Source organism: Cololabis saira, chromosome 22 (assembly GCF_033807715.1).
Source record: "Cololabis saira isolate AMF1-May2022 chromosome 22, fColSai1.1, whole genome shotgun sequence".
Classification (NCBI taxonomy): domain Eukaryota; kingdom Metazoa; phylum Chordata; class Actinopteri; order Beloniformes; family Belonidae; genus Cololabis; species Cololabis saira.
Window position 1 is genome coordinate 24,754,770 of NC_084608.1, and position 288,358 is coordinate 25,043,127.

At 41.0% G+C, this 288,358-nt stretch overlaps 7 protein-coding genes and 1 long non-coding RNA gene across 15 annotated transcripts; 3 read left to right on the forward strand and 5 right to left on the reverse strand.

Moving 5' to 3' along the window:
* Positions 1-1,514: 1,514 nt before the first annotated feature.
* cdv3 (carnitine deficiency-associated gene expressed in ventricle 3) lies at positions 1,515-10,346 on the forward strand. 2 transcript variants are annotated; one of them, XM_061713137.1, is made up of 5 exons: positions 1,515-1,944; positions 3,723-3,799; positions 8,565-8,698; positions 8,844-9,009; positions 9,102-10,346. In XM_061713137.1, exons 1-5 carry the CDS (start codon positions 1,753-1,755, stop codon positions 9,226-9,228), a joined length of 696 nt encoding a protein of 231 aa, XP_061569121.1. In that variant the 5' UTR covers positions 1,515-1,752; the 3' UTR covers positions 9,229-10,346. The 2 variants fall into 2 exon arrangements, with proteins under 2 accessions (XP_061569121.1, XP_061569122.1); XM_061713138.1 differs by having other exon boundaries at positions 3,726-3,799.
* A 13,404-nt stretch (positions 10,347-23,750) lies between these two features.
* scrib (scribble planar cell polarity protein) lies at positions 23,751-102,939 on the reverse strand. The gene is made up of 47 exons (XM_061713617.1): positions 102,787-102,939; positions 101,949-102,539; positions 69,619-69,736; positions 67,985-68,063; positions 67,608-67,697; positions 67,069-67,125; positions 66,080-66,143; positions 65,296-65,370; positions 65,016-65,160; positions 64,387-64,505; positions 64,025-64,224; positions 63,654-63,820; positions 63,208-63,335; positions 62,915-63,040; positions 60,995-61,180; positions 60,500-60,898; positions 59,289-59,351; positions 57,512-57,601; positions 57,354-57,431; positions 56,164-56,481; positions 55,145-55,225; positions 53,473-53,715; positions 53,000-53,110; positions 52,062-52,355; positions 50,096-50,284; positions 49,892-50,011; positions 49,237-49,293; positions 48,587-48,643; positions 47,610-47,690; positions 43,961-44,344; positions 42,861-42,932; positions 42,654-42,707; positions 42,055-42,108; positions 40,661-40,783; positions 39,964-40,074; positions 39,564-39,614; positions 38,356-38,493; positions 37,906-38,065; positions 37,591-37,813; positions 37,418-37,507; positions 36,243-36,425; positions 35,481-35,633; positions 33,747-33,886; positions 32,568-32,605; positions 31,984-32,058; positions 28,602-28,653; positions 23,751-25,855 (listed from the first exon to the last, which is right to left on the reverse strand). The coding sequence occupies exons 2-47, from the start codon at positions 102,105-102,107 to the stop codon at positions 25,719-25,721; spliced, it is 6,132 nt and encodes a 2,043-aa protein (XP_061569601.1). The 5' UTR covers positions 102,108-102,539; positions 102,787-102,939; the 3' UTR covers positions 23,751-25,718.
* Positions 102,940-108,062: 5,123 nt separating this feature from the next.
* On the reverse strand, positions 108,063-110,383 carry LOC133423454 (uncharacterized). Its single transcript, XM_061713629.1, has 2 exons — positions 110,306-110,383; positions 108,063-109,296 (listed from the first exon to the last, which is right to left on the reverse strand). Exon 2 carries the CDS (start codon positions 109,272-109,274, stop codon positions 108,228-108,230), a length of 1,047 nt encoding a protein of 348 aa, XP_061569613.1. The 5' UTR covers positions 109,275-109,296; positions 110,306-110,383; the 3' UTR covers positions 108,063-108,227.
* An 869-nt stretch (positions 110,384-111,252) lies between these two features.
* LOC133423299 (poly(U)-binding-splicing factor PUF60-like) lies at positions 111,253-122,247 on the reverse strand. Of its 6 annotated transcripts, none has more exons than XM_061713479.1 (12): positions 122,115-122,247; positions 121,507-121,590; positions 120,080-120,175; positions 117,450-117,539; positions 116,892-116,942; positions 115,629-115,790; positions 115,441-115,533; positions 113,628-113,841; positions 113,314-113,546; positions 112,811-112,925; positions 112,064-112,311; positions 111,253-111,961 (listed from the first exon to the last, which is right to left on the reverse strand). In XM_061713479.1, exons 3-12 carry the CDS (start codon positions 120,155-120,157, stop codon positions 111,662-111,664), a joined length of 1,584 nt encoding a protein of 527 aa, XP_061569463.1. In that variant the 5' UTR covers positions 120,158-120,175; positions 121,507-121,590; positions 122,115-122,247; the 3' UTR covers positions 111,253-111,661. The 6 variants fall into 6 exon arrangements, with proteins under 6 accessions (XP_061569463.1, XP_061569464.1, XP_061569465.1 ...); XM_061713480.1 differs by having other exon boundaries at positions 121,507-121,587; positions 122,115-122,162; XM_061713481.1 differs by lacking the exon at positions 121,507-121,590 and having other exon boundaries at positions 113,356-113,546; positions 122,115-122,172.
* Positions 122,248-123,983: 1,736 nt separating this feature from the next.
* Positions 123,984-181,990, reverse strand: LOC133423300 (nuclear receptor-binding protein 2-like). 2 transcript variants are annotated; one of them, XM_061713484.1, is made up of 18 exons: positions 181,334-181,990; positions 133,960-134,082; positions 132,347-132,448; positions 132,163-132,252; positions 131,758-131,798; positions 131,555-131,649; positions 131,379-131,402; positions 131,206-131,292; positions 130,044-130,099; positions 129,867-129,962; positions 129,450-129,582; positions 129,048-129,150; positions 128,894-128,944; positions 128,666-128,801; positions 127,845-127,898; positions 127,638-127,701; positions 126,444-126,499; positions 123,984-126,351 (listed from the first exon to the last, which is right to left on the reverse strand). In XM_061713484.1, exons 1-18 carry the CDS (start codon positions 181,451-181,453, stop codon positions 126,265-126,267), a joined length of 1,518 nt encoding a protein of 505 aa, XP_061569468.1. In that variant the 5' UTR covers positions 181,454-181,990; the 3' UTR covers positions 123,984-126,264. The 2 variants fall into 2 exon arrangements, with proteins under 2 accessions (XP_061569468.1, XP_061569469.1); XM_061713485.1 differs by having other exon boundaries at positions 130,044-130,094; positions 131,204-131,292.
* Positions 181,991-203,383: 21,393 nt separating this feature from the next.
* LOC133423384 (ribonuclease inhibitor-like) lies at positions 203,384-223,230 on the forward strand. The gene is made up of 7 exons (XM_061713566.1): positions 203,384-203,474; positions 212,403-212,589; positions 215,668-215,841; positions 216,683-216,856; positions 218,180-218,356; positions 221,612-221,788; positions 223,023-223,230. Exons 2-7 carry the CDS (start codon positions 212,441-212,443, stop codon positions 223,228-223,230), a joined length of 1,059 nt encoding a protein of 352 aa, XP_061569550.1. The 5' UTR covers positions 203,384-203,474; positions 212,403-212,440.
* A 1,375-nt stretch (positions 223,231-224,605) lies between these two features.
* LOC133423385 (uncharacterized) lies at positions 224,606-226,604 on the forward strand. Its single transcript, XM_061713567.1, has 2 exons — positions 224,606-224,851; positions 225,881-226,604. The coding sequence occupies exons 1-2, from the start codon at positions 224,613-224,615 to the stop codon at positions 226,602-226,604; spliced, it is 963 nt and encodes a 320-aa protein (XP_061569551.1). The 5' UTR covers positions 224,606-224,612.
* A 53,517-nt stretch (positions 226,605-280,121) lies between these two features.
* Positions 280,122-281,644, reverse strand: LOC133423456 (uncharacterized). The gene is made up of 4 exons (XR_009770814.1): positions 281,383-281,644; positions 280,936-281,223; positions 280,725-280,828; positions 280,122-280,318 (listed from the first exon to the last, which is right to left on the reverse strand). It is a non-coding gene; the product is annotated as an uncharacterized LOC133423456 (long non-coding RNA).
* Between the last annotated feature and the right edge of the window lie 6,714 nt (positions 281,645-288,358).

The following is a 288,358-nucleotide window of genomic DNA, read 5'->3' on the forward strand; positions in this document are numbered from 1 at the left end:
CGGCCAGTATTCCATCAGATATCGTGGTGTACAGATATGGAACTCCAAATCTCACATTATCAAAAGCTCTGTTTCTATAGAGATTTTTAAAAGAAATGTATCATCTCATTTAATTCACATTTAAAAAGTTTTCTTTGTTGATTTTTTTTTTGTTGTTGATTATTTTTTGTGTGTTGATGATCTGTAACTACTGTATGTAGTCTAACCTTCTTTGTTTTTTGTTTATAGTTTTTGTCTTGTTGTGTTTTTTTGTTTTTGTTTTTTGTAATATACTGTTTTACTTCCTAAATTGAGGGGAGGTTTCGCTGCATAAGCCTGTTGGCTTTTTGACCTCTCCTGTCACATTTTTTTTATACGGAGCCCCTCTGGTGACATTTGAAAAAAAAAAAAAAATGCGTGGCCACGCATTAATAACTTGTGGCCACGACATAATCAATGCGTGGCCACGAGAAATTAATGCGTGCCCACGCATTATGTATCTCGTGGATGGCATTATAACCTACTGTCTGGACTTCGCGGATGCAACTTCCTTGGTGGGATGGGTATTCATAACGGTAATTATAGTCTATTTATATTAAAGAGCAAGAGTATTGTCATGGCGATTGTAGTGACATTTGAAAAAAATTAAATAATGCGTGGCCACGAATTAATAACTCGTGGCCACGCATTAATAACTCGTGGCCACGCATTGATTATCTCGTGGCCACGCATTAATAACTCGTGGCCACGCATTAATTATCTCGTGGCCACGCATTAATAACTCGTGGCCACGCATTGATTATCTCGTGGCCACGCATTAATAACTCGTGGCCATGCATTAATTATCTCGTGGCCACGCATTAATAACTCGTGGCCACGCATTGATTATCTCGTGGCCACGCATTAATAACTCGTGGCCACGCATTAATAACTCGTGGCCACGCATTGATTATCTCGTGGCCACGCATTGATTATCTTGTGGCCACGCATTAATAACTCGTGGCCACGCATTAATTATCTCGTGGCCATGCATTGATTATCTCGTGGCCACGCATTGATTATCTCGTGGCCACGCATTGATTATCTCGTGGCCACGCATTGATTATCTCGTGGCCACGCATTGATTATCTCGTGGCCACGCATTGATTATCTCGTGGCACGAGATATTAACTCGTGGCCACGAGATATTAAAGTAAATACAGGCATATAATTTATGTTTAGTTGTGGAAAGGGGGTGGGATTAAATAAGTGTATACTTCCTCCAACTCCTTTTCGAACATGTAACTGATTTTTTAACTGACTGTGTTTTGATGTGTTTTTTTTTCTTTATGAGGTGGAATGCCCACCTGTATTTGTTTCTCTTATCTTTTTTTCTTGTTTTTTTTATACAAATAAAATAAAAACGAACGAACAGCGAACTTTTATTGTGTGCAAACCATGGATCTATTAATAACGTGCAAACTAATAAAATAAAATAAAATAAATTCCGTGTGCGTCACTTCCGGTGTAGAGGAAGTGCTTCCGGGAGACGCGGCTGGTTTGTCAAATATCCGTGCATGGCATGGTTGACAGTAGCTAGCGACTCAGGCAGGGAACCCGGGCACGCGTTTTTATCCGCCTGTAAAATAAGCTAAACCCTCATCCTCCAGGGCAACTCCACCCCCGGCCGTCTTAGCAGCCGTCTCGACCCCTTTGTCACCAGTCTTTTCCCGCCTGTTCCCCGTCTTTCCTCCCTCTCACCGGCGGCTCGTGGACGAACTGCTGCTCCTGAAAATGGCGGATCTCCCCCCAGAGAAGAGCCTGGACGACTTCTTCGCCAAGCGGGATAAAAAGAAGAAGAAAGAGAAGGGCAAGGGGAAGGAGTCGTCCTCCACCGCCACCACCATGACGGCACTGGTGAAAAAGACCAAGAGAGAGAAGGAGAAATCTGCCAAAAACGAGAACCAGGACGCTCAGATCGATAAGGTAACTTTTCCTTTTTTTTTCCTTTGGCCCTCGTGTGGTCTAGACCAGGTCCAGGTTTGAATCTGTGCCTCTAAAAGTGAAGTCCACATGTTAAATTCTAGTTTATTGATTGCATCTGGTTTTTAAACACTAGTCAGGGTTGTATAATGTGACACGATGACACAAAATGACGGCCATGAGCAGCATATGGTTCCTCTCTGACTCTCATGGACACGCAGCTGGGTTTCTCTGCAGCTTTGTGAGGGATGTGACGGATCTGTTTAAGCAGCTCACTGCTGGGCCCTTTTTAAACCTCATCATTTGGGAGTAGATCATGATAATTGTGAAGGGAAACTGTATCTTGGCGTGGCTGTGCAACAAGGCCCGAAGCTGCTACTTGGATATTTCCAGGTCCAAGACTCAGAGTAATCAATCACTGTGTAAAATAATCACTGTGCAATAATAATATTAACCAATAATCACTGTGCAATAATAATTATAACCAAAAATCACTGTGCAATAATAATAATGACCATAACCTCAATCATATGCTGTAACAAAGCACCTTTTCAATAATCATGTCTACCTCATACTGCTTCACCTTTCACCTTTTAAAAGAAAACAAAAATTGTATATATGTTAATAAGAGCTGTCATTTGTCTTGTATTACCTGACTTGGCCAATAAACCTGATTCTGATGAAAGCGAGATGAGTTGGCAAAATTCTGTGCAATATTCCTACATATAAATATACTGTCATCTGTAAAAAAAAACGATTCAAATGCACCATAACCTTTTTTTATATTATTCATATTTCTTATATTTTCTTATTGCTTTATATTTCTTATTGTTTGCACTACTGCTATTTGTCTTGCACTGGAGAGGTGATGCTGCTTCAAATCTCACTGTACCCAGGTATACTGACAATAAAGTATTCTGATTCTGATCCTGATTCATTTGTTGCACCTCATAATCGTCAAAATCAGGGTTATTGACCAAGACAGGGAATTTGACTCCGGTTATTTTCCCTCACTGTACAGTAGGGATGGGCGGTATGGACTAAAACATGTATCATGATAATTTCTGGCATTTATCCCGATAACGATAAAAATGACGATTAAAAAAAATACCACATCAACAGGAATTTTTCTTTCTTTCTTTCTTTCTTTCTTTCTTTCTTTCTTGCTCATTTCCTTCCTTCCTTCTTTCCTCCTGCTCTCTCCTTCCTTCATCCCTTCCTCTTTTCTCCCTTTCTTCCTTCTTTCCTTGTTTTCTCCCTTCCTTTTCCCCTTCCTTCCTTCTTTCCTTGTTTTCTCCCTTCCTTTTCCCCTTCCTTCCTTCCTTTACATACGTTCTGTGTCGATTTAACGTAGAACCATAAATCCGACTTTACACAAAAACATCATCAACGGGAATTTATCGTTTTTACCGCGAGATGACACATTCTTATCGTGGGGAATTTTTTTGACGGTATATCGTGAACGGTAAAATATCGCCCATCCCTACTGTACAGTAAATAGACAAATGGCTCTTGTTAACATATATAAAATTTAAAAAAAAAAAGGTGAAAGGTGCAGCAGTATGGGGTAGACATGGTTATTGAAAGGTGCATTGTTACAGCATATGATTGTGGTTATTATTGTTATTGCACAGTTATTGATTGATTACTCTGAGACTCTATGAGTGTTATTAATTTGTGTAACTATTTCCCTGCAGAATTATACATGCTATATGCATTTTATACTCTGCAGGTAAGATTGCTTGCCATAAAATAGGTGAATAATGTGTCAATTTGCCTAGGAGGACGAGGAATGGAAAGAGTTTGAGCAAAAAGAAGTGGACTACAGCGGACTGAGGCTCCAGTCTATGCAGATAAGGTGAGAAGAATATTGGCTTTGGTGACATTTGCACCTAAACTTGGGTGGATTCAGGTTGGTGCCAATGAAACTTATCCCCTGTAGCTGATCTGCCTTCATTAGTATTTACAATACAGACCTCTCTTAGAGTTTGGTTGTATTTTCTTTAATCACAGGGACTTTTCAATTATTTTTTTTTAAATTATGAACAGTTTTTGTTATTACCAATAAAAGTTCCTTCTCTTTAGTGGTTTTACTACAGGAAATGTAGCCCATTGCAATTCATAAAAATGTTTTATTGGGTATTTTGTTGTCATATTTCAGAGTAAGAACCTCACCAACATGAAAAGAGTAATTTGTGACACAGATTACTTTTAAGTTTCTATAATATAGTTATGTATTAAGTCAAGCTACAGATCAGATTGTAACAATATGGAATTTGAAACATGATCAATTTGACTATTTACTGTTAAATTAATTATAATAAGAAGGGCTGTAACAGATCATGTACCTTACATTTTGGAACATACCACAAAATACCAATAAAGATACATCATGCCTCCATTGCTCATTATTATCATTTACATTTTAGTAAATGTATAAGATACTTCTCCTGTTAATGGGGTGGGGAGTGGGATGATGTTTTTTCTTATGTGTAGATACTGTATGTTCAACATATTGCCATGGTAATATGGCATGCTTGTGTGGCAATACAATTATACTGTGATGATTTTGTCCACCAACATTGAATTAAACCTAAATATCATGAGGTAATGTATGTTGTTGCTGCAGCTGGGGGCCCTCCTGTAGCCTCATGCATACCATTGTTGTCATTTTTACAGGGAAACCCAAGTGCTCCTATACTGCTGATTCAAAATGTGCCAGATGCTTTTCAAATTCCTCCACCCAACACACTCACAATCCACATCATACTTCTTTTCAAAAAGAAAACAAAATAATCATGCAACATGCTGCAGATAATGGGCAGTGAACTGTTATAGCCCGAATAAGTAACTGAAATACCTATATATCCAATTTGACTGTTAATATAAACTGAAAGAAATCTATTTTTGGCAAAAATGTAAAAGAAAAATGATTCTGTGTCACTTGCCTTTGTGTTTGTGTTACAATCTTTTGTCCAAAATGCAACATTTGCAGATCGAAATATAAATTAAACAAGTGTTTGAAATGAGATGTTCATTTAGAGTTGAAGTTGGATACAAACTCCAAAAGCCATTTTTGTCTATAAACCTCTCGTACTAATGCAAATAACATGAATGTTGCAGTTTCACTTCCTTGAATACTACATGCTGTGAATTTGGTACGATTCAAGGATTTCTGAACTGATTTTCAAAATAATTAAATTTGTTTTCAGGAGATTGACATGAAATATAAAAAAAAAATGGTTTGAGTTGCGTGTAATTTTTTTCCATCAGTGTTTATTGCTACTATTGAGGTTTTTTTTTTAGAAAATTAGTTCAACTCTAAATAGATTCAAATTTAAGTGGCAAAAAAATCACATGCGCCATCATCAGTATGACAGGAAAATAAAATTATCATAAGTGTATTAAGTAAGTAAGTAAAATTGTCTAATTTCCTTTCCAGTAGTTTCTAAATTACTGGATCAACAACCCTAGCATGAATGCACGTTAAACTAATTAATGCAATAATTACGTAAATTAATACACGTGAGATTGATGTGAAACGTGTTTTTAACTTTGTGGAAAAATGGTTCATTAGTTATGTCTACATTATTGTACAGCTGTTAAAAATCTGAGATTGATCCAAATTTATTGTATATTAACTGTTTCAGTCTAGTATGAATTTAAAAAATCTAAACGCACATGAACAAAGGTATTTCTGCCAGTTGGCTTTATGGTGCACTTTAGGTCATACAGAATCTACACATGTGACCAACTCTGGGCGATAATACACAGACGTGCATGCAAACAACATTAAACAGTGGAAACGGAGCAACAAGCACTGCTGACTTTCTTTAGTATCAGAAAATGCAGCCAAAGTCTGCATTAAGGAAAGGTCCCATATTATCCCTAGAAATCTAGATGTACCACTAGCAAATTTAAATAGTCTTTGCAGGTACATCCATCTGCTGGAGCTCATTAAAAATGCCCCAAAGTAATTGGGAGCCAGTCAAAGCCATCTATCCTCGTAGAGAGTCTGTGGGTAGATGTATTTTGTCTGACGGGCTAATGCAAACGTTTAATTTACTCTTTTACTCGACACACTCCCATTGACTTGTTTTGGTCACTTTGAATACATCGCCTTGTCTGTTCCTCTGATTGGCCGTAGTGCTAACTGACTGTGTGTAAAGGCAGTTTGATAAGCAACCAATGGTGCCGCCCTATTGATCCTTTTCAGACCCTACATCTTTCTAGGTGGGGGTCTGATCTATCAGGCTAAAATTATACAATTTTTACCCCTATTTATTGATCAAGTACCAAAATAGAGCTCTTTTACTTTAATGCAACATAAAAACTGTCTGGGTCTGTAAGGTGGTAAAACCTAAATCTTCTGGTTTCTGCAGTGAGCACCCTCTTTATCCTCCCCTGCTGTGGCTATTCTGTCATGTTATTATTTAGACATGTTATTGCTATTGATGTGACAGTGTTTCTTTCTGAACTGAATCATGTTTAATAAGAATGAGCCCGACCCCATCATGTGGTGGAGTTTCGAGGGCTGATCTGCAGTTAATGCTTGTGTAACAGTGTGAACAGAAAGCTGTTTTGAGGGGAAAGAAAAACAAAAACCTTAGAAATAAGCAGCTGCTTCAAGACTTTTCTTCGTTGGTTGATTAGTTGTGCAGCCTTTTTTCATTTTTTTTCTTCTTTAAACTCAAAACAACTGACCGTCTGAAAACCAGTTATATGACGGTTTAAAACAACTTTTGAAAATCAAGATATGGTCCTTTTGATAAACTGCGACTGCTTACGGATGAAATTGACCTGTAAAAATGTATTAGTAGGGCTGGTATCGATTCAAATGTCAAGAATCGATTCGATTCCGATTCTTAATATTCAGAATCGATTATCATGATTCTATTCGATCCGATTCGATATTGATTTGGCTTAGTGTTATTTAAAATGTTTTTTGAGCTGTTGCCTGGATTATATGACTGTAAAATAACTAGTGAAATAATAATTTCACAATAATTATTGTGAAATAAGAAATAAATAACTCAAACAAGCCTTTCAATATCCATTTAAAGTGCAAAAAAGAAAGAAATTGCAACCGTTCATGCAGTAAACAAATCATTTTAGCTTATCTAATTTATTCTGTCACCACACACACATATTGCAATGAAGCACCTGGCATTTTTCAGAAGTGTCACGACAAACTGTGTCCGACTACTGGGATTAAAGTTCACCTGGCGAAAATGGGGGGGGGAAAATTGATCTTTAGACTTAAGAATCGATTTTTAGGAATTAATGAGAATCGATTTAGAATCGGAAAATCATTTTTTTTCAACACAGGCCTAATTATCAGCAAAGTGTTTGGTCCAGTTTCCCTCATAAACATGAACCCAGTGAACCTAGATGACCGTGTGATATCCTTTTACACCTGTGTAATGTGGATGAGAATCTTTTTTGGAACGGAGCTAACGCAGACCACCAGTGCGCCGTTAACTTTTTACAGCAGGGTTTTATGCAGTGAATACGGACGATTGTATAAGCAATCCGAGTTTGTAAATCAGTGTCATAAGCTATTATAAAAATCCACAAAACATACTTTCCCTTATACACTTGGCTCACCCCGATAACGTGTAAATGATTTCTTCATGACGCTGCAGCTGTTCCTCTTTGGGGGTTGGCACAACTGTGGCATCAGTGTGTATTTCTACACAGAAAGCCAGTGTTGTGGCATACATGGGCTTTACAATAGTGACCTTGAATTGCCTTGTTGCTGAAATGTGCTTTATAAATAAAATTGCCTTGCCTTGAATTTAGACTTTATCAGAGGAGGTCAACGGAGTATTTTAATAGGAGCCTAAATATTTCAGGCATTCAATGCCTCTAACCTATTTAGGTTGCTATTAGCTCACCTTCATGTGCACGCACATCGTCATACCGATCCATTTATGGGGAAGCAGTGGCCTTGAACTTGCTGCGTCATTTTTAAGGTTTTTCCCTGTAGCATAGCCAACATACGGTCAAATTAGGGTCGATTTAGGTACAGAACATGTCTTTTTTAAATATGCATTTTAGCTTGGTGCCTCATATGATGTAATGAGTATTTAACAAATCATTTATTCTATAAGTTCCATTGCAGGATAAATGAAGCACCTTTCTATCTCAATATGTAACTGAAAGATAACCTTAAAGCCTTTATGACAAAACAGTTACCTTTATATTAACATAGACATGAAGACAGAACAATGGTCATTGATCATTAGTCTTGACGGAGCGTCATGTTCCCATGACAACGAGCCTAAAACAAAGAGCTGAGAGAATTTGCGAGACAAAACAAATCATTTTGACCGTGGCACTTTCCTTTTTGTTTTTGTATTATTTGTATCCGTCTAGGCAAAGTATACGATATGTAAATAAAGTGCAACTGAGTCTCAATGTGGCTGCTAGCGTTATTTTCTTATGTCATGATTAAGTGCTCCATTCTTGGAGAGTGAGTGAGCCATACTGTAATATCTAATAACTACTATAAAGTATAATAATTTGTCACCAAATACTTTCAAATTAAAATATAAACAGGGTGTTGTTTTTATGTTATTAATTATCTATTTTATCTCTGCTGACTATGTGGTCATTTCCAGTGACGAAAAAGAGGAAGAAGAGTATGAAAAGGAGGAAGTAGGAGAGGATGGGGAGATTATTCTTGTTAGTGGAGACAAAGTGTCCGGTCCCTGGAACAAATCGGGCGCTGCTCCTCCTCCCGCTCCAGCCGTGGGTGAGTAGACTGATTTCAATACCCAACTTTATTTACTTAACAGTCTAAAAATCATACTTGAAAACTTGATAATTGTGGAGTTTATAGACATTTTTGTTTAATTTGATATATTGTGGTAGAAGATAAACCTCTTTCTTTCTTTCAGTGGAGCCTGAGGAGGAGCCTGAGTCGAAGCCTTCCGGCGTGTACCGGCCTCCGGGGGCTCGACTCACCACCACCAAACGATCCGCCAACCAGGGCCCTCCCGAGATCTACAGTGACGCACAGTTCCCCTCTCTGCTGGCCTCCGCCAAGCACGTCGAGACACGCAAGTAAGCCCCGTTCCAGCAATACTTTTCTCAATACGTCGAGACATTCACATTTAGTGGTTTTCTGACTGTTGTGGTGCACGTTTGTGTTGCAGAGACAAAGAAATGGAGAAGACCTTTGAGGTTGTGAAACACAAGAGCCGCGGTAGAGAGGAGAACAGCGGCTCTTCTATGCAGCAGTTGCAGCTCGACAACCAGTATGCCATTCTGGGGGACAAGTAAAACCTCTGCCCTCCGTCCCCGGGCCCCTCCAGCACGGTCCCGCTCAGCCCCCCTGAAGGAAGCTGAACTCTCCAGCTGTGAGGACGAGTCCTGACAGAGCTCCTGCTGCCACCCTCACCACACACAACACACACAGTTACACACAAAACCACCGCAGACACACTCCCTTTAACACACCCAAATCATGTGGTCGGCACAAATGAAGGATTGCATCTGAGGGGCTGATGAAAAAGGGGCAATAACTGAAACGGAATTAGCAAAATACACCCAAATGTACGACACTGCAGCAGCAACAAGCGGCAACATTCGTTGCGTCGTGTGGATTGTTCTCAGCAGCAGTTTTTTGGCGCAACTTCTCTCTGGACTGCATCTTGCTTTGACAAAGCCACAGAGGATTGAAAATGACTTTAGGCAAAATGATTTTACAAACTTCTGTGAAAATATCTATTTTTTTGCAAGATTGTTATAATCCAATCGCACGTGGTTATTTGAGGTGTGTTTTTGAGTTGCGGTTGGGGCTCCAAGAGTGGGGATTCTACCTCAGCGGTGTAGCTGGTGGTGACCATGTGGACTGAGCTTTTTTCTTTTCTTTTTTTTTTTTTTTTCTTGGTCCTTTTCTTTTCCCGCTGTAGTGGTGAAAGAGCGCAAACATGCAAATTGGCTATCAGGCTCTTTAATTTAGAAACTCGAAGCTTTATCATTCATATATTGACGACACTCTGGAGAAATCTGGGGACAAGAAACTATGGGTTGTGGTCTTCATCTTCTAGGATTTCTATATAAAGTGACCTTACTGATAGTCCTTTTGAAGTGTTGTCTCGTAGGCTGTTTGCTGCCTCTGGATCTCACCACCGTTTGAAGAACAAGGAATCATACAAACGAGAAAAACCCTCTGTTGGGGAATGTAGTGCTGTTGTAGTTTGCCTGATGATTACAGTTACTAACCTTCATATCTGGTGTTTGATTTTGGTGCCCTTACTTTTTCTCTTGCTACAATAGAAGAAGAGTAACGGTTGTTTCTGATCTGACACTATGATTTTGAAAACAGATGCTTCACTTTGGTTTAACACCTGGTTACCACAAATATCTCAATTAAAAACATGGTTGTTGTCCTTGTGGATATTTGGTTCTGATCTTTTTTTAAGGTGCTCATTTCAACACCCAGTTCTAGGTCTTCTTTTTTATGAGTGCTTTTCTTCGGGGGCAGTCGAAGCGTCTGTGCCCGGTTCTCCAGAGTTCCAGCTGTTACACTGCTATGTCCATTTTGTAAACGAACGGAGATCTATTCAATCACAGAACGGTGGTACTTCCATTTAAAATATAACTAGTTTTTACTACGAGCAGAGTGTTTTAGGAAAATGTCAAAATGATGTCTGTTCCTGCTATGAAATGGTTAGTTGTAGAGCATTGCCCCTCGCTGGAACACTGGATGGAAGTAAAAGAATTGATGAAAGAGAAGAGGCTAATCCCCCAAATAATGTGAATTTATTTGAGTTGTAAACTTGGTCTCCTACGGTCTTCTTTTCCAGAGAACTTAATGTTCATTCGTAAACTCACAGCTTGTGTCAACCTACTATCCCTTCTGGAGTCGCACATTTAATTCCTCTGTTGACTCATTTTATCCATGTAGGTGTCTCTCGACAGTACTTGGTGGAAGCGTTATGATATTCAAGCTCCTTTTGAAGGAGAAAAAGTGACCTAATACCAAGCATATTAACAAATAAAGAGCCTTTCTCACACAAGAGACTTTTGTTTATTTAAGGACAACTGAAATGTCGATGTGCCGCCGTACGTCACATCCCCCTGCTCCATCTTCATTTCTTCTTTTCCTAAAAAAAAATTAGATGAAAATTCAAAATAAGACACTTTGCTTTCTCTCGTGGTTTTTATTTTAAGGTTTAAGTAGGAATAAGGGGTTGCTGTTTCTAAAAACATTAAAACTTAAGATTTATGCAACTTCAACTGAAGATGGCATGAATTACCAAATGAAACAATAAACAATGAATAAAATTCCTTTTTTCTTTTTGTATAACAAGATAACCAAATAATGTAGTTATATACAATCTAATGACCTTTTAGATATGTTTAAAAAAAGATAAAATTCAAAGAAGCTTTAGTAAAATCAAATCAAGCAGAGTGACCCTACCTGTTTTAGTTGTTTGTTTCTGGAGCTGAAATTGAAGCAGATGTTTTGATCAGGAAAAAGGTGTAACCTCAAACTAAAGCTGTAATAACGGGTGTTGCTTTTACCCCTCCGTACATGAAATTTCCTAAAGACGTGGGAAATTATATTACGTTTTTTATCTTGTTGCAGATGTGTTCATTGTTGGACATCATGTATTTCTGTCACTAATTAAGATTCATTAATTTCCTATACCCGCTTGATCCTATACAGGGTCACGGGGCTCTGCTGGATCCTGCCCCAGCTCGTTACAGGTGAAAGGTCGTCAGCCGGCCACATTTACAGACAATTAACCACTAATAAACCATTGTTGGACTGGGAAGAGGCCGGCTTACTTATCCCACACAGGAACTGCCAGGCCCGGGAGTTGAACCAGGAACCTTCTTGCTGTGAGGTAACAGTGCTAAACACTAACCCACCAAGCTAAGTTCAAACTGTTGTCTTTTTGTCAGGTGTATTTATTAAATCGACAGAATCAAACCTCATATTCATGACAGGTTTAACAAAAGGAACTACGTAACAATACCAGTCCTGACCACACGGTGGCAGTATATCACTTGAAAGTTCACGTGACACCCCAGTACTGTATTGTCAGTGGATACAGCATCATTATATATATATATATATATATATATATATATATATATATATATATATATATATATATATATATATATATATATATATATATATATATATATATATATATATATATATTTATGTATATGAAGAGATATTGCGTGTTTAGCAAACTAAGTTATATTTTAAAAATATATATTTTTTTAGTTTTAATGTCTAAATATTCACATGTCTTGTTTGTGATGGTGCCATAGAAATAGTAAGCCTTTATTATCATTATACTTCTACAATGACATTATTGATTGTGGAAGAATAAATCCCTGCAAAAACGGTAGTATAACCAAAATATCCATTATATGAGTTAGCCTTCTGCCATCAAACCTTTTCTTTTTTTTTTTTTTTTTTAAAGGAGTGTACCTTTTATAGTCTAATTTCTAATTAAAATATCTCAGTAACTTCTGAAAATATGTCCATAGAAAATATCAGTTTACCATATTGTTTTGTTTATTTTAAATTGAGTAAAGTTGAAGGTATTTTATTGCAATTAAACTGCGTTTTTATTATTATTATTATTATTATTACAGAAAGAGTGAAGGACACGCAATCTGCCGTTTTGCAGTGTAATAATACAGAACTGAACAACTTTTGAAAGATGATTATACAACAGTCTTTTTACATTAAAAATATGTTGTTTTGATTTTAAACTGGAGATCAAGTTTAGTTTCATAAACCCAAGTAGACACAACAAACAAGTAGATTGTGAATAGAAGAGCGATCTTACCCAAAGAGCTGTTTGTCGCGGTAGAGTTGATGGTCATGTTAAATCCCTTGAAATAAAAAAAAAGAAAGATATATCTTAGTCCAGGGATTTGAAGACATATGTAGTTGGTCGGGGTTATACATGTATTTGACTGGTAAAGAGAATAGCATGAATGTCTCAGGAAACAATACAAAATAACTATTAAATTAGGCATAAGTGATTTCTCTTAACCTCCTGATTTATTAAGCAAATTACAAATGATTTTATTTTAAGGCATGAAAGTGTAGGAATGAACACTGGGGTCTTTGTAGAAGCAGGAATATGAAAAAAAGATTTAAATGTTTATTTGTCTAATTATCTCTGAAATAATTTATGATCTCTGTGTGTGTGTGTGTGTATATATATATATATATATATATATATATATATATATATAAATAATAATTTCAATCTATACATTAAAAAAAAAAAAGCATCTCAGCAATGAAATCAGAATTGAATTGAAGTCTTGTCCAGATACCAGCCGTGGTTCTGAGGTTGGAGTTTCTTACCTGGGTCAGGTTTCCAAACCCGCCGGTACCTTCAAGACCGTTCCATTCACCCGTGTCCTTAGTTTGAAGTACAGTAGATTATATTAGTTACAGATGTTCAGTCTTTAAATAACATGTATAAAACATATTGGCACACTATACATTAATGTATATTTAAAAGAAAAGTAGAAATGTTAATTAGGTACCTCACCTGAATTATTTATATATATATGTGTGTGTGATTTTTATTTTTTTTTTTTAAGATATCCACATCTTTAACTCTGGTAAAAATCATTAATTATCCTCTTATGACATTTAAGTGAAAAGGCTAGAATGAACTGACTTTAACCTTGACTAAGGAGAAACAAAGGAGATAAATATTAAATTATTTAAGGACCGGCTTAACAGAATAGATCCAGCTTTAGTTCTTGAGTTTCCTTTTTTTTGTTACTTACAAATGTACTGTCAGCTTTCGCTGCACGCTCTTCACGGATCTGAAATGACAATGGATAAACCTTTTTATTTGCAAAAAAAAAAAAGTTTGTCCTTTAATCCATGAATTATAAAAGCCACCCTATGTAGCAATACCACTTCTGACCACACGGGGGATACAACACCGCTGTGTATAAGAGCTGTGACAATACCGTGTTATTGACTGGGTCCAACACATCTTCTCTTTACGACCTTTTTACTGACACGACCCGAGCAGCACTTGGTCATTACCTGCCCCAGGGGCGAGCACATGGACTGCCTGCTACTATGCTGCCCTCTTTTGGTTAGAGGTGGTATTGCTACATAGTGTCTTTAAATGATTACATGCAACCAATACAAATTGGAAAGTAACTTTGAGAAGGATAGCTATACGCATCAAGGTCGCCACATTAATGAATTGTTGAATTACTGTGGCATACTATATATATCAGTACTCGAGTTGTAAAAAAAAATCGGGGGGGATGGTGGATTTTATCACATGGGGACAGATAATTTGTGCTGATTACAAATAAAATAATATATTACAAATAATAGCAGTGACCAAAACACCTGCAGAAATACTGCAGGAATGACATAGCAGCAGTTAAATGCAGCCTTCTGTAAGCTTTAAATATCCACTGGGCTTACATCTAATACATCAAAACACTTAAAAAACAGTTTTCTGAACTTATCAATATGATTTTGTCCTTCACAGGATAAGTAAAATGGATCACTGTAAACTCAAAATAAGAATATTTGTCCTATTTCTAGTTAAAATGTCTCATTTTAGTAAAAAAAATCTTATTACACTTAAAACAAGACTCATCACTGGAAAAAACAACAATTTTCACCTGTTTCAAGTAGATTTTCACTTGAAATAAGTACCTTGAAAAATCTCCCTGTGGAACAAGATTTTTTTGCCTTGTAATGAGAAGATAAATCCTGTCCCACTGGCAGATTTTTATACTTATTTCAAGTGAAAATGTACTTGAAACAGGTGAAAATTGTCAAATAAGTTATTTTTGTGGTGATGACTCTAAATGTTGAAATAGCAGTAAAACCACATTCAATGATGAAATGACATAAGGGATGGAAAGGAGGGATGATTTTGACCGTTTTTATTTCAGGGGGGGATGCCATCCCCCCTCATCCCCCCTCAACTCCAGTACTGTGTGTATATATATATATATATATATATATATATATATATATATATATATATATATATATATATATATGTGTATAGACACACATACACATTATAATGCCAAAAGTATTTGCTCACCCGTCCAAATAATCAGAATCAGGTGGTTCCAATCATTTCCATGGCCACAGGTGAATAAAATCAAGCACCTCGGCATGCAGACTATTTTAACAACTCTTTGTGAAAGGATGGGTCGCTCTCCGGAGCTCAGTGAATTCCAGCGAGGAACTGTGATGGGATGCCACCTGGACAACAAATCCAGTCGTGACATTTCCTCACTCCTAAATAATCCACAGTCAACTGTCAACTGTATTATTAGAACATGCAAGTGTTTGGGAACGACAGTAACTCAGCCAACTTCCTGCAGAGTCAATCGCTACAGACCTCCAAACTTCACATAGCCTTCAACACGCCGCCACTGGACTCTAGAGCAGTGGAGACGTTCTCTGGAGTGACGTATTCTCCAACAATCTGATGGATGAGTCTGGGTTCGGCGGTCGCCAGGAGAACGGTACTTCCCTGACTGCACTGTGCATAGTTTCCTGCTCTTATTTGACAGGAGTGGCACCCGGTGTGGTCTTCTGCTGCTGCAGCCCACCTGCCTCAAGGTTTGACATGTTGTGCGTTCAGAGATGCTCTTCTGCAGACCTTGGTTGTAACAAGTGATTATTTGAGTTACTGTTGCCCTTCTATCAGCTCAAACCAGTCTGGCCATTCTCCTCTGATCTCTGGCATCAACAAGGCATTTGCTCCCACAGAACTGGTGCTCACTGGATATTTTCCTCATTTTTTGACTGTTCTCTGTGAACCCTAGAGATGGTTGTGGGTGAAAATCCCAGAAATACTCAGACCATGCCACTTTCAAAGTCACTTAAATCACATTTCTTCCCCAGTCTCATGCTCAGTTTGAGCTGCAGCAGATCGTCTTGACCACGTCTACATGCCTCAATGCACTGAGTTGCTGCCATGTGATTGGCTGGTTAGGACGAGCAGTTGGACAGGTGTACCTAATTAAGTGGCAGGTGAGTGTAATATATGTACATTTGTAATTACCTCCTTTAAAGTAGACATTTACTAGATTGTTTTGGACAACACTGATGAGATTAAAGGAGGATTCTCTCATTTGGAGTCTTCTTTACCTTTCCTTTTCCGTCAGCAGGGCGCGGAGGGAAGCCGAGGGTGTTCTCAATTCCAATCCAGGTACCGTTCCACTGACAGAGAAGTAAAATCAGCATGATTAACATTTATGAAAAGCTCTTTTTTTTTTTTTAATATCTTTTTATTTCACAATAATTTTCACAATTCACATTTTCACATGCATGATTTCTATTATACCCACATTCCTACCCTCCCCATAATTACCCTAGGGGGAAAAAAAAAATACATTAAGGGAGGACAAAATTAAATAAATATAAAAAAAAATAAATAAATAAAAAAATATATAATGGCAGCAACAGCGATATCAAACTATATATATATATCCATACATACATATAAGGCAAAAGTTCGAAAATAAAGATACTCATTGGTCCCCTTTGGAAAAATTATCCAGTTTTGAGAGTAATGGGAACCAAAATTCTGGAAAAATATGAGCACGGTTGTATTTTTCTAAAGTTAATTTTTCCAATGGTAAAAAAACTGAAATTTGATCAAAAAAAAACTTGAAAGTTGGAGGGGAATCATCTTTCCAAAGTAAAAGTATGCATTTCTTAGCGAAGTATGTGATCATAATTAATATCCTGCTTTTTTTCCGGTCTAACTGAAGATCCAGTGTGTCATTTAATAAATACAAATTGGAGCTTAACTCAAAATGTATTTCTAATACTGATTGTGTGAAGGAATGAATTGATTTCCAGAAACTTATTAAAAGGTCACATTCCCAAAACATATGTACAAATGTTCCATCGATTCTTTTACATCTTGGACATTTTGAAGAGATATCCTTTGAAATTTTGTGCATTTTAATTGGAGTTAAATAAAGTTTGTGAATAAATTTAAAATTAGCCTCTTTATATGAAAAGCTCTTTAAACATCAACCTCTTGTACGTTGACGCAGTTTCTCCCAGCTCTGTAAATCGTTAGATAAAAATACAAGTGTACTTACTTTCACGTCATCTTTAGGATCCTTTTCAGGATTTTCCAGGAACTCCTAAAATATGACGACATGTGTTTTATTGCAAAAAAAGAAAAGAAAATCCACATTCACTGTCAGACAATTTCTGTTACTGTGTATTTGTTCATCCCTGCAAGAACATCAACTTTGAACTTCAAACAGAGCCCCAAAATAATCAAACGGCTGGTGATGAAGTCCACTTGGAAACAAATACAAACAAATAAAAAGTAAATTGAATTCGCTGCCACATTTTAGTCATTTAATCTGAAACTCCTACTGTAGAAAAATAAGTTTACAGTCAGTGGTTTTGTGAGGAATAAATTGAATACAATATTTTACAACATTTAGATTTGAACAGCATTTGTATAACTTTAGATCTGCATCACCCAAAAGTGCAGCTGCAGCAGATAAAAGCTGCCAGATGGATTTAAGCCCAATGTTTTCTTCTGAAAGCAGAACGTTTTGGGAAAGGTGACCAGATGTCCTCGATGGCACATTATAAATGTATCAGAAGTCTTTTTACGACTAAATGTTTTTACCATTATTGTTTAAATTGGAGACCCTGTTTCTTGTAACCAGGAATGAAGTTACCTTCTCACACGTGCCGTTTGCTGTCCTGTTGCATCCTTCCATCGGTATATCAATGCCAACTTTATCCTCAAAATGTCAAGAAACATTTATTTTAGTACAAAGATAGAAAAACATTTAAAGTTTGTCTGAGGTATGCTGCATCGTTGACCAACATGAAGATTTCAGAAACAAGCCTTCAGAAACAATCATTTAAATGTGGGAATAAACGCAGGAGTCCAGTAGAAGCAGGAATATTTAGTCATAAATTAAAATTTGATGTTGACATTATATTAAATAAATTAATTTGTCAAACTAGAAAATGAATAAAACTCAGTAATTAGATCTCAGTTTCATAAAGAAATCTGGGCAATTTAATGATAATAACCATAAATTAGGAATGTCAAGAGCATTACATCGTTCAAGTCAATTGATGGCGCTGCTTGAATTGCCAGAAGATATCCAGCCAAACCGAAAAATATTAGTCCTCTCATCTTGAACGTAGACTGTCCTCCTGTGCGACCATTCATCTGCTTTGTACTGTAAGGCAGTGGAGGTTTGTTTTTGTGCTTAGTTTGCAACATCATGCCAAAGTCCAACCCTCGCTCTCACTGGTCTTATTCTTTCTATTGATTTTGTTGATATTCTTCTACAACGTTTAAACAGCTAACAGTAGGTGGTTTAACTTCATGCACCAACACCAGGATCATAATAGATGTTTTATTTTTTTATTTTTTAGATTCAAAGTTAATTTGTCACTATTCCACTTGAGAGAATCAGTATTGAAGTGATAGCCCCTCAGTGCTAGTGACAAGTAGGCTCAAGCTGTTTCTTCTGTTCAAGTTCAAAACAGCTACATTAAATCAGCTGATTGTAGTAGGCTACTATAATAAGCATTGAAGTATTTGTCATAATTGTAGTTGGAAAGGAAGAATTGTTTTAAAGTTTTGAAAAAGTTAAGATCCTCCCTTCCTGTACTTCACATCTTTCATCAGAAACTACTTCTGGAATTAAATCAGCCCTGAAATCTCTTGATAAATTAACCTGTTTTTGTCTGTATGTGCCTTAAACATCCATCACTTAAGTGGAAGGATGTTTTTCAGTCACGTCAGAAACTTGAAATAGTATTTATTTATTAAGTAAATTGTCCTGAGTTATAGCATCATTAATTGTTGTCTTTGCGCGTGCGTGCGTGCGTGTGTGTATACAGTTCCAACCTGGCAAATGTTTGAAGTCTGACTTCTGTCAATAATTCAAGGAGGCTCTGGGAAACTAGTAATTTTGTGGTATTTCATTTTCAAATAAGGAACACAATATTCTAAATAAACTATTTACAGTTAAATGTACAATGCAAAAACCTCAGTAACTTAAAACTACTCCCTCTAATTCATTAGGTTCAGATAATAGATTTTCTTCAAATTGACCTTTTCATGACATTTACTCGGGTCATGTTTCAGTCAGTTGAGACGCATCTGAAGTGAAACTGAGTTTACAACAGTTTTCTACAATATCCATGTAATATTTAGCACGACTTGCTGATACGCAGAAGATATTTTCCGGCATGAAATGTCTTTGTGCCTTTTTCCTTTTGTTCCCCTCGGACAGTGAACTTCCATCAAAGAAAGACTCCAGAAGCCCGCCGGACAGGAACGTTTGAAGTTCCTGGGGCCTCATTTATAAAAGATTCATACTAAAAGTGCACGTGCGCTCAAAAGCAAAAATGGCGTGCGCACAAAAAAAAATCCTGATTTATAAAACCGTGTGCACGCACATCTGCACGCAATGTTCTCTTTATAAATCAGTCCAGCTGGAAGGTTGCGCACGTGAATTCGCCTCATATCCCGCCCTCTACACGCCCACTTTCTACCTTGAATGGTCAATGCAAGTCACTTAATGACTGTATTTGCATATAAATGAGCCTGCTGAGCATGCGCAGCGGCTTCCTGCAGTCTGTTTCTGCTGTGTGTCCAGATGAATGAGACGTGTCGAGCCAGGCAACCGTGCCACTAAATTTCACGGAGACCGAGATTGAGATGTTGTGGATGAGGTGGAGGACAGGAAAACCACATTATTTGGTGGTCACAGTTTTTTTTAAATCCCAACCTTTGCGTAGAAGGTGGCGTGCGCATCTTTCAAGCCCTGTTTTGTGCACACGCAAGCTTTATAAATGAGGCCCCTGGTCCTTCGGCTGGATGGGGCCTTGCATCATGTGTCCCAGGAGGATGTGTATAAGTGAGCAAACGGCTGGTACTCGGAGCACTGGATGGTCGTAATGTTAAATTAGTCACTCCAAATTATTATTTTAAACATAGTGACTAGTGAAGGGTCCGATGTTAAAAGTCTTTTGTTTACCTGTGTGTTTGTCTGTATATCTGCCAGACAGGTGAAGGAAAAGCTCAGAGAGGGATGTCCATCAGAAGTCCGTTTCTTCAGCCTGTTCACAGCGAGGAGGAAACTCTGCATCTACTGTTTCGAGGTAAGCCGTAAAAAATGCGTTTAACTTGAAGGAACCGATTTAAATCAAAAAACTAAATTAAGTCAAGCTTTTAAGACCACAAAGACAGAAGCTTTTTGAATACTTTAGCTGATGTCGGCCTATATTGGAGATTTGATCAAATAAACAAACAAGTTTGAATCTTCCGTTAAAGTTTTTCTTATCTTCTCTCGGGGTGGAATGAATCGCATAATCGGCAGTGATGCTTCAAACAGGAACTCCTACAGGTCGCACTGTGTCTCAACTTTGCATATTGAGATATTACATTTATTTATTTATTTATTTATTTAAAAGGGACAATGCACATTGATTGACATGAGCACTTGAGTCCATCATGTAAATGTGCCAGATTTAGCCATACAGGCGAATTTACATCTGGAGTTCCTGGCAGGTTGATGGCATATGTAAAAACATTGAAAAGCACACACTAAAACCCTAAAACAAAGAGTACAAACAATTAGTAAAACCACGACACTCCGAATAATGACAAACAACATAAAAGAATTATAGCACACAAACAGGTATAAAACAATAACCTGACCCCTATACCAGATTATGACAGCATGTTTGATTATCCAGTAACCACTGTTTTATGTTTTTAGAGAATGAATGAACTGATGTGATGTTCCTTAGTTGTATGGGTATAGTGTTCCAGGTATGAGCTGCTCGATAGGAAAAGGCTGACTGCCCAAAGGCACTTTTTCTATGTGCAGTTTTACAATCTCCTCTGGTGGCAGCTCTGGTAGATGATTTTTGATTTTGCTTAATAAACTCATTGAGTGGAGGGGGGGCCAGACCATGAAGGATTTCATGGAGGAAATCAGGTTTATCTGCTCTTTGCCCAGCAGTCCACTGATGTCCTGCTGTCCAGTATGAAAAGATGTTTTTGTCACTCACAGACTTTGTCTGAAGCCAAATAAATCCCCTCAAAGATGCATCTGGTGAACCGGGTGGTTCCGGCTGGTTCTGAGAAGCTGACATAAACTGTAACAATTATTTGTCACTGAAAACCTGACCGTATTGCTAAATCTTCTTGGTCACCCTATTTTTCTCCAGACTGGGGGGTCACAGGTTGAGGGAAGCCGTGTACATGGACAACTCCTTGTGGCTCCTGGAGCCATCTTGGCTCTAGCAGGCCATCGTAGAGACAGTCCCTTCTGCTAGACTAAATGAACACGTCCTCAAAGACTCACAGACGGTGAAGAGCTGAATGAGCCAAACAATGTAATTCACAATGTCCTTTTAGCAATTGATTATTATGTTTTGAGCTAACGAACATGTTGATCCTGCAGTGAGTCGGCCAGATATCACACACGCCAGTAACATAACCACATCTGTGTTAAAGAAACTTTTTAAATCCAAGTAAAGAGGCTGAAAACTGAATTATCCATCTACTGGTAAGAAATATGTAATTATACTTTTTTGTTCTGGTTCTCTGACCTTTATGGCGGCACTTCACAAAACCTTTGAGTGGTTTCATGAATTGAACATCATGCAAGCTTTAAGCCCTCTCCTGCATGACAAGTATTTTTCTTTTGAAAGTATTTCAGTGGGTCCCGTTGACTTGGAATGCCAACTATTCACCTTTCCCTGCTAAAAGTGACCGCGTGTCACTTCCTGGGGCCCTGCAAGCTCAGATCCACAGCCAGATTCAGAGGAAGCCTGAAGGAAATCAGCATGAGAACTCTTTAACTTTCCCTGACGCTCCACAACGTTACCTGGTTGGTACTTTTTGAAGTCTTTTTAAATCAACTTTTCATTTCAGCTCCTTGCGGATCAAGTATAGAGGAGGTTCAAGCAGCAGGTCAGACACGTTTCAGAGCAGTGTTTTTTTTGTTGATGTTAAGCAAATAACTGCCTGCATTTATTTGAGTAGGAAGCAGTAGGAGATGACGTAAACTCACCTTTGCCAAACATACAACTTGAGGCAGAAAGACCAAAGTGCCAATGCAACTACGGTCAAGTTCAACTGTTCATATCCCTGAACTCAACAGAAATGAGCAGTTTTATACGCTGCTTAACTGTTGTATGAAATAAGTCTAAGTGAATAATTAATTCTCACTGAGCCTTTACGTCCCTAAGACATTAGATATCAGAGGAAACCCTGAAGATGTGGAGGTTGACAGCTTTGCAGTTTCACAATAATCATCCCAATATTCAACTTCACGGCCAGAAAGCTGTGGTAAAACTGCTAAATCTGTGTCAAATGTGTCCATACAACATGGTAAATGTATTTACTATTCATTATCTTTGAATAGTTAACTACTATATCAAATAGCTTTCCTAATTCTGTCAGTGGGATGTGTAAGTGATGTTTGGGTATTATTGCTACTCAACATTTACTGTCTTTACCACGGTGTCCTCCCTCCAAAACAGAAGCGTTTGAGGATTTCAAGGTGGGAAAAGGCAGCAAGATCAACCTCACCTTTAAGAGAACAAAGCTCCTCTGCTGCAATCTTCTTCCAAAGCTCGGAGGAGGTCCATACCTTCGAGAGAGAGATCGACTGCACCGCAGCCACCTCAGAACAAGTGGACGAGAGGAGGCCGAGGTATCCGACGCGTAGCAAATACTCGGGGGAGAAAAGAAAGTAATGGCAAATACTATCCTTCAAATGTAGGACACTGTCAGTCTTTTTACAGGAGAATTTTAAATATAGATGGATTTTATTGATCACACATTGGGAGATTCTGATTTCACAGCATCAAGGTTAAGGCACAACATGTAAAAAGTATATGAGAGGCAAAGAAGTGAATACAAGTTTATTTTTTGACATGAAACATACATTTTTGAAAGATTTTAGGTTCCTTTTTTATCTTCCTACATTAAAGTGTGATGGGGTAATTGATGCCGGTACAGATTGGCAGCAAGAACGATGCCGATGCAACAACTTGACCTAAGTGAGAAGTTAATGATGAATTTCTTTGCTTGGGGATCAAATATTTTGCTACCAGACTGTATGAATTGCAAATGGCAAACCTTTATTAATAGATCTTCCAAACTGTGACACTGACAAGATCCACACATGTTTATTTTTCTTTCTAGATGATGAGTATTTGGTGAAGGATGCTGGTTCAATCATGGTGACATGAAGGCAGAACTCAACCGTCAACATCTTGTGGAGCAGTGTAAGGTCCGTCTGCCGTCTTTCCTCTCAGTAAACCTTTTTATTAAATATATAAAAGCAAATACTGGAATAACTAAAGTTCAGCTGCATGCCTTAGTTTATGTTAAGACTTCAACCTTCAAAGGTTTTATTCCATGACATCTTGTTAAGATGGTACAAGATGAGGTTATTCCTGGCGACCCTGCTCCAGGACACTCATATGGGTTTAGTATCCTATCGTTACACTGACCACGTTTATCTTATAAAAACAACTTACAAATTAAAACCAGTGAGTTGAGTAATGCAATGGTTGTTTGCAGAGCGTTGGTATTCCAGCGCAGGCAGCAGGCTCCGACACCAGCGTCCCGATGTCCAAACAGTTGTTCAGTACTAAATGTCATGTAATTTATCTTTCAACGCTTTAATCAAACATCTCCATCCGACTTCACGTCATGCTTTTTTTTATATATTAGTATTTTCCATTGTAAGTTTAAGTAAAAAGGTTTGCATATCAATTAGACAAAAAATAAAATACGCAGTGAATCAGTTTCTTAAATGAAAAGTAAAATTTATTATTCCTGAACCACAAAATAGACTTCTTTGGTTGTACAAATTCACTAGTTACAGTCTTATATGAGCTATAACCCTTGACCCTAGGACTTCAGACCCCTTCCCTCCAGCCTATTCGCAAATAAAAGCCCCCAAAGAAGAGCTCAAGACGAAAGAATAAACACAGAAACTTGAAACACGGCATCAAAGTAGTAAAACTCATCTGGGGGGGGGGCACCTACCAAAAGTTCTTAAAAAAAAATAAAACAATGCAAATGTTAAACTGAATTTCAGTCAGTGAAAGCAATATGGAAATCTACAATTAGAACACCCTACATTAAATTAAAATGCTACGATGCTGTGATTCTGCATTAATACCCATCAGATACATAAACTGACAGTATGTCGAGCTGTAAGCTGAATGTGATCTACGTCTTGAGAGGGATTCCTAACCGGCTCGGCCTCTCGCGGCTCTCCCATCCACACACCCATATACATGCGCGGAGCATCCCAACACCAAGCACGTCCAAGCCCAGACGCTTCAGCAGTCCAGACACTTGCTTTGTCTAGGTCAAGACTGGCTCAGTTTCAATCCCAGAATTTCTTTTCTTTTCAGTATTTGTACATTATTCACACAAAAATAAGTGATTTTCAGTGGCATCAGATTTAAATTAACCATAGACAGAAAAATAGAAACCTGCTACCTTCACATCACTGTGGCATAGCTCCTGATACTGCGACGACAAACATGAATGATTCACATTGATCAATGAAAAAGAAAACAACCCTCAACAGAGCAGGATAAGTACCATTAATAAATGATGCTAAAAAGCTCCCAAAAAAAAGAATCAGCTGTTGAGATATGTACGTGCTCAGTGCTGCCGCCTATAGCCATGCTCTCTGCAGGGGAATGTAACGCAGGTCAGAAATCTGGACAGAGGCTCTTTTAAAGTCTGCCAAGACGAGAAAAACCAGCATTTTGATACAACGCATTAATGGCAGAAGAAACCACCGTGCAACAGCGGGGCTTCGACTGAACAGCCACAATTCTTGCCTGTCGAGTAACTTCTACAGAAAGATTAAAGTAGATACTGATATGCATATGACCTGTTAAAACCTTTGACTCATAATTGTAAAACTGACATTGAGTTGTAGTAGCGGATGGGCTAAAACTGTCAAATAAAAGGCCTTTTAATTTGAGTAAAATAGTAAAAACAATAAATTAAGATATAGGTTGTCAAAAAGCTGATCATTGGCAGTGCAAAAATGATATGTACTTTGTTTAAAAAAAACAACAAAAGCTGTCCACAACTTGTGACTATGAAGGTAGCAAGCTGTTCCCTCCTCAACTAATATTTACAATCCTCTCTTCCCAAGTCTCAAGAAATCAGATACTTTATAGTCTAATTAGTGAAAGCCTCATGATATAATTCAAGCAGTTAGTATAGCTGTGACCCATTTCTTTTCTTGTCCAGTACATTTATATATATATATAGTTTTTTTTCTTTTCTTTTTTTTTTTGAACAGCGAGATCACGGATGGTCCAAAAATAAAAACAAGCTAAAAAATGTAATCACCCTCAAGTTAAAATCAGACTATCTGGCAAACTGAAGGTCGAGGCGTGGGGGCAAAATGAACGGTGTGTACTTAGCAGTCAAAGCTAACAGCTAACTACAGTAGCTCTTTGTTGCCCTTTAGGGACTGATGAGCAGCTTGCCAACACACCCAGACTGTAAAGGCAAGACTGGCACGCAGGATATGAGTGTATCAGCTTCTTAGTCTTAGCAGTGGTTTTATTCATATATATGTATATTATATATGAATAAAAGCTTCACTCTGACACTGCAACATGTAGTGAATGTGCACCTCTTGTGGGCTCCACATTGTAAATGTGTGTGTTCGCATTATGGTTTTGGTTTCTTCCAGCCAGTGAGGTGTTATGTGGGCACAGCGGTCTCCAGGCTGCGCCGGCCCTGCCTCAGTTTGCGCTTGTTACTGTACAAGGCCATCTCCTCCAGGGCAGAGGTGGCAGGTAGCGGGATGGAGATCTCCACTTCAGGGCTTTCGGTGTGCCCTAAAAAAGACAACATGAAAGCAGACAGACAGCAAGTGACTAATGGCATCTGAGCTGCTACGGTTTATTTTCTCAACAGTTTTTTAGCAGCGAAGAGCAAAGAGGCCAAGGACAGAAAAATGCTGTGCAGGGTTTGATGCAAATGGACGGCTTCCTTAAACCTGCAAGAGATGCCCCACACTCAGAACATTAGCGGGAAACCAACGGGAGCAAAAGCGGTGAGCAAAAAACTGAAGCGCCAAGTGAAAGCTCTCCTGCAACCTTGTTGTTAGTAAGTAGTAGTAAAGTTTAAATTCTAAGATCCAGGTAGAAATCTCTTTTTTCTTTTTCACTCAATGCATTTCCATGCACTTTAATAATGAGAGCTATGCTTCCTGAATATAAGACATTTTTGATTGGATGTCTGTGTATGAGGACTTGGAGGGAAAAGGTGCAGTGTACGTTAAACACGTAGCTCTTTGTAATTCAAATTGAAGTAACATCTTTGTATCTAATAATATATTTACTGACAGCAACATGGTCAGGCAGTTGTTCAGAACCAGGAACCAAACCCTTGCCTGTAGGGCTGGGCGATATATCGAGATTTTAATATATATCGATATATTTTCAAACGCGATATGGTACGAGACAATATCGTTTATCGATAAAAAAAAAAAAATTATGATTTTGATATAGCTTATTTTGTGACAAATTGACTTGAATTTTTTATTTGAGATTTGCACAAATGTTTTGTTATTTGCACAACTGTCAACCTCAGTGGAAAAGTCTGCCTGTTACTGTCTAGATTGTATTAATTGCATTGTATTTTAATTTAATTGTTATGCAGGAAAGGGATATTTGTTTTATTTTATTCAAGAAGCATTTTTATTCTGTATATGCAGGCAGTTTATTTTTATACATTTTGATATTGTGCAGACCTCTGTTAATAAAGGTACTTGTTTGACATTTGGCACGACATTGTATTAAAACTGATTGTTTTTTTAAAGGTTTGCCTCAGAAAAAATGAAGCTAACAGAGATGCTATGCTATAATGCTTTGGGGGAAACCCCAATTATGGCACAGAAAAAATATCGATATATATCGAATATCGCCATTCAGCTAGAAAATATCGAGATATGACTTTTGGTCCATATCGCCTAGGAATACTGTATTTTGCAGACCATTAGGTGCACAGCATTATAAGGCACAATATCAATGAACGGGTCTATTTTCATACATAAGGTGCACCGGGTTATAAGACTCAGGGCGAAACAAAACAGTTGGGTAAGTCGACCTTAATCAACTCATTCACAATAACACAGAATATAGTTCAGTTGTAACTAATACAGAACAATACTCTCGCATTTTAAATCATTCGTCTTCCACAAATAAAAAGTGGAGGTAAGCGTCGCACTGCCTTATTATCTCTGATTGGTTTACCGTTGCCAGTGATAGCAGACACCTGAAGTTAGTGTGAGGTTGGAACAACATTGTAGTCCAACATTCGATTATAACTGGATTATACTATAGTTTGAAAATTGGGTTTACTAAAAACCTAACGTTTGCGTGACGTGTAATTATATAGTAAGGTAACGTTGACCTGATGTTGGATGATGACTGCTTGCATGAGCTACATAATTACTGTATTTTCCGCACTATAAGGCGCACCCAAAAGCCTTTAATTTTCTCAAAAACCGGCAGTGCCCCTTATATATGATCATTACGGTAATTTCTGTTACTGTAGTCAGGGGGATTGTGGGTAATGTAGTTGGTGTTGCCAAAGTAATGGCGCTAAAAACGTCAGGAATCGTCAGACGTTCAAGACAACAGCAGCGACGCTGACTGGCATAATGGTGACTTTGACGAGACAGAGCAATCTGGTTTTTATTTTGTTAATAAAGTTTGGCATACGGTACTTTTCTTCTTGGTTTTTTTGCATTTGCTGTAGGATTTTGTAGCATTTCCTGTAGCGCAGCTCCATCAGGTAGATGCGTAACTCAACCCCAGCCACTATAGTACGGTATTTTACCATATATTTAGTGCGCCTTATATATGGAAAAAGTTTTTAAATATGTCATTCATTGAAGGTGCGCCTTATAATGTGGAAAATACGGTAGTTATCTGACGGTGCAACCCGTGATCAACCAAGGATCAACTTTAATACATCTTCCCGGTGTCAGCTGATGGTCCGACAATTAATCGAGCAGAGAGGGTTTGTCGTTTGTTAAAGTCGCACTAAAACATTTAGACAGATATTTGAGCGTGGTGTTCAGATAAAACTGGTTCAAGGTCATTAAGCAGGACAAGAATTCATACATAAGATGCCCTGGATAATAGGGGCGCTCTGATAATCTTTGTGAAAAATTAAGGAACTTAAGTGCGCCTTATAGTGCGGAAAATATGGAAGCCTGTATCCTTGAGTTTGGCAACACCATCCTTGGTTGCTCGGTAACTAGTGGGCAGCAAACAGAGAAGCACACCCATTTTAACCAGAATCCACAGTGATGCCACACAACTAGCAGATTAGAGTGTCAAAGTACAGAAGGACAAACTTTCTGCGACGCGCCCGGTCCCCCCCCACACACACACACACACACAAAAACAAACACATGCACACAGGATCCTACCAATAGGAGCTGCTTATTCCTGGAAGTCACCTGAATTAAAAGTAATAAAAGAGGTTGTCCACACACTTTTCTCAACCATCCCTTTAGAAGCATATTATGGCACATTTTAAAATCGGACTGAAAAAATCAGCAGCACATACCTGGGTTGCTCGAGCCATCGATGTACTGTAAATCTTCAGTTGTATCAGGGGACTGGAGAGGGGGGAAAGAAGGAAAGAGGTGGTGAAAAACGGCATCAGGGACATTCTAGTTGCCTTTATCCCGTGGGAAGCCTCCATCGGGTGAGAAGGCCGGCAGGCGTGTGAGAGCTGCAGGTTGAATAATCATTCCCCTGGGAGATTTGGTCACGTTAAAGGAAAGGTTTGGTTTGGTTGTTAAGGATGATTACGTTCCCCAAAATGCCCCCAGAGCAACAACAGCAGACCCAGAACCACGTTCAGGTTTCGTTCATCATAAGTGCACTGCAGATATGATTTATCTGTGCAAGTGTTTACATTTTCTCCAAACGCGAGTTGCATTGTAGTTAAACTCAAAAAGACATTTTGTGCTGAATTTAGTAGCCGTGGCTGATGCTGCTTCAGCATTAGCTGAATTTTGGACTCACTTTAACAGTATCGACTCCAGATTGTGTCCCCTACACACATTTGATACGCCTTTTCCACCAAACCGGTTCCAGAGCTGGTTCTGGGCCAGTGCTGGTGCTGGTTCACAACTCGTTCAACTAGGGAACCAGCTGAGAACTGGTTTGCTTTTTCATAGCTCGGGTGCTAAAGGGAGTCACTTCATTACTTAAAATTTTTTTTTTTTTTGAGCCACTTCATTACGTCGCTGTGTTTTGCATTAGCGCGAAAATTGAAGCAACAACGTATTTGCTCTAATACGGACTTGGTCTGCGTAGCAGCCTCCGTGGACCGTATTGCTAAAAGACAGGTTGTCTCCTCCACATACCACTGCTGCTTTGATGGATCCATATTCATTCATCGCTTATTTGAAAATACTGCCGTCTCCCAGTCTTGCTTTTGTCGTTCGTCTTAATAACTCCGCCCCCTCTGCTTACGTAAGCGGTTCTTTCCTCTAGACCAGCAAATGGCACTTTTCCACTAGTACCTACTCAGCTCGAATCGCCTCGGTTTGGTTCTTTCCCACTAGGGGACTAACGTGCCGAGTAGATACTTTTCTGTAACTATTCTGCCGAGGTTCTAAGCGGCTGGGTCAGGCTCTGAGGTCATCACACTACAGGCCACCGATTGGTCGGGGGGTTGGAGTCAGACGTCTGAGTCAGGATGTGACATCAGAGAAAGAGCAACTCTGACGGCTTCTTGTTCATTTTATTCGACAGGCAACGGCAGCGCAGAAGTCTGTTTGGTGATCCAACTCTGAGGTGCAGATGTTCATAAACCTGGGGGCTGAGGAGAGAATTAAAAAGGGATCTAGACGAGCGATAAGGAACGACCAGATCTACCAGGAGCTCTGTCTCTTCATAGCTGCTCGCGGCTACCAACGGACTTTTCAGCAGCGCCAAGACAAACAAACAAAAAAAAAGCATTAAAGCCTTGCCACTTTAAGCTTCTTTCACTCTCATTTTTTAACTTTGTATTGAACACAAGTCACAGACCCAGCAGCACATCTATCATCTCCTCCAGGTTCTACGTCTTTAGTGTTGTTGTCTTCTTGTTTAGATCACACAATCAAATACATCACAGCAGCTTCACTCCAACCTCCTACTTCTGATCTGGGTATTGAAAAGAAACGAGGGCAGTCGAGTCGAGTCGAGTCGAGTCGGGCTGAGTAGGTACTAGTGAAAAAGCACCAAAAGAGTTGGTGCTGCCTTGGAACTGTTTTTTCTGGCCTAGAGCCAGTTCTTTGTCAGTGGAAACGGAAAGCCCAGTTCCAAACTCAGCACTGGCCCAGAACCAGAACCGGTTTGGTGGAAAAGGGGTGAGAGGCACTTGAAAGGAACCACTTCATAGTCACCATTAACCTGTTAATATACTGTAATATACAGATACATATACTTGTTACAGATAAGTTTGAAAGAAGGAAACCCTGGTAACACTAGTTTTTTGCAGGAACATTAACACACGAACATAAAAGCGACAATCGAGTTACAACCACCAAGGCGAGGCCACAAACCACCATGCAACAAGATATCCCACACTGAGCTGACACTGTAACCCGCGGCAGAAAGACGACCCGAAGCACAGGGGAACAAGCGCCGCTCACTGCAGCTCCATCCCGGCTCTGGGATCTCAAAAGCCGGGGCTTTAAAGGCAGTTTGATGGAAGATGAGTTATTCCTCGGCCTGATGTGCAACCCATGCGTGGAACAAGGCAGCGGATGTAAGTGAACGTGAGAAGGAATGAAATGCTGAGTTTGTGGCCATTTCCCCCCCCAGAACCAATTCTGGTTAGTAGAATCAAAAACTGGCCTGCATTTCTGCAGCAGCTAAGTGTTATCATCTCCGACTGATTAGTTAGCCAACAGGAAAAAATAGGGTGTGAGTGGTTACTTATAGAGATGCCCCTTGTATATTTGTGAGTGGTGGTGGGAAGGTCCGTGTACTTCGCGGCCATCCGTTTTTTTTTTTTAAATGACAAAATAAAAATAGAGAAATATTCCAAAATAATCTGTTTCCCATCTTTTGTTTTGATAATAAAAAACGGATCGTTATCCATTATCCGATTTCATGGATGTGTTTGAAAATCGAAATTGGGAATTAAAACAGCGAGTGGAAAACTATTTTCTCTATTTCCTATTCGTTTCCAACGGGGGGGCAGTATGTTAGAGTTCAGTACATGTTATTGATTGGACGCTGCAGCTGAACTGACTGTCACAACATCACTGCAGTTTCATTACGGAGTGAAGACAGATTACAGATTAAACTCATGTTTCACTCCCAGGTTTCATATTTGATTTATTTTCTGTTTCAACATTAAAAAAATCTAAAACTGTTAATTTTCAATCTTATCAACAAAAGAACCAGAAACAACTTTCTTCATTTATTACTGCGCATGTGCAATCCCCCCATTTGTCCAATCCTTGTTTTCAGTATCCTTGGAAACGAATAGGAAATAGAGAAAAGAGTTTTCCACTCGCTGTTTTAATTCCCAATTTCGATTTTCAAACACATCAATGAAATCGGATAACGAATAATGATCCGTTTTCCGTTTTTTATTATCAAAACAAAAGATGGGAAACGGATTATTTTGGATTATTTCTCTTTTTATTTTAGTCATTTCAAAACAAAAAACGGATGGAGCGAAGTACACGGACCTGGGAGGCAGCGAGATGGAGGTTGTGGTTATTTAGAGTAAAAATGTCCCTTCATTGCACAAGCGTGAGTTAGTGAGCCACACCACTAACGGGGAGGAGCAGGACCGCTGGATCACCGATCCACAGCCCAGAGTGCAGTCACACCGATGCCTCGTGATTAACAGAGACTAGAGGGGGAGGCAGCGGGGGAAGCAACGGGGGAGGGAGGGAGGGAGCTGGCGGCCCCCGAGCTCAGCATGCAGCCAATACCTGGATGTCGTATACGGGTTTGGAAGAAGGAATGGCAGCAAACTGTCGGTAGTCAAACTTCTTTGATGACAGGGACTAGAAGGATAGCAAACAGGAATGAGCAGAGGCCCGAGTAGAGGGGGAGGTCAAACGGAGAATAGAGTGTGAAGGGGATAAGTATGGAGTGGAGGAGGAGGTGGTGGAAGAGGAGTATATCCAGAGGAAGAAGGGATGAGAATATGGAAAAGGTAAATTTGTGAGCAGAGAGGCAAATGGGTGATTTCTTTAACAGCTAGCTGTGGCACATGGTGGAGAGCAACGTGTCGTCAGCTTTAGTTGGTTATAGAGGCGAGTAGCAAGGTGGTGGATTCATCTCAGTGGCTTCTAAAAGAGGATATACTTTTACCAATTTCTACACAACCCTAGTTTGGTTTCTCCCGAATTAAAACTGCTAAATCAGTTTCCTTATTTTTCTTCTCCAAACATTTAATGATTCAAGCTCTCCAAGTGTAAAAGGAGTGTAACTAACAGACGGTGACCCTGAAAGGCTGGTTTAAAAAAAAAAGAGAAAAAAAAAAAAAGCTGGATAAAGGTTCAATACTTACCAGCCGACCCGGGGAGGTCAATCCTCGAGGACTGAGCTCTGACGGGGGGGAAAAAATAGTTCAGCAAAGCAAAAGGATATTTAGGCATTTCTTATTTATACCAACTAAAAGAATAAGATCCAGCATATTAATTATTGATATTTTTCAAGGGTGTTTTTTTTCCCTCTAGACCAGGGGTGTCAAACTCATTTTGCTTGGCGGGCCAGATTTGACCAATTTTTTTTCTCGCGGGCCGCACGCTCAAAATAACAAAAACGGTGCGAACATTTTTTTTTCTAATTCTTTTTTTTTTTACTATTGTTATCTAATCCAATATCAGTTTAGATCATTTTAAAGGAAATATGCACTCTGTTTACACTGTAAATATGTAAAATATATTTCTTCAGGATCTTTTCTTGAAATTTCTTTTTTTTTTTCAAATTATGTAAGATACTTTTAATATCATTTTACAAAGATAAACAGAAACAAGTATGTTTTTTTTTATTTCGCTTTTTTATAGTAAATTTAATTAAAAGCTAAATCTTTCTTATTACATCCGAGAGTGTTTCTTTGTGGTTTAGAGATTTTTCCAGTACAATTAAGTGTATTTATTTTTAAAAATTGGCGCGGATATTTACGCCAGTGTGCCGAAAAAGTCAGCACTTCTCGTTTAACTGTTTTACTTTGTCACTATCCTCGTATTCAAAACTGAAATTCTCCGAATAAATATCTTCTATCATCTTTTTTAGCAGTGATATTTTTCCTGCAAAAATATATAATAGTAGTCAGTTAATAAAAATAAACAACAGTCTACAAAGAAATAAAATCAGCAAATGCATTCTAGAAAACTAAAAAAATGTTGAAAACTGCTCTATTTGTGGAATAACAATGGATTTGTAGAAGAAATATATTATCGGATATGCTGCGATTCATGGCAATTATTTATGTCTTCCTTTTTAGTAAATTAACATTTAGTTTTTTTGCGTTGGAAACTCTCGGGCCGCATGCGGCCCGCGGGCCGCACATTTGACACCCCTGCTCTAGACAGAATAATTGAAGATGACTGTTAAAGACAAACCTAGTTGAGGTCTGAGTCCCGTATTTAATTGATAATTTCTCTCATCTCACCCCAGAAATCATGCTACACACTTCCTAAAAACTTGTTTTAACCAGACAGCAACATAAACGCCAGCGTCTCACCTTCCATAGGGGTGGGAGAAGGTGTGGGAGCTGGCGAGGGCGACTCCGTCAGCTGATCCAGCGTCCCGCGCTTCTTCCCGTCTCGAGACTTGGCAATGACCATCTGAGCCTTCAGTGCATCTTGTTCCAGGGACTTCATCCTACGCAGGAACCAGAAAAGACGTCGTCAGGAACTTCAGAACGTTTGAAAGTGATGGAATAACAAAAGCAGAGGCACACACCGCCATGAGTGGGTGTCGGCCAGTCACTACTATTATTGGGTGTTCCTTGTCCTGGTTTGCTGAGACAAACGCTTTCATTTGATTGCGAGATTAAAAAGTAAAGGGGTGGGGGGGCGCATTCCAGGAAAAGGACGACCTACAGCCAGTAGGTTTACCCTAAATTCACAGATAGCTAGCAAATGTACTGCGGCCACGTGTTAGTAAAAGTAAGAGGATGAAAGACCAACAAAGCACAAATTAAAGTGTAAGGACAAGACGGAACAATTAGGAGGAGTTTACAGAGCAACTAAAGGTAGAAAAAGCAAAGACGTGCAGAAGCGGGACAGCACTAGAAAGGTGGTGGAAGCACTGTCAGGGTTGCTGCGAGTGCTTGCTTGGACCTTTCCGGACTCGGCTTCTAGTAGGGGTGTAACGATACACTAATCTCACGATACACGATATTGAGGTCACGATAACGATACGATACTATAGCAGTATTTTTTTAACAACCTCGAATGAGGAACGAAGACACAAAATACAAAACAATACTGTGCATTTGCCCTATTGTTACAGTTTGTAATGCTTTATAACTGTTTAAGTTTTAAAGAGAAAGCCAGGCCAACCATTTTCCACAAACTGAACTAAAAGTAAATGTCAGGTTTGCATTATGATCTTCAGTTTCATACAAGTACAAATATTTTGCCACAAACGGAATAGTTTCTCTCATGTATGATTTGACTTTTCTTTTCCAGAAATGTAACAACTAAAATTAAATAAATAAATAAATAAAAGTAAATAAATACATACAGTTTTACATCATCAAAAAGATTGATTCATGCTCACCTTATAAGTGTAAGAGGAGATTTATTTTTAAGAAGGTTATTTTGGTAATTCAGGGTTCATTATTTTATAAATATATTCTTTATATTCTGATGTAAATCAGGGACTATAATGACACTAGTCAGTTTATCTGTAGTGATTAGTATGTTTTAGAATGGGGGGAGTGATACGCCACAGTACGGCACTAGCTGCTGTGTTGATGTTCTAAAATCCTACGCTGTTGAGGGACATTAAAGTACACTCGAACTCAGCAGAAGTTGCTCGCGTGTTTATCCTACTCACGACCCCAAAAAGGTTTAATTTAATAAGGTAAGGCTTAACTCTACACCAGACTTACATAAGTAAAAGTTCGGAGCCCAAACCTTTGCAAGAGTCCCGTGATCGGGACCGCAAAACGGTACTAGTTTCTTCTGAGCGGAGTAAGATTTTGGTCCGCAGGTCGAGGCGCGGTCGTCACGCGTGGTGGGATGCGCGTTACTAGTCAACACAATAGATTAATATTAATAACCCAATATCGCGATACAGTTTGTCACCTCCATGACACGTATTGTGACGTTTTTGTATCGCGAAATTTCGTGGCACGATATATTGTTACACCCCTAGCCTCTAGCAAAATACCCTAACAGCAAAGCAGCGCAGCACACGCCCACAATGCCGTGCGTCTGGCCCTGGTGGCTGGGGCCAATGAGCAGACCTGAGCTGGGAGGCTGCGGAGGAGGAGGTACAGGAGGAAGTGGGGGGCTGGGGGGAAGCGGCCGCGCCCTGAGAGGCCCTCACTCGGGCCTGGTACAGCCTCTTTGCCAGGTCCTGCTCATACTGTCTAACATCCTCCTCTAGGCCACACGGCCTGCAACCCCACGGAGCCACGGGGAGAGGATGGGAGAGGAAGAAGCGTGAAAAGTACACCAGGACCAAGGAGGGATTCAGAGAAGAGTAAGACATACACAGGAAAATAGAGGAAAACCAAAGGTGGGAAGATAATTTGGAGAACCATAAATAATAAAGAGAAGTTTTAGACATGACAAGTGAGAAAGACCGAACACACAAACCTGTACTCGGGTTGTCTGCAAAAACAGAAGCTGACCAACGTTGATGTTTAGGTTATAATAATACTAATACAAACCAAAATAATTGGTCGAGGAGAATCTTCTGTATCTTTTCATTTCCAGCTTTTTTTAAAGTTTCTATTTAAATTTACTGCTGGGAGATGTTTAGTTTGTTAATACACACACTGTATTGATTTTTCTATTAAGTTACTCCAGCTTTAGATTCTTCCAGCACTGGCAACGTGACATTTAAGTTAAATACTGCTCATATTCCCACTTGCTCAACAAGAAGACATTAAATTACAGCTTTTTTTGCTCATCTGTTCAGGAAACGATGTGGGAAAGAATTCCAAAAAGGCCCAGTTCTGTGTTTCATCTTGCGTACAAGCATGTGGTATTACTGTATTTACCGTGCTGCCCTCCACATGGCCCTCTTCTCTGCTTCCAGAGCCCGTTTCTCCGCAGGAGACAGGTCCTTGTCGGGGGACAGAGCAAGCTCAGGGCTCTGCATGCGAAGCCTTTCTTGATGCCTGCGCTCTGCTTTGGCTGTGCGGATGGGAGCTGCCGTCTCTCCGGGGTACGCTGGGATCAGACTGACAAAACCCACCGGGCGGAGTGAGAAATAACGCTCTTAACAGCATGCACGTTAGGGCTGGGCGATATGGACCAAAAGTCATATCTCGATATTTTCTAGCTAAATGGCGATACTCGATATTTTTTCTGTGACATAATTGGGGTTTCCCCCAAAGCATTATAGCATAGCATCTCTGTTAGCTTCATTTTTTCTGAGGCAAACCCTTAAAAAAACAGTCAGTTTTAATACAAAGCCTCGTGCCAAATGTCACACAGGTTCCTTTATTAACAGAGGTCTGCACAATATCAAAATGTATAAAACAAATGAAATAAAAATAAACTGCCTGCATATATAGAATAAAAATGCTTCTTGAATAAAATAAAACAAATATCCCTTTCCTGCATAACAATTAAATTAAAATACACTGTGCAATTAATACAATGTTCTTTTATGCTTTTCTTTTAGAAGTTCTGTGAAATGAAGAAATGGTAAAAACAGAACATTAGAAGGGGTAGGACTAGAAAAGTTTTTTGAAACTTCATCCTACACCCTTTCAAACAGGAAATATTTATTTAAATATAGATTTGTCTCTTTAATTTGCTTTGTTTTTCTTGTTTTTTTTTTGTTTTTTTTTTCGGTATATACATTTTATGTATTCTGATTTTTTTTTTTTTGTTTTTGTTTTAACGTGTTTGAATAAATAATTAAACAAAAACGAAACGAAACTAAACAATCGAGACAGTAACAGGCAGACTTTTCCACTGAGGTTGACAGTTGTGCAAATAACAACACATTTGTGCAAATCTCAAATAAAACATTCAAGTCAATTTGTCACAAAATAAGCTAACAAAATCATTAAAAAAAAGCTATATCGATATAAACGATATTGTCTCGTACCATATCGCGTTTGAAAATATATCGATATATATTAAAATCTCGATATATCGCCCAGCCCTAATGCACGTTAGACATTTTTATAGATTTCATCCTATAAATTGTAATTATAATCACCCAGTCATTGAGTTGGGCCTCTGCTCCAGCCTGAAACTGTCTTCCAGTGAATTTCTTTGTGAATCTCCCTTACCATCGACGGATGACGGCCTACACACAGCCACAAGTTGTCAATGTGAATAAGGAATTGAGAAAAAAAAAAGTTTAAAATAATAATAATCCCGGTTTCTCACCCTGAGCTGCCGCAGTAGCTGGGTGGTGTGACGTTGTAGCTCGGGGGGGTGGGACAGTGCTGGGATGGAGAGGAAACCGGCTCGACCTTGTACTCCACTCCATCCAACAAGACCTTGCCTGTAGCCTTCATGTGTGCAACCTGCTTTGCCAGGTCCTCCTCCTCCTCATCCTCGTCCTCTTCATCCAACAAGTACTCCCGCGCCCGCTGCTCAAACTTCCTCTCTGAGGAGACACACATTTCTCCGTCAGCTTCGTCGGGTTGTGTTTAGTTGCTGGACAAGAACAGTTGCTGGATAAGAAGCAGGAAAACAAACCTTCCTCTTCCCTCATCTTCTTGAGGTCATCCTCTCCAACCAGGGACACCCGAGGTTTGGGTTTCTCCGGTGTCTGCTGCTTCATGTCGATCTCAAAGTACTTCTGCCTGTCCCTAAAGGAGCGCTGCTCTGGGCTGTCCCGGCCCACAGGAGATGGACTCTGGAACGACAGTCAAGGACAGACGATCAAACGATAGGAAGAATCATAAAAGTAGCATTCTCGCAGAGCCATGTGAAGCCGGAGACAGCAGACGACAGAAGAGTAAGACCAAGAAGACCCAAATTAGCCTTTTGATTAGAACCCGGCACCACTTTGCTGATTTCAAACGAACCGACTGGCGATGCCAGTACTGACTGAAGCAGCATTTACGTGTCCTCATTTCTGGGAGCAGAGACACCATCACCAGTCAAGCAGAGCTGCTTTAGCTCCGGCGGAGGAGGGAGGGATACCTGCAGGTCCTGGGAACGCCTGGGGAGGCGAGGCACCGCCGCCAGGCTCATATACTCCTGGCGGTCAGAAGAGAGGGAGACCCCAGCTCCCTCCTGACCATCTATGTCATCGTCAAACACCTCGTTGTCCGACTCAGGCTGAAAAGGCCACATAAGTCATCACCAGACTATAAGCACAGCACACAGCCGGAACCTGTATCGATTTCCTGGTTCCTGATGCTCTTAGTACATTAATGAAACTATTAATGATCAGGACATCCCTCTGCCCTTTTCAATGATGTAATCAAATAAAATTAAATAAATTCCTTTGACTGTACTGTGGCCTGGTTGGACAATGATTTACCGTATTTTCTGGACTATAAGCCGCACCTGCATATAAGCTGAACCCGCTCTATTTTTTAAAAAACAATTAAAAAAAGATACAAGCCGCACCTGCGCTATTTAAAAAAAAAAAAAAGATATGCAAGCCACAGATATTTATGTTGTTAGATTAGATATTTACTACATGTTTAGAAGGATTTTGAACTGTAAATGATGTACATGTATGTAACTAAATAGATCATTTCCTAACAGTGTCTTTTAACACGGCAGCAACTTTGCTGATTAAAACAGACAATTTATTTTCTTGTTTTTCTTTACTTGTGATATTAACTAAGTAATTGTGCAGACCATCTGTTATTATTGTTCAATTTTGTTTTGAGGGAGGGGCAGGTACAATATTTTCTTCTTCCTGCTCCTTTCTGGTTATGGAATATGCTTTTGATTGTGTTGTCATTTTACTTGTTTCTTTTCTTTGCATATTTCCATGATCGGAATAAATAAAAATGAAATGAAAACGGGACAGAACCAAGAGAAAATAACTGGTATTTATTTATCCATTTATCTGTTTGAAATCTGCTTCTACCTACTTCTATCTGCTAAAGAAGAAGTAGCGTATTCTTCTTTGCATTTATTTTGTCTTAGTTTTGATTCTAATTCCGGTTAGAGCGCCCCGAGCGGTGGAAGAAAAATCCACAGAATAGCCGCAACTTTGTATAAGCCGCATGGTTCAAAACCTGAATCATGAAAAAAATAGCGGCTTATAGTCCAGAAAATATGGTAATTCCTTTCATCCTGTACAGGCGTCATCTGGGAATTTAATTCATGGCCACAAAAACAGACATCACTGCAAACCAGTATATTCTACACGTGCCGATATGTTTGATTACCTCCTGAGAATGTGGTGTTGTGTGGTAATTGTTCCTCACACCATACAGATCCTGTTGGCAGAGCAGGACACGGTGGTTAGTGACGTGAGGGAGTTTCCACAGAGACGGAGGTACAAGGCAAGCAGACCGATTAGCAGCTGGGATGTAATAAATACAACTATGGGACTGAACATTAGTGCACGAGCCACACGAATGGATCAAGAGGCAACATCAGAATGTGGATGATGGCTGTGGAGCACAAAAAAAACAACAATGAACGCATTCCACATGTCACGGCACATCACAGCCCCCCCCTGGACAAGATGCAGGTTTCATCGGGGACAGCCTGCCTCAGTCAGACAGGGACAGGGTGAGACCAACCAGTCAGCACAGCATGCTCATGTCCGGGACCACGGCCTACCTGCGGCGGCTCCAGCACTGCAAGTGAGCGAGGCACGGCGGCAAACGCCTTGTATGCCTGCTTGACATTCATTGGGAACTCGTCGGGCGAGGTGGGGGAGGGGGCACGAGGCTGCAGGGGTGAGGATAGGAGTCATGGAGGGCAGGGGAGTGGTCCACGTGTGGTAGGAAGAAGAGGTGGAGAGGACAGACACAGACATGGAGGAGCGGGTAGACAATGGAAAAAAAAAAAAAAACCCGGCAAAGTTGAAGACGATTGTGGAGGAACAGGTGAGCTGTATGGCGGCTGGTTTCGTGTTAAAAAAAAAAAAAAGGACACTGACCAGAGAAAGACAGACGGAGTGCTCGGACAGGTGTGGCAGATTTCTCTGTCTGTGCATCTTTGTAAAACATTCAGGCCAAGCGTGAAATGAAATCATAGCTCCTTCGTTGCAATCTAACTGTGCTGCCAGCTTCAAGAACAAATGCACGAGCATTTCACAAAGCTGAAATCTGCAGCAGGAACCCGGAGTTCAATTAAACTTTGCAAGTGTAGTTTCAAACACCTTTTTTTTTTCTCCTCAATGACAAAAATGTTTTGTATGCCATAAATATCTGTGACTGCTGCACAGCCACTTCCTTATCTTGGGGCTGTGCAGCGTCAGCGGGCAGCGCTACACTGTTAGAAACCAGCCCTACGTGGTGGTGAGGGTTCTTACAGAGGTCGGGGTATTGAAGGGGGAGGGACCATGCTGGAAGGGGTTGGGACTGTGGCCCTCCGGCGTCGCAGGAGACGTGCCGGGCCGCGCACGGCCCACCGGCTGGATGGCACCAGGTCGCGTCTAGAAAGAAAAACAAGACCATATATTTCTTTAATCAAACCCCAGAGATGCCAAATGTTATGGTGAATGACAACTCAAAATGAAGAGTTAATGGCTGAAATGCACCTAAGAATAACTATTATCAAAACTTTATATTGAATGAAATATAAAGTAATTCAACTTTCCAGAGGATAGTCTTATACAGGACTGTCTCAGAAAATTAGAATATTGTGATAAAGTTCTTTATTTTCTGTAATGCAATTAAAAAAAAAAAAAATGTCATACATTCTGGATTCATTACAAATCAACTGAAATATTGCAAGCCTTTTATTATTTTAATATTGCTGATTATGGCTTACAGTTTAAGATCAGGTCAAGGTCAATATTCTAATGTTTTGAGATAGGATATTTGAGTTTTCTTAAGCTGTAAACCATGATCAGCAATATTAAAATAATAAAAGGCTTGCAATATTTCAGTTGATTTGTAATGAATCCAGAATGTATGACATTTTTGCATTACAGAAAATAAAGGACTTTATCACAATATTCTAATTTTCTGAGACAGTCCTGTATGATACAGACGTGATAAAGCTTCCCTACACTGGATGCTTAAAGTGGCCATATCATGCTAATGTCCAGCCATTTTATTATGATCTTTGGTACCTCTAGAGGAGGTCTGCCCCCCGAATAACCTAGTTATTATTAGTAAGAGTTATTTCAGGCATTTACAAGGTGAGTGAGTGCAAGAAAAGGAGAGGATTCTGCCAGAGGCAGACCTCAGTTCACATTAGCTCAGTTAAGTATCTTCAGTGTCCTCCGGTCAAATTCCTGTAGGAACATGCACCAGGATGGAGGCCGTGAACTTGTAATGAAATTCTGCTCCATCTAACGCAAGAGCAGACAGCCAGTGACCTTTCAACCCCGGCACAGCCTGACAGTTCTGTAGGTAGGCCCTGCTATAGCAAATGTTACATGTTTTGAGTTTTGCGTTATGATTATTCCTCATTATCACATTTTAGACGAGTCAGGAAACACTGAAAAATAATATATGTCCCATTTAAAAAACATTGTAGCTGTTAAAAGCTATTTGTAGTTACATTAGCGCATCTGTCTGGTGATGCAGTTAACACAAAACTGTACAGACTTGCATTGATTGAAAATGGAAGAAAAAAATGCTATATCAGGTCTAGAGGAGATCATAATAAAATAAACGGTTTGCCATCCAGTTTACAAAACACGTCTCATCTAGAGTAAAATTCTGTTCTTCATCTATTTCTGAGCTGCAGACTCACTGATGATGAGTTGATGTCCTTGGCAGTGGGGGTGGAGGTGTAATGAACGTTTGCCTGCGAAGAAAATTAAAATCTATGAACATGAGATCAAAATGTATGAGTCGGCAGAATCTCCTTCAATTTCAACCAATGGCGCATTCAGTCGTTAAATCTGAACTCTTTAGGAGGATGCCGGGCCACGTGAAAACGCTGAGCAGACAATGCAACATCACCAGTTTCAAGAGCTAATCTGATTTCAAAATCAGCTTTTGTCGCATACTAAATATGTAGAGTGGATTTTTAAAATTGAGATCTTGACAACTGATGATGTTGCTTAAGCAAAAGAGAGATATTCCCTTTGTGAATAATAAAAAAGTAAAGCTATATTTGGTCAGTAGAGACATTAAGAATTAACCTTTTTCTCTAAGAAATGCGCATCTAGCGAAGCATCAGTGATTAGATTCATACAAGCAGTCACATGCTTTTCTATGTGGCAGGAATAATGCAGCTAACTTGTTTTATTACAAGATAAAGGGCTCATAGCAGCCCACATAACTGCTGAATTTAAAAAACAACCTTCAATCAAGGCCAGAGCAAAGAAGGCCACGAGCCCCACTTACGAAGCGCGTCTCCCTGCCTGCACACAGGGAGCTGTTGGAAGAGTGCTGGCTGGGCTAAGGGTGGGAGGGAAGGTCAAGAGGGGTCAGCTGTCAAATACCGCCTCTAAACAGCTACAAGTGACTCATGGAAAAGGATCAAATAAAGGAAAAGATGGCATGAGGGCAGGTGGTGAATGCTGGAGCAGAGCAGGGCGTCGGGTCGCTCACCGGCTGAATGGTCGGAGAATAAGGTGCTTCCCTGACGGGGCTCTCCGTCCTGGCGTAGTCAGAGGAAGGAGCCTTCAAAGAAAAACATCAAGACACCAAAGACAGATTTAACAGCTGTGTCATGTTTCACTCAGAGCACTAAAACAATAGAAATATCCAAAGAAGCCAACTGTCATTAGTTAAGTGTGCCGTGAATTCATTTCTAAGTGAATTCAACAAGTGACAAGCTCTTGCTCATGCACTTTTCAATGTCCTGGGGATCACATTCCCCGGTGATTTATGAGCCTCCTCACAGCTGCCGGGCCCGTCATTCCAGTCGGTCCGATGAGGCGACGCGGCACCTTCAGAGCTCCCAGAAGCTCTACGCTCAAAAACATGCACCAGTTCAGCTGGTTGTTAAACCGGCACTAAGGCACACAATATTGTACAGACAGAAAACTATACAGGACTGTCTCAGAAAATTAGAATATTGTGATAAAGTTCTTTATTTTCTGTAATGCAATTAAAAAAAAAAAATAAATATCATACATTCTGGATTCATTACAAATCAACTGAAATATTGCAAGCCTTTTATTATTTTAATATTGCTGATTATGACTTACAGTTTAATTCCCAGAATATTCAAATTTTTTGAGATAGGATATTTGAGTTTTCTTAAACTGTAAGCCATGATCAGCAATATTAAAATAATAAAAGGCTTGACATATTTCAGTTGATTTGTAATGAATCCAGAATGTATGACATTATTGTTTTTTTATGTAATTGCATTACAGAAAATCACAATATTCTAATTTTCTGAGACAGTCCTGGATGTACCGGTACATGTTTTGTCTTAAACTTCTTTAATCCCTGGAAGGATTTATTTTCCACTATTCATCAATCCTCAATCTGCTGACTTAGGTTCTAACTTTTTTTTTTTTTTGCTTGAAACATTTGTATCTTAAACATTTTTGTGCAATTGACAGATTCTTTATTGGATCACATGAACACAACTTTTGGACATTGAAAAATGTCTCCTACGAGGAACACAGTGAGCAAAGCAACCAAGTGCACCGTAACACACCATGCCTTCTCCAAACCACACTCAGGCAGGGTCTTGCCTTGCTGAACAGCCAGGGCTGCAGCTGGCCCTTCTTGCCGTAGCCCACAGGAGGCCCCGACAGGATCTGCTCTCCCCGGGGAAGAGCCTTCCCTTTGCGGTTGGCCACCAAGAACGGGTTCTCTTTGAAGCAGATGGACTGCGAGTCCACCAGACATTCCTCTTCCTCGTCCTCTTCAGGAATATATGTTGATCCCGAGTCAATAGTGGTTGTGGAGCCGGCATCGTCGTTGGGGGAGAAGTGGGGTACGTGAAGATGGCCGAGGTCCGTGTTTGGATTGGGGCTGTGGGGGTTGGCGGGTTGACTCAACCCGAAGGTCAAGGGCTCAAAAGTGGCGAGCAGGGGAGCCTCCATGGGAGCGGTCAGAGAAACAGAGGTAGCAAACTGAACGAGAGCAGAGGGAAGAGGAGGACACGTGCTGTAAACTAACAGAGACTGGCAGGAAAAGCTCTCAGTCACACAGACGGGAAAAATAGTGGATGAACTAAGACAGGAGGTGATCTAGGGTTAGTGTGATATTTGCAATCACTATTTATTTTGAACATAGAAAAAGAAGAACACTGCAAAAACTCAAAATCTTACCAGGAATATTTGTCTTATTTCTAGTTAAAATGTCTAAGTTTTAGTCAAAAAATCTCATTACACTTAAAACAAGTCAGAACCAGAAAAATAACTTGTTATTTGACGATTTTCACCTGTTTCAAGTAAATTTTCATTTGAAATAAGTAAAAAAATCTGCCAGTGGGACAAGATTAGTGGTGGGGAAAAAAAACAATATTGCAATATATTGTTGCGCTCTGTCACGATGAATAATTGATAAACTGATGGCAAATATCGATATTTTATTACAACACACATAATGGGTTTACGAGGTTGTCGCCGCACTATTGTTCATGCACTTTAATTAGTCCTGCTGTACAGTGTTTACATTTACAAGCCTAGCAGGCAGTGAGGCACTTTACAAATGCACTTTCTTTGTACATTGTATAAAGTTTTGGCATTGAATAAATGCATAACTACAGACATTTTCCTTTTTATGGGTATTTTTTCTTTTTCAGTCACATATATCGTGATATATGGTTGATGAAATTTCTTACAATATATAGAATATCGTAGATATCGTGCATCGTGGTATTATCGTTATCGTGGGCCACATATCACCACAGTATTGAATCATGAGTTACCCGTATCGTCCCACCCCTAGACAAGATTTATCTTCTCATTACAAGCAAAAAAATCTTGTTCCACTTGCAGATTTTTCTACTTATTTTAAGTGAAAATCTACTTGAAACAGGTGAAAATTGTTGTTTTTTCCAGTGATGAGTCTTGTTTTAAGTGTATTGAGATTTTTTTGACTAAAAATTAGGCATTTTAACTAGAAATAAGACAAATATTCTTGTTAAGATTTAGATTTTTTGCAGTGAAAAGCTACACACTTTATCGGGTGCACCCACTTCGAGTCCTTTAGAAGGATGTAGGATCGAAAGTTAAAACAGAAAGTTGGTCTCCAACTTGTGATGCAGTGATCAAGTTTACAGGAAGCAGTAAAATCTTGCAGCATCAAGTAGGAATAACTACAGCAGCTTTGAAATAGATAAAATAATCATTCCAGGCAACTGGAGTAACGTACACGACGAGGAGAACCTGCAGTAGCAGGTCCAGCTACAGCAACATCCAGCTCTGTGGCTCACTGGGATCTTTCAGCCTGGGTTTCTGCTACTTTAACTTCTCTAGAAGTGGAAACTGTTATCCTTCGAGGATTGTGTAAATATAAACAAGACGGAAACTTCTCACTGCTCTTCTGAGGCCTGTGGAAGTTCCTGAGCGCCCATCATTCCAGACTTAAATGGTCCTGTGTGCTGCCAGACATCCCCGCAGACCCGGCCCCCGGCCCCCGCTTTAAATAAACTTTATCAGAGCGGAGAAGCACTCGACTTCTAGCTCGGCCTCAGTTCACACCGCGAGGATGGCTGCTGATGTCACGTCAGTCCAAAGATGATGATTTTGAACCTGCATTAGAACCTACGGTCTTAAAAAATTTGGTATTTATCTGAACTGGGTGATAATAGTAGACGGACTAAGAATACAACAAGCATTGTGAAGCGGTGATGCGGTTGGCCACGTGCTGACTAGAAGAGTGGTGGGTGCAGCGAGGGTCACTGGGCTGGAATGTGAGCGAATGTCCTTTTGGCTGGAGTGCAGCGTTTCAGGGACAGCTGGGCTTTTAAAAAAATCAGCCTGCTGGCTCGCCAACATGCCAACGCAGTGAGCCACGCGTCAACCAGGAACTGAACCATTTTTAACTTCTAGTTTGTAAAACTAATTTAATTAAAAAGCCCATACCGAATTGTTCTCCTCAGGGACTTAAAGTTGACCAGTTTTTCAAGTGAAATTATAGTTAAACTAGACACTTCAGCCGTCACAAGAGTAGAAGTGCTTTTGGCAATTCAGGAAACTTTTCTTTTTTTAACTGTTCTAAACTCAGAGGACGACATATTGATCATATCTGAAAAGAAAAAAGATATGACTGTCATTTTTGGTTTAAATTGTAGACAGCATTGTAACACCAAAAAAGCACCTATTTTAGTTGAGTATTCCCCAGAAACTCCTGATGATGTCATAACTACGATGACACACTGGACTCTGATTTATCAGCTCCGGTATCTCCGTTTTCCCAACAATCGTCCCTGACTTCCAGTAAAGACGGTTCCTAGCACTCTCAGTGACTAACACGCGTTGGACCACGTGGGCCGAACAGCTGCATTACTACGTTCAGAGGCCAGAGACCTCAAAGTGGGGCACAAAGGCAAAGTCCATTTACGTTTACTATTTGAAGACGGGTGTTAAGATCGAACAACGTCTGAACTTCTATCGGAGAACCCGTCAAATTTTCAGAAAACAAGATAGTCGGATCAAAATATTGAACCAGAGTTGAGACAAATGAAAGAGATAAGACAGAATAATAATAATAATGATAAAAAAGAGGGACCCGTCAACTCACTGAAGGATGGCAACCCGGCAGCGCCGTACATCCACTCCAACTAGTCTAGCAACGACTCGGGGAGATTCAAGTGAAACGCTCTCAGACCAGACCCTCCTCGTCCGGTGGGCACCCCACCCACCAGACTTCATCGACTCTAGCCAGATGCAGGTTTAAAATATCACAGAGGACAGGCCGGTTGATAGTTGGCAGCTGCTCCCTTCCCCCATGTCACCACTTCTCCCACGCGTTCTTCCTTCTCCTTCAGCCCCCCAGGACCAGGCCTGCTCTTCTTTGAACACACTTCTTCTCCTTACTTCCATTTTCTGTGTGCGGGCGTTTTCCTCCGTCTTTCATCCACCGATGTCCTCACACAAAGTTCTTTGTGTATTATAGAAGTCCTCCTGCCCTGGTTACCGGGGCGACGTGTCATGGCTGTAGCTCGGTTACGTGCTCCTGAAGGTGCAGCTGGTCGGCTTTTCTCAGTTTCCAGGAGCAAACATGTCAGATTCCACGAAGGTCTATTCTGAGCTTTGAAGGTCGTGAAGAAAATGCTAACAATTTGCAACCTGAAGCCCTCAGTCGTGTTCGAAGTATTTTTATTTATTCAATCAAGTCTTGTGCATATTGTAGCGCTGTGACAATATCGGGGCGTGCAGCGGGACTTACCCTGTTGACCTTCTGCAGACTGGTGGTGGGCAGTGCAGCCAGGGTTTTGTAGTCAAGTTTTAAAGGTCCAGTGCCAATATTCTATTAAAGAATAGAAATGCAGAGGTGAGACGAAGGCTCAATTTACAACAAAGCCACTTCCTACTCGTGGAACATAAACATCCATAGCCGCATGTGAGAAGTATTTGCATCAAACGGAGCGGGCTTTGTGTGAGTTTTAATCAGCTGGCTCACATGAGGCGAATATTTGAATGAATGTGGGAAATCAGTGAGTAAGATCTGACTGAAGAACTCACAGTAAGTGAGGTAGAGGGGCTTCACACTTTCTTCTAGGCTAGGGTCTTATATATTGCTTTCCACTCATTTATTTGACTCGTATGCCAAGCATTCCCAACTTTTACTACAACCACGTGTCCATAAATGCGTTTCCAGCTATAAGAACATGTGTCTCCTGATGTGACTTTCAGATCTTAATCTCTGGATATTACTGGCATTTCCTGTTGGAAGATGGTTCATCAGAGCCGAAGAAAAGATCGACACTCCCCTTTCATCTAAATTTAAAGCGGCCACTCTGATGCGGCAGCTTGCTGTGTCAATGAGGATATGTCAACTCAAACTTTATTTAAACCATCTGATCATGAATTAGACAAACTGTAATTTCCTCGTGCTCTGGCCTTAAAACTACAGGAATATCCAAGTTAAAACCTCAAACAAAAATGTTATTTATGATTTTATTTAAGTCCTGCACAGCTACACTTTCCCAGCACCCGCTTTTCCCTGCATTTCTGCTGGTCTTCTGCTTTTGTTTCCACTCGTTTATAATCTGGACATCCGCTCATCCGAATCAGGACCTTGTTCAGTAAGATCTAACCTGCTCCAGTAAGATCTGCTGACTGGTTTGTCTGTGGTGTTCACGGGTAGCCTGCAGCTCTGCCCAGACAGCGGGTTTGAGCAGCGGCCAGTTACGAGTGTCTCACCTCCGTCTCCTCTTCTAGCAGGCGAGTTGCCTCCTCTCGCTCCAAGCGCATACGCTCCTTCACCATGAGAGGAAGTGGAGGAGTACAGTACAGAGAGGAGACACCCAACCAGCACACAGCCGCACAGTGATGCAATCATGGGTGACACGAGAGGAACGGAGAGCGTTTACAGAGGAGGGGAAGACGTGTGGCAGGGGGTGGAGTGGAGAGATAAGAACAGTGGAGAGGGATGTGGGATGATTGGATGATTTGTGGATCACACCAAACGCACCAGAAGGAAAGAACAGAGAAAAACAGAAGGGAAAGAGAAGGATAGAACCCACACACATTAAAAAGTATTCCATTCATGTCGCTATGAGAGTAGAAAAAGCATGCAGGGCGGGACATTGCAGGAACAGTTTTTACAAACACCGAACCCATACAGGCCGTGGAGGAGAAGCTGCATTCACCCAAGACCTGACTACAGCTATGATGCTCACTACTTCACTTCACTGTCCAGGTGTGATCAAAGAAAAAAGGGTTTCTTGCCTTGCTTTCTCTTCATCGCTGTTCTGACCTGACAGATCCCCCCACCCTTTTTTTTTTTTTTTTTTTTTACAATTTGGCTCCCCTGAACAAAGATGTATTTTCAGTTTTCAAGTTTCACTTACCACTTTCTCCATCTCTTCTCGTTCCCACTGCGATGTCTCTCGAACCATCTCAGACTCCTGGAGGAGAGAGCCACATTTAACCTTACAACGCTGATAAACAGCTGCTTTTCATTATATGTATATAGACATATATGTATACATATATAAAAAAAAGCCTAAGCTAAATAATTTCTTTAGTTGTGTCCTGGAACAAGGTGGAGATTACAAACAAGCTTGCTGATCTAACTGGACGAGAAGCGCCAGGAGCAGAGTAGTCTATAAACAGAGCCCTACATTCCTTCGGTACGGGCAGTCACCCAAAACCTAATCTGGGCAAAATAAACAACAGTGCCGGTGCATTGTGGCGGCTCTGGCCGAACGTGTGTATACGTGGTGTACATGAGTGGAACGGGCAAAATTGTACTGTCACTCGAAATTCCACCTGATGATGCCAAAGTGCTGTGGAGGCAACACTGCTGGTGAGGCAGAATCGCTGAACAAAACATTTCAATCATGTATGGACTTGAATACCAGCGGGTTTGGTTCCAATGGTACCGACTTTCACTGCGGTTTATGATGGAGGAAAAAGAAAGAACCTCCATAAAGATAATTCAGAGAAGCCATACTTCACTTTTTTAGCTTTTCTTTATTGTGGTGTGTTTGATTAAGGTTGTACCTTCTGCATTATCTCCATCTCCTCAGGGCTCAGGTCTCGGTCTATGGAGGAGATGCTCTCCAGACTGTTCTTGCGCACGATGCCCGTTGCAAATGGGTTTGCAATGATGCCGGGGGACGCCTGGAAATAAACCAAAGTTTAGCTACATCCAGCGTCCCGAGAAAGAAGAAAACGACCCAAATCCGCTCGCTCGCAGCATCTCACCTCCACAGCAGCCACTTTGTTGGGGTCGAAGCCATCACACACCAGCATGACCAGCGAGTCCCCGACCGCGCGCAGCACCCGCACCGCTTCCGTGTGTGTCATTCCCAGCAGGCTGTGGTTGTTCACCTCCAGAATACGCATGCCCACCTGCAGTCTCGCATCTCTCGCAGCTGCTCCAGTGGAACTCACCTGAGGACAGTCACACCTGAGCGTTACTATGTCTCCCAAGTGACTAGTGGCTTTAAGTAAAGCTGAAGCCTCTAAATAATGCAATTATGCAATAATGCACCTTTCAATAACCACGTCTACCTCATACTGCTGGACCTTTCACTTTTTTTTAATTGTATATATGTTAATAAGAGCTGTCATTTGTCTATTTACTGTACAATGAGCGAAATTTCCTGTCTTGTTTGACCTGATTTGGCCAATAAACCTGATTCTGATTCTAATGCAGGCTTCAACAAGTCGAGTTCAAACCAGTGTTGTTTTTGTCAACAAAATTATTTCGTCGACGCACCTTTTTTTCATGACGATAACAAGATGTTGACGAGCTTAACGTGGCTCTTTGATGACTAAAACATGACGAGACGTGTTTGAGTTTTTGTTGACCAGACGAGACTAGACGAAAATGTTAGTGGGTCAGACGTACAAAAAGCATGACATTTCTGCCTGCCTTTGACATGTCTGTCAAAAATGTAAAAATACCAGCACTGCAACCTCTCCTTGTTTTGAAACGCCCACCTGGCATGACCTGCAGCACCTGAACGCAACACGGCTGCATCACAGTCTCACAGTCCGGTAGGATGATGGACCTGCGGCACGGGGCTTGGTGGTCGGAAACGACCAGATGATATATGGACATATTTTCAATATAATCAAGCATAAAGAAAAACAGAATGCATCGTAGAGGGAAACGGCGATAAATGTGGCCACAAACTGGGTGGAAAGAATCTCACAATCTCAAGCGGCACCTGAAGACTCACCACGAAGGTAAGTTACACCGAGTCCTGTTAACATATACATACAATGTTGCTCGACAATCGGCTTGTGATCAATTTCACATGATTAATTGCTGATCAATTGCTGACTTCAGTCTAAATTAGCTTGGGTGCGCTGCTATCCCAGGCTGAAGTTAGTTTAGTTGTGCTTATGTGTGTGTAACTGGTAGCCTGTGTGTAGTACATGACAGGATTTTGGTCGGGCTGAAAGTGTAATAAGTATCATATTGACCCATGTTTGAGTGACTGAAACGTAGACTAGAATATAATATAGCATTTGAGACGTGTTGCTGTTCCCCATGTGTCTAAATGAACAGCACACTTGGCTTCTTTTGTAACGTTAGCAGCATGTTTAATCATATTTACATTCAGTGATGGTCTGGTCCTCTCTGTGTTTATGTTCGTCAGCACGTTGTGATGTGTTAAACTGGTCAGTTATATGTGCAGCTTTATCATACGTAGAGTCTGCTAGCTTTAAAACAGAATATACCTTTATTATTGTAAATATTGGTGAAAATACTTTCTTTTTTATCTTTTCTTTCTATCTTTTTTTTTTTGCAAGCCGGAGCTTCGGGAGCTGCGTGCTAGCCTGCGCCCCTTTTACCTGCCGTTGTTTATGTAATCATTGCTCGAGGATCATGTTCTGGATCTCTGGAAAGATCCAAGAGACAACTTCTGTTGTAATAGACGCTATATAAATAAAATTGAATTTAAAATTGAATTTCTTTTTTAAATTTAAACAGACTAAAACTGGACTAAAACCTTTTTGAGTTTTCGTCGACTAAAACTATCACATACAGAAATGACTAAAATGTGACTCAAACTAATAAGCATTTTCGTCCAAAAGACTAAGACTAAATCTAAAATGGCTGCCAAAACAACACTGGTTCAAACTAAAGGGAAGTTACTTTGAAAGGGTTCAAAATGTAGATGAGCTGGGGAAGTTGTGCTGTAAATGGCTTAAGCACCTTGGAGATGAAGATCCCCTCGTCTGTGGGGTCGAAGGGGTTTCCAGCGTGACCTTTGGCCCCCCCGCGGATGCTGATGCCGAGCTTCTCTCCCGGTTGCTTCTGGATCAATATTTCCTGCATCCCCGGCGGGGAAGGATCCCGCCTCACCAACATGCGGATCTCCTGCTTGTTGGCCAGCAGGGCGCGTACAGCCTCCTGGTGCGTGGCGTGCCGCAGGTCGATGGCGTTCACCTCTAGTATCCGGTCCCCAACACGCAGCCCACTTTCACTTGCCAGACCGTGAGGAATCACCTGGAAGAAACAAAGAGAGTCGATGACGGAGGGATTTAAAAGAGGAATTGGGAAACACAAAAAGCGTATACCGTTTTTTCTGCACTATAAGCCGCTACTTTTTTCATAGGTTTTCAACCATGCGGCTTATACAAAGGTGCGGCTATTCTGTGGATTTTTCTTCCACCGCTCGGGGCGCTCTAACCGGAATTAGAATCAAAACTAAGACAAAATAAATGCAAAGAAGAATACGCTACTTCTTCTTTAGCAGATAGAAGTAGGTAGAAGCAGATTTCAAACAGATAAATAGATAAATAAATACCGGTTATTTTATCTTGGTTCTGTACCGTTTTAATCAGCAAAGTTGCTGCCGTGTTAAAAGACACTGTTAGGAAAGGATCTATTTAGGTACAAACATGTACATCATTTACAGTTCAAAATCCTTCTGTACATGTAGTAAATATCTAATCTAACAACGTGAATATTTGCGGCTTGCATATCTTTTTTTTTTTTTTTTTTTTTTTTTAAATAGAGCAGATGCGGCTTTTATGCAGGTGCGGCTTGTATATCTTTTTTTTTTTTATTATTATTGAAAAAATAGAGCGGATGCGGCTTATATGCAGAAAATGGTAATTTGCAAATAAGCAAATATTTTGAGGTCAAACCTTTGAGATGAACACCCCGGGTTCATTGACGCCAAAAGGATGACTGGCGTGGTCGCTGCCTCCCACAATGCTCAGACCTAGCGGCCCGCCTGACTTGACCAGGGCCACTTCCTGTGTGGATCAGAGATTTGATGCACAAAGAGCTTTTAAAAGCATTTCAAACCTTAAAGTAAAACCGAAAAAGAAAAAAAACTCACCGTCTACAACTATTTTAGTAAGATAAATAAAGAAATTGCAAACCCAGGTGTTTCTACTGCATGCAAATGGAGAATCTGTTCAGACTACAAGCTAAAGCACACCGCTACGTAATCATACCATGCACCATCTTCTCTGGAGCTGGGAAGCGTTAGGGATGAGGCGGGAGCCACAGGAGCAGAGATTAAACTGAAAGCCTTAGTGAGATTTCTACAGCGCTGCCCACTGAAACGTCTAGAAAAGAAGACATGCTGGATATCTGAACAAGTGAAACTTACCTCAATGGGATACTCGTCCTCCATCTGGCCCAAATGGTTCCCTTGAAGGCCGTCTTCCTCCTGGTCCGGGGAATCTGAGGGTTCTGGAGGTGGAGGGGAGTGGGGGCGGGCCCTGTTCTGACCGGGAGAGCCCCCTGGTGCACTCAGGTCTCGCTCCACCAGCAGAGCGATGGTGGGGGAGGTGCCAGTAAGGAGCGCTACTGCCTGGTCATGCCTGGCCTCTGTCATGTCTACACCATTGATCTGGATCAACAGTAAAAGCAACCACGGAGGGTGTCAGCCCACCAGGATGCTCCTCAACCATCATTTGTTACTGGCACAATAAATACTTGAGAACAAATGCAGGCTGGAACTGGTGCGCCGCCAACCGTTGACTCACCAGACGCTGCATGCCATCGCTCAAAAGTTCAAGTCCGTTTGTAAAAACATCTCGTACACTCTGGCTCTAAAATCAGAGGTTTTCTGAACGCGTTACAGGTGAGCGCTATTATTTGAATAAAAACACCCGTACAGAGCACTTTTAGAGGAAAAGAGAGAGGGTGGTATAACAGCAGACTGCTGCAAGAAAGTTAAGCTGGCTGGAGTTTACTGAGGGAGAGAAGCTGCAAGCAAGCAACACTACTCTTTAACAACGTTTCACTGAGCACCAAAGCTTATGATCATTTATTTTTAACGTAATCACTTCAGCACCCCCCACTACTCATTGCCTTTGTTTACTTAAAACACAGGTGGAAGTGAGTACCCAAAAGTTTGATCTTAAGTAAATAAAGGCAAACAAAGTAGCGCCTAGGCCCCTCATGAACACCATTCTGTCTTTAATTTGTGCACATTTGACTTCAGATTAAAAGGGTAGATTTCAAACATGCACAATCTTTTTAAACGATGCACTAAAGTCCACAGAGACAAGCAGAGGTCAGCACTGGCCCGACAGTACCAGCTTTTACTGAAGGCTGACGTGCTGCTGCAGCTGTGGCAGCACACGTGTGCCACATCTGCAGGACAACAGTCTCAGCCCACACCACCCAACACCATAGCCACCACCAAGCAGGCAGGGAGACACACTCCATTAGTGAGCATGCAGGAGGAGGAGAGAGTGTGACAACGGAAGAGAGACAAAAGGAAACGGAGAAGAAGCAAGAGAAAAGCCGCCAGAGGAGGGAGGAGAAAAAGTCAAGAAGCACAGCAAAGAAGATCCAACACAGAGGGACCTGAAGTAAACACTTTTAACTAGGGGGCAATGTCACATTTATTTTAATTTAAAACAGGTAAAAAATCCATGCATATGCTCAAGTGTGCATGGGTGTGTAAAACAGGAATAGTTGCCATTTATATGAAGTTAGATAGAAGCGAACAAAGCCACAATTGAAGTGAAATTAGAGGAAAGAAAAGCACATTAGAAGTCATGCAGGAGCATCTGAGAGAGATGGAGCTGCTCTAAACGAGACTCTGGGCTGCTAGAGCTCGTATACTGTACATGTACACGTTATGAGTGAGTCTGATGATCTTATTATCTGAAAGTGACTTAGATATGTCACATGAGGGGGAAAAGAGAAATGTATACAATTTTAAATGTATATTTCTTCACTACTTTTCAGGATATGTCAGAGTCTTCCTGTCTTTGAGACAACGTCGTGAGCATGACAGCAACATGGAGAGGAGTGAAAGTACTTACAGTGATCACCCTGTCACCTACACGCAGCGTGCTGTCTCTGTGTGCTGCTCCGCCCTCAGCTATTCGGGAGATGTAGATCCCCTAAAAGCAGAGAGAAGAGACCGGGTTCACACAGTCGAAGAAATTTCAGTAAATACGGGCAAATCAATCCTGATCCCACAATATTTGTCTCAATGTAGTGTTGGTAATAAAGCCGTCAACATGAAGTGCCAAAGCTCATTTTGTTGCTAAGCCCGTGGCTACATTAGTGTGCTACATTAGACTGTGTTGATGGTAAAAGGCATGTTGCAACCAGCAGAAACCCTGCGATGAATCAGAGTGCTAACTAGGATTCTGGCAGGTGTGAGGGTTACTTTCCTGTCGGTATGTGAGCCTGTTGCAAAGAAATCTGAAAAATCTCTTTATCGCTCTCCACAGTTTAACGAAAGTTGAGTTCAGACCGTGAAAAAAACACAAAAAAACAAGCAACTCTTGAAGTTCAACTCATAAACATCCCAATACGGCGTCATCATGAAACAAAAAAGCCAAAACATGCAGAACCAAAGTCTACCACGCTACCTCATCAGATTAACTAAGAGCTAGTGGAGTCACTGCTTCAATTAAAAAAAAAAAAAAAAGAAGAAACGTTTAAAAAAAAAAAAAAGGCAAGACTTACATCAGACCTGGCTAAAATCACATGTTTATGGGTCCTGTCGTCTATGTGCGCTCCCTGATGTGACGGTACGGCGCTGCCCTGCATATACACCCAAACCTGTCCATTTACAGCAGACCTATCAAGTTTCAGCTTGGCTATTCATATCTCCGTCACCAAGGGAGAGACTATAAACACTCTGGCCTGAATAGCCAGCGCTTAAAGACAGACATCTCTGAGAGTTACTGTGACTTCCCTTCCCAATTTCCAAGACGATTCCAGTTATTGACCGTGTAATGAGATCCTTTAATCACTGTAGGACTGGTTGTGTCTGCAGCTGTGAAGTAAACTGTTTAGTGAAATACTGTGTGCAACCGTCATATCTGACCGTGTCTCCGGTGCGGTAGGGTGTGGAGCCTTTTCCCCCGGCGATGCTGAACCCCAGCCCCTTGTCGTTGCGGATCAGGCAGGTGGAGAAGCGCTGCCACGGCCCGCTGGGAGTGGCCTCGGCGTTGAAGGCGAGACCGCTGCTCCGTCTCTCCCGGGGGAAGTAGTCGTCCTCTGGCCGCAGCGGCGTGGTGGTGATGGCGTTCTCCGGCTCCACCATGCGCTCCCGCAGCACCGTCATGGACACGGTCGCCCCGGAGCTGCGGAGAGCCTCCACCGCCGTGTGGTGCTCTGCCTCGTGCAGGTCCACGCCGTTCACCTGAGACACAGAGGGACAGTAGGCCTGTGTTGAAAAAAAATCGATTTCCCAATTCTAAAGCGATTCTCATATTAATTCCTAAAAATCGATTCATATGTCTAAAGAACGATTTTTTAAATTTTTTTTTTCCTTTTATTTATTTATGTATTTTTTTTCATCATTACTTTACAACTTTTGGTTATTTTTTTGTTTATCCCCAAAAAAAGAATGTTTTGTTGGACACGACAATAACTGGTGCCATGTTTTTGCCTTTAAATATGTTTAAAGGTATGAAAACATTAAAGTGTTCAGTTATAATTGCATAAATTGTCTATATTTCATTACTTTATATACTTTATATCTTGGGGTTACATTAGCAAAAAATGCTAAAAACCAAATGCTCAAAAATTAAAAACCAAAATAGACCGAAAATGGAACAAATAAAAACGGAATGTGGGAAAAAATAAAAACGATTTCATCCGTCTCCGTTTGCCCTGGATGTGTTTGGTAATTCTGGCCCACACGATGTTTCTGAAAGCAGTTCTATCAGCATTCTGGGAACTGATTACAGCATCATTAGCTGCCAATACTTGCTGTTTAATCTCAATATAATATAATATACTAGTAGTAATATTTTGTATAACTACAGTCATATAATTCATGCTACAGCTCAAAAAACAGTTTTAATAACACTAACACAAATCAATATCGGAATCGAATCGGATCGAATCAAATCTTGATAATTCATTCTGAATCTTAAGAATCTGAATCGAGTCGATTCTTGACATTTGAATCGATCCCCAGCCCTAAGGGACAGGGGTTGATTTCTGGTGTTCTTCAAGACTCCAGGTAGTTTTGTGGTCACACATGGTTGCTCAGAAAAGGATGAATACCTCCAGAAGCTTGTCTCCCACTTTAACCCCGGCCCTCGCAGCAGGACCTTCTTCAGATACTCTGGAGATGAAGATTCCCTGAAAACACAAAGAAAAGGAAAAATCTGAGTCTGTGTACCTCCGACTTTCTCAAACCTGAATGAATGCACCTTTCTTACCTCGTCATCGCCCTTGTAAGGCGTAGATCCTTTCCCTCCTGCTATACTGATACCCAAGCCGCCCGTTTGTCGCACAATGGTCAGAGTGTGCTGCAAGTTGAGTAGGGGGAGTCAATAACACTGGAAGTGAATCCCCGTAACACACCCCTGATCTCATGGCAGATTAACGAGACAAGTTCACAGTTCTATATTATTTTGCTCTATTTCAATATCTTAGGTTAAACATGTAGGCTGTCGGTGATGTCCCTGTGTCTGCCGAGAGGTGGCATCGCTCAGTGTTTCATCCTGTAATAAAGGAATGAAGTGAGACTGGCTTGTGGGAACCGTTTTGTCAAGATTAATGAAATGGGGAGGAGTTTGTGTTTGCTTTAAATCCTTAAGGCTTACTTAAAGAACGACCCAGAAGTTGGAGCCAAATACCCCTCTAGCAAGAAAATAAACCGTGTTTTTTGTGCCCTGAGTGATTTGAGGTAAAGACTAAGTTTTAAGTTGTGTATGGTGTAGCCCTGGAAGCCATGCAGAAACAGGGAGGAATGGAGACAAAGGAGGAAAAGATGGAGGAATAAAGCCAAGGTTCCAGAGCGCTGCAGTCCTCCTGTACCATCTAGTCATCAGGTGTGAGTTTTCTTCACTTAGACTAAATACACGACATGTTTAATCTACTTAAGATTAAATCATGCAACAACAACAAAAGTTTGCATGGACAATAGAAAGGAAGGATATAAAAACAGTTTAACAAATATCAAAGATGTTATTTCCTACGTTTTTAACAACACATCTATACAAGTATACACTATTAAAATGTGACTGAGGACTTCCTCCATGCAAAACCGTTCTACTGGTTAAATATGAACTAGACATATTCCCAAATAGCTGGCAAAGCTGATCTGCCCAGTCTCTAGAAAAACACAGCCAGGACAGAGAAGAGCAAAGCAGCAGATGAAGGGAAAGGACAAAACCAACAATCAAAAAGGGCCAGAACTTGATGCTGTAACTTGTACTGTTTCTAAAGTCAAACATATTGAGGCACAGACAACATTTAAAAAAGGGGGAGAAATAAAACGGGGGGTGGTGACAAATGGGCAAAGGTGTAAAAACATCTCAGATCAGCTTAAGGAGGATCTTTAGGATATGATGGTCAAAGTTTTGAGTTTTATAATATGCATCAGTCATATTTGGAGTACAGACAATTTCATTTGCAGCGCTGTCGCACAAAGTGCATTAATACTTTCCTAGTACTGTTTATTTAAACGGATGAATAAACAGAGATTAACTATAATCAATTTAAATAATGTTGGAGGACTTGTGAGTGTTAAAGAGACAGGTGGTAAGGCCCGGTATTTTCCTGTTTCAAAACAAAATGATCAAATGATCAAACAGGAAAATAAAAAGCTCTTCACCTCCAATGGCTGTCAATCATATAATATGATGAAATAATGACGACAACAACATTTTGTTGCAGTGATCATCTAACAAAGTGTTCAATTGGAATAAATGTGTATAAATATTACAAAATGATTAAGGACCAATTATATCTGCACTCCTGCTTCTGTCCAGTTTATATATATATGAATAAAAAGAAGGATAATGTAACACTTATCTCCCACACAAACCCTCTACGATCTAAGATGTAAATGACATGTAGTTGAGGGGGGTTCCTTTGTGATTGGCTTTGATTAACTGGATTTCGTTGCTTTTGTTAACTTTGAAAACGAGTGGTTGACCGAGTGGGTGAGCGAGAGACAGACAGAGCAGATGGGAAAGAGTAGGTACAGACCTCTTCCTCCTCAATTCGAGCAGGTTCAATCAGCAGATTATTGACTTGATCAAATGACACCCCCTGTTAGGACAGGAACCAGCGAGAGGCATGCGGATTAGTCAGGCCAAAATAAAAATATGCCCTCACACTCTCAAAAAAAGGAGAAAAAAAACAAAAAAAACTTTACACACTCACCACTCAACTATCTGCTTACAGGATTTGACCTTGAAGCAGAAGTAACTTCACACTCACTCCCCAGCCACCAGAAGCAAATACAGGCAGAGGTGGAAAGACAAGACCAAGGAGCTGAGCCACAGTGCAAAAAAAAACAAGTGTGTAGCGAGACTGCGGACAAAAGACGGCATAAGCTCCCAAGGCAGAACAAGCCCGAGATAAAAATGATAAATGGGACTTTTCCTCCAGATCTAGTGCCTTTATGTAATGATGAGATGCAGTTTCAGCCTAAAATATATATAGCGGTACACTGGGTGTATGTAATTAAAAGAAAACTCCTAATAAAGCTTTTTAACGCTATAACCCAAAGATAAAACTAAGTATGGAGTTGATCTTGGTGGATCTCACATTCCAACTCTGCCAATACATGTTCTGGCTGGTCTGGTTCAGCCACACAAACAGACCCACAAGCATTTAGAAATAAAATTAAATAAACAAAAAAACACACGCACACAGATTTGATGGTGAGATGATCTTTGCGTTAATAAAGATTTCTGTAATTAGCATAATGAATCAACAGATCGCCTCAGGTTTCCCCCAAGTAATAAAGATTTCACTCGTTTCATTCACACTTACACACACACACACACACACACACACACACACACACACACACACACACACAAACACACACATAAAGCTGATTCTGAACATGTCATTTTTCCATCATTTTTCAATGAAATCAGCAGGTAGATGGTAAAGATGTGAAGTTTAGAACTGAAACGGACCAGTGTGCAAGAGAAGCTAAGTGAGAAGAGTTCATCTCTGGGGTTTTAACAGGATATCTGATCTGTGTTACTGATGCGGATGTTTCAACATCTCTGTGTTGTTGATGCAATATGTATTTGCATCACATTTCTGCATGAGACAAAGCTCAGAAAAGGGCAGATAGCTGCTACTAAGTATGTGTGATGATGCATGATAATGTTTCTACTTGTGAGTTTCTATGTGACCTCCCATGCAACGTCCCACCTGAGCCTGAATCTCTGTTGTACCTTCACTTGACTGGAGTTGGCCTGTAGCCGGCTGTCGTCCAGGTCCTCTCTTCTGCGATGGAGCTGAGGCGTGCAGACGCCGAGCTCGTCCTCGTCCTCCTCCTCCTCCTCCTCGTCCTCCTCGTCGTCCCGCCCGTCCTGAGCAGCCTGTGTCGGGGAGCTGAGCCCGTCAGGACTGAACCCCTGCAGCAGCGCGGCCACCGCCTCAGGTTTGGGCAGCTTGGTGATTTTGAAGTGCTTCTTGTAGTGTGGCGTGTCCTTTCTGATCAGCCGCTGCTTCTCGGCGGGTAACGCTGGCCTCTCGTCTTCCTCGTCACTCCTCTCACCGTTCTCCCCGTCCTCCTCCTCATCCTCCTCCCCACCGCGGATGATGGGCTCTTCTGCAAAGTGCACCGTGGGCTGGACGAAGAAAGGAATGAGATTCTGGAGTTTCATGAGAGGAGAGCCAGCAGTCGTATTTTCATCTGCTCGTCTCATCAACACATCAGTATTCACCTCAATGTACTCAACCTCCATCTCATCGAGGTCTTCCTCCTCCTGGGGGGAATGGCCATCTGCGAGGCCCTCTCTCTGGAAGGCCAGGCTCACATTTTGTCTGTCCTCCTGGGAGGTGGCCGACAGTGTGCTTCGGGACACCTGGGAGTCGTGGCTCTGGTTGGAAAGGTCACTCAGTCGTTTCTCCTGGAAACGGTGACGACAGCACAAAACAAGACTAAACCAGAGCAACAGGATGGATGTTACCGTTAAAGATTCAGAAGAACAAGATTGGCTAAATATGTGGGAAATACATCAAACATCCACCAATTCGCGGATATGGAGGGAGTTTTCTTGGAAAAACTTGATCAGATTCTTCATAACACCCAAGGTTAAGGGTAAATATTTGAATGCAAATCTTCCCTGCTGGAGAGAATGTGGAGCAGTAAGCCCAGATCATGCTCATGTATTTTGGAAATGTGATAAGGTACAACTGTTTTGGAAGATGGTACATAAAACTCTGCAAGAGATGTTAAGGTATGAGATCCCTATGTGCAGTAAGGTACTCTATCTGTGTCATTTTACAGGCGAAAGTGTGCATGCAGGGTAGGGATGGGCGGTATGGACTAAAAAATGTATCACGATAATTTCTGGCATTTATCCCGATAACGATAAAAATGACGATAAAAAAAATACCAATTCAACTCCACCTTTTCAACTATAAATCTATCTCGCTCTCAGATCCGCCATGTTTGTTACACAAAAACGTCATCAACAGGAATTTATCCTTTTTTCTTTCTTTCTTTCTTTCTTTCTTTCTTTCTTTCTTTCTTTCTTTCTTTCTTTCTTTCTTTCTTTCTTTCTTTCTTTCTTTCTTTCTTGCTCCTTCCTTCCTTCCTTCTTTCCTCCCGCTCTCTCCTTCCTTCTTCCCTTCCTTTCTCCTTTCCTTGTTTTCTCCCTTCCTTCCTTCTTTCTTCCCTTCCTTCCTTCTTTCCTCCTGCTCTCTCCTTCCTTCCTTCCTTCCTCCTGCTCTCTCCTTCCTTCCTTCCTTCCTCCTGCTCTCTCCTTCCTTCCTTCCTTCCTTCCTTCCTTCCTTCCTTCCTTCCTTCCTTCCTTCCTTCCTTCCTTCCTTCCTTCCTTCCTTCCTTCCTTCCTTCCTTCCTTCCTTCCTTCCTTCCTTCCTTCCTTCCTTCCTTCCTTCCTTCCTTCCTTCCTTCCTTCCTTCCTTCCTTCCTTCCTTCCTTCCTTCCTTCCTTCCTTCCTTCCTTCCTTCCTTCCTTCCTTCCTTCCTTCCTTCCTTCCTTCCTTCCTTCCTTCACGTACGTTGTGCGTGGATTTAACGCAGAACCATAAATCAGCTTTACACAAAAACATCATCAACAGGAATTTATCCTTTTTACCGCGAGATGATACATTCTTATCGTGAGGAATTTTTTTGACGGTATATCGTGAACGGTAAAATATCGCCCATTCCTAATGCAGGGGATAGATACCTGGTAAAGATATTGTTAATAGCGGGTAAAAAAGCTATCACAAGGAAATGGGGTAGAGTGGACTCTCCGAATCTGGAACAATGGATGGAGATAATAGAGGAAATCTATGTAATGGAAAAACTGACACATCGTTTAAGACTGCAAGAAACGCAGCTGGAGGACAAATGGCTGAAGTGGACATCTTTCAAGACCTGGTACAGCGACAAAGACTGTTGAAGGATCATTAGATACAGAGGACGAAACAGGGAACTAACAAATGACCAAGTAGGAATGCAACTCCCAACAGGACTTTAATTTGTGCGTGTTTTTTTTTTGTTTTCTTGTGTGGCTGTTTGGTTTTTGTATTGTGAAGTGATGGTTGCAAAATGTGAAAAATCTATAAAAAACAAAGTAAAAGCCAGTACTGGCAGTGTAACTGTTTAATATTAAGAAAGTGGGATTAAAGCACCTCTGGGTCAAGGGAGTCGTCTTCTCCATCAGGTTTGGATGTGTAGGCCTCGTTCCTCCTCTCCTCTATCACTTTCTTCATCACCTTCAGCTCGCTGGGGTGCGGAGTGGCTCTACGTTGAAGGCCCTAAAGGAAAAGAAAGAAAATATTCAATTGTTTGGACGTGATGTTGCCGATTTCAGGCACTGCAGCTGTCAGTCACAACTCCAGCCAGGGATAAAAAGGTCACTCCAACAACGATGATGAAGGGCAGACCCTCTAAACACAATCCCACCAACGCCGCACTGACTCACCCTGCGCTCTGCAGCGGCTTCGTCGTCCTCCTCCTCAGCTTTGGTCTCCTCCTGGAACTGGATGACTGACACTCGGTTCAGATTGCTGTCTGTCCAGCTGTCGTCCACGCTGTTCTGAAGCAGATTCTCTGTAGAAAAGAAGGTCAAGATGGAAGAACAAAGGATGTCAGGGAGAAAAACAGGTGGCTTTGGAGTGGACGGACTGAACAAGTGTTCACATGGACACCCTAAGAAAAGAAAAGCTGTGGGCGTTTCTGAGCTCCTACCGGCGATGAGATATAAAAACAAATGACCTGAGAAAAGATTAACATGCCTACAGGTTTGTGAACTGTCTGAGACGAGACACTTCATGACTGAAATAAGACCATAAAAGAATAAATAGCTTTTAAAACAGGCCAAGGATGTGTTTTATACATTTACCGATAACAACTATGCATAAAACGTACCGAGGCTTGGCGAAGGCTGCTGAGGCAGTAAATAGCAGGTCAACACCTTCTCCCCCGTCCGCTCGTCGTCCTCTGTCTGGAACTTGAGCATGGGTTGTGACTGGTTCTCTGCGAGCCACATGGCCTTCAGGTTGAGGTTTGTCAGGGCAAAAGGCAAATTTTGTAATCTGGAGGAAAGTAGAATGAAAGCTTTTGTTATATTTGTAAGTATTTTAAAGTAGTTTACACATGATATTACGCCGTCTCACTCCATTAGAGTCAAAACAACATAATTATAGGTGCTTGTATGAAGCTGAACCATCGTAGAAAACACATTCTACTTAAGTCTTTAACCTTGGCAGGGAAAAGTATTTGATTAAAGGTGAGTGTACCGGTTTCCAGCTACATCCAGTACATGCAGCTCGGTGGCATCTGCAAGCTCAGCAGGCAGCTTGCCCAGGCGATTGTCTCTCAGCGAGAGAACGTTGAGGCTGGCACAGCCGCCCAGTTCTTTGGGCACGCTGCCCAGCCGGTTGCGGTCTACATTCAGATTGGTCAGCTTCTTCAGCTTGCCCAGCGAACGAGGGAGTGACTGTGAGGGAGAGCGGCAAGACGGAGGACATTCACAATAATCCGTTACATTAATAATGAAATGAAAGTGCTGTTAATGGCACTCGGATATTAATCGACATGAATAAAACCCCAGCCGGGTCAGTGGAAGGCGTGAGTCGGTTGTTTATGTGCATGTCTGTACCTGCAGAAGATTTTCTGTGAGAACAAGCTCTGTAAGGTTTTCACACTCCCCTATAGAGTCAGTAAAGTGGGTCAGTCTGTTCTGGTCCACCTTCAGGATGGACAGTTGTTTCAGACAGCCTACAGACAAACAGACAAAAAAACAAACAAAAATGTACAACAAATGAAACCTTTAGCATCAGGGAAAAGCTTTTTACTTTAATAAGACTGGTTCAGTGCAAGTAATGATCCTGCAGTTCTAATATTTGTCCACTAGAGGGGAGCGTTGTTTTTGTAAAAAAATAAACCAACCAAAACAACCTTTTCTGGAAAACAAGCAGCATGGCTCAATCTTTACTTAATCAACACTGCATAATGATTAGATGGCGCATTTCCACTGCTTTAATAAAGCAACGCAATTAAAAGTGCAGCTTCTCACTAACATGTTATATGAAACATTTGTGGAACATTCAAGCGTGAGAAACAGCCAATGCTGATGACATTTTCATGAGAGCATCAGTCCAGATGGCACTAAATCAAAAGATGAGAGCTAATGTTGACGTTTATTTTGTAACTCCATCAATTTGGTACACTGGCTTACAAAACGTCTGTAATTTAAGTCTTGGTTCTGACACAGCGGGGGTTCCTCACCGATACTGTCCGGGACGACGTCCAGCGCGTTTTGTGTGAGCAGCAGGTCGGTGAGAGCCAGGAGGCCGCTGAGCTCGGAGGGAAGCTCCTCCAGCCGGTTCTCTGACACATCCAGACACACCAGCCGGCGAAGGTTTCCCAGCTCCTGCGCAAGCACAAGAACATAAATTACCTCCTCCGGAGAGCGATCGAAGAGCAATCATTATCTTCACAGCTCAAGCACGAGGCACGTTTTAAGAACATTTGTATATTTGAAGGAGAGAAGAAAAACTGCACTTACAGGTGGTAATGAGGATAACTGATTACGGTCTAGCCACAGCTCCCGCAGGTTGGGAAGAGCACCAAGGGTGTCCGGCTAAACAGAATGGGATAATGCAGAATAGCAACAAAAAATGACGCTATTTGAGGTGCCAAATTAAAGAAATCAGCCTTCTGAACAGCACGTTTGATGGTTACAGGAATCTTGCACTACATATACGTTTTAACAGGTGTTGATGTCCCAGAAACCAGAAACTACATCCTCAAAAATACACAATCTGTAAATTAATTCTAAGGCCAAAGTTCATGTAATAAAAGCTTTCAGTGCCAAAATACAGTACAACAACCTGCTCATCAGGCGACTTCATGACCTAATACAGCAAAAACCATGTTCTATCCGACTAGATTAGCAAATGAATTCCCTTTATTCTGTAACAGCAGGCATGCAGACAAGGTTTCCTCATGATGTCACTGTTTGTTCAGCATCCGCCCTTGTCAGATCATGAGGCATTGTTTACTCTGTCCTATTGAGACAGATGGGCGTTCCCAGGCTAAAAGCAGCGCTCCATCTGGGCTCCGGCACAGGCCCAGCCTAAAGTTGTGACAAGCCGGCCTCTGCTTTGTTTGGTGAGGTAAACATGTGCTTCACCTCACAACTACTGCTGCAGTAGTAATGTAAGACGAATGCTTGTGATTACGTGTCACTCCCGCTGCACACATAGGTAATGTAAAGGTGTTGTTGAGGCACCCAATGGCACTATTAGCAGTCTACTGTGTATTGCGTGATTAAAGACATGTTGACGAACCAAAACTTCCAGTTCGTTGCTGCCCAGGTCCAGCTGTTCCAGTTTCACCAGGAAAGAGAGTGACCTGTGCATAAAAGAGCCCCATGTTTAAGTCATGCAAATTAGCAGCCTGAAAGAACAAAGAGCAAATCTCTGTACCTGGTAATAGGACACTATAAAGTATACACAGAATGTGTTTAAACTTCAAACTAATTCAAGATATGTGCAAGAGATGCAGAGGTGTCAAGTAACAAAGTACAAATACTTTGTTACCTTACTTGAGTAGAAATTTTGGTTATCTATATTTCACTGGAATAATTATTTTTCAGACGAATTTTTACTTTTACAGCCTCGTTACTCTATTTCATTTTGGCCTTTAAAAAAAAACTATCCAGTTAAATTGCTCCATCCGGATAGAGTGAATTTGGTTGTGGTTGTTTCAGATGTTCTTGTCCAGTTTTGTTCTTACATCCGTTCCCTCAGATTCCTGCAACTAAACTTGGATGTACATTCCAATAAAGGTTAGGAGTTTGACTTTTTGCACCATTACAATACTTATAGGCAACTAGTCATCATATCTCCTGCTCTCTGAAACACATGTTAATGCTCAATAGTACACATATATGGTTCTTTAATATATTTGCATTATACTAAGATGCATTCATTTTCAATGGCATCTGTCCTTAATGGCTTTTTTCCCCCTTAAATTACTTTTACTTTTATACTTTAAGTAGTTTTGAAACCAGTACTTTTATACTTTTACTTGAGTAAAAAACTTGAGTTGAAACTCTAGTATCTATACTTCTACCTGAGTAATGAATGTGAATACTTTTGACACCTCTGAAGAGATGCACTTCATAATGAAAATAAAAAATAAATCAAAGTAGGTTTTGACAGAAATTGTAGGAGCAGCAGAGAGAGTAAGGGCAATCAAAAATACACTAGCTGTTAAAAAATTATGAAGGTGGACAATGTTCTGCACATGTACACTGAGCAGTTATGACACTTACGTGGGCAGAGACTTTAACAGGTTCTCCCTGAGCTCCAACGTCACCAGGTTGGCCAGACTACAAAAGGAGTGGCAGAGAAAAGGAGGCAGAGGAGTAGGAGTTGGCAAGAGACGACGAGGGAGGGAGAGCAGAGAGAGGGGAGAGAGGGGAGAGGAGGGCTGGTTAGTCAGATGGCAGGTTTGTTCATCTGAGCTGGCTGGCGTGGTGAGGGGCTCCTCCATCTGTCTGAGCACGCCGGTGGCCCGGAGCCCACTGGGCAACAGATAACACTCCTTGAAACCAGCACAGCCTCTCACAATCTATCAAGGATCTGAGTCTTCGCTCTGGCAACCCACTGAAGTTAGCAGTCTTTACGTTCAGTGTTACACAATTTAACTGAACTGAGCTTTTAGTTGAAATTTCAGTGAGTAAATGCACTGTTTTATCTACAAAGCAGTGAGACACGTAGGTTTCACACACACATTATTAAAATCATAAAATGATAACACTTTAGCCAATCAGATGTTCTATACTACGGGCCGTTATGAATGTGTACATACTTTCCAATGTCGCCGGGTAAAGTCTGTAGCGACACATCGTTGAGTGCCAAGTGAGCCAGCGCTCGGAGCTGAGTGAAACCATCCGGCAATCTGAGGAGGAGAAACGAGGGGGCAGGAGGGAGGTTATTAAGCTTTTTCTTCTACAGCAAGTGGACACACACACATGCATGCACGCACACACATGCCGGATATCCATCTGTCAAAATACTCAACATTAAAACCTCTGCCAGTGTGTCCTTGGTTTTTCTGCAGCATAAAGTTATAACGGTGTAATACCAACTTGGATAAAACAACAGGAAACAATACAACGGTGCATTTATACAAGCCCGTCGAAGGAAGCCGTGAGGTTTAGTGACGGGCTGCAGACGTTCATTCACCTGGAAAGGGGGTTTCCACTGAAGTCTGCGATCTCCAGCGCCCGGCAAAACTTAATGCTCTCGGGGATTTCTGGAATGTCTGTAAAGAAAAGAGGATAGTTTTTTTTCCTCCTTTTATTCAGCAGGGGTAAGGCATAGAAGCACAGGCACGCTAGAGTGTGGAGGTTGTATTCTATCATTCTCCTCGTAATGGCAGCCAGATGGGAATGATTGGACAAAGGAAAATTATGAGCCAACAATCAAGTATTGTTGTTTAAGCCCAGATCAGGTAGTAGTCTGAATCTTACTAGCATATTACAATAAGATGAAGATTCTTCATTAATAATCACATTAATGTTTACCTGCTTAGTCGGTGTGTGCATTTAAAAAAAAAGACGCAGGATCTGAGCCACTGGCCTGATCGGGGAGGGGGGGACTTTCAGTACGGGAGGCTGCAGGTGCATGTTAAGAAATCCCTACAGAGCCAAAGCGGCCCATCACACTTATCCGGCTCAGGGTTGTGATGCAGCAGGAGCAGGGAAGCATCCAGGCAGACAGATGGGAAAGGCTCTTACAAGCCACTGCACACTGCTCCCACAGCACTTGATGCAGTGCTGCAGGAGAGCAGATGTCTCGAATCTGCCACAGGAAGCTGCCCTGCACCGCTCGCTGCAGCACACAAGGACGCGGAGAGGACACGGCGTTTGTGCGTGTCGCAGCAAAAAAGAATAATATGGCAGGCATCGCAGAAAAGAAATGAGTTTCATATTGCATTTCTGCAACATGTATGACTGAAAGCAGAATCAGCATTTACGTTTGGTTGCGTCAGGGTAATCAGTTTTCTTTTCTTTTTCTATTTCATTTTAAGGGGTATAGGCGTTAGTACAATAATATTTGTAGTACTTAAAGTCAGAAAGAACATTTAGAAATAGGGCTGGGGATCGATTCAAATGTCAAGAATCGAGTCGATTCCGATTCTTAAGATTCAGAATCGATTATCAAGATTTGATTCGATCCGATTCCGATATTGATTGGGGTTAGTGTTATTAAAACTGTTTTTTGAGCTGTTGCATGAATTATATGACTGTAGTTATGCAAAATATTACTACTAGTATTATATTGAGATTAAACAGCAAGTATTGGCAGCTAATGATGCTGTAAGGACCAATCAGCTCCCAGAATGCTGATAGAACTGCTTTCAGAAACATCATGTGGGTCAGAATTACCAAACAGATCCAGGGAGGAAACAGAGACGCATGAAATCGGTTTTATTTTTTCCCACATTCCGCTTTTATTTGTTCCATTTTCGGTCTATTTTGGTTTTTAATTTTTGAGCATTTGGTTTTTAGCATTTTTTGCAAATGTAACCCCAAGACAGTATATAAAGTAATGAAATATAGACAATTTATGCAATTATAACCTAACACTTTAATGTTTACATACCTATAAACATATTTAAAGGCAAAAACATGGCACCAGTTATTCTCGTGTCCAACAAAACATTCCTTTTTTGGGGATAAACAAAAAAATAACCAAAAGTTGTAATGTAATGATGAAAAAAAAAATACATAAATAAATAAAAAAATCGATCTCGACCTTGGAGTGATGGCGGGCCGACAGTGGCTGACGGGCCGTGTACAAATGTGTTTGTGTACCGTTTCTGGAGATGTCCAGTTCCACCAGCTGCATGAAGTTGGCCACCTCCGGAGGGAGTCTCTGGATCTCATTGTCACTGAGGCCGAGCTTGCGTAGGTTCAGTAGTCTGAAGAAGGGCTGTGAAAACATGATGCCGTGTTAATGAAAACAAGCTCTCTTTCCTGTCTCCTTCCGCCATCATCCGCTCCTGTCACGGTGCGCGAGACGACCACAACTGCAGACGACAGCTGGACCGTATGTTTTCAAACTATTTTATATATTCAGTTTTTATTTTCTTTTAACGGTTCAAACTATTCTTGGTATTTGGAGCCCTATCATGTACGACACCTGACACCTGGTCTGTGAGAAGCTTCGACTAAGTCCAGTTTGACTAATTTAATTTACTAAACCTAATTAGGGGAGGCACACACCTGTTTATATACAATGCTACAGTTATAGGCCCGACGCTCAGCTAAACTAAGCCATCAGGGAGAAGTTACCCATGTCAGACTTACATTTACCAAGCCAATCGTCAACAAGAAAGAGCTCCGGGGGTAATTTCTGGAGACAAAAGGATCTTAAAATCGGACGATCAGGTCTTTCTGGTCGAATGGTCTACAACCAAACATTCCTCTCCAAAAAGTCATGTGACCGCCTGTTGAAAGTTTACCAAAATGACTCATACCATGAAAACCAAACCACCCAGATCAGGGGAAATAAACGAGTAACTTGAAAAGTGCGCATGGAGGAAACCAGGGCCTGAGCATCTCATTAGAGGCTTCCTCACAGTTAAACATGGCAATTCTCAAAATTTAAGGCTGGGACAAATGTTTACAAAAAATCCCAAAAGGAAACTCAAGTGGCTTGAGGAAAACTCGGGTGGGAGCCAGAGTCTGGTCCTGAAGCCAGTAGAGCGTGACTGGAGAGAGCTGAAAATGGCTCGGCGCTGAAGTTCCTCTCCCCTCTTGTTAAACAGAACTAAATTCCAAAGAGAAGGTGCGTCTGGCTTGTGGTATCGTTTACGAGAAGATCTGAAACCGTCACTGCCGCCAAATGCGTTTCGTGTGCATTTAAGAGGTTTCTTTCAGTTGTGATAAATGTTTAAGTAAAAACTCTACATCCAGTCTTTCTGGTCACTTGTAGACACATGGGGAAATTTGCTCAAAAATGAACTTAATCCACCAGAAGATGAGTGAGTTCAGAAAACGTAAAGGTTTGAGACTTCTTTGACACAAAATAGAATAATATTAAACTTTCTAAAAAAGCAGGTGGAATTGCATTAACAATTTATCCGTTCCCATCATAATTGTTTCGCCGTCAGTCCACTGACCTTTGTTCGTGGTTTGTTAATGATAGGTTTAGATGCCAAAAGTGTCAAACTTCGTTTAACAACAGTGTAAACCACAATTTCCTCTGAGAAAACCCTTTTTATTTCCCTTTAAATTCACACCAAAACAAATAACGGATCCAAACATCATAAAACGTTTTCTTAATCTAAAGGAATGTTCTTAATGTCATTGCAAAAGTCTAAACGGTCCAAATGCTGACAAAAATTTAAGTAGAAAATCTGGTAAACTATTTGATTTGATTTGACATTTGATTTAAGTTTAGTATGACAAAAAAAAACAAAATGTTTCTCGTTTCAAAACCCCTTGATAGATTAGTGAAGTGATGCTTAAATAATAAGTCTCACAAAATACATCAGTTTTGTGTAACCTGTGGATACATAATGTTGTTATGCTCTATACAATGGTGTTGGCATGTCTGAAATGAATCAATAACTTAATAAATGAAATGAAATTTCCTGAACTGCTTCTCAAAACATTCCATCCTCATCTTCCCAAAAATTCCTCCTCTTCCTCGCCATGGCAACAGCAGTCAAACAGCCAAAAGAGAGCTGCTTGATGAAGAGAGCTGAGGAGAGGGCTGCAGCTGTGGCCCCGCCAAGTGCTTTCACAAGAACGTGCTTGTTGTACGGGACAACGCTCGGCAACATTCCTCCACCGGCGTTCCTCTGTGCCGTTCAGATGGACGGAGAAGACAGGGCGGCAAGAACGGCAGCAGTAACAGGCCAAAACTATGCAGCTATTAGCCCCTCCGTCAGCCGCTGCAGCCCACAGAGGGTCCACTGTCTGCTCCTGTCAAGAACCGACCTCTCAGACTCGGGAAGGGAGGAAGGCTCTTCAGAAAGCTTTTGGGGTGGGAATCTGAACAAAACTATTATTCACGGATGCTTTTCTGTCTGCGAGCCTGGAGCCTAAAGCTTAATTCAAATTAAGCCTCATGCCATCAGCAGAATATTCAGAAAACCGAACCTTATATTCCAGTTACCACAGATTAATTTACTTAACTGAACAATTGAGATAATGTCTAAGCCTGTCTCTTTCTCCCTCTCTCTCTCGCTCCAAGGATTTAAAAATAAAAAACAACCCTCAAACCTGTTACACTTGTGTTATTCAAACATAAACATGCAATAAATCAGATAAGAGAAAAAATAATTCCTTGAAGTGTACTATCAGGGTTTCTGCCTGACAAAAGCACAAAAACACAAAACGTACATAACTAGTGCCGCTGGGAGACAGCTCCACAATTACGCTGCCAAAGATAAGAATACTGCCCCGTTTCTTGATGACGGACATTTCCCAATCATAACTAGCCAGGAATCCTTTGTTTTGGAATGGGGGGAATTTAAGAGGATTATCTTTCCTAGGATATGTTCAGTTATACAGCTGGTAAGTACTTTCCCCAGCTTTAAAAAAAAAAATAAAAAACCTTGAACTTTCAACAATTATAAAGCTTGTATGTTGCCAAAAGGTGTCAAGTGAGTTTTTAGTTCCCACAGCAAGGCGCACCATCAAAGTACGAGACGCCAGCTCCGCTGCTGCTGAACAGTCAGCAGTTCTCTTATCCAAACCTTTCGCATCAGTGCATTCCTCTCTGCTCTTGATGTTGTCCAGAGCTTATAACGCAATGAGTGGCAAATTAGACAGTAATGCAATCATGCCTGAGAACAAGTAATTGTGACCACTCAAAGATCGCCATTCACCGCTTAGTGGCGTCTTTTACGCGGGGTTATCTGGAGGACGCAAGACCGTTGCCGTACCGGGTCCAGAGACCCAAGTTTACTCCAGCACCAAGATTGAAGTTGGGAAAATATTTACATTTTCAAATTCTGAGGAATTGTAAGGTGCCTTCCCAAATGATTGACTTGTATTGCATTTTCAAGTAACTTATGTGACGAATCTGGTCAAACTGCTTATGACAACGAGCTCCGTGTTTGAAAACTGGGTCCAAATTTTCTGTCATTTTCCACTGACTGCTGTGTTTTGATATCAAACAGTGGAGAGGATGACTGTTGTACGGGTCAGTGGGTCAGTTGAAATAACAATTTTGGCAGCAGTGAGGATTTAGTGTACTGCCACCATCTCTTTATTGTATTGGTGCGTCGCCTGCTTAGTCACTGGGGAAACCTTGCAGGACTGTGTTTGTACACGTGCACAAACTTGGCAACTATGTCACTTTAATAAGGTCCTTGTAGGAGTTGTTTGTGTATATATATATTTATAACAAGAAAAAAGGGCGTGCAGCTCTGAGGAATGAGTAACTTTAGAACAAAGGAGTGGGAGGGATGGTGGACGAGTGACAAGCGTCACCAGAGGGCAGTGTGGAGTGTCAGAGCAACCTGCAGTCAAAGCGGTCACTTCCAGTATTCACCAGTTTCCATGTGCCTCAAGGAGCTGGATTATGATGAGAAGAGACATAATCGGCAAACATTTATTGTTTAGAGACATGCTGGCTAGACAGGCTTTCTCAGCATGACCAACTTGCTCATTACTGTAACGTGATTCAAATAAAACAGACATTTTTGGCAGCTATAACATTCAAACTTATGCAATATCTACTTTATCCTGTTCAGAGTTGCCGGTCCGTCAAAGAAGTGAGATAGAAACAAATGCAGGCTCGTATCCACTCTTACGATCAATTTAGAATCACCTATCAACCTTGTGTGCATGTTTTTGGACTGAGGGAAGGAAGCCTGAGTACCAAGATAAGATACACAAGCAACAGAAGAAAACGTAAACCTTTCTGTGTGAAGCTTCCAACCACATGTCTTCTCGCTCTGAAGCAACCCCGCTAACCACACCTCCACCGTGCAGTTCCTGCATCCATACCTCATTTTAAACTGCTTTCAATTCCAGGGAGGAGAAGGGAGATTGATGTGGCTACAGATTCAGTAAAGGCTCCACCACCTTGGAGTCGACCCCAGCCCGTGTACGATACATGAAACCTGGACGACCTCTGAGAAGTCTGTGACAGGGAGCCGTGTATGTGACGACCACAGAGGCTAAGCAGAAGACTGCAGTGCATGTGCGTGGACATCGCTAAGATGCTTTGCGTTATCTGCTTCAATCCTGCTTAACTTGCACTGTGCTCGGACTCGGAGCATAAATGCGCCCCAGGATGTGTTTGTATCTGTGTCTGTGCATGCTTGTGCCTCGCTGTCATCCTTTAGTCACAAGCAGAAGAAATCCTCCGCTGTAGGTCTTTAAATCTGAAAGAACCACAGTTCACAGCATCTTAGTTTTACTTTGATTAAGGTCGCAAGACCTCTGGGTACAGTAGTAGGACTCAGCATGTGTATGCCTCGGTGGGGGGGGTGGTGCAGTATGTTAACTGCTGCATACATGCATATTTGTGTGTATTAGCGGCAGCGGGTGTTTGTGTAATGGAGGAGTTTTTAACTTCATCAGATGGAATGTTAATGTTTGTGGACTTCCCATCGCTTCTCAGCGGCCAATTAAAATAGGACTACATATGCAAGTGGCACGGTGAGTAAACTGTGTGTTCCCTGTATAAGTACCATTCCACTGTAGGTGCAGTGAAACGAGGCAGGATGCTCACAGAGCCTGCAGTGTTCCAGTCAAGTGATTCCATTTAGCTTTTAATTTCCTCTCCAATCACGCCATTTTACCACCCACACACACACACACACACACACACACACACGCACATGCACATGCACACACAGCTTTTTACAAAACATATTTATAGTGCAAAGGATCGTGGAGGAACTGCCATCCCTGTGAGTCATTACCAGGAAGGAAAGTGCATTATCTATAAAAATAAATAATGCAATAAAATACATTTAAAACACATGCATCATATTACCTAATACAGGGTTTATACAGCAATCCTTATGTTAAATTTAATACCAATTTAATACCTTTTTCACTACCTTCAGATTTAAAAAAAAAACTGTCACAACATTAAGTGTTAATCACGGACCTTTTTAACATTAATACAGATTTTGAACTATAGAACACTATACAGAACAGATTTATAGACTCATTGATGTTGACCAGATGTTTCACATTTATTTCACTTTGTGAATGACAATAAAATAGACTGATTAAAATGTAAAAGGTAAAAAATAATACCAATTTAAAAAAAAAATAATACCTCTGACAGTGAATTTAACACTTTTAATGGCCTTAAATTTGGCAATTTTCATTTATCACTTTTTTAATACTTTTTAAAACCCTGAGGAAACCCTGTAATAGTTTAAAATATTAACCATAATTCTGTCACAAAATGAGTAGGAAGGATCGTTTCTGCAGGAATGAAACCACAGTTCAACTTTGCATCAACTGAACCTCCCTGCTCAGGTTTCAGCTCGCCAACAGAAGCGTTTTATCAATGGAACCACTTACTAATCAATGAATAGTTTGCCAGAAAGAGGAAATTACATTTGAGATTTTTTTTTTAACAATAAAACACTAATTAAATCCACATTCACACATTCCTGAGCCTTTCAATCTCGTGTGCCAAATTCTGCCCCTTCGGCCTAATCCTCGGGTCGCCCTCATCCAAATAACCACTCCCTAACAATGCACACCCTCGTGCACACTACCGGGTCGGGGGCTCAAAGAGAGGGGAGGGGAGGGGAGGACACATGCTTTTGTGTCGGCTGGGACTCTTTCAGGGTCTGGAGAAATAAAAAGTGGAGAAGATCTGCTTGACTGAATAACATGGCCACTTGTTGAAAGAAAAAAAAAGAGAAAGCGCTTACGGCAGTCTCCTTTCTTTAAATAGTAGGGGTCATTGTTGTGATATAAACTCTGTTAGCACATGAATGCCCACTCACGAGAGTCTCTTCATGAACTAATATCTTCACTGTGAAGCCAGGGGAAGTCAGAAGAACAAGAAGCAGCAGCAGCGTAGTCTGCAGTCATGAGGGTTCGGTGCTACATATTGAGTTATGCTACTTGGCAAAGCCACCTCTCCCCCTGTGCAGCGCTGCAGCCCAGAGGTCCTAAAAGTTCTCCACATGAATGACACCCAAACTGGTCGTCCTCCCATCCTCCACTCCTCCTCTCCTCCCCTCAGAGTTCCCTCCATTTTCCTTGGCAGAAGGACAAAAGAACAAGCAGCCAGTCCCACAGAGAATCTGTCAGTCAGTCCAGATCCCACCCCCCCTTCCTGCAAAGCAGCCAGGGGATTTTGCCATTGTCCGAAAGGGCACCGCAGAGAAGAGAAAGAGGGCTTGAAATGGAAGGATGAAGATTTGAAAGAGGAAAGCAGCAAAGGATAACAAAAGGCAGTAATGAATAAAAAGGCTAGAGAAGGCATGTGGGGAGGATAGCACAGCCAGAGAAAAGGAAAATTGTGTGCAAAGGCGAGAGAAGAGAACTGCGAGAAAGTGAGTAACGGCTGCTTATTAATGAAGACTGGGGGAGGTAAACAATAGATTCCCACAATGCTGCAGACACAAATGGGGACAGAGACTTCAGACACTGACCAAGAAATCACCTCAACGGACTACAGGCTCGTAGCCTTCCTTACTAATATATGAATAATAGCGGTTATCACGCAGTTTAGTTTGGCTTACGCATGCAGTGCAAAGGCTGGACCCGTCAGAACACCCACACACCAACAACACAAGCAGCCACCTACACAACTTTAATAATGCATTTCACTTCCCCCGCTCTTTCTTTTTGTTTGCTTATCAATTGAAGAGGCCATAGACATGAAAACTACTTAAAAGATTGAGTTTAAATTTTCTACATTTATTGTTAATTACTGGGACTTTGCCATCGTGTCTGTGTATGTTGAAACAAAAAAGCACACGGCATACGTTACAATTAGGGTTGCCACCTTTCAGAAGTAGAAATAAGGGACACCCCGATTTCAGCAGCGCAGGAGCCAAAAAAAAGCCCCTAAACTTCTAAACTGAATAAAAATGTGTTTATTTTATATGAAAAAACAAAATGCTTTGATTTAAAGTTTAAAGTGCTTTAATGGCATTGAACTTGCATGACTGTACAGACAGACAACCATACTAGTAACTGAAATAGCATCCTATGCTACGTATGTCCACATCAGCCCAGATGTAATATAGCTAAAGGGGAAGAATATGGTGTAAAAGTTAATTTATTTCAATAATTCAACTAGAATATGGTGTAAAGGTTAATTTATTTCAATAATTCAACTAGAATATGGTGTAAAAGGTTAATTTATTTCAATAATTCAACCAGAATATGGTGTAAAAGTAAATTTATTTCAATAATTCAACTAGAATATGGTGTAAAGGTTCATTTATTTCAATAATTCAACTAGAATATGGTGTAAAAGGTTAATTTATTTCAATAATTCAACCAGAATATGGTGTAAAAGTAAATTTATTTCAATAATTCAACTAGAATATGGTGTAAAGGTTAATTTATTTCAATAATTCAACTAGAATATGGTGTAAAAGTTAATTTATTTCAATAATTCAACTAGAATATGGTGTAAAGGTTCATTTATTTCAATAATTCAACTAGAATATGGTGTAAAAGGTTAATTTATTTCAATAATTCAACCAGAATATGGTGTAAAAGTAAATTTATTTCAATAATTCAACTAGAATATGGTGTAAAAGTTACTTATTTCAATAATTCAACTAGAATTCGGTGTAAAGGTTAATTTATTTCAATAATTCAACTAGAATATGGTGTAAAAGTTAATGAAAATACGGTACAAATCGCGTCCCGTATTAGTTCAATACGGGACGCAACATTTTTTTCTCAAATAAAGGACAATTCCGTATTTTACGGGACGGGTGGCAACCCTAGTTACAATAGACAATAATAGCCTCACACTAAATCCCCAGATGACAAAAAGAAAAGGTTTAAAGTCATTTTAAAATGTGTGGTTTGGTGTTTATGTTCCAGACAAGTGGAACTTTGAGTCATAACGATCCTCAAAGCGGCTCCTGCTCCCTGAGGCCACACAGGGAGACGGGCGTGCCGCGGCCGGCGTGACTGACAGCCTAGATAACTCCCGCCTACATTGCTGCACCTGTCCCGGTTAGCTTTGATCTGTGAGAGGACAAATACAACCAAACGTTAAGCTGAAAAGCATCTGCACCTTCCAGCAGAAAACAGCAGTTCTGATCAACTGCAGCCAATTCAGACTGTTAAAACTAAATACGCACCACAAATAAAACAATATTGCTCCCGTTGTGATTGAGAATTTCTGAACTGATGGATCAACTTTACACCTTGATAAAATCTTGCCACTTTGAAACATTGTGACATCTTGTGACTTGTAATCATGTAAAAGAATTTACAGCATGTTCAGTCTCTTTTTACGACTTCACACGCAATTGAAGAAGAAGGCGAACGCAGGTGGCATCTTCAAGTACAAAATATTGCTTTGTGTAAAAATATCCCTTACCATTAAAAGGTGAGCAAACTATCAGATGTTTCCGGTTAACATCAATTTATGGAGAATGTTTAAATGGCACAGAAAAGTAGTGGATGCATAACAGCTCTCTTTTTGTTTTGAGTCCTCTATTAACATCTGATGCACAAAGTCATCTCCTCAGAAGTCGGTGGATTAGTTCAATTAAGTCCATTTGTGTGTAATTAAAAGCTGACAGGACCCTATTTCATATTATACGTAATATTTGTTCATAGACGAATTCTTGAGGAAAACATGATTCTGTTTTCAACAGAATTTAGACGATAAAACGGTGGTTTAACAGGAAACTTTTCATCACAGCCCAGAGCTCAATTAGGCCTTTTTTAGAGCCAGTTACAAACAGGTTCTACAAAGAACTGGCTTGTTTTCTAACTGGCCGGAGAGCACCGGTGAGCTGGGGTCCTACATAATTTAGTGAGTCACCAAATAACTAAATTAGTGTGAAATCCCAAAGAATAACAACAACGGAAATTGAATTTCAGTAGCAGAAGAGCAGAAAAAAACGGCGCCATCCATCCATCCATCCATCCATCCGATGGATGATTGATCATGCACAGAAGAAAGGTTTGATGGGTTACACTGCTGCCACAGCTATCTGCATTTTTGGAGCATTAAAGCCATTTTTCCCCATGACAGCTAGGGATGGGCGGTATGGACTAAAAAATGTATCACGATAATTTCTGGCATTTATCCTGATAACGATAAAAATGATGACCAAAAAAATACCTTTTTAACTATAAATCTATCTCGCTCTCAGATCCGCCATATTTGTTACACATAAACTTCATCAACGGGAATCCATCCATCCATCCATCCATCCTTCCTTCCTTCCTTCCTTCCTTCCTTCCTTCCTTCCTTCCTTCCTTCCTTCCTTCCTTCCTTCCTTCCTTCCTTCCTTCCTTCCTTCCTTCCTTCCTTCCTTCCTTCCTTCCTTCCCTCCCTCCCTCCCTCCCTCCCTCCCTCCCTCCCTCCCTCCCTCCCTCCTCCCTCCCTCCCTCCCTCCTCCCTCCCTCCCCTCCCTCCCTCCCTCCCTCCCTCCCTCCCTCCCTCCCTCCCTCCCTCCCTCCCTCCCTCCCTCCCTCCCTCCCTCCCTCCCTCCCTCCCTCCCTTCCTTCCTTCCTTCCTTCCTTCCTTCCTTCCTTCCTTCCTTCCTTCCTTCCTTCCTTCCTTCCTTCCTTCCTTCCTTCCTTCCTTCCTTCCTTCCTTCCTTCCTTCCTTCCTTCCTCCTTCCTTCCTTCCTTCCTTCCTTCCTTCCTTCCTTCCTTCCTTCCTTCCTTCCTTCCTTCCTTCCTTCCTTCCTTCCTTCCTTCCTTCCTTCCTTCCTTCCTTCCTTCCTTCCTTCCTTCCTTCCTTCCTTCCTTCCTTCCTTCCTTCCTTCCTTCCTTCCTTCCTTCCTTCCTTCCTTCCTTCCTTCCTTCCTTCCTTCCTTCGATTAACACAGAACCATGAATCAGTTTTACACAAAATCATCATCAACGGGAATTTATCGTTTTTACCGTGAGATGACAAATTCTTACAGTGGGGAATTTTTTTGACGGTATATCGTGAACGGTAAAATATCACCCATTCCTAATGACAGCAAATATAAACATGTCACGTGGCTTGTGATTAGCTGAATTTTGGGAATTACAGACATGTTTTAAATGTAGGGGCAGCCGATCTTACAAACTTGCAAGATGACTAAGCTTGCTGTAACAAGCTCATGATGAAACACTGATGTCCAAAGAGTTTTTCCAAAGTTAATATGGTTAATAAACAACAGAGGGAACAGGGGGCTTTTCCCCCCCGATGGCTTCTGAGAATGCTGTCGGAACAATGCTATTATGTTTCTGAGGATCTTCCTGTATTCAGCAAGCCAAGAAAGTCCCACCGTTGGAGTCCTACTGGACAGCTGTAACAACATCTCAATGCACACTAGAGCGAAGAAAGCTGATATGAACTCCTCCTTGCAAGACTGAGAAGGAACAGGTGGACATAGTGTGGCTAAGATGCTACGATGCGAAAATACAGATGGCTGAAGAGTAATCATGTGACATCCAATGATACAGCAATGGGATTTGATGGGATTCACCGTCTATAATCTTCTCTTTTTTTAATGCTACCTATGATATCGTTACATGTATATTATGGGAAACCAGGTGGTAATGTGGAACTTTTGGTCATTCTGTAACTCTAAATAGCTCAATCCTTATTACAGTCAAGCAATTTCCAGTCAGCAATCTAAAAATAGCCATGTAATCCCTCCCCATGTTGCAATCACGGTGGCCTAATCCATGTTTGAGTTGCTAAAAATGTCGCAGAAAAAGCTCGGGGCCATGTCTTTATTAGCGCATGCACAAAAATAAAAGAATTGAAAAATGGAAAAAGAAACACAGACAAAGGGAGTTAACACAGTGTTGCCAGCAGATTTGCAATCCAAACCAAATTCAAAGCAGCAGCCAGGCTGAACGCCTCAAACTTTCAGAGCTCATACTCCCGCCAGCAGTTTGCCTCTGATTCAGGTTGCATAAAGTTTGCTCTTCCAGACTAAATCAATCAGAGCCTTAATGTAAAATAATCAATGACATCATAGACAGCACTCTACTGTTAGATCAGAAAAGCAGGAAACAATAGAGCAGCTTGAGAAATAAAGTGCAAGAGGAAATTAGCAAAACAGGTCTTCTACTGATGAATCTTCTGTCCAGAGAGGGTGTGGCTGAAGCTGCACTCAGGCAGCCTGTAAATGTAAATTATGTACGCTCAGGTGTTTGTCATGACCACATGATAGCAGCAATTGCCCTCCGACATCTTCACAGTCAGTCTCTGCTCTTCAGCTGAAGTAATGGCCAGACACCTACAGCTTGGCTCTCACGCAACAACTGAAGACAGAAAGGAGATAAACTGCGGAGGAGGTGATCACCTCAACTCCTGCTCCTGATGTCATCACATGCTTTCCATCTCTGTCTGTGTTCCCATAAACATGACACAAAACCAGGAGCCCTATTGTTTACAGTGCGTGGAGCTCTTTCCTGGATGTGCCGGATCCGGTATGCGCTGCCTGCCAGCTCTTGCGTGTGTGTCGCCGTGGAGCCGTGTGGCAGGGGGGGCGACCGCCGCGACCACGGCAACCGTGCTCTCTGGACCCGTTTCCCTCAGGCATTGTTTCTACACAACTAATCTGCTGGCTACTTGTATGCGTCCATGACATAAGCACAACAATGGGCTCATAGAAAGACAAACCACCTGGATGTGTAGCTGCTGTATTGGTTACAAACAGAAAAACAAACAGTAGAACCAACACCCGGTCTAAAAAAGAAGAAAGAAAAAGATAAACACACACCGTAGGCACATTTTAAGGCCCCGTTTACACGGAGCAAAAACGGAGGCGTTTTCATGCGTTTTGGACGTTCGTTTACACGAAAACGGAGCTCAAAATCACCAAAAACAATCTTTTCTGAAAACTCCGGCCAAAGTGGAGATTTTCAAAAACTCAGTTTTCACGTTTGCGTCTAAACAGAGGAAAACGGAGATTTAGGCTTCAGAACGTCACATTATGCAACAGAAACGTCACCAGCGTCATGTGTGCGACCTGTGTTTACAATTTGTTTGGACACAGTCAATATTTTCTTGTATTTTACCTGTTTTACATTCTAAAGTCACACTTAAAAGTAACTCCACTTCTCTGTCACTCCAAACGAAAGACTCTCGTTCCGTCTTGGAAGTAACTTGCAGTCCAGGCTGATTTATGGTTCCGCGTTACACAACGCAGAGCCTACAGCGTAGGGTACGCGGCGACGCGCACCGTACGTAGGCTACGCCGTCGATTTAACGCGGAACCATAATATTCAGGCTTCGCACGTGTCATTTGTTGACGTTTTTTCCAGGACTCTGATTGGCTAGCATGACTTTACGCTTCTTGTTACACTGCCCCCTGCAGGTTTGGCTGCTCATAGCATCCCTTAACAGCATATTTATGCGGGTTCGTGTAAAACGAAGAGATTTGAAAACGATCTCGTGTAAACGATGGAATTTTTCAAAACATAGAGGGGGAAATCTCCGTTTTTGTAAATACCCGGCTATGTGTAAACGGGGCCTAAAGTTACAGATGGTCAAGACTCTCAGATATACTGACAATTAATGAGGCAATCTAACATGTTAGAGAAAACACGTAAAGTTGTCAAAGACTGAATCATTTACTATAGAGACAGTTTTGAGTAATACGCCTTTAAAAACTGGCTTTAGCTGCCAATAAGGGAAGTACAATCGCCTTACTGTGTGTGCCCGGGTTGCGGCCACCCTGGCAGTATCATGTAGCTGGGGGTCTATCGTTTCCCAGTAATTGTCTGGCCATCCTCCATCTCGGAGCAGCTCCCCCACGCAGGTCTTTCTCTCGCTCTATTCCCCTTCTCAGACTATTCTTGGACCACTTGAAAATGACATATCCACCCGTCTCGTCTCCTTTACGTCCTTAATTATCGACTTACCAGCTCGTGTAAATTGACAGTTGGCCAGGTACGGCTATGTCTACGGATTTAGGCAGCGTGGCCTCACATGACCAGACTAACACACCCAGACAACTGGGAGTAGAAATTACTCCTGCATGTACACATTCAACTGGACGCTCCGTGTCCCAGAAGATGCTGCTGCACGGACAAAAAAAAACAAAAAAAACACACGTAGGCAATAAAAACAGAGGTTAACCCCAAGGGGAAAGCCTGCATCTCCTTTGTATTTTGTCCACGGCATAATGCGGTACCAATCTGCTGCCAGTTAAATTGTCATTTGTTTTCATATGTGAAAAAGTGCATAAAACAAAAACATGTCACCTTTGGAAGCAGAGTCAAATGTAATCTCGGCTCAATAAATGGATTCCCTTCCTGTTTGTGTTCTGGGAGAAGGGCAGTTACACAAATACATGACAAAGTCAAATTATAATGATGTAACCATTCAAATTAACTGTGCATGTAAGATGAGAACGCAAGATGATAATATAATGCAATATAATGCAATTCAAAGTGATTTAGGACTCTGGAGACACGAACAGTAACTGGTCCACATAGACTAGATAATCTTTTGCTCCACAATCCAGTCCAGCAGGTCTGGTTATTTGCTGTAATACAATAGCGGCAGGATTAATAGCGGTTATGGAAATAGTAGTTTATGACAGTGAAAACAAATTGCGTGTTATAAAAAAGGGAATTGGCTACATAACTTGTGATTACCAGTACTGTAAAATGAAGTATGCTATTTAACTATCTAGCAGTAGCTGCTATAGTACTTTGAGGAGACGTTAATACAGTAATACAGTAAAAGGAGCAGGAGATAATTAAAGTTGCAGTAGTGGTTGCTGTATAAGAAAACAAAAAGGTTTTGTTTCTTTTTTACTTTCAACTATTTGTAATAACTCAATTATTATTATTATTATTATTATAAATAGAGTAACTGGCTGTTAAAACACATAAATGTGTATTTTCTAACAATACTTAACAGCAGATGAAAAACATTAAAAAGTAGTCAAATTCATCCCGCTGCATTAAAGCATGATTTAGTCAGTGAACATGAGGAAAACGTATCGGGTGGCATGAGGAGCCAGTTTAGAGATGCATAAACACAAGTTAGACAACATCTGCTAGTTTCACCTTTTTCCAACAAATCTATGTTACAAGGTCCTGCTGTTTTATCGTTTGTTCAGTCACAGAGTAAACACAGAGTCAGAATTACAGCCTGATATCCCACTTCAAGATGAAAAAAATACATGCAATATCGGGTCTTTATTATTTCAGATAAACGTTAACAGAACTCTGCAAAGATCCTCACAATAGCAAGGAAACTTGCAGAAAGTAGTTCACGACTGCAGCATCAAGTCACTTCTAAGTAGTTCAGCGGTCTAACATCTCATGGAAAAGTAACTGCTCTACTTAAAGTTGCTAAAAAGTATCTTGGACCCTGCTGCTGTAGCTTTTTTTCGAACCTCAAGGACAAAGTGTGGCTATGAGACGAGCGATGTTCCCTCCCTGCGCCTGTTGGACAGCTTTGGCCCGGGCTGAGGCTAAGGTGAGAGTAGAGTTGGAGCAGCAGCCTCGCTGCCTCGCTGCAGGAGCACTGCAGTGACAGGGAAGCCCCAACCCACCTGGTATCTCTCCCTGACAACACCGGCCCCTGGGAGTTTCATCACCTTGGAGACCGGTGTTAGTTCAGTGAGGAAGCCAGAGGAACGAGGAAACAGAAACCACCCTAGTGATGTCTGGCTGACATTGAAAATTAAAACAAAGCCTCACTTGATTTAGCCGCGGCCTGCCCAGACAATGAACAGCATGTGAAAATCTGCATTGCATCACCACTACTGTGTCATTTAGATTCACATTAAACAAGAAAAGGACTCAGCATTTTAGCAAAAACTCATCTTCTACACAGGACACAGACCAATGATATTGCGACATAGGATCATGCAAAGTTTATGTGTGACAGAGACAGTATAATTACAGAGTTGCCTGCACTTCAACACCAGGATCCACCAAAAAACACTAGGCCTCTGGGCTCAGGCAAGCACACGCCTGAAACACACACTTCTGCAAGGACCTGGCTTGCACAAACGGCCCTAAAAATACACGCCACGGGAGCCTGATAACCCAGATAGGACATGTTGTACCTTTGCCAGTGCGCCGGGTCTGTCCGATAAATTACAGGATGACAACCAAAAAGGGCATATGCATCAATATGTAGTCGTCCTTGGTTACAGCTGTCTCAGAGGATCTTATTAGATTATGATGAGTTTAGATTGACTGACTATTTTCTTTGCGATTTTTAGGTTTTGGACAAATCTAGGGGTAATGAAAATGTGACTGTAGACACTAATAAGAAAACGGCGGAGGAGCATCCCTTAAAGCAGTCTCTCCCAACCTGGGGTCTGGGCCCCCCCTTGGGGGGGGCGCAAAACTTTGTCTGCTTTGAAATTATGCAGTTGTAAAAATTATATTTGTGAATGAGTCATTCATAAGACATTATTAGGAATAATTTATGAATGTCTTGAATATTTTTTGTGTTTTTTATACACTGGTGACAAACACAGGGAATGATTTAATTCCTTATTATTATATCATTACTCAACATTTCATTTAATCCGACATGTTGTTAAAGAAAAATGTAAAAAAAAAAACAATTGGTCTCATATTAAAAGAGACATTTTTCAGAAATATTTTGATGTCCTTTTATGTCCTTTTGTGCGTATTTTATACATTGGTGACATTGGAGAAAAACAAAGTCATATGTATAGAGAGTAAACCAAAGAGAAATGTATAAAAAAAACATAATTAATGTTCATTTATTAAATTAAAGACTATTTTGGTGCTAGTACGTACGGGTCAGGGGGCCCGGCTGGTCTTAGACACAAGTAGGGGGGGCTCCAAGGAAAAAAGGTTGGTAACCACTGCCTTAAAGGACACTATTCCCGGGAGCTCCATCTGGATTTAAGTTGCACAGCAGCTGTGCATTTGACTTTTGACTACAAATGATGAGACAGATAATCTTGCAACGCATTAACTAGCAAAGTGTAGGTAGAGTGCAAGGTAAAGGAAAACCAAAGTCTCAAATCAAACCTTCTCTGAGGTCATGGATTCACAAGACTTCAGTTAGTTACTAAAGGGCAGTAGCAAAGTTTCTAAACTACTTAAAAAATTACTTGTAAATGTGAAATGTACTGTGACATTTCTGTGCAGGATTTCCTTGTTGATTCTCTGCTGACAAATAAACATACTTTAGATCAATGCGGCATATCTGCGAGAAGCTGATACCAGCCCATATATTAGCGAAGACAGATATTAGTTGGGCTCCAATCTGAAAGCACACTTAGTCTTAATCTCAAAATCAATATTGCATTGCTTGCGTCTGCAAAATGAGGCGAAATTGCAATTTACGGCTCATACTTTCAGCTGTGCTGCTTTTACAGTAATCCCATTTGCGTTCCATGCCCCTGAAGATGTGTGTTAACTTAATTAAAAGACTATTAAAATGAAAAGAGCTGCATAGTTAACAAATGGATGCTAGAATTAAGCTTTTGGTTAACTTGAGAATTCATCTGAGGCCAATTGTGCGTACCGGGCGGGATTCAGCGCTCGGTGTCTGTGTGCGAGGCTTTTCCACCAGGAATGTTGAAATAAGGTCGTGTGTGAGTGAAGGAGCGAGTTCAGCCTCCAGGAGGGAGGGCAAACTCCTGGGGATTCCAGACGTGCCTGCATTTCCTTAGGTCTCACGTGATGCAGTGCAAACACAGCGAAACTGAGCCAGGTACATAGATCACGCCAGGTCACTCTCTTTGCCACTTAACATTTTCAAGTGCAAGTAAATCAAATTCGGCTGGATGTGCATTAAAGACGAACTGTGCTGCACTGAACTTTGGAAACAGGGAAACGTTTTTGTTGATTTGAGTTTGAAGTCTGGTCTTCCTGACTCAGGGAGTGAGTATTTAGGGCATGTAAAAGCCAACCTCGCCCTGAACTTAGACGTTATAAACAAAACTACTCTTATAAATTGGCTTACTTATATTGCATGGGAATTATGAAAGAAACAAAGACAGATTTGTTAAATAAATAAGGTGAAACAAGGCTGTACAGATGTGTAGATTTGTCCTCGGTGGATTATATATTTCAACACGGGTCAGTACTGAATTACAAGCTTTTATGAGTAGTTAATAAACACATTGCAGAGGTTAAAGGGATGTACACATCCTAAAAGAACCGCAGGACCAGGAACAACCGGTGATGCGACAGTCAGGACTGAGTTTGTGCAGAGCCACCGTGATGAAGACGAGAATCAGCACAAGCACCCCTCTCGTTTTTCACTAGAGTGACATGGGATTAACAGATGCACAGCTGCACGGCCTCATCTCAGCCCTAACGACACTCCTGTTAGCGCCCTCAGTGCGCCGACAACTCGCTTGATTCATAGCAGGATAAGCCGGTCCTGACGGTGTAAGTTACTAAAACGAAAAGTAATGGTAATGTCGTCCACAGCTGGAAGTGTGACCTAAATATTACACTGATATCCAGACTGTGCCTTTGGGATTTTACAGTTAAGCAGTTTGTCTGATTACTGGGATTAGTTTATTCAAAGTAAAGTGATAGTTTAGGGAAATTTTCTCAAAATACCCATTACTATACTACGAGCTGTACTAGGGATGGGCGGTATGGACTAAAAAATTTATCACGATAATTTCTGGCATTTATCCCGATAACGATAAAAATGACGATAGAAAAAAATACCAATTCAACTCCACCTCTTTAACTATAAATCTATCACCACATTTAGTCTTTGGAGCCCCCAAAACACTGCTCTAAAAGAATACTAAATGCTACTAAACTACACCAATTAAATTGAATTAATAAAAACCAATTAAATGAGTTACACCTGTACTGCAAAACTGGAATGACTCAGATCCGCCATGTTTGTTACACAAACACGTCATCAACTGGAATCTTTCTTTCTTTCTTTCTTTCTTTCTTTCTTTCTTTCTTTCTTTCTTTCTTTCTTTCTTTCTTTCTTTCTTTCTTTCTTTCTTTCTTTCTTTCTTTCTTTCTTTCTTTCTTTCTTTCTTTCTTTCTTTCTTTCTTTCTTTCTTTCTTTCTTTCTTTCTTTCTTTCTTTCTTTCTTTCTTTCTTTCTTTCTTTCTTTCTTTCTTTCTTTCTTTCTTTCTTTCTTTCTTTCTTTCTTTCTTTCTTTCTTTCTTTCTTTCTGGCTCATATCTTTCTTTCTTTTTATAATTTTTACCGCGAGATGACAAATTCTTACCGTGGGGAATTTTTTGGACGGTATATCGTGAACGGTAAAATATCGCCCATTCCTAAGCTGTACTATACTGGCATACTACATAGAGGAATTCAAAGAATTGACATTTCTTTTAGCTCTGCGGGAGCCTTGAACAGGTTTTGTTAAGTTAAATAAACTGTTGCACAACAGTGACTGAGGAAATACTTGTTTGCGATGTGCTTAGCGAGGCCAGCCAACGACCCACTTGACTGCACACATGCAGCCGTAGAGACCACAAGCTGCTACTATCTCCCTCTTCTGCAGACGTGTTTGTGCTTTGTTTGTTACACTATGCCAGCATGGGCACGAGGCATGCATGCGTGCGCGCGTCTTTGTCGTCTCCAGAGAATCCTGCTGTGCGTGCTTTCAATTCACCTCCCCGTCTTAAACACAAACATCCAACCATCATCATCATCATCTCTTTATTAGAGGCCCGAACCTGCTCATGTGGCACCACCCACACACTCAACATATGTCATATTGTGTTTGCTCAAAAACTAACTGACCAGCTGTGACAGAGACCTATTGTTGGATCCAAAGTATGAAAAGATTATTCATAAACAGAACTTCAGGCCGTTTCCATGCTGGTGGCTCTAAACAGGAACAAAATCATTAAAAAAAAAAACAATACAGTTCCCGGCAGACTGTTGTAGTAATTAACAGACACCCCCACCCCAGCACCCCCCGCTATGGAACTTGTTGGACTTATTTTTGTTTTGAAAAAAAAAAGAAAGATAAAACCAATGAACTCCCAATAACCAAAGCAAAATTGTGACCAAAAATGTATAAACAGTATAAAACTGATACATCTTAGTGTTAAATATGGATTAAAGCCAGAAAACGATGGGCAATAATTTACCTTTTTGAGAAGGAGCATGTATTTAGCTGCATGGTGTGATAACCAGCTCAAAAACTCAGACATAACATAACCTCCCATCCAGGTCTCAAGTTTTATTCAGTTAACCGTTTATATTTTCAGCATAATGTTACACCATAATACCAGCTCATGGTAGGAATATGAAGCCTGAAGGGCTTTATTTCCACCACCAACTTTCCCATTCCATCATGCTGCATTTCCTTGTCAGTCAAGTCAAATCTGTTTATCTCTCACGTTTTGCTTTTGCTTTTGCTTTTAACAACAGATGCACTGTTGACATTTCTTTTTTTTTTTTTTTGGCTGCTTCAGATTTTCAAAACAGGCGTGACGAGCATTTCCCCAGAGAATCAGATTATGTTTGTGGGCGTTATTTTTAATCACATTGTAAAGAAATCAACAAAAAGCCTTAATTTTCACCCTTCTCATTCACATTGTTGCTTGTTAAGACTTACCCAACCAATTTGTCAAAATTTTCTGTTAAAATAGTTCTTGTTCTTTGAGGATTTTTTTTTCCCCCCACTCTAAATACTTGTTGGCAAACAAAATGTTTGCTTTCCCATTTGTGTTACTAATAAAAAACAATGGAAGTGATTTTTTTTTGTGTGTCTTTACTATTTTCTTTGTAAAGTACAGAGATGTTGATGACTTGGTCCTACTTTTCTGGGTTTTTTTTTATATATACCTTTTCATGGAATTACATCTGTAGAAGTTGGGGTTGATAAACAATAACTGAGTCCCTAGCGAGGAATGTCTATTTCTTGTAGGCACCATATTTAATTTGTTTTCCCCATTAGAAGACCAAGCTCTCATTTGTTATCAACTGCATCGTCAGTAAGACACAAACTAGTCTTTATGGTCTGCCTGTAAAAATGTAAAACACAGGAGTTTTCATGCCAATGTGTCAGAGGAATTATATGATTTTGGTGTAATAATACAAAGTGAAATTTGGATCAAAATTCACTTTTCCATGGTAGCATAATGAACAGAGACTGCAAACCCTGCAGAGTAGAGGGGGTGCAGCCGGGCGGAGAGGTTAACTCCACTCCATAAAACAGGCTGCTATGAACAGAAGGGCCCTGCATCTGTCTGATCTGTCCATCTGTCTATGTCAAAATTATGTATTTTAATCTTTTCAACACACGCGCCCAACTTCCCAAAGGCTTTTGTAACTTTTTACAAAATGGCATCAAGTTCGGTCTTTGCAGAGTTCCTCAGGCTGATGTTGTATGACTGTTAGGGAACATGAGCAAAAATATGACACAAACTTGAATTATAAAATCAGTGTACTGGACAATCAGAATATTGACTGTATATTACAGATCTTACATCGACGGCACCTTGAGCAGCAGAAAAATGATTTAGAAAGAACATAGCCGTTTCCCTTTCCTCATAATTTCACTTCAGTACCATCCACTGATATGAGAAGATAACAGTAGACCGTCAATTCAGCAATCAATAAGGAAAAGAAGACGACACATATGTTAGATAAGTAAAAGATAAATAAAAGACTGAGTCAACAACAGCTTTTTCTTTTGCTACAACACAAACCACTGTATTGCATATTGCAAAATGATTCAGATTTTTTTCTGATTCAGATTTTTCAATGCATGCAATCCCACATTTGGTCTGGAAATATGCACAAAAAAGTTACGAGGCGACACAGATTCATTTCACAGCCAAAAGCAAAACTTCCCTTTTTGTTCTGTGTACTTCACCCCCAGCACTTTTACTTTTACTTTCAGCTGTGATATTTACAGCATCTTTCCTCAAAGGAAATGCATTTGTGTGACTCTGAAAGGGGCCTCACGAGATTTGGAGACAACTACAGACTGAAAATATTGCTGGGGGAAATATTTGCCAGAATGGAACCAAATGTTTTCATTTAGACTCCAGTTTAGATAACAGATCTTTCAATAGGAACTGAAATAAAGATAGTTGGATATGGTACAATGTCTATAATAAAACACTGCAGCAGCCACAAATGTATCGTTCCTCTCCTTTACCTCTCTTTATCTTGTACTTAACATTCCTAGGAGGCTGGTGCCATCTCTTGTAGGATTACACAGAAACACATGCTTTACATCATTTATCAGAGCCTATCAGTTCTGACTGGGAGCTTCTGACTATGTCTGCGGGGAACGAATACCAAAACAGACGCCTTGACGTGATGGGAGGGGGGAAACAAGGAGCAAGGGAGCAAACAATAAAAACAAATGTTGATTTTTCTAAAATGTGCCATCATCAGGCGTGGTCTTAAAAGATTCTCAAATGTTGTACAATCAAGGTTCAGAGCGGAGCAAGTCTCAGAAAAACAAGGCATTCCACGGCTCACTTGATTATTCCCGCTTCCTGCTCCGCGAGTCGCTCCCAACAGAAAGGAATCAACAAGACAAACACAGGCGTCAACAAATCAGACTGTCATGACCTCAGGCACCGACTGAGTGCATAGGTTGCCCCACATGAAAAGCTAAACAAGGCCGTCCTCGGGCAGCTCTGCCACGAGAACAACCCCAGGAGAGTCTAGTGTCCCACGAAGCCTCTCTGAACCCAACAGCTGCTTCTAAACTCAATATACACGAACAACAGCTCTGCTGAGGTAGCTGCTGGTTCAGCCAGTAGTTAAACTTTAATGTGCCTTTCTTATGTAATTGTAAGCAGCTCGTGAAAGGAGGCAAAGCTCTGCTTTCTTCTTTTTTTCAGTTAACTGTAAAAAAAAAAAAAAAAAAAAAAAAAAATGGGTGTAAATAACAAGGAGAAACTGAAAGTGACAGAAACAAACACAAAAAAAAAGGAATAAAAGACTTTGGGGAGAGGATGTGAAGGTTATCAGGTCTCAGACTGATAAAAGCCTTCACTGATTGCATGTGGCCAGCAGATAAAGGGTAGCATTTGTTTGTGGTTGGTTTTTAAAGCCATCTTGGATGACCTATCGCTCCACAGGGACATCGGCACCCTGACAGATTAGCCTCAAAGGGCCATTTGTGTGCAGACCTGTGTGGATCCAGAGCTCACGTACGATCAAACAGCATCGTCACAACGAAATGTCATACTTGAATTTATACTTCTCATATTTAGCACAAGCAGAGATGTCTTTTCAGTCTGTAATTTTGATATATCCTGTTGAAAATGCGCCAAATAAACACATTTAAACTCAGAACTGTCCTCAGAGAACAATAACCATCCATTCACTGAGAAATTAGCTCTTGGTCCTATGCAAGTGTGTTAATCAGAAAGCAAATAAGACTGTATTTTCAGGGTTTTTCCATACTTTGTTTAAGATTAAGGAGGCAAACTAAAAGCTTTCAATTTTTAAAAGATGAATTAACAAATATAAAAGTGTGGCTCTTATATTCAGCTTTGTCTTAAAAGGTACAAGCATGGAAAAGCTTTTAAGCAAAATCAACACATAAATATTGTGGTACAAAGAAAAAAAAAAAAGGTATAATCTTGCACATCTCGTCATGTGTACTTAATGTCTGCAGCAGACAGATCTGCACCCCTATCATAATGCAACAGCGGCCACAAACTCTCCCCTCCTGCAAACAGCTGCCACTGCCACCATAACCATCAATTATTCACTACAGTTTTGCCTCTATGTTTACCTCTGAGGTTTGAGACTCCGGCCAGAGTGCACAGGGGACTGGTGAGACAACTGCACACATGCTAGTCCAAATCATCGGGGGGTAAAGGATCATTTGATGAACACAGAGCTGTGGATTGAAAGTTAACAGAAGCACCCACAGTGACATCACAAGCTATACATGGTCTTTGTTGTTTCCTTACCCTCCATTTCAAGCAGATTTGCAAACAATAATTTTATTTATCTATTTAAAGGTTTAGTTATCAGGGACAATGCACATTAATAATACATTTAAACAAATGTCAAATATGCCAGAATTAGCCAAAAAGGCTATTTTGCATCTGCTGTCCCTGGACTAGTGTAAACTAAAATAGTCAACCTAAAAGAAAAAAAATCATTACTGTTATGAATTAATATTGCAAATATTGCAGCTCTCCAGGAGTGTCCAAACGTCATTTGTGTTATTCATTATATTGACAGTCAGATTACAAACGTTTTTAATTGAGTATCTGAAATGAGCAAATGCTTGGCATTTTGCTGATTCTTGCTTGTATAGATGCATCAAGAAGGGGGTGAAATCAATGGTGTTTGGTTGTGGCTTACAGCAGCAATTTCTTGGTTTCTTTTTTCTTCTGCAAGCAAAAAGAAATCCCTACTTGTGAGAACGAGCCCACTGTTTTTCTAAAAGAAGACTGTATGATACGTGGAGAAATTCATGACCACCATGCAGAATTATTATGGGGAATGGCCATTAGGTCCATGACCACTTCTACGCCTGCCGTTTTCCCATCTGACACGGCGTACCAGCCCTGACTCTGATGTTTCAATCAGATTAAGATTCAGATTGAGGCGACTTTATTAATTCTTTTGGGAGGTTCCCTCGGGAAAATGGACATCTCCATCTCACTCACTCAGCGCTGTCATATACAAGAACCAAGAAAGGAGAAATAAAACACCCCAAAAACCAACACCCATATAAAAGATATAATAATAGTTCAGAATTATATGAATAGTAGGTCTGTGTTGAAAAAAAAAATCGATTTTCCGATTCTAAATCGATTCTCATATTAATTCCTAAAAATGTCTAAAGATCGATTTATTTATTTTTTCTTCTTCATCACTGTTGCAATTTCTTTCTTTTTTGCACTTTAAATGGATATTGAAAGGCCTGTTTGAGTTATTTATTTCTTAGTTATTTCACAATAATTATTGTGAAATTATTATTTCACTAGTTATTTTACAGTCATATAATTCAGGGTACAGCTCAAAAAACATTTTAAATAACACTAAGCCAAATCAATATCGAATCGGATCGAATCATGATAATCGATTCTGAATATTAAGAATCGGAATCGAATCGATTCTTGACATTTGAATCGATACCCAGCCCTAATGAATAGAAAAGAAATTAAAAAAATTAAATAAAAATATATGTGCATATACGCATATCATCCATTCATGGATGGATGATGGAAAAATCAGAGTGTCAGAGAGCAGAGGATCAGTGAAGGTTCAGCTCGATTCTCCGATCACGTCCTTCCATGGAGTTGGCACAGGCCCTTTTTCTCCCGTTAATCCATCTCTAGCAAAAGAACCCCCCCCTCCTCCCATATCCACGATATACTCTCTTGCACTAACGCATGCACCTCCCATTACCCCTCTGTCCCACTGGTTTGACGGGTGGAGGGGGGGGTAAGCAGGCAGGATGTGAGACCAGCTGGTCATCAGCTCAGACAAAGAAAACCTGCTGAATGTGCTCTTGCATTATAAAGGCCCCTCACACTTCAGTTTCTTCATAAATGGGGTGATTTAAAAAAAAATACCTTTCCTTCTTGGCCCCAGATAGCTCAGTTTGTTAAGTGGACGTCCCATATTCAGGATGCATCGCAGGTTCGAATCCCGGCCTGTTGCTCTTTCTTTACAGAGTATCTCCCTCTACCAAACTTGCCTATCCAGCCACCTTCAAAATAAAGGCCACTAGAGCAACAAACATAACTAAAAATGAATAAAAACAGACAAAAAGACAACTTTCCTTCTGTTTTCTCACAGTCACCGCAGTTCGAGTGGGCCAATAACAAACCGAGGAGATCTTAGGCTAACTTGACACTTGAAAACAAACTTTGAAATCAATATTCTTATTAAAGAGTCGTTCTTCATGAGTCAAAAAGGCCAAAAACACCAAAAGCTCAAAAGAACAGAGGAACCAGTGGAATAACGTGGTTTCAATGCAGAGGTCAGTGGCAGGTGCAATTTATCTTATTAGACTAGTTCAGTTTGTGCCTGAGAGAAACTATAAAACTTTACAGTTTGTAGACACAAGTCAGTACATTTACATGCACTAAGAGGAAGTCTAATTATTGCCTTAGTCCGACTGATAAAGTTTTAAAAACCAGGTATAAACCTTAGTCCGGCTGTAGTTGAACCAAACTGGAGCTCTTGAAATCAAGCTACTAGTGTTGGTTCAACTCGAGCTGTTCCAGCAAGTGTATGCAAACCAGGGATAGCCGAGCGACTAATTGCCGAGGACTCCCCTTCCCGGAAGCAGCGAGAGCACGGAAGCAGGAACAACAACAGTCACGGCATGATGACAACAACACAGTAGCAGAAGAAGAGGAGGACTTTGCATGCATCCTACGTGCAACATGACCAGGCTTAGTGTGTACCAAATGTACAGAGCTGCTGCATCGTTGGCGTCCATGTCTTCGTCTTCTACGTCTGCTTCCAATCTGCTGCGCTTGTTTACTAATTGTTCCAACTAACCGGAAGAATGCTAACGCGAAAGACCGTGTAGCACCGCCTCGCATCGTGGAGTCGATCGCACCTCACTCAACGATTCAATTCTCTTCCCGCGCATATATGCTCAGATTTCTCGGAAACTCCATTTAAATCCTTAGCTAGATTGTCAGCAATAGCTTGATTTAGATGTGCATGTAACCGCACTGAGTGATATGTGTTTGCTCCAAATTATAGCACCAAACATTGCTTATGCTGCACTAAACCTTTACCCATAAATCCAAGCCGAGATGGATAAATAAGCTTGACTTACTAGGGTAAACAACATGAGACCAACACGTGTTCAGATAAGTAAAGGAGCCTGTCTGGGTTTCACTGGACCCTGGGAGAAAAAGCCACACAAGTGACTGAAATGAGAGGAAAGTGCTCAGATCTTTATCAGTGTGTTTATAAGTTTGAAAAAAAAGAGGCACAAAAGCAGATCTGGGTGAGGAAGTGCACAAAATGGCCTTTACACGAGGGTCAGCACTCCGGTGTTGAGGAGTTTTCATGGCCGGGTGAAGTGCCTTAATCTGCTCTTAAGTCACAGAACTTTTGGCGCGCACACACACAACCACACACACATACACACTAGTGCAGAGGATTAAAGAAGCTGCACCGTCATCTCTCCTAATTGCCATGTGCATATCCTTCCCCGTTGTTTAAAATAAATTATGTGCATGTCATCCTCCCAAGTGAGACAAGACTATACATTACTCTTGAATTATGTGCAATACTATATCAGGAATGGATGCATTTGTGCTTATCAAGGTTTTGGCTCTTGCCAGTCACAAGGATGGAAATCTGAAATACTTTTGAACTTCAGTTGTACCTAGATGGTCCTATGGGGTAATAATACTGCTGGAACATACATAAAACCTGTTTCGCAAAGCAGCATGCTGACACACCCTAGTTCAACAAGGGAAAAGCTAGGACAAAAAAAAAAGGTGGATTTCCTGGGTGAAGTGTATCTTTCAGAGCTCTGGTTTTGATCTGCTGGGTACTGCACCTGCAGTCCACCTGGTTCTTAAAAATAAAGACCCTCTTTTGTTTTACAGCCGTTTCAACTGATCTAAAACAAATCTTTAGAAAAAGATCATTTGAGCCTGGCCAGGGCTGGAGCGGAGTACAGAGAAGCACGGGGAGCTATGACACTGGATATTGGGAATGGGGAGGGAGGGGACCAGACCGCTGAATGGACCTCTTTGTAACCTGTCATGCGACTTGAGAAAGGCTAAAAAGATAATTCCCTTTTCCACAACATTATCTGTGAGGCAGGGCTAGTTGGTTAAAGAAGCAAAAAGAAATTGAATGCACCATGTGGAAAGCCGATAAGACACACACACACTGGCGCATGCGGTGCATACCTTTGACGTGAATGCTTTTACAGAGTAAAGGAAAGCCATAGGAATCTGTGATATCTATAAGGTGTTGGAAAAATAATAAAAGAAGGAAAATAGATGGACAAGACAGTATTACGAGGCAGAAGATGGAGGTATATATAACCATCAGCTCAGTAAGACATGGCGTTTTCAATAAATGCCAGATGTTACTTAAAAAACGTGACTAGTTTTAGTCCAGCTGTTTTCGTTATGAGATATGATTTGATCATTTTGGTTATAAAGTTGCAAAAAATCTGTCAAAATAACAGACCTCAGGTTCAAAACCATGTGAATGTGCCCGAGTTAGTCCCATCCACACATGTTGAGTCTGCAGGAATGCGCGTGAGTGGACAATTATTTCCTGCAAGTACAGTCAAAGTTCATCCTTTAAAAAAAGAATTCTGGCGAAATATTGGCATAAGGAAACAAGATTGAGGACTGTATTAACTGTGCAGACAGGAAGAGATTGTGATGCACGTGATGTCGGAAAACACTGTCTGACAAATACACTTAAAATGCATTAAAATTAACTGAAATCCCCACATACCTAAGTCCCCAATAAGCTAACACAGGGATGAATATATATCCTTTTATACCTTGAGCTGAACCTTATCTAAGATGCACTCCAAATAGTTTTAAACATTTTGTATAAAAGTAGTATGTGTTTATACAGTACAGACCAACATAATTTCGCCCCTAGCTGAAATTATTAGTCTAAAAAGTAAAAATAAGGTCAACAACTTGGTATTTAATCATTTATTACTACTTTTTAGAAGCTATATAGAAAACATATCTTGACCAGCTAAAACAAACCTGGAAATACTTCTGGAAAAAAAGCAGAAAAAACTTGGCGACAGGTCTGTCACCTCCTACTGCGTCCTGTCAACAAATAAGTTGGACTTTGACATCTAAATATAACGGTATCAACTGTTAATGCTGTAAAAAGGGACTATCTTATGTCATCTGTGGCATTTTTTGAGAACATAACTTACAAGTGCTTAAAATCAATATCTACCGCATCCAGAGATAACGACTGCAAAATAGTTTGTACTACTGAGAACGTTTACCTCAACATGAAGAGGATGGGGCCCTTGCACGATACAACGTTCATCACATCAGAGACAGAACGCTGCTCTGCAGATGGAGCAGCTGCTGCTGCTGTGCTTGCACGCATTTTCACAGATGCTTGCATCTTTTCATTTGCGTGCATGCAGCAATATGTATTTTGTCGCCTTTGCATTTAGTGAAGTCGGCTCAGATGTTAGGAATGCGGCTCTGAAGAATGCAGAATGTAAACACCCATGTGTTTAGCATCATCACCCAACGCTGGTAGCTTCGTCATCGTTTGCACTGCATGAGAATTCCTTTACTTATCTAAATACTACTACAACTGTTTAACACCGGCTCTTAATACCCATCTCAGTGTGCAATCAACAGTAAGCAGTAACATTTTGCCTGATGAATAAAAGTGAATGACTAAATGATGTTAAACGATATATCAAACACTTTAACAGGAGCCTGTGATCAGTGATTAAAGCACACGTCTGTGAGCAAACAGCAGCAAAACAAGCGACCTGTTCTGAACTGTTTAAGATTAGTTTTTGTGCAATCACCAAAGAGAGCCGGGATGCAGCATTAGCAGCTAAGGATTTATGAGCATATGGGGAATTCCTGACCACCTGCTACTTAAAAGGTTCTTTAAACCCCCTCAATACACATAAGTCATGCTTTATGTTGTTACGACTCCATGTAGTGTAATCAGTGCCTGGATAAAATTTTGCCTGACATCAAATAATCTTTAAATTCTCCTGTTTTGCCGTCCTAAAAAGGTTCCTGATGTAGAAAATGGAAACCTTACTGCGCAGAGCATACTTTGCAATAGGGGGGTGGTTGTCACTGCGAACTTAAGAAACTATGAGGACATCTAAATCTCCATCTGTTCCCCATGTTAAATCCCTACCAGCATGATCCACACCAATCCACACACAGCAAGACAAGCCTCCACACTTAATGCCTGTTTCTTTCTCTGTTATTTTTGCACACACACAAAAAAACAACATTTATAACCTTTGAAGCAATTTAACAGTGATAGAAACAATATGATGGTGTATTATTTAAACGTGTTACAACACACCTCTGACTGAAACTATCCCTGCAGGACTGGTCAGTGTGGAAGAGAAAGTTTGAAGGTGTCACCTCTGAGCCGATTATTCTCCATCTATAGCATATGTTGTACATTGAGGTGCAGTCAACAAGCGTGCTAAACTGCTCCAAACTGATGGATTACAAGCTTGTTTACAGACACCTGAGATGAACCGAAGAGCAGGACAAACACCCGTCAATGTTAGACCGACAGGAACTGACGGATGATAGCTAAAGACTGACAAGTATGTTGGTGGACAGGTCCCTGAGTGGAACACATAGTGACAGCAAAGGGGCACCACAAATGTGTACAGGCATTCGGGCGATTAGTTGTGAGGTCATAATGGTAATGCCGTTCATTGTACAGTCAGCGCTCTTGCTCTGAACTCTGCATGGGCCTGACCTCTCACACTGCTTCCTCACTGAAGCCCTGCTGACTCTGAGGACCAGAGAGGTCCCATGCGCTTTGTGTCTGCACGCTACGCATTTACTGCAACCACACGAGACATTCTGTCACCATGCATTTATGTCTCCCGGTTGAAGCCAGCGCCACACAAAGAGACTGTTGTCGGTTAGCTGTCTGGCCTGGAGTATTCGGGCGCATCTGTCTGTATTTCAGGGAGCACGCACCAGGTACATTGTGGGAGTCCAACAAGTATGAATCTGTATGGTTTTCCACCTGCTGGTGTGTCTAATTAGCACGGAAAGATCCCATTAATGACAGTTAGGAACAACTAGGACAACTATTACGCAAATACACAATACTGATTCTAGTCTACGGTGTAGGTGTAAGGCTTTATATTAAGCAGGCGTTGCAAGCTCATGTGCTCGAGTAAGAGCATCCTTCATCAAAATGCAGAAAAATAGAAGTCATTACACTGATAAATCTGTACTCGCTGCCAAAGCCCCAGACAAACGTGCTCTTTTGTTATTTTTTCCCCAAAGGCAGCCATGTGCCAACACTTCAGCCTCTGCTGACCTTAAAGTGTTAACGGTCTTCTCTGGCAAACACGCCACCTTTCTCTGTCACCACTTAGCTCCAGCGACGAAATGTGAAAGACTGACAGTGTATAAAACCGGCCACTGCGTTCATTCAAGCGCCCAGCCAGATAAAAATCACAGCCACTGCATTGTCCTCGAAATGAACAATGCCTTGAACTAAATAAAACAAGAGTTCTGTTCCCCGGGTCTGGGGAGCATTGGTGGGGGAAACAGACAAACAACAATCCTCCTTCCCTTAAAATAAACTGCAAAGGGAACTTTTGTCATATTTCAAATTGTAGGGGTGTGGGTGGGGACAGCTTTGCACGTCATTCCACACATGCCTTCCTACACTGAATTCAGTCTCACTAACCGCTGTTGCCACTGCTACAAGCAACATGTTCTATACCAGCTGTTTAGGCCCGGGCTGGTGTATCTAAACAAGCATCTTACTCACCCTGGAGTCAGAGAAGCCCTACACCTAACTGACAATAACATGACGATTTCTTAACAATTCACTTATTTTCTCTCAAAGCTGTAATCAAAGATATAACCCGAGTCCAACCTGACTATTAGAAACAGCTGCATGCTTAAATATGTGGAAGATTAGACCCATTTACTGTGTAATACATGATGGTGATACAACACTGCAGGGGGTGAATGGTCAGACTTTCATCCCAGCAAGGAAGAACCTGATGAGGGAGTTTCTGGACATCTGATTGAAGCTGATGTCCTGCTTACGTCACCTGGAAACTGACCTTTGCTGTTTCAAACAGGTGAATGTAACTCAACTGTCAGGGAAGTGGTGCAAGGTGAGTGTGGCCCCCATTTCACTCACAGGTGACTCGGGGGAGAAACAAAATACTTGCATGCATGTGGCCCCCATTTCACTCACAGGTGACTTGGGGGGGGGCAATACCTGCAACATTTGCACCAGAAGGGAGTCTCCAACAGATTAAAAACCTAAAAACCAAAAATTTAACGAATCCATCTCACATTTCCCTCAGAGGTGACTTGGGGAAAAAACAATACTTGCAAAATTTGCACCAGAAGGGAATCTTCAACAGATTACAAACCAAAAGTCTGAATGAATCCTTCCCACATTTCACTCAGAGGTGACTTGGGGAGGGAAAAAACAATACTTGCATGCATGTGTCCCCCATTTCCCTCAGAGATGACTTGGGGAAGAAAACAAAATACTTGCATGCATGTGGCCCCCATTTTACTCAGAGGTCATTTGGGAGGGGGGGTACTTGCAAAATTTGCACCAGAAGGGAGTCTTCACAGACTATAAAGCAAAAATCTGACACAAAAATGTAATGAATCCATCCCACATTTCACTCAGAGGTGACTTGGGGAGGGAAGAAAACAATACTTGCATGCATGTGTGCACCATTTCCCTCAGAGGTGACTTGGGGAGGGGGGGGACAATACCTGCAAAATTTGCACCAGAAGGGAATCTTCAACAGATTACAAACCAAAAATCTGAATGAATCCTTCCAACATTTGCCTCAGACGTGACTTGGGGAAGGAAAAAAACAATACTTGCATGCATGTGGCCCCCATTTCCCTCAGAGGTGATTTGGGGAAAAAACAATACTTGCATGCATGTGGCCCCCATTTCCCTCAGAGGTGACTTGAGGGGGGGATACTTGCAAAATTTTCACCAGAAGGGAGTCTTCACAGATTATAAAGCAAAAATCTGACACAGAAATGTAATGAATCCATCCCACATTCCCTTGGGGAGGGAAAAAACAATACTTGCATGCATGTGGCCCCCATTTTACTCAGAGGTCAGTTGGGGAGGGGGGGATACTTGCAAAATTTGCACCAGAAGGGAGTCTTCACAGATTATAAAGCAAAAATCTGACACAAAAATGTAACGAACATTTCACTCAGAGGTGACTTGGGGAAGAAAACAAAATACTTGCATGCATGTGTCCCCCATTTTACTCAGAGGTGACTTGGGGAGGGAAAAAACAATACTTGCATCCATGTTTGGGGGTTAGGGAAAACAAAATACGTGCATGCATGTGTCCCCCATTTCCCTCAGAGCTGACTTGAGGAGGGGGGAAAACAACCCTTGCATACCTTTGGCAGCTCTTTGAGTTGGTTGGCATCCAGAAGAAGTTCCTCCAGACTCCGGCTGTAGCGGAATATCTCATCGGGGACCGCCTGCAGGTTACAGTGCCGCTTGTCCACCGACTCGACGTGGCGGTTGCAGCGCCAGAGGGGGATACACTTCAGCATGTCCGGCCGCCGTGCAGGGGGTGGGGGGGTCAGGTGGCCGCTGCCGCTGCTGAAAACATTGAGTGAGGAGGCTCACTCAATGTGCAAAAGTGTATTCCTTGCAGACAAGGGGAGGCCGAAATCCACTTAGAGGTGCAGAAATAATCCCCTCTGATCTGTTACTGATATTCCAAATCACAGGTGGGATGGGGGTTTTGTTTAAAATGATGGTCAGGTTCGTTGTGGTGTCATCCAGGCCGGGATTAAAGAAGCAGCATGAACTGATCCAGGTCCAGCTCGGCTGGAGTCTCCCCCCGTCGTCCTCTGCAGTGGAGCCGCGTTAGCTCGCCTCTGCTACCGCCTCCTCCTCCCCCAGAACCGGCCCCGACCTCCGCACACACTCCACAGTCATCAGCTGACGCCAAACAGCTCGTATCCCGGTGGTGATAACCCCTGAATGTGGAGAGAGAGAGGAGGGTGTGCTCATTAGCAGGCTAGTCTCAGTTAAGGCTAAATTATCGACGCGTACCCTACGCCGTAAGGTACGCGGCGACGCGCACCGCAGCTCTGCGTTGGTGTAACGCGGGACCATAAATCAGCCTTTAGCCGCACCGTAGTCGTGGGTGACTGACCCGTCTTTGTGCTCTAGTGCTGGTTTAGAGAAATATTCATCTAAAAAACACCAGGAAATGGTTTATACCTGCGGGATTCCAGAAGTTATGGAGGAAAAAGTAAAACAAAACAAGAGAGAGTTGGTCTTCCTTGGATCCGGCGGGGAGAGAGGAGCTCCGGAGACAGCCGCGCTTTACCGCCCCCGTTGAGCTGAGGCAGCCGGGCTGGTGTGAGGGGGGCTGGGCTGCACTCGAGCTGGAGCGCCGCCGCTCTGCGGCGCTGCCTGCGCGGAGGCCACGGCCGGCTCGCTGGCGCCACCTAGCGGCGGGTCCCGGGAACTACAACGGAGCCATAGATTTATTTTTTTCTTCTTCTTTATTGAACACAATAAAACAACATAGAACCAGAGGTGTCAAAAGTATTCACATTCATTACTCAGGTAGAAGTATAGATACTAGAGTTTAAAAATACTTGTGTGAAGTATCAACTCAAGTTTTTTACTCAAGTAAAAGTATAAAAGTACTGGTTTCAAAACTACTTAAAGTATAAAAGTAAAAGTAATGCAAGGGGGAAAAAAGCCATTAAGGACAAAAGCCATTGAAAATGAATGCATCTTAGTATAATGCAAATATATTAAAGAACCATATATGTGTACTATTGAGCATTAACGTGTGTTTCAGAGAGCAGGAGATTTGATGACTAGTTGCTTATAAGTACTGTAATGGTGCAAAAAGTCAAACTTCAGAGGCATGTTATAATTTATCCTAACCTTTATTGGAATTTACATCCAAGTTTAGTTGCAGGAATCTGAGGGCAACGGATGTAAGAACAAAACTGGACATGAACATCTGAGCCACAACCACAACCAAATTCACTCTATCCGGATGGAGCAATTTAACTGGATAGTTTTTTTTTAAAGGCCGAAATGAAATAGAGTAACGAGGCTGTTTTTAAAATGTAAGGAGTAAAAAGTACAGATAATTGCGTGAAAATGTAAGGAGTAAAAGTAAAAAGTCGTCTGAAAAATAATTACTCCAGTGAAGTATAGATAACCAAAACTTCTACTTAAGTAAGGTAACAAAGTATTTGTACTTCGTTACTTGACACCTCTGCATAGAACAGTAATTAAACATCTTCTCATATGGGTTATTGGATAAGAAATGTAACAACAAGTTTATAAGTGCTGTCTTTTAGTCAAGATCATTTAACGACTATCACAGAGGTTTATATTCTGACACTTCACAGTCTTTAAGTTTGTCTACATTAGAAAAAGCCCACTCAAATTATATCAAATGGCCCTTTCCCCCAAAGTCAAGGAGACTCATTTTAAATTGATTAATAAAATGTATCCAACCGCTGAATTCTTGAGATATAGATTTAAATTTGAAGTTGACCCCTGGGTTTTTTGCAATGAATCAAGAATCACTTGATCACTTGTTTTTATTGTGTCCTGTCTCAAAAAATCTTTGGCATGAAATTAGAAATAGGCTATCTTTAAAAATGACATTCCAAATTTAGAAATCGTTAACATTATTTTTTATATAGATACTATTGACAAATCAGTGTCCTTCTTGGTTAATGTCATTCTCTTACTGGCTAAATACCACATACATTGATGTAAGTGGAGAAAAAATGAAGCCCTCTTTCCATTTTTTTTATAAATTATTTCAAAAGTTTTTTTGTTTCTTTAAAATATATTAAGTCAAATAACTCTGCAAAAAAAATATTAACCGATATATCAAAGTATCTTTTATTTTAAGTCTCTTTCTTAAATGTCGATGCTATTTGCTTTAAAATGCCTTACTGTTCCTTTGTATTAACTTTACTTGTCTATCTTATTTTTGTTTATATGTCGCTTGTTCATAAAACCTCCAAGATGTTCTTTCTTCTTATATTTCCTCTACTAGCAGTTTTGTATAAAGTGTGTTTTTCTTGTTTAAAAAATTGTGTTCAATAAAAAAAAGAAAAAAAAACATCTTCTCGTAAGGATGATAGTATACTTATATATAGAGGTATATAGAAAAACAATTAACTATATATTGAAATAAAAGACAAACAGGGGTTTTTATAAAGTGCAAACTATAACAGTATCACAGTATTTAAGATCAGGCAAACTAAAGTGCCAAAAAGAGGAGCAAGGACTGAGGCATGCATCAAAAAAGCAGAAAACAAGATATGTTTTCACAAATCTTTTTAGACATTTTGTTGGAGTTTATTTTTCTTAGGGATAAGAAGAATAATTTAGAATAATTTAATAAAACAATCAAAGGAGGGTTTGCTATTCCTCCACTTACTACAATGAATATGATACTTACCTACTTACTTACTTAATAATAATACGTTTAAGTTCATTTTTTCTTAAATTTGTCTAAATAAGCAAATACTTGTTGTCCCTTATTAGAAAATATAAGCCATATTCTTATTTCTTTTTGCTTTTTTTATATTTTAAATACAGTTATGTCATGTAGCACTGTACGCCAAAACATAGCTGTTAAGTCTTCCGTTTTGGCCGGGAAACTACCGTATTTTACCCCTCTTTCCCCCCGTCTTCCCGTATTAGTATTTTCCCGTAAATTTCCAATTTTTATATTATAATAATTTTTAAACTGCAAACTTAATTGTTACTAGTCTCGCGAGAACTGCCACCTGCTGAAGCCTGGGTGGCAGTTCTCGCGAGAACAACGGAAAAAACTCGGAACAACAAATTAGAGATGGATGGATAAAACAAGAGAGAAGATATTTCTGACAAAAAAGAAGACTTGGTATAAATATCTCTAAAAATGGGAAACTGAATTTACTTTCCTAAAGAGGAGATACAGAAACATGCGTCAGTCAGTGAATGCCAGAGAGCCACATGAGTGAAAATGACAAATTTCAAGAAAATGTAAATGTTTCACTTGAAGACAATCAATGTGTATATTAACTGAAAATATTTAAAACAAATAAATGTGCTTTAATCCACTTTTGTGTTTTTATTTAGGCTCTATTATCGGAATGTCCACAGCATTTCAGTCAACAAAGATAGGCGTATCAGCTTCTGAGCACATAATTGTAGTTTGTAAGTGGTTGACAGGTAGTTATTTTAGATTTCTCGTAAATCTGTAAATTATGTAAGGTACTGGGCCTCGGTTGGGCTGGTGGGACAGCAGCGGAAAATTTCCCTCCCAAAATTTCAATCCCAAACTTGACAGGTATGCACTGAACCCAGATTTAAAGTAATAAGTAACAGTAATAGACAAATGGCTCTTATTAATATATATATTAATACAGAGCCGCCGCAAGGGGTGTGCGAACCGTGCGATCGCACGGGGCCTCGCGCCCCAAGGGGCCTCGCGCTATGGGCCGTTTTTGAAAAAAAAAAAAAAAAAAAAATTTTTTTTTTTTTTTTTCGTTTTTTTTTTTCGTTTTTTCCCTTATAAATAACAACAGTCACATTCCATTACAGACCTAAATGTGTACTAGTCTGTGCATATCAATAAAATATATGTGCAATGATGCGCGTGTCTGTTGTTCAATACAAATGTGTCAGACCAAGCGCATTGACACAAGCTGCTCTGATCCAGACGGGTGGAGTTGGAACAAACTGTCACACAATGTCGAGAGAACGAGACAGAATCAGGAAATTTCCATCAGGGGATGAAAAAAGAAAAAAACTAAAGAAAATGGAAGTGTTTAATGCCTCTCTGAAAGGCTCGTTTGATAAATTTGTTAGAAAAATCACCAATCCGCCCGGGTCTCAAGCAGCCGTGGGGCCCCCCGTCGAGGCAAGTCAAATGATGATGAGGCAGGGGAAGGTATCCAGTATTTTGCTAATTGGAGAGTTAAAATTGCGCATTTAGACACCCGATCCGACCCGAAAAAACCAAAAATTTCGCGCGCGCTCGCTACGCTCACGCGCGAGGGGCCCCCCCAAGCGATTTCGCACAGGGCCTCGCAAAACTCCCAGACGGCTCTGTATTAATATATACAATTTAAAAGTTAAAGTTGCAGCAGTATGAGGTAGTCATTGTTATTGAAAGGTGCATTGTTACAGCATATGATTGTGGTTATTATTATTATTGCAGTGGTTGATAATTCTGAGACTCTGAGTGTTGAGAGTTCATCAGAGCAACGTTTAAGACAGTAAGAGTTTAAGTTTTTTTTTATTAAATTTGTTTGAATAAGCAAATACGTTTAGTCTCTTGTTAGAAAATATAAGCCATATTCTTATTTTTTTTGCTTTTCTGATATTTTAAATAAAGTTATGTCCATATTCAGTGTGAAAGGGAGATAAAACGGCGCATGTAACCATGAATCTTCATTAAAACCTAAACCAAACATTTTCATTATTTGTACACATAACTTAGGAACTCTTTAATATCATTTATTTACTTCTTTTTACTTTACTATTTATTTACTTCTTCTTATACCTTTAAGCTAAAGAAGTCGGTTTTGTCTATTACATGATCTCTTAATCGTTACCTTCTTTAACCACTTGCTGTCTAGTATATAAAATACACAATTTCTTTTAAAGTGTGTATTATATACTGAAATTAAAAACACTCAATTCTCTATCACCTTTCTAGTGAATGTTTTTTTGTATACCTGAATACAATAGGTAATAAAATTTTTTTTTAAGAATTTGAGTTGTATGCATCTATTTTTTGTTTTAATTCTGGTGTTGGCGCAGGTTTCAGAAAACAATGAATCAGATAACTTACAGGTTAACATGACTGAAAACACAACTATTATTAATAAAAAAATAACCTTTATGTGGGCAGATCCCTGCTTATCGATTACTAGGATCTCTTGGGAGCCTATTGCAGATTGATACCCGACAGGTCAGCAGTCCCTCGCAGTGCCAAATACTTCCCAATTCCTTTTCTCTATATGCATCTTGCATAACAAAATGTATTTAAATTTAATTCATAAACTCCTCTTTACCAAAATTACACATGAACAATGAAACATTTTCTGCTAACAAAATTTGTACAGAAGAAACCTCTCTGATCAATGGGATATATATATATCTTAACATGTTTGTATGTCATCTACTTTTTGTTATCATCAAAGTGTCTTCTTTCAGAATTTGTCAGGTGCCAACCTGAAATCATCTCCCAAAGGCTTTATTTTTTATCCTTGTACTGCGAACCCCGACCAGAAAACTCTAAACACCGACATAGTATGTGGTGCAACTTTTGTCCTAAACAACTTACAGAGACAAATTAATACATTTTCCAAGCCAACTCTGATAGGCCATCACGTAGCAACCACCTTTAAGACCCTAGCAACCACCCTAGCAACCACCCTAGCAACCGCCTCTGTAAGTTGTTTAGGACAAAAGTTACACCACATTGTAGAGACAAATGAATATATTTACCCAGGCAACTCTGTTAAAATGAACACAATAAAATAATTGTTTATTACATTTTACTACACACTGACTGTTTAAAACAAAAATCGTAAATAAAAAGGCAAAAAATGTGTGTAGGATGCAGTTAACTTGTGACTAATCGTCAAATTCGCCATCACTGAGGAGATCTTCTATCTCTATTTCTTCCCAAGTTTGTAGGCACATACTACAGCTTCATCTACTGTGATGCTCGAACTGTATATGAGGGTAATCTCAATACAGCCATGTTGTGGCACCTTGGAGAATGTGAGGTCACGTGAGATGTCTTTGTCTTTTTTCAGTCGTTTTGCCAATTTCTCACTGCGGTATTTGGGATTAGGGAAACCTTCACTTTCCAATGTCTCGATGTACATCTTGCAGAGGTATCTTAGCTGGACAACCTCTTTGCCTCTGATCACATTGGTAAGAATGTAGTCTTTTACCACACCATAGGATTTGTTATGTGCTGCCATCTTCTGGGCCTCCAGGCTGTCGATGTTGTCTGCTGCCTTCTCAGCTCTCTGCTTTCCTCGCAAATGGTTTCGCCAAACTGTGTTGAAGAGGTTCCTGCATGACTGATGATACTTTGCTTCCATCGCAAAGAGGTCCTTGCCCTGCACTTTGCGATAAAGTGCATCCTTCTTCAATTCCTGTGCCCTGGGTTCAACAACTTTCCAGGCAGGCTCCTTGTGTTTCCAACTCTGAAACTTAGTAAGCTCTTGAAACTTGCCCTTGTACTTTGTTTCAGTTTTTTCACAGAAAATACACTCATTGGGAAACAAGAAGGAACAACGAGCTCCAAACTGACTTGGAAGAGATTTCAGATTGCTGAGGGAATCCCTTACAGACAATGATGGTTCAGCCTTTGATACTTGCAACCGAGATAATTTCCCTGTGAAGCATGTATAGCAGTTTTGATGATATCCAGTTGTTGCCAAATCCAAGCCATCTAGTGTTGATGGGATCTGGTCACAAATACCTGTCATGCGGTATGGTGAACTGGATGGTTCCTTGAGTCTCATATCCCTAATTCTGTGTAGATATGATAGCTTCTCGCTTTGTTCCCCACGGCATGCATCAAGAGATACAAATTTGCCATAATTCAGAAGATTTGAGGAATGTACAATACATGTTGATGAACAAATTCTCTTCGGAGACACGTCCTCATTGACAGAGTGTTTTCTTTTCTTTGCAGGTTTTCCCATGGTTATGTTTGAAGTTGCGCTCCTGAAAATTTTAACAAAAACATTAATGATTGATCATCTTTAATTAATTGTATTTATTTATTTTGATTAAGTCTGTATCTTTGATTCACTATTGTGCTGTATATGGACCTTGTTTTGTCTGTAAAAAAAACTACTACTATTAGCTGTAGGGTTGCCACCTTTCAGAAATAGAAATAAGGGACGCCCCAATTTCAGCAGCACAGACGATAAAAAAAGGGACGTCCCCAAAACTTCTAAACTATATAGAAATATATATATTTTATGCGAAAAAAACAAAATGCTTTGATTTCAAGTTTAAAATGCTTTAATAGCATTGAACTTGCATGACTGTACAGACAGCCAACCATATAGCAGCTGAAATAGCCTCCTATGCTATGTTTGTGTAAAAGTATGGTAATATATGGAAATATATAGTGTAAAAGTTAATTTATTTCAATACTTCAACTGAAAAGGTGAAACTAATATATTGCATAGTTTCATTACATGCAAAGCAATATATGTTAAACCTTTATTTGTTATAATTTTGATGATTGAATTGTTTATTGATTTCATAAAATATTCTAATTTTTTTAGATTTTTTATTTGGGCTTTTCATAAACTGAGCCATAATCACCAAAATTATAACAGATAAAGGCTTGAAATATCTCACTTTGAATGAATGGAAATAATTCATTTGTTTCACCTTAAGTTGAATTTACTACGAATAAAGTTTTGCAATATATTCACATTTTCCGACCTTCACCTGTATATTATGACATAGATAAATAAGAGCATAATATATGTCCTTATTGGTTCAATACGGAACGCAACTTTTAATTCCCAATTACGGAACAATTCCGTATTTCAAGGGACGGGTGGCAAGCCTAATTAGCTACTAGCAACTTGGCTAACTAGCTAGCTACTAACACAAGCTAACATTTAATACAGATGAATTTTCTGCTCATTTTGATTACTGTTCAGAAAGAATGTGTAGTTATAACTGACAAATTAATGTTATGTCAAATACTTACTAAAATGTTCTCCAGTGTGCTGAAATTGTCCCAAAAGAGAGAGAGAGCAGTGGGAGCCTACGATGTCGATGTACCAACTGCCAAATTCAAAAAACCCAAACATTCTAAACATGCGGTTGCTAGGGTGGTTGCTACGTGATGGCCTATCAGAGTTGGCTTGGAAAATGTATTAATTTGTCTCTGTAAGTTCTTTAGGACAAAAGTTGCACCACATACTATGTCGGTGTTTAGAGTTTTCTGGTCGGGGTTCGCAGTACAAGGATAAAAAATAAAGCCTTTGGGAGATGATTTCAGGTTGGCACCTGACAAATTCTGAAAGAAGACACTTTGATGATAAAAAGTAGATGACAAATAATAGGGGTTACCCTTGAAACCCATTTTCCTTCTAGACTAAGGAGGTTTTAAGTTATTTTAGGTGTGGTTACTAGGGTAGTTGCTAGGATCTTAAAAGTGGTTGCTAGGTTGTTTTGGTCGTTGCTCGGTGGTTTCAGCAGAAATAAATGTGTTAATTGGTCTCTGTGGCTTGTATGTATGATAGGATATGCTACTTTGCCAATCTCAAATTTCAAATTTTCTGGTCTGGAGTTAGATGCAATTAAGTGTGAAAACAAAGCCTTTCAGACATTAGTTGATCTTGGCACTGACCAAATTCTGAAACTAGACATTTAAAGGATTAAAAAAAAAAAATCAGGTGGCATAAAAAAATCCGGGGGGTGCGCGTGGACCCCACTTTCCATCTAGAAACATACTTACAGGTTAACATGACTGAAAACACAACTATTACGTGTTTTAGTCACTGCTCATCCTGTCCCTAAACAAAAATATTGCAGAATAAACATTACACTATTAAGAGCTTAAATGCTTTCAGTACCAGTCAGTTGCATGTCTAAACTTAAAAAAAAAAAAAAAACCCACTTCTGTTCAAGAATTGACTCACCACTCAAACATTCAATCAAATTTAGCAACATTTTTGTGGACAAACCACCTTTAATAGTAGAAACAAAAAAGTGTTTACATGTCCCAGCAATTTAACAGAAAATAAAAAGGAGCTAAAGCAGGAAAAACTAAACGTTTTACAAGATCGGATTACAAAAATGTTAAATGCACCAGAAGGGAGTCTTCACAGATTACAAAACAAAAGACACAAAAATGTAATGAATCCATCCCAGTGGAGCTTTCAACATTAATATCAACAGCAATTAAAAAAAAAAAAAAAAGAAAAAAGAAAAGAAAAAAAAGGAAATAAAACCATAATTACACATCAGACGCCCACATCTTTAGCTAGAGTGACTTTAGCTGAAATGACTTTGGGCAATAGGTTTGGGTGTGGGTGCTGGTGAACCAGTTTTAGACACTTTATGCAGAAAGGTCACTGCTGTTAAAACGATCTTGGTCATACACTTCTGCAACAACTTTACGACCTCCAAACCAGCGGTCATTGAGAGCCTGGATAGCTTTGTTCATCTCTGACGCCATGGAAAATTCAACAAAGATTTTGACAATAATATCTGCATCCTCCTCTTCTCCTTGTTTCTCCTGGTAGATGATGACTCTGTTGACAGTGCCAAACTTCCCACACTCCTCCGTCACCTCTCCCTCCAGGTCGTCATCGATGTCCTCGGGTCCGACCATGTTTCGAAGGACCATCACTGTGGACTACAGAGGAGCACGGCAGGAGTTTAGTGAGCACAAACAATCTTCACGATAAAAAGAAAAGGACAAAACAAGAGCTTTGAATCACACAATCGGATATGTCACCTCTGATTTTCTGAGCAACTTCTGCATAACCATATGTCTGGCACTGCTGCCTGAGATGCTCATGTGCTCTTGATCACTAAGCATCTCCTGCCCTGTACCATCCTGAAGCAGCTCCTCTTTCTCTTCTTTCTTCTCCTGTTGGTTCGAGCCAGCAGCTGGGTTAGACAGGACTGGCGGAGACGCAAGAACTGGGTTCACAAGACCAACTTGTGGAATCACTGGTATGGGAGGACGCACTGGAGTCACACCTTTTTCAGGGAACGTACAACATACATTCAGTGACACTGCAGACAAATACATTTGTTTCACAAGAGAAACCGAAAGTTGAAAAACGCCTGCATCTCAATACAGAGTAGAAAATGTAAAAAACATTCTCGTGCCTCCGGAGATATTAGGGTGCAACACGAATTAGCCTCCGATTTATTTTAATCCATTAAAAACCATCCATGAAGGCGCTCAGATTCATGAAACTTAATGCTCCTTCATAGGAAGGCAAGTAAAAGCCAGTTATCAGTATAGGCAGCGAGGGTTTTGTAATAATACGGTCCGCATGAAGATCAATTTTATAGATCTCAATTTCTTTTTTAATATGTACTGTATAGGACAAAAGTTTGGACACCTTCTCATTCAAACAAATGGGGAAGTGTGTCCAAACTTTTGGTCTGTACTGTATATAAAACTGTACACTTATTACAGTTGCTAAAAAAAAAAAAAAAAAAAAATCCGCCCTTATGTCTTGTAACAAACCTGTAATGACCCCTGGCGCCTGAGCGGCCATAACGGCTTGAGGTATTCCCATTTGTTGACCGAGAAGTTGGGGTGCAGCTAATGCTCCCAAAACTGACGCGCCAGCTACGGCCTCCTTGAGAGAGGGGGGGGCCGAAGACATTAGGTAAGGGAAACACACAGAACACAGCACAAGGCAACACAGTCAACCATCACAACCATGTCAACCATGAGCTTTAAATCCTCTCTATGCAGTCACAATCAATACTGTTGCTCTGCTCCTGAACTTCAAAGGTCAGTATACAAAACTGAACAGTAACCTACAGAACCGCTCTTAGCACAAAATAATCAACCAGCAAATGGGAGGAGCTTTAATCCTGATGTTAATCATCTAAAAGATGAAAGGAGACCCTGCTAATATTGATCTCTATGAAAATGGCCTTCTCCCAGTCAAATCAGTAAAGCCTCTACGCTCTAATCGTCAGTGCTGGGGACGTATCTAGCTACATCTGGGTTATATTTACCTGAAAGGCCATTAAATCCCTTTGGAAGGGATTCATACTTGCCTGGGCCGTTATTTTAGCGGTGGCTGCCGCTGCAGCCACAGCTGCAGCAGGCGGCAGCCCACCTGGAGTTGTGGGGGTCAGTAAGGGCATGGGTGGAGTCACTGCTTTGCCAACCCGTAGGTACTGACCCCCCAGGTCAAAGAGGTTCATAGAAGACACAGCATCCAGGGCTGACTGAGGCTTTTCATACTCTGTAGGGGAATAAATGTATCTGTTAGTAGCAGAGTATCAATGAAAGGAGAACACGAGCGAAAGAGAGCCACCAAGCTCACCGATGAAGCCAAAGCCTCTGTGTCGCCCTGACGTGGGGTCTCTGGCTAACGTGCAAGACTTTATCCTCCCGAAGGCCTCAAACACACTCTTGATGTCATCGTCTGACAGGTCAGGGTGGACAGACGCTACGTAGATCCGGTTATAAGCGCGAGCCTCTTCTGCCAGCTGGTCAATGATGGGCTGCGCTTGACCGATGTTACTTGGCCGCCCAACCTATAGCACAGATTACACCAGCAGGCCTTCTGAATTATGGGGTTTGTAGATTGAACTGAGAACGCACTACCGTAAAGGTTTACACCAAGGTTCGTCAATTCCAGTCCTTTGGGCCTACAGCCCTGCATGCTTTAGAGATTTCCCCGCTCCAAAGCCCCTGATTCAAATGAATGGCTCATCAACAGTCCTGAGACAAAATGGCAAGCCGATGATGAGTCAATCATTTAAAATGGGCAGGTTTGAACAGGGAAACATCCAAAACATGCACAGCGGCCGTCCCTCCGGACCCGCACTTAAGGACAGTGCTCTATATGATGACGACGCCAAAGTTTTTGCAACAGCCAAATTCAGCCTAGCCACTCAACAAGTGGTCATACCGTCCTAAGATCAGTCCATATTACTGGATTCTTTAAGGACTCGAAAGAGCGGTTCTGGGGTCAAGAACTAAGTTAACTTCTAATATGAAGGGTCAGAACATTAAGCTGTCAGAAATACTGATACTTTAACATCTTCCTCGTTCTTAGCAACTTAAAAGCTAGAAACCAGAAGAGAACTAGGGTCTTCTATTACGTCTGCTGCTTTACTAACAATATTTACTATGAAAATGCCCGCAAACCATTAGCAACTCTCATGGCAAACTACAACTTTAGCTTTCTTTCAAAAAATAACTCTAGCAAAGTGACACCCTGAGCTAGTGGCAAGACTAAAAATTGATTTGTTCTAGTATTATGTGCTAAGGGAGCCCCGGATAGCTCAGTTAGGTGAGCGGGTGCACCATATACATGTGCAGGCGGCGCAGGGTCGAATATCAGCCTGTCCCTCTTTGCTGCGTGTCTTCCCCCTCGCTCTACCCAAATTTTCCATCTAGCCACTTTGCAAATAAAGGCCACTAGAGTAACAAAAATAAAATAAATGTGCTAAGAATACAAGCTCTGACTATTCCCTCCCTTTAGCAACTATCTGAGCTTTCTAACCATGCCGAGCATCTAAATGAGATGGATCTGTACTGCAGATGAGGTGACCAAGTAACACCATCCAGGCGCAGTCCATCATCAGCACACCTTGGTATCAGAGTGAAGTCATTGGCGGTATCCAGCTGAAAATCATCACTTAAACAGGCCTTGATGGCGTCATGGAACTGTAACACACAACTCAACACATCCAGACAAACATTCACACACCCACCTGGAACCAACAGAAAAACACAAAACAGGCAAATTGGTTTGCTTTAACATATCTTCACATAACATAAGACATATTTTATATTTCATCTTGAACAAAGTCTGTAGTGGATAAACATTTTTTTTGTAACTAATAAAGGTTTTACATAATTAAAAATGAAAATGTATACATGTGGACATATCCTAACACAACTTCAGATATATACAAGGTTAAAATATTTTTTGAACATACATCCCAAACCCCCATCTCATGTATCAAAGTACAGTAAAACATCAGATGTGTTGATAAAGGATAAAGAATAAAACAAGAGATTCATTTTATTTACCTGTTCTTACAACCTGAAGAGTCACAGGGAAAAGAAAGAAAAAATACACAACAAAAAAACACAAAAAAAAAAACAAAACAAAAAAAACATACCTTAATGTTTCGCCCCCCCAACATGACTGAGTTCATCTGCTCCAGGGCCAGCTGAGCAGCTTCTGGCACATCATACTCCACAAAAGCAAACCCCTGTACAGTCAAATAAAATTGAAGTATAACCTGATATCTGCATTTTGCAAAGACTTTGGTTACCTTTCACGGTATTCACATTGATTGATGCTGACCTTGTGTTTCATTGTAACTGAATCCCAAGACATGTCAATGCTCTTGATTGGGCCGAAGGGGGCAAAGGCTTGTCTGATGGTATCCTCGCCGAGCTCGTAGTATATGGAGCCCACATACACCCGACACATGATCGCCAGTGCACGCTGCCGCTGAGCTGCCACCTGCCAATTGGGGGAAAGAAAACACATGATAAGCATTAGACAGTAAAAGAAAGGAAGGCTAACACACACACTCACACACACAAATAATAAATAACAATTTTCTACTTTATTTGCTCTCTGCAAAAATTGTTAGAGGCCAATTCCTAGATTGGGGTCTGGACTGGTAAATGGGTTAATACTTAAATGACATAAATCTGGGAAAGGAAGGAAAAAAAAAAAAAGCTAGCATCTATAACTGTTACAAAACCCTGATGACAGAGGTAATTAAATATGGCCTCTGCTCTGTTACAATTGAACAGATATACAGAATACACACTGAAGTAATTGACATGCACAGCCCTCACAAATATTTGGCTTCAGTAACTGACCTGTAATCCATGGATGCAAGTAAGGTAACAAAAGTAATCGTGGAGTTCAAACGAAATCCATACAAAATCTCGATGAAAGCATTCAAACTTTCTTGTCGAGTTTAAGGTGAGAGATGGCTTAATCACTGAAACTTGCTGCATCTTACTGATGTCTTTGGTCAGCCTGTTTGTCTTAAATTTACTGCATCATCAATAAAGAATACAGTCCTGATTTATAACATGATGAGAGGATAACTTGCTTTTACAGAAAAAAAAAAGAAAAGAATAAGAAATCTTGACTGACATATTAAAAAAAAAAAATAAAAAACTAAAACAAAACAAAGACCCCTGTCCACTCTCATTTTGGTCCATAAAGGGATTGCTATCCCTCTTTTGTCCCATGCCAACAGCTGCTTTTTCCAAACAAGCAAATGCATATTTCTCAGAGACGTGACCTTTCTCCATTTAGGAACCCCTTTGAAAAGTCCTTGAAAAGAATGTTACCAGCTCGTAATCTTGCAAAATGTAAGAAAGTAAATAATCCCATTGCAACTCAAGAAAGTCATACATCTCAAGGACTGCCTTCATGGTTGCAACTGTACTTGTGGCAGAAAGCCATGTTTTCCTACAAAATATGCATTCTTCAGTTAAATAAAAAGGCAGGGATTGTTGCCAAGGCAACCAGTAAAAGAAGGGTAACAGTCCTTTTCCATTGGGAATGCGCACAGGAAAAAAATTTTAATGATCTATTGACCGATTGTAAAGGTGAGAGAGGATCTCCAAAGCCCATTGTCACTGCTGCCATCTGAAAGACAGTAAAGATGAAAAAAGTGCTGAAAAGTAGGTTAGATATCCCTTAGCTTTGCTTTTTCAAAAAGGTAATAGCTTTGCTAGATAGACGACAGCGGTAAGACTAACACTATATTCAGACCCTCCCTCTAAACAGCATACATTTTAGGCTTTACCTCCCCCTCACTAAATTACAAATCACCAAACAGCATTTAACACAAGCAAGTCCCCTTTTAAAGTGCAAAGAATTCAACATGTTAACCACGCCTTCAGGTTGATCTTCTCCATCTGAAAAAAAGCAGAGGCACATGGTCTACACGTTCTCTTTTTCACAGCACTGGGGAGAAAAGGCAGCAAGACTTCCATGAGAACTAACCCATAACCGAATTCTGATATTAAAGATCCAAGAGGTACTAATGCATGGACAGGCTAAGAAATTCTCTCTAGAATCAAGACTCACAGGAGACAAGCCACATTAAAATAAATTCATCTGGAGGAGTATCAAAAGCTTTATATATCTCACCTGCAGGTTGGTGAGTTGTTGTTGCTGATGGGCAATGGTCTGCTTCACCAAGACACTCTTGATGCTTTGTTCCATAGCATATTTCTTTGCCTGGGAAAGGAAACAGGTCATTAATATGAGACATTTGCGCACACAAAGACTACTATGTTAATTGCAGCCTTCTGAATTAATATGATTTTAAACAGGAACCCATCACCAAGTATGAGACCTCTAATTTCAATGACCCACAAAGACTATTTTATTTCAGCCTTCGACGTGCTAAAAAGCAGATTCATGTATAACACCTACACGTCCAAGATGACTCAGGAAAACTCTTGCATTTTTAATGTCACATTTGAACTCTTAAAGACTGGTTTCGCATACGCTAGGGATTCGTTCTCCCCGAGTCATTGAATCTTAACGCTCAGACGTACTATTGTGCATCTAGTAATGCGATGATGGATGCAACACCACAGTGACTGGCAGTAAAGTTAATTAAAAGATGTGTTTTTGAATGAAGGGTCACTCTCTCGTGTGTTTAATTTATAATAATCATGAGATTCGATATCCAATTAGTCGTCTAATCGTTTCAAAAGTCAATGACTGATCCACTATCAGAATAGTCATTAGTTGCAGCCCTACTCAGTATCAGACCCATGATAACGATATAGGATTGAAATAGTCTCATCTCTAAACCTTTACTCTCATTTTACACCAATGGAGATACTAGTGGGAGTTCCAGGCAGATTGTTTAGGGCCAGGCTGTTTGTGCATGTTTCCATTAACAGGAACCGCCCTGTAATTTGGCCTTAAGGAAACCTTTCCGGGGCCAAAAGAACGACCCTGTAGCAGGAGGGGGCCGTTTTTCGGGCTAGAGGGGCTACCTGGTGGTTGGTCTCTGCTGATGGGTATTCTAAAAGCATGAAATTTAGTTCAGTCCTCTCACTTAACTTAAATCATCTGAGCACAAATAGCATTTAAGCATTTTAACCAGAGATATTTATCTACAAGTACATTTGATGCAGTTGATTACACGAAAAAAAATGGCTGAGTCAGTTCAGGTCTTGCTATTACACTAATATATAGGTCCGATGGGGGATTACTTTTAATCTCAATCACTACTACCGCAGTGTATGTTTAACATAAAAAAAGCATCAGTTGTTTACTCCTGGCAGTTTTTGAACTGCAAAAAAATGCACATTACCGCCACCTGGTGGTCGGTGGCGCTGTTTCTTTCAAAGGTTCAAGGAGACGCTCCAGCCTGTTAGAGGTTCCTGCGCGACAGATTTTCCTGAGCGCTGCTATGGAAACGTGCCTAATGTCAACTTTTAAACCTAATCAAATGCTAAGTTTTATTATTTTGATGATAAATATATTTAATGTCGATGGAAATATAAGTGAAACAATGAAAAAACATTTTTTTTTCCCTTTCTATCTTTTTGTGCTGCAAGATGCAGGATTTGTAAGTTCTCACAGCAGAAAGCTCTTCCGACATCGTTCCGACACGAGGAGTCCAACAAATCTCCATGTGCATAGATATTTGGTATCAATTTTCAAACTAAACTTATAACTTAAACTTAAATATTCTCATGAAAAATTCAAAATGAATCAAAAAGGTACAAATATCCGTATACTGGATCTTTTCATCATGATGTTGTGTAAAAGGATCTCTGATAAGCTTGATAAAAGCTAAATATACTGCACTAAAACATAGTTCCAACCTATTAATGAAGGCATCATGGAGGAAAACCTTGAAGTGAAAAAGATAAACAGGCATAATGGATGCACAGTGTGTTACTTTACATGCTTAAGTTTAAATGCAGGAAAGAGGTGATTCATTATCTCACCCCCTATTACAGTAATGTAAAGCCTTAATGTATTTACCCACACAACAGTGTCTAGACATAACTACAAATTTGATGTATATACTTTAAGACAACTAATACAAAAGAATAAATAGACATTGCAACACATTTATACTGCTGCTGCTACAGCTCCGCTGTCGTAGTGACCAGTACAGGAAATCTCTCCTGCCTCATTTCATCACACTCAGCAACTCACCTGTCTGACAGAGAACACTGGAGGCTCTGCCTCTTATTTAATTAATACGGCAACTCTTGCACACCTTTGTAGGGATTCAGCTGGTCATTGATCCTGTATAGTTTAGCATACTTTTTATAGACAGTATTGTGCATAGTTCTATACAGAGTAAAGTGTTACATAGTTTTATATACATCCTGTACCGTGTATGCCCAACAACACTGCTGTAACACAGGAGTTTAACAGTGTGTGCTCAAAGTAAATCATTCTATACCAACTAACATAGATGCATGAAAAACATAACGTGTAATTAGCAACTTGTTGGCTTTTCCAAAGAATGCATTGCATCATTACAACACTATTCCATACTAGTGTCCATGTCCTTTTTTCATTACTTGACAGTTATACTAATGATTTTTTTTTTACTGCATTAATTGACCATGTGCTTTGTGCTATCTAAGCAAGCAACTCCCTAGAGGAAGTTGACTGGACCCAGTTACCTAAACAGATCGAAACATACGCACATCTTGTTTTGTCACATAAACATACAATTCTAACAACATTATTACTAAAATGTAATTTCCCTCCTGAATACAGCACGAGATTCGTACCCTCTGAAGTGCCTCCTGTTGCTCTGGGGTGAGAGGCGGTAGGCCAAGCTTGGAGCCTGTGCCCTGTCCATTCTCCATTGTCAGAGCTTCTCCTCCCTGCAATCAAAAAAAGCAGCAATACTAAGAAAAACAGATTACCGTTGATTAGGAACATACGTCAGCCTATATCCATAATTTTATTTTCCTGCGCAGGAAACCTCTTTATATTGCAATCACAAATCAGGCAACTATTAATGTTGTATTTTTTTTTTTTTTACTTTATTTTTAAAGATTTGTATATTTTGGACATTACAACAAAAATGTAACGGTGACATAGAAAGAAAGAAAAATAACAAAAGCATAAAAGTATCAACAGCAAAGGGAAAGCCACAGGGCAAGCATTGGAAGTTCACCTCCATCAAAAGACCCAAACATACATCCTAGGTCATCAATTACACATACCGTACATATATACCGACACAGAGGGATGTGAAGAACCTGTACAACTTTTATCTTGGGTCAAGTGTGGAGGAGATATTCCCAAGATATATTATATTGAAGTCTTGTGTGATCTCTAAACCAAGACCTTTAAATTTTCCTTTAACAACCTGTCGGAGTAGTAGTATGATTAAATGTTGAATAATGATGAATAATACGTTTTTAAGTTTGTATCCTGCTAAATAAATTAGAAATATATTTTGGTCATTTTAAAATACTACAGTAAGTGGGTTTATACAGACTTGGATTACTGTATTCCATTAGGTGTGTTATTATGATTTTTTTTATTTATTTAACATGCGCAAAAATAATTTTTACAACCGCATATCCTCATAGCAGACAAAGTTTCGCGCCCCCCCAGGGGGGGCCCGGACCCCAGGCTGGGAGACACTGCCCTAAGTAGGGCTGGGCGATTTTGGACAAAAATAAAATCCCAATTTTTTTCTCTGAAAACCCAATTTTCGATTTCGATTTCTTTGGTAAAACTACAAAAGACAATGGAATAAATTGTTTCAAATATTTTATCTTTATTTTTAAAGAAAAATAGCAAACAAATTTCCCTATTGGGAATTAAGTGCAATTAAAAGATACTGTAAATCCTCCTTGAGTTTAGTAAAGTGACAACATTACAATTTTCTTGACCAAACAAAGATGACTAGACGAGCTCTGTCTGTAATGCAGCCAGCTGCAAAAAAGGAAAATTGATTTTCCGATTTTCCTTTTTTAACATCGATTTTGATTAATAAATCCGATTTAGATTTAAAATCGATTAATCGCACAGCCCTAGCCCTAAGATATATTATATTGAAATCTTGTGTGATATCTAAACCCATTATTGGAGTTGATTACATTTATTATATCCCCCCAGAAGGGCTGGATTTTTGCATATATCTATCTTTATACATAGATCCAGACGTAGCCGTGGCTCTAACCGGGGCAGGACTTCTTACCTACGGCTCTCTAACGTCGGTCCACCAGACAGGCAGGAACCCCCGGGGGGAAGCGCTGATGGGGATTTATCAATTCAACCTCTTCTATGGGGGGAAATAACAAAAAAATAAAACAAAATGCCATCAGACTGATAAAAGCATCAAAACAGGCATCAATCATCCAGTTACAGTGATAGTAAACCCTAACCAGCCCGTCTTTTGTGTATTTTAGTGTATTTATCCCCACGATGCGCAGACAGGGTGATCTACACGTAGCCACATGCTCAGGCTAATTCAAACCCTTTGAGGTTAAGATCGTTACAGGACTTAACTACTTCGAGATTCGATGCAGCCATGACTTTTAACTATTTGATCTTTACAAATTGCGTTAAAAAAAGACTAGCAAAGCGTCGTTTCTATGCGGTTTGCGACGATATCTTCGTGCACACATTAGCTCGTGTCGGGCATCCATCACTGCATGGCGCGCAGCAGCAACACGCATTCTTTTTCTCGATGAGTTTACACCATTAAGGGCGGCGATTTATAATCTACAATACTTACACAGCGACAAATGGTATTAAATAATTTGAAAACGATGTTTTTTTCATTTAATAAAAGATTGTATTTACCGCAGTGTCCGTTACCGCCATGAAGCACACCGTCCAGAGAGGCCCACCACAAACCTGAACTCTCGCGAGATTATCTCCCCGCATTCAATGAAAGATATCGCGATAGGACAGATGCGACCGCGTCGCTTTTGTTCAGGAACCAGATTCTGCGCACCATAAAAATAAAAATAAAATATCATTAGATTTGTATTCAATGGCCGATGTTTTATTTACATGTGCTTTGAGGTAAAATAGTGCATTTTAATCATTCATTTTAACGCTCATTGACGTCTGCGGGACGGAAGATGGTTTCTATAAATCAAGCTGCAAAATGCATAGCCTGGATTTAAATATTTAAAGCATTATAGAGCCTAAATGAAAACACAAAAGTGGATTAAAACACATTTATTTATTTTAAATATTTTCAGTTAATATACACATTGATTGTCTTCTTCTACCTCATACTGCTGCACCTTTCAGTTTAAAAAGATGTTATATATGTATATGTATATATTATATTAAATATATATGTATATTAAATATATATTATCAAATATGTTATTTTATTTTATTTTATTTTATTTTATTTAGAGCCGTCATTACCATATCTACTTCATACTGCTGCACCTTTCAGTTTTTTAATTGTATATATGTTAATAAGTGCCACATTTGTTTATTTACTGTTTGCTATTTTTAAATCCGGGTACAGTGAGCAAAATAACCCGAGTCAAATTCCTTGTTGGACAATGTTCAAACTTGGCCAATAAAGTTGATTCTGATTCAAGTGAAACATTTACATTTTCTTTTAAGTTGTCATTTTCACTCATGTGGCTCTCTGGCATTCACTGACTGATGACACAGACGCATGTTTCTGTATCTCCTCTTTAGGAAAGTAAATTTGGTTTCCTATTTTATAGATATTTACGCCAAGTCTTCTTTTTTGTCAGAAATATCTTCTTTCTCGTTACATCCATCCATCTCTGATTTGTTGTTCCGACTTGACAGGTATGAAAATGTAGATAATAAATGTAGATATTATTTAACCTTTTCATAAGATGTCCCTATAGGTTCAAAATTAGGTGTCATTGCTAAAAAAATTACACAATTAACAGTCTTATTTTCATCACAATATTTATGTTACAGATGTAAATTTCTTAGCTAAAGATAAGCAACAAAAGGTATATAAATCAGAATCAGAAATAAGTTTTTTGCCAAGTAGTTTTTTAACACACACAAGGAATTTGTTGTGGTGATTTGGTGCAATACAAAAGAACAAATAATATTAAGGGAGATATACAATATAAATTAAAAAGAGAAAATGTACAACATGTTGGTTTTAAAGTGCCAAAGTAATGAGACTGAGGGTTGGGGGGACAGTCTGTGGTAGATGGGGGAGAGGGGGGTCCGGGGCCAGCTGCAGTATTAACATTTAGTGTTAATATTGTGATCAATCTGTTAAGTCTTAAGAGTAGACTGTTATTGAAAATATTACTTTGTTTTTTGTTTCTTAAATGCCAATGCATTATTATTAAAGTAAATCTAAAACTTGTATCTTATTGCTTTCATTGTTTTCCCTCCTCATTAGTATCAATTGCAGAGACAGAAGCAGATCAACTCTTGTGCGACATTCTTTTCAATTGATTGCTAGTATTTTACTCAAATGGGCTAAACATAGTTTTTAGTATCTTGAAGTATTTAGCATTTGACACCAGCTAAAAAAGAATTTTTATAGGTTCATTTTCAGAATACCATATTTCTAAATACAAAAAAAAAACAAATGGCAGTTTATCAAATTAATGTGAATGTGAAAAAGCTTTTCTGGAATGTCTCATGGTAGTGACTATATTTATCTTTTGAATCATTGTGGGAGAATAAATAAACGAGTCCTCATGTTTTTAAATGTAACAAACATGTCACATCCTGTTTATTGTATTTTTAACTGCAGATGCTACAATAATTAACAAAGGTTTAAGAAGAACACATCCAAAGGCAGGTTTCATTCAACACAAGGAGGCGGGGAGAAGCAATCTGACATAAATTAAGACTGATATGCACGTCTTTCAAATGGTTGCACAGTCTAAACATTCGTTTTTTGGTCAGGTTCCTTCTGGAACTGTACTGTGACTGACAAAGGCAAAATGCAGTGTTGAATGTTTGCAGGATATTAAGACATGCAGCTCACTAGATCAAATGAGAGAAACAATGGCACTGCATTTCATTAAGATTTTGTCCCACGTAAACCCCCTTTGATAGCCACAAACAAATATGTACACCACAATCCCACAGTGTGGGAAGATTCTGGGATCTTGTCTTCAGAGACAGTTAAATAGGCTTGACACAAGAGTATAGTAAGTACTGTAAGCAATGACTGTACAGCAGTGTAATTGGTATGAAATTGCAATCTTACAAACCGAGAAAACAAATAGAGCAGAGATCAAAGAGTCTGGAAAAATCTAAAGTATATTTGCTGAAGACTAATTAGACCATCCTTTTCACAGTTCACTAAACCAAAATTCACCTAAAACTGTTGTTTCACATATCTAAAACTGAGTTATGGTACAGAAAATCCAGCAGAGCTGTACTGAATCTTCTATTTTTGAGTTTGTGGGGGCTGCAGTCGAATCACCTCCAATGTTCACGATGATACTGTCTGAAGTAAAAGCACAGTAGAATTTAACACAGTCAAAGTTTACTATGAATGATTATGCTTTTCAATCTAAAATAATTACAAATCTTAGTGAAAATACTTACATTCTCATTCATATTATTAAGTACAGATACTGCAGAAAGAGTTGGGTAGATTTAGCCGTTTTTTTCCCCACTTTTAAAGATCTCTAAACATATTTACAAAACAAATCTAATTAAATAATTCCAGCGGAAATATTCACTAACAATGGCAATTTTTGATTTTATGTTAATATTACACACCCAACACTCTTATTTATGCAGGACTATGCTTTTAAATCAGACACTGATGTACTCCACTTTTTGTACACAAACTGCATTTCTTCCCACCTCAGTTGTGACTGCAGCAGCGAGCATCATGATCCGATCCATACGTCTAATATACAGTTGCTACAGCTCTTAACAGAGCTGCCTTTATCGGGGGTGGAGTTAATTTTCACATTCACACAAGCTGATTTGAATGACTGGAGGTTAAAAAGATCAGAGCAAGTCAGGAAGACCATAGCTCACCTTCAACCTACAGTCCACTTTATTAAGATACGTTCCGAATTGCAAAGTTGGGTATAATGTCATTTCGTATGGAAATTTTGTCCAAACTACATTGCCATGTGAGGCACTTTGCAAGTCTTTGGCTTTCAGAACGCTTTCACGAGGAAAACCCTTAAGAGCACTACAGGCTAAAAGAGAGGCGTCGTCTCATTGCTCATCGTTGCACTTAGACGAGGCATGTGAAGCTGCGTGAGACGCAGCCTTTAACCTAGGAGTGCAGTGACGGGGGTGTCATTTTGCAAGTCAAAAACATAATGAATAAAGGAAAATGAAACAGGCTTGTGCAATGCTTATGTTGTTCACAGTTATAAACAAAATAAATAAGTCAACTGAATGAGTATTAACAGTGCATGTAGGACGGAATATTAAATTCCTAAGATGATGGTGATGGACGGCTTGTGAGGGGAGAACCTTTAAATCAGTTTGTTTACAATTCAGTGTAAATAATTAATAGCGGATATATTGGAGTGCAAATGAGGCTTGGAACAATAAAATGGCCTTGTGAAAAGATAGCTGCTGCATCTGGAAGTAAAACATATCTGTATCTGTTCTCAATAGTGGCATTATGGAAAACTTAAATTGTCAAGATACATTAAGGCGTAATAGCCCTTTTAGGCAGGGAGGTGGTGGATATTCCGCTGCTCTGTGGGGTTGCTGGGTTCAACCATGATGCCTCCGGTCCTCCACCCAGAGAGTCCTTCAGTTCCTCTTTCACTGCCGACGTTTTTGTTTCCTTCTCGCTGGGATAGTCTACGACTCTCCAGGATCAGCGTCTGTCTGCTTTTGTGCCGTGTCCTCTCCCCCAGCTGGGTCCTCTGCTCCCCGGGGTCACGTCTTTGTTACCCCGAGATCTGTTGCCGTCTCCCTTTCTCCACCTGTCTGGTCAAAGCGCCAGACGCCCCCCCTTCCCTTTGCCACTGTCGTGACTGTCGCCTCCTCACTGTGTGGCCCCAGAGGCCAGCGCTCGGACCCGGTGTCGGCTGATGGCGTCCTCCAGGAACCCCGCCACCTTCTCACTGTCCTCCTGCACCGGACCAGAGACGTGGTTAAATCTCCATTTTTTTAAAGAAACAACTGGTTTCTATGTCATAAAAAAATAAATAAAATCCTGTTTACCTCATTTATGAAGGCGTAGTGAACAAGTTCAGAGGCAAGGTCTTTTGGGTTGTCTGCTGTAAGTTTCACATTAAAATGATTTCAGTTAGAAACAACTACAATAACAGAAACCTGCAAGTTTTCTTTTATTATATGCAGAGGTGGGTAGTAACGAGTTACATTTACTCTGTTACATTTACTTGAGTAGGTTTTGGGAAATTTTGTACTTTTAGGAGTAGGTTTTGAATCACTATACTTTTTACTTTTACTTGAGTAGATTTGTGAAGAAGAAACTGTTACTCCGCTACATTAGGCTACGTTGATCTGTTACTTTTCTTTTATCCGCGTACGCGTCAATCTCCTGACATCACTGAGTGATTCTTTGGGAAAAATGTTTGTTTTTGCATGTTTTGTCACATATACACAGACTATAACAAACACAGAGTTTCTATGAGTAAATGGGCTTGTTCTAGTTCTGCCTGGTTAAAAAAGAAAAGTACAAAGGCTTGAAATTTTGTGCTACTTGTGCTTAATTAATTTTTTTATTCTGTTATTATTTTATTAATTTTATTATTTATCAAAGTACTTGAATTTATTTTAAGATTATTTCAATTTAAGCTATTTTTTATTAATTTAAATTTATTTTATTATTTTATTGATTTAATTTGCCTGAAGATGATTATTTTGTACTTTTGTCTGTTTGAATGGTTGTGTTAAAAAAAAAAAATCAGACGTTACTCAACAGTTACTCAGTACTTGAGTAGTTTTTTCACCAAATACTTTTTTACTTTTACTCAAGTAATTATTTGGATGACTACTTTTTACTTCTACTTGAGTCATATTATTCTGAAGTAACAGTACTTTTACTTGAGTACAATTTTTGGCTACTCTACCCACCTCTGATTATACGTCATATTAAAGACACACAAAACACATATTTAGATGATCTTTAATGAACTCAAACAAATACTGTGAATTCAGAGACACAATTTCCCCAAAGCGTCCTAAAAACACACTCAAAAAGTCAGATTGGTTCCAGCTGCAAATATTTTAACTGGCTATGAAAGTATGGAGCTTGATTTATTGACTAAAGCCTGTAGTTGTCACCCATTAGGAACATGTCTTGAAATCATTAAGTAAGGGAATATGACTTGTGGGCTTTAAAGTTTGTAGATAAAAAGAAAAACACATTAAGGTCAGCTGTTTCCAACTTACTTGGAAGGATGTCGCAGCTTAGCTGCCGATGAAGTTTGTCGTCCATTTTCAGAAACAGAGAGAGCTGGGGGAGAGAGAGATCATCAGGTAAAAATATAAGACTAGCTTACACTTCATAACTAAACCACGGTACATACGTTATCACCGCGAAGCCCAGCGAAGGTGTTTATACTAAAATGAGCAAAGTACCTGTAGTGTGTGACTCACATGAGTTTTGGTCCCTTCTTCATTTGACTCCAAATTACAGTGCATCTGAACAACCTGCAACGTGCGACACACGAGGGGGCAAAGTGGGAAAAAAAACATGAAAAAAGTGTGTTGATATATTTTGGGTGATAATAAATGGATGTTAAACATGTGGACACTAAACAGATTCACACATGGAGGTCTGGTTGAGTCACAGAGCAGCAAAAGGTAATTCACATTCCAGTGTTTACATCCTCAACATTTTGGGTAAAGCTGACAGCAAAGACAATAAATGTTACCTGCTCGAGGGTTATTTAGGGTTTTTATCCACTCATATTATCTATATAATTTTAAAACTTTAACCAACTTTAAAAATAATGTTTAAAGCAAAAAATAGATCGTTACCAGAACAGTTACAAAATTTGTTCAGATTGGAGGATGAGGATAACAGACTTAAACTTGATTTCAAACATACTTTTGCAAGGCTAAACATAAAACAAATGTGTATCATTTTTGTATCAGCTTAAGAAAATGTTTAAAAAAGAAAAGATAAGTGCCTACAAAAAAGAAGAAAGAAAAGAAGAAAAAGAGAAAGAGAAAAAAATAGATAGAAGAGTGGTATTTTTGTTTGTTTTCTTGTTATAAGTAGGGGCAGGTATCATACGTTTTCTTCTTCCTGCTCCTTTTCTTTCATGGTGATAATGTGTACTTCATGGAATTTTGTACAACATTATTAAGAATATATGAATGGAATAAATTAAATTAAATGAAAAATATATGCCATAGAAGCAGCAAGATTTTAATAAAAAAATGTTTTTTTGTAATATCTTTAAAAAGTTGACCTTTCTTGTCTCCGTCTCCTGGGGTTCAGGAGTCGGCGTCTTTACTGTCTCGACCTGCTCCTGAGACAAGGACAGAGCTCGGGGGACGGGGTGAGGCCGAGACGAGGCGAAGTTCATCAGCGGGTAAATCCCGTTCCTGACAAAAAAAAAAAGAAAAAGAAGATGTCACGCTGAAGTCACAAGTGTTACTGCAGATGTAAAACAGACCCCCACTGTGGTTCCTCTTACTTGACATCTTCCAGAAACTTGTCGAGCTCCAACGGGGAAACGTGGGAATACCTGCAGGACGGAAAGATACACAGACAAGAGCGAGTGTTGTACTTGACCTGTCGTGTTATGCTCACAAAAGGCTAAAAATAAAAAGGGGGTTATTGGATTTTACTTGAGCTGAACTCCTTGTCTGTCGTCGTGTTTAATCTCCGCCATGACGGCGTTGGGGTCAAACGACTTGGTTTTCTCTTCCACGCAGTTCTCTGGAAGCAGGTCTGTTGAGGCCACAAATTAATACAATGTTAGATACGCATGTTCTTTACAACAATTAGAGGGGTGAGACGGAATATTTGCCCCGAGTTTGGACAACAATCATGAAATCAGTAAAAAAATCTGATTTCAGCAAATGTTGATGAATGCTGTGGCCGATTTTTAATGATGCAATTTAAGAATAAAATGTCTAGAATTGGCTTTTTCTATTGTAATGTACAGCGAAAGAGTATACAAGTGTTTTTTTTTTTCAATGTGTGTGTGAAGAGCCTGACAGCTGGGCATGTGGAGGTGAGAAACTCACACTGGTTGTTGATGAGGCAGTGGGCGGCGAGCAGTTTGAGGGAGTGGACTTCGAATAAAACTCGGTGGAACAGGAGGTCGTGAGCCGTGGGACGGAGCTTGGCATCGTGACGTAAACAAGACTGTGTGAACTCCTGCAGGGAGGACAGCAGCACTCAGTCCAGCTGTCACACAACTGTACAGCGAGACCCACTTTAACCCATCAGCAGCGTCCTCTGAATTTAAATCTCGGCGTGCTTTCCAAACACATGCACACCAAAAACTGGACAAACTCCCAGAGCGAGTCTGGAAATAATCCTAGAAATGGCGCGTGTGTGCATGTAGGCGAGTGTTAACAGAGCATTGCAGGACAGTTTCTCCTTGTTTCCTCGGTTCCACTGCTGTTAATCGGATATTTAGGACATGAAATGAGACTCACTCTCATGAGAGGGTCTTCCAGAGATTGACCTGCATTGACTATGGCCTCCTTGGACACAGCAGTATCTCCGTTGGCCTGGATCTCCAGGACGGCCATCTGACGGTACAAATAATCACCCGTTAACACCCACAGACCACACGCAGACAGATGGAAATGTTACGAATCTGCTTTTCTCACCTCAAGAGCACAGATGCCGAAGGAGAAAATGTCAATGGCGTAATCATCTTCACCAGCTTGGGGAAAAGAAAGAAAAAAACAAAACAGAAGGCGGAAGCAGAGAAGGGTGAAAGCTTGATGGAAAAGCTCGCCAAAAATTTTAATATATACTTATGTAATAATGCATCATTAGAAATAACCTGTTTTTTCATAGCTCTAAATTTAGTTCAAATAATCCCTTACATATCTTAAAACATATATAAAATTATTTGTGTTTTGTTAAACACTGCATGAGGGTAATTTTTGTTGATTTTGTCTGGTGAATCGTAGATTTAAGAGGAAAAGTGGAGGCGTATTAAAACAGATTTGTTAGCAAGCAAACTCGCACAGTGACAGCGTGGCTATGAGGAGTGAAAAACATAAAATTATAAAAATGTACAAACCCAAATATATGCAAAGTGAAAAATGAAGCTAAAAATGATGACATTTTTTTTATTTATTTGAAGGTCATTTTGATAAAACTGTTTAGGTAAAGATTTACTGTTGAATACAATTACAGTGGAAATGTATGTGAAGTCATCATTTTTTTTCAGATATAATGAATGGTCTTAAAACATTGATCCATTACCAACAACAAAAAAAAACATTTTTTGTTAAAAAAAAAAATCACCATTACATTTTTCAAATGAAAAATTATGGCTTGATTTTACGCTTTGTGTCAAAAATTTTGTCTCACTTTTTCAGCCAAATAGGTTTTCATCACTTTCTTCATAGAGGTTATAGAGGCTTTGATACTTCCAGCACTAAAAGTTTTCAGATTTGCTTTATTTCCACCAACAAAAAACTGCTTTGGTTTTCATTTGTGTGCAACAACAGACTTTTTTTTTTTTGTTATGTGTTTGGCAAGTTCATGAAGGCATCCCAGTATGTAGAGCCTATAGAGTAGGTGCATATCCCATCCCCTATTTCACAAAAACAATAGTCTAGAAATGTTACTTTTGTGATTGTAAAAATAATTTCGATCTTTTTAATGGTTTTACGATCTTATGTGAGGTCTTGAAAAAAGTTGAACAGGTGACAATGAAGTTTTTCCTTTTGAGTCAGTGAAGAATATACAAACACAGAAATCAAGCCACACAAAACACACAAAGCGACACGGATGAGTCTCACTCATCACACTTACTTCCATATTCTGGAGCAAAAAAGTGGAGATTCCTCTGTTCATCGCGGTGTTGCCTCCCTTTACTGTGAAGGCTGGCGTCTGGGAATACTGCTCAAAGAAGAATAGACAAGACAGAAACATGAAATACTCTGGAGAGAGATGCGACAAATGTGACAAAACACTGCACGTCTTACCATTAACAAAAAGCCGATGCCACACTGTGAAAAGAAAATCAAGTACAAGTGAGATATCTGTTCTGCTTACAGGTCTAACACCCATAGATGTTACATCATCAACCCACAAGACGGGGTAACAGCAAGACTGATCAGAACTGGGTGTAGTGTCATTAAAAGCCCTGCTGAGAGCAGACCTGAGCCAATCTTGATGAGGCCGTTGTGCTGGATGAAGATTGTGTCGCATGTCAGGTTGCCGTGGATTATTGGCGGGTCACAAGAGTGCAGATAACTGCAGGTAAACAATAGACCATTTTATTACTGTCCTTGTTAACAAAGAAACAAAAGCAAAACAATCATCTCTGATGTCAGAATCCCTATGAAGGAAATCAGTCAGTACCTGAGTGCAGATAAAATCTGGGTGCACCATCTCTTCCAGGCCTGAAGTGAAATGAGTTAAATGAGGACTTGCATCTCTAAAAGATATATATATATTTGCTTCAAACAGTCAAGATGTCTTGTTATTTGGATAAAATACCAAATGAAGTGCAGTTATAACTGCAGAAGCGCACTGCCAGACAGAGAGAAATGAAGACATCCTGCATAGATTGCAAATCCTCAACATTACCAGGATAGATATATGTCTGGGCAGCCTGAGCCACCGGGGTGTTACATAATCTTTAATCCTGGCATAAATATGGCTCTGAATAGTGATAGACTGCAGTACCCCGCTGCCACCGTCACAAGACACACCGAGCAAACCCTCCAAGGCAGCCCGGCGCGTGACCAGAGTCAAGAAACTGACCTTCACGTTCATGGTTTTGTGGTTCTTTTTAGTCTTCTTTAGAAATTGCTTTAGGCTGCCTGATGACATGTATTCAGTGATGAATATAACCTGTGGGCCACAGACAGAAGAGAGGAATAAGAGGCTGGTAATTCAGAAGTGTGTAACAGAGAAGGAGGCAGGGAGATGAGAGTAAAAGCGTTACCCGCGCCTGGCTCTCCTTCATGTCCAGCCAGTACTTGTGGAACTTGACAATGTTGGGGTGCTCCACCTGCATCAGGTTCTCAAACATTTCCTTGATCTTCTCCTGGATGACAAACAGGAGAGGATGTTCACATCTTCACATCACATCACTGACCACTTAAGGAGCTTCGATCCGCCGGCCTTTTTACCGAAGTATGATCAGTGCATCAATCAGGGAAACTGATCATTTAAAACAGACTAAAAGTACAAATGAAACCAGAGATATCAATGATCTTCTGGTGAAAGATGCTAATTTATAAAGCTGGGGTCATGTTTTATAACAACAGATTGTGTCAGAAAGATTAATATAACCGATAAGCAGAGGTGGGTAGTAACGAGTTACATTTACTCCGTTACATTTACTTGAGTAAGTTTTGGGAAATGTTGTACTTTTAGGAGTAGTTTTGAATCACTATACTTTTTACTTTTACTTGAGTAGATTTGTGAAGAAGAAACTGTTACTCTTACTCTGCTACATTAGGCTACGTTGAGCTGTTACTTTTCTTTTATCCCTTTTATCCGCGTACGCGTCAATCTCATGACATCACTGGGTGATTCTTTGGGGAAAATGTTTGTTTTTGCATGTTTTGTCACATTTACACAGACTCAAACACACAGAGTTTCTATGAGTTCATGTTTGTTCTAGTTCTGCTGGTTAAAAAAGACAAGTACAAAGGCTTGAAATTTTGTGCTACTTGCATTTAATTTATTTTTTTATTCTGTTATTTTATGAATTTTATTATTTATTAAAGTACTTGAATTTACTTTAAGCTTATTTTAATTTAAGCTATTTTTTTTCTTTTTTATTAATTTTAATTTATTTTATTATTTTATTGATTTTATTTGCCTGAAGATGATTATTTTGTACTTTTGTCTGTTGTAATGGTTGTGTTAAAAAAATAAATCAGACGTTACTCAACAGTTACTCAGTACTTGAGTAGTTTTTTCACCAAGTACTTTTTTACTTTTACTCAAGTAATTATTTGGACTACTTTTTACTTCTACTTGAGTCATATTATTCTGAAGTAACAGTACTTTTACTTGAGTACAATTTTTGGCTACTCTACCCAGCTCTGCCGATAAGTAAAGTCAGTAAGATGGAGTAAAAAAGTCTCAAAAATCAAAGATGGCAAAATGCAAAACATTAAACTTCAAGAAAATGAGGTTTAAACACCAGACAGGGGTGTGGTGATGGGGCCATCCTTCTTTTATATGAACTACTCTATCTTTATCTTAACTTTTCTATTCTGGATCCAGTTGTACCTCTTAAATATGTTAAGGCTGTAATTCTGGACTTATCAACATGGAAAACATAAGCAATCTCAAAGTCTTGTTTATGGTAGCTCTTGTTTGTGAATGTAACCAATCAGGAGACACTTCAGAGCCTGCAGACATCAACTAGTTAGAAAAAACCCGAGACCTTTACTCCTTTAAGGAAGAACCGCTACTTGTGATGCTTCTTTCTTTCTTGTTCTAAGGTAATTAGATATTAGCATTATGGCGGGTTTGAAGATTACATAAAACATGCATCCATAACAGCTTGAGTCTGGGGCTAAAAGTGGAAAAAAAAAGTACCTCTTGTGCTTTGAAGACCTTCTTATCTAAGAACAGGACTTCGTTCCACACCACCTCCACTCCCTCCTCCGTGTCCATGGCCAGGGACGCACTCTCCACGCCGGGGACATTTCCTTGGCTCACCTGGAGGGGGCAGACGGAAACACATATACCATTTAGTACAACTTCCCAGGACTAGTGTTGTTGTCCTGACTTTAGGACAACATTAAACCCACATTTACACATTCTGTCCTCCTGAGTGCAAAATAAACCGACTTTTAACCACAATTTTAACCTTATGTTAAGTCATTAAGTTGTAGAAAACACATAGGCCTACATAGAAACATCTTTGTCTGCACCTGCTAGACATTGTGAACACATTTTTAAAGGATTTCTTAAAAAAAAGGGTTTTATTCTTTGGTCCAATATAATATGAGTTACAAATCTGGGAAAAGTTGAACTCATTGTCTTAGAATTAGAGTAACATTTGTTAAAATCATTTCTGGGATTACAGTGGTGGTTGTTGTAACAAGCATGTTACTAATAGCTTGAATCGAAGGAAAAAGCACTTATTTCCTTGGTTCTTGAGGACATCTCCCCTGTCATCTGAAAGCATACTTCATTTCTAATGCTACCAACTGCCCCGGGAGTTTGAGGCTCGTAAAGCTGCTATTGAGCCTTTAATTCTCATGAGTCGGCTCCACCGCCGGCTTCGAGACCGCTCCATCGAATAAAAGGAACACAAACATGTCAAGAGAGCGTTTCAAACCCACGGATGTCCGAACTGAGCCTCTATCATCTAAAAAATCTGGGAAAAGAAAAAGAAAAGCTCTGCAGCATCAAACACGGAGAGGAAGAGAACAGGTGCAACAACAATGTCATTCTATCAAGCCAAGAGAAAGTGAGAAAAAACACAAACGATGCAACACGAGGACAAAGGAAAGATTAAGTGAAAGATGTTGTAAATGCAGTGCAGAAAAGAGGACAATACCTCAGGTCAAGATTCAGCAGCACACCTGCATCTGAAGAGCAAAAAATACTCCTTTCTCCATTTTAGACAAATGGTTAAGAAATAATTGAAATAAGCCGGCTCTATTAAACAGGAAAAACCAACATTTAAAACAGAGGAGGTGGTCTCAGGTTGCCGAGATCCAAGTCTCGGGTGGTTTCACAACCATTCACGCCACTTCATGTAACTTAAACATCTCACACGCTGAACAAATGAATAATATATGGAGGACAAAAGCCCCAAACAACCTAAAGGACTCCCAACAACTTCTTATATTCACGGCTCAATGTCTCACTAGGTTCATTACCTATTTAATAGTTTTTTTGTCAGCTTTTAAGCGTTAAACTCATACCATACAGTAAGCTTATAAAGGTGAAAATAGATACCTCAAATATTGATTTTGATCGTAATAAAAATGACTAGAATTAAACAGATTTATTACTGTAGCTGCAAATTAATGTGTTTTCTGCATTGCAATGTGCAGAAAACATACAGTATAACTATGTTTCAAGCAACAAAATGTGTATTAAAGTTCTGCTTTATGAAGACGAATAGCTAAACATTTATTATTTATTGACAAAAAAATGCTAGCCTGACATGACTGGAGCTTTCCCCTGCTGTTACTGTAATATCAGCTAAAAGCAGGATTATGACTCCGCTAGCTCTGCAGACGAAAAAAAAGAAAAAAGAAAAGTACATGACAGTCTGCAAAGCTGTATCAAATTCAGATTTCCATCCATTAATGTCTGAGGAAGTGTTGGAGCAGACAGATGGGAGATATCAGATGCCACCAGCCAACTTTAACATGATGAACAGTAAAGAGGGGAGCGCGGATGAGCAGCAGCTTTTGCGGAGGGAAGAGGAGGATTAGCAGGAGGCTGTCATGGAGAGAGGCGAGGGGGAATTGTGAGTGATGGATTTAGAAAAATTAGACAAAAGCCTCCCAAGATGGAGAAAAATGGTGCCAAAGAGCAAGAACTGTGAAGGAGACTAAGCGGAGAAGTGAAGAGGCCGTGACTGGCCGTTGAATGTGGCCGATGATGACGGCCTCGGGCTCAGTCACTGCATGAGGATGCAAAGCAGCTAAGAGCTCAAAGAGCGCTCATCGCAGGATATTACCCTCTCAGTTCAGCGGGTCCCATGTAACTTCCTGCTACATTCATCCTGCAGCTGTAGTTCAGGGAGTAGACAGGCCAGACTGGGACCAGAGTCCACCTCAATAACCATAAAGCAAGACCCCTTAAGTCCTGTTGATCCTGCACCTTGCCAGGCTTGAAGAGATTATACATTTGTGCTTACAAATTAAGAGACTTTGCATCCAGATCCATTTACACTTATTATGGCTGCCTTAGGATTGGTGGGTTTGTTTTCTTTTTTAATCCATGTTGTGTTTTGGCACGTTCATCAAGACTCTCCCAAACAGAGAGCGACATTAAATCTGCCTCTAGTGATTTTCCATACAACTGTACCGTTTCACAATCCACTTCCTTAAAACTTCCGCACTAGGATCAAACAAAAACACTCCTTTCCACCAATACAGACGGAGCGCACTGTCATAAAACATACCTCTTTATGGGCTTTTGTGCTGTAATTGCCTTGACCTTGGCACTGTCGGCACTCTCTTTTCACAACAATACGGCAGTAACATAAGCAGATTATCACTCCATTAACTAACCAGTCTGTTGTAACACTTACAACGTTGAAACCCCTGCACACACTCAGAGAGAAGCAGCATGTAGCTCACTCACCAAAATAAGGATGCCAGGGAGTAGGCCAGTAGGTTCGCTACTGGAGCGCCAGAGGGTGACCAAATGAAACTCAAACAGCGGGTTTAAAGTTTAGAACTGCCGGCTTTAGTTAAGCTTAATGTGAACACCACAAAACAAATATACACATTACAATAGAAAAATAAAATACAAATATTACCACAAACCTTGGCCAAGGTATAAATCTAAATCTAGGTGCACCATAAAATTTGGTCTTAGGTCTTAATACAGTCCATGGCTGTTCCAAATCAAAAAAAGAAAAGTCAAGGTCCCCTAGTGACCCACACAGTGACCAGTATGTATGTATACTGGACCAGAGTATGTGGTTCAAATCCTGTTCACACAATGCTGAGTGAAGAATGTCCGGAAGACACCAATCCTACCACACCGATGTGCAGCAGATGTTATCCGGATCATCCAGAGGCCTGGCTCCTTCTGGTTCCGCTGGGTAGGCTCGCCATCAATTGGTCATGAATCCTGAAGAACATCCAGTCTGGCTGGCGCTGATGTCATATCGCGAAAAAAACAAAACCAACAAAAAAAACCTGACCTGTCGATAGACAGAGTCAGAGACATCCCAGATATTAATGTATATTCTCTGTCACATGAGGTATTAAGAATAAACATCATGTTTTTCATCTTTTCAGCACTCTTAACAGTGCATGTATTTTAACTTCTCAGCTTACTCATTTTAAACATGTAATTACATAGTTTCACATTTGTAAACTAACCACTGAAATATAAGACATTCCTCAAGCTGTAGTATCAGAAATAATTAAATAAAATTGTTGGACTACTAACGTCCATAAACAAAAAAAACCACAGGTTTCAACCAAAAAGAAATAAAAAACACAGGTTTCAACCAAAAAGAAATACTGCTCACCGATCTCCACGTTCAGCTGTATGGGCACAAAATGGCACTGGCGCCCGGTGCAGCCACTCAGTTTGTCTAAACAACATTTCAAGTAATAAAATGAATAAAAATGACTAGCTGATTCTTCCAAGAACCGAATTGTATTAAAGAGTAAATTACTATAAATTACCTCGGTATAGAGCTTAGAAGAAAAGTTCAGGAGCAGCGTTTCTCACCGCGTGCGCGGGTCGGCAAGATCAAAGGCAAGAGCAGTTCTGTGAGCCAGCTCGTCGGCTACCGAATGCAGCTCGAACCAAACTGGACCGAACACGGACAACTGACCAACCAACTCACGTCAGCTACTCTTACAGGTCCCGGCTACTCAGCAGCAGCCACCGCCAATCCTGTAATATTTTTATATTTTTCTCTCTGTTCCAACGCTTGTCGCGTTCAGCTTTCTTTCGTTCGCTTTTTCCTTTTTTTCTTTCTCACTGCGTCCTGACGTTAACGGACCCAGGTAGGCGGGACTACTGTCTGAAGTAACCAATGACAACCACCTGCTGCATTCAGGTGAAAGGAAATTAATGGGAAAATCCATCAACATGCTGAAGTCTGTAACCCATTATTATTAAGGGGGTTACATCCTCCCCTCCTGACGGTATGCCCGTCCCTGGGCATCCACCCAGTAATAGCCACACCATCAGAGGTGTACAGGGACTTAAATATTTTTGCTCATGATCTCATCTGTGGGCAACGAGTTTGCAAAGGCATCACTGAGACCTTGAAACAAAGAATTCACTACATGCAACAATGGATTGCCCAATTGCCTGTATTGGAGTCTTTCTGGTTTTTCAGACTGCCGAATTGAACGCCTGATGATAGTTTCACCACTCACAGAGTTCTCCTCCGGATACTGAACTGATTTCGGCTGAACAACCACTGGTTGTTCTACAGTAGCCGGTTTATCTCTCTCAACCATTGGGTATGGCAATCCTGGGGCATCTGTAACACCAAAAGCTGCCTCAAGAGGTTGCTGATTAGATAAGGCACAAGGTGACACTTGCTCCACGTTCACGGGATTTGCATTATTCCCTGATGTCATGTCACGTACGGGCGTGCAAGGTCCTACAGTTCCCTGTAAAGGTACTGCAGACTCTGTTTGAACACCAGTTGTCATGTCAGGTTCAAGTGAATCAGGTATGTTCTTGTCAGTTAAGGTTTCGTCTACCTCCTCTACCGTAGGCTCAACTACCACAGCAGGATGCACAGGAGAAAGTGACACATCAGGTGAGTTTGGTACTGCAGCTTCACGAGGAGAATTACTCGACTCATGAGTCACAGGCACAGTAACGACTATTTCTACAGGTTGAGTTGACGGAAGAATGGAGGCCCATTCGTGGATCTCTTCAGACTCAGAGTGTTCTTCCTCACCACTATCTTCGTCTGGACACTGTCTAGTTTTTGGCCGCCTCGGAGGTGACTTATCAGGCTTAGGGGTAACAGCCGATGACAGAAAACCACACGGCAACAACAAGTCTCTGTGCAGGGTACGCACAGGTCCGTCTCTACCCTCAGGCTTTACAGTGTAAACCGGAACATCACCCGCTTGTCTGAGAACAATGTACACGTTCTCTTCCCACTTGTCTGCAAGCTTGTGTTTTCCACGTAGTTTCACATTACGAACTAAAACCCTATCGCCCACTTCTAAGGTAGACTCAATAACACGCTTATCAAAACGGATTTTGTTGCGGTCAGAGCTCTTTTTCGCGTTAGAAGTGGCAAGCCTGTAGCTCTCTTGAAGATGACGTTTCAAGTCAGAGACATACTGTGAGTGAGACCGTTTAGGTGTGTCAATCGGTAGACCAAAAGCAAGGTCAACTGGAAGCCTTGGTTGCCGTCCAAACATGAGCTGGTAGGGTGAAAACCCTGTAGTGTCATGTTTCGTGCAGTTATATGCATGCACTAAAGGCTTAACAAAGTCCTTCCAGTGAGTTTTTTGATCTTTACCTAGGGTACCTAGCATTTGAAGAAGAGTACGGTTGAACCGTTCCACCGGATTTCCTCGGGGATGATACGGTGTTGTTCGCACCTTCTTCGTACCGGTAAGGTTACAAAGCTCCTTAATAGTCTTTGACTCAAAATCCGGACCTTGGTCGCTATGCAACCGTTCTGGAAACCCATAATGAGAAATAAAATTCTCCCAAAGGGCCTTGGCTACCGTGCGCGCCTTTTGGTTGGAAGTTGGCACCGCTACAGCATACTTAGTAAAATGATCAGTAATGACCAATATGTCTTTCATGTTAGAACTATCTGGCTCCAGGGACAGATAGTCCATACATACAAGCTCAAGCGGCCTACTGGTTTTTATGCTCACCAGTGGCGCAGCTCGTTCACACTGAGATTTCCTGCGAACACAGCGTTCACAGGTTTTGATTTTCTCCTCTATGGTACTCTGTAATTTTGGCCAGTAGAATCTTGCTCTTACCAGATCTACTGTCCGGTCCACTCCAAGATGTCCCATATGATTATGGAGGCTTTCAAACACTGTCTGCCTCAACTCCTGAGGCAATACAAGCTGGAAAACAGTGCTTGTTTCATCCCGCTTTTTCCTGTAAAGGATTCCGTTACGCAAATGTAGTCGGCCTAACTCGCGTAATAATAACGGAAGTTCAGGAAGTTCAGACCTGAGACTGGGAATTGGGGCTTGGCCTGTCTCGAGCTGAGTAATTACTTCAGCTATTGCGGGATCTGCCCTCTGTTTTTCCCGCAGCTCATCCTCAGAGAGAGGAGATACACTGGGAAGCCCAGGAATTTCTTCCTGCTGGAAGCTATCAGGAATAGCAGCTGAGTGAAGGGCTAGTGACTCTACCAGAGCTAACCCAGGGTAAGAAAACTCAGAATTGTCACCGTTAGCACTAATGACAACATGCCGTTCACAGATGGCTTTTATGACATCTTGTGGAATGATGCCAGTACCTGTTTGATCACTTGCGTGATTGTGCACGAATTGTGAGATTCTCTCACTCTCTTTCCGAGAAACGAGGTCATCCTCCAAAACTTGATGAGAGCGACGGGATAATGCATCCGCATCCCGGTTTTGCACCCCAGCCCGGTACTGGAGCTTAAAGGAGTAGGTGGATAAGGCAGATAGCCACCGATAGCTCGTAGCATCCAGTTTGGCTGAAGTTAAAATGTAAGTTAACGGGTTACTGTCTGTTACGACAGTGAACTCTGAACCATACAAGTAGTCTGAAAACTTAGATGTGACTGCCCACTTGAGAGCCAAGAACTCAAGCTTATGAGCAGGATATCTCATTTCACTCCTAGTGAGACCACGACTGGCAAAAGCTATGGCTCTGGGTTGGTCATCTTGAATCTGGTATAAGGCAGCCCCCAAGCCCACCGTACTTGCATCCGTGTGCAAAATGTATGGAAGCTGGGGATTGGCAAAGCCTAAGACCGGTGCTGAAGTTAACTTTTGAATGATTAGGTCAAAAGCTTCCTGACAATCCGAGGTCCACCTTTGACCAAAGGGTTCTTTAGGTTGATGGTAGTTTCCATCTGCACCTTTAGAAGGTTTCTTATTCCCTTTACGGAGTGGCGGATATCCAGAGGTGAGCCCGTTAAGAGGTCTAACGATGTGGGAATACCCCTGGATGAACCTCCGGTAGTAACCCGCAAAACCTAGGAACGATCTAAGTTCCTTGAGGTTGGTAGGTACAGGCCACGTTGTTAGTGCCTTAATTTTCTCTGGGTCTGTTTCAACCCCCTTTTCGGAGACAATGTGACCCAAGTACTTGACAGAAGTTTGGAAAAATCTGCATTTTTCTGGGGCTAGTTTCAACCCATATTCCTTGAGTCGCTGAAGCACACGCTTTAAGCGTTGTTCATGCTCCTCCAAGGTAGATGAGAAAATGATCAAGTCGTCGATGAACACCAACACCTCCTTAAGATTAAGGTTCCCCATACATCGCTCCATGAGGCGTTGGAAGGTCGACGGTGCATTCGTGATCCCCTGAGGCATCCGGTTAAACTCCCAAAACCCTAAAGGGCATACAAACGCTGTTTTCTGCTTGTCAGGTTCCTCCATCTCGATCTGGTAATAACCAGATTTAAGGTCTAAAACAGAGAACCATTTGGACCCCGCAAGCGCAGAAAAAGCCTCTTCTAGGTTTGGGAGAGCGTATGCATCCTTAACGGTCTGGAGATTCAACCTCCGGTAGTCGATGCAAAGGCGAACTGCACCGTTTTTCTTCCTCACGACCACGATGGGAGAGGCGAAAGGAGACTCAGATTCTCGGATGACTCCTGAAATGAGAAGCTCCTGCAGATGCTGTCTCACTGCATCAACATCACGCGGGTGTATTGGGCGTGCTCGGAATTTAAAAGGTGTTTCATCGCTGAGTTTGATATGGTGTTTCACCTTATCAGTGTGTCCAAAGTCCACATCATTTTGGGAAAAGACCTCAGGCATGGACTTAAGAAGACGCGTTACACGCTCTTTCCACTGAGTGGGTAACGGTGAATCTCCAAAATTGAAGCTTGTAGCCTCGGGCTGTGGAGATTGTTCTAAACCACTTTTTGTAGGTGGCCCATCCACATTGTGTTCTTGAGGCAACACTTCAGATATGGCGTTAAGATTCGCCAAGACTGTCCTTGGTGGTATGATGATGTCATGGTCAGTTGCATTTTTCAGCACAACTGGCAATTTGCAAAGCCTTCCGCTTGGCAGATTCATGAGAGTAGGTGATACCAAAAGGCCACCTGGTAACGCAGGAATCGTGGTCTGCTCAAGAATAGCACACTCCACAGAATGAGCCATAGGGAGGTTCACCACACCCTCCACTACAGTGGTTTGGTTGGCTGGAATAACTCCCGGTTCAGCTCCCTGGAGCTTCACCAAGCCTAGGCTCTCCCCCATGGAGTTTCTCTGACGCATTTCCAAAACTTTAAGAATGGCCTTATACCCAACAGGCAAGGGCTCAAATACTGAAAGGTTTGGGTCAGCATTAACACTAGAGTAAAGATTGTCAAGTGTATTGGTACCCACTAGCACCTGTTGTTTTGACGCTGAGCGCAAGTGGGGAATGACCAAAGCCAAGGTGTTTATCTCTACATCAGACCCAACAAACTCCCTTGGGAAAGTGATAGACAGCTCCACATATCCCAAATATGGAACTGTTTGGCCATTGGCACCCTCAACATCCAGAAGGTTGTGTAGTGGATGTATAGTGAGCTCAGAAAGATACTGTTCGTAGAAAGACTGAGGTACGGTAGTAACCTGAGACCCAGTATCTAAAAGACATTTTGTGTCCTTCCCTGCAATGGTTATCATGGCAGTAGTTTTAGTACCTATTAAACCTTTAGGAAGCTTCACAGATTGTGTTCTACTCAGCGGTTTCTTTAAAAGAGATTTCTTCAAAGAAAGCTTCTTTGGCTTGGAGCTGAAACGATAAGACCGTACTCCCATGCGCTCCCCCACAGGAGTAGGTTTTAGTTTAAAGGTTGTCCCTTTTCATGCGCATTAGAGGAATCCCAGCTGGCTTGTTTTTCTCTCAGCTGTTTCCTCTTAGCAGCAACAAGAGTAGGATTTGGTTCATTTTCACAACCAGACATGATGTGACCATCCTCCCCACACTGAAAACAGAACCCGGGTCGGGGTCTACCATGAGTTTTGGCAGCAGAAGTTCGGGTTGTTGCTGCTTTCCTTGTCACTGCTTTAGCTCCGACTGTAGCACTGGCCACAGGAGACTCAACCACTTTAGTTTTAGCAGTGTCAGTTTTTAAACTGCTTAGCTGAGCACTTATATCAGCTAGTTGTTTCTTCAAAATATCAAGGTCAGAGTCAGTTGCATGCGCATGTGCATTTTGGACATGTGAAGCAATGCGTGGCTTGGTATTGCTAGGCACAGATTTTGCTACATCTAAGTGCTGTCTCATGCGACTCACCTTAGTGGCTTGTCTGTCTTCTACCGTTCTCAACCGCAGTAACAGCTCTGCAAAGGTAGGAGGACTTTCCTTCTTCTGCTCCAACTGGAGGTTGGTGATTAAAACATCGTCCCAACAACCACGGCAGAATTGTTTCAGAAGTTGTCTGTCAAAATCTGAGGCGGAGACACCTTTGCGCCTCATGGCCATACTTAGGCAGACATGAAGTCGATGCAAGAAAACCGATGGTCTCTCCCCGGTGTTTTGCAGTGTATTCATGAACCTGGCAAAAAGCTCGTCACCATCTTCGACGGTACCATACGCTGAGTCAAGTAATGCAAGATAAGCGGAAGGTTGAGCTTGGGAACCCAAGTGTTTAACAATTTCAGCTGCTGGTGGAAATAGACTGTCTAAAATGCGGTGTGTACAACAAATGTCAGACACAGAGGGGTCATCTAGAATGACATCCACACCAGTGCGCCACGTGTCATAATCAGCTTCATTGCTCGGTCGGGGACTGCGTCCTGAGAAAGCCCTAAGTCTACCTGACATAGTAGAACGCAATGAACTATCTGCATTTCGCACAACATGTTCAACTACCACACGCTGAACACTAGGTGGGTTCACTTCAAGAGTAACTTTTGGTTTCTCGTCCTCCACCGGCAAAGTTGGTAGTGAGGTGAGATCAGTCAGGTTTTTGTTAAGGGTCAAAGAATCATGTGGCAAAGCCGCCTCACGTTGAGGTTCAGTAGAACTGAAGTTAGCACCATGTGGGATCACCCCAACCAAGGGTGCAGCTTGTGACAGCTGGTCAGAAGAAGGTGCCAACAGCAGATTGGTTACTGGAGCCTGATGATCTGGTTGGGAAGAGGTTGTTGCAAGACTTGCTAATTCCTCTTTCAATAATTGCTCAAAAGAGTTACCACTCAACTTAGCAATTTCTTTCAACTCTTTCATGTATGCTTTAGTAGCAGTGCTACGTGCATCAGTGGCATACTCACTGGCTAAACTCCTAATGCTATAAACAGCTTCAGCTCGAGTAGAGCTTTCAAGCCGCACTGGAAGCATTGGCTCCAGAGTTTGCATGGCTGTACCATGTGTAAACTCGACTATCATTTGTGCATGATATTCTGAAGTTGGGTCATCAATACGCAGAAAGCGTTTAATTGAACCATACTTCTCTAGGAAAGAAGACACTTCATTGTCAGTCTCAGTTGCAGTCAACCCACTAATTATAACAGAGTCAGGCACTTTGATTGACTCACGGCCAACAATCTCCATCGTAAGAGATGTTGGCTACAGTATCACAAGACCAAAATGAAGTGATTTGAACACCCTCTGGGCTCCTGGCTGGCTCGCCAATTTTTACTTGTAACACTTACAACGTTGAAACCCCTGCACACACTCAGAGAGAAGCAGCATGTAGCTCACTCACCAAAATAAGGATGCCAGGGAGTAGGCCAGTAGGTTCGCTACTGGAGCGCCAGAGGGTGACCAAATGAAACTCAAACAGCGGGTTTAAAGTTTAGAACTGCCGGCTTTAGTTAAGCTTAATGTGAACACCACAAAACAAATATACACATTACAATAGAAAAATAAAATACAAATATTACCACAAACCTTGGCCAAGGTATAAATCTAAATCTAGGTGCACCATAAAATTTGGTCTTAGGTCTTAATACAGTCCATGGCTGTTCCAAATCAAAAAAAGAAAAGTCAAGGTCCCCTAGTGACCCACACAGTGACCAGTATGTATGTATACTGGACCAGAGTATGTGGTTCAAATCCTGTTCACACAATGCTGAGTGAAGAATGTCCGGAAGACACCAATCCTACCACACCGATGTGCAGCAGATGTTATCCGGATCATCCAGAGGCCTGGCTCCTTCTGGTTCCGCTGGGTAGGCTCGCCATCAATTGGTCATGAATCCTGAAGAACATCCAGTCTGGCTGGCGCTGATGTCATATCGCGAAAAAAACAAAACCAACAAAAAAAACCTGACCTGTCGATAGACAGAGTCAGAGACATCCCAGATATTAATGTATATTCTCTGTCACATGAGGTATTAAGAATAAACATCATGTTTTTCATCTTTTCAGCACTCTTAACAGTGCATGTATTTTAACTTCTCAGCTTACTCATTTTAAACATGTAATTACATAGTTTCACATTTGTAAACTAACCACTGAAATATAAGACATTCCTCAAGCTGTAGTATCAGAAATAATTAAATAAAATTGTTGGACTACTAACGTCCATAAACAAAAAAAACCACAGGTTTCAACCAAAAAGAAATAAAAAACACAGGTTTCAACCAAAAAGAAATACTGCTCACCGATCTCCACGTTCAGCTGTATGGGCACAAAATGGCACTGGCGCCCGGTGCAGCCACTCAGTTTGTCTAAACAACATTTCAAGTAATAAAATGAATAAAAATGACTAGCTGATTCTTCCAAGAACCGAATTGTATTAAAGAGTAAATTACTATAAATTACCTCGGTATAGAGCTTAGAAGAAAAGTTCAGGAGCAGCGTTTCTCACCGCGTGCGCGGGTCGGCAAGATCAAAGGCAAGAGCAGTTCTGTGAGCCAGCTCGTCGGCTACCGAATGCAGCTCGAACCAAACTGGACCGAACACGGACAACTGACCAACCAACTCACGTCAGCTACTCTTACAGGTCCCGGCTACTCAGCAGCAGCCACCGCCAATCCTGTAATATTTTTATATTTTTCTCTCTGTTCCAACGCTTGTCGCGTTCAGCTTTCTTTCGTTCGCTTTTTCCTTTTTTTCTTTCTCACTGCGTCCTGACGTTAACGGACCCAGGTAGGCGGGACTACTGTCTGAAGTAACCAATGACAACCACCTGCTGCATTCAGGTGAAAGGAAATTAATGGGAAAATCCATCAACATGCTGAAGTCTGTAACCCATTATTATTAAGGGGGTTACACTGTCACTATGCAATGCCACTGAGTATTTTCTTAACGCAGAAATCAGTGCCCCTCAGTTGCCCCTTCGTTCCCATTTGTCATGCCATTTCTTTCTTTCCCCTGTATTGTCTGTGCAGTTATGCATTTTATTAAGATCTGGTGACAGTAGCAGTTGAATCTTTCCAAAAACAAACAATAAGTTACTGATTACAGACATTTTAGCAAACAGAAAAGCACAAAGATGAGGGCATTGGGCCTAAAAAAAAGGAAACTTTTGCTGAAACCACCTGAAAAGCAGATTTTAGGATCAAAATGGGTACCAATATATTGTTACATTTTTTTTAGTAATAATTATTTTCATCCTTTTGAAAGCCACAAGAGTATGTTAAAATAGAGAAACGTCCGACTGATACATAAATTCACACCGGTTTGGTAGGGCTGGGGATCGATTCAAATGTCAAGAACCGATTCGATTCCGATTCTTAAGATTCAGAATCGATTATCAAGATTTGATTCGATCCGATTCGATTCGATTCCGATATTGATTTGGGTTAGTGTTATTAAAACTGTTTTTTGAGCTGTTGCATGAATGATATGACTGTAGTTATGCAAAATATTACTACTAGTATTATATTGAGATTAAACAGCAAGTATTGGCAGCTAATGATGCTGTAAGGACCAATCAGCTCCCAGAATGCTGATAGAACTGCTTTCAGAAACATCGTGGGTCAGAATTACCAAACAGATCCAGGGAGCAAACAGAGATGGAGGAAATCGTTTTTATTTTTTCCCATATTTCGTTTTTATTTGTTCCATTTTCGGTCTATTTTGGTTTTTAATTTTTGAGCATTTGGTTTTTAGCATTTTTTTGCAAATGTAACCCCAAGACATTGTATAAAGTAATGAAATATAGACAATTTATGCAATTATAACCTAACACTTTAATGTTTTCATACCTTTAAACATATTTAAAGGCAAAAACATGGCACCAGTTATTCTCGTGTCCAACAAAACATTCCTTTTTTGGGGATAAACAAAAAAAAAAAAGTTGTAAAGTAATGGTAAAAAAAAAATAAATACATAAATAAATAAAATTAAAAAAAAAAAATTAAAAAAAAATCGATCTTTAGACATATGAATCGATTTTTAGGAATTAATATGAGAATCGATTTAGAATTGGGAAATCGATTTTTTCAACACAGGCCTACAGTTTGCTAACCGGGCCATCCAACAATCAGTGATTGATCGTTCTATTGATAGAACCGATGCAGGCCCTCTTTCTACACCCAGAGCCTACTCCAACTCCACTGGCAGGATGAACTGAAAGCGCACTATGAAAAGCACCAGTCCATAAATATTCAACTTGTCTGCAATATATGAAACCCTCTGAAAGCTGACTCCTGCTTGCCAGGAGGTAAACACAGCGCCTGCATTATTCAAAACAGATGTGGGCACCTCCAACGCTGAACTGCCGCAGACACGCGGCTCACTGGTATGCATCTCTGAGTAACTACCAAATCCCAGCACCGGCGACGCTCTTACTGGGAGATGGAGAGAACATGCCCCGGCCGCTTAATAATACCCCGGGCTGATCCAGAGACTCCCTGGGAGGTATCCTTCAGTCGGCTGCACTTAATAACTGCACAATCACTTGTTGGCATCCGGGAAAGACACTGGATGTAACTGGATCCAGCAGGCCACGGCTCAGTTTATAAACAAACAAGCACAGGAATGTGTGCCAAGAACAGATTAAAACAGCAGTGTCTGGACATCTTTTCATAATACTAGGTTTTGTAGAGTCACCCTGAGCTGCCACGTGTTGCACAACGTTGCCCTGACCCGTGGTCTTGCCCTCCCACTTTCCCTCCAAGCCACCATATCAAGAGGATGCAGGTTCTGATCCAGTCCTGGAAAACTGACTTTCAGTCTAAGTTCAAGCACAAGTAACGTCAACAAAAGCCTTAAAATGGAACTGTAATACTTCTTTAATTTCCCACATTTTAATTAACTTTCTTGCTGGCTTGATCTCTTTCAGTGTTTCTTCTAAAATCCAGTGTGAGTAGTATTGCATGTTTAAACACCTGAATCATCCCGCAGTAATTGGACATGGGACAGAACACAGAACAACGGAAAAAACCTTTGGTTTAAGATCATTCTAACTTAGACTTTTATAAGGAGCTTTCTAAAGGACAAATTTAAGAGAAAACAAAAACAACAACTCATGATTTAAGTTGAGTTACAAACTTCCAGGAATTTTACTAGTTGGAATCAACAAGAATATTTAAGAATTACTAGGACAAAATTTAAATTTGTAAAACATGATGTTCGGCTTTAACAGGGAACTTAAGAGGCATTGACAAAAATCCTAGTTGAACATAGTTTTGGTTCAAATATTCCTCCATCCCATGTGGACATCATTTCAAAACTCCAACACGTTACACCAGGCTTTGATCATTTTATTTTGCTAAATGTTTTTGATCAATAATATTCTACCTGCTACCTGGATTGATCTTGGTGACGGCAAAGTTGTCAGCAGTTTGCTGAAGTACTGGCTCATGAAGGGCCTTTGTGAATGGTCACGCCTCCTCATGACACTTTTTTTTTTTAAATTAATACCTATAAATACAAATAAATTATCACACATTTCACATTTCTTTCTCATAAATTCCCATTGCCATAATTGTAGCAGTATTTCATACTGGAATACTGCCAAAATTCCACATTTCAATTTCTCGTCAAATATTTCTAGAATATTCCCAGAGGTTTTTCAGCCCGTTGAATCCCTAAAATTAAGATCAAGGTGAATTCAGGTATCACAACTTCTCAAGAAAGCAAACATTAACAATAAAAAAGATAGATATTTAAAAAAGGACATAAAAATGCAGGAAGCAATTAGAGTATATAAAAATATGTAAATAATGTTAGAACAGAATAAAAATAAAGTGTCATATGAGACTATACGACAGTAAGTCAGTGATGCCACGTGACTATTAGCTCTTCAAAGTATCACACAAAATGTAAAGTAAAACCAAAAATATTAAAAGAGCATTGCCCTAAAACTGAGATTTCTTCTACCAGATCGGATCACTTCTAGTCTGGTAGATCTGGCATTTATCGCTACTCGCAGGAGACGCAGCGCTCAGCTGTCACAGATCTCCTATTTCCGTCTCCTGCTGAAAGTTAATTGTTTAAAACATTGACTGATTGATTGGGGTTTTTGGCTTGGTTCCTAATTAATTTGGGGCTGATCAGATGCCTCATTGTGGTTTTAGCAATCAGCGTACTGATGAGGAAATTCCACAAATATTATTTAGGCATACAGCTCGTCAGTAATTACAATGCATAACCCCAATCACATCCACCCGTGCATTTCCTATACCAGCTTAATCCTGTGCAGGTGACGGGGTCTGCTGGAGCCAATCCCAGCTCATTACAGGTGAGAAGCAGGACTACACCCTGGACAGGTTGCCAGTCTATCACAGCGCCAAACAACCATGCATGCTGACACACACACGTACGGGCAATTTCGAACCATCAATCAACCTAACGTGCATGTTTTTGGATTATGGGAGGAAGACGGACTGTCCCACCCACGAGGGGAATATGCAAACCCCGCACAGAAAGACTCCAGCCGGGCCCAGGAGTCTAACCAGGAACCTTCTTGCTGCCACCATGCAAATACTTTTTAGGCATGCAGCTCGTCAGTAATTACAGTGAATTTTCTTGATCACATTTTATTCATTTCTAAAATAGCTGTAAGAAATATGAAAAAAAAAAAGTCTGACTTGTCTGGAACGGTAGACGGTGATAAGCATTTTTCCTGAGGCTAGTTCTTCTAACGTCTGTCTGAAAACATACATGACACGTGAGTTGTTCACGGACGTTTCTAATACCTGACAATTAACATCCCACTTTTGTATTAACACCATCATCCTGTCTGTCATTTTAAACCGTATGTGAGCAGCTGTAAACTGACACAAAGCTTGATAATGGGGGGTAGCAGCTTCACAGCTGCTATTTAGGCTTCTCCTTCCTCCTAAATGGTTGTTATTACTGCTGGTAAGTAACCACTGATATAACGTAGGGAGCTTCACTTCATCACTTCATCATATTCAACTCTGACATGACTGGAGTCTAAACAGCTTTCAGTATCAGACAAGCAGGTAACAAAAAATCAACTATAAATATTCTATATTCAGGCTCTGCAGATTATTCATGAATCGCATGAAACCTTGACGTTTCTATGGATTCAAACTGGAGCAGATAAGATCTTGAGCTTGTTAATGAGGGAAAATCCATTGTAAATCAAATTTGTCACATTGGGAAATATAAATGTGCCTGAGAAAACAAAATAATAGGGAAAACAAATGATTTTGTAAACATCTGTTCAATAAAACAAAAGTAGAAAACTGTGTGTAAACAGCACTCGAAGTTCCCCTGAAGCTCATCTGACAGTATCCACAAAAAGTGATCAGTCAGATGGCACATTGTTGGGTGGGTTAGGACGAGAGCAATTCAGGAGAGTTGAGGCCGGTAAATAATCCACAAGAACTAAGAAATGTGTTCTTTGTCTCGAGGTGACAAGAACAAGAACAAAATTTGTCACTTTATTACATCATACTTAGGAGAAACTCAAGAGCAGAACTCCTGGGAGGAACCTCCAACTTCAGCACCAACCCCCTAACTACTCATGTGGAACCAAGATTTGTTGCAGTTCCGCAACGGACCACTAGAGGCCGGCTGGAAGCGAGTCAATCTTTTTGATTACCATGTTAAAAAGTTCAACTTTAGAGCAGAAATGAACATTTATTTACAGCCTGGTTCATAAAAAAAACATTTTGGTCTCAATTGTTTGATTGATCTGAGGGGGTGGATTTTTTTGTACCAGGTCAGGAGAGTTTATATCAAGCAATACATTTATTTCTAATATGACTGATTGACAGCTGTCTCAGCCAATGGCTAGCAGTTACCACTTCATTGTTCGTTTGTGTCAACCCAGCGCCGGCTAAACGCTACAGTAATTTTTGATTTAACCCCTGAGAACATATTGAACGGTAAATTCTGCTGTAAATATCTGCCGGCAGCTCTGGAGATCTTGCGCTGGGGATCTGCTAAAGGAGCTGGTCGCCAAAGTTTGAACTTTGATTGAGACACAGTGGGCATATTTCCATTGGCTTTCCGGGCAATATGGATCTGCCCCGTACAAAGAAAAAAGGGCTCTAATCAGAAACCAATGGGTCACGTGACTGAGCGCTTCATCCATTGTTTTATTCAGTCTATGGTTCTACAGGACCTACATTGTAGTTGTCTGCGTCGCTGTGTAATTACACCCACAAACTCTAGGGGGCAGTGTTCCAGCTTGCAGTGCTGAGTTTCCTTTAGTTTAAATCAAGGGTCTCAACCCGCGGCTCCGGAGCCGCATGCGGCTCTTTCATCCTTATACTGCGGCTCCGAGTGGCTTGGGAAAATAAATTACAAAAAAAAAAAACAACTAAGTATTTAATTGAAGTGTATTTTATTTGTGTTAGTTCTTTAATATTTTAGTTCTAAATTGGAAGATTATTGTGATCCTGACATATTAGAATAAATATATTTTATTGTTTTTCGTTCCTCAAAATAAACGTCATACGTCAAACGTCAAAATAAAGCCGGTATACCCGCCAAAACGCCATGCATTGTTGCGAGACCTGTTGCGGCTCAATATTGATCCATATATAAAGCGCACCGGATTATAAGGCGCATGGTCAGCTTTTGAAAAAATTGAAGGCTTTTAGGTGCGCCTTATAGTGCGGAAAATACAGTAAATGTAATTGAATAAGCATTTGTCTCGTTAATAGTTTGATGCCTACGCCTCACATAAGCGTGCTGCTGTTCCACAAGTACGGGGGTCGGCAACCCGCGGCTCTAGAGCCGCCCTAGTGGTTCTTTTTTTTTTCTTCTTTTCTATTTTTCTTTTTTTCTTTTTTTTCCCTTTTTTCTCTTTTTTCTTCCTTTTTCCTTTCCTTTTTAATCTCGACATTTTGACTATTTCCTCCACATTTCGACTTTTTTTCGAAATTTTGACTTTTTTTCTCGAAATTTTGACTTTCTCAACATTTCAACTTTTTTCTCAAGATTGTAATTCAACATTAATCTCGACATTTCAACTTTTTTCTCCAAATTTTGACTTTTTTCTCCCCCAGTTCTAACTAATACATGCTTACTAATACATGCAGCATGTGTTATCTTCATTCGAAGGCTTATAAAAGACTTTTCATTTTTTGCGGCTCCAGACATATTTGTTTTTTGTGTTTTTGGTCCAATATGGCTCTTTCAACATTTTGGGTTGCCGACCCCTGGTTTAAATCCTACATGTATTATATTCTGAAGATTTTAAAGCCAGTTTTAGCGGCATTGAAGCAATTCATTTTTCTACCCAGCTTGAAAATGACAAGGGAGCAGCAGGACACATGTAGCAGTAAATACAATCCTCCCAAGCAGATCAATCACATTTGTTCCGGTCTGAATCAACCTGACACTGGGTGACACACATAGGCTTCCCCACAACAGCAGGAAGGCATCATTGGGTCAAAGTAGAAGTATAAGCTATGCTTTACGGACCTCAAACTCTTTACAACATGTACAAACCTGAATTACTCAGGCAGATTTATTCCACAGGACCAAAAACTAATTTGTGAACATTAATTTACAAGCTCAAAATCTTACTGGCTCTAATCTCAGTCCATTTATTTGTTAGTTTTCAGCATATAAAGCAGCTCTGAGGCTCTCAGCTGGGTTTTCTTTACACATATAGCAGACATGACATATAGTCCAATTACCAGCGCACAGCGAGAGACGATCACCTTCTCTCTGGCCTTACAGAGCTGGAACAGAACAGCTGTTGAAGGCAGAGGAAAGTACTGTGCTTCAGTTGCTCTCCAGAAGGAACCGTTTCAGGATCCTTCTGGCGTCAACCGTTCACTGTGGTTTATTTCCTCGAGAATATTGTGAAACACTCAGTCCCCTGTCCCAGCGTGGACGTCCCAGCGGGTTTAAAGCGGGTCTGCGGCTGGGTCATGGTAGCGTGAGATTTATAAACAGCAACCCCCGATGCTGGGCTGCCATTGGCCGTCAGGAGGGCGGCGGGTTTAGGGTGTGGATGGAGATTTAGCAACCACGTACTCTTGTCAACACAAGACCAACAACCGTTCTGGTGAATTTTACACCTCAGCCGGGTAAAACTGGATCTTGAAGTTCCTTTCTGCCACAAACTTTCATCACATTACCGCAGTATTTACTCCTGTGCACTAAGTTCTCACTGACAGGAGGGTGGTTTCAGTCTGATTTAACAACGTTGGCTCACCGTGCAGAGGGAGGAAAATTACCACTTTGAGTATCTTAACACTAAGATGTACTGACACGACAAAACAGGCCACAAAAATCCAAAAATTAAAAAAAAAAATTAAATATCGCATCACAAAGTGCCATGACATCTTCATTTTCCTGTCAGATCCCATCAAATCTGTATTAACCAGCACCGCAGATTAGCCTTAATCCACTGGGTATTTAGATTATTTGGGCATCTATAGAGGGACAAATGTGTCGCTCTTAATCAGAGACCACAGGAGAAATAAAGCTGGGGAGGGGATTCCTTTTTTATGCTTTTATCAAAGATAGGACAATAGAGATTTAACAGGAAATGCAGGGGAGAGGTTGCAGATAATACTCTTTAAATCTCTTAATGGCAGTTTTAGGATTTTTAATTTGAGCACAGTGGAACAATAAAGTGATACTTTATACTGCATTCCCCAAAAGACAAGTATAATCTTAAGCTTGTGATGATCACTTTCCGCGTCCCTACATGATTACCGGTACACTAAATAGTGAATATATCTCCATTGCATGGTTGTTTTTTTGTTGTTGTTGTTGAGATAATGAACTCACAGGAAGGGGATGAACTGATAACCAGCTGTTCTGGACAGTGTCCAGGAAACTTTTGGACTTGAGCTGGAGCTGTTTGTTTCTTTTGTAATAAATTAGTTTGCACTTCACCTGCTCTTTTTGTGTTTCATCTCTCTTTATTGTAGGTCAGTGGAGTTCCTACAAGTTAAGCGCAGTGGGTTGCTGGACTGATGACAAACCTCTTTTTAGAGCAGAGGGGTAAATATAGGCCAGTGCCCTGTTCCTCAGAAAACGCTGCTTTGAGAAGCGGAAAAATGACCTGTTTTCAAACCTGATGCAGGGCTGACTTACTTTTTTTTTTAAAACACTGGCTTCATTATGCGGTGAAAATGAGTAATGCTCATGCATACTTTCCTGAAACTGTAATGGAGTTATTCAGTAAGCAAATTAGTTCTCACTCACTACTGTGTTAGTGTTACAGTAACAAATTATTTATTAAAGGAGATGCATTCACCACATTTTTTTATTACCTCCAAAAGAATTCCACAATTTCAGGTCTTAATGATTGTCTATGACACATTTTGGTCAAAACACCACGTTGATACAGGACAAAAGCCCCTTCTATAACCACATCTTCTCAGTTTGGTTAATAGCAGCTGTAGGCCACGCCTCTTTTTAAGCACAGCCCACTTCAGGAAAGGCAAAGGCTGCATGGTCTTAAATCAGATGTCGTCAAAACTGGACAAACCGCATAATCTAACGCTGACAGTTCGTCATAAAACCCCCCATAAAACAGCACATTACATAGTTTTCATATTTTTCAGTGTAAGGTTGCCCAAAACAAGGTTGTGCAATGTCAAGGTTTTGAACTGTAGGCCACTTTAGCCAAATATATGCTTTCAAGCACAAGTAAGGTCTTTTTTTTTTTTTTTCTTTTTTTTTTTTTAAAGCACCGATGAATCATTTCATGACTAATTTTGGTACATTTTCTTGTGGTTTATAAAAATAAAAGTAGCTGATTTTATAACTCTTTGTTAATGCAAAGGTTAAAAAAGCTTTTACAAATGACAAAGATACGTTAACAAACTGCATTAAACCGACAATCATCCCTCTATTTTATTATATAATCCAACCATTATCATTTTGTTTTACATAAATATTGCATATCTCATATAATTAAACTGCACTGTGTGGCAATACTGTGGCATCTCTACTGTAAGTTGTTCTTATAGTGTAACATCCAAGCCTCGTCAATAGTATTTTATTGACGAGGCTTAGATGACACTGCTATTTTAAGTGAAAATGTCCAATTTCATATATAACTTTGTTTTGGTGGCACAGAACTCTTAAAGAGGTTGCACTGTTCTCTAATAAACCTGTAATGCAATAAATCCAGCTTCTACGGTATAATGCTCAGACGTCTTTAAAATTTAAAGAGAGGAGTGTATTAACTGCATATATTAAAAGATGTGTGTTAAACTGGGCAGGCCTGTGTGTTTGTAATGTTTGCTCAGTTGAAAAGATGCACCCCATTTTCTATTTGGAGGTAAATTTGATCCTAAGTGAGGAGCCGAATCACAGCTCAAAGACAATTTTTACTTGAACAAAAGCTGGTTTATTTTCTCAGGAAAAGGTGAGTCAGCCGGAGGAAGATCGGACCAGAGAGATTAGCAAGCTTCAGATAAAAGAACAAACTTCCAAATAGCAGCTATTTTAGTGCGATTCTCCCCACAGAGGGCATCTCACATGTAAAAGCCCGTCTTTGTCTGATACTGTGTGGGTTCAACCCCTTTCAGTGACAAAGAGCTTTGTCTTCAACACATAAGTAGTCTTCGCTTCTACCGACTCTCTTCCCACACCTCATACCTCTATCATGAGCTGATAAGCTGCGCCGCATTAATAATTAATAACTACGTCTGGAGGAGCAGCGGCTACAAGCAGATAATAACCCTGAACTAGATGATTGCGAGGCCAGTGAATATGTAAATCAGCTGATTCTTCCTTCGCTCTCTGTTGCCTTTTTGCTTTGCTTTAGCTTGAGGTGATTTTTCTTGCATCAAAGAGCAGACAGATCAAAGAGTCAAACCGAAAGGTTGTGGGAAATGTTCTGGAAAATGCTGGAGGCAAAGGCTCGACAAATGCAGAATACTGGGAAAAGACACACCTTCCTCAATTAAAGTATGGTGTTAGTGTTTAAAATGTGCTTAACTTCAAAAGAAATGAGGTATTATGTGATTAAATCTGCTTTTAATTAATGGAGATGCTGTTGACAGCCCCATAAAAAGCAAAGGAATCATCCAAAGGACAGAGATTTAATCAACAGACAATGCTTTAAATATGGCTCTCGTGGCAAAAAAGATACGGGGAATGGATCTTTAATGAACATTTTCAACTGAAAGCAAAGAAAATATTGTATTTTTATGTTATAAAATCATGTAATTCCTTCACAAAATACTGACAACCTTGAGCTGTACTGTCTCCCCAAGTGTACATATTCTTCTTCAAAGTGAAACACACATTTTCAGTAAAACACATCTCACTTGGATATACAGCATGGATTTATGCTCTTTTACTGTTTAAAAACTAAACTCTAAATGGTATTTTTGTACATTATAATGCAAATGCTGTGGAGGCAGGATGACTCCTTGATGTCCACTGAAGTATCTAATGTGCAAGAACCTGAAGTGAGCACAATGCATGAAAGATTTAAGTAGCTTATCTGAGCAGATCATCTGGAAAATTGCGCCAGGGGAAATGAAATTCCTGAAAGAGCCCTTTCAGAAAGATGGGACATATGAACATGCCTTAGACGTTAATGGCCCAGACGTCTCGGGCCACAGCTGGCACCTGCTGCAAAGTCATGCTAAGGGTCAAAACTGATGAGGCAAAAAACCCAACAAAAACAAACGAAACTTTAAGATCTCAAGAGCATCGACACCATCAAGACATCCAACTGCTTGATGAGACACCCAGCATTTTTCTGCTTCGCTGTCTGGTCAGCGTCGAGACCGTGAGCCACCGAACATCTGCTGACCTTCAGCAGTCATGCTGGTCATCGCCACATATCCCTCTCTGTCGCCCTAGGATGTCCCACGTGACCGGCACAAACGGGTCACAACTCAGATAGTTTGTGTGTCAACTCGGCGTGAAGCGTGCTATGATGGAACCAGCTGTGACGAGTCAAGCATGCAACAGGAAATGAACAACTTGGACTCTTATAGTCACTTTTAAACAAATTAATAGTAATAACAAAAGTGTTATCAGTTAGCACGTGCAATAAAAAGGTTCAACTTCATTTTGTAAGAGCCACTCAAGGTCAAACTGGAACACAAGGGGACATTAGACAGATCGGGACTCGTCATGTCTCACTTGTTCATTTTCTCATGCAGCAGATGAGGCCGCCCTCATCTCACAAGAATGTCTGCAAACAAGGCAGGTTAAGAAACAGATGGATCCAGAGGAGAAAAGCCACTGCAAACAAACAGCCACAGGACACAACACAGTCAAAACATGTTCAAGTAGAGCACAGCATTATCTCCCACTGTGCTGCAAAAAAGCATGGCCTAGTTTCAAGAAAATGGCTTTCATAAAGTCAAATCAGTCCCGCCAAAATAAAATATATATAATAAGTAGGGCTGCTCTTTATGACTATTCTGACGGTCAATAAGTCATCGACTATTGAAACGATTAGTTGACTAACTGGATTATGAATCTCATAATTATTAAATGATTCTTATGTAGCTCGTAGCTTTTCAATTTTGTATGAGGTTGTTTAAATGATGTGCTAATTAAAAATAAAAGACAAGAAAGATGGACACGTCATTCAAAAATACATCTTTTATTGAACTTTGCTGCCAGACGCTGTGGTGTTGCATCGATCACCGCCATATTGTTTACCTGTGCTGTACTGTATTGCACATGTGCAGTAGGAGATAGGAAGGGAGGCAGACACCTCACTCTGTTGAAAAACACCAGTGCATAACGCCATTGTGATTAATGCAACACTCAGCAGAGATAAAAAGGAAGAAAACAATGACCTCATTCTGTTGAAATAACAGACTGATAACAGTCAACAATTGAATTTGTTGGCGACTTGTCTTTATCATTGATTTTTGTCAAAGTCAACTAATCATTGCACTCCAATAATAAACAAATAAATAGAAGTCCTGTTGAGTGCTGTCAGCACTTCACAAAAGATTAAGATGTCTCTTTCCTGTGAACGCAATTAATTCAGCCCAGGAAATGATCTCTGCTGTGTTTCGGTCTGTACCAGGGGTGGAAGATTACGCCAGCCACACTGCACTCATTGCCATCCTCTGTGACAAAGAACAGATTTATACGACGACTGCGACTCGCTGCAGCATTCAAGATGTATGAAGCCCTCGCCATCATGTGATAAGCATAGTAAATGTTGAACTGCCTCATTACACGAGGTTTTTACCCTTTAACACTAGAAATTAGACACTAATCTTACTTGTGCCAGCATGACATTTTTGCACGTGCAGGTGTGAACCAGTGTTTTCACACCAGTTTATACTTTACATGTCAGAAATGGTAATTAGTAATCTTAGCCTCTAGGGCAATTTTAGAGGCAGCCGCAATAACGTGCAAGTTTCTTTTACAAACTGAACCTCGACACGAGTCGTTGGATTAAGATAGATGACTAGCATTTGCATTATACTGGCAAAAATGTGTGATTTTAGGAAAAAAAACAAACAGGAAAACTCACAGACATGCTCATTATCCAACCCAGATGGTGGCAATCTACCTCGGATAATGAGCATGTCATTGAGCATTTAAGGAACCATCACATCAAAACACACGAGTTTATCAAGATAAGGGGAAAGATGAAATAAGCACAGAAATAAGCACAGAAATCAAATAAATTCCCCCCCAAAGAAAGCCAGACATCTGGAGTAATGAGTAAAACTGCATAATGCGTAACAAAACTGCATAATGTGTTATCCTGGAAGATCAGTCTCTCTGTTGGTGAAGAACGGTACGACTGAACATATTTCACGTACGTAAAACTGCTGTACCCAAAAAAAAAAAAAAAATGTCTTCAAATGTCAAAATATAAAAGCCTTTTCATTCTAAGTACTTGTCGATGCACTGCAAGTAAAATTCCTAGTTTTCTTTGATGAATATTTTTTTTTTTAATGTTAAGTAAAAAACAGGTTCTAATATTTTCTACTGAACTATTATTATTATAGTTAAACTGCCACTCCATGTTTTCTGCACAATTTTACTATAAATAAAGTACATACAGAGAGAAGATAAAAAGAGTTGTGATATGTAAGAAATGTTCAATAGATCTGATTATTTAAGTTTTTTAATAAAACTAAAATTTGGTGTGTTTTCCACCATCAGTAGGTAATTTCATCTTTAAATTCATAAAATCTGACAAAAAACAAGTTACTCAGCTGAGCTTTCTTAAATACACTGCCTTCTCTTTGACTAAAAGTTAAATCACTGTTGCATAATGGAAGGATTAATCTTCTCACTGGTAATATTCGTTCGCTTGAGTAATCGACTCATTAACAACTAATTTTAGGACCAATTACAGTCCATCTCTAATTTTAGCAGAGCTGCACGTAGAATCAGAGGTCAGTCTGCCGCAACTCTGAATAGAACTTTGTTCATTTCAAATCCACGAGTTTTCCTGCAGCTGTTGAGTCAGAGAGCTTAAAAAAGTCCCATTTTTCCGCCAAACTCACACCCATGTACTTCAACCAATAAAACGCTGCTGTGTTGAGGCGGAGAGGAGGCACAGAAAAAGAAACAAAAAAAAAAACAAGGTCACCAAGCCTGAGTACCATTTTATCTGCATACCTGACATGTGTTTTACTCATTGTCCTGCTCTCAAAGTCTTAAGAGAGAAACAATAACGTCTTGTGAACTGACCAGTATAGACAACTGTTTACAAAACAGAAATCCAGCGGCCTTCAGGCATAAGGGACGTCTCTCTCTTCGTGTGCTGGAGAATATGAGGAGCAGATGAAATCTGATAAACATGTGAACCAACATCTTGCTTCAGAGACTAAACTATTACGTGCTGGCAAGCTCAAAAAAACAGGACAGGCCTTCATGAGATAAGCGGTACAACATCTTATTACACCTCACATCTGGAGGGGTTAAAATCGTATGATGCAACAAGATCAATCTGATCACTGCCCTAGTGAATGTTATTACAGTCATTTATCATTGAGTTAATCTTGTTTACCTTTTGATGAAAGGGATCACAGCCCACACCTTTTCTTTCTGCTTTATTTCTTCTTTAACACCTGATATGTAATAGCCGAGTCCACTTTGGCTTCTTTCCGAGACGTGTTCTATAAGCTTTACTTTCAATGTTTTGTTTTTTCTGGCAAAGAAAAGAGAAACTGCCCTCTGAAAACTGGCTCTGTGTCTTAAATATGATACCAATGGCTCCTAAGCAAACACAGGCGGGTAGACATAATATGTTGCTATTGAGATCATAAATCTTGAAAGAATTAAAGTAATTTAGTCGGGATTTCAGGCTCTTTATACCTGGTAATAATATTGATCCTGAGTAGTCCGATCACATGCCCCTCGTATGGTATCCAGGCCTCATACCACAATCAGTCTGGGACAGATATAGTCAGTTTTATAACAGTCCCCTGTTCAGAGTTTGCATTAAAACGTAACCTGGGCCAGATGAGCACATTCCAGGAAGGATTCAGATCTGAACACAGACGATGGATTTGGAGTTTGCCTGAGACACTTGTGTCCACAATCTGGGAGCACCTAACGTATTATACATATACTTTGTTGAATAGAGTTTTGAAAAGAAGAAAAAAGCTTATGGCAAATCTTTGTGTTGTCATTTTTGGCTTGTTTTTTTCTTTTCTACAAGTCGAGTCTAGTTATTTCTAGCTGCTACTCATCATCAGTTCATGTGTTAATGAAAAGTCACTAATATACTTTGATTAAAAATTCTCACAGATTGACCTTGACTGTGTCAAAATCAGCTCCCTGAAAAATCTGATTAAGTAAAACCAGAGTTATGACAACTAATATAGAGCAAGTTTGGTGTGTGTTTGCTGCAGGAAGAAATAGGTCGTCTCTCAGGAAATTGCTCACAAGCAAAAAAAAAAGAGAGGAAAAAAAAGACACATCAGTCCACATTTTCAGCGGCTCAGGTGTCGGAAGTAAATGATGTCCGTCATGTTCATCATAACATCCGAGAAAAGATCTCAATCACATTCTGCTCCGGAGACCAGCGGCAAAACGATGGCGGACCTTGTCGATAGCTCACTCAGGTCTAAGATAAGACAACCAGCCCTCGTGGGAGCGGCTTGTGCAGAACTACACCATTCTGACAGGAATCTCAGAACAGCCTGATGTCAGAAAGGAGATTTTTTAAATAGTAAAGAAAAAACTAACACTTGGTGGATTTAATCATTATAGGATGGATGTGTACATGTACATTCAACATACCATTATGTAAAAAAAAAAAAAAAAGAAGTGAATTTTGCATCCAATGAGCCATTACAAAAAAAAAAGAAATGAAACAGGAACCCATTTGGTGTTTCCAACCAGGAATTGCAGGCATGCTTTTTTGCATACAGAGTAGGAAAGTCAGATCCAGTCACTCAGGAGTCTCCTGAGTACACTTCGATACCAGGTATGAACAGTTTTAATGCAGGAATCGTGTGAAAAGATTCCCTGCAGATACATGTTAATGCCCAGTCTAAACAGGGCCAGTGTGAAGGTAAAGCCGGCTTGGGCTGAAGGGCCTCCACGCAAGCACAATAGTGAGTTTTGTTGTGCTAAACTTCTTTCCTCCTTTATTTTTCTTGCTCTTCTAGTGCTAAGGGGAAAAGATCATTACAGAACTCCTGCTCCTCGTTTGATTTAATTTCTGCAGCGTCAGTGCAACGAGAAAGTTACTTTTTTTGTGAGTAGAGGAATTTATGCTTTCCAAGCAGTTAAACACATTTCTGCTCCGAGACGGTTCACACTTCAAAATACTTTATTTCTGTGTTCTATCAGCAGAGGTGCGATTAGCTCTGCATCATCTGCTATCTCTCATTTTATGCCATTTCTCTTTCATACTGTGTTCATCAAATAACAAACCCAAAGCCTCGAGGAACATAATCAGTTCAGCTAAGAAGCTTGTTAATACCCAAGTAAAGATCCTCAGACTTAAAACTTAAACCTCTTAAGAGGAAATCTTTAATCAGAAGCAATTAAAAAGAGTGAAATCAACATACGTATTATAGAAACATCAACATTAAATAATCTAAGAGAGTGGTGTGCGGGCTGAGGAATTCTCCAACTAAAAATCCTTCTGCTGAAGCTGCTACAGTACCCACCATGGTTTTACTCATACCTCACATGCTGCATGGGTCCTTTGTAATAAAGAAAAAAGATCAGAAGGGGGTCAAATCTTAAAAGAAGATTTACAGAAACGTGCTTCATGGTCACCACGGTGGATGAAACCTAAAAATTGTGATATTGTGTCTAAAATGTTGTTGTTTTCAACCAAACTGAGGCAGCAAAGGTGAAATAAACATTCTGCACTCTCTTTGCAAATCTCTAATTTAAATTCACAGTAATGAATGAATCAGACATACTGAAAAAGAGCTGCACGCAGCCCTGCTGCGAATCACCGTGTTCTCTGATAGCAGCAGATTTATAGATTCAGGCTGAACCGTGATTGTAGAAAAATCTGAGTCATCAGCAGCTCCTCTCCTTCTCTCCTCTCTTTGAAACCCCATCTTCTTCTTTCATTCACATTTCAAGCCACATTTGTACATTTAGAAATGACATCTTCTCAATTTCAGCTTCCCAGTAAGGTGCTTTTCACAAGTCAGCATGGTCATATATCCAGCCTTCTCTACTCAGAACTCACACTCTTTGGTTTTACCGCGGTGAAATAGTGAGTTATTAAAGCCCCCCCCCTTACTGGATGGGAATACTTCCCATATGTTTGTGGTTGTTTGTGGAATGCTGCAAAGTGCATTAAATCCATGTCACACAGCCTCACACTTGTGGACAAATACAAATTTCTCAATTACAATAATTTGACGGCTACTAATGTCCTAAAAACTGCATACATTTCACAGAAGTCATTTTTACATGAATTGCATGCATGTATCTTTTCTTCTTAAATATTACATTAAGGTGCAGCAATAAGCTGTATATAAAACCTTTTAAGGTGACTTGGCTACTTTTTTGAAAACAGTTGCCTATTTAAATGTGTAGTATTTCTATAATCCTCCGGATATAAAGTGATATGTTTAAAAAAGAAAAGAAAGGAGAAACATATTTTATCAAGGAACCACATTGCCAGTAGGGTGAATGTGTGGCTCTGTGCTCACAATTATGCATCAAGCAATTTATTGTCACCACAGACTCAGATTGTGGTTCACTGGAACAAATGTTTTTCTGTAAACCCCTAATTCGCTGCACATGGGTTTACCACGACGGACTCAACTCAGGCACGGTGCAGGCATGAATACAACGCTGGTGCCCACAGATGGGTCTACAACCAACCAAGTGAACACCATTTCTGGCTGGACCCACTATATTTAAAAAAATACATGGAGATTAGAGATCTAGTGAGAGTGCATGTACAGTACAATTAGTAATCTCCCTAAAAGCCATACCGTTATGCTGGTCTAAAAATAGATACAAACAATGTCTCTGTCACGTTGTTATCTATTGTGATCTACTCTTCATTGTAGTCAAGAGATGGTAATTAATGTCTCCATCTATATCAAAAAATGTCCTTAAAAGGTGCCTGAGGCTCCTTTTAAGAAAAGAGACTCTCTAGCACCACCCTTCGGGGGTACTGCAGCCAACAGCGAAGCCGGCACGGGAGAACGGGGAGAACGCGCATGCAGCGTCATGTGACGTCACATCCGCAGGACAGCGCGGAAATTCGGCCCCACAATTGCAGCACATTTTTCAGCACACAGCCTGTTCAAGGTAACGCAGAGATACACCAGAGGGCTCATTCTTTTTGGTTTGGAACGCTTCATCTGACATTATTACTAGAAAACTTAAAACGTATACGCATTTTTTTCATAAATCCTGCCTCAATCCTGCCTCATGCTCCTTTAACTGTGACTGCTTTTGAATGTAGGTTTCGAGAGCTGCACTCTTCTCTAACCGTGGGCTCACACGGCAGCGTTGCGTTAACGCTCCACAGGTGGTAGCCCTGATGTGCTTTCGTCGTACCATGAACCACCAAGCAACTTTCTTCCTGCTCGCTACACAAGTAAGCTGCAAGTTTTAAAACGGACCCATTGCAGCGCCTTCATGTGAGCCAGGGATTACCCGAACTGCGGCCGTTACAGTATCATTTACCGAACCATAGTTCTGGACTGTTCCGGGCTTCTTTCAGCCCCTCATAACTAGATTTTTAGGACCACCAGCTCTTTTCATCCCGTGGTCACATGACTGTAAAGGTTAAGGTGCTGAGAGCAAACCGAATAGTTGCTACCCTGATGGGGTGGTTAAAAATGTGTTGGTTAGATCCGTCACGGAGATGGAGATGTAACCAGGCCATCTCATTCCACAGTACTTTACCAATCCACAAAGGAAAATGATCACTTTTGCAGTAAAAAGACTTTGCCTTCTCAAAATAAATCATCTTATTGCAAAGATTTGCCAAGGCTTAGCTGAAATCACTGTTAACAGTTGAATAAAAACTAGGTATTTCAATGTTAAAGAGAACCACAAACTGATTCTAATACTATAAAAATAAGAATAAAAATGCAAACTATTTTCAAGTTGTTTTTTTTTTCTTTTTTTTCCCACATTTCTTTTTTTTTCCGCCTTTGATCTCAATTTTGTCAGCTCCAACTCATTGAAAGCCAAAAACTTACACTTTCATATTTTCAGAAAGTAAGAACATGTATTTTACTGAAATATTCATTAAGTTTTAGTCTAAGTTTTTTTTAGGTTTTAAACTGGTCCCTTTGTGTTTATTTAAAAAAAGAGAAATACTTCTGCAGCTGTCTCTGGAGGAGCTCTGGCAGTGACTGTCAAAGTATTAAAGTTGCCCATAAAGCAGGCTAATTTCTTCCCACTGGATTACTCGATTCATGCTTGTAAATCCACACAGACTACCCGCCACAGAGCTACCACAAACCCAGCGGTGGAGCAACGTGCCATGTGAGCTCCACTGGTCACATCCTCCCCCTCTTTTCCATCCCCAGCAGAGGTTACTCCTGTGCAACTTGACAGCTAGAAAAAGAGGTGACTCAGTAAAAGCTCAAAGGACTTGGCAAAAACTTAAAGGCTGTTTGCCACAGTAACCAGCCAGCAACAGCTAAAAGCTGGAGCTCAGCACACTAAACGGTGTGATTGCGCATGTTGGGACTGACATTACCTCATTACACTCAGTCAGAACCAGGAGGGAAACGTTCTCCAGCCAGAGAAACAAATTAACAGCAGCGCTGGAAAGCAGTTTAAGCACAAGCGTCTCCCTTGCAGCTGATGCTGCGTTCACAGACCTCAATGTGTCAAATGGTTGATATTGAGCATGTTGAGAAAACCCTGCGGGGAGACGGAGAAAAGGCTCAAAGACAGTAGATGTGAATAAACAGATGGAGCGGAGGGAGTCGTGTTTACAGTGTGGCTTTTATCTTCCAGTCGGATTAAGCTGAGAAGGTAAGAGTAAACCTGAGCTGGCTGTCAGCGCGTGTCCAAACAAAAGCCAGTTGGCAGACACACACGGAGACGGCAAGATGCTTTTTTGGTGCCCGTTACGCAACGTTACACACACAAAGCTCAATAGGAGTGTCTGTGTGAGCACCAAGTGGTGGGGGGTGTTATTGCCAGTTTAACGAACCCTCACCTATCTGTGCACACTTTCTGCACAAGATATGAGCCACTGTGTTTGTTGTCATGATAAAGAAAGGAATTTGGTAGGTTTTTAAGAGCTCACAAGCCGCCAGCAAGATAAAGAAATAGGCTCCAGGGAGTTGAAGTAGAGTTATAACGGTGTGTCAGAAAATAACTATTACACCACTCTGCAAAATGTAATCTCTATTTGTGACTATGATGATGAACGTGTTTTGCAAGACAGGCAGGTTTTCTGCAGTGACACATACCCTGCATGAGTCTGTTGTGTTGAGACACAAAGCTGTTTACATCCCTACCCCCACCTCACCTTCGATCGTAAGCTGTGAGCAGTCACCAAAAGAATGAAACTCATTTAAATGGCTGAAATGATGTACTCCATGAAGCATCTTGATGAGGTGGCTCCAGACGACCTGGGAAAAGAGACATTACGTCCCTCATTATGTCTCTTGCATGGGAAACCATCATTACCCCTCTAAAAAAGATGGACTGGCTGGTCATGGAGAAGCTGGTATGGCCAATCACAGCACTTTTGGAGGTGCACATTGGGGGCGACACAGAAGCTCTACGGCAGGGGTGTCAAATGTGCGGCCCGTGGGCCGCATGCGGCCCGAGGGAAATTTTCATGCAGCCCGCGAGAAGTTTCCAACGCAAAAAACCGAAATGTTAATTTACTAAAAAAGGAAGGCATAAATAATTGCCATGAATCGGAGCATATCCGATAATATATTTCTTCTACAAATCCATCGTTATTCCACAAAAAGCAGTTTTCGACATTTTCTTTAGTTTTATAGAATGCATTTGCCGATTTTATTTCTTTGTAGACGGTCGTTTATTTTTATTAACTGACTACTATTATATATTTTCGCAGGAAAAATATCACTGCTAAAAAAGATGATAGAAGATATTTATTCAGAGAATTTCAGTTTTGAATACGAGGATAGTGACAAAGTCAAACAGTTAAAAGAGAAGTGCTTACTTTTTCGGCACACTGGCGTAAATATCCCCGCCAATTTTTAAAAATAAATACACTTAATTGTACTGGAAAAATCTCTAAATCAAAAAGAAACACTCTCGGATGTAATAAGAAAGATTTTGCTTTTTTATTAAATTTCCTATAAAAAAGCAAAATATTAAAAAAAAACATACTTATTTCTGTTTATCTTTGTAAAATGATATTGTATCTTACATAATTTGAAAAAAAAACGAGAAATTTCAAGAAAAGATCCTGAAGAAATATATTTTACATAATTAGAGTCTAAACAAAGTGCATATTTCCTTTAAAATTAACTAAACTGATATTGGATTGGATAACAATAGTAAAAAAAAAAAGAATTCGAAATTTATTTTTTTTGTTATTTTGAGCGTGCAAAAGAGCGAGAAAAAAATTGGTCAAATCCGGCCCGCCAAGCAAAATGAGTTTGACACCCCTGCTCTACGGAGTTGGGTTCACGTCACAACACAGGCTCTGCGTCATAAACTGCATAAACTGGCCTTTATTCCTGCAGTACAGAGCAACTTTGTGCCCTCAAAAGCTAAAGCTCCGATCAGAAGGGCACGAGGGCTTTCATTCACCGGCTTTATATTTAATTCATCAGCCATCTCCGTGATTGATGGTTGCTGGGATGCACGTCTGAGTCAGCTGCTGCTCATGAAACCTCCACATCTGCATAAAACAACACACATACATTCAAATACTTTATGCAAATTTACCCTTCATGTGACAAATGTGGGCAACAGCAGACAGAAATTTGATTTCGGCTCGCGAGGCACAATGTAGATATTATTTCTGGATTTTCTACTGGCTTGTATTCACGGTGCATCTCATAAATATCAAACTTTTGCCAATATATCCCTTTTATAAAAGCTTTAAAACCTGGGTGTGCTCTACTTCTAAGTGTTCCCTTGTCCCCTAGTAAGTGCATATTTGATAAACACAGAGATATCCATATTTGGCTTCAAAGGTCAAGGTATAAAGCTGCAGAAATATGAAGGAGTGAACACCTAAACACTTGAGTTTTTATATCAGCTGCTCAGCATAACACTCCCTCTGAAACCTTGTGCATATGAAACTGGCCTTTGTCTTACAAAGAGAGGGAGGACGGAAACGCAAGTGATAGCAACCGGCCCATAAATACACCTTTAAAGCCTTTATTGTGTCAACTCTTCCCAAGCTGCAGAAACATTACCAGGATATTTATCATGTACTGTTTTAAAGACTTTGTTTTAGTGGCTTTGCACGTTTGGGAGAATATTTAGCCAAATCTAACAGTTGGGCTTACATCATATCATATATGAAGCTATAAATCTGAAGGACTTTCAATCTGATTATCTTTTTGTAATTTCTCTCATGTTTTCCTGGGAGGAGCCTTCCCAGCAGGTTCCACCTCTGGTCACATCTACATCAGTTATTGTACATCTCAACACTTGTTTCAAGCCTGGCTTCACCTCATTTGTCCGTGCCTGCATGCCGCTGGGCTTGCTGGTATTATAGAGAAAAAAAAAAAAAAAAAAAGTACTTAATTCACTTCTTTAAGTAGTACGAGTCTAATAATGAGTTCAGGTTTCTATGCTCTATGCTACGCTGCAAGATATACACGAGCACATTAGTCATCGCTGTCATTGACAAGGTATTAAAACCGAGATATGCCGGTAAACTTAAGCTTGTAGGTGTTGCAAGTGTGGGCAGAGACAGTGAGCACCTTTGTAGATTTAATATTAACATGATACTTTGATGTTACTGCAGAGTTGTGTTTAAGTACTGCACAAATTCCCAACTGAAAGAAGTAACATTAGAGTGTTTTAGGTCCATGATTGGGGTGCAAGTATATTTGTATGGTTTTATGGAGATTTTAAAATGTCTACAGGAGATTTTGTAGACAAACTACTTCTGTCACTTCAAATCAACCATTCATAGCATTTTGTCTAAACCTCCTCAGCTGTCATGCATTTTAAGCGTTGTGTCATAGCTGTACTTCATTTGAAGCCAAAGTGTGATCTAACCGAGCGTTTTTGTTTGTCTAGTTTTGAGGTTTTATTGTGGCAACACTTAACGATAAACAGAAGTCTCACAAGGGACTGACAAGAAACTCCAACCGCAGTGAACAAGGTAAGAAAAAGGTGCTATATGGGTCACAATAATAATCGAGAAGCTATTTTGACTCGCTATTGCCGAAACATATCAAATATAGGACGTTTAGAGGTATCCGTATTCTGATTAATACATTTAAATCATAAAGATGGGGAGGCTGGATAATTTTACTCTGGTATAAACTTAGTCAGAAATCCAAATATCTGCTCTAAAGCACCAAAAGAGATGTCCTTTTTCATATACACCCTTTAAGCAAATGATATTCTGCTTAAATTAGAAGGGACTTACAAAAGATGGACTCAATTAATAGTCTCACACACATTTGTAAACATGCATGCCTATTATATTTAAGACCAACTTTTTAAGGTTATCTTTCATGGTTTTGCAGACCAAGTCAGAACTGAGATAATTAAAGCGCCAAAGCTATTCTTGCAGACTTGACAGCCACAGAGAGCTTGAGACAACTATTCTCATGAGAACAGATGTGCTCTGCTTCTCCACGGACCCAGTCGGGATTCTGTTTTTCTTTTAATTATTTTCAGGGGACTAAAGAAAGCAGGCTAAAATAAGAACCAAAGTGAAAGCCTTCCCTTGTTGCTTTTTTCTCTCGACCTTCTCCATGTTTTACTATTCAAAATCTACAACTTTGACTTGGTTGTTCCCTTTCAAAGACCAGCACATGGTTTCACGTGTCGTTTCTCACACCACTGTTGTAGCCTGTTTGTCCAGTAAAGCAAAAAGAAAATAAGAACAAAGATCAGTAATTGTGGTTGTTGGAGTGGAGTTTTTCCTTTATTGCATTTCATGCCAATAGAAACAGACGCAGAAGAGATGACTGGTGCGGTAAAAGCTAATAAACAAAGGGCATAATGATGCCATTGTGCAGTCTGGCTCAAACAAACTCCTGCTTCCATGTGATAAACACCACGATCTGCTTCTCTTGTGAATCCCAATGCAAGAAAACGGGGAAAAAATTAAAATAAGTGTGAGAAGAGGCGGGCCGCGTCCCGCGGACAACCGATGTGAGCTTCCAAGACAGCTCCTTAAAACCTTTAGCACATGTCAACCGTTCCTCGACGATTCCTTTCCGTGCCAGCCTTCACGTCCAACTGGCAGGAAGTCTGGAGTAGCTTCATTTCACACAGCTGGAGTGGAAAACGCTGACAACCACCCATGTTAGATCACATGACCCCACAGCGGCTTCGCTGGCTCACATTTCATTACGAGGCCACAGAACAGACCACATGACCAAAGCACGTTGTGCAAAACTCCAACATTTACATGTTTTGATGCTGAAAACAGGTATTAGGATGTTTTTTTTGGCGCTTCCCATTATGTTGACCGCCACCTGCTCTCTTATTTGCTCTCCTCCCAACACAAACACTGACACGAGGCGCTTAATGGTGGATGTGACACAAAGTTGACCTATTCTTAGCCTGAGGAAGGCTTTAAATGTGTCAATGATGAAGTGGGATGCCAGAAACAGCAGTTACAGATGAATGACACATAAATCAAACACAAGCCCGGCTTCAGTGCACAACAACATTCAATTCTACGAATCCACTGTTGTTTGCATGCTATATTTGTAGTTCTTGACTGACCAGTGGGACATTTTGCCACACCTACACTGCAGTCCTGTGTTTGCAGGACTAAACAGTCCAGATCTGATGCATCGGACCCAAGTTCAGTTGTGAAGCAGACCTGGGCGATGACATAACGTATGGCTGGAATACGGCAGGTCAGTATGGGAAGGTGTGGGGTTTCCCCTTTCCTTCAGCATGCTTGTACAAGTTATAAGTCACAAAATCCACAACAAACAGAGTTCCTGTCTCCCACACCACCATGAAACGCAGACCTGTGAAATAGGGAAATAAGGCTAATTCAGGTTCTTCAGTGGCTTTGAGGAGTTCATTTATTTTTCTTTTTTTAATTTTAAGAGCAAAAAAGGGGACAGTGTATTCTGACTGTTTTTTTTGTGTGGTTTTCTTGGTTTTGGTTTTTTTCAAGCCCAAAAGCAGAAATAGTAGCCCCTTTTGAAAGTTTGCTGGCAGCAGTACTTTCTGTGGTTTATTCCTTTTTTATTTCTTCTAAATTTCAGACAAATAACTAAGGTACAGTAGTTATCTGTAACCCCAGTGATCAAATCCCCCCAAAAGTGTCTTTAATTTGCATTTCATCATTATATTAACAGGATAAAACACGAGTCAGCGAATATATCAGTTATAAATACATGTCTAAGTGCTTAATCTACTGTTTTATTAATGAATGTGGGTTTTAATTCAAATATGAAGAGTAAGCAATTTTTTGATAACATCACATCTGCTGATGTTTGAAACAAAACGTGAAAAAATTACAGAGATCCTCCCTCCCTTTCCTCCAGCGCTCCTTGTGCCCCTCTCGTTGGTGTAGGAGCAATGTTTGTTTTGATTACAATAACATTCAAGAGATGGGTAGCTAGTTGAGCTGAGGAAATAGTCGGTCAATGTGACAAAAAGTTCTTTAGGTTAAACAGGTCCTAGACTTAGACTTGCTTACCCTACCTTTAAGATGTCTTCAGGTTAAGATTTGCTTATTTTTCTCAAGTTTTTGTAAGAAATTCTCATGAGCTAGTGTAAATGTTTTTATCCTTTTTGGTGCAAAATAGCTGTGTGAGGGAATTAGGTTACACTTTAGGTATGTCAAGGCGAGAGGTTATTAAATTGAATTAATACAATGAGTGGATGACGCACAAGGATGATTATTTTGGGTTGTAAGCTAATAAACTGAGCTAATTTGCTTTGCCCCCAAAAAAAGAAAGAAAGAAAGAAACAATTCAGCACTTATGAAGTGAAACCAACTTTAGGCTATTCCTCCGAAGAGACATCTTTAAAAACCAATGGTGATCTCATCCATGTGCAGTTACCGCGCTTACTGTAAAACCAGTTTGCTGATAACATCTATCTTTGTCATACAGTTGACAGCTTCATAGCTCCACAATTATTTCACATGAACAACAGCAGCATGTGATAATACTAACTGGCATTTGCTTTTTCAACCTTTCCATTAATTATTCACGGTGTAGTCAAACTTGCAATGACCAGAAGAGCCGGCATCTGCTGCAGTCGAGTGCCCAGGCTGCAATGCAGCAAGTCCTCACAAGTAAAAATGCAAATTTCATCGTACTGTACCGCTCCGTGTGCTTACATGACGTGAGGGAAGTCTGGCTACGTGGTACAGTGCATCCAAATTATGTTGCATGTCATTTGATTTGTTGGAGTTGGAAGTTGGAATAACCCTCTCAGATAAAGTGACCGAGTCCGCCCGCATGTTGACATTCAATCTGTCCCAAACTGGCCTAGTAGCTCGGTCCAAGTTGTACAGTAACGCTCTCGAGGTTTTGACCAAAGTGGCGACCGGATCAAACACACGAATCGAAGCAGCAATTCTTAAAGCAGCCAGGATTACGTTAAATAATCCAGAACTAACAGCTCATCTGCACAAATCGTTAATAAATCTCCTTCTGGGCACCAGAGTGTGAATGCACGGTGCCGATTAAGCCCTAAAGCCATGTCATTAAAAAGTTTACGAACCACGATGGCCCCTGCTTGCCCTCCAGGGGAAACCCGAGTGTCGTTCCTAAAACGGAGGCTTCATACCGGCCAGCGCGGTGCTGTCAGTGTCAGTTACAACGAGGACTGCTCAGGTCAAGCAGCACTAACTGCGATCCGCTACTTAAAATGGGCTCACGAGGGGAAATGCTTTGCTGACTGAAGGCTCATTAACTCCTCTTAATGACTTGAATATGCAAGTCTGCTTTTACATTTCAAAGCTGAACCTCTAAATATCATCAGAAAATGACTCTAGTACAAAAGTAAACACAGGCCCATTACAGCTCTTTTATCAGATTGTGGAATATGATTATAGTAAAAGCTCCAGCCTGAGCTGAACTGTCTCGGAGGACACACTTTAAATGGCACATATTTGCCAGCGCATCTAATTTTGGTATTTTGGCGTTCGCTCGTGAGCAATGACACTTGGATGGGGATTTCAGTTAACGTGGAAGTGTAAACAGCAGCATCCGCCCATCACGCCCAGCCTCGCATATCGCACATGCATGAACTTGCACCAGAGTGAAGGAAGGAAGCTGATCTGGACTTATTTTAATCTCAACATGAACAGGTGGGGAGATGTCCTGACAATAGACAGGTGGACTGGAAAGAGTACAGAAAAGGTGGTGTGGATTCACTTCAGGTGGCCCATGCTGTGGCATTACCGGCCCGAGAGGTCAGGGGAGCGGGGATAATCTGGCCAGCTGGACTGCAATGAAACAAAACTCAAAGTGTGAGAAGTGGGTGTAGCTCCCAGCACACTGCTATGACTGCCAGACTACTGAGGTTGATACTTGCTCACAATTCTAATAAAAAAATAAATATAATCTAAAAAAAGCCTGCAGGGTGCCACTTCCTGCTCCTCTTTTGTTAAAATAAACTAGACTCTGTCCTGATATCTGAAATGTAGGAAAGCATTTCATTGGTCGGGAAGCTAAGACTCCCCTTAATGCAAAATGTGTTGGAAACAGCCAATTTTGAATAATTTTTCAAGGAACAACCACCTGAAAAAACGAGAACACCAACAAAATTGCAACATATACAGTAAATAAAGATATAAAAACACTATTATGCATATAATTTGATGCAACCTAAAATTTTTGCAAACTTGCCACACTAAGACATGGAAAATTAGCAGATATCTGTACAACTATCAGTTCAATGCTTTGAAATTTAAGAAATTATCATCTATTACTGTCAAACTGGAAGTCATTTGTATTTATTCATGTTTAGAAAAGGCTGTAAAATAGTACGCTGCTAATCTTCACCAATGAGCAGCATTTCATTTCCCAGCTTCTGCTTCTGTCAGTGTCAGGTCTTCATATGTTTTGTGCAATACCTCCTCAAAAAAAGATGAGTCAATTTCTCACTGACAGGCTCTGCAACGATGAGGGGCAAGAGAGAAAATTAGCTGCTGTTTTTTTGTTTTTTTTTTCCTCTCAGATTCATGTCTCAGCAATATTGTGTGTGTCACCATGTTTTTATTTCATGTTGGCCTGGATGTCTTAATTCTGGGACAGCACAGATGACCCAATCAGAGGCCGCCAGTCACAAATGTAAATAGTGGGCTTATAAGTCATTTAGCTGCTGACGTGCAGATTTTATCATAAGTCTGTTTAACAAGAGAGAGGCAGGACGGCATTTCAGCAGAAGTGTCCACCCATTTTGACTAATTTTTCCTCGGAGAATAAACCCACCAACTGTAGTAGATTTCTTGTTTGGTCTTGTCCTGTCACTTCAGAGCACACAAAGAAACCATGAAACTGCCTCTATTGTTGTTGTGAATAGTTGTATGTTGTGCATCATATGAAATTCCTTTCTCCAGTCGCAACAGAGCTGGTAAGTCTCAGGGAAAAATCAATACTCTGCGTTACATCATGAGGGACCCACTCCCTCTCAGACTAACAGCAGAACAAACCGATCAACGTGCTTTAAGGGTGTGAATTATAGAGTTACAAATGTCCTTAGCAGTGAGGCCTTGGTTCAATTCATGGTTGGCTGGACTCTTCACTGAATGTTTTTCCTTCACCTTATTGCCTTTATCTCCACTCCAAGTGTCAAATGAGGGCAAAAAAATATTAATGATCTTTTTAGAAATAAGGTAATGTGATGACAACAGTTTTGTCATTTTTCTAAGTGAAAATGATTGCTTCAAATCAACTCCCATTCATGTTTGTAATTAAAAACTGGCATATTATGACCTTTTTCAAAAGTTGACATCACTTCCTCGGGGTTAACAACATGTCTGTGGCTTGTTTTGGTCAAAATACCACAGACATGCGAAACAAAACAAGAACAGCTCCATTCTGGATTAAGGGTGGAGCCAAACACTTGATCCACCCATCCATTCTGCAATAGACGCCTCTTTTTAAACAGATGTTAAAGCTTTGCCCTATCGACTAAAAAAGGTAAAGAAAATGTAGAAGGATGTAATGCTCGGTGGAGATTAATTTCAAATTAATAATTTATGTCAATGTTAAAAAATAAACTCAATTTTCACATTAATCTGTATAATAGTGGTATGGTATTGCCACTGCTTCAAAGAGCTTCTGCAGATCTTTAATCCTTTTGAGAGTTTTCTTTTTCTTCTTTGTGAAAAATCAAAAACAGTGTGTGCTGTTAAAATAAAAAAAGAAAGCCAAGTAGTTTGTGTTTGCCAGGACCAGCGTCATGGAAATCTGACTGCTGTAAAGTTTGTCTGTCGTCTTTAATGGTCCATGGCAACCACAATTAGCAGCGTGGCTTATCTAGCATGTTGCATATCTGATTTTCTTTTTAAAGAAGGAAATTGATGAAAATCGTGGATGGGATTGTGCAAGTAGGCATAAAGATGAAGATGGGTGTAACTCTGCTCTGATTTGGATCTGTGATTTCACAGTTTCCTGCGAATGTGACTAATAGATAATAAGAACAGATATTGTGGGAAACTGAGTTGTAAAACATGAATTACTCAGCTATAATATAAAGACAGCTAATTAAAAAGGGATGCTGAATCTTTAAAAATATCAAAAAAGAACAGTTTTAGTGTAAATCATCCACAGAGCATAAATGACAATAATGAATTTGCTTCTCGCCTGTACAATCTTATAAGATCATTACATGTCATACGGGTTTACTTGTATCTACATCTTGAGTACGACGTCATAAAGGGTGTGTAGACTCTACAATGAGGAGACCTCTTGATTCGTGTGGTGCAAGAGAGCGTGGGCTGACGTTAACAATTAACAATAAGCAAACTAAAAAATGAAGGATTGCACTTTAATTGGCCAGAAGGGAGAGTTGTGTGATTTTTTGACACAGTTGTAAAATTACCACACTTGATCTTTGGTTGTAAAACAACAGTCACCGAACTGCCCACAACTTACAACACCGGATCTCTAACTTCGAGCTACGACTAACGACTTTGTCACGATTCTTTCAGGAAAGTCATCTTTTGTGTGCAACAGTCTGTTTATACTCAACCAGCCTTTCCCTGTCTGAGACAACTGGATCAAACTCCTGCATGGAGGACATTATAACATGATTTTTAGATTAGATTTTCCTTCATTTGGCTCAAATTGAAGGAAATTTAATCAATAATCTAAAAAATAAATGAATTGATTTTGTTAAGAAACGTGTTTTCAGGAAAAAAATTTTATCAAAATTTAAACAGATGAGTTTCTATAAAAGAAGTTTTGACACTAACAACACATACCATCATACTGAGAATTTTTTTTGAAATTTACATAAATGTGGACTTTTTTTACTTTCTTTTTCAGAGCCACCAGTCATGACTGATCCTCTTGGCGAGATACACAAATGAAAACGTGACATCCAGAGCGGCTCCAACAGCAGACAGATGGGTAATCAATGGGTGGAAAAACCAGCAGGGCGGGCCGAGTGCCGGCCCACGCCATCCAACACGGAGGATGCTCCGCGTTACCAGAAGTGCAGCGAGGTCAGGAGGTTTTAGTTTGCAGAAGCCCTCGGGTGTGTGCCAGAGATAACTTTCGACTTAAATTCTCAGCCTTATCTGGAGCTGTAAGTGAAGGCGACACCCGCCGCTTCACAATACTGGACATTCTCACGTCCGATTTTTTTTCGGGGGTGGGTTCGGGAGCGTCTTCGATTCCTCAAACGACCGTTTGAACTGTTTCAAAGGAGCTGATGCAGTAAGAGATACTGTTGACTTGAAAAGAAAATGTCCTTATTTATGGCAGAGCAAGTTTACGGTACTGGGTTCATGTCTATTAGGGCTGGGGATCGATTCAAATGTCAAGAATCGATTCGATTCCGATTCTTAAGATTCAGAATCGATTATCAAGATTTGATTCGATCCGATTCGATTCCGATATTGATTTGGGTTAGTGTTATTAAAACTGTTTTTTGAGCTGTTGCATAAATTATATAGTATTATATTGAGATTAAACAGCAAGTATTGGAAGCTAATGATGCTGTAAGGACCAATCAGCTCCCAGAATGCTGATAGAACTGCTTTCAGAAACATAATGTGGATCAGAATTACCAAACACATCCAGGGCAAACAGAGACGGATGAAATCGGTTTTATTTTTTCCCATATTCCGTTTTTATTTGTTCCATTTTCGGTCTATTTTGGTTTTTAATTTTTGAGCATTTGGTTTTTAGCATTTTTTACAAATGTAACCCCAAGACAGTATATAAAGTAATGAAATATAGACAATTTATGCAATTATAACCTAACACTTTAATGTTTTCATACATTTAAACATATTTAAAGGCAAAAACATGGCACCAATTCTCGTGTCCAACAAAACATTCATTTTTTGGGGATAAACAAAAAAATAACCAAAAGTTGTAATATAATGATGAAAAAAAAGAATTAAAAAAAAAAATCGATCTTTAGACATATGAATCGATTTTTAGGAATTAATATGAGAATCGATTTAGAATTGGGAAATCGATTTTTTCAACATAGGCCTAATGTCTATCGGGGTGATTATGAGCCGTCTGGAGGATCCAAGTAAAACTGAACTAAATGTTTTTTCACCAAACTGATACATTTGTTCAGTCGGTAACAACTCTCAAAGTCTGCCGGAGGCTGACGTGATTTCGTAACTAACACGCTCCAACCAAGCCCAAGGACATTTTAACTTAAATTTGCATGGAAATAAAAATACCAAATGAAGAAGCCCCTTGATCAGTTCTCCTTGTCCCTCCAGCTGACGGCTACTGACAAGTCATTTAACCTTTAACGTGCAGCCTTCAGGAAACACAAGATGTTCCACCTGCTCCTGAACTTGTCTGGACCTGCTCTCAAGTGTGTTCTGTACGCAAACTCGGAATCACCAAAGGTGAGACATGTTGTTCCGGTTACAAAACCCCAGAGTACTATCATGTACATCAATCAACTGGCAGCAGGTTGTTCTCTACTCACTCGGATGATTGATTAAAAGCTGCAGGGTTCAACAGTTCAGGGGTTCAGGATGTTCTGTCTTTTTGTGTCAGTGGATTGTGAACATAAATTCTGAATGATGGTTCATAAGAATCCCAACAGGAATTGGCGTAAACTCAATCACATCAAGGTTATGGTGACTCTCAAAGGCTTTCAACAAGTCGACTTCCTTTTCTTTTGTTCTTGAAGACGTTTCACCTTCTATTCGGTTCAAAGGTTCAAACGTCTGCAAGAACAAAGAAGAAGTCCAGTTTGAAGCCTTTGAGAGTGACAGACGAACAAACAAATTGCTTTCTTGGGTGGCTATTTTCAGAGCAGAGACCCTAAGCTGTTATTTTGTCCATCAATAACGTACACGTTTGATTGAAAATGGGCATAAACCACATTTCCACTAAGCGGTACAGCTCAGTTTGGGTCTCTACGGTACATTTTTGAACTGTGCGACACAGTGTCTCCAGTCAACAGAGTAGAGAAAGAAGGATGCAACTCTGTTAAGAAAGTGGAACAACAGCAACAGTATAAGACATCCAGCACATTGTTTTCTTTCTTGTTGGCAGGAAGAAGCTGAGCTTTGTTTGAGGGAAGCCTCCAGAGTGGTGATCTAGTGTTGTGATCTCCATATCGCATGGAAGAGATGATCCTTTGTCAGCCAACCAGCTGACCGCCGTGTTTGAAGCTCCACCTCATCACGGTTATCAGAATCACAATCAGATTCAGAATCAGAATCAGCTTTATTGGCCAAGTTTCAACATGCCAGACAGGGAATTTGACTCCGGTTATTTCGCTCACTGAAAATTTTAATAGTAGTAATCAGTAAATAGACAAATGGCTCTTATTAACATATATACAATTTTTTTTTTTAAGTGAAAGGTGCAGCAGTATGAGGTAGACATGGTTATTGAAAGGTGCATTGTTACAGCATATGATTGTGGTTATTATTATTATTACACAGTGGTTGATCTGGAGGTTTTGGTGCCAGTGCTATGGTACGCCACCAGAAATGGTTTGTAACTTTTGATGATAAAAAGCACAAATAATGTGCTGGAATGCTTGGTGAAAATGGGTTGTAAGGACAGAAGATCAAAATTAGAGGATAATAACCAAAGTGTGGTATTTAACCACGAAAATTCACTCAAACAGCTAGATGATGGCCTAATCAATGAATTGAGCTGCTGTTGATATGGCTTATCCTTCACATTCTTTTATGATACAAGTATTTGTGGTTACAAAGAGAGGCAGATGCAGTGTTGATGTGACCTGGGTGTGCAGACTGTCTGAAAGTGGACAGAAACAGAACTTCAGACTCCCGTCTATGTTTAAATGCATTTTATGAGCTTCATGCACGACTCAGCCTGCCATGTCCTCCATAGGTATTCAAGTCTGCACACGGAAATAGATTTTATGTCGGCTAAGCTGGCCACCAACGCATATGTCACAGTGTGAGATTTATGATGGGATGGGGGCAAAAACTACGGAAGCGTATTGCATTCACTTGAGAAAAACAAATCTGCTCTGTTTTCTGAATTATTGAGATAATTATCTCAGAATTCTTTTCGTATTGCATTCTCAAGTGAATGCAATACGCTTCCGTGAAAAACACCATTGAGCAACAACGTTGCGCAACGCTGGATCGGACAGAGGGGCTTGATTGATTGATTGGTTGATTGTGTTAGGATTTCATGAAATTGTTAAGAGTTTGAAGGGTTTCTTACACTGGTGGTTTTCTCTATATGCAAAGTTATATCCTATTCAGCAGTTCAGCTATAGATCAGCTGTTTTCATCTAGTCAAGCAGTCATCCTCTGTTTATGGCTTGACTGTTTTCTTTAGATGCAGGGTTTAGATAGTTCAAATACAAACCCTTTGTTAAGTGAAGAAAATGGGGAGAAACAGATGCTTTAGCATTGGGGGGCTTGGAGAAGTCTCCACTCATAAACACAGTGCTGCCAGTGGCTCTTTTGCCTTCATAACATGTCTCTCTCCGTGTGGTCTGAAATGGTATTGCTACATATAGTGTCTTTAAATATTGTGTTTACTCTTGTTCCCCTTGTTGTGTGTTTTTCACTTCTTTTTATAATGTGGTAATATTCCAATTACTGCTATCATTTCTTTATTTATTTTTATTGTGTTGTCTGTGTTCTGCTTCCACACAAAAGCTTAAACTAATCTCAGGGGGCCGGAAAACATTATGCATGATATAATAAAAGCTTGTATTAACTTTGATTCTATTTCACTGGTTTTCTTATGGCGCACCAGACAAACGAACACAGGATCTTTCAATTGATACTGTGATCAGGGGAAAACCTGATCACACACACACTAGGGCTGTTCGATTAATCGATTTTAAATCGTAATCGCGATTATGTAATTAGAACGATGTTAAAACGTGAAAATCGTAAAATCGATTTTTCACTTTTTTTTTTTTAAACCTTCTCTGCACACATATTAATGATTGATACCATATTAATGATTGATGGAAATACCTCTCAATACCTGCGACAAGTGCCCCATCGGAGAGGCTCTTTAGTGTAGGAGGGGGCGTTGTAACATGCCACCGGGCATCCCTCAAGCCAGATGCCGTAGACCGGCTCGTGTTCCTTGCAAAAACTTGCAAATGTGAATAGCAAATGTAATGACTGACATTACACACCTCTACCTCCTTCATGGGTTGCATTATTATTTAGCATGCAAAGACCCAGTTAAGTTTAATTAGAAAATGTCTTGTTTTATTTAATTGGAAATATAACTTACTGTATGTTTGCAAGGGCTGATTTGCTGATTTGTTTTTCAGAGATAAAACTTTATATTTTATTATATTTTTTAAAACTTTTTTTCAACTTATTTTACAGAGTTTTGCACTTTATTCATTTATTTTTGGTTTAATAAGAGCAAAGTTTGCACTTAAAGCCCAATGGGGCAAATGTTCAATAAAAAAACAGCATATTTGAAATAATTTCTTTGCCTTTTGTCAATTCACAAAATAATCGTAATCGAAAATCGGATTTTGAGAGAAAAAAAATCGAGATTTTATTTTTGGGCAAAATCGAACAGCCCCAACACACACACACACATACACACACACACCAACAGCAGCAGCACCAACCTGCTCTTTGCGTTTCTGCCAGCGGCCGCAGGGGCTCTCCTCCAGGATCTCACTCTCATCCTCGCTCTCCTCCTCTTTCCCCTCCGATCCCGATTTCCTCTCCGGGACAGACATCGTCATTTTCACGCCGTATGTGTCCAGATTTCCCCCCCAGCAGCGAGTCCTGTCAGCACTTCTCCCCCCCCCTCGCTGTTGGTCCTGTGAGGAGGATCGGCGGCGCGGAGCCCGACCTGTCTGCAGTGGAGACTCCCCCCTCTCTCTCAAGACGACACAAGGCTCAAAACATCCTGCAACACCCACCGATCCGGCTTAAAACCAGCACCCCCGAGTCAGGCACAACATCCGACACGCCCTTCGGATCAAAACCACAAGTGTGCACGTTTAACAGCACAACTTAACGGTGGAAAAATACACCCCAGACTACAGACGCTCATGCGTCCTGCGAGCAGACTGCACGCCAAATGCGTCTGTGTTTACCAGTCCATTCACGGCCGAGCAGCCAGGGCGGGGAGCTGGCTCTGCCCCGGGTCTGCGGTGCGATTCCTGCCTGCACAAGCTGTCGTTGCTTTGCTTTTCTGTGAAGGAGAGTTTATTTTGCGACCATCACGCGTCATTCTCGGCGTTGCAGGAGAAGCGGTGGCTCCTGCCAGGCACGGTGCAGAGGGATGGAGCCAAATACCGTAAAGGCTGCAATATGTGCGAGGAAAACATTGGACAACTGCAGGATTATATCCAGTACCAGAGTTGAGGGGGGATGAGGGGGGATGAGGGGGGATGGCATCCCTGCTGAAATAAAAACGGTCAAAATCATCCCCCCCCTGTAAAACTGCCATCCCCCCTTTCCATCCCTTATGTCATTTTATCAATGAATGTGGTTTTACTGCTATTTCAACATTTAGAGTCATCACCAGAAAAATAACACCAGAAAAATAACTTATTTGACAATTTTCACCTGTTTCAAGTACATTTTCACTAGAAATAAGTAGAAAAATCTGCCAGTGGGACAAGATTTATCTTCTCATTAAAAGCAAAAAAATCTTGTTCCACTGGCAGATTTTTCTACTTATTTTAAGTGAAAATCTACTTCAAACAGGTGAAAATTGTTGTTTTTTCCAGTGATGAGTCTTGTTTTAAGTGTTATGAGATTTTATTACTAAAATTAGGCATTTTAACTAGAAATAAGACAAATATTCTTGTTAAGATTTTGAGTTTTTGCAATGATCCATTTTACTTATCCTGTGAAGGACAGAGGCATATTGATAAGTTCAGAAAAATGTTTTTTATTGTTGTGTTTTGATGTATTTGATGTAATCCCAGTGGATATTTAAAGCTTACAGAAGGCTGCATTTAACTGCTGCTATGTCATTCCTGCAGTATTTCTGCAGGTGTTTTGTGCTATTATTTGTAATATATTATATTATTTGTAATCAGCACAAATTATCTGTCCCCATATGATAAAATCCACCATCCCCCCTGATTTTATTCCCCCTATGTGTTGTAGGAGCCAGTGTTGAAATCCTATGTCTCAAAAATAAATCTGTCAAAATCCAGTGCACATCTACTAGGACAAAGTGGTACTACTAGACTTGGAGAAGTCTCCACTCATAAACACAGAGCTGCCAGTGGCTCTTTTGCCTTCACAACAGATCTGTCCCCATGTGGTCAGAAATGGTATTGCTACATATAGTGTCTTTAAATATTGTGTTAACGATTGTTCCCTTTGTTGTGTGTTTTTCCATTCTTTCTATAATGTGGTAATATTCCAATTGCTGCTATCATTTCTTTATTTTTTTTAAATGTGTTGTCTGTGTCCTGCTTCCAAACTAATCTCAGAGATGTTTTCCCACCATTTTTCTTTTTTATCAGACACTGGTTTACTGCAGAAATCTTTCCCAAAATACTGGAAACTTGAAATCTCCATCTTCAACAAGGAAAAGTAAATGAAAATGCATAAATTTAGAGTCAGTGTCAACGATGAACAGTCAGTTCATCACACCATTCATCTGTGATTCTCGAAAATCTGCAGGAGTGATGCAAGATCTTTCATTTCTCATTCTAATCTATTATTAACGCTAGAGTTTTTGGCTCCTGCAGATAGCAGTGTTTAAGAGAAAGCTATTTTATGCTTTTAATTATGTTTCAGCCCTTAGTTCATGGTTCTTTTTGTCATCTTTCGTGAATATTTGGACTTTAATAGCAGGTTATTTATAACAACATGAGCCACAACCAGCTCAACATCTGGATTTAACTGCAGGGAACTGCAAAAGTAAGGCCCTTAAAACCTGACTCTGAACCAGATTAGTGTACCTGAGTTGTTATCTTAACTAAAACAGAAAGGGCTCTTTGTGCCTGACAAAGGAGGGCCCACGGTTTAAAGCCAGGCGCACCATCTGGGTCAAAGAGCAATGGGTACCCCGGCCCGAATTCCAGGGCAAAGGTCCACAGTTGAACCTTAGATGTTCTTTCTGAACCTGACAGTTCAGAGAATTCATGTCGGAAGGCCATTTGTTCATTTGTATGGTTTTACCCTCAATAGGATAAAGTGAAAGAATTCACTCGGAGGCCCTTGTTGGAAAAATGTCACGCCCTTATCTGTAATTTGTACTGACAGTTCTGTCCAAAGTTGCTCCATGGTGAAACGTTTTTCCGTAATAGACAACAAGCACTTAAAATGGTTGATGTCTCTCTAGTTTTGACAGAATCTCAGTGAGAAATCTGTTTCTGTTACTTCTAACAAAGTACACACAAAATCAAGACCAAAAAGATAGTTTAATAGCGCAGCTATGCAGAACTCAAAGACTGAAGACATCAGTTCATGCAAACTCACACACACCATGTCAAATTGATGAAATAAACAACAGATGGCATATTTTAATTCAAGTCAGCAAGACTGGATGCAGCACATGTGTTTACTCCACTCTCGGACCAGGAGAGGTTTGCATGCCTTTATCTTTGAAAGAAATGCCTCCTTTGAACTATTGATATACATAATGAGATCTTATTGGGTCTGTATTTCCATTTCATATAGAAATAACAGTTTCAATAGACATTGGTCCCTTGGAGGGCCATCTCTTTGCAGCAGCACGGTCAGGTACAGCAAAACCAACAGAAGTAGTGAAGCGTATCACCTCTGTTCACACACATCCACAGTGCAAATGCCAGTCACGTCATGTGAGTTCAATATTAGCAAAAGAAAAAAAAATGAACAAGGAACATTCAAGAATAAAAAGTGTACAAGACACCAATAAAACAATATTATTTGGAGTGCAAATCAATAAATAGAAGCGCAAGAGTTAATAATCAAAAGGACAGTTAAGTATAGTCTGAACGGAAATGGGATGCATGTCTTGGAATACCGGTTAGTTTTAGTCATGGGCATCTGATAACATTGACCTGAAGGCATTAGAGTAAAATTAGAAGATAAAATGTTCTTCTGATTCAAACTTATGATCCGTTTAGCTCTTCAGATGACCTGACTCTCCTGGAGCGACGCCAGGTCTCTCTGCTGAGCAGAAAAGATGTTTGAGCACTCTTTAACAACGCCGCTCAGGCTGTTCCTGTCATTCACAGACCACTGAACCAAGAAATGAGATCAAATGTTAAAAGACTGTCGATAAATGAGCTATAAAAGACTTGAAGATTGAATGAGTTCAGCCTAAAACTTTGAACTTTAGCTTTCCATCAAACACGGTTCCGAGGTGTTTATAGTTTCCAAAAATTTTGATTTATTTTTTATAAATGATGCTGGATATACATTTAGTTTAGTTCTGCCTTAATCTACTATTAGTTCTCTTGTTTTAGAGACATTTAAGTCCAGATAAGTGCTTCAATATGTATGAAATGCAAGGTATTAATTGCTTAATTTTTTTAAAGGATGTCATTTTAGTCGCAGTGGAAGAATGCAACTTGCAGAGTTATTCTCTGTTAAGTATTTGCATTTTATAAGTTATATAACTTGTAAAATAAACCATTCTCTTTGCTGCAACAACAACAGCAGCCTCACATCTTATGTCTCATCTTCCATGCAGTCTCCCTCCAAGAACTTCAGTGGGAACGAAACAGCACAGGTTAATAGTTCAGATGTAACCATAGATCAGACTCGCCGTAATCACCCTTTCTCTCTATTTTTAGTACTCAGTGAGCCTGAGAGCGAGCCCCTGCTCCACCAAGCCCTCTCGCTGTTAATGAGATTTGGTTTTTTGGCGTAGGGAGCCGAGCAGACAGCGCCGATCCCCAGACGGTCCTCATCTAGCACACTAAAGATGGCAGACAGGAGGAGGAGCAGCGCCAGCATAATCACCAGCAGACAATACCACAACAGCTCCACTTGTTTTCCTGGCACAGTTTGATGCCAAGTGTGAAAATCTGTTTTAAAAAGATCCCCACTATGAAAAGATCTCCTCTTTGGTCTCGGACGGCTGTGGAGAGCATTTAAATCTACTTTATAAAGAATAAAATCTTAGCCACCTGCTTTAAGGAGCTGATCTGACACACACGGATGTATTGGAGTTGAACAAATCTCCTTTTTCCTAAATCACTTCAGATATAGATGAAAGCTGGAATGATGAAAAATAAAAAAATTATAACAGATTACAGGGAACATACATGGAGCCGCAATCAGCCTCTTCAGTTACGTATGAGGTGCATTTTTATACAGTTTATGCAAAAAGATAAAAATCATCTCCTCATAGTTTTAGGCAAATACAACCTCCGAAGAGCAGCAGCATATCTTTTTTTTTTTTTTACCATCATTTTAACAAAAACTAAGCTCAAAAGGAAAAAAAACAATCCCATGAGCAGTTTTAAGCAGCTTGCAGATCCACTTTTAGCAACAATCACTTGAAGCAGTCATTTCCTGTAAGACTTTATCAACCTCTCTCATCGTCGGGCAGGAATCATGTCCGGTCTTCTTTGCTATATTGCTTCAGGTTATTGACTTTCGCCGGCGTCTGCTAAAGTGCAGCTCTCTTAAGGGCCCGCCACAACATTTTGTTCACTTGTATTGAAGTCTGGACTTTTACCAGGTTATACCAACCTGCATGAGCATCACGCTGTTCAGGGTTGTGGGAAACCTCCAAACCATATGTGCATCTGGGATTCTCCCCGATCAAGTCACAAGTCTTTCACGTGGACAACACAAAGAGACAATCACACCTACAACTAAGTCAGAATCATCACATCACCCATGGTACTTGGGCAGGAAAGACAGTACCTAAAGAGAACCAGGACAACTCTGCAGTGAAAGATCAAAGCATCGGGTCTTTCTGTGAAACAACAGCACTTTACACCATTTTTCTTAAAACCTACTGTAGAGAGAATTTATACTGTAGTCATTCACCAGGAAAGCGTGGAGTGGGATTAGAGGGACATCTTGTGGCACTGTTTTGCGATTGCAAGAATATTTTCTGTGTGAACAGATTTAAGGTGCTAAATGGTTAAATTTCAAGTCTGCAGAACTCAAGTTACATCACAAGTTTGTACCTGCTGAGTGTATAGTTTTCTCACCATATTAATGAGCATTATGCTATTTAGATGGAGCTCTTATTTTGTCATAGCAGAGTTTAAGATTACTTATTTTCATTAGGCTGAAAGTTTAAGAGTCTTATATAATAAAAGTTACAATAAAGCAAGTGAGCATCAAGCATCAAGTCTTGGAGATAAGATGAGGATTATTTTCTACTGAGAGCGCAAATGTTTGTAGCGTCACTAAAGCCACTCTGCGCAGCAGCGTATCACAAGAAAGTTAATGCTTCAGTCGCTGGCCTAAGACACATAAGTGTCCTTTAGTGGGACAAAGTGCTATTACAACACATGCCAGACCTCTGTTGTTTTCCACTTCAGTGATCCATGAAATTATCTACAACTTGACTGGAGACACACAAAAACTCTCAAGTTCATGGAACTATCTCTAAATCTCTTATATATCAACTTCCAAAACTGGCAACGCACAGATTTGAAGAAGAACATTTCAGTTGAAGTTTAAGGCACTATATGTAGTAAAGTATCGACTGTCAGCCCCTGGTGTAAGTGCGCCATGAAGTGCACCTTTAGTGGGAAAAAAGTGGTATTACAGGACTTGTCGGACTGTCTTTACTCATTTGTACAGAGTTTTCAGTGGCTCTTTTGTTAACATCATAAACTGTAAATACAACGGACGATGCCGATCCCCACTGAAATAGCTGCAGAGCTGCCAGAGAACATTTATAGCAAAATATCCCATTTGTATGTTGTTTCTGAGGTGAAATAAAAAATGACCTCTGTCTCTCGCTGAAATTGGGTGAATATAAACAGCCAAAGACTTGGCTTACCTTCGTAGAATGAAGATGATTTATGGGAAAGTCATGATAACTAGCCCATTAGTTGAACCAACCATCTATTAATCATATTAGAAATAAGTTTAGTGCTTTATAGTCCCCTGGTGTGGTACAAAATAAATGAATCCCCTTCAGAGTTCTTATGGATGTGAAACCAAACAGTAGAGATTCAAACACATTGGCTTCAATCCAGAAGTAGATCTTGGTAACTTTGTCAACACAGCAGGTCTATACGCCCCCGTGTGGTCAAAAATGGTATTTTTCATTAAACGCAAAATCCAATATATCATGCATATAAAAGAAAGAATTTGGACTGAGAAGGATTTAATCATGATTTTTGTTTAAATATAAAATAAATTGAACAAAAACTTGAGATGAATAGCAGTTATTATTATTGCTATGTTTCCAATTTTATTTAACAAACTTAATATCCGTATATGGTGACTTTTCCTTTTCGGGGCTATATATCCTGAAAAGTGGGACATTAATCTGGAAGTTAGATCTCCACACAACATGCACATCAAAACAAATGTGACACTGTTGTTTTTATTTATTTATTTATTTTTTTTTTTTTTTTTTTTTTTTTTTTTTTTTTTTTACCTTGTCTGCACACATATTATTGATTGATACCATGACGGTAGAAACCAAAAGTGTATATATGTGCATTATTACTATATGTGATATATACATATATATACGCACACATATGCGTACACATACATAAATATACACATACAAACCCAGTGTTTTTTTTTTTTGTTTTTTTTTTTTTTTTTTTTTTGGGGGGGGGGAGGGGGTGGGGGGGGGGTGGTGACGACATCCACTGCCAATCCAGGAAGCAGGAACACACGGAGACACACGTCAAGCACTGGAAATCTGCAACAAAAAAACCACAAACAAAGCACGAAACCGGCACGGAGCCATCCAAAACACGAACAGCAATCGACCTAAATCTTGAGATCTGATCGCAGTCTGAGCTAAGCTATCGCTACCGCTACCTAAACCCAAAAACTAGAGAGCCAGCATGCAGGTGAACAAGCCAGTGTGTATGTCTATGTGTGTGTGTGTGTATGTATATGATCATGCATGTGTGTGTGTGTGTGTGTGTGTGTGTATGCATGTGACTAAATGACTATATGTGTGTGTGTGTGTGTGTGTGTGTGTGTGTGTGTGTGTGTGTGTGTGTGTGTGTGTGTGTGTGTGTGTGTGTGTGTGTGTGTGTGTGTGTGTGTGTGTGTAATAAACCAAACAAAGCTCCACCTGAAGTGTATCTATAGTGGGGGAGGGGGGGGAGCAACCCCGCCACCCGTGAGACCAGAGGCCGACAAGGAAGAGCCCGGAACCCAGGCCACCGGCAACCCCACAGAGGGGAGAAGTAGGAGGGAGGCAACCCACCGCCTGCGAGGCCCCCCCATTTTATTTATTTTTTAAATTTTTTATTAAATTCATTTATAGAGAAAACAGTGAATAAGCGCGTTAGTAGCAGATGTATCACAGTAAGAGAGGAGACCTGGATATTTGAAGGCAGTGTCTTGTCTAAAATCAAATAAGTATGAATCTTGCATTGATTAGGACATAGTTGTTGCTAAGAGGCATAATACATAAAGAAGTGCATGTTTAGCCTGAAGAAACAGCTAAAAGCGTTGGAGCCCCGCTGTTGTAGCTCATTTTTCTGCAGTGTTCCATCCTTGCCGTCTTCATTACCTGAACCAGAAGAGATCACGTTGAGATATCAGGTTCACACTTGCAAAATTGTCAATTTTTTTAATACATTTGGAATATTGTGAGTATGAGATGCAACAAAATAGATTTCAAATGTGACTGAAGGTCTTTTCTGCCTTTTTCAAAGTGATGTCTCAAAATTTCTTAAGGCAAGATAACTAGTTATGAAACAGTGTTTGTTTGTTAACAGAGAAGAAAACAAGCATGAAAAGCACCTAAAAAACAACATGAAAACTCCAGTTTGTTGAGACGTGAATAAGTATACCTGCGTGAGCCTGGGTTTCTGCATGCAGTGAACGTACGGGGTGGGATTTGCTTCTATCCGGTCTGATACGGTTTTGTAGCAGATCGCACAATCCATCAGGGGCTGAGGAGAAGTTAAACGACAAACACCATAATGACACTGCTGTTGCCTTTTTGTTAAATATGAAATGACTTTGTCTCTTTTTCAGATTTACTCACTCGGTTACTCTTGAAGGGGCATCTCTGAGGATTCACCTCTCTTGTGCCTTTAGCACAAACGGTGGGTTTCAGGTAGAAGTGATGGTACAGGTACTTCACCCCAAAGTGGCCCTTAAAGAGAGCAGAGGAACATCTTAGTAACTGCTGGGAAGCATCGTCTCTCGGAGCTTCATTTAGCAAGATGAACATGAGGCAAAATCAAAAGTGAAGGGGTCAGATTACCAGAGGAGCACATGGTAGATGTTCTGAAAAGCTATAGATACATTGGGATCCTGCACGCTATTGGTAACTATGAGGAGGTAGCAAGGAAGTCATGCTACAAAAAAGAGAAAGATCCTGAAGAAGCAGCTGAATGGGGAGAATAAAGTCTGAGCCGTCGACATGTAAATCCTGCCAGTATTTGGTTAATAAATCTCTTCCTTGGGGCTAGAGGCATCTGAGACGGACTATGACACAGTGGAAATGGGGAATAAAGTTGGATGAACCAGCAGTCCAGATCGTGTTTTCAGGAGAAACGAGTGGCAGGTGTCCGGATCGGTGCCAGGTTTGGGTCATTCAACTTGGTAACTGCAGCGAGTCCAAAAGCCAGGGACTCGGCATGAGGTTTCATCAGTGCCCTCGGCAAAAGTAGTTTACACTTCTCTTATGGCAGCATTGATACAGAGAAGTCGTTTTTTTTAAGCTACATATGATGGCTTTAAGAAAACATCTATTCCAGGGGACATCCATGAAATCAGCTGGCCGACTTCCAGTCCAGTATTAACTAATCATTTCTTAATAAAAGACATTTAAAGCCAAAACAGAAGAGGATGATGTTGCTTCATCCTGACTTCCAGGGCAAACTCTGACTCTGAACCAGGCAACAACGTAGAAACTAAAAATCCTTCAACGTCTTTAATATCAGCTCATATTCAGCTCAATTATCAACCCTTAACTTAGGCCACTTAATATGAGCTCATTTAATATTTACACGTATCAATGCCATCCCATCAATATACAGAATAGTTGCTTAGTTTCCATCAGAGATACTTTTTCAGGATTTCCATTTGGCAAAAGCAAACTGTTTAAAAAATGGTTACTTCAAGTGCACTTAATACAGAACAGATGCTTAAGCAAATATAAAGCAGAATTCCCAGAAGACAGAAAGAAAAGCGAAAGAAAAGGGCCGACATGTTATTAAGACATGTTATTAACAATCTGTAGAATCCTATCCTCTTATAAATAGTATTACTGTGACGGAATTAGCTGATATGAAATATCACTGAATAAATATTCATACAGATGTAGTATTTAGGAATACAGATACAAAAACTCAGATGTGTACCTCAATCTCTGACTTGCTGACACTTTTCAAAAATCGAAAGTGGTGCTGAATGGAGGAATGGGATTTCAGCTGCTCCAGCACCATATCCACACCCTTCATGTAAGAAACAGGCAGGTCATTATAAGGGTCCGTGGACTCGGCGGACTGCAGCACAGCTGCAGCACAAAGCAGAAACAGCAACCCAGCAGCCATCTTCCTGTGAGTGTGAGCAGAGTCCAGCTCAAGGGGTGAATACCCTCCTCCTCCTCCTCCCTCTGTGAGCTCCAAAACAAGTCCTGTCACGGCTGTGGAAGTCACAAACGAAACTTACTGGTCCAAAGGCTCATGGCAGTGTTGACTTTAAACACTCCCTGATTTCCTGTAAAACCTCCAGATTAAGCCCCCCCTCCCATAAAAGCCATCTCTAAAGGGGGATTTTCACAGAGGAAAGCACCTGCCAAAAATAAAAACAAACTTTTTTTATTCTTAAATGAACATTCCCAACTATTAGATAATAAACTTTCATTAGGGACAAAAAAAACAAAATAAAAACATAAATTGAAACTATGTTTTGTTGGAGATGGAAGTAAGTACAGCAAAGTGAAAATTAATGTTAAGGGGCAGCAGAGCAATGTGTATTTTAGGCCTCTGACATCACTCAGGTAATAATGAATAGTGGACAGGGTCCCTACGGACAAAACTCTGAGGGCCCGATTTACTAAGATCCTAAATAAAGAGTACTAAATTGCGTGTGCACTGAAAAAGTTTGCACGTGCTGTTGTTGTGTGTTTTGCGGGTGATCAACTAAGATTGCGTGCGCAATTGATAACAGGTGCAAACAGCAGTATTTAAATGAGGTGTTGCGCGTCTTACGGTTTGCGGCGCAAACTTTGCGCCATGGAGAGTGGATGGAAAGCAGGATATAGTCGCAAGCGCAAAATGAAATTTGACGAGTTGGAGTTAGAGATATTAGTGGACGAGGCAAATTGTTGTGCCGTATTCAGCACCCCTGCCGTGAAAAGCACCCCCTCGTATATTCAATGATAAGTAGACCAAGAAAAAAAAAAACACACTGACACTTCAATATATTTATATATACACACTCACACAAACACATACTTAGGAGTTTATATTATATATATTTACAAATATTATGGAAGACAACACAGTAAGCAGGCTATTAATTTATGACATCAATAACCATTTACCCGATTTTTGTTATCTGTGACTGTGATTGTGGGAAAGTATGACTATTGTGGAATCCATGAGCGCATTTAAACCTGAATCATTAACACAAAACTGGACGCTAAACAGAACATGACACGGAATGAGAATATCATTTTTGTCAGACGAGGGGGTGCTTTTCACGGCAGTGGTGCTGAATACTGCACAACACCGGGGTATGACAACTGCAGAACAGGCGCACAATAAGAAACACTTTTTTCTCCATGAAAACAAGTGATTTATTTATTATCACAAATAAAAAAATGAAGGTGCCTCCTGTGGCAACCTTTTGCTGAATAATACTCGATTTAACATTCAAATAAAATATTTCTCCTTTTGCATGTGGAGATCAGCACCTTCCTTTCGAACGTATTAAATACAGACGCAATCACAATCCACGCAAAAACTTTCAGGCTTGGTAAATCTCATTGCGGGTGGTAAATGGACCAATTTGCATCTTCCCCTCCCAGTATTTAGCGATTTATGGCGGGTACGCCCCATATTGATTATTCATCAGGGCAAAAGTACTAAATGAATTGCGTGTGCTATTTTGCGCATTTGAGAGGCGCAGTCCTCTTTGCACGCTGTTAGTAGATCAGCTGCACTTTGGTTTGCGGGTGCTGTCAAGTTTGCACACGTTTTTACACATGCAAACCTTTAGTAAATCAGGCCGAGTGTGTACAAAAAGTAAATAAAATGACGTTTCTATAGAATATTTCAAAAAACAACAACACAATTGGTCTCCAAGCCAAATCCTGGCTACATGCGCTGGTAAGAAATAAAACATGCCTGCGGCATGAATACATGACGTGGGTTAGCTTCAGACTTCAGACTTTTATTGTCATTGTACAAGGCATACAACAAAATTAGCGGCGTGTGGCTTGAAATAGTTCATGATGGGGGGAGTGGAAGAGGAGATAGCTCTTTGTGTTTTAATTATGTTTTGTTTTAAATGTCAAAAGACATCAGTCATCCATTAATTACTTACCCTGCCTTTAAGTGGAAACCACAGGCATCCATAAATTACTTACCCTACCTTTAAGTGGAAACCACAGGCATCCATAAATTACTTACCCTACCTTTAAGTGGAAACCACAGGCATCCATAAATTACTTACCCTGCCTTTAAATGAAAATGAATGCATGCAACATAACAGAGTACATGAAACACTGCGGATGTCCTATTTAAACATTTTAATGTGGAAATATTATGTAGCATACTTTTTACAAATGAAATGGGGCAGAATAAAATAAAAACACATTAGGAAAATGAGGATGTTTCATAATACAATAATACATTTCATCAGCAATTGAAATGAACAACAAGTGTCTGTAAATAAAACTATGATGTGATAAAATTACCAAACAGGCTGAAAACATGTAAAGTGAGATAGTTAAACTTAGTCCCCAAAAAGTATGAGAAACTAAATACTAAAAAAGTGTTTTGTGTTTTAACAATCATTTCACTTCTGTCTTGTGGCCAGAGACGTTGAACCTCCGCTGGTGTATCCCTGAGAGCTGCAGCGATTAGATCTGGTCTCAATCATATCCTGACATTCAGAAAAGGATAAAGGCAAATGGGAAATCAAGTCAGACATATATTTCAGGGGTACCTTTTATAAAAAAAGTGTTTGAATTCAAAGTTTGTAATAAAGATAAGAAGGAGAATAGGCCGACCTCTGTCAGAGCTGGTCTGTGGATGCAGTGAACATACGGTATGGGCTCTTGGTCGATCTCATCTTTGTATGTTTTGTAACAGACTGCGCAGTCTATTAGAGGCTGCATGAGTGAACAAAGTAGCACAAACAAGTTGGAGCAAGCAGCCACCCTTACATTCCTCATTTCTACGCTCAGTCAAACGGATAAAAACTCACTCTGTCATTTCTGAACGGACACGCTGTGGAGTCAGCTGGCCCTTTTAGGCACCTGGTGGCTTTCAGGTAGAAGTGGTGGTAGATGTAGCCCACATCGAAACCAGCCTGAAGAAAACAAAACAGGACTGTTCATTTAAAACAATTCCAAAGAGCCCCCCCTCTTCTCAGCCCCCAAGCCCCCCCGACCTACTTTTTTTTTCCTTTCCGTTAGTCACCGCATTTTTCTGAAAATGAAGCTCATCCTGTGTATTACTCACGACTCCCCGGAGAAATCTCCCACTTTTGAGCAACAGGAAATCAACTGACTAATAAATGACTAAAATCAGGCAGATATGTACCTCAAGGTCCGACTTTGTTACAGTTCTGAAGAACAGAAAATGATGCTTGATGCCCGAGTGGGAGTTGAGCTTCTCCAGGGCCAGGTCCACTCCTTTCTTGTAGGTTGCAGGGAGGTTGTCGTAAGCCTCCTGAGCATAGCAACAAAAGAAAAAGGCGCCAATGCTGAAGATCCACAGAAACGAAGCAGCCATCTTCCCCTGTGTGTCTGTAGTGGTGAAGTGATGAAGAAAGCAGCTGACGGGACCACCCCCTACCGGCTGTTGTTCCCGACAGAGAGATCCACCCCTCCTTTTCCTGGAAGAAAACATACCAGACTTGTTTTTATCTGGGCTCCTTCTCAATGCACTGACGGAGAAAACACACTTCTCAAGATTTCTAGTCAGTAAGATCTATAATAATTAAATATAATAGCCTACTTAATCAGCCGAACAACTCCTGTCACAAAGTTCTGACATGGTCCTACGTCCAGATGATCTGTTTGTTGCAGATCATAAAGCAATATTTAGATACTCCTGAACTGGTTAGAAGCAAACATCAGGTCACAGCGAAGTATTTTAGATGTCTATGACTTGCTGTGTACTTATTGTTGTCATCCAAAACCTATGATAATCCTACTGGACCCATTTGTAATTTGGTTCATCAAATGATAGCAAGTCGCTGCATTAACTGCATGCATTTGATTTTTATTAGTTTCAGCATGTTAGAACTTTCAATTTCAGCCTTGACATTGCAGTCATAGATTTATTATCCCTGAGGGGCCACAGAGCCAGCAAACCACATAAAAACAACACAAAGCCATCGGCATAGGGGACAAGTTATCAATATTATCTAAAGCTGTTCGGCTTTTTGGCACCACTGTGCTGCAGTGGCTCAGATCGTATTTAAGAAACAGGAATTTCTCCATTTTGTTTAATGACATCTTCTTTACCTCAGCCCCTTTCACTTCTGGTGAGCCACAGGGATCCATTTTAGGTCCTGTCCTATTTTCATTATACATGCTGCCATTAGAGTCAATTTCCCAACGTAAAGGCTCCTTTCACCTGCAGATGATCCCCAAATCTGTCTGCCAATCTGGATGTGTATATGACATTAAACTAGCAGTATTTGCTCCTTCCAAGTGCTCTAGTGGTACAGTATCTTCACTTGTTCTAGGGCTTGATGCCCTGGCCCCTTACTTTAACCGTGTATTCAGAAATTTGGGGATGGCCTTTGATATCGGTTTAAAATTTGACAGATTGATTCTGTTGTCGGAGCCGTCAAATCAAGCCTTTCATGAGCCATGGTGACCTTGAGAAAGCCAGCCATGCTTTCATTAGTTCTCAGCTCCATTATTGTAACGCTCTTTATTTTGGTATCAACCAAACTTTACTGCATCACTTGCAACTTGTTCAGAGTGCTGACAAGTAATCAGAGACACGGCCACATCTGTCCCGAATCCTCTACACCGGCTCCCAGTTGAATTAAGAGTCTATTTTAAAAAGGTCTTCGTTGTTTGTTTTTAGTGCAAAAAAAAAAAAAATGGCCTTGTTCCTTAATATCTTTGCAATATTCTGAGGTTTGGTCAACCCAGCAGAACTTCGTGTTCAGTAGGCCAACACCTGTTAGGTCCCACGGATGAGGGTGGAAAATTGGGGGGGGGGATCGTTCTTTTCAGTCTCAATAAAACAAGAGTAAAAGTGCTCTCAACATTAGAACTCAGGCTTGTGATAAAAGTGTATATGCTGGTCAGTATGGATATGTTACTTCCAAGGTCATTTAATCATCAATAATAGTGCCACAACATCTGTACGGATGCAGAACCTAGAAAGATAAAAGATTGATTGCAGCAGGACAGGGAAATGGATTCGTCTTAAATTCGTCTACACTTCTATATCCAGGAATGAAGACTGAAACAGTGACAGAGTCAAATGCAAATTTTAATAACATGATTTCAGTCATGGTGGCATTTAGTGTTCAGCAAATATAAGAGCTGCAGCCTTGGGGGAGAGGACAATGACAATGGATACAACTCCATTAACTCACATTCACAGGGACCGCTCAGTTAAAAAGACCATCTGCCAGCTACTGGATACTATTAAAAAGAGATACAAAATTAGAAAAACAAGTCACGCAAAAGGACTTAAAAAAAAAAAAAAAAACATTTTTCGGATGTGTTAAAAATGTGTTTTTAAAAAGAAACAAATAAAGTAAGGTAAAGTGCCACTGGGCGGTGGTCGTTCAGGGTGTGGATGCAGGGTTTTTTGGCAGTGGGATGATGGTGGAGGATATTAGGCAGGGAGGGGCGGTGGCTTGAGACAGGGACTGGTTGAGGATTCTTGTGAAAATCCCAGCCAGTTCGTACGCACAGTCTCTCAGCACCCGGCCAGCCACACCTTCTGGTCCTGGATCCTCTCTCGGGTTCACCTTCTTCAGCATCCGCCTCACCTCCCATTCTTCTAGGCTGTGGTGGGCAGGCGGCTGTGGTGAGGCAGATGTTGGCGTCATCTCGAGGATACTGAGCTTCTCTGCCAGAGAAGAGTCACCCTCAGCGCCTGAGGGGTTGGTGATGCGTTTGAAACCCTTCCACACCTCGCTGGTGTCGGTGCTCCCGGGATGGTCCTCCATCCTCCTCCCGTAGGCTGCCTTGGCCTGGCGGATGCCTTGTTTCAGGTCGCCTCTGGCTGCACTGTAGAGCGCCTCGTCCCCAGAACTGTAAGCAGTTGTCCTGGCTTTCAAGAGGCGCTGCACCTCCTTTGTCATCCAGGGCTTTTGGTTGGGATAAACCTTTATAGTTCTCTCCCTGGTGACAGAGTCTGTGCAGAACCTGATGTAATCCAGAACCACTGCAGTGTGTTTCTCCGGTGAGCAAACAACTCCCAGTCTGTTGTCCGGAAGCAGTCCCGCAGCTTGTGGATGGAATCCTCGGGCCAAGTGGTGATGGTCTGAGTGATCGGACCTTGTTTGGAGAGGGGCGTGTATGTGGGTATCAGTAGCAGAGACGTGTGATCAGACTCCCCCAGACATGCCAACGGTCTAGCCCTGTAGGCCTCCCTGATGTTAGTGTACAGCTCGTCCAGTGTCTTCTCCTCAGTTGTAATCTGCTGGTGGAAATTGGGGAAGGCTGCTGTCAGATCCGCGTGGTTAAAGTCCCCTGCAATGATGTGAGCACCCTCGGGATATCTCTTCTGTTGATATCTGATTTTGTCCTGCAGAAGCTCCAGAGCCGAGCCGGCATCAGCACCTGGCGCCATGTGCACGGCGGTGAGCAGGACGACGCTAATCTCGCGGGGGAGGTACACGGGTCTGCATCTGATGGTCACAAACTCTGCGTCCGGAGAGCAGTGTCTCACGACCACTGCTGAGTTCGTGCACCAGCTGTTGTTCACATAAATGCAGAGCCCCACTCCCCTTTCCTGACAGGAGCTTGTCGACCAGTCCTGCCGGTATGCCGTGTAGCCCGCCAGCTCCACGGCCGTTCCCGGTACGAGTGGGTCCGGCCAGGTCTCCCTGAGCAGCAGGATGCAGCAGGTCCTGACAGATTTGTTGGTTTCAGCCATCAGCTTCCACTCGTCTAGTTTGTTGGCAGGAGATCTGGAGAGGAAAATGCTCGGGAGCGGTGGCTTGTGTGGCTGTTTCTGTAGCCTCGCTAGCACGCCGCCCCGGCAGCCCCTCCGCCGCCGCCGGCTGCCTGGAGCTGCGGTGTGGATCGGGGCCGGCGTCCCTGCGATGTCGTCCGGGATGTTGTGGACGCGGAGAAACTCGCACGGCGAGCCTCGCTCACTCCGTTGTCCAATAGAGAGCATATCCTCCCGGTTATAGGTGTATTTGACCGGGTGGAGTGGAAAAGATAAACTCTGAGTGGACGAGCACCAACCCGCCGCGTCCACGTGCGCCGCCATCCCAACCTGGTATACGGTAGACCCTTTTCCAGCCGAGTTTATATACTGTGACGGCCTGCCCCTCTCCCTACTGATTGGCCATTCTGCTTCCTGGATGGAAGTTGTGGGCAGGTCGTCAGCCCAATTGGCCTCACCTGTGTATATGTATGAGCCAGTGTATTTAGGGGCTCTGCAGGCTCTCTTTTGCTGCTCCCAGACTTGGCTCTGGGTTTCCACCTGCCATGGTGAACTAAGTATTCTTTCCTCCTGCATACAACACTTGCACCCAGTATACTTCATTCACCCATCCACAGCATACATGACTGACACTCTACATTTAAACCTACATATAATTTTTTGGTTTACTTTGATTTAACTTTTACTTTTATGATTTACTAATAAATTACATTTTTGAATTGGTACTCCATGTATGGACTCCCTCTTTGTCAATGACTGGCCCGGTTTGTGACAAAATGGGGGCTCGTCCTTTTGTCTTGACAATTGGTTTTTGATGCTGGCATATGGTTTGTGTTCCTGTTAGGAATTGAAGTTTGGCCGTAGTTGCATCTGACGTTATTTGGTTTCAAAATGGGTTATTGGTAGCACCTGTTGAAGCCAATTAGTTAGATGCCAGTGTTGGGAGTTCCACATGTGATTCTTGTCTTGAGTTTCAGTTTTGAAGGAGGTTTTGGTTGGCGGTGGAGTTTGGGACTAGTAGAGCATTTGTCCTTAAGTTTAATTTTTGCATTTTGTAATGTTTTGGTTGCAATAAATAAGGTAAGGGTTGGAACTATGAGGCTGGTCTTGGGGAAGGTTTGTTTTCCTCTGTCCATATTGGCAGAGTTCTTATTCTTTTGAGTTGGAGATTGCCGTTAGTTCTGTTTTGTCGGTTTTGTTTGGTTATAGGTTTACCTGGTTTTTCTTAGTGGGGAAAGTGCATGGTCCGATGGCCCATTGCGAGGGCTGGCCCTGTGCTTACCGCTCTTTTCTTTTTGGCCGGGATCTCCATCTCCTTTTGATTAGTTTTGGGTGGTAACCTTTTTCCTTATTTGTTTTTTCTCCCCAGACTTTGTTAGTGGTTCCAACACTTAAATGGGACCTATTATGGCATTTAATGTATATTTTAAACAGGCCTTGAATGTCTTAAAAACAATCAAAAGCTTGTTTTTTCTACATAAATCAGAAATTCAACCTCTGGGCCATGTCTTCATTTTTACCGCTTCTAACCTCCTTCTCTATGAGGGATTTGAAGGGGAGGCTATGATAATGAGGCACAGCGCTGATTGGCTGCCTGTATTACTAATAGAGCTCCGGTGTTACTTAACGAGTGAGTGGCTCCGTTAGGGAACACTGGAGCCACCGGAGCTACCGTCCGGTCTGGTGAGTGGCTCCGGTGCTCCGGAGCTAAGCTAAATGCTTAGCCCATGCAAAGATCATACTTGTAGACAAATATAAATAACATAAATTAACATACATGTTTATATACAACTTGTTTTATTTTTTAATGAAGTTGCTATTTGTGAACATTCAGTGTTGTGATTTCTTTACAGTTAACATGATTCATTTGTCTTGTAACATAAGAAATTAAATGATGAGGAATCGGAGTAAATAACTGTGGTGGTGTAATTCAATTTAATCTTCCTGTGTGAAGACAAGGTGACCCGTACCCCCCTTCAGGTAACTAAAGACTAAACTAAAGTCTGCTCCAACTGTCAGCTCCTTCAAATCAGGCGTTACTCAAGCGTAATCAGAATAACTGTTGTAGCAGTGTGCAGACACTAGATGGCAACAAGGATCCATTTTTCAGCGTCTTTGAACTACAGCGCATGCGCAGTCACTGTATTTCTGTCATTGTCATGAGACATCTGCTCTTTCTTTCCTGCCTTACGGATTAGTTATTTGGTTGGGTTTTTTTTCAATTTCTTGAAAATGTACACATGTACAAAGCAGGAAAAGCCTGTTTTCTTGCAAATGTCCACAATTTTACCTTTTTCTTTTCCTGTGAACACTGGCTCTGGTGGAGGTAAAAATCCTGGATCTGGTGGTGGAGGAGGCAGGGATTCACCAAAGCCCCCAGAAGTAGCCGGTGGAGGAGGAGGTCGTGGTGAACACTTAGCAGGCAGAGGGGGAAGCAGTATATAAATACATCTAATTCTCTTATCATTATTTAGGTCTAACAAAGATACTGAACTGATTGAGCTTACAGAGAACATATAAGGATCCACTTTATATCAAACTTACTTTGCTCCAGCAGTCGCCTGGCATGAAGAAACCATTTCATCATTCACTATCCTGTGTTTGGGTGACTTAGTTGGATTTCTGCAATGACGGCATCCAGCTCTTCGTCACTCAGGGCAGAATACTTGTCCGACTTTCTGAACAGACAAACACATATTCTGAAGTTACTACTACTGCTACCATGGACATATAAACATAGACGCTTCATCGACCGCGGTTGCACGAGAAATACGGCCGCCATCTTGGGCCGGTCATCCCACCCACACGACAGCACACGACCTTCTTTCTTTTTTTAAACTTCTACCAAATCAGCACTTAACTTCTTACCATTTGAAGCTATCCTTGAATTTTTAATATTGGGTTCAATTCTGATTATATGCCCTGTGCTACTTAATATTAACACACACACACATACAAGCTGCCCCAAAAAAGTGTCTCACCAAAGCCTTCCCAGATAACAATTTTTTCCTAGGCCCATGTGCTATTTATGTGTTTTAACTGTGTGTATAAAAAAATGAAACAAAAACACAAGAGATGTCATTTTAACACATTTATTTTTAAAAATGCCAAACTTTATTCTGGCTGCTGCCCTCGGCTGGCGCCTGGCAGCCGATTTTTCCTCCCGTCTCTTTATCCCCAGCCCAGTAGAACCACCTTTTAATGGCATCAGCGATGCTCAGATCAGTTGCTTCCACACAGACAGTGTTAAGTCTGACAGCATCTGAAAATGACATAACAAATAAAAGAAAAACCAGCAGAAAAACTTAATCTGGTGCAAGTAGCATGGCAAACAGCTCGTTCCATTTACAAACTGCAATCGTGATCACTATACAGAGGTCATGAGCATTGCCAAAAGGGCATGGGAGATTCAATTCTGTTTAATTCTAATGAATAAAATAATAATAATAATAATAATAATAATAATAATACAAAATAAAATCAGTCAGCATGGGTGCAGGATAATCCTTCCCTGTCACAACTGCCCTGAGGTGCAGTTTTTCAAAAGTCACCTTGCCATTCAGGCCTCGCCATGAGATGGTCTTTGCGAGATCATTTATGCTGGCCTGCTTCAAAATGCGCCACACAGTTTCTTTAACTGTTGCCCCTCCTGCCAATACAAGAGTGATGACCTAAGTACAAAAAGAAAAAAAAAATTATCAAAATAAAAGAGTCCCATTTTCCATCATCAATTGGCATAACCATCAATTAAAAAAAAGAAATTGAAAGCAGCTCACCAGTTCCTTACGGAGATCTGGCTGACTTGCTAGATCCTTCTCAAGTGTACAGTACAGGCTTATCAATCAAGGGAAAGATGGTCATATTAGTGGTGGGAATCCCTGAGATACCATTGGTAGATCTTTGCATGTCCTGGATCATTCTGATGATGTTTCTTAACTGATCCATTACAATTTTCTGGTTTACCATAAGTTCTTTCAGAAGAGCTGAAAAAATAAGAATTGTTTAGTTCAAAAGGGTAGTTTTAATTATCAAAGCACGTACAGTCATGGATGAAAATATTGGTACTCTTGAACTTTTTCAAGAAGGTACATGGCCCCTACAGATAATGTGGATATTCACAGATGTACGTGGCATTCTGAAATTTAAAGACTGATTAAATAAAGGGGTATAATGCAAGGCATTAGTGTGTGTGTGTGTGTGTGTGTGTGTGTGTGTGTGTGTGTGTGTGTGTGTGTGTGTGTGTGTGTGTGTGTGTGTGTGTGTGTGGAAAAGTGTCCAGGTCCACATAAATGTAGGCTACGGTGTTCCTTCATGAAGATGGTTTCCTTGGCGATAGTTCGGGCTATGAGAATCTTATTCTTAGTTGTGTCCAGATTTCAATCTGATCAATCTCCTAACAGACAAAGTGAGGAAGAATAGAATAGAACTTTATTAATCCCGCAGAGGAGAAATTTGCTTGTGCAGTAGCAAACACACACACACTCTCAACAAACGGAGATGATGGTTCGAAGCAGCCCAAGAAACCAGTTCCAGTTTCACTGACTATTTTTACAGACTTGAGTCCAGAAGTCAGGTTTGGTATGGTTTCATCTGAAATATGATGATTTTCTTCATTTTATAGAGTGTTTTCTTTGCATTAGATACATTTGTTAGATCTGTTGCTGCAGGTGGAAGATCTAGGTTTGATGATCTGATGGAGAATTCAGCTTCAGTCGATGATTTCTGTGGTAGATATCCCAGAAACTGACGCCGTACCCCTGGACCGGAGGGGAAAACGGTGACAGACTGTTGGAGTAAAGATGTGCTTTAGTGACCCGTACCAGCCCACATGCCAAGGTTGATTGTTTTTTTTTGTCTCTTATGAAGTCAGAGTTTTTCCAGACGGGAGTGAAATTAGAAATTGTAAAAGATGAATTTGTGATCTTCACAACCAACACCAGGAGGGCCAAGATGGTCACTGCCCGCCGTTAAGACAGCGGCGGATTCTTTCCTGATGATTCTGTTCTTGTTCTTTCTCCCAGAATCCAAAGCGTGGCTCTTTTGACAACAGGTTCTATGAAAGTCATCCGGAGCTGTTGTAAACACTGTTTTTTTTGTTTCTTGACATCATCAAACTAAAGAAATAAACAGACTTTAGGGAGAGATGAATATCTTCTCATGGTTAACAGATACATTAAAACTCATGTGGGGATGTTTGTGGAGGCTACAGAAACTGATCTGTGACACACCTTCCTGGTAATCACGTGATTTCCTGTAAATGCGGGGAGGAAGAGGAAGAGCTCTGTACAGGTGAAAAACCCCTGAAAGAGTTCAGACTCCTGTAGATGTGAACCGAGGAGCAAAGGAAACGGTGAGTGTTTGCTCCTTCTTCTTCCTCTTCTTCTGTTAAAATGTAACTAAATAGTTTGGGGTCAGATAAATGTGTCCTTGTGGACTCTTGTTCAGACGTACCTGTATCAAGTTTAATCAAACACAGGAAAAGACACCTCCGGAGGTTATTGGGACATGTGTTACAACCTGCGTAGCTGTGAAACACTTAGGTTTCATTTCTGTCAGATCAGTCCCACCCTGTCTCAAAGAGTTCGAGGATGTTTGATACTCAGACGTGAATCAGAAGAGAAACAGGAGGATTCAAAGCAGATGGAAATAAACAAAGGTTGTTTCTTCGCATTCGAAAGACGAGTGAACATCAGACATCAAGTGGGGGGTGAGACAAACAGTTTAGATGGAGAACCGGTCCAGATTTCTGGTACTGGGGTGTTTGGATCGTTGCTGCTGTTGGCGAGAATCATGGGAAGTTGAACTTTACTGAATCAAATGTAGGAAGTATTTACACCTCAGCTGGAAGAAAATATATGTAAGAATACTTAATAACAATAACAAAATAGTTTGTTTAAAGTGCTACAAATTAAACAGAATAAGTTTACAGCTTTTTTGTTGATCGGAAAATAAAATCCTATAGTTGCTAAAGACAGGTTGCAAATGTTTATTCTTAAGAGATCATTTTTGATGCTGATGTTCAGAAGAGTCTTTACAGATTCTCAAATGTTTGATTCCAGCTTCAAGTTTGTTTTATTTCAGTAACTGAGACTTTTAAGCTCCAAGTTTCTATGTTCTTCAGAACTTTAGACTCTTCTCTCTGAGACTTACGGAGCCCTTGAGGTGACATGGAAATTATTATTTTTATCTCGTGCGCACGACTTTTTATGTCGTGCGCACCACTTTTTATGTCGTGCGCACGACTTTTTATGTCGTGCGCACCACTTTTTATCTCGTGCGCACCACTTTTTAGTCAGTGAGAACAGAACACTGGATTGAATAGGAAGGAAGGCCAAAAGGAAACCCCCAAAAGTGACATATCCGCTCACTTCAACATATACAGCTATTGATGCCAAGCATTTATCTAGTCGTCGAAGTCCGATCTCGGGAAACTGGCTTCACAAACGACGTTTTAAAAGTGGAACTATTTCCAGAGGCGGAGTTGTCACAAAGTGCTTCGACATTGTCACGTGAGCGTGCTGGACCAATCAGAGTGGCCGCTGGTCCAAGATCGCTGCCTACAGTGCTGATTTTATTTGTAGAAATAAGCTTTAAATTGCACTAAAATGACTACAAACAATGTTATATGTAAACGAAAATTAATCTGAATTATAAACCTAAGAGACCTGCTGAAACAGTGATAATTCTGTCATTAGACAGAACATTAGACAGTGATGATTCTGTCATTAGAAATAGGGGGTTCTCCCAAATGATGGGAATATAATACCCATGCTCAAAACCTATGTTAAACCTGCAATAATAACATGTTTTCTATTTTCTATTAAAATAGAAAATAGAAAACATGTTAATAATAACATGTTTTCTATTAAAATAGAAAATAGAAAACATGTTATTATTTTTTATTATTTTCTATTTTATTATTATTTTATTATATTATGATTATATATCTATTATATTATTTTATTATTTTCTATTTTAATAAAAAATAATAACATGTTTTCTATTTTCTATTTTAATAGAAAATAGAAAACATGTTATTAATAAAAAAAATTCTATTTTCTATTTTATTATTATTTTATTATATTATTATTATATATCTATTATATTATTTTATTATTTTCTATTTTAATAAAAAATAATAACATGTTTTCTATTTTCTATTAAAAATAATAGATAGTAATAATAGACAGAAAATAATAAAATAATATAATAGATATATAATAATAATATAATAAAATAATAATAAAATAATAATAAAATAGAAAATAGAAAACATGTTATTAATAACATGTTTTCTATTTTCTATTAAAATAGAAAATAGAAAACATGTTATTATTGCAGGTTTAACATAGGTTTTGAGCATATGGGTATTATATTCCCATCATTAGGGAGAACCCCCTATTTCTAATGACAGAATCATCACTGTCTAATGTTCTGTCTAATGACAGAATTATCACTGTTTCAGCAGGTCTCTTAGGTTTATAATTCAGATTAATTTTCGTTTACATATAACATTGTTTGTAGTCATTTTAGTGCAATTTAAAGCTTATTTCTACAAATAAAATCAGCACTGTAGGCAGCGATCTTGGACCAGCGGCCACTCTGATTGGTCCAGCACGCTCACGTGACAATGTCGAAGCACTTTGTGACAACTCCGCCTCTGGAAATAGTTCCACTTTTAAAACGTCGTTTGTGAAGCCAGTTTCCCGAGATCGGACTTCGACGACTAGATAAATGCTTGGCATCAATAGCTGTATATGTTGAAGTGAGCGGATATGTCACTTTTGGGGGTTTCCTTTTGGCCTTCCTTCCTATTCAATCCAGTGTTCTGTTCTCACTGACTAAAAAGTGGTGCGCACGAGATAAAAAGTCGTGCGCACGACTTTTTATCTCGTGCGCACGACTTTTCAGTAAGTCGTGCGCACGACATAAAAAGTGGTGCGCATGAGATAAAAAGTGGTGCGCACGACATAAAAAGTGGTGCGCACGACATAAAAAGTTGTGCGCACGAGATAAAAATAATAATTTCCATGTCACCTCCAGGGCTCCGTAGAGACTTGAATGAGACTTTAAGAAAAAAGTTTCTTTGTAAGTCAGTTTCTCAGTTCAGGGGTTTGTTTACCGAACAACGAAGGAAGTTGGCATTGAGCTAACAAAGTTGTGTTGTTACTAATGAGCTATATAGCTTATATTTATGCCGTGTCAAATTCCTACTATTAATTTTTGTAACTTCTAAATACGTCAAGAGTTTTGATATCTAATAACGAGGGTCCGTCTGAAAACAGTATTGAGTAAGTTTCTCCCTTGCATTCATTCATGTTTGTATGTACATTTGAGCCGGTGTTCTGCCAATCTTTGCTACCTGCCAGAAAATGCTACTTTGTGCTTCTGCGCATGCGCACAGTCGATTTTCAAAGTTTGATTGCCACGCCAATCATTTCTTGCACGATGTAAAATGGATAATATGGGATGTTGATTATTTGATCCTTCAAAATACACGACCCATGACATGAATTGCATTACACTTTGTGAAAATTATACGATAAAGAGAGAAAAAAAACAATTCTATCGCTTTATTTGATATTCATTCAGTCATTGGCCTTTATTTAACCAGGCAGGTCATTAAGAACACATTCTTATTTACAATGACGGCCTGGCAAGAGACAAGGACCACTTGGGGGAAAGGAAGTGGTTTAGGGAGTAAAACACAGTAAAAGTGTAGCTCTACAAAGGTAGAAAACCATTAGGTAGCCTTTTTTGGCAAAGCAGCAGGCAGAACTGCGGTTTTGGAGCAAGTGATTTCGTTTTACAATGAGATTTTATTTTGAAAGGCACTGTTTTATTTTGAAAGGTACTATTTGTTACTTTCTTCCTGTGTTGCAATTTCGCGGAAAAAAGGCCGCTGCGGTATGAATGAGCTCGCTGTAAAAGTGTATTAAAAGGGAAATAAGGAAATAAAACAGTAACAGCTAAAAAGAGTAGTATATTTTGGCGACCCCCCGACAAGGCACAAGGTTGGTGTGTGTTTTCCGCTTATGGAGTTCATTTTTGCCCCACTGTTTAATGCTTTTTAAAAATGGAAACATAAATGTGATTGTTTTTGTTTCCTTTGTTTTACAAGTTCTCACGTTGGTTTATGGAGCTGGTTTTGCTGGAACAGCAATAAATATTAAAACCATCAGTCGAGTCTCTCACCATTTTTGGGAGGGTGCTACAGGGAGAAGTTCACCCAGCAAGGGACCACTGACAACTTTACCACATGCAACGTCACTCTGCTTGTGAAGCCCACAATCTCAGGGCAGGGCGAGGCACAGGGCAGCAGCTTGTATGTATGTGTGGTAAATGATGCAGTGGGGTCAATTCAGTCGAAGATAAGGTATGGCAAGGTTACGAGTCACAGAACTTAACCAGAGTATCAATCAACACATCCAGCAAATACTCATCACAGAAGTCTGCTATGTAGCTTATCTGTGTGGTCAAGAAAATTGGAACTTTTTCAAATGCAGTCTCGCTCACTGCAAAAACTCAAAAAAAAAAAAAGGAATATTTGTCTTATTTCTAGTTAAAATGTCTAATTTTTAGTCAAAAAATCTCATTACACTTAAAACAAGAGTCATCACCAGAAAAATTACTTGTTATTTTACCATGATCACCTGTTTCAAGTAAATTTTCACTTGAAATAAGTAGAAAAATCTGCCAGTGGGACAAGATTTATCTTCTCATTACAAGCAAAAAATTCTTGTTCCACTGGCAGATTTTCCCACTTATTTTAAGTGAAAATCTACTTGAAACAGGTGAAAATGGTTGTTTTTGAGTCTTGTCTTAAATGAAATTAGATTTTTTTTGACAAAAAATTAGACATTTTAACTAGAAATAAGATAAATATTCTTGTTAAGATTTTCAGTTTTTGCAGTGTATAATAACTAGTGAAATCGATCATGTTGTTCTGATTTGCATTTGTAGTTATTCTATATGTATTAAGTAATAGAATAATCAATACAAATAGACACAGAGTAATTCCATAAATGTATTAAAAAAACCAAACATTTACATTTTCCCTTGAAGCCAAGGTATGGTGGCTGCCATACCTTGCCATACTGAATTGACACCCATGAAATGATGGTAAAGGTACGGTAAAGAACACAACCACAGTCAACACGGATACCTTAAGGCAGGGGTATTCAGCTAGATTAGGCAGGGGGCCACATCTGCAAAAGGACTGTATGGAGAGGGCCACACTGCGTGCGCGCACAAAGCACGCAGGCGGAAAATTTGGGGGTTTTCAAAATTTATTTTGCAGTCAAAGACGAAGATTTATGTATATATAATACATTTGTGCTCAGGAATGAGCAGGAGAATATATCTGTCTAGTTTACATATGAATTATATATTAATTGTCTCCAGATTTAATCATTGTGAATGTTAAATATAATATTCAGATAAATAAATATTATTTTAAATGCAAGTTCATTTTGAAACCATGCATTGTGCAAACTTAATTAAGTGGATATTGACCTAATTTTAATAAAACACGCCATAATGACAAAGCACCACTTTCCACCAAGAGTTCCTTATTTGATTTGATTTGATTTGATTTGTTTATTTGCACAACATAAAAAACGGTACAAAAGTTTAAATGAACATAAAAAACATGAAAATATGTGCAGGTGAGAAAGGAAGCCCTAAATGGGCTTATTCAAAGTTCTCACCAGGAAAAATACATTGTATTGAAATAATAGCAAGAACAAAAAACAAAAAAAAACAGCGTTCAAAAAAGATGGATATAAACAGACAATTTCTCGGTGTGCACGTGCAGAAGTGAGTCCACATTAAGTGGAAGCACTTCTAGACCCTTGATCAATAAGGCTGGTCTTCAATCTCTGTTTAAAACTATTAATAGACAGTGAAGATTTTGCGATAAGTATATGAGAGTTCCAGAGTGAGGCACCTCTTTCTTTGATGGAGAACTGACTGCTATTGGTATGACTGAATGAAGAATGGAGATCCTCAAATTGTCTGGTATTATAGTTATGAATTTGCGAATTGGTCTTAAAAAAATCTTTGAAAGTACTTGGAAGCATATTTGCAAGATAAGTGCATTTGTAAATGAAAGCACATGATTGGAGTATGTTAATATCATAGATGGATAATAAATTAAATTTTTTAAACAAAGGGGCAGATGGGGCCAAATAGGAGGCAGAAGTAGCTATTCTTACAAATTTCCTTTGAGTAATGAGTAATTTGTGTAGATTTGATGAATATGTACTTGCCCAAACAATGTTGCCATAAATGAGATAAGGATAAATTAAACTGTAATAAAGAGTAACGAGACAAGCCTGATGGACCAAACCTCTGATTCTTCTGATGATACCAAGGGATCTAGAGATTTTGTTAGTTACAGAATGTATATGCTCTTTCCAGGACAAATTCTCATCCACAAAGACACCTAGAAATTTGGTGGATGAAACCTGATTGATTGTAATACCACCAATAGAAATCTTAGCTTTTTGCGGACAATATTTTTTGTTTTTACTTGCAAATACAATAAAATTAGATTTGTTAACTGATTTGTTAACTGTATTTGAATATTATATTAAGCATTGAGCACAAGCATTTCAGTCCATAGTAGCCAGTTTGATGTTATAAATAAACAACTAAAATATTAACCATAGGCTCCTTTATTTATGACACATCTGTGCATTATATCAGAAAAACAGTCGCATGAAATTATAGGAGGCTTAGAAGTCCATCTGAAATGCAAAGTCCTCATTTAGAGATTCAAATGAAAAAACTTTCAGGCCAATCCTAGAAGCCTAATGATGTAAACAAGTCCTCGTTACAACAGAGGTTAATAACAAATAATGTGACAAACATTATCACTGTGCAACACTGGCAAAAAATCAGAAGTAGTAAAAAACATCTCCAACAGAGATTAACATGTACAAACACTGTCCAATGAATCATTAACCAGCTGAAAAGGCTACCAAGCATCTGGCCGGAAGTGACGTTAAATGCACTCACGAAAGACATTATAAAAATCATTAATGAATGCTTATCTGGAATACACGACTTTGATGCAGAGCGTGAAAAAGTGCAAACTCCATGGACTACATCCTCATGACTACGCCCACTCCATACTGCATACTCCAACTGCAGCACAATAACAGAGAAGTGGATGTCTGATGTTGAACTCACTATAAATGTTTCCATCCATCAGCTGAGATCAGATATGTGTGGCGACTGCACTACCGCTATTTCTACACTACTGGAGGATTGACTCCAGTGCTTTTAAGGATTAGATTAGATTCAACTTTATTGTCATTACACATGTACAAGTACAGAGCAACGGAATGCAGTTTGGCATCCAACCAGAAGTGCAACAGAAAGTATTATAGTAAGTACAGTATATACAGATTATAAAGTGCTATACAAGAGGGAGGCCTAAGGTCTGACCTGGTACTATTGGTAATAAGTTAGAAAAAAAGTAGACAGATGAAATTAACATTAAATAATATTAAATAATGCAGAGATATAAACAACCTATCTGAGGTTGCTAAACTAGTGCAAATATTCAGTGCATATCGACTTGGGAGTGCAAACAAATGGCATAAAGTGTCTACAGTGCAGATAGAGTGATGTAATGTGGATCAGAGGGGGGGTAGAGTTCAAAAGAGTAACAGTCTGGGGAAGAAGCTGTTACTCAGACGGCTGGTCCTTGGCCGTAAGCTCCTGAAGCGCCTGCCTGAGGGCAGGAGGGAGAACAGTCTGTGAGCAGGGTGAGAAGAGTCCTTCAGGATGCTGAAGGACGCAGACAGAGTTTCTTCTGGACCTCCTTGATGCTTGGGAGTGGGGTACCCGTGATGCGTCATTGACATGACTACTAACTAGTAGGCCCAAGGCATAAGTGAACTAAGTGGCTGCTTAGGGTCCCGTGACCACTAGGGGCCCCCAAGAGTTAAAAAAAAATGTATGTGAGTGATGATTCATACATTATCAAAGGTATGTTATTGTACAAAAACACAATAATTAATTTTATTACATAAACAATATTATGTTAGAGTGGACTACTGCTGGCATATTGACTACTGCCTCTCTGCTCCAGAGCTCCACTGGTAATGTGTTCATTCAACCGTGCATTGTTGCGTACGGCACTTTGCATCTGAGGAGTAGGTTGAAAGCCCACCGTGTCGCAAAAACGGACTTATCAGGAGCAGAGAAAAGAAAGAGGATGAAAGATGATGAAGATGAAAATATTTGATTTTTAAACAATTTTCGTTACCTTGTTTCTGGTACCTCTGTTAATTTACATCATTATTTAAGTATTTGTTTGATTCTATTTGTTTATTCTATTTAATAATGTCTGTTTTTGTACATTTGAATTTATGCTTATATGGAGAACATATTGACGAGGTACTGTTTATCTAAGTTGAGTGATTTTAATTATAGTGTTAGTTTTTGTAGTACGTTGTTGTTCCACTTCAAATTGTTGCAAATTGTTGTTGCAGTTTATTTAAAACCAAAAATGAAGTAGATAACGTGTTTACAGTAAATGGTTTATAAATTATCTATTTGACTTTTTTTTTCTTTTAGTAAGCCTACACTGTATATGAAACTTAATATCAAACTTAGTACTATATCACTTTAAATATTAAGTGTAAATCAACCCCAGGCCACTCTCGTAGCTGAATTTGCTCCCATTTCAGATTAAAAACCATAGATGGGTAAAAACATGCCACACATGACTGACAATAGGATGATGGAAACAACACTGCTGCAACTGTACAGCTCTTTGACCTTTTATCCATTGCTTCTCTGTGTGGCCAATAGGGGCAAGGCCCGTGTTTCTCCCACAAAAGTGACCACAAAGCCACGGTTCAAAGTTTTTCGAGAGGTTTTCGAGAAAACTTAAGAACTTTCTTCCTAAGTTTTTGGTTTCACAAGGATAATGACATTCGTATTGAAAAAATGATTTGCAGTTCACATTCCTTAATTTGGAACACTCATGATTTTTGTGGGAGTGTAGCATAACCATTTGGATTTTGTACTTGCTGTTTTGTTAAGCAAATGTCCAATGTAGTGGAGACAAACACTTAATACGATACAAATTCTGTTTGCATTTTAGCGAAAGGAATTTAATTATAAACAATTAATATATGTAAAAACACTAATGACTGTCTTTACCATAAGTGTATGATGATTTCTATGGGGTGCTCAGGAACTCGGGGGGCCTAGTCCGCCCCTGGACGAAGTCGTGTTCTAATAAAGTTTCTGTCTACAGATTCAAAGATGGTCGGTGTTTCTGGTTCATGTCTCTGAATGACTGAAGTCCAGAAGATGGATGATTGTGTGGAGAAAGAGGAGGAGACACGAGAGTCTCCAGGATCCAGCCGTCTGTCTATGAAGAGTGACTGGTCCAAAGGAAAACCCCTAAACTTCAGTAAAGAAAATGGACCCTCAGACACAAAGTAAGACAGCTGTTGTTAATGGATTCTATGACTCATCATGACTTTATATTTTCAGTCCATGGTGATGTTTTAGGTTCTTCAAACATCACATTTTCCTTCTTGTTCCTGTTTCTCCACCACTGGGTCTTCTGTGGTCCTCAACCATGTGGTCCTGCTTGCTTGCTTGCACAGAACTGGAGGACCATCAGCATTGCTCCCATTATAAACATGCAGGAAAAACCACCCCACAAATCACATATACAAGGCCTTACACAACAATATTTACAAACTAGTAACAATAAGTAAAAAAATCCATTTACACATCAAAAGTATAACACATGATTACACAATTCATAAACTAACATACGAATGAAAACTAAACTCCAGAAAACACACCAATGATGCCTCCCTCTCCTTAAGTCCACGTGGTAGCCCAGCATGATGGCCATCAGGGAATTTCAGCTGGGCTCCTTTGCTGCAGTCATGTGGGCACCCATGAACCACCCCTTAAGAAGCAGATCACAAATGAAAGGATTTAAATCATGCCCACATAAACAAAATAAACAATGTGCATTTAAAACAATTGCTGATAATCTGACCTTTTAACCTCTTGTGAGGAGAATACTTAGTCACTTCCTCAAACTTCTCAACCCCTTCAGCAGACTTGCCAACCATGTTGCGGGGCAAAAATACAGCCACCAATGTCCTGCTGCCCTGGCCGATAGCTGACAGAGAACCGATAGGGTTGTAGGGACAGGAACCATCGGGTGATCCAGCTGTTTGTGTCCTTCATCTGGTCCAACCGTTGAAGAGCTCTGTGGTCCGTCTCCACCTTAAAGGTGACCTATTATGGCATTTAATGTATATTTTAAACAGGCCTTGAATGTCTTAAAAACAATCTAAAGCTTGTTTTTTCTACATAAATCATAAATCCAGCCTGTGGGCCCTGTCACTAGTTTTACTGCTTCTAACCCCTTTTTCTGTGCTCCATTCTAAGGGAAGGGGGGGGTATGATAATGAGGCTCTGTGCTTATTGGCTCCCTGAATGACATGTAGCAGGGGAGGAGCATAAACCTCGCTCCGCCAGAGCAGCCCGAGCCTGTAAATTATCACAACACTGAATTTTCACAAATGGCAACTTTATTGTTAAAAAAATAAAATATGAGTTATAAATAACATTTATGCACTATTTCAGCCGGATCTGTCCGGCGGATGCTGAACGCTGGCCCGCAACCCCACGCCGGGCGCCCGGCGCATGGCTCCGGGGCGCATGGCTCCGGGGCGCATCGCTCCGGGGCGCATCGCCCGTTACCGGTGATCAAACCGACAGATTTCTCTGAAAATCTCGGAGGGTGAAGCTGATCCAGCCTGGGACGTACCCCAGAAATCCCTGCTCCCAAAGCGGCTGGGAACCTGGAAAATTTAGTCGGACGGGCCGCGCTTTGGGAACCAGGAAGTAGGCTGAAGCAGCGCGCATCACCGCGGCTTTAACCGGGAAATCTGACCGGTTCCGACCGGCCGGGACCGCAGGAACCGGCCTGGACTGGTAGCAGGGACTCCCGGTGACCGACCAGCGGAATTTCAGCCGGATCTGCCCGGCGGATGCTGCGCGACGGGCGCCGCAACCCCACGGCGGGCGCACAGATCGGCTCCGGGGCGCATCCGCGGCGCATCGCCCGTTACCGGGGATCAAACCGACTGATTTGGCTGAAAATCTCGGAGGGTGAAGCTGGTCCGACCTGGGACGGACCCCCGAGGACCCAGCTCCCAAACCACCCGGGAACCTGGATGATTTAACCCGGATCCGCGGCGCCGTGGCCGCGTCCGCCTGGCTGAAGGAAGCACCGCTCCAGCAGCGGAGAGAGCTGGTTGTGGGCGTGGTTTCAGCAGCGGAGGCTGAACCTATAGAAATCTGCTCCCGTCGTTACGTAACGACGGGAGCAGATTTTAATCGGCTCAAAAAAAACCACGTGACACTGGGGGACTCTGTCCGGCGGGGGTCAGAGACCCTGCAGAAATTCATGGTATTTTGTCTCCCCTGTGCTGGCAGGGTGAGGGGAGACCACTTTATATATGTTAAAACAAGAAAAAACGTGTTTTTCATAATAGGTCCCCTTTAAACTCCCTCCAAAGCAGATAATATGTAAAACGGTCAATGGCCGACTTCAGGGCTAAGCACTCCAACTCTACCACAGAGTGCCTGGTTTCCCTGGGAAACAGTTTCTGGCTAATATAAGCTAGGGGTCACTTGTTATCACCATTCCCCTGCAATAGGACTCCTCCAATTCCCCTGGGAGACACATTCGTTTGAACAGTTAAGGGCAAGCTAAAGTGTGGACTCTGCAGGATTGGTTCATGGCACAAAGCGTCCTTGAGATCCAGGAAGGCCTGCTCCTTTTCCTCACCCCACACAATTTTATTTTTTGTGGTACTAGTTAAGTCTGATAGGGGTGCTGCTCTTGCTGAAAAGTTCCATATGAACCGATACCAGCACGCTAGCCCCAGAAACGATTTCACTTGTTTCCGGGTAGTCGGTCTCTCTCTGTCTGATGGCATCAACTTTATCAGGGAGTGGCTTACTCAACCCTCCCCCAAGAATATACCCCCAGGTACTGAGTCTCTGATTTGGCCGCTGCACACTTCCTGGGGTTGATTGTTAGGCCTGCCTCCTTGATTTTCCCCAGCACCAGTGCCAGCTGATTCAGATGCTTCTACCAAGATGTACCATAGATGATAACATCATCAAGGTAAACTGCAGCAAATTTGTCCATATCTGCCATCACCCTATCCATCAATCGTTGGAATGTAGCGGGTGCCCCATGAAGACCGAATGGCATCTTGGTAAATCTGCCACAGCCCTTGAGGTTTTCTAATAGCAGTCACGGACTTAGAAGCATCAAACAAAGGCACTTGCCAGTTACCTTTGCAAAGATCAAGTGTAGTAGTATATCTGGTTTGAACTACCCTCTCAATGAAGTCATCAAGTCTTGGAAGGGGGTAAGTATCAAATTCTGACTACTTTCCTAAAGTGTTCCCCACCACACCACCCCGAACTGAGGTGAAGAAAACACTCATCTCTGTGTTTTATTCTTTCTCCAGGTCGGAGCGCTGCAGTTTGTCAGAGATCAGATGTCCTCCTCTGGTCTCAGCTATGGAGTCCAACCCGTCTGATCTGAGACATCTGGATCTGAGTAGTAACAAACTGCAGGATTCAGATGTGAAGCAGCTGTGTGTTCTTCTGGAGAGTCCAGACTGCAGACTGGAGACTCTGAGGTTTGTTTGTTGACTAAAGTTGTAAAAGTTGTGAGTCCTGCAGCCACAAACACCTGACCTGCACTGAACCATCCTGGTCTCTGGACTAATCTGCTCTTGACATCATTAGAAACAAGCTGAAGTGTCTGCAGGCTGCTTTTCTCTCCGTTGAGCACAAGTGTGCAGTATGGAGTGGTGAACGATATTCCCTCAACAAAGACGTCTTCATTCCATCCCAACATGAACTGAACCTGTGCAGGAGAATGTTTGTTTGTGCAGAGATCATGCAGCATCATCTACAAACATCTTCATCTGTCATGTGTCCAAGATCAAATCAAATCAAACTTTATTTGTTTAGCACTTTTTATACAAAATAAAAATGCAACGCAAAGCGCATTACATAAAACATAAAACTTAATAATGAACACACACACACACACACACACACACACACACACACACACACACACACACACACACACACACACACACACACACACACACACACACACACACACACACACACACACACACACACACACACACACACACACACACACACACAGGCGCAAGCACACTGCGATTCGCACAAGTAGATGTTTCATCTGATCCCAAACACTGAGATCCTAACGTTTGTACCGACTGAGATATTAAAGCACAACATGAGTTTGTATGGATGGATCCACTGGTGGAGCTGCAGAGCTGCAGAGCTGCAGAGCTGCAGAGCTGAAGTCACTACGTCTTTATTGGAGCAGCAGCATGATGTCATGAATATTGATGAAGCTCTTTTTCACTGGTTCTGTTGGACTGTTGGAACCTGCATCCTGGTGGCTTCAGCTCACATCTTTTATTCTTTATTCAGGTTGGAGAGCTGCAGTTTGTCAAAGATCAGCTGTTCTTATCTGGTCTCAGCTCTGAAGTCCAACCCCTCCCATCTGAAAAATCTGGACCTGACTCTAAACGACTTGCAGGATTCAGGAGTGAAATATCTCTGTGGTTTCCTGGAGAGTCCAGACTGCAGACTGGAGACTCTGAGGTCAGACATGTTTTAGTTGTGTGTTCAGATGAATCTTATGTGAAAGTTGTGTTGACACTAACCTGCAGACATCAGACTGATCTCCTGCTGATCCACACTGACCATCTTACTGCTCTGGTTTCTTCTTCTCTGCTCTAGTCCACTAACAGGTTGTTTCTTCTTCTTCCTCTTCCTCTTCCTCTTCCTCTTCCTCTTCTGACTTCTGACTTAAAAACTAAACATCTGAATGTTTCAGACAGGAATAATTGAAGAACCGGAGATGTGTCTGAGCCTGGAATAAAACATCTATAGAAACTAGAATTAACTGGGAAATAAAAGTATATTTAAATAGGTAATAATATATAGGAATGTTTGAGTAAATAATTAATATTTTGTTTATAAATGTTATTTGATGATCTACTTCAACAAGCATATTTAGAAAAACATATAAAGGAATTCCCAGATTGATCCAGGATTACATATTGTATTCCAGATTTCATCTCCAGCTCCTTTTCTCTGCAGCTTTTTCAAATGTTTTCCACAGTTGGATTAGTTTCATCATTGATTATCTTGATCTAGATTTTCTGGGACAGTTGGGAGGTTTGTGGCATGAAAGTAGAAAGAAGAAGTCCAGGATGTGTGAGAAAGGTTTAACATATCCTCCTGAGTTCATCCTGGATTATTCCGCTGCAGGAAGACGATCTAGGATGAGAAGGTGCAGCTATGTCAAGCCAGGTTGAACTAATCCTGGTACGTGCACGTTGACGTCTGTCTTAAGCAGACCGTGAGGTCGGTTCCAGATGTCCTGATCCAGAAATGGAGAGGACGAGTGTTGCTGATGTTTCACCGAGTGAACAACAGCTTCTAATGGAAATTTACGAGGAGCTTAAACAGCTGATACGTTCAAAAATGTCCTCCAGACGCTGTCAATAAACTCAGATGGTCTGACAGACAATAGTGGACAGACTGAATGTGTACTAGTCCAACATATGAGCTGTAGAGCTCATTTACTGAATAACTTCAGTTCATCATGTTGTTATGTCTGACATTCAAACAAATGCTTAATTTTCTCTTAATAGAAATGAATGAGTTGACATTTGTCCCAGAATTCCTTTTGACATGTTTGTTTGTGTGGAAACTTGAATCATTTGGCTGCACAACATGAGTTTGTATGGATGGATCCACTGGTGGAGCTGTGGAGCTGCAGAGCTGAAGTCACTACGTCTTTATTGGAGCAGCAGCATGATGTCATGAATATTGATGAAGCTCTTTTTCACTGGTTCTGTTGGATGTTGGAACCTGCATCCTGGTGGCTTCAGCTCACATCTTTTATTCTTTATGCAGGTTGGTGCGTTGCAGTTTGTCAGAGATCAGCTGTTCTTATCTGGTCTCAGCTCTGAAGTCCAACCCCTCCCATCTGAAACATCTGGATCTGACTAAGAACAAGAGCCTGCAGGATTCAGGAGTGAAACATCTGTGTGGTTTCCTGGAGAGTCCAGACTGCAGACTGGAGACTCTGAGGTCAGACATGTTTTAGTTGTGTTTTCAGATGAATCTGATGTGAAAGTTGTTTTGACACTAACCTGCAGACATCAGGCTGATCCCCTACTGATCCACACTGACCATCTTACTGCTCTGGTTTCTTCTTCTCTGCTTTAGTCATCCAACAGTTTGTTTCTTTATAAACATCCTCTTCTGATTTCTGACATAAAAACTAAACATTTGAATATGTCAGACAGGAACAACTAAAGAATCAGACATGTGTCTGAATCTGGAATAAAACATCTGAAAAAAAAAAATGTACTTGCAAGTTTAAAAAAAATTTAATCATTCTTAAATGGGTAAAATTATGGAGGAATTGGGGAATTGCTAAATCGTTGATATACCTGTGTAATAAATGTAATTATTCTCAAAATGTTTTAATGAAATTGAGTGACAGCAAGACATGGTTTTCTATTCAGTTCAATTCAGTTTTATTTATATTGTCTCTATTACAACAAATAATTGTCTCCAGGATCTTTCCAGAGACTAGACATGACCTCTGAGCAATTATTACATAAAGATAAACACTGGCAGGTAAAAACTCCCCTTTAGGAGGGAAGAAAACCTGGCTCATAAGAGGGGGCCCTCCTGATAAAGACCAGCTGGGCAGAGCAGGAAAAGAGAAAACAGACAGAGAGAATGGAGAACAGAGAAAGGAGAGACACAGACACAATGGTTAGCTGGTGCACTACAGGGATGACTATATAAACAGGTGTAGACAGCACACACTGAGGTGGTCGGGGGGGGCTGCAGGTCAGCATGCAGCTCCTGAAGCTCTGGCCTGCAAACATGCACAGAAGAGAAAAGAAGGGGGCAGACCAGCACAACAAACTACAAGAACAATGGAGAACAATTATGGTGATGAGATACTGTACTTCTAATTTATAGATGAGGGTTGATCTGAAGAAAGGAAAGAGAAGAGAAAGAGGGGTGGGGGGCACCGTTCACTGGATCATGTTGGTGTCCCCCTGCAGCGTAGCTCCATAGAAGCATCTCTAGGATGAAGCTCTGTTTCAGAGCAGCTGCTCTAGTCTGATCCTGCAGCTGCAGCTACGAGTGCTGGCCCTAACACACAAGAGTTACACTAACTACAGGTTTACTGAACACTAACTAAAGGCTTTACTAAACACTAACTAGAGGCTTTACTAAACACTAACTAGAGGCTTTACTAAACATTAACTAGAGGCTTTACTAAACACTAACTAGAGGCTTTACCAAACACTAACGTTTAAAGGTGGAGGTGGTGTCAGCCTCCTGAACCCAAACGGAAAGTTGTTTCCATAGTAACGGTTCCTGATAGCAGAAGACTGTCCTCCAGATCTACATGTGGATCCTCCAGGAACTACGAGTAAACCTGCACTCTGAGAGCAGAGAACTCTATTAGGAACATGAGGAACCATCGGGTGTTGCAAATATTGCGGAGCTAGGCCATTGTGGGCTTTATACGCAAGTAACAACATTTTGAACTGGATTCTGAGTTTTACGCGGACCAATGGAGGGAGACTAACACTGGAGAGACGTGATCTCTCCAGAGGTGGAAAAAGTAAAAATTTTCTGCTTGAAAATTACTTAAGTAAAAGTAAAAAGTACCCATTAAGAACATTACTTAAGTAAAAGTATAAAAGTACCTCAACTTAAATATAATAAAGTACCAAAAGTACATGGTGTAAAATGTACTTAAGTACAAAAGTAAAAAGTACAAAGTACAAAATTCAAAGTACAAAATTATTTTCAAAAGGATTGCAAAGAAATGAAGAATCTAAGAATTTGCTTACAACTCTAAATAATGGTGATATTATTCTGACCCCTTTAGCGTTTGTTTCCATTACCCCATTTTAATGTCTCCCTTTGCTCATCACTGCTGCTGTACCCCATTGGCCCCGCTGACAGGTCCACCCCCAGCCTGTATATGCAGTGACAACATTAAGCAACCCCAGCTGATAAAGGATGAGACTTTTGAACTTTTTAACCAAAACCACCTTAGAAGGGGTGGAATCAAAGAATGGTGCGCACGGACACGCGTCGGCTGCCGCTCAAGGCTGATTTATGGTTCCGCGTTACACCAACGCAGGGCCCGTACCCTACGGCGAGGCTCTGCGTCGATTTAACGTGGAACCATAATTCAGGCTTCAGTCCTCATCGGTACTCGACGCGACGGCGGTTCCTCCGGCCTTCCGGCCTCTGCAGCGCAACTCTCCCAGGAGCTGCGGCTCCTTCTCGGTATATTCATGCTCCCCCCTTCCTTCCCGTCCGCCTTATGGTTCCGCGTTAAATCGACGCACACCTTACGCCGTAGGCCCGTAGGCTACGGCGTAGGGTGTGCGTCGCCGTGTACCCTACGCCGTAGCTCTGCGCCGGTGTAACGCGGGACCATAAATCAGCCCCCGCTGTGCTGTTCTTTAATTTGTAGCGAGTAACGACGTGTCCAATTTCAAATATAGCGGATTAAAAGTACGATTTTTTTTCCTTGAAAATGTAACGAAGTAAAAGTAAAAGTACAGAAAAATGAAAGTATCAATAAAAGTACAAATTCTCAAAAATCTTACTTAAGTACAATAACGAAGTACCTGTACTTCGTTACTTTACACCACTGGATCTCTCCTGCTGATTCCTGTCAGCACTCATGCTGCAGCATTTTGGATCAGCCGGAGGATATTCAGAGAATTACTTGGACATCCGTCTAATAACACATTACAGTAATCTAGCCTAGAAGATACAAACTCATGAATTAGTTTTTCCGCATCACTATGGGAGAGGATGTTCCTAATCTTTGCGATATTACGGAGATGGAAAAACACTCTTTTACAAACCTGATATATTGTTTAAACCACAAATCCTGATCAAAATAACTCCAAGGTTTTGCACAGTTGTACTGGAAGTCATCGCAACACCATCTAATCCCTTCCTACAATGATTTGGACCAAAAATAATAACCTCTGTTTTATCGGAATTTAGAAGCAAAACTTTTGTGGACATCCAGTCCTTGATGTCCCTAAGACATGTCTGAAGTATAGCTAACGGTTATGTTTCATCTGGCTTCATAGACGAATAGAGCTGCATATCATCAGCATAGCAATGCAAATGTATGCAGTGATTCTTGATTATACTTCCCGAGGGCTGCATGTATTGAAGCAGCAGCATGATGTCATGAATATTGATGAAGCTCTTTTTCACTGGTTCTGTTGGAACCTGCATCCTGGTGGCTTCAGCTCACATCTTTTATTCTTTATGCAGGTTGGCGAATTGCAGTTTGTCAGAGATCAGCTGTTCTTCTCTGGTCTCAGCTCTGAAGTCCAACCCCTCCCATCTGAAACTTCTGGACCTGAGTATAAACGACAAGCTGCAGGATTCAGGAGTGAAACATCTGTGTGGTTTCATGGAGAGTCCAGACTGCAGACTGGAGACTCTGAGGTCAGACATGTTTTAGTTGTGTATTCAGATGAATCTGATGTGAAAGTTGTGCTGACACTAACCTGCTGACCTCCTACTGATCCACACTGACCATCTTACTGCTCTGATTTCTTCTTCTCTGCTTTAGTCCTCCAACAGTTTGTTTCTTTGTACTGTATGACATAAAAGCTAAACATTTGAACTGGTTAGACAGGAAAGAAAGAGGTTGGAGGTTTGTTGCATGAAAGTAGAAAGAAGAAGTACAGGATGTGTGAGAAAGGCTTGACATATCCGCCTGAGTTCATCCTGGATTATTCCGCTGCAGGAAGACGATCCAGGATGAGAAGGTGCAGCTATGTCAAGCCAGGTTGAACTAATCCTGTTACGTGCATGTTGACGTCTTGATTCAGAAATGGAGAAGGACCAGTGTCACTGATGTTTCACCGAGTGAACAACAGCTTCTAATGGAAACGTACGAGGAGCTTAAACAGCGGATACGTTCAAAAATGTCCTCCAGACGCTGTTAATAAACTGAACAGACTGAATGTGTAGTAGTCCAACATATGAACTGTAGAGCTCATTTACTGAATAACTTCTTACTGTGGCTGAAATCAGTCAAACCAACGTTGGCTTCCTTTGACCGTTTTTTCATTTCAACAAATACAAATTTACTAGATATAAAACTCTCCCCATGGAAAACATCTCTATATAGGTTTTTAATATCATGTCTTAATAAGTTTGTTAATATCATGTAATCCAGGTGACAGCAAGACATAAGGTGCAACAAATAATGTCTTTTTATGGTTTTCAGCATGTAAAACTAAATATAAATACATGTGTGTGTTGAAGTAAGAAAAGTTTAATAAAGCTGCCATCAACTTTCTAATTCTCATCTATATGAAACTAGTTTTACTACATGAAATATTATTATTATTATTAGTTCATAATGTTTTTGTGTCTCTGACATTCAAACAAATGCTTCATTTTCTCTTCATAGAAATGAATGAGTTGACATTTGTCCCAGAATTCCTCTTGACATGTTTGTGTGTGTGGAAACTTGAATCATTTTGCTGCACAACATGAGTTTGTATGGATGGATCCACTGGTGGAGCTGCAGAGCTGAAGTCACTACGTCTTTATTGGAGCAGCAGCATGGTGTCATGAATATTGATGAAGCTCTTTTTCACTGGTTCTGTTGGACTGTTGGAACCTGCATCCTGGTGGCTTCAGCTCACATCTATTACTCTTTATGCAGGTTGGAGCGCTGCAGAATGTCAGAGATCGGCTGTTCTTTTCTGGTCTCAGCTCTGAAGTCCAACCCCTCCCATCTGAAACATCTGGACCTGAGCTGTAACCAGCTGCACGATTCAGGAGTGAAACATCTGTGTGGTTTTCTGGAGAGTCCAGACTGCAGACTGGAGACTTTGAGGTCAGACATTATAATACTGCTGTACAGACGATGAGTGTCCATCAGCTGCAAAACATTCAACAAGAACATAAGAAACATTGTGTTGAAACTATGTTGTCACCCAATCAACTTTTTTATAGAAAATTCTTGAAAAAAACTCCTTAACAGACAAATATTTTTGTATTTATTTTTTATTGAATCTTTATTTATCCAGGAAATGTCCCATTGAGATACAAGATCTCTTCTTCCAGGGATTCCTGACATGAACAGCACACATTAGTAGGGATGTCCCGATCAGGTTTTTTTGCCCCCGAGTCCGAGTCCTTTGATTTTGAGGACTTGCCGATACCGAGTCCCGATCCGATACTTTTATAAAACAATAAAAAATGAAGAAGATAAAAGAAAATTATGCAGGATGACCCTTTTATTATATTTTAACATGTATACTGTAAACTGAGCACATAGGAGGTAGGCAGCTTGAACATTCTTAAGTCAGTATAAAAAAATTTTCTTCACATTAGAAGTAGAACAACTACTAGTGCAACATTAGAACTAGGTTTGTGGTGTTAAAAGCAGCTTTGTCTTTGCCACCCCTCGAAATCCCCATTTGACAAATCTTACAGTTTGCGACAGCATTGTTCTCCTCGTTCACTCTGAAGTAATTCCACACAACAGACATGATAGCATAGGCTGCTTCAGCTTCAAAACAAACAGGCGTGCTCTCCGCGCATGCGGTGCTCTCCGCGCATGCGGTGCTCTCCGCGCATGCGGTGCTCTCCGCGCATGCGGTGCTCTCCGCGCGTGCGCAACGCAGAGCCTTCAACGTAGGGTCTGGCGTAGGGTGCGCGTCGCCACGAACCCTACGCTGTAGACTCTGCGTCGGTGCGACGCAGTACCATAAATCAACGCATACGTGGATGTCGGCGCCAGTGAGTATTTTCACCGGACATTTTGACCGGAGAGATTATAAAATACCGGATTTCGGCATATTTTACCGGACAAAGTCCGGCAATTACCGGACAACGGAAACCCTGATATATATATATCCGATTCCTGATCGGCTCATAACGTCCGAGTCCGGATCGAGTCTGCAATCACGTGATCGGCCCCGATTTCCGATCACGTGATCGGATCGGGACAACTCTACACATTAGTGTCATATATAAGACAATAAAACAAACATATATGATGAAAACATAAAATCAAATCTGAATAAGCACAGAGGGGTCCCACCTCTCCTGAAACACATTCTCTGCTCAGAAAGTCCTTAAACTTTATTGTCCAAAAATTCATTTACAAACTGACGTGTTATACTTAATATGGTCTAGACCGTAGTCTTCATCAATGACTATTGAAATCAGCACAAACTCAGACTTTTCTAATGAAGTCAATAATACTGAAGACAAATATACACAGAATATTGATCAAATATCTGACATGAATATGAACATCTGCCTTCATAAAGTCACATGTTTTTTTTTTATTTTCAGATTGAAAGACTGCGGTCTGTCAAAGATCAGCTGTTCTTCTCTGGACTCAGCTCTGAAGTCCAACCCCTCCCTTCTGAAACATATGAAATATCTAGACGTGAATAGGAACACAAACCTGCAGGATGCAGATGTGAAGCAGATGTCTGATCTGGTGAAGCGTCCAGACAACCAGCCGCAGAATCTCAGGTCAGTGGAGGTTGGAGTTGGTCCTGCTGCTTCCAGCAGTTTTCTACTAAAACCAGTTGGTATCAGAGCAAATATCCAGCACTGAACTCTTCTGAAGGATCAACAATGTAAAATCCACCAATAACCTTGTCAATGTGGCCGTTTCAAACAGAACAAAACCAGTAACTTAACAATAATATAATAAAGTTGTTGATCCAATAACATAACATTTTTCAAATATATTATCAGTTACTGTATTACATTATCGCTCGAGCAGTAAAAAATATCATTTGAAAATCTAATAACTGCTGTGATAACCGCATTTTCTTATTTGATTAGTTTCTGTTTAAGATGAAACAAACAGGTGACAAACTGTCATACATAATAAAATGGACAAAAGTAAAGGGAACTCAGGGGCCTCCTCTGATGTTAGCAGTAATGTGCATCAGGTCCAGTGTGATGAATAGTCCTGTTCACATCTGTCCATTCCCAGTGAAAGGTAACTCAGGTTAAAAGTCATCTCTTCCATTAACAAACACTTCTTTAACTGTGTTCACCCACTCATTGAGATTTGGGGGTTCGGTCTTATACCAATTCCATCTAATAGATATTAAAACATACATAAAAACATGATTTAAAGTTTACACAAAATAATAAGATATACAAATAAAAAAAAAACAGAATTTACAAGATGTAAAATATGATTACGTTTTGAAACTCAAATTTAAAAGTATCAGTCTTTAAAATCGTAAAAAAAAAACAATTAAAAACAGACATCACTTAAAAAGAATTAACAAATGAGATACAAGAAACAAAGGTTTTAGTGCATCATGGTGGATTTCTGACATGCAGCAGTATATGAAAAGGTTTTCAATCTTGACTTAAAGAGTGCCTGAAGTGCCTTAAGATGACATTTGTTGTGACTTGTTGCTTTATAAAGAAAAAATAAGAAAAAAAAAGGTGAATTGAACTGAGTCGATATACAGTATTTCCAGATGGTATAAGTTTAAAATCAAATAAAACAACAGTCTCATCTGATTTTACCTGCAGAAAAAAACACTTGATGAACCAAAAAGATGATGTTGGATCAGCTGGAATCATCGCCGGTGATTCTTCAACACCAGCAAAGGTTGGTGAAGCATGTGGCTCCACCAACCTCCACCACTCACCTCGTCAAACACCCTGGTCTGCTGCCACCGCACCTTCCTGCTCTCAGACAAACATTCCTTCTGTCCCTGGTCCTAAATCTGCTGAAAGCAGCAGTGAAGAGACACAACAGCATGAAGAAGAAGACTCAAACCTCCGAGAACGATGTGACCCTTTTAGCAATATGAAGGAAATCACCAAGGCTCTGCCTTCCTTTCATCGTCTACAACTCTCCACCACAGGTTCCCGTGATAGGAAGGAAAATTCCTGCAGCATGTCCCGTTCAAGCAGCTTTCCCTCGCTGACTCATAAAGGCAGAAATCTAAAAGGATCTGGAAGTTTAGCCGATGTGAACCTCCGGCCACAAGAGCAGCTAATGAAAATACGCTTCGACTTCATTCAGGGGATATCAAAACCTAACATCCACGGTCTACTGGACCTACTTCTGGAGAAAGATGTAATCAATTATTCTGAAAAGGAGTCAGTAGAGGAGAAGCCAAACAGAGAAGATGGTGCCCGTTGTGTTATTGATACGGTGAGGAAAAAAGGTCAAAATGCCAGTTCAGAGATGATTGAGATTCTCAAAGAGCTCGACCCGTTCCTCTGTAAACATCTGGACTTGATCTGAAGAGCATTACCGCCCCCTTAAACTGCACGTGTGGAAGCTACATCATGAAGGAGTTTTTATTCCAACTCTTGCCATCAGAAATATCTCCTCAACTAATCACCACACAGGGTTTTCCCTGAAACAGCTGCTCTAAATCACCTGTAAACAACATTCCTCTGAGGTTTACTAATAAAAATCATGCATCTCTGCAGGTTTTCATATTTTAAATGTGGAAGTGTTTTTTTTTCCCCACAATATTTTTTTCAACATACAAAGACCTCATCGTTTCCTCATGTAGCTTACAAAATAACTTGTTACAAAATAACGTGTCATTTCTTTTACATTTTAAGGTAAAACCTCTCTCTTTAAAAAATCCAGAAAATCACATTGTCTGATTTTTAAAGAATGTATTCATCTTTTGAAGTGGGAGAACTGGCACAATTGGTGTCTGACTAAATACCTTTTTGCCCCTCTGTGTATATATAGATATAGATGTATATGTCAATTCTAGCACTACCACATTTTTATGCTCTGCTTTGGACAAACCTGGCTCCTCCGAGCACTGCGGTCAAGCCAGCCACCATTCGTACCTGCGTGGTCAAATCAGCCGCTCCTAAATTTCATGTGCGCTCCTATTACAGTATTTACGGCAAATGAATGAACGCGGCTCAAAAACAGAAAGATATGAAGTTCTGAGTTTGAGGTAATGCAGATATTTTTTTTCATATATTTCTTTCATTACCTTGATGACACCCATACTTCCACTGTAATATTTACACACTCTTACTATAAAAGAACACTTTTTTCTTTTTTTTACTTCAGGTTCTGTGTTGCAGAGACTATAAAAACAAATTCTTCCATAATTTCACCAAATACCTCATATACTTCTCTTCACAACTACAATCACTACAGACTAAGATATTTGCACAAGCACGGTGAAATACCAGAAAGGTACGTGATGAGTATAGTGTATATGACATCTTCTGTTGTAGCAGACAACAAGCTACAAAAACACATCAAAAGCGTTACTTAATTTTAGTGTTTCATTGCAGGGTGGGATCTCTGTTCATTAGAGCGTCTCAGAGCAGAAAACTGCTTATTCTCATGATTATGGTTATTATTTAAACTTAATTTAGTATTTTTTACAAAAGACAAGTTGTGGCACATTATTTTGAGGTAAAAGAGGAAACAAGTTCTTCATGAGTCGGTTTAGTGATAAATCTGCAATCCTTCATTTCTCAGTGTAGATAAAGTTAATGGCTCCAACACTCAGAGCTGATGATCTTATCCTGTCAGAGTCCATCCATTTTCTGTACCCGCTTTATTCTTTGCAGAGTCACGGGGGTCTGCTGGAGTCTATCCCAGCTAATTTTCAGACGAGAGGCAGGGGTTACACCTGGACAGGTCGCCAGTCCATCGCAGGGCCACATAGATAAACAGACAACCAGACACACTCAAACTCAAACCTACGGGCAATTAGAATCATTGATTAACCTAGTAAGCATGTTTTTGGACTGTGGGAAGAACTGTGCGCCGGAGCACAAGCTCCACACAGAGAGACTCCCGCTGGGCCTGGGAGTCGAACCGGGAACCTTCTTGCTGTGAGGCAACAGTGCTAACCACTAAGCCACCATGCTGCCCCAGTCAGGGTCTCCAAACTTAATTTTGTCGCCTTGTCATTGGCTGTATCCGAATTCGCATACTGTATTACCGTATTTTCGCGACCATATGGCGCACTGTGTGGAAAGGCGCACCCTCAGTTTTGTGTGTCATTTTTGGTTTTAAAACACACAAATGGCGCACCGACCCAAAAGGCGCCGTCTACGGAGACGGAGCTGCACACACGCACGCTGCAGAACACACACGCGCTAAAAATACAGCGGAAGCAAAACTTAGTTTGATATTTTATTTCACTTTTCACATCAATCAAACCCTTCAAAGGTTCATATTCTGTTTCTGCATTAAAGAATTTAAAAAAACCACCGGGTTGCTGCACATAAACCTGTCTCAGCCACTGATCATCTCCTCATCCATCCAGCCCTTTTCATTTCACTCTGGCTGGAAAAGTCTCTTTAGGGAACGCTTTTCTTTTAAAAATCCCGACCGCGGCGGTCCCGGGTCCCGCTCCCCGTCTGCTCCCTCGCGCTGGACCGGGTCCGCTCCCCGTCTGCTCCCTCGCGCTGGACCGGGTCCCGGGTCCCGGGTCCCGGTCCCGGTCCGGCCCCCCCCGCGCTGGTCCCGCGGGACCGCCGCGCTGGACCCGCTCACACACACGCGCTGTCGGGGAGCCGGTACCGGGTTGTATGCGACAGGAGCTCCGTTAATTCAGCTGCGCCAGTCCGAATTTCCAGACCTCTCTCAGCTTCTTGATCATCATCCTTTCATCCAGCCCCCTCTTTTCATTCACCCTTATAATGACTCCGGCTGGAAACGTCTTATGCAAAGTTTTTATTTTAAAAATCCCCATACAGTTTCTGTCCATCAGCTGCGCCAGGCAAGCGCCACATAAACCAGTAAGTGTGTGTCGCGCTGCGAAAAACACCCGCGCATGTCGGGATCCGGTACCGGGTTTATAACCGACGGATTTGGCTGCAAATTTCGGAGGGTGAAGCTGATCTGACCTGAGACAGACCCCAGAAATCTCTGCTCGTAAAACGGCCGGGAACCAGGTCATCGGACCCGCTTTGGGAACCAGGAAGTCGGCTGCAGCAGCGCGCATCACCGCGCTGCTCCAGCCGCGGCTTTAACCGGGGAAAGTGACCGCTTCCGACCGGCCGGGACCGGAGGAGCCCACATGGACTTGTAGTAGGGACTCCCGGGGTAAGAGCACCGGCACTTCAGCCGGATCTGCCCCGGGATGCGGCGATCGGATCCCGCAAACCCACGGCAGGTGCATCCTCGGTTCTGACATGCAAAACACACGCGCTGCAGAACACGCACACACAAGTGTGCTTATTTAAATAGAGCGGAGCAAAACTTAGTTTGGTTGTATTTTACACATCAAGCAAATCCTTAAAAGTTTTCATCATCTGTTTCCGCATTAAACAGCTCAGTGGATAGTCTCATTCACGTCGCAACTCACGGGGGCTTCACCCGCCCCCTTCTCTTTTTACAGTTCTCATGGTGGCCGGCCTTACATTACCGTAATTCAGGTAATAGACACGGCGCACCGTTTCTTAAGGCGCGCGGCACATTTAAAAAAAAAAAAAAAAAAAAAAAGTTGCGCCTTATGGTCGCGAAAATACGGTACTAGTATATACTGATTTGGCCAAAATGTAGTAACTAGTATGCTGTATGTGGACAGAAGAAAATCTGCAGTATGCAAAAAATAACTGGATGTTTTACTGATTTGGAAAAAAATCCGCAGCATGCATCAGACCAGTCTACCTCGCCTACTATATCCCAGAATGCAATGCGCCCTTGGCCGGACAGCGCTTTATTTTTCAAACCTTTATTGAGAGAAAACACAAGTGCAATACAAAACAGCGGCGACCAGACAGTGATGTGATGTGATGGCAGAAAGGACTAGTTGCACCGCGGAGAGTGAGAAGGATGAATATAAATGTAAGTAACTTTAATATATAACTTCAATTCAATTTAGTGTAAGCACAACGATTAAAAATTGTGACAAAGCTACATTGCCTATTTGTAATGAATGTAGAACTTGGCATATTTGTCCTAATAACGTTAATACAAAGCGATAACGTAACGTTAAATCGGCTAAAGTAACGTTACTGTTAACGATAGAAAGCTGTCAAGAAGAAAAACAACATATAACTTAAAATCTATTTTTTGTTATTAGAGACAGAGCAGGACACCGACGCACTGATAATCTGGCGATCCGCCGACGAAGCCTCTTCAGTGGGCGGCGAAATGCTGCCCAAAAAGGATTTAAGTTAGGTTTTTAATAGTATGTTAGGTTTTTGTTAGTTATCTTAGCGTGCTTGCTAGGTAAATAAAAGTGATTTAAGTGTTATGACAACGTTATATATCGGGAGTTCGTTGTATTTTCATGAAATAACTACTTTTCATTGCTGTTTTTTGACAGAGAATTTGTCTGGGAGCTGAAATAAATAGGTGATGCAGAGAGAGCGTATGGACAAGGAGGAGAAGATGGCGAGAGAGCGACTCGACAGAGAGGAGAAGAACTTTGTTAATAATAAAATAAAATAAAATAAATAGACTGATATGTTCATTTATTAAAATTGTGACGGTTCTGATGTACACAGTGCAGGAGCGCTGCTTCTGGGGCTCCAGTATATGGAGTATATATATATATATATCTATATATATATATTATATATATATTTATATATATATATATATATATATATATATATATATATATATATATATATATATATATATATATATATATATATATATAGATGTTTAAAGCATCACAGCTCATTGAATCAGGACCCCTGTAATATGACGTGTTGAATCAAAATATTGCTGCCAATACACAGCACATACAGTATGACACTTGAGTTCCCACCCTCAGTGCAAGGGGAACATCCCTTCTACAAAACGGTATAAGATATAAATCTACACTTTTTTTTTTACAGGAAATATTAAGCTCCCATTGGTCGTTTATATCGTTGAAAGAAAATAGAGGTTATAGTAGGCTACGTGAAAAGGAGTTCTTTGTATCTGCACTCGATTGCTCTTCCTTCGGAAGACCCGGATGTCTGGCACAGTAAAATTTAAATTGAATTGCAAGAACTGAATTTGAATTGTGAGAACTGAATGTAGATTCAGTTTTTCAATGCAATGATTCAAATTAAACAATATAAATTCAAATTATGTGATTCAGATTCAGTTTTTTAATGAAATTATTCAACTTGAGCAATTCAAATTCAAATATAAATTCAAATTCAGTTTCTAGTGGCACATATTTCTGCCCATACTGTTGCTGCAACATTCACTTCTTGAAGGTTTTTTGTCCGACAAACTCTTGCATAATGTCCTTTTTTTCTGCAATGGTTGCATGTTGCTTCTCTTGCTGGACATTGTTGCAGATTATGTCCTCTTGTGTCCCCACATCTCTTGCACTGTCTGTCCTGTGCTTTTTTAAATGTCTGTCTGGGCTGAATTTTGGCTTGCTTTGATCTTGCACCGCTGCGTTGCTGTGCGTGCGCATTATCCAGCTGTGTGTTCGTAAAGTCAGCTTTAAAATTGGTCTTCAACATTTCTTGCTGCTTTTTCACCTGTTTTGTTTGTTTAACTCTGCTAACTGCTTTCTCTAAAGTCAGTTCAGGATCCATTTGTAATTGTTCGGACAAGCTTTTGTCTTTTACGCCCACCACTAGTCTGTCTCTCACCATCTCGTCGTGCAGGGCCCCGTATCCGCAGCGCTCCGCGAGGCAATGCAGCGCGGTGATGAAGCAGTCAGCCGGCTCGCCCGTCTCTTGCTGCTGCTGGTTAAACTTTGCTCTTTCAAAGATCATGTTCCGGCGAGTTATAAAGTGCGTCTAATCTCTCTTTGACAGTCATGTACTTACTCGCCTGTTCAGGGCTGAGATGTGTGCTCAAAACGGCGTTTTTTACGCCTTTTTTTTCGGCAGCACGTTCATTCCAGCCCGGTTTTTGGCCCTTTTGACTTGCCATACTCCACGACATGTATGGTGACGTTTTTGCATCGCGTGGCACGATAAATGGTTACACCCCTACTAAAAGATGAAAGTGTCCAGGTTCTCTGAGGTTTTGGTGGTCTTGAATGCCGTCTGGACTTTTACCAGAGGTGGTGAGTGAAACCTTTAGCACTTCTTCTAAATATTGATCACATGTCGGTGTCGTGTTGCTTTGACACGACCAGTAACTGGTGTGGTTTCACCTCAGAAAGAAGACTAAATTAATGATCAGTTTAGTTGAAGCACATCTTGAGCAAGTCCTTACAACTGGAGTCAAATCAGGAATTCACGAGTGTGATTGCATATTTAGATAAAAGTGTTTATTCAGGTAGAAAACGTATCACATCTCTCCTGAAAGCAGATCAGAGATTAATGTTGTAAAATCTGCTGATTAACATTCCCGAACATCTCCACAAGTATTATGTTTCCTTTTACCAAGAAACAAAACCTCAGATCTAAATGACGTTTGTACTTTGTTCAGTTGTTTATAGGTACACCGAAACCTTATATGGAGGCATATAAACTCATGGCCGCAAGCCAACTCATTCCACTTCAGAAGTAACTTTATTATTATTCCCCCCTGCAACACAGCCTCTATACCAGGGTTCCTACCTGGCATATTAGCCTATCACTACATACTTATCACAGCAGCGAACCTCAACCTGCACCAGGTTCGTGAAGACTTCAGTTTAGAGAATAAACCCACTTAAACAACACATCAACCATCCTGCTGTCTCTCTTCTTACACTCCTTCACAAATGTTGAGCTAATAACAACATGTGTTTAGCATCAGTTCTGTTTATTTGTGTAAGGTTATTGTAGTTCAGTTAATCCAGTAAAGTCCAGATTCAAAGTTTATACAAAACCAGGAGGAACCCTAGAGACTGTGTCTCTATTTTGGTGAAATCCTCCATCCTGAGCGAGGATTTGGAGACAATGGAAAGAGGAAAACTAATAAATAGAGAAAAAACCTCCATCAGAACCAGACCCGGGGAGGGAAAACATCTGCCTCGACCGGTCGGAGTCTGAGATGACAGAACGAGACCAACAAATGCAGAAACCCTCCCACTCCTGTCTCTGGTGTGTCCTTGAACCGAGCAGTTTTTGAAGAAGACCCTTGAACCTGATTCATATCTGGACCGTCTCTGTCCTCTTGTGCTCTGAGCTGGTAAAAATAGCTTCACCTAAACTCTCAACATGTCTCCTGGACTTCATCCTACACCTCATCCTCACCGCTCCATTTTGGATGTAATTAAATCTCCACTTACAGGTCTTATGGATCTTTGTCCAGTCTCTCGTTTTTTTTTTAAAGTTCTTGAAAAACTGTTGCAGACAAACGTTTTGGTCACATCACAGTCCACAGTGATGTCCTCATGTCCACAGACACTAGACTTTACTGATCCTGTTAGATTTCAGAGCTGCATTTGTTAGAACAGATCACAATAATCTATTAAAGGCCCTTAAGCCTGTTAGTGGTTTCAAAAGAACTGCAGTGGCTTCGTTTCAGTCATATTTACCTGATAGATAGTTTTCTCCCCAGTTTGGTGAACAAAACCGTAAACCATGATCAACTCAGTTTAGGAACCAGGGTTCTGGTGTCTTAGTGGTGTTGGATCAGGTTCCACAGGAGAACCTCCACAGAGCAAAGTAGTCTGTTCAGTGTAATGATAAAAATAATTATATAGTTCTATATAGACACCAATAAATGTTGTGTTGTGTTGCATTTATTTTATGTGAAACTTTTTAAGAATGTCTGTCTATCTGTTGTGCCTGCGCCTGCACACTTTATATGTTTATATGTTTATATGTTCATATGTCTATATGTTTCACCGTGGGAAGTGGGAAACGTCCTCTCGATTTCTTGTATGTCTTGACATATCAAGTATTGACAATAAAGCTACTTTGACTTTGACTTGACTATTCTGACTTTTAAAGGAAGCCAATGAAATGAAGCTACATTAGATGAAATATGACCCCATCTGTTAACCTTCATCAGAAATCTGGCTGCAGGATTTTACAGTACGTCAGCTGGAGGCTTTTAAGTGTAATTTAGGGACGAAAGGTTTGTAAGAACTGCAGTTTTTTTGTAAATATTTGTCTTCCGTTAACAGAGACGTCCCAACCTGATCTCACAAAAATCTGTGAAATGCCCACGACCTCTTACCACTATTTTCCGTGGTACCAACACGGAAAGTGGTATAATTCCGTGTGTGCACCACGGATATTGTACCATGCAAAGTCAATGGGATCCGTGGTCGTGATATATACACGGATTATGACATTATTATTATTTATATATTATTCTTTGTTATAGTGGCTAGATAATGCTTTTTTGTCGCGCAAGGTATTGTTTTTTACTGTCAGTTTGTAAAAGCATGTTTTTAACGCTGTTTTAGCAGTGTTTTATTGAGGTTTTAATGGGAGCACCACGGATATAGTACTATGCAAAGTCAATGGGATCCGTGGTCGTGATATATACACGGATTATTACATTATTATTATTTATATATCATTCTTTGTTATAGTGGCTAAATTATGCGTTTTTGTCACGCAAGGTACTGTTTGTTACTGTCAGTTGGGAAAAACACGTTTTTAACGCTGTTTTAGCATTGTTTTATTGAGGTTTTAATGGGAGCACCACGGATATAGTACTATGCAAATTCAATGCGTTCCGTGGTCGTGATATATAGGCTACAAGGATTATGACATTATTATTATTTATATATCATTCTTTGTTATAGTGGCTAAATTATGCATTTTTGTCGCGCAAGGTACTGTTTGTTACTGTCAGTTTGTAAAAACACGTTTTTAACGCTGTTTTAGCAGTGTTTTATTGAGGTTTTAATGGGAGCACCATGGATATAGTACTATGCAAATTAAATGGGATCCGTGGTCGTGATATATACACGGATTATGACATTATTATTATTTATTTATTTATTTATTATTTATCATCCGAGCAAATATTTATGTGTTACACCGAGTTATTGTTTGGCAGTCAGGGCGATGTAATTACCTGTACAGTTTTGAACGTTTTGGTTTCTTCTTTTATGTTGTTCTGGATGAGGTTTGTTCCTGCATGACTTGTTGTTGCATTACAGAGCTGGATTCTCTGAATTCACAGTAAACAACATTTCCATAATGTTTGTTCAGACTGGAAATCCTTTCTTACTGGAGGAAGAACAAATGTTTTCTTTTCTTAAAATAATATATTATGTATGTAAAAGAAAACCATTCATGAAAGTTATTAATAATGACCTGGCATTTTTATTCCATCAGCTTTTTTCTTTCAGTTTGATGTGTAGATATTTCACGAGCACGTAACTCAACTGTTTCATGTTGATGTCTTCTTCTGAATCTTCACCTGGTGTTTCTGCAGATACCGAGGTCTCCTGTTGGTTCAACGAGACGTGTATCCTGCCCTGCAGTTTCACAGCTCATGATGACGTTGCAGTCTACTGGATTCAAAATACGCTACCAATGTCCTGGGTTCACTCCTACTATCACAACAAGGATCAACTGGGAGAGCAGGACCCGAGGTTCAGAGGAAGAACATCTCTTTTTGAAGACCAGATCTCAGGAGGAAAAGCTTCCCTGCTGCTGAGAGGAGTGACGGTCCAGGACCAGGGCAGATATCAGTGTTTCACCATAACCATCGCTGGAATGGAGCAGAGCTTCATCAACCTGAATGTGAACGGTGTGTAGAGGATATAAAAGTCAGCATGTGGAGCAAATGTGAACATTTTTGCAATAAAGGAACAAGATTAGTTCACTAAGTTTGTCTCAGACATAAAATATGGAGACAAACTTTAGTAAAACTAATTGTTTGAAGTGTTAATATAATAAGGTAATACTTGAACTTGCACTTTTACAAACTCGACATGTGTGTGACTCCTTTGTTTGTAAAACAAGGATTTTCTTTTGGCTTGGTTCTTTCTTTAAGGCTATGTACACACGTAGCCGGGTATTTTTAAAACCGAATATTTCCCCCCTCCGTTTATAAAATAATTTGTATCCACATTACATCGTTTTAAAAAAAAAAACCTTCCACACATAACCGAAGATCTGCGTTTTCGACCACATTCATAAGCATTCCAAACCTGTAGATCATCTGTTCTTCCGGCCTTTGGGCCTGCCTCCGCGGTGCAGCTCCCCCGGGAGCCGCGTCTCCTTCTCGGTAACGAGCCCGAGTCCTCCCGTGTCCCGCCACGGAGCTGCCCCGTTAAATCGACGCAGCCCTACGCCGTAGGGTACCGCGTACGGTGCGCGTCACCGCGTACCCTACGGCGTAAGCTCTGTGTCAGTGTAACGCAGTAAACGGTGGTCAAGATCAGACACAATTTATTTGATAAATAGCTTTGGAGAACAGATAGTGGATCATCCGTAGTTCTGTAATAAACAAAGGTCTCACGTTAGACGTCAAAGCAGATTTGTTGTTGTTTTGGCGCATAATGTGACGTTCGAAAACGCAAAACTCCGGTTGTCTCTGTCTACACCAGGGGTCCGTTTCACAAAGCAGGTTTAGTGAAAACTCTGAGTCTGTTAACCCTGAAATGAGGGAAACTCTGAGTTTTCCGTTTCACAAAGAGAGGTAACTTAAACTCTATCTTACCTTAAGATGAACTTGCATAATTAATCCATCAGTGGCTAACAGCCTCGTTAATATCTTCTGCTGCTGGGGCAACATTGGACCCATCACTTGCCTTCTTTCTTTTGTTTTTTAATTGCGTGGTTGTCTGCTTCCTTTTCATTTTTGTAAATTAGTAACACTGCAGAGCGCGCTAAAAACGAGATTGATAGCGACCACTGTTGTCAGGGATGCTGGGACATCACATTTCAAGATATGAGGGGGGTATACAATAGTAGTATAGTATATAAGTGTTGGGAAAGATAATACTTAGTGAAATCCATCATATTGTTCTGATATGCATTTGTAGTTATTTTATATGTATTAAGTAATAGGATAAATCAATACAAATAGACACGGAGTAATTCCATAAAAGTATTAAAAAAAAAAACATTTACATTTTGAACCGCCACCTTACTGTGGTGGAGGGGTTTGTGTGCCCGAGTGATCCTAGGAGCTATGTTGTCGGGGGCACTTACGCCCCTGGTAGGGTCTCCCATGGTTCACATGCTAACCATGGCGAAGAAAACAACAAGGACAGTTACGTCGCCTGGATCGGCGTCACCGGCCTGGGGTTGGGGCTCGTAGGCGAGCGCCTGGTGGCCGGGTCTTTGCCCGTGGGACCCGGCCGGGCTCAGCCCGAAACGGCGACGTGGGCCCGCCTTCCCGTAGGCCCACCACCCGCAGGAAGGACCATGGCAGGCCGGTGCCATGTGGACTGGGTAGCAGTCGTGGCGGGGTGCCTCGACGACCCAATCCCTGGACTAAAACCCTCACAGTGGGGACATGGAATGTCACCTCGCTGTGGGGGAAGGAGCCGGAGCTTGTGCGTGAGGTTGAGAGATACCGGCTAGAGATAGCCGGGCTCACCTCCACACATAGCTTGGGCTCTGGAACCCAGCTCCTTGAAAGGGGCTGGACCCCCACTACTCTGGAGTTGGCCAGGGTGAGAGGTGGTGGGCTGGTGTGGGCTTGTTTATAGCCCCTCAGCTCAGCCGCCATGTGTTGGAGTTTACCCTGGTGAACGAGAGGATCGTTTCCCTGCGCCTTCGGGTCAGGAAAAGGTCTCTCACTGTTGTTTGTGCCTACGGGCCAAACAGCAGTGCGGAGTACCCGGCCTTCTTGGAGTCCCTGGGAGGAGTACTGGATAGTGCTCCAACTGGGGATTCCATTGTTCTACTGGGGGACTTCAACGTTCACGTGGGCAATGACAGTGATACCTCGAGAGGCGTGATTGGGAGGAACGGCCTCCCTGATCTGAACACGAGCAGTGTTTTGTTGTTGGACTTCTGTGCTAGCCACAGTTTGTCCATAAAGAACACCATGTTCAGGCATAAGGGTGTCCATCAGTGCACGTGGCACCAGGACACCCTAGGCCGGAGGTCAATGATCGACTTTGTTGTCGTTTCATCTGACCTACGGCCGCATGTCTTGGACACTCGGGTGAAGAGAGGGGCTGAGCTGTCAACTGATCACCACCTGGTGGTGAGTTGGATGCGCTGGCGGAGGAGGAGGTTGGACAGACCGGGCAGACCCAAACGGATTGTGAGGGTCTGTTGGGAACGTCTGGCCGAGCCCTCTGTCAGGGACATCTTCAACTCTCACCTCCGGGAGAACTTCTCTTAGATCCCGGGGGAGGCGGGAGACATTGAGTCCGAGTGGACCATGTTCTCTGCCTCCATTGTCGATGCGACGGCTCGAAGTTGTGGTCGCAAGGTCTCCGGTGCCTGTCATGGTGGCAATCCTAGAACCCGGTGGTGGACACCGGAAGTACAGGATGCCGTCAGACTGAAGAAGGAGTCCTACTGGGCTATGTTGGCCTGTGGGACTCCTGACGCAGTAGATAGGTACCGGCAGGCCAAGCGAGCGCTGCGGCTCGGGCAGTCCTGGAGGCAAAAACCCAGGTCTGGGAGGAGTTCGGGGAGGCCATGGAGGAAGACTTTCGGTCGGCCTCAAGGAAATTCTGGAGGGCCGTTCGGCGCCTCAGAAGGGGGAAGCAGTACTCTGCCGGCACCGTTTATGTTGCGGGTGGGGAGCTGTTGACCTCGACTGGGGACATCGTCGGACGGTGGAAGGAATACTTTGACGATCTCCTTAACCCGACTGACATGCCTTCCACTGAGGAAGCAGAGAGTGGGGACTCTGGGCCGTGCCTCAAGTCTCTGGATGTCGTAAGGCTGTCTTAGTTGACACGCCTCTGCGACATCGCATGGAGGAAGGGGACAGTACCGCTGGAGTGGCAAACCGGGTTGGTGGTCCCTCTGTTTAAAAAGGGGGACCGGAGAGTGTCTTCCAACTATAGGGGGATCACACTTCTCAGCCTCCCCGGGAAAGTCTACTCCAGGGTACTGGAGAGGAGATTACGGCTGATAGTTGAACCTCAGATTCAGGAGGAACAATGCGGTTTTCGTCCCGGTCGCGGAACACTGGACCAGCTTTATACCCTCCGCAGGGTGCTCGAGGGTTCATGGGAATTTGCCCAACCAGTCTACATGTGCTTTGTGGATCTGGAGAAGGCATTTGACCGTGTCCCTCGTGCCATTCTGTGGGGGGTGCATCAGTGAGTATGGAGTCCGGGGCCCTCTACTAAGGGCTGTCTGGTCTCTGTATGATCGGAGCAGGAGTCTGGTTCGCATTGCCGGCAGTAAGTCAGACTTGTTCCCGGTGCATGTTGGACTCCGGCAGGGCTGCCCTTTGTCACCGGTTCTGTTCATAATTTTTATGGACAGGATTTCTAGGCGCAGCCAGGGGCCGGAGGGGTTCCGGTTTGGGAACCTCAGGATTTCATCTCTGCTTTTTGGAGATGATGTTGTCCTGTTGGCTTCATCGGACCGGGACCGTCAGCATGTGCTGGGGCGGTTTGCGGCCGAGTGCGACGCGGCAGGGATGAGAATCAGCACCTCCAAGACCGAGGCCATGGTTCTCCACCGGGAAAGGGTGGCGTGTCTTCTCCGGGTGGGTGGAGAAGTCCTGCCTCAGGTGGAGGAGTTCAAGTATCTCAGGATCTTGTTCACGAGTGAGGGAACGATGGAGCGGGAGATTGACAGACGGATCGGTGCAGCGTCCGCAGTTATGCGGTCGATGTACCGGACCATCGTGGTGTAGAGGGAGCTGAGTCGAAAGGCGAAGCTCTCGATTTACCGGTCAATCTACGCACCTACACTCACCTATGGTCATGAACTTTGGGTAGTGACCGAAAGGACAAGATCGCGGATACAAGAGATAAGTTTCCTCCGCAGGGTGGCCGGACGCTCCCTTAGAGATAGGGTGAGGAGTTCAGTCACCCGGGAGGAGCTCGGAGTCGAGCCGCTGCTCCTTCACATTGAGAGGAGTCAGCTGAGGTGGCTTGGGCATCTGTACCGGATGCCTCACGGACGCCTCCCTAGGGAGGTGTTCCAGGCATGTCCCATCGGGAGGAGACCCCGGGGCAGACCCAGGACACGCTGGGTCTCTCGGCTGGCCTGGGAACGCCTCGGACTCCCCCCGGAGGAGCTGGAGGAAGTGTCTGGGGTGAAGGAAGTCTGGGCATCCCTAGTGAGGCTGCTACCCCGCGACCCGGGAACGGATAAAGCGGCAGACGACGGACGGATGGATGGATGGATGGACATTTACATTTTACCCTAAAGCCGAGGTGTGGCGGCTGCCGTACCCAATTGACGGCCCTGATCTAAATGACAATAAAATTTCATTCAATACCATTTTCATCTGTAATATTATAAGACAGTGTGCTTAAATGTTAAATGAATGCTGCATTCAAACTTACACATTGACTGCAGCAACTTTCTCCCACGCCAATTGTCTTGCTGCTGCAGCTGTGGTTTTTTTTTCCGAAATATGCTCTCATACTCGCCATACGCACGTATTAACACTTCTAACTCCAGTGGCGTGAAGTATGTGGATCTTCAGATGAAAACTAATGTTTCCTCAAAGGGATTCTGTAAATTGAAATGTTAAATAAAGTTTTAAAAGTTTTGTTGTCGCCGGTTGCCATGGTGACTCATCGAATCGGGGCTCCATTGATGCTGGCTTTTTAAAGTTGTGGTGCACGCGCTTAACTCCAGGTGAAACTACTTAGAGTTGAGTAAATTAACTCTAAACAGCTGTTCTGGAACCGAAAACTAAGGGCCCGATTTACTAAGATCCTAAATAAAGAGTACTAAATTGCGTGTGCACTGAAAAAGTTTGCGCGTGCTGTTGTTGTGTGGTTTGCGGGTGATCAACTAAGATTGCGTGCGCAATTGATAACAGGTGCATATGCGTATTCTTTGATTTTGGATGTCGCCTCCTTGCCACAATAACAGCAGCAGCAGATTAGCACCTTCCTTTCAAACGTATTAAATACAGACGCAATCACAATACGCGCAATTACTTTCAGGCTTGGTAAATCTCATTGCGTGTGGTAAATTAACCTATTTGCATCTTCCCCTCCCAGTATTTAGCGCTCTCTGGCGGTTACGCCCCATATTGATTATTCATCAGGGCAAAAGTACTAAATGGATTGCGTGCGCTATTCTGCGGATTTCAGAGACGCAGTCGTCTTTGCACGCCGTTAGTAGATCAGCTCATACATTGGTTTGCGGGTGCTGTCAAGTTTGCACAGGTTTTTACGCACGCAAACCTTTAGTAAATCAGGCCCTAAGAGTTTCCGATCTCAAAGTAGATCAACTAAGAGTTCAGGATGAGACTCAGAGTTTGTTGAACCTGCTTTGTGAAACGGACCCCAGAGGGGTATTCCAGGAAGCAGGTTCAACAAATTCCGAGTTTAAACCTAAACTCCGAGTTGACTTAACCTGAGATAAGAAAGTCGGAGTTTTCGGTTCTACAACACCTGATAAGAGTTAATTCAATCAACTCTGAGTTTGTTAAGCTCGAGTTAAGCGCGTGCGTGAGGGATATAAAAAGCCATCATCAGTGGAGCCCTGATACAAGGATTCACCATGGCAACCGGCGACAACAAAAGAGCGACATATTTTTTTTTTTACTTTATTTAACATTTCAATTTACAAAATCCCTTTGAGGAAACACTAGTTTGCATCTGAAGATCCACATACTTCACGCCACTGGAGTTAGAAGTGTTAATACGTGCGTATGGCGAGTATGAGAGCAGATTTCGGAAAAAAAACACAGCTGCAGCAACAAAGTAGAGAATTGGCGTGGGAGAAAGTTGCTGCAGTCAATGTGTACGTTTGAATGCAGTATTCATTTAACATTTAAGCACACTGTCTTATAATATTACAGATGAAAACAGTGGTGGAATGCTATTGAACACCTCGGCTTCAGGGGAAAATGTAAATGTTTTTTTTTTTTTTATACATTTATGGAATTACTCTGTGTCTATTTGTATTGATTTATTCTATTACTTAATAGATATAAAAAAACTACAAATGCATATCAGAACAACACGATGGATTTCACTAGGTATTATCTTTCCCAACACTTGTACCCCCCTCATATATTGAAATGTGATGTCCCAGCGTCCCTGAAGACAGTGGTCGCTATCAATCTGGTTTTTAGCACGCTCTGCAGTGTTACTAACTTACAAAAATGAAAAGGAAGCAGACAACCACGCAATTTAAAAAAAAAAAAAGAAAGCAGGCAAGTGATGAGTCCAATGTTGCCCCAGCAGCAGAAGATATTAACGAGGCTGTAGCCACTGATGGATTAATTATGCAAGTTAATTTTAAGGTAAGATATCAAATCACCCTACCCTCTTATAAATCTGTTTAAGGGAAATATTTGACTTATTTTTTTTACTCTGTCTTTCTGTCTTCTGCTCCCTCCCTCTCCTTTTTGCATTTGGACTTTAACTGTTTGAAGTTAAACTCGGATGTCCCTGTGTTATTGTTGCACTGACAGTGAATAAAATACGTTGAGTTTGTTAGATACGCTTTTTCTGCTCTCTAACTCTGCCGCTTGCTGTCCGTGATGCAGATAACGGATTTGTATTGCGTAAAGGCCCATTGGCTGAAGTGACGCCACTGAGGGAGGAGACGGAGAGAAACTCAGGCTTTATTGAAGTAAACTTGCTAGCGAGCAGGTTAGGTTCCCAGGGTCAGTTGCCATAGTAACTGACTCAGGAACTGACTTAGGACTTTCTGGAAATGAAAACTCCAGATTTCCCTGATCTCAGGCTTAACAAACTCAGACTTTTCACTAAACCCGCTTCCTGGAATACCCCTCAGGTCTACACGCATATACATAAACGGAGTTTTCAAAAATCTTTACTTTGCCTGGAGTTTTTTTAAACATTCGTTTATTTGCGTTTTCATGTGGATGACAGGTCCAAACGCAGAGTCGGCGGCAGAACAGATCTAATTGGGGGGCACATAATAACCAGCGGGGGGGCACAAACTGCCGTTCAAGAACGCAATATGATGTAAATGCTTAATATGAGTTTGCCATCAACGATCACAGCAAACCAGTTTCAATTACACAACATACTGCAAAATCTCTTTTTAACACACACACACACACAAGTGTATTGTGCACCCAAACTGCAAAAAAAACAAAAAACAACGACGTACAGGCCACGTCTCTCCCTCCCTCGCCCTCTCCATCTCTCTCTCATACAACGCATACACATAAATATGTGAACGGTGAATATCCAAATTTAATTTGACGAAATTAGACAGACCCAAACATTCCACATTTGCGTAATAATAAACGCCAAGGCTGGCGCCATGAAGTCAATTAAATGCATGTCTCACCTTTAGAAGAGTTGCACATCTTAATTTTCCTATTTCACCATAGATCACACTTTGGGAAGCCTTCTTTATATTTTAGCGTTATTTCCGCGTAGATAAGAGTGAGTTTGATGCTCCTTAACAAGTTTTGTCCGCGGATCAACATCAACCCCCAGCTCCCCCAACCCCTTGCTCCCGGTGGCTGATTTATGGTTCCGCGTCACACCAACGCAGAACCGACGGCGTAGGGTACGCGGCGACGCACACCACACCGCGACCCTACGCCGTCGATTTAACGCGGAACCATAATTCAGGCGAAGCTGCAGTCTGTCTGCGCTGATCCTGACAAAGCGGGTCGGAGCGGATTTGGTCATGATGTTTAACCTGTGTTTTTTGATTAATAAGCACGGGTTTTAATTAAATGTAATTTACGAAAGATGATTTCACGTTCAATAAGATAAGTAATCAATAAAATACAAAGTTTGGCACAAAGGCTTGGCCTGCTTGTGGGCGAGTGGAGGGGGGCACAATAACTCATTTGGGGGGGCATGGCCCGCGGATGACCCCCCATGACACCGACCCTGTCCAAACGTAGGAAAATATCTTCGGTTTAGCAGATACCCGGCTACGTGTGTACGGGGCATAATTCCACCCTACTACCTCAGTAGAGAAGGGATGGCTGCAGAAGCTGGTTTCATCCTTGAGAGTCAACAAATTTTGTCCAAAGTGAAGCCATAATTATGTTTATAGTTTAAAAATTCAAGGCAAGGCAAGGCAAGGCAAATTTATTTATATAGCACAATTCAACACAAGGTAATTCAAAGTGCTTCATACATGCTTTTATAACTAGTGTTATTCCTGTATGCTGGTTTAGATAAGAACAATCTTTGCACAAGTCTCTTTCTGGCTTTGAATGAAAAACATTTTTTCAGATGAAAGGGATAACCCAGTTTCAGCCTAAGCATTTTCAGCAGTCTGTCAATGTGTATATTAAAAAACATATGGTCATCAAGCCATATACCCAAATATTTGTAAGAAATAACTCTTTCAAGAGACATAACCTCTAATGACGAGATCGTGGGGGCAACTACATTGAGACGAGAGTGAGTAAAGGTCATACATTTGGTCTTCTTTGAATTTAGAACTAATTGTAACTCCAGCAGGGAGCACTGTCGTGTTGGAAAGGCATTCTGGAGGAGCTGTATGGCCCAATTTAAAGAAGGTGCCATTGTATAAATAATTGTGTCGTCAGCATATAAATCAAAATGTGCTGGACTTATCCCATTTCCTAAATCATTAATAAAAATTGAAAATAAGATAGGAGCCAAAATAGAACCTGAGCGACACCTTTGTTTACATTAAGAAGGGTTGGGGTGTAGTTTTCTACTGAAATGCACTGAAGTAGTTTTTAAACCAGTTCAGAGCCATTTACACTGAGGCCTATTCAGCAAACTCTCTATAGTAGAAGTTCATGGTCTACGGTCGAATGCTTTCGACAGATCAACAAACAATGCTGCACAGGGTTTCTTACTGTCTAGTGTTGAGGAATTTATCAAACCATTTTAGAAGTCCGCTTGTGGTTTTAAGAGTTTATTCAGCCGGCGGTGAGCAACGTCGACACAGACCAGGGGTCTGGTTGAAATGCTGACCTCGAGTGATTTTGTAACAAGCTTTTTATACAAGAACAAACAACAGAAATAAACAGGTCAGTGAGAGACAGTCAAAGGTGTGATCTTTCGTCAGGAAATCCATATATGGTTTTGTCTCTGCGGGGGGCTGGAAATCCGACCACTCCCCCGGTGCCGGTCTCAGCTGGGATGCAAGACGCAGGAACTGGAGTGACAATGTCGTCGTGTCCCCGCAGGGGCCTGGAATGCCTCATCAATAGACATCTGATTATATCACCCGTGACTAGCACTGGCGCTGTTGTAGTACTATGGCCTGATCTGAAGCCGGACTGAGACTCACTGAGAATATTTCTATCAGTTAAAAACATCTTCAGTTGCTCATTTATAAACACTTCAAACACTTTGGCCATGACTGACAGTCTGGAGATAAGGTGGTAATTATTCAGGTCAGAAGGGTCTCCACCTTTTAACAAAGAGCTGGGTATTTCATTGGTGCAGAGATTGAGATGAAAATGGAGGCAATAACAAAATTAACTTCTTAGATATTAAGAAGTTAATTTTGTTCTTGTCTAATGTTTAATTTTAATATTTAGATCATGACTGCTGTCTGGTGATGTTACAGTTTTTCTCGATCGTTTTGGCCCATTTTTCCATTCACAGTTTACTTTTTCAAAACAGCTCACACAAAGCCCTTAACAGAAGCTGAAATAACCAAAACATTTTATGATGTTTGCAGAATGACACCACTTTCTCAAAACTTGTCACACATCTATCAAAACCAAACTTTTCCATCAAAACCTACATTTTTTTCTCAATTTAACATGTATGTTTTCTCATTTATTTAACAATGGATAACAAAATTGAAACTACAGCTATCAATATCAACTTTTGTTCAACACCCTCATAGTATTGACTATTTTACAACTGACAACATACTACAATTTGGGTTTTGTATTGAGCACTCTAGCTTAGTTATATAACTTAGAAATATACTGTCACAGAGTATTTACAGTAGAACCAGAAAATGTGTATACAGTAAAATATTGTAGATCTGTTTTTGTATTGCTGAATTTCCTGTCAACACCATTGATTTACATTTGTTCTACTGTGTACAAAATGGCAAGATTCTGACAGAAAAATATTTATTGCAGTACTTGTCACATGCACATACTGTAAGCAATCACAAATGACAGGGTTCAATATGCAGTACAACAAAGGTAAATTCTCAAAGAAAGTACTGTAAATGAAACACAATGAAATGAAACCCTGTAAATATGAAAAAAATAAATTAAAAAAATAAAAATACAGGAAAATTACTCATTGTCGACACGGGCCTGACGATCAGGCCACATGTTCTCATCCACGTCCTCCTCGATCCATGCTTGGTGTCAACTTCAAGCTATTGACCTCTTTGATAGGTTGATGACTACTTGCTTTGTTTTGCAAAGAGAGTTCACACAGGTGCTGATAATTTTTAGAATTGAGAGAGCAGTTCCAATTCACTGCTACAAAGTGTCTGCAATGTGTTGCCATGGTAAATCAGTTATGTTTTGTGTCTCTTTGTGAGAAGTGTGTTAACTGTTTTGAAAAGTGTATTAAAATTCAAAGAAAATTGTGTGAAAGCAATGAGAAATAGTTAACTGATTCGCTAGAGAGGACTCTTGCTGTGCAAAGAAGGTGTGAGCATTAGATAAAGTTGACCCATGATGTGCAAAATGTGTCAAAGCAATCGAGAAAAACTGTAATGTTAAAAGTTGAATATTTCTTAATCATATTAACATCTGCATGACATCACTGCTGAAGTTGTGTCGGTGACGTAGATCATCGGAGTGTGACGTCACAACTGCATCCATCTCTGTTACAGATGGAAACATCTAATTTTGTTATTTTATTCTTGTTATATTAATCATTTGTTTTAGTAAGTAGCTGAAACTTTCAAAGAACTAATTTACGTTCCATATCACTGACATCAAAATACAAAAACTGTCATTTTATTTCTTCTGTTTTTCTGTTGCAGACCCGACTGGAGTTATTGTAGGAGCCGTGGGGGGTTTGCTGGTGGGTCTGCTGATGGGTGTGCTGGTGGGTGTGATGGTGAAATGTGTGAAGTTAAAGGACGTGATAGTGAAGAATGTGCAGCTGAAGGATTTGGTGGTGGCTCTGGTGTTAGCTGTGGTGGGGACTGTTGTGTTTGCAGTGGTGGGGGCTCTGGCGATGGCTGTGTTGTTGGCTGAGGTGGGGTTTGTGGTGGGGCATTGGTTTACTGTAGTTATGGGTGTGTTTGTGGGTCTGGGGCTGGGTGCGTTGGTGGGTGTTTTGTTGAAATATGTGCATTTTGTGATGGTTGCGGTGGTGGCTACGGTGGAGGCTGTGATGGTGGCTGCGGTGGTTGCTGTGGTGGGGGCTGCGTTGGGGGCGGTGTTGGGGGAGATGTTGGGGGCTGTGATAAAAGCTGCAGGGGCTAAGATTACTGAGGAGTTGTTGTTGTTTGTGTCGAAGGGTGTGATGGCGGGTGTGATGGTGGGTGTGTTGACGGGTGTGATGGCGTCCAGGATTGTGCGTATGATGTTGAATCGTGTGAAAGCTTTGATGGGGAAAACTGCAGTAGTGAAAGTTGTGACAAACGGCATTTTGGGTGGTGCTCGGGTGGGGGGTGTGGTAGGGGCTGTGGTGGTGGCTATGGTGGGGGCTATGGTGAGTGTGATGGTGGCTGTGGTGGTGGGTGTGTTTGTGGGTTTGGTGGGTATGATGTTGGTTATTTTAGTTGATGAAATCAAAGACAGAAGGAGAAGGATGAAAAAAATGACATGAAAAAGAGATGAAGGTAAAGATGTATTTTATATTTTGTTTCTGAGGTTTTTTACATAATTCAAACAGAATCTTTTGAGGACCAAGTAAAGATGAAACACCTAAAAGACATTTAATGACTATTTAAAGACAGTTAAATGACTTTCTGAAGTAACATGAAGCTGCTGAGAGCTTCACAGTGACCTACTATTCCTACTACTGTCATTTAGCAGATGTTTTTATCCAAAGCGACTTACATCTGAGAGAACACACACACCATTTATGGAGCAATTAGGGCTTAGGGGCCCAAGGTTCATCTTGTTTGCTTTTCCAGGGCTTGAACCTGGGATCCTTTAGACTCAGGCCCACCTCTGTAGCCACTAGACTACCAGCATCTCTAATTTGTTCAAATGGTAAATGTGTAATTTATTTGAATATAAATGTTAATAAGCTATGAGAGTAAAAACTGTGACTGTTTAAATTACTGTTGTACATTTAAGTCAGTCAAACATTTCCAGTTTAAATTTCACTTCAAATCAGCTCAAACAAATATGAAGTTTGAGTTTTATTTCATCAGAATTGTATGGAGCTAGAACAGTCTAATAATTCACAAATGCACACACCGTTTCACAAATGCACAGGACAAAATTCACAAATGCACAGACCGATCCGCAAATGCACACACCGTTTCACAAATACACAGGACAATTTTCACAAATGCACAGAACAATTCACACGTGCGTAGGACAAGATATACAAATGTATTTTTGATGCGCACACAAATATAACCTGATTTACAAACGTGTTTTTGTCTGTGAGCTGCGCTGGATTTGTGTGTGACTTTTGAGACTCCCCTGACGTGACTCGATCCACAAATACGTTTTTTTTTTTAAACACGGAAGGATCTGCAACCAATCAGATGTCTTCCTTTGTTTCAGCCAATCATAAGAGCGCACCCCACGTGGGGGGCGATTTACTCATAAACCACTCAGACGTTTGATGATCGATGGGTAAACCCCCCCACCAGCACCATCACCGCTGCATCTTCAGACGAGCACGACTCTGTCTGCACCGGGACTGTGTTGATCTGCCGCCGCTGTTTTGACACATATTTGTCTCTGTGTGGTGGCAATGTCACATCATAAATGTGAGGATAACAGCTGCTTGTTTCCGACCTCCACGTCAGGTCACTTGTGGTCAGCTGGTGTCTGAACTGGACCAGCGCCACTCGTGGCCAGAGCCAGAACTGCAGGTCGCGTTCTGAACAGCAATATTCGCCCCCGTCATTTGACGTGTCAACAGGCTCGTTCTCCTGAAAGACACCTGTAGTTCAAATACAGAAATATCTCCTGCTGTTTCTCATCAGTTGCTGCATCGGCAGGACTAAGAGTCCCCCGACGGATCTGGTTGAATTCATTATTCTGATTTGTTTTCTAAAACAATTAAGTATTTAATATAAAATGCTTCCATGCAAATATCTGAATTCAGCTTACTTGGGCTTTAAATGATTGGTGAGGGTTAAATTACTTTGAAACAACCTATTTTTTCTGTATCGTACTGTTCACAACTGTTATGTGACGACTTCTTTCTCTAAACGTTTGTATATAGATGTAGATTAATTAAATAAAATACTTTTTTTTTATTATACGTTGTGCATTTAGAGTCATTAGTGGTTTTTAATGATGAAATTTGGATTCCACCTATTTTGTGCTGCATAAAAAATGTATCCGAGTTCAGCTGTCATTAAAGTTGCAGTGGGGAGTTTCCGAAAAACCCAGAAACTGGCTGGAAAATGTGAACAATGTTTATGCCCCTTTTTATGCAGGACCAAAACTATGGAGCCAAATCAAGGCCAAAAGTTTTGCTAATTTGAAAATAAAATTTGAACCTGAAAATTCTTTTTTACAGTTTCAATTTTATTTTTTTCAGTATCAGATCTTTTTTTCAGTTTCAAATCTTTTTATTTCAGTTTCAAATCTTTTTTTTCAGTTTCAGACTTTTGGCCCCGATCTGGCGTGGGGGGCATGGCATCAACTGACAGGGGCGTGGCATCATGAGTGACAGCAGAACAGAGAAGGCGGGGGACGTTCCTCAGTCACGTTGCCTTCAGGAAACGTAGGTTGCAGAAGTTATCAGAAGTATGATTCAACACTGTACACCATATTCACGTGATTGGCAGTGGAAAAAACTGATATTAGTGACACATTTCTGTTTAAAAAGCTGTTTTAGACCGTACTTGGTAGTATGTGGAAGTGGGAAATGTCAAACTTTAAAGTGTGGCTGTTGAACTGTACAGTCTGGCATAGTTTATTGCTTTTATACTGCGATTGGTGCCAAGTACGGTCTAAAACAGCTTTTTAAACAGAAATGTGTCACTAATATCAGTTTGTTCCACTGCCAATCACGTGAACATAGTGTATATACAGTGTTGAATCATACTTCTACTGATAACTTCTGCAACCTACGTTTCCTGAAGGCAACATGACTGAGGAACGTCCCCCGCCTTCTCTGTTCTGCTGTCACTCATGATGCCACGCCCCTCTCAGTTGATCCCACGCCACATCGGGGCCAAAAGTCTGAACCTGAAAAAAAAATTTGAAACTGAAAAAAAAGAAGTGAAACTGAAAAAAAAAAAGACGTGAAATTGAAAAAAAGATTTGAAACTGAAATAAAAAGATTTGAAACTGAAAAAAAAATCTGATACTGAAAAAAATAAAATTGAAACTGTAAAAAAGAATTTTCAGGTTCAAATTTTATTTTCAAATTAGCAAAACTTTTGGCCTTGATTTGGCTCCATACAAAACTGACATAATTAAAAAATAAGAGCAGAAATATATATGTTTTTCTTTTTCCTTATACATGCATTCCTTGTTTTTACATTCCCTCATCTCCTCTGTTTACTTTACCTTATGCATTGATAAAAAATGATAAAATGATCCCCGGGGCACCACCCTGTTCCTTACGCAGGGAAATGATAACTTTTAACAGCAGAAAATCAGTCTCAGATGATTAGGATTATCCTGCAGAACAGTAAATCTTACTATCACTTACAGAATAACAATTGAAGGCATGCAATTCGAGCACTGGCTCTGCTCAAACAATCAGAATGTGACCAAATTTTGTATGAAACAACAGAAACCACTCATTAAAAATCAATCAGAATTTATTTACATACGGGTATCAAAGCAGATTTAAATACCCAAATAAATCCTGATGGCACACTACATTATTATAAAACCATTAATTAACTAGAAAAACAACAATAGAAATTACATAAAATGAAACTTAAACGCATGGGATGTAAAAGAAATCAAATGCAATAATAAACATGATATTAACGAACATCTACGGTTAAGACATTGTGGCTGTACAAAGATGGCTGCGGTATTTAAAGATGGCGGGACTGTAACCACGCCACGTGCAATTAGACCGGATGGTGATCCCGGTGTTTAAACCGTGATCAAATGGCGAAACGGTGCTTTAAAACGTGAATGACTAGCAGAAAGTGGCGACGACAAAATAATCGAACCCAATAATGATAACAATGATGATGGCGTATGCAGTAATCTCAGTTCGGAACACAGATTCAACTCTGAAACACGGGTGCCGATCAGGGGTTCCTGCCGGGTCTTTGGTCGGAGTCCCCAATCCAAGAGGTCTCCCGCCTCTACCGCTCTTCCTCCTGACTCTGGAATCAAAAGAGGACGGTGGTGCAGCGTGAAGCAGCCGGCGCTCCCCCCCCCGGTCCGGAGGCTATCACGTCGCCTCGGGTGTGCGCGGGGCCGGTCCACTTCTGGGACGGGCTGATGAGCGCGTGGCCCCGGACGGGGCGGCGGGATGCGTCTCGGTTCTGCGCTGGGCAGGCTGACCACAGGTCCTTCCAGGAGAAACTCAAGAGCAGAGAGAGAGGTTAGGAAAGAGGAACGGGTCTCACCCTGGACCAGGGCCCGAGCTTCGAAGCGGCTCTCCCCCCCTTTCCAGCACCCAGGGACCGGGGACACGTGAAGTGGGAGTCGGAGCTCCGGATGAAAAGTTGAGACCAAGAGTCAATGGGAGCCGGAGCCCCGCGGATCGCGGCTCCGCGGCTGCAACGGGCGGGCCCCGCAGGCCTGGTCCGTTGCGGGCCTTCCGCCTCCCCCCAGCCGGGGGGGAAAAGGGAGATGGGATCTTGGCCCGGAGCCAAGGATCCAGCTGTTCCAGGACGAGATGTTGTGGGGAAGAGAGAAAAAGGGAGAGAGGGACGCAGCGCCGCGGTCCGCGCCTTGGATCCTCGGATCCTCCGGCTGGACCGGCTGGAGCACGCCGCAGATCTCTCCTCTTACCCCCCCTGTGGGGGGGGAAGGTCGTGGTCCCTTTGGCCCGGAGCCAAAGGTGGACGAACTGACCCACTGGTTGATGAAGGAAGAAGAGAGTTAAAGAGGAGCAGCTGCAGGGTTTTGATCCTACGCGCGCTGCGGTGACGTCATCAGTGCCTCGTTTGCGATTGGATGCGCGCCGCTTGGAGGCGCCGCCCCCCCACGCAAGGCATGCTGGGGGTCGTAGTTCATGGCAAGGTGGCCATTTTAGGAGGCATTACAGCCGATTTTCGGCTGAGCAGTCTCAAAGTTGAATATAAACATTCACAAAATGTTCATACATTTATAAGTTCAGAGTTCACATGGGCATATGGGCGACGCCCAACAGCTGGCAGAAATCCAATCAGTACTACCAAAACAAAGTCGGCTCAGCAGCAGGCTACAGCGCATTGATACGACCAAGAAAGCGTTTAAAATGGTTAAGCGTTTGTAAAAGTGACACTCGCTACCCAGAGAGAATCACAGGGATACATTTAATCCCAAAACCAATGGTAAATTCCGAAAAATGTCTGCTCTGGATGAAGCTATGTGGACGGCCACACTTGCAGTTCAACCGTCGAACCAGTAAATGTCAAGCTACAGTTTAAAGGTGCATGTATGACATCTATCCATCCATCCATCTTCCTCCGCTCTTTCTGCAGAAGGATTCATGATTAATCTTTGTACATGGACCGTAGTCCCTTCAGCATGTCCTGGGTCTTCTCCTGGGGTTTCCCTCCAGTTGGACAGGCCCAGAAAACCTCACCAGGGAGGGGTTCAGGAGGCATCCTCACCAGATGCCACTTCATCTGGGTCATATTATCGATGGGGAGGAGTAGCGGCTCTACTCTGAGAGCTGGTGAATAAAGAGCTGCAGCGGTCCCTGAGATACTTGAACTCCTCCACTTGGGGTAGTAGGCCTATCTGATTCCCGACCCGGAGAAGGAACCCCACCCTTTTACGACTAAGGCCCATGGTCTCGGATTTAGAGGTGCTGATTCTCATCCCAGCCACTTCACATTCAGCTGCCAACCACTACAGCGAAGAATTGAAGGTCTTAGCCTGATGAAGCCAACAGAACCTCGTTATCTGCAAAAAGCAGAGACCCAATTCTGGGGCCGCCAAGCCAGACCCCCTCCAGTCCTCGTCTGTGCCTAGAAATTCTGTACATGAAAATAATTAACAAAATCAGTGATATCAAATGACATCAGACATCAAATATACAAACATTAACTGCCACTTTCATTCTTGCCCTCCTTTCCTGTTGCAGACAGGACTAGCGTTATCGTAGGAGTGCTGGTGGGTGTGGCGGTTTTGATGGCAGTAATCACCGGCTGCAAATTGTACCTAAAAAAATGGAAAAAGGTCAAATCTGATAATTTGATCAACTTTTTTAGTAATAATTCTGAACATTTTGTCGGTGTCCCTGAAGCTGCTGTCCACCCTGTCGTTATGGGGTAACTGATCATTTAACAGACGCCATAGTTGGGACAACTGCTGCAAATAAATCAAATTCCTGCTTTACATTTCCCAATTTTCATCATATTGTGTTCGTAATTGGGTTGGTTCAAGCTTAAGGTGTCCAGACCATGGATCTATTATAAAACTGGATGGGAAATTTAAAATGTCCGCCCATTCATTTCAATGCATTTTACTCACTCAGCGCATACGCTGAAAAAGTTCCTGACTTCCGGGTTTACTTCCGCGTTATGCGGCCCATAGAGCATGCGCAGTTGAGTCACCTCCCATGATGCTCTGGGGCCTCCCATCATGCCCCGGGGCAATGACGCGAATATTAATATAATATGTATTAATATAATATATAAATTAATGTATATTATTACATGTATAGTATTACATATATTATTAATGTATTAATATAATATAATTACATAATATATATTAATATAAACATCCGTGGAATGCACGGACACGGCTGTGACGTCAGCCGTGACGTCACGCCCAGAAAGAGACTTTTCTTTGACTTTTCTGGCCGTTATAAAACATTTTTGACGGATATAAAGTCCATGACTTAAAAATATAGAATACAAAGATTAGTAATTGCCGGTGATTACAGCTGGAGGTGTCCTGTGAACAGTTTTAGAGGCTTCTCTTTTACTATTGCGGTCTATGGGAAAAAAGCTTTCTGGGCCACATGGGATTTTTGGTTGCAGTACCGCGGCTGGCCACTGGAAAAAAATCGGCGCGCCTTCTGACTGCCAGACCCGGGGGCTGGTCCAGACTCTCATTTATTAATTTGTTTCATTGCAGCCATTTGTAAAAATCAAAAAAGTTAATTTTATTTCTCATTAATGTTCACTCACCACCCCATCTTGACAGAAAAAAATACTATAATATATATATATATATATATATATATATATATATATATATATATATATATATATATATATATATATATATATATATATATGTGTGTATATATATAAAATAATAATTCATTTTATTTGGAGGCACCTACAGATACAAACACACATTATAAAAAATACAGTTAATACAAAAGCAGAAATACAGTACTTAAAGTACATAGACCAATAAATAGAACAAACTAGTGTAGTGCACAGTGTCCAGTTAGAGTGAGTGAGCGAGTTTGAACAAGTGGGCTTTGAATGTTGTGATGCAGTCTGGCTGTTTTATGTGTGGGTGGAGGGAGTTCCAGAGTCTGGGTGCTGAGCACCTGAAGGCTCGGGCACCCATGGTGCTGAGGCGTGAAGTGGGAATGTTGAGAAGTCCAGAAGAGTCTGAAATAAAGCTCATCTATCTATCAATCATACCGTTCACATTTACGTTGATGAAGGTCTCCGTATTTCCAATGATGGTGCTAGTGATACAGTGATATCTGCCCTGGTCCTGAACCGTCACTCCTGTCAGCAGCAGGGAAGCGTTTCCTCTCGTGATGTCATCGACAAACAGAGATGTTCTGCCCCTGAACCTCTGGTCCTGCTCTGCCAGTTGGTCCGCCTTGTTGTAGTAGGAGTGAACCCGGGATGCTGTTGGCGACTGTTGACTCCAGTGGATTAAGACTTCTATGGGGGTATTATTGTTCCAATATTATTTGTGTGTGCGTATCTCAATCTGTGTGTGCGTAAAAAGATTTGTGTGTCTGTATTCAGATTTGTGTGTGTGTAAAAAGATTTGTGTGTCTGTATTCATATTCATGTGTGCGCAAAAAATCAGCCGGGAGCTCTCGATTGGTTATCTTTGTACACGTGGATTTTGACACACTTCTGCCGCGGCAAATCTGTAAAAACGATCCGTGTGTAAAACGATTTGTGCGTTGCTTTTCCTTTGCCCTGAGCTCGGACTCACAGGCTCACGCCAGGCTACAGTAGCAATACAGCCTTCACACCACTACTCGGCGCGTAGCACTCAGTCGGATATTTAGTAATCGGGTTGCATATGGAGTAAGATATTATTTATTTTTAATACCAAAGAGCGAAATTACCGGAGTCAAATTCCTTGTTGGACAATGTTCGAAACTGGCCAATAAAGCTGATTCGGATTCTGATAACTTCCAAAAAGATGTGTCCATGTTATAACTATTCGTATTCGTAATGATAAACATTTGTATGTAAATAAAAAAGTTGTACCCCAAATTCTGCTGTCACACACAGGATAAAGTCTGATAGAGTCTGATAAATTATTAGGGTTAGGATTGTTTTTATGTGAGTAAGAAATTAGGTAAGAAATGTACCTTTTACGTCTCATTTATTCACTCACACACACACTAATATATTTGGGAAACAGTTAGGCACCAAATAAAATATATTTAATTTTCTCAGATGGCAAAAATAAGAACTTTATTGATCCCACAGTAATTCATGTTATATCAGGTATAAAGAATAAGGTAGTGCTGAAAAAAAACAATAGTCTATCCCCCCTCACAAAAATAAGAATAGAGAAACATATTTTCTCATCAACAAAACAAATTTAAATTTTTTCAAATAACAAAATAACACATTTGAACCATTTTTCAGACAATAAAAGAACTGAAAAAATCTGAAGAATTGTTCAAATATGTTATTTTGTTACTTGAAAATTTTTAAATATGTTTATGTAAAATATGCTTTGTTGATGAGAAAATATATTTTTCTTATTTTTGTGAGGGGGGATAGGCTATATGTTGTTTTTCGGCACTACCTTGTTCTCTAATATGACATGAATTAATTACTCAATAAAGTTCTTATTTTTGCCATCTGAGAAAATTAAATATTGTGGTGCCAAAGAACGGGAGTCGGAGGCGGAGTATGAATGTTGAAAGCAGGCGCGAGCCGTTTATTAACATCAGCCATTCAAACCACAACAACAACGAACCGGAAGCGTAACGTCCGTCACTGCGCCCTATCCGGGCGGAACCACATTAACCCGCAGAGGGTTCCTAAGTGAATTATGTAACACACTACACCAGCCCCCCCAGAATTCACCCATAGTCAAAATCCCCCCGCCGCGGGGGAACGACAGCCCGACCCCTACGGGTGCGAAAAACCGGGGTCGAGGGGGGCGGGGTCGAAGGTGCGGCCGCACCAACCGCAGAGCCGGGGGGCCAACGCGCCAACAGCGGCGCGGGCCTCTCAACCGGGGGCAGGGACGAGGGCCCAGGGGGCCGGCCCCTACGAGGGGCTTGTGCCAACTCCAATGGCCGGGAAATGTCCACGTGGGCCGGCTTAACCCTATCCACCGAGACAGTCTCAGGCCTACCGCCCATGTCCACAACCAAGCTCTTAACCCCGTGCTGCAGGACCCTAAACGGCCCGTCGTAGGGAGGGCGCAGGGGGCCGCGGTGGGCATCATGGCGAACGAACACGAAATCCGTCGAGCGCAGACTGGGGGGCACCTTGAAGGCGGGGGAGCCGTGCTGTGATGTAGGGATGGGCGTGAACGCCCCAGCGGCCTCCAGCAGGGCGGCGCGCTGCGTGGCTGCCGACCAGGGGGCAGTGGCGCTCGGGATGAAATCCCCGCAGGGTCTGCCCGTAGACCAACTCAGCGGAAGAGGACTGCAGGTCTTCCTTGGGGGCACACCTCAGGCCCAGGAGGACCCATGGGAGTTTATCCACCCAGTTGCCATCCGTTAAGCTCGCGCGGAGGGCTGCCTTCATCGAACGGTGGAACCTCTCCACCAGGCCGTTCGCCTGGGGGTGGTAGGCCGTGGTGCGGTGTAGTTTGACCCCCAAACCGTCCGTGACCGCGTTCCATAGCTCCGCAGTAAACTGCGGGCCGCGGTCCGAGGAGAGGTCGGAAGGGGTCCCGAAACGCGCAACCCACGTCCCGATGAATGCCCGGGCCACGTCGGAAGAGGTTGTCGAGGCTCCACACCGTGTTTGGTCGTGGCAGCAGAGAAGGTGGGTTCAGTCAGGCTGGGAAACTCACCGAGGAGGATCTGGTAGTTGTCCCCCTCCGAGAGCGAGCCGGAGAGCCCACTGCAGGTCGCCTCCCCAGAAACACACGCGATCGTGGAGAAGGTCAGCGCATCAACAAGGCGGCCGTTCTTGACGTCCACCAGCAAACCGTGCGCGCACAAAAAATCAGCGCCGACGAGGGGGAAAGATATGTCAGCAGTGACAAAGTCCCACGTGAATCGCTGACCCCCAAAACACAAGTCCACGGTCCTCGTGCCGTAGGAGCGGATAGGGGTGTTGTCTGCAGACGTCAGTGGCGGCCCCTGGGAACCACCGGCGGTGTCGTCCGCCGTAGCCGGCAGCACACTCGTCTGTGCGCCGGTGTCGCAGAGGAACTTGAGTCCAGAGATGGCGTCTCGGACAAACAACAGCCGGTTCGTCGTGCCTGCGCTCACGGCTGCTACTGAGCACAGGCTCTGGCGTTTCCCGCCGCGTAGGTACAGGGGGGACGGCACTTGCTCGCCTTAGCGCCAAAGCGTGCATGGTAATAGCACATACCAGAGCCGGCGCCGCCGTCAGCAGCAGTGAGTCCCTTCTTGGTCGGCGTGTCGCCACCCGCAGGTGCAGAGCTGCGTGTCAGGGCTAGCACCTCCGGGGTGCAACTTTGAGCAGCCAGGAAAAAACGATCAGCCTCCTCGGCCAGGGCGCGGGGCTCCGTAATAACAGTGTTGGCCAGAGCTGTCTGAACGCGAGGAGGCATGTGGCGGAGGAACAGCTCAACAAAAAGAAAGTTGGGCTCCTCTGCACCCAGCAGGTTCAACATCACCTCCATCAGCTCGGAAGGTTTGCTGTCCCCAAGTCCCTGGATTGCAAACAGCCGTCTGGCCCGTTCTGCCCGCGACAGCTCAAAAGTCTTGAGGAGGTAAGCTTTAAAAGCCTCATATTTATTCCGGGCTGGAGGGGTGGTGATGAAACTCACCGACCTGGTCGTGGTGGAACTCCCCAGCGCCGAGACAACGTGGTAATAGCGCGCATCGTCGTCTGTGACGTCGCGGAGCGTGAACTGCGCCTCGGTCTGGGCGAACCATGCCGCCGCTGATGTCTCCCAAAACTCCGGCAACTTCAGAAAAGTAGCGTTGTTTGCCATGTTCGGTTCAGTCTCTGAGTCTTCAGCGAGACTGACGTCGGGGTCACCAGTGTGGTGCCGAAGAACGGGAGTCGGAGGCGGAGTATGAATGTTGAAAGCAGGCGCGAGCCGTTTATTAACATCAGCCATTCAAACCACAACAACAACGAACCGGAAGCGTAACGTCCGTCACTCTGCCCTATCCGGGCGGAACCGGGCGGAACCACATTAACAGAGGGTTCCTAAGTGAATTATGTAACCCACTACAATATCTTATATTTGGTGCCTAACTGTTTCCCAAATATATTAGCGTGTGTGAATGAATAAATGAGACGTAAAAGGTACATTTCTTACCTAATTTCTTACTCACATAAAAACAATCCTAACCCTAATAATTTATCAGACTCATGTGTGTGACAGCATTATTTTGGGTACAACTTTTTTATTTACATACAAATGTTTATAATTACGAATACGAATAGTTATAACATGGACACATCTTTTTGGAAGTTATCAGAATCCGAATCAGCTTTATTGGCCAGTTTCGAACATTGTCCAACAAGGAATTTGACTCCGGTAATTTCGCTCTTTGGTATTAAAAATAAATGATATCTTACTCCATATGCAACCCGATTACTAAATATCCGACTGAGTGCTACGCGCCGACTAGTGGTGTGAAGGCTGTATTGCTACTGTAGCCTGGCGTGAGCCTGTGAGTCCGAGCTCAGGGCAAAGGAAAAGCAACGCACAAATCGTTTTACACCCGGATCGTTTTTACAGATTTGCCGCGGCAGAAGTGTGTCAAAATCCACGTGTACAAAGACAACCAATCGAGAGCTCCCGGCTGATTTTTTGCGCACACATGAAAATGAATACAGACACACAAATCTTTTTACACACACACAAATCTGAATACGGACACACAAATCTTTTTACACACACACAAATCTGAATACAGACACACAAATCTTTTTACGCACACACAGATTGAGATACGCACACACAAATAATATTGGAACAATAATACCCCCATACATTACTGCCCCCTTAAACTGCACATGTGTGGAAGCTACATCATGAAGGAGTTTTTATTCCAACTCTTGCCATCAGAAATAAATCCTCAATTAATCACCACACAGGGTTTTCCCTGAAACCGCTGCTTTAAATCACCTGTAAACAACATTCCTCTGAGGTTTACTAATAAAAATCATGCATCTGCAGGTTTTCATATTTTAAATATGGAAGTGTTTTTTTTCCACCACAATATTTTTTTCATCACACAAAGACCTCATAGTTCTCGCCTCTGTAGCTTACAAAATAACTTGTTACAAAATAACGTGTAATTTCTTTTACATTTTAAGGTAAAACAAGCAAATTAAACCTCTTTTTTTAAAAACATTTTGTGGCCTCTGTTGACAGGAACAGGGTATAGAGCAGGGGTTCTTAACCTTTCTGACCTTGGGGCCCAATTTTTTCAGTACAGAGTGGCCCGGGGCCCATTAAATATAAACACTGTATAGCAGGGGTATTCAACTAAAACTTTAAGAGGTCAATTTAGAGAACATTTACTCAAGCGAAGGTCCAGAACATCATAATATATATATATATATATATATATATATATATATATATATATATATATATATATATATATATATATATATATATATATGTGTATATATTCAAGTAGCCTCATAGTTGTATCAACATCTGCATCTGACTGTTATATTAAAAAAAGTACATATTTGCCAATTAACATGTTTAACTTGAATTAAACATATTTTTTTCTCTTAAAAATAAAGTAGATTTTATTTTATTTTTCAAATGCTATCTTATTTTATTTCTCTACCAGCAGTTTGAATTTCCCCTTTTCTTTGTTAATTGTCTCAACACATTTTTATACTAAATTAATATAAACACATCTTAACAATTTAAGTTTTTCTTTCTTCCCCTCTTATAATCTTATACCCCCACTTTCTGTTGTTCAGTGAGAGAACTGAGCTCTAACTTCTCCTGTCAGGACTTTAAATCTGGGCTGGATGGTGTCAGGTTCTCATGCACATGAGAAGGTGCTCATTGTTGAGCCTGAAACGATATTTAGTTTTAATTATGTTCACTGTGGAGAAAGCTGCTTCACAGCTGTATCTGGACTCAAACATGGATGTTTTAAGATGGTCAGTTTATTTTTCTGTGACTTCAGTTCAGACTTGAGTGGATATGTTTGATGAAAAACTTTGTGTTTTGTTTCAGTGGCGTTTCACTTTCGCACTTTGAACGCCACGGTCTCTGAACGTATGAGACACTGGTTTTGTCCCAGTGGGAAGACTGAACAGGATGAATCTGTCCATTCCGGGTTGCATATGTAAAAATACAGCGAGGACAAAACTTAGTTTGATTTTACTTTAAGTTATTTGCATTAATAAGTTGTCAGGACTCAGTGTGTCGGGTTTCACTGAGCCTGATCAGCTGCGACGGGCACAGCCCGCACCGCAGCTCTCTGGTCGCGCTGCAGCAGTTACTTTCCGATGCTTTTTCGAAAGCCCGAACAGTCCAGTCCAGCAGACACGACAGCCCACGCATCTACATCTACCATCTTTCACCAGTAACGACGGAGCCCACCGCCCGAGCGGCAGCCTCAGCCGACCTCCCCGGCCGCGGGGACGCGTCGGGATAATGATCACGCCGCGCTCGCTCGCTCTGGGCGCAGACCCAATTAATCGATCCCTGATCCTGGCGGATCTAAACCTACTCTGTGCAAAATGAAGGATTTTCTCTGTAAATAGGCTACACACCATTTCTCTTACTATTACACGTACAGCTAGCTGAGTGTCTTCTTTTCCTCATTTGGTCGGGAGTTGCTATGCAGTCCCGCGGCCCCCGCGGCCCACATGTACAAAACTGAATTTTTTTGGCGGCCCACTAGATGGCGCTCGCGGCCCAAGTGTGGGCCGCGGCCCTATGGTTAAGAATCACTGGTATAGAGAGAGAAAGGACACGTAGCAAAGAGTGACCGGCTGGGACTCGAACCAGCGCTGCCAGACCAGAGCAATGGCCTCTGTATGTATATATATATATATATACATACAGATATTATACAAACAAAAGGTTACAGCCTCTGGCAGAAGTTCGATGGGGATGGTACGAGTGAGCTTGTTGGACTCGTTCAGCTGGAGGATGTGAAACACAACGCTTCATATTATGCCAAAAATAACACAGACGTTACATCCTTTGACTCAACTTTTCATCTTCACAAACTGTACCTGGTCCGAACTCGTCTAGAGGCTCTAACCTTGTTTACGTTGGACAGAATCCACCACTCTATATGCCTTGTAGCCTATGCATTTTCACCACGTAACATTTACGCTGTTTTACATATCAAAAATGCTCAATAATTAAGGAAGAAAGACGAGGTGGAGACGACAGAGCCACGACACAGAAGGATTACTTAAACTGTTAAATTTACTGTTAAAAAAGTCAAAATAAAATCAGAATTCTCTGCTTCCACAGACACTTATTCTCCAAATGTTTTTGTAAATTGAACATCATCACAGCTTTGGAGGTTTGCTACCGTGGACACAAAATCCAAACTGTATTTATAGTAAAATATTTAATTCAATCAAATAGCCATATACAGTGCCTAAAAGGGTGACGTTTTTAATCAACTAATTTGCCTAGAAATTGGCTTGAAATTCGACTGATTCTGATTCATAAGGACTCTGAAATACCATTTACCTCCACTGACATCAACAAAGGTTTTACCGCCATCTAGTGGTGTCATCTTCTAACTATCATTATTAAAGTATAAAGAACTACATATTAAACATACTTCCTGTTCTTCCAAAACTAAAGTAATTGAAACCATCAAATATAGTGCCACGTGAACAGGACCTTCATGACGATAGTAGTATATATAAACAAGTAAACTGCTGAATAGATTAAGCTGTACAGCAGTCAAATGTGACGTGGAGGTCAAGAAACAGCAGAGCTGCTGGTATTTTCACACAGAAAACAAGTTGCAGCATCTCTGAAAGAGCAGAGAGAGAACCTGGAAGATCAACCTGCAACTGTGCTGAAGTCCAACATTGTTATGTGTTAAGTCTTCAGCAGTATGAATCTATTCAGTAGAGCGTTAAAATCTCTGCACATCATTCACATGTCTGATACAAGAAATACATCCACAAGAAACAAGAATTTACCCAAAGAATATAACAAAAATACAATAACAGCTGCTCTGTATTTATTGATTTATTTTATTTTTTCCATTGGTGACTGCTGTGATGTTAAATGGCTCCTAATAGATCCTCATTAGGAAGTTTTTATTTACAGCTGATTACAAATGTACCAGCTGCTCTCAGATTGAGGAAGTTTTTCTCTAGATGTTTCCAACTGACAGAACTGAGTCTAACAAATTAGTTTCAGCTGAGACTCAGAAGTCAAAGCATCAATCAATGATGTTCTTTTGTATCTTGAGACACTTGAAGCTGTGGGTATAGATTAATCTAATCAATGACATGTATTGGTTTGGTTTCTACACCCATTCAGGACTTGTCCTTAATCACAAATATCCCATCTGCTGGATTCTCATCTGTTGTGGGATTATGGATCACAACAACCGTCCTGGTGTTTTTCATGGAGTATATCAAATAAGAAACAGTAAATAGTCAAAACATGTCATAGTGAAGGAGAAATCAGAAACTCAGAGTGGATCTCCTCTTGTTTGCTGGAGCTCTGACGGTGCAGATGTAGTCCAGGTCCATATCTCAGTCTGAAAGAACCAGAGAGCTGCTGATGCTGTAAAGCTGCTGTTCAGTCTGCTGGACTGTTGGTGGTTCCTTCTGCAGGTTCCTGCTGGATGGAGGACTGGTGGTCCAGGTGAGTCCAGGTTCAAGAGCTGCAGATTATTAGATTTTCTTCCTGTTCATATGACCTTCTGGGTGTATAAGACAATTGTATGTTTTGCTTACATGCATGCGTTCAAGGCTCTGAGTTAAACCGGTCTGATCAGTGGGCAGGCCGAGTTAACGAGATGAACTCATTCTTCCGTGTACATCACAACATCGATGGAGCAAATGTTACTAAAAGATGAAGATGTCCAGGTTCTCTGAGGTTTTGGTGGTCTTGAATGCCGTCTGGACTTTTACCAGAGGTGAGTGAAACCTTTAGCACTTCTTCTAAATATTGATCACATGTTGGTGTCAGGTTGCTTTGACACGACCAGTCACTAGTGTTGTTTCACCTCAGAAAGCAGGAACACCGGAAGACTAAATTAATGATCAGTTTAGTTGAAGCACATCTTGAGCAAGTCCTTACAACTGGAGTCAAATCAGGAATTCACGAGTGTGATTGCATATTTAGATAAAAGTGTTTATTCAGGTAGAAAATGTATCACATCTCTCCTGAAGGCAGATCAGAGATTAATGTTGTAAAACCTGCTGATTAACATTCCTGAACATCTCCACAAATATTCTGTTTCCTGTTACGAAGAAACAAAACCTTAGATCTAAATGACATTTGTACTTATCACAGCAGCAAACCTCAACCTGCACCAGGTTCGTGAAGACTTCAGTTTAGAGAATAAACCCACTTAAATGACACATCAACCATCCTGCTGTCACTCTTCTTACACTCCTTCACAAATGTTGAGCTAATAACAACATGTGTTTAGCATCAGTTCTGTTTATTTGTGTAAGGTTATTGTAGTTCAGTTAATCCAGTAAAGTCCAACAGAGTCCAGAATTAAAGTTTATACAAAACCAGGAGTAACCCTAGAGACTGTGTGTGTCTCTATTTTGGTGAAATCCCCCATCCTGAGCGAGGATTTGGAGACAATGGAGAGAGGAAAACTAATAAATAGAGAAAAAACCTCCATCAGAACCAGACCCGGGGAGGGAGAACATCTGCCTCGACCGGTCGGAGTCTGAGATGACAGAACGAGACCAACAAATGCAGAAACCCTCCCACTCCTGTCTCTGATGTGTCCTTGAACCGAGCAGTTTTGGAGGAGACTGTTGAACCTGATTCATATCTGGACCGTCTCTGTCCTCTTGTGCTCTGAGCTGGTAAAAATTTCCTCATCTAAACTCTCAACATGTCTCTTGGACTTCATCCTAGACCTCATCCTCACCGCTCCATTTTGGATGTAATTAAATCTCCACTTACAGGTCTTATGGATCTTTGTCCAGTCTCTCGTTTTTTTCTAAAGTTCTTGAAAAACTGTTGCAGACAAACGTTTTGGTCACATCACAGTCCACAGTGATGTCCTCATGTCCTCAGACACTAGACTTTACTGATCCTGTTAGATTTCAGAGCTGCATTAGATAGAACGGATCACAATTATCGATTAAAGGGCCTTAAGCCTGTTAGTGGTTTCAAAGGAACTGCAGTGGCTTTGTTTCAGTCATATTTAACTGATAGTTAGTTTTCTCCCCAGTTTGGTGAACAAAACCGTAAACCATGATCAACTCAGTTTAGGAACCAGGGTTCTGGGGTCACAGTCTTGGATAAGGTTCCACAGGAGAACTGAAGCCTCCACAGAGCAAAGTAGCCTGTTCAGTGTAATGATAAAAATAATTAGTTCTATTCTGACTTTTAAAGGAAGCCAATGAAATGAAGCTACATTAGATGAAATATGACCCCATCTGTTAACCTTCATCAGAACTCTGGCTGCAGGATTTTACGTCACCTGGAGGCTGTTAAGTGTCATTTAGGGACGAAAGGTTTGTAAGAACTGGAGTTTTTTTGGAAATATTTGTCTTCCGTTAACAGAGACGTCCAAACTCGCCTATCTGAAGAGAGGGATCCGACTCGGATCATTCGAGCAAATTTGAATGTGTTACACCGAGTTATTGTTTGGCAGTCAGGGCGATGTAATTACCTGAACAGTTTTGAACGTTTTGGTTTCTTCTTTTATGTTGTTCTGGATGACATTTGTTCCTGCATGACTTGTTGTTGCATTACAGAGCTGGATTCTCTGAATTCACAGCAAACAACATTTCCAAATTGTTTGTTGAGACTGGAAATCCTTTCTTACTGGAGGAAGAACAAATGCTTTCTTTTCTTAAAATAATATATTATGTACGTCAAAGAAAACCTTTCATGGAACTTAATTAATAATGACCAGGCATTTTTATTCCATCAGCTTTTTTCTTTTCAGTTTGATGTGCAGATATTTCACGAGCACGTAACTCAACTGTTTCATGTTAATGTCTCCTTCTGAATCTTCACCTGGGCTTTCTGCAGATACCAAGGTCTCCTGTCAGATCAACGAGACGTGTATCCTGCCCTGCAGTTTCACAGCTTGTCTTTGCCGTCCTCTGGATTAAAACGCTACCAGTGTCCCTGGTTCACTCCTACTATCACAACAAGGATCAACTGGGAGAGCAGAACCAGAGGTTCAGAGGAAGAACATCTCTTTTTGAGGACCAGATCTCAGGAGGAAACGCTTCCCTGCTGCTGAGTGGAGTGACGGTCCAGGACCAGGGCAGATATCAGTGTTACACCAGCACCGGCGCTGGAATGGGGCAGAATGTGAACGGTGTGTAGAGGATATAAAAGTCAGCATGTGGAGCAAATGTAAACATTTCTGCAATAAAGGAGCAAGATTAACTCACTAAGTTTGTCTCAGACATAAAATGGAGACAAACTTTATTAAAACTAGTTGTTTGAAGTGTTAATATAATAAGGTAATACTTGAACTTGCACTTTTACAAACTCGACATGTCTGGGACTCAGATTCACTTCCTTTGTTTGTAAAACAAGGATTTTCTTCAAGTTTTTTTCATCAGACGCTGTTGTTCCTTGTACCTTTTATCGTCCTCTCGCAGTCTCTACAGCTCTTGACCTCTGGTGAGAGCAGGAACATAGATGGACCAGTGAACAGATTCTTGTCTTTTGGCTTTGGTTCTTTCTTTAAGTCCACCCTACTACCTCAGTAGAGAAGTGATGGCTGCAGAAGCTGGTTTCATCCCTGAGAGTCGACGACTTTTGTCCAAAGTGAAGTTATAATTAGGACCCGAGCACTTGCAGTGCGAAGGCCCTATTGTATTTGCAGGAATTCTTCTTCTTCTTCTTCTTCTTCTTCTTCTTCTTCTTCTTCTTCTTCTTCTTCTTCTTCTTCTTCTTCTTCTTCTTCTTCTTCTTCTTCTTCTTCTTCTTCTTCTTCTTCTTCTTCTTCTTCTTCTTCTTCTTCTTCTTCTTCTTCTTCTTCTTCTGACAAAAGGAAGGCCTTTTTGCCCCCCTAAACGTGCCCAAAAAGTCACCAAATTTTGCACGCAAGCCAGGCCTGGCGAAAAATTTGATATTTAATGGTTTGCATTAATGGGCGTGGCAAAATGGCTCAACAGCGCCCCCTTGAAAACCTTGTGCCTCAAGCCCCACGATACGGTTTGATGTACATGCACGAAAATCGGTACACACCTGTATCATGGCGCAACTTAAAGAAAAGTCTCTTGGCATCATGCCCGAAACCGAACAGGAAGTCGGCCATTTTGAATTAATTGTGTAATTTTGGCGCAATTTATGCCATTCCTTCGGCAGTTAATTCAGCCCGAACCGTAACGTGCACCCAGGTGTGTTATACATCAAAATGTGTGTCTCCATCCTCCGACACCACGGATTACTTTTTTCTTTCAAAAGCGTTACCGTGGTGACGCTAGATGCCAAAAAGCGCGCCCACCCTTCATCTGATTGGTTCAGACAGAAAAAACTTTGCGCCTCAAGCCCCATAATACGGTTTGACGTACATGAACGAAAATCGGTACACATCTGTATCATGTCACTACTTAAAGAAAAGTCTCTTGGCGCCATGGCCGAAACAGAACAGGAAGTCGGCCATTTTGAACATTCTGAATTAATCGCGTAATTTTGGAGCAATATATGCCATTCATTCGAGAATTAATACGGCCCGAACCGTATCGTGAACCCAGGTGTGTTATACATCAAAATGTGCGTCTCCATCCTGCGACACCACGCATTACTTTTCTCTTTCAAAAGTGTTACTGTGTCGATGCTAGACGCCAAAAAGCGCGCCCCCCCTTCATCTGATTGGTCCATATTTGATAGTTCCCCAAAAGGCACCAAATTCGGCATGCAAGCCAGGCCTGGAAATAGATTTGATATTTCATGGTTTGCATTAATGGGCGTGGCAAAATGGCTCAACAGCGCCCCCTAGAATACTTTTCTCTGCCATAACTTTTGAATGGTTTGACATAGAGAGTCGTGGGTGGTGTCACCTGAATCAGTATTGAGTCCTTGAGCTTCATTGGCCTGAATTAGCCCTGCCCCTTCTTCTGATTGGTTCTCCCTATTTTCTGTTATAACTTTTGAATGGTTTGACATAGAGAGTCGTGGGTGGTGTCATTTCTGATATGCTTATGGTGGACGGAGGCCGTGAGTGCGAGGGCCCGTTCATCGCTGCTTGCAGCTTTAATTAGGGCCCGAGCACCTTCAGTGCGAAGGCCCTATTGTATCTGTAGGAATTTTTTATTTTTTTTTCTTTCTTTCTTTTTTCGTTCTTCTGACGAAAGGAGGGCCTTTTTGCCCCCCTAAACGGGCCCAAAAAGTCACCAAATTTTGCATGCAAGTCAGGCCTGGCGAAAAATTTGATATTTAATGGTTTACATTAATGGGCGTGGCAAAATGGCTCAACAGCGCCCCCTTGAAAACTTTGTGCCTCAAGCCCCACGATACGGTTTGACGTACATGCACGAAAATCGGTACACACCTGTATCATGGCACAACTGAAAGAAAAGTCTCTTGGCGTCATGCCCTAAACCGAACAGGAAGTCGGCCATTTTGAATTAGTCGTGTCATTTTGGCGAAATTTATGCCATTCCTTCGAAAGTTAATTCAGCCCGAACCGTAATGTGCCCCCAAGTGTGTTATACATCAAAATGTGCGTCTCCATCCTGCGACAACACGCATTACTTTTCTCTTTCAAAAGCGTTACCGTGGCGGCGCTAGACGCCAAAAAGCGCACCCACCCTTCATCTGATTGGTTCGACAGAAAAAACTTTGTGCCTCAAGCCCCATAATACGGTTTGACGTACATGAACAAAAATCGGTACAGACCTGTATCATGTCGCAACTAAAAGAAAAGTCTCTTGGCGCCATGGCCGAAATCTAACAGGAAGTTGGCCATTTTGAACATTCTGAATTAATCGCGTAATTTTGGAGCAATATATGCCATTCCTTCGAGAATTAATTCAGCCCGAACCGTATCGTGAACCCAGATGTGTTATACATCAAAATGTGCGTCTCCATCCTGCGACTACACGCATTACTTTTCTCTTTCAAAAGTGTTACCGTGGCGACGCTAGACGCCAACAAGCGCACCCCCCCTTCATCTGATTGGTCCATATTTGATAGTTCCCCAAAAGGCACCAAATTTGGCATGCAAGCCAGGCCTGGCGATAAATTTGATATTTCATGGTTTGCATTAATGGCCGTGGCAAAATGGCTCAACAGCGCCCCCCGGAAAACTTTGTGCCTCAAGCCCCACAATACGGTTTGACGTACATGCACGAAAATCGCTACACACCTGTATCATGGCACAACTTAAAGAAAAGTCTCTTGGAGCCATGGCCGAAACCGAACAGGATGTCGGCCATTTTGAATAAATTGTGTCATTTTGGCGAAATTTATGCCATTCATTCGGCAGTTAATTCAGCCCGAACCGCAACGTGCACCCAGGTGTGTTATACATCAAAATGTGCGTCTACATCCTGCGACACCACGCATTACTTTTCTCTTTCAAAAGTCTTACCGTGGCGACGCTAGACGCCAAAAGGCGCGCCCCCCCTTCATGTGATTGGTCCATATTTGATAGTTCTCCAAAAGTCACCAAATTTTGCATGCAAGCCAGGCTTGGCGATAAATTTGATATTTCATGGTTTGCATTAATGGGCGTGGCCTAAGGCTCAACAGCGCCCCCTAGAATACTTTTATCTTCCATAACTTTTGAATGGTTTGACATAGGAAGTTGTGGGTGGTGTCATGGGACTCTGTAATGAGTCCTTAAGCTTCGTTGGCCTTAATAAGCCCCGCCCCTTCTTCTGATTGGTTGTCCCGATTTTCTGCTATAACATTGGAATGGTTTGACATAGAGAGTCGTGGGTGGTGTCATCAGATTCTTTATGGAGTCCTTGACCTTCATTGGCCAGAATTAGCCCCGCCTCTTCTTCTGATTGGTTGTCCCTTTTTTCTGCTATAACTTTTGAATGGTTTGACATAGAGAGTCGTGGGTGGTGTCATGGGACTTTGTACTGAGTTCTTGAGCTTCGTTGGCCTTAATTAGCCCTGCCCCTTCTTCTGATTGGTTGTCCCGATTTTCTGCTATAACTTTGGAATGGTTTAACATAGAGAGTCGTGGGTGGTGTCATCAGATTCTGTACGGAGTCCTTGACCTTCATTGGCCTGAATTAGTCCCGCCCCTTCTTCTGATTGATTGTCCCTTTTTTCTGCTATAACTTTTGAATGGTTTGACATAGGAAGTCGTGGGTGGTGTCATGGGACTCTGTAATGAGTTCTTAAGCTTCGTTGGCCTTAATTAGCCCCGCCCCTTCTTCTTATTGGTTGTCCCGATGTGTTACCAAATTTTGCATGCAAGCCAGGCCTGGCGATAAATTTGATATTTCATGGTTTGCATTAATGGCCGTGGCAAAATGGCTCAACAGCGCCCCCCGGAAAACTTTGTGCCTCAAGCCCCACAATACGGTTTGACGTACATGCACGAAAATCGCTACACACCTGTATCATGGCACAACTTAAAGAAAAGTCTCTTGGAGCCATGGCCGAAACCGAACAGGATGTCGGCCATTTTGAATAAATTGTGTCATTTTGGCGAAATTTATGCCATTCCTTCGGCAGTTAATTCAGCCCGAACCGTAATGTGCACCCAGGTGTGTTATACATCAAAATGTGCGTCTACATCCTGCGACACCACGCATTACTTTTCTCTTTCAAAAGTGTTACTGTGGTGACGCTAGATGCCAAAAGGCGCACCCCCCCTTCATGTGATTGGTCCATATTTGATAGTTCTCCAAAAGTCACCAAATTTTGCATGCAAGCCAGACTTGGCGATAAATTTGATATTTCATGGTTTGCATTAATGGGCGTGGCCTAACGGCTCAACAGCGCCCCCTAGAATACTTTGATCTGCCATAACTTTTGAATGGTTTGACATAGGAAGTCGTGGGTGGTGTCATGGGACTCTGTAATGAGTTCTTAAGCTTCGTTGGTCTTAATTAGCCCCGCCCCTTCTTCTGATTGGTTGTCCCGATTTTCTGCTATAACTTTGGAATGGTTTGACATAGAGAGTCGTGGGTGGTGTCATCAGATTCTTTATGGAGTCCTTGACCTTCATTGGCCAGAATTAGCCCCGCCTCTTCTTCTGATTGGTTGTCCCTTTTTTCTGCTATAACTTTTGAATGGTTTGACATAGAGAGTCGTGGGTGGTGTCATTTCTGATATGCTTATGGGGGGCGGTGGACGTGAGTGCGAGGGCCCGTTCATCGCTGCTTGCAGCTTTAATTATGTTTATAATTTAAAAATTCATACATGCTTTTATAACTACACTTGGATTAGTGTAATTCCTGTATGCTGGTTTAGATAAGAACAATCTTTGCGCAAGTCTCTTTCTGGCTTTGAATGAAAAACATTTTTTTCAGATGAAAGGGATAACCCAGTTTCAGCCTAAGCTTTTTCAGCAGTCTGTCAATGTGTAAATTAAAAAACATATGGTCATCAAGCCATATACCCAAATATTTGTAAGAAATAACTCTTTCAAGAGACATAACCTCTAATGACGAGATCGTGGGGACAACTACATTGAGACGAGAGTGAGTAAAGGTAATACATTTGGTCTTCTTTGAATTTAGAACTAATTGTAACTCCAGCAGGGAGCGCTGTCGTGTTGGAAAGGCATTCTGGAGGAGCTGCATGGCCCAATTTAAAGAAGGTGCCATTGTATAAATAATTGTGTCGTCAGCATATAAATCAAAATGTGCTGGACTTATCCCATTTCCTAAATCATTAATAAAAATTGAAAATAGTATAGGAGCCTAAATAGAACCTGAGGGACACATTTGTTTACATTAAGAAGGGTTGGGGTGTAGTTTTCTACTGAAATGCACTGAAGTAGTTTTTAAACCAGTTCAGAGCCATTTACACTGAGGCCTATTCAGCGAACTCTCTATAGTAGAAGTTCATGGTCTACGGTCGAATGCTTTCGACAGATCAACAAACACTGCTGAACAGGGTTTCTTACTGTCTACAGTAGACATCTGATTATATCACCCGTGACTAGCATTGGCGCTGTTGTAGTACTATGGCCTGATCTGAAGCCGGACTGAGACTCACTGAGAATATTTCTATCAGTTAAAAACATCTTCAGTTGCTCATTTATAAGCACTTCAAACACTTTGGCCATGACCGACAGTCTGGAGATAAGGTGGTAATTATTCAGGTCAGAAGGGTCTCCACCTTTTAACAAAGGGAGGACCAAAGCCGATTTCCATGAGCTGGGTATTTCATTGGTGCAGAGACTGAGATGAAAATGGAGGCAATAACAAAATTAACTTCTTAGGGCCCGATTTACTAAAGGTTTGCGTGCGTAAAAACCTGTGCAAACTTCTCGTCTCTCAAATGCGCAAAATTGCACAAGCAATTCAGTTAGTACTTTTGCCCTGATGAATAATCAATATGGGGCGTACCCGCCAGAAAGCGCTAAATACTGGGAGGGGAAAATGCAAATAGGTTAATTTACCACACGCAATGAGATTTACCAAGCCTGAAAGTAATTGCGCGTATTGTGATTGCGTCTGTATTTAATACGTTCGAAAGGAAGGTGCTAATCTGCTGCTGCTGTTATTGTGGCAAGGAGGCGACATCCAAAATCAAAGAATACGCAGAGAGAGAGTCTTTATTCTGCTGCATGCTATTTTAAAAATGGTTGCACAAGTTTTATTAAAGGCCACTTTTTCTTTAGTTCTTCGCCTTATATCTTCTTTTAATGTGCCCCCCTCCACTCGCCCACAAGCAGGCCAAGCCTTTGTGCCAAAACTTTGTATTTTATTGATTATTTATCTTATTGAACGTGAAATCATCCTTCGTAAATTACATTTAATTAAAACCCGTGCTTATTAATCACAAAACACAGGTTAAACATCATGACCAAATCCGCTCCGACCCGCTGTGTCAGTTTCAGCGCAGAGACTGCAGCTTCGCCTGAATTATGGTTCTGCGTTAAATCGACAGCGTAGCCGACGCGTAGGGTCGCGGTGCGGTGTGCGTCGTCGCGTACCGTACGCCGTCGGTTCTGCGTTAGTGTAACGCGGAACCATAAATCAGCCTTTAGTGTGCGCTCTGTGCGCTGTTCTGAACACTTCTCTTCTTGCCATATGATGGTCGCGTCTGTCACACATTTACTGTCAGTGTTTGCTATATAATATACAATATTTTCAATATACTGTGGACATCTGAATAAAAACTTAACTCATAAATAAATGAATCAAAGCGCTCTCCAGCTCTGTGTCTGATTGTCTTTTTCTCCTCAGATCATGCTGAGCACCGCGGGGTCACGTAAACCCGACTAATTAAATATTAAAATCAAATTCAGTCCTGTGGCCCGTTTTTCTATTTCGTATTTTTGATCTGTGCCTAAAATTGAAATATGAAAAACCAGACGTTTTTCCGTTTTTTGTGTTACCAACTGCATTTATTCTATCGCAGATTTTCTCCGATATTGCGTTTCTTTTGGTAATGTTTAGATTTCTTTGCTGTAGTTCATGAATGTATTTATTTGCCTCTTCCACTAATATCTCTAACTCCAACTCGTCAAATTTCATTTTGCGCTCGCGACTATCCTGCTTTCCATCCAGACTCTCCATGGCGCAGAGTTTGCGCTCGCAAACCATAAGACACGCAACACCTCATTTAAATACTGCTGTTTGCACCTGTTATCAATTGCGCACGCAATCTTAGTTGATCACCCGCAAACCACGCAACAACAGCACGCGCAAACTTTTTCAGTGCACACGCAATTTAGTACTCTTTATTTAGGATCTTAGTAAATCAGGCCCTTAGAGATTAAGAAGTTAATTTTGTTCATGTCTAATGTTTAATTTTAATATTTAGATAATGACTGCTGTCCGTTTGGTGATGTTAATGTTAAAAGTTGAATATTTCTTAATCATATTAACATTTGCATGACATCACTGCTGAAGTTGTGTCGGAGACGTAGATCATCGGAGTGTGACGTCACAACTGCATCCACCTTTGTTACAGATGGGAACCTCTAATTTTGTTATATTATTCTTGTTATATTAATCATTTGTTTTAGTAAGTAGCTGAAACTTTCAAAGAACTCATTTACGTTTCATATCACTGACATCAAAATACAAATTTTAATTCTTCTGTTTTTCTGTTGCAGACCCGACTGGAGTTATTGTAGGAGCGGTTGCACACTGGACTGGAGTTATTGTAGCAGCCGTGGGGGGTTTGCTGGTGGGTCTGCTGATGGGTGTGCTGGTGGGTGTGATGGTGAAATATGTGAAGTTAAAGGACGTGATAGTGAAGAATGTGCAGCTGAAGGATTTGGTGGTGGCTCTGGTGTTAGCTGTGGTGGGGGCTGTTGTGTTTGCAGTGGTGGGGGCTCTGGTGATGGCTGTGTTGTTGTCTAAGGTGGGGTTTGTGGTGGGGCATTGGTTTACTGTAGTTATGGGTGTGTTAGTGGGTCGGGGGCTGGGTGCGTTGGTGGGTGTTTTGTTGAAATATGTGCATTTTGTGATGGTTGCGGTGGTTGCTGCGTTGGTTGCTGTGGTGGGGGCTGTGTTGGGGGCTGTATTGGGGGCTCGGACAAAGGCTGCAGGGGCTGAGAGTACTGAGGGGTTGTCGTTGTTTGTGTCGATGGGTGTGATGGCGGTTGTGTTGACGGGTGTGATGGCGTCCAGGATTGTGCGTATGATGTTGAATCGTGTGAAAGCTTTGATGGAGAAAACTGCAATAGTGAAAGTTGTGACAGACGGCATTTTGGGTGGTGCTCGGGTGGGGGGTGCGGTGGGGGCTGTGGTGGTGGCTATGGTGGGGGCTACGGTGAGTGTGATGGTGGCTGTGGTGGTGGGTGTGTTGGAGGGTTTGGTAGTGGGTGTGGTGTTAGTGATTTTAGCTGATAAAATCAAAGACAGAAGGAGAAGGATGGAAACAATGACATGAGAAAGAGATGAAGGTAAAGATGTATTTTATATTTTGTTTCTGAGGTTTTTTACATAATTCAAACAAAATCTTTTGAGGACCAAGTAAAAATGAAACCTAAAAGACATTTAATAACTAGTTAAAGACAGTTAAATTACTTGCTGAAGTAAAATGAAGCTGCTGAGAGCTTCACAGCAACCTACTATTCCTACTACTGTCATTTAGCAGACATTTTTATCCAAAGCGACTTACATCTGAGAGAACACACACACCATTTATGGAGCAATTAGGGCTCAGGGGCCCAAGGTGGTTCATCTTGTTTGCCTTTCCAGGGCTTGAACCTGGGATCCTTTAGACTCAGGCCCACCTCTGTAGCCACTAGACTACCAGCATCTCTAATTTGTTCAAATGGTAAATGTGTAATTTATTAGAATATAAATGTTAATAAATTACTGTTGTACATTTAAGTCAGTCAAACATTTCCAGTTTAAATTTGACTTCAAATCAGCTCAAACAAATATGAAGTTTGAGTTTTATTTCATCAGAATTGTATGGAGCTAGAACAGTCTCATAATTCGCAAATGCACACACCGTTTCACAAATGTACAGGACAAAATTCACAGTGTTCGCAGATCAACACAGTCCCGATGCAGACAGAGTCGTGCTCGTCCGAAGATGCAGCGGTGATTGTGCTGGTGGAGAGTTTTACCCACTGATCATCAAACGTCTGAGTGGTTTATGAGTAAATTGTCCCCCACGTGGGGTGCACTCTTATGATTGGCTGAAACAAAGGAAGACATCTGATTGGTTGCAGATCCTTCCGTGTTTAAAAAAAAAATGTATTTGTGGGTCGAGTCACGTCAGGGGAGTCTCAAAAGTCACACGCAAATCCAGCGCAGTTTACAGACAAAAAAAAACGTTCGTAAATCAGGTTATATTTGTGTGTGCATCAAAAATACATTTGTGTATCTTGTCCTACGCACGTGTGAATTGTTCTGTGCATTTGTGAAACGGTGTGTGCATTTGTGAATTTCGTCCTGTGCATTTGTGAAACGGTGTGTGCATTTGCGAATTATGAGACTGTTCTAGCTCCATAGAATTGCAACGTTCTTCGGTAAATCCTGTTTGCTTCAAGTTTACAGGAATGAAATGTATTTAATTTATTTTTCAGAGGGCAGGAACCCGTGAGGAGTGATGCAACAGGGTTTCCTTATTGAACTTCAAGCGCGACCAATATCGGCGATGGTGTAATCTTCAGCTGTGAATAAACATCTATTGGGTTTCTGGAGGCGAGATTATGCTTGGTGTCATCTGGAATTGCCGCTTTTCTAGTGTCACGTGATTGGGGTGGGTCGATCTCGGTACCGGTCTGGTGGGCTGAAGGAGTTTTAATAGACATTTATAGTTGGAAAAGTCACAACTGGGAAAACGCAAGTGTTTATTGTTACATGACATCAGTTCTGATACAAAATCAATACTGAAGCTAAAATTAACTCTGGCTTTCTTCCCCTATATTTCGGGGTAAAGATTTTATTTCTGGCTCCTGTATTTCCATGTATTTAGGACTATCTGGTAATAAATCCTTGGCGAAGTGCAGGAAATCTTCAGTAAACTGGGATTAACAGGAAGTGTCCAGCGTATTCAGCTCTAATTTCAGATCTGCTCTAAAAATCATGAACGAAACACAAACAGTTTATCAGAGTAATTCTCTCCAAATTAACTCCAAAATTAATTATTCTGATTTGTTTTCTAAAACAATTAAGTATTAAATATAAAATGGTTTCATGCAAATATCTGAATTCAGTTTACTTGGGCTTTAAATGATTGGTGAGGGTTAAATTACTTTGAAACAACCTATTTTTTCTGTATCGTACTGTTCACAACTGTTATGTGACGACTTCTTTCTCTAAACGTTTGTATATAGATGTAGATTAATTAAATAAAATACTTTTTTTTTTATTATACGTTGTACATTTAGAGTCATTAGTGGTATTTAATGATGAAATTTGGATTCCACCTATTTTGTGCTGCATGAAAAATGTATCCGAGTTCAGCTGTGTCATTAAAGTTGCAGTGGGGAGTTTCCGAAAAACCCAGAAACTGGCTGGAAAATGTGAACAATGTTTATGCCCCTTTTTGTGGAGGACCAAAACTGACATAATTTAAAATAAAAGCAGAAATATATATGTTTTTCTTTTTCCTTATACATGCATTCCTTGTTTTTACATTCCCTCATCTCCTCTGTTTACTTTACCTTATGCATTTCTGCCTCATTATGCAAATGTAGAGGGCTGCCCCTTCTGGGGGGGGTGGGCTGGCAGGCGGAAGCAGCAACAGAGGGGGGGGGGGGGGGGGCGGCGTCAGCAGCAGACAGCAGACATCCACGTAGGCAGGTGGAAGCAGCAATGGGATGACCGAGAATGGGGGGGGGGCGGGAACGCAGGCCAGAACGCAGCTCCTGAGGCTCCGGCCTGCAAACATGCACAAAAGTGAAAAAAGGGGGGCCGGCACAAGAAACTACTGGAACGATGGACAAAAATGATGGTTATGAGATATTTATAATAAATAAAAATGGTAATGGAGAAGAGAGGAAGGGAAAAGGAGAGCAGAAGAAGGGTGAGAGGCACCGCCCAGCGGATCATGTCGGTGCCCCCCTGCAGCATAGGCCTATAGCAGCATATCTACCACGAAGCTATATTTGAGACTATAGTCTTGTTCTATAGCTGCAACTATGACTACTGACTCTAACACACTACAGTTTACACTACCTAGAGATTTACCAACACCAGCTAGAGGTTTACTAAACACTAACTATAGGCTTTACTAAACAGAAAGGTTTTAAGTTTAGTTTTAAAGGTGGAGGTGGTGTCAGCCTCCTTAACCCAGATTGGAAGTTGGTTCCAAAGTAATGGTGCCTGATAGCAGAACGCCCGCCCTCCAAATCTACATTTAGATACTCTAGGAACTACGAGTAAACCTGCACTCTGGGAGCGGAGAGCTCTGCCAGGAACATAAGGCACTATCAAATCTTGTAAATACTGCGGAGCTAAGCCGTTTTGGACTTTATATGCAAGTAATAACATTTTAAATTGGATTCTGAATTTTACAGGTAACCAATGGAGCGACGCTAACACTGGAGAGACGTGGTCTCTCCTGCTAATTCCTGTCAGCACTCGTGCTGCTGCATTCTGGATCAGCTGGAGCCTATTCAGCAAATTACTTGGACATCCTGCTAACAACACATTACAGTAATCCAGTCTAGAAGATACAAACGCATGAACTAGTTTTTCTGCATCACTCTGCGAGAGGATTTTCCTAATTTTTGTAATATTACGGAGATGGAAAAACGCTATTTTACAAACCTGATTAACATATGGTTTAAACGACAAATCCTGATCGAAAACAATACCAAGGTTTCTCACAGTTGCACTGGAAGCCATCGCAACACCATCTAATCCCTTCCTAAGATGCTCTGGACCAAGAATGATAACCTCTGTTTTATCTGAATTTAGTAGCAAGAAATTTCTGGACATCCATTATTAAATTAGTACAATATAATGTAACCATAGTAGGCAAACTTTTAATGCACAATTGTGTTACTTGTTCACAGTTTCACACCAATCTTTCACCAATAAACCTGTTGACTAAAGCCTGTCTTCAGAGTCTTGATGGAGGAGAGGAGTTTAGCTGGCTGCCAATGATACAGCTCTAAGGGCAGCACAGTCAGCCTTCTGATTGGTCCCTGACTGACCAATCAGAAACATCATCCTCTGTTGCTACATCTGGGGCAGAATATACAGTTGGACAAAATAGCCATCTCTCCTGTTCAAATTGATGGAAAAAGTGTAGTTTTACTTGTTTTGTATCAAAATTTTAATCACCGGATTACCGGTATTTTTAAAAAAACATTGTATTAGTAAAAAGGAACACTGCTGGCAGAAATCCGATGCGTACTACCAAAACAAAGTCGGCTCAGCAGCAGGCTACAACGCATTGATACAACCAAGAAAGCGTTTAAAATGGTTAAGCGTTTGTAAAAGTGACACTCGCTACCCAGGGAGAATCACAGGGATACATTTCTTCCCAAAACCAACGGTAAATTCCGAAAAATGTCTGCTCTGGATGAAGCTATGTGGACGGCCACACTTGCAGTTCAACCGACGAACCAGTAAATGTCAGGCTACAGTTTAAAGCTGCATGTATGACATCTATCCATCCATCCATCTTCCTCCGCTCTTTCTGCAGAAGGATTCACGATTAATCTTTGTACATGGACCGTAGTCCCTCCAGCATGTCCTGGGTCTTCTCCTGGGCTTTCCTTCCAGTTGGACAGGCCCAGAAAAGCTCAGGGAGGGGTTGAGGAGGCATCCTCCCCAGATGCCACTTGATCTGGGTCATATTATCGATGGGGAGGAGTAGCGGCTCTACTCTGAGCCCGGAGGACAAGCTTCTCACCTTATCTCTAAGGGAGAGCTGGTGAATAAAGAGCCGCAGCAGTCCGCCTATCAATCTCCCTCTCCATTTTCCCTTCACTCGTGAGCAAGACCCTGAGATACTTGAACTCCTCCACTGGGGGTAGTATCTGATTCCCGACCCGGAGAGGGAACCCCACCCTTTTACGATTAAGGCCCATGGTCTCTGATTTAGAGCTGCTGATTTTCATCCCAGCCACTTCACATTCAGCTGCCAACCACTACAGCGAAGAGTTGAAGGCCTAATGAAGCCAACAGAATCTCGTTATCTGCAAAAAGCAGAGACCCAATTCTGGGGCCGCCAAACTAGACCTCCATTTGTTTCATTGCAGCCATTTGTTAAAATAAAAAATTTTCATTTTATTTCTCTTTAATGTTCACTCATCACCCCATCTTGACAGAAACAACTGAAATGTAGAAAATGTTGCAAAAAACAAAATAATGATAATAATTCATTTTATTTTATTCAGAGGCACCTTTCAGGTCACCCAAGGTCACTTTACAAGAGATACAAAAACAGATTATAAAAAATAAAGTTAATAAAAAAGTAGAAATACAATACTTAAAAAACAGCAACAGACAGCATAAACAAAGTACATAAACCAATACATAGAACAAACCGGTGTAGTTTAGTGCACAGTGTCCAGTTAGAGTGAGTGAGCGAGTTTGAACAGGTGAGTTTTGAATGTTGTGATGGAGAGTCTGGGTGCTGAGCACCTGAAGGCTCGGGCACCCATGGTGCTGAGGTGCGAAGTGGGAATGTTGAGAAGTCCAGCCGAGATATATACGTATTTCCTTATTGTTTTTCTAGATGGCTCTAACAGTTTTGAGGATCATGTTCTCAGTGGTAAACTTTTATGTGTCAACTATGAACTTATGGATGATCTTGTTCTTTCACACCTGCAAAAGAAATCAATGAATGATAAAAAACCTGAAAACTTAAAGGAAAAAAAGTAAGAGGGGAAAGGCATATATGCTTAAAACATGTATTTTGCTAAGATAAAATCGGATGTCATGTACGTTCGAGGTAATTTTAAGTTTAAAAAACCTACTAACCTGGACTAATTTAGTTAATCCAACTGATATTTACTAAAGTGGTAAAGTAAATTACACTATGTCATGAATTGTTTGATTTGAGTAATTACCGTAGATTTTCACTCAATAATAACAACACAACAATTAACAATTTAAAACAATTGTTTTAGAAATTATCTTATGATTGACTATCACAGTGTTGTAGATCTGTTATAATCACCCACAATCCTAATTCATCTTATACAAAATGTAAAATAGGAGTCATTTTTACCATTTAGCAGATATTCTTCTTGTGAAGTACGTAGACTACGACTCCAGCGGCTAAAACTACTACAATAACTCCAACCACCAATCCAACAGTATGACGGTCTGCAACTGAAGGAAAAAAAGAATTAAACGCACAAATGATTTCCTAATTTTAATGTCAGTGATTTGTACTTGTGATTCAGTCACTTTGTGACTAAACGTGCAGACTTTCTAACCTGTTATGTGAAGAAAGGTGTGTTTTCTGTAAGTTTCCTCGCCATCACTGAGTTCACATGTGTAAGTTCCTGTCTGGTCTGAAGATAAATCCTTCAGTGTGAGACTTCCTGTCTCTGACACGGATATCACATGCTGCTTCCACCTCTCTGAAGGTGTGTAGGTGTCTTCAGTTCTGTTCTGCGTTAGGATGATCTGACTGTGGTTGAATCTCCAGGTGAGGTTTGTTAGAGGAGTCTTGGAGGTCCAGCAGGAGATTGTTGCTTCAGAGTCTGAACTATTCAAAACAGCTGAAATTGCAGAACATATAAAACACAATAATTTAAAAAAGAAAAGACAACTTGAGATCTGCTGTAAAAGGAAAAACACTTTGTGTATGTAAAGAACATTGTATGAAGCTTTTCTTGGAAGTGGAAACCTCCAAATAAATACTTGAACTCCACCATCACCTGGTTTCATCAGAGTGGATCTCCTCTTGTTTGCTGCAGTGCTGACAGTGCAGATGTAGTCCAGGTCCGTATCACTATCTGAAAGAACCAGAGAGCTGTTGATGTTGTAAAGCTGCTGTTCAGTCGGCTGGACTGTTGGTGGATTCTGCAGGTTCCTGCTGGATGGAGGACTGGTGGTCCAGGTGAGTTCTGGTTCAGGATAAATCCCCTCTGAGCTGCAGGTGATCTGGTTTTCTTTCTGCTCAATGTTGACCTTTTTGACTGGAGCTGTAACAAAGAAGATAAATTCTTAGGACATATATGTTTGCAGTGAGCATTGAAGTACCCTTTGAGTGTGTCCCCAGCAGGGGGGATACGCTCCACCACCCTCTCAAAATACCCTCTGAGATTGGTGCATGAGCACAAACAGCAGTCAAATCCTGTTCCCCCACCCAAAGGTGGAGGGACAGTGCAGTCCCTCTCTGGTTCCAGAGCCTGGGCCGTGTTTTAGGATGAGCCCAACTATATCTTGCTAGAACCTCTTAACCTCATACACAGCTCCTATCGCTGGCTGAGGTTACCAAGATGTTTAAGAAGTTCCTTTGTGACACACACTGTAATGTTTCATAATTTAAGTTGTTGTTGTTCTTCAGGAAATTGCTAGTGCAAAAAATCTAATACTACAATATTTTTGTTCTTTACAGATGTATCTAAGGTATTTTTTATAATTAATCATGGTACATTATTTGGCAAACTACAAGAACAAAGGGCTCCCGCATATTTGATAAAGATATTATAGTTTTAGTACTCCAGTGAAACCCTGCAAGTTAGATGGGGTAGAAGCACATGTGCTCCTTCTCATGTACTACTGGGGTTCCACAAGGTGGAATACTGTCACCTCCAGACAGCTGCAAGAATACAGAACAGGATACATGCTGGGGAATACTACAATCAATAATTTAATTGATGCACATGATGTCATAGTATTTATTTCAACTGTTAGGGATCTCAATCATGGTGTACAGAATGAAACAACCTTTAACCCTAGAAAGAATGTAATTATGATAAATAAAACAAATGGGTATTAAAAACATTTTTTCATTCATTCCTTATTTTACATCGGGGGTTAAGGGTGGTGAGAAAACTTAGAATGTTTAGGTCTCAAAATAAGAGACGATGGTTGTGATAATGATGACATAGGCTACATCACCAGTGGTACAAATTTACGAGCCAATATGCTGGCTAGTAAATTTAAATTTCAATACATGAGCTATAATGTTCTTATTTTAATACGTTAATTTAATATATTTATAATAGGAATATTTAATACATATTCCTGTTATTTGATAAGGACCAAAGAGTCTGAAATAAAGCTCATCTATCTATCTATCATACCGTTCACATTTACGTTGATGAAGGTGTCCGTATTTCCAACGATGGTGCTAGTGATACAGTGATATCGGCCCCGGTCCTGAACCGTCAGTCCTGTCAGCAGCAGTGAAGCGTTTCCTCTCGTGATGTCATTGACAAACAGAGATGTTCTGCCCCTGAACCTCTGGTCCTGCTCTGCCAGTTGGTCCGCCTTGTTGTAGTAGGAGTGAACCCGGGACTCTGCTGGCGACTGTTGAATCCAGTGGATTAAGACTTCATCACTGAATGTAAAACTGCAGGGTAACATGCAGCTCTGTCCGAACTGACAGGAGACCTTGGTATCTGTCAAAACATCAGAAAACAATCCAGAAAGACATGAACTTTAAGCATAAACAGAAAATGTATAATAGCTGTATACGTAACATCATGTATATGAGAAATTAGATTATGCAATAACACCGTCAAAACCATCATCAATTAGAGGATAAAAGGTGGCACATTTGAGACCTTGCAAAGATCAGGATGACACTCCAAGGTTGAAAGAGAAATCTTAGGAGACGACCAAGAAGCAGGCGACAACACTGAAGAAACTCAAGGAATCTAAGCTTCTTTACTTTGGGGTAGGATGGCACAAAGCAATTCTTATTTATTCATTCCTTTTTTTTCAAGAAATTTAAATACATTTTAAACTTATATTTTATCAAATATTTTCTTGAGCTATTGCTTAGAGCACCTTGGTCTGAGTTTATTTGACTCTGTAGTGGCTATTTGTCTCCAACAACTTATTCAAACGGCCACTGAGAGGCACCAGGTAAGAGTTTCTAACACAGATTCAATTACATTTTATTTATATAGCGTCTACTACAACAGAAGTTGTCTCTAGGCGCTTTCCAGAGACCCAGAACATGACCCCCGAGCAATTATTACATAAAAATAAACACTGGCAGGTAAAAACTGCCCTAGTGGGGGAAAAACCTTAATCCAAACAGAGGCAAGAAAAAACTCCCCTTTAGGAAGGAAGAAACCTGGACCAGGACCTGGATCAAGGTGGTGTCGGACTCGTAAACCCAAACTGGAAGTTGGTTCCATAGTAACGGTTCCTAATAGCAGAAGACCTGTCCTCCAAATCTACATTTGGATACTCTAGGAACTACGAGTAAACCTGAACTCTTTATACGCAAGTAATAATATTTTGAACTGGATTCTGAGTTTTACAGGGATCAATGGATGGAGGCTAACACTGGACAGACGTGGTCTCTCCTGCTGATTCCTTTCAGCACTCACACTGCCGCATTTTGGATCAGCTGGAGGATATTCAATTACTGGAACATCCTGCTAATAATACATTACAGTAATCTAGCCTAGAAGATACAAACACGTTAATTTGTTTTTCTGCATCACTCTGCGAGAGGATGTTCCTAAGCTGAAGAAACGTCCACAGCCGCTACTGGGTGGTCCTGGTTGATTTCTTCTCTAATTCTGATGATTTTACTGTTAAAGAAGCTCATAAAGTCTTCACAACAGTGCTGCAGGAATGCACGGCTCAACAGAGTTGTGACTCTTTGTCAGCCTGGCTACAGTGCTGAACAGAAAACGTGGGTTACTTTTGTTATTGTCAGGAGTGGTTAGATGAGGACCCAAATGCAGGAGAGCAGGAGTTCCAACAAACTTAAGTGTATTTGCAAAAACATACCAAAAACGCTGCTGAGCAGGATCAAAAACGGACCAGGAACATGAACAAGAAAACTGACGAAGAGAACATGGAGGGAGCAAACAGTACGGACCAGCAAGGAGCAGGGGAAAGACAAGACTAGATATACACAAAGGATAACGAGACACAGGTGCAGACAATCAGGGCAGATTGGAAACAGGAGGGTCAAGACAGAACTTTAACTCAGGGACATGTGTTTACAAAACAAAACAGGGAAATGTCATATCCTGACAGTTATCCTCTATCAACGATGAATAATAAACTGTTCTAGCTTTGCAAATCTCGTTGTTATATACTATTAGACTATTAGATCTTTCCATTCACAATAGGAGTCGACAGAGTTACAAGAGTACCACTTCCTTTCCATTTTATGCACTTTTTATTTCAACGAGGGGATATCTGAATTATACAAGGGAGTTACAGTTTTTTCTAAATCCTTAAGTACATTTTTTGCAACATTGGCTATTTTTGCTAAACTCTACACACAAATGAGAAAACCTTTCACCAAATTATCAAAACGTTATAGTTCTCTTGCAAAATCAAACACAGTTTGATTAACTCTACACACCTTAGTAAAAATGGTGTTTTCATATCAGACAGTAAACACATCCCATCATTTATTAAGCACATAATGTGCCAACTACACACTGATGGTATGAATACAAAACACATCTGGATTTTGCTTTTTCTGTGCACAAGGTGGCTAGGTCAGTTTGAGGTCATACTTTTGTCATAGTTCTGTAAACACACAGGGATCCAAACTTCAAGTATTGGTGTTTATTCACACTCGTCAAAACAAAGACACAGCACAGAACACAAAATAATACATTCACAAAAAAAAAACAATCAGCCTACATCATGCCGTCTCTCTGGGTCCGGCCACAAAATCTCATCCACATCGCAAGTCCAAGGCACCGGGGAAAATACCTCCTTGCATGCCGTATCCAGGCCTGACATGATGCCTGCTCAATATCTCCACATGCCTCCTCCATTGCCTGTAAAAGGGCTGCGTGTTGATGGGGGGCGGTCGTGGACTTTCCAGCGCCGGGCAGAAAAGAACTCTTCAATCGGATTTACACTGTAAGAATGGAGAGTATGGGGGGAGGTTGAGTGCCATGAAGAGTGGGTGATCAGTAAACCAGTTGCGGACCAAAGCAGCCCTATGCAAACTAACATTGTCCCATATGATGACATATCGGGTCTGCTCTGGCCCTTCCTCTTCCCCCTCCTCGTCCTCCTCTTGCTGCTCCTTGTCCTCTTCCTCTAACTTCCTCTAAACCTCTCGCTTCTTCACCTCCACGTCCTCTTCCTCCAACTCCTTCACCTCCACGTCCTCTCCCTCTTGCTTCTTCACCTCCACGTCCTCTTCCTCCAACTCCTTCACCTCCACGTCCTCTTCCTCGGCCTCCTCTGATTCTTACTCTTCTTGCTCCTTCCATTGTACTCCACACAGACAGCTTACCTGTGGCTTATTTATAGTGCTTAGGCTGATTGCAAAGTGAACTAATTCTCTAAAATTGTTTTCACATGTGAAAGTGTGCCAGACAGTTGGCAAAATAGTGTAAATAATAGCCATACATGTGTATAATTTTGCTAGGAGTGTTTTGGAAATTTGGCAATTGAGTGTAAGCAACGAATTGTGCCTACAGTTTTGCAAAGTGTGTGTTACAAAATTACAAACTGAGTGCAAAGCAGTATTTGTGCTTTTAGTTTGGCTAACTCAGTGAGTGGTTTTGCTATGTGTGTTAATAGTTTTAGAAATTGTGCTACAAGAACATGATTAGCGCCTAAACTTTCAGAAAAAACTGTAAGTTCCTCTGGTTAGGGACCCTTTTTCTCAAAGGAGCACCTGCATCTAAAGCTGAGTGCAGCAAATATGCGGTGTTACTAACAAGGATATCAACATCTGCAGAAGTAGAACCTAGGTCCCTGGCATCAACTGCTTCACCACTTTCCACTTTTGTAAGATGAGCGATGGCCTCCTTAAATTTAGCAATAGCTTCATCAGACAAACATCTGCTAAAATAATACCTCCTATTTTGCACATGAACGTTGACAATGTTAAATTCAAACGTTATTAAATAGTGGTCGGATAGGAGAGGGTTTACAGGGGACACTAACAGATTATTGGGTATGACACCGTAGGCTAGGACAAGATCGAAGGTATGATTAAAACAGTGCATCGGTGTTGTAGCCATTTCTTCATTTCTTATGCCTTAGTTTAGAAAAAAGTTTAGTTCAGGATGTTTATGAAGTTGATCTGTTACTTTGAATTATCTTGACTTGGTAATTAGTTTATGTTAAACAGTACCTGAGTTTATTTATTGTTGGATGGGTGGGGCCGGGACACACCCCTCATGATTGGGACCGGTGTGGTGTGTGGGTGTGTGTGCGTCAGTCAGGCGGAAATGTCAGACAGGAGGCGGCTGTGGTTAAATGCCAATTTTGACCATTTCATGCTGTTTTTACTTACTTTTCTAAATAGTTTTCGTTTCGTTGGATTTTTCCCTAATTGTGGAGCCGCATTGATTTATGTTTGCAAGCCCCTTTTTTGGAAATAAATATTGGAAAAAAGGAAAAAGTCGCAACAGTGAAGTGTGTAAAATCACCACGGTTTTGCTTCCCGTCAATGGCATCGTGTTCCTCGGATGCCAGGACACATCGGTTTGTTTACTTTTTGTGAGATGCCCATTGATTCTAAAAGAGAATTAAAAGCTAATTTAAGATTATTGCTGTCAACATCCATATAAATGTTAAAGTCAACCAGTACAATGACTTTTAAGCACCAGCAGGGGGCCAGTACACTACCACTAACAAAACTGGCTTCTCTGATTTCCAGCTCGGGAGTTTTAGACTAAGAGCAAGGCTTTCAAACGTATTATAATCGCATTTAGGTTTAGATTTTATTTGAAGACTGGAGTTATAGATAGGAACCACAGGATGGAATGAGGTGATTGTCCGGACAGGCAACAACGTTTTGTGGCTTTTAATAAACCTCTTCCTGAACAATACAGAAAGATTAGATCAATTAAGTAACATCAACTGTGCCCAAATTGACCCCCACCTTTTTATTAATTTAATAATTTTTTTATTAATAAAGTATCTAATCTAAATCATATATATATATATATATATATATATATATATATATATATATATATATATATATATATGTTACGGTTAATGTAGAAAAACGGCTATTTTGCAAAATAGCCGGCTAATGTGCAAAATAACCGGCAGGGCGGTGAATGTGTAAAATAGCCGGCCAAACGGCTATTTTGCAAAATAGCCGGCTAATATGCAAAATAACCGTCAGGGCGGTTAATGTAGAAAAACGGCAGTAGCCGGTTAATGCTGTGGATGTGTCAGACCCGACACTTTTTCGGGGAGTGTAACGTTAGGCTTCTTCAACAGCCATAAATAGCCTTGTAAACAACAAGCATGTGCAGCATATGGGCTTCCTCCATTGGCTGCGTTACGCACCAACTGCACTGATTGGCGACTGTAAGTGACTGGCTTGAAGCGCAAATTTCATCCATTCAACTTAACCGTAACATATATATATATATTCACAGATACATGCATATGTTCATTTAATGATATCAATCCATGTTTATCCATTACATAATTCCCCTGGACTTCCAGATCCAGACTGATGATGATGAAGAACCAACCAGACAATGTGGTAGTCGACAAACACAAAAAGATGAAAAAAATAGCAAGCTGATGATACCTGATCAGGTGGTTTTATAAAACAAAGAGACATCTTTGTGATGGTGACAGAAATTGCTGATCGATCTGTGATTTTTATGTTAAAAACAAAAATGTTATCTCCACACTCACCTCCCTCAGAGAAAGTCATCATGCCCAGAAAGGTCAAAATGTCCAGAAACACGGGACAACGTTTTCTGCTCA

Bases quoted from the DNA above. Each gene is read 5' to 3' on its own strand.
- cdv3 (XM_061713137.1), top strand. From the start codon at position 1,753: ATGGCGGATCTCCCCCCAGAGAAGAGCCTGGACGACTTCTTCGCCAAG. The intron at 1,945-3,722 runs GTAACTTTTCCT...CAATTTGCCTAG, and splicing joins AGGACGCTCAGATCGATAAG to GAGGACGAGGAATGGAAAGA. The intron at 9,010-9,101 runs GTAAGCCCCGTT...TTTGTGTTGCAG, and splicing joins AAGCACGTCGAGACACGCAA to AGACAAAGAAATGGAGAAGA.
- scrib (XM_061713617.1), bottom strand. From the start codon at position 102,107: ATGCTGAAGTGTATCCCCCTCTGGCGCTGCAACCGCCACGTCGAGTCG. The intron at 64,506-65,015 runs GTGAGGAACCCC...GTTTGTCTGTAG, and splicing joins CGTCGTCCCGGACAGTATCG to GCTGTCTGAAACAACTGTCC. The intron at 40,075-40,660 runs GTAAGAACCCTC...TCACCCCTGCAG, and splicing joins CCTTCAATACCCCGACCTCT to CCTCGTGCCCCCTCCCCCAC.
- LOC133423454 (XM_061713629.1), bottom strand. From the start codon at position 109,274: ATGGGAAAACCTGCAAAGAAAAGAAAACACTCTGTCAATGAGGACGTG.
- LOC133423299 (XM_061713478.1), bottom strand. From the start codon at position 122,135: ATGGCGGTAACGGACACTGCG. The intron at 120,176-122,114 runs GTAAATACAATC...TTTTGATTGCAG, and splicing joins TGGCGGTAACGGACACTGCG to GGAGGAGAAGCTCTGACAAT. The intron at 117,540-120,079 runs GTACGAATCTCG...TTCCTTTCCCAG, and splicing joins AACAGGAGGCACTTCAGAGG to GCAAAGAAATATGCTATGGA.
- LOC133423300 (XM_061713484.1), bottom strand. From the start codon at position 181,453: ATGACGATGTCTGTCCCGGAGAGGAAATCGGGATCGGAGGGGAAAGAG. The intron at 132,253-132,346 runs GTAACGCTTTTA...TGTGGCCCACAG, and splicing joins TGAAGGAGAGCCAGGCGCGG to GTTATATTCATCACTGAATA. The intron at 129,963-130,043 runs GTGAGAAAAGCA...TTGTACCGTCAG, and splicing joins TCGGCATCTGTGCTCTTGAG to ATGGCCGTCCTGGAGATCCA.
- LOC133423384 (XM_061713566.1), top strand. From the start codon at position 212,441: ATGACTGAAGTCCAGAAGATGGATGATTGTGTGGAGAAAGAGGAGGAG. The intron at 212,590-215,667 runs GTAAGACAGCTG...TTCTTTCTCCAG, and splicing joins AATGGACCCTCAGACACAAA to GTCGGAGCGCTGCAGTTTGT. The intron at 218,357-221,611 runs GTCAGACATGTT...TTCTTTATGCAG, and splicing joins TGCAGACTGGAGACTCTGAG to GTTGGCGAATTGCAGTTTGT.
- LOC133423385 (XM_061713567.1), top strand. From the start codon at position 224,613: ATGAATATGAACATCTGCCTTCATAAAGTCACATGTTTTTTTTTTATT. The intron at 224,852-225,880 runs GTCAGTGGAGGT...TTTTACCTGCAG, and splicing joins AACCAGCCGCAGAATCTCAG to AAAAAAACACTTGATGAACC.